The following is a 288,358-nucleotide window of genomic DNA, read 5'->3' on the forward strand; positions in this document are numbered from 1 at the left end:
TGTCATAGATTTGCGTGGAGAGGAGTGAAGTGATGGAGAGTGGAGTGATTTAGAGTGGCGCAGAGTGGAGGGATGTAGAATGGAGGGGCATTGAGTAAAGGGGCACAGCGTTGAGTGTGGGGGCATAGAGTGTCATGGCATAGAGTGGAGTAAAGTGTTGTAGAGCGGAGTGGCGTAGAGTGTCATAAAGTGGAATATTATAGAGTGGTGTGGGGTAGAGGGGAGTGGAGCAGTGTACAGTGTTGTCGAGTGTCGTTGAGTGGTACAAAGTTGCTGTATATACATTATAGTGTGGTAGAGTGGAGTAGAGGGTCATGGAGTGGAGGGTCATAGAGTGTTGTCAAGGGGCGTAGAGTAGAGTGACGTAGAGTGGAGTAGAGAGTCGTGGAGTGGAGTAGCATGTTGTAGCATAGAGTGGTTTAGTGTGGCATAGAGTGGACTAGAGAGGAGTAGCGTGTTGTATCATAGAGTGCACGGGCAAAGAGTGGAGGAGAATAGAGTGAAGTGGAGTGGAGAGGAGTGGAGTGGAGTGGAGTGTTGTAGAGTGGGGTGCCGTAGAGTGGAGTGGAGTGTTGTAGAGTGGGGTGCCGTAGAGTGGAGTGGAGTGGCGTTGAGTGTCATAGAGTGGAGTATAGTGGTGTACAGTGGAGTAGAGTGTCATAGAGTGGAGTAAAGTAGAGTGGAGGCACGTAGAGTGGCATGGAGTGGAGTAGAGTGTAGCAGAGTGGAATAAAGTTTTCATAGAGTGGTATAAAGTGGAGTGCCACAGAGGTGAATGCCCAGAGTGGAGTAAAATGGAGAGTCATACTGTAGATTGTTGTAAACTGTCACAGAGTGGAGTGGTGCAGCATGGAGTGGAGTAAAGTGTCATAGAGTGATGTACACTGGAGTGGCATAGAGTGGAGTGGCATAAAGTGGCGTGCAGTGGAACGGAGAAGGTTATAGTGGAGTAGCATAGAGTAGAGTTGAGTGGCATAGAATAGAGTGGGTGGGTGTAGAGTAGAGTGACATAGAGTGGTGTTCAGTGGAGTGGAGGGGAGTAGGGTGGAGTGGAGTGGAGTGGGGTAGAGTGGAGTAGAGTGGAGTGGTGTAGAGTGCAGTGGGGCATAGTTGAGGGGAGTGGATTGGGGTGGAGTAGAGTGGCATAGAGTGGAGAATAGTGGTTTGGAGTGGTATAGAGTAGGGTGGTATAGAGTAAAGTGGCATAGAGTAGAGTGCCACTGTGTAGAGTGAAGTGGGGTAAAATGGCACAGAGTGGCTCTGTGTGGAGTGGAAGTTAGTCTCTCCAAATATTGCTCTGATATCTACTAAAGCGTATTATCAAATTATTTCTATCCAACTTTCTCAATCTATAACTTTGGTGATAATAAACTTTTATAGTAATGCTAGTAATCAGGACATCTGTTTTACTCCAACTAGATACTGATCTCGAGTCATTGCATTTAAATGACCCAAGAGAATTGGTCATTTTATGGGGCAGTGACTTCAGTCTGTGTCAACTACCATCGAACAAGATTTGTGGTCTGGCTAGTCCTGTTAAAGGCGACATCACCCACTTTTTACATACAGGCTATGGGGACCTACTCAATGAGATACATTTTAAATATGATCTGACTTTTTGTAATGAACTAAATAACCCCTCCGGTCGAAGTGAATGTACATTTAACGGGAGTGGGGAGAACAGCGTAATTGATTACTTGATGTTTTTTCGATCATTATTCTGCAATGGTCTCTAACTTTGCTATACACTACATTGTAATTAGTGGTCATTTCCCCCAGAGTATTTTTCTGAACATCAACCTCATCATCCAACAGGGGGGTAATCATTGTGTATCAACAGTTGAGAACATTGAAATCTCCTGTTTAAATGGGTGCACCCTGAGATGGTTTATTATAAATCCCTACAAATTCCTAGAACAACTGATTATGAATCAGAAGGAGGCCTTTGAGATTTGCTTAAATGAGACTGCTGAGAAAAATAAAGTTATTGATGCATTTAATCAAATCATTAAGGGAATTAAAGAGGGCTTACCTCCAATCGGAAACACTTACGAAAGGCGAACTCTCGCTGGTTTGATTCTGCTTGCTCTAGGACCCATAAGAGTTTAAAAGCAGCCTTATGCAAAGAACCCAGGAATATAAAGGAAGTACAGGAGTGTAGCCATGCCTATAGGCTTGCCATTAAACTCTGTAAAAAAGGCTTGAAGGAGGAGGCTTGGGAAAATTTACTTGAACCATGCCTTAAAAATGATAATACGACCTTCTGGCGCGTTATTAATTCCCTGTTTCTAAGGCAGGCAAACTGCCCTCGAATCGAGATTGTCTTAACAGAGGCCAAATGGCTAGCCCATTTTTCCAATGTTTATTTAAATCAAGAGGAGGGTGCTAGTGCAACCTGTTTGCTAGAGCTTATAATTGACTAATCTATGATGGCATTTCCTCATGTCCAGACTTATGCCAATCTCAGTCTAGATGAGGTTACTCTTGCCTTAAAAGCAAGTAAAGGCGGCAAAGCACTGGGCCCAGATGGCATTCCGATTGATTTGTATAAATCCAACATGGACCTCTGGGCTCCCTCCTGAAACTCCTTTTTAGAGCTTTTGGGAGTGCAGGATTTTTAAATAGCTGGCCAGAATCCCTTATAGAGCCCATATATAAGAATGGCGATCGCAATAGCCCGATGCAATACAAACCTATTTCCTTACCAGGCTCTTTAGTTCAGGTGGCTGGCCATATTCTTTGATGTAGATTACAGGACTGGGCTGATTCTAACAACATCATTTCGGATTTGCAATACTGATTCCACCCAGGAACTGGAACTATTGAGCAGGCCATCAACTTGAACTTATTAATTGGTAAATATGTGCACATCAAACGGGTAATCTGTTTTTCGTATTTGTTGATTAATCTTCTGCTTTTGATTGTGTAATACATGATACATTATGGTTTATTATGCTGACTATGAGTGTAGACACTACAATAGTCAACCTCCTTAGACATCTGTATCTATCAATTAGGGCCAGAGCACACTACAGCCTAAAAGGAGAATGTACACACTCGTTTAGCATAAAGAGAGGGGTCCGGCAAGGGTGTGTACTTGCTCCTTTTTTGTTTAGTTTGTAAATTAACAGCTTGGGTAGCACCCGAGCAAGTACATTTTCTGATCTTCCCCAAGCTGGGAATCGGCCAATACCGGCCCTCCTCTATGCAGAGGATGCGGTGCTTATAGTCCGCACCCCTTTGGGCCTACAGCGAATACTCACCGAATTTGTTCCGTATATGCAGAACCTGGGTTTGAAAATCAATATAAGTGAAACTTTTTCAATGAAATTAGGGAAAAGAGTTATAATATTCTGTGACATACTAATTGAGAGCACACAAATATTGCATACATCATCCTTTTCCTACTTAAGGATTCTATTTGACAAAGACGGGAACTGGAGAAGTGCGTTGAACTCCAGAAGGCTTCAATTTGTTAATACTATTGCAGCTCTGCTTAATTTCTCTAGGAAGTTGAGTATCAAACACCCAAGAGAGATGATGAACATTTATAAGGCCAAATGCAGGACCACTGCTTTTGTATTGGCCTGAGCTGTGGGGCTACGTTAATGTTTAGTCATTACAATTGGTAGTAAATGCCGACCTAAGGAATCTTCTTGCCCTTCCGAAAAGTTGCTCCACCTTTGTTGGCCACTCTGAACCCTACCTATCAGATTTGATAAAGATCCAGCCTGTCCTACTCTGGCATAAGATCTGGTCATCTGAGCCCCTGGAGCTCAACCGAGCAGTTGTGAACGACTGCCTTAATCTGGGTCCACCTTAAAAATACCCTGGCTAAATTACGTCCATCAATTTTTGTCTGATATTGGTCACCCTGAGTACTTTGCCCAACCAGAGACTCTGAATAGTATCTCCAGGTAAGCATTAAAGTTAGAGTGCATATCATTGCTAGAGGAATCGAGGTTGTCTACTGAGTTAATGAAACCTTCCGTAATCAAGAATCAATTGATTATGACTACACATGGCATACAACCTTATTACGCAGCATAGATTTGTATTGACTCGCTTTCGTCTGGACATTTTTCACCGCCTAACCAGCTTTCTCACTATAAACAACTGGTCACATGAATTAGTGAATTGCCCCTATAATAATAATGCACCTAGGCAGAGTACCTTGCACATTGTTTTCTTCTGTAAGTTTTATTCAAATTGGAGGACCTGTCTTATAAAGCGATTGTTAAAGCCTTTAAGATTTGTGCAATGCCAACCAGGCATTCTATACTTGCAATCTCTTCCAAACTTGTACACATGTGCTGTCTTGTCCCAGTTTGTTTGGGCTGTTATTAGTCGCAGGAAGTTGTTATAGCCATATTATTGATAGAAGGAATTTGTATCTGTATGTTTTATCTGAACCGTACTTGTTTTTATCTCTTGTTTTATCTCTTTTTTGTTTTTAACTTGAATATTGTGCATATTTTTGTATTTATGCTTTTATGATTCACCTTGTGATATCGAATGAAGCTTATTTTTCAATTCGATTCGAGTGGAGTGAAGTGGTGTAGAGTGGAGTGGTGTACAGTCAAGAGGCATGCAGTGGCGTGGATTGGCATAGAGTGGAGTCGAGTAGAGATGCCTACAGTGGAGTGACACAGAGTAGAGTGAACTGGCATAGACTGCAGTGGCTTAGAGCATAATGGTGTAGTGTAGAGTGTCATAGATTGCACTGGCGTAGAGTGGAGTGGTGCAGAGAAGAGTGGCGTAGACTGTAGAGGCATAGAGTGCAGTGGCGTAGAACGGAGCACCTTAGAATGTAGTGGCATAGAATACAGAAGTGTACAATACAGAATCACAGAATGCAGTGGCGTAGTGTAGAGTTGTGCAGAGTAGAGATAGGGTGGCCTGGAGTGCAGAGGCGTAGAGTGGAGTGATATAGAGTTGATTAGAGTGGAGTGGCGTGGAGTAGAGTAGAGTGATGCAGAGTAGAGTGCCGTGGGTAGAGTGCAGAGGCATAGGATGGAGTGGTTCAGAGGAGAGTGGTATAGAGTGCAGTGGGGTAGAGTGCAATGTGGTAGACAGCATTGGTATAGTGTGGAGTGGTGCAGAGTAGAGTAGCGTAGAATGAAGTGACGCTGAGTAGAGTGGCATAGAGTGCAGTGGCAAAGAGTGCATTGGCGTACAGTGCAGTAGAGTGTAGTTGCATAGAGTACAGTGGTGTGGAGTGATGCAGAGTGGAGTAGAGTGGTGTAGAGAGCAGTGGCATAGAACACATCTGCATAGAATGCAGCGGTGTGCAATGCAACATCGTAGAATGCAGCTGCATGGAATGCAGTGGCATAAATTAGAATGGTGCAGAGTAAAGTAGAGTGGCATGGAGTGTAGTGGCATAGACTACAGCTGCATAGAGTGCAGTAGTGCAGAGTACAGTAGAGTAGAGTGGCAGAGAGTGCAGTGGTGTAGAATGGTGTAGAACGGTACAGAGTAGACTGCAGTAGAGTGCAGTGTTGCAGAATGCAGTGGAGTAGAATAGAGTAGTGCAGAATAGAGTGGTGTAGAGTGCAGTGGGGTAGAGTAGAGTGGTGGAGAGTGCAGTGGGTGGCCTAGAGTGGGGAGCTGCAGAGTAGAGTGGCATGGAGTGTAATGGCATAAAGTGCAGTAGCGTAGACTGGAGTGGTGCAGAGTAGAGTGCTGTAAAGTGTAGTGGCATAGAGTGCATTGACGTAGAGTCCAGTAGAGAGGGATAGAGTAGGGTGATGCAGAGTAGAGTGCAGTGGCGTAGAGTGCTATGGCATAGTAAAGTGGTGCAGACTAGAATGGTGTAGTGTTCAGTGGCAGAGAGTGCAGTGTTTCAGAGTAGAGTTTTGTAGAGAGTAGTGGTGTAGATTAGAGTGGTGCAGAGTGCAATTGCATAGAGTGGCGTAGGGAGAAGTGGCATAGAGTAGAGTGGCATAGAGTACAGTGCTGCAGAGAAATGCAGTGGCATAGGGTGCTTTTTTTAGCAGAGTGCGGTGGGGCAGAGTGTAGTGGTGTAGAGTACAGTGATTCAGAGTAGAGTGGCATAGAGTGCAGTGGCATAGAGTAGAGTGGTGGAGAATAGTGTAGAGTAGTGTAGAGTGGAGTGGCAGAGCATAGAGTGCAGTGGCATAGAGTGGGTTGGCTGGAGTGGAGGGGAGCAGAGTGGAGTTGAGTGGCGTAGAGTGAAGTGGTACAGAGTTCAGTGGTACAGAGTCGATTATAGTGGGGTAGAGTGGACTAGAATAGAGTGGAGTGGTACAGACAGAATACATTGCTGTAGTGTGCATTGGCATAGAGTGCAGTGCCAAAGAGAGCAATGTTGCAGAGCTGAGTGCTGTATAGTGCAGTGGTGTTGAGTAGAGTGGTGAAGAGTGCAGTGGTACAGAGAAAATGTACGTAGAATACAGTGGCACAGAGAGCATTGTTTTTGAGGAGAGTAGTGTCCAGCGTGTTGTTGCAGAGTTCAGTGGTGTAGAGTACAGTGGTTTAGAGTAGAGTGACATAGAGAGCAGTGGCAAAGAGTGGTGCAGAGTAGTGTAGAATGATGTAGAGTGGAGTGGCAGAGCACAGAGTGCAGTGGCATAGACTGGAATGACATAAAATGGAATGGTGCAGACTGGAGTTGATTAGCGTAAAGTGCAGTGGCAGACAGTGCAGCAGTGGCAAGTAGATTAGAGTGGGATAGAGTGGAGTGGTACAGAGAGTACATTGGTGTAGAGTGCAGTGCCATAAGGCACAATGTTGCAGAGCAGAGTGGTGTGGAAAGGAGTGGCGTAGAGTGGAGTGTTGCAGAGTAGTGTGGAGTGGCCGAGACTGGAGCCATGTAAAGTGCAGTGGCGAAGAGTACAGTAGTACAGAGTAAGGTAGAGTGGCATGGAGTGCAATGGCATAGAGTTAGTGGTGCAGAATAGAGTATAAAGTGAAGTTGCATTGAGTGCAGTGGTGCAGAGTAGAGTAGAGTGGCGTAGAGTGCAGAGATTCATAGTGGAGTGGTGTATAGTAGTATCGCATAGAGTGGAGTGGTGCAGGATAGAGTGCAGGGTGTGGAGTGGTGCAGAGTAGAGTGGAGTGGAGTAAAGTGGAGTCTGCACGGTGTGGTAGCACACTGCCATTACATACAACTCATTCTCAATTTAAATGACCATTATATTTGCACAGACATACAGCTTTTCAGATAAAAGTATACAGCACACAACCAATAATGTGTGAAAATGTCCTCGCCTAGTTCATTGATTTGATCGTATTAAAATATGTGTTTCCACCACCATTCAGCATTACAAAAAATGTGCTTCATTTGTGCTAATATTCTAATATTCTATATTCCATATATTCGGATATATATTTGTGCTGATTACACTGATATTTTCTAAAATATCTGCACATTTACAGGCATTTATATTTTGTTGTATGCTGCAATAAAGGATTTCCTTTCAGAGCAAGAATATCACATAAATCATCTCACTTTGAAGTCAGAGAAAGAAAAGTAAACACAAAGCTCCCTTGGATGACAGAGCCTAACATTTGAACTCTGTCTTTGAAAGCACAGCAAATGTGACAAGATACATGCTAGATTTAAAGGCCTGTTTACAGAAAGCAAGCACTTTAGAAGAATACAGTAAACAGGGTATGCTCCACCGGAAGGACACACTCAAGCTGGACAGCAGAAAAGAAATAAAACCAGCAAATAGAAAACAAACAAATATGAGTTACAAACCACAAAGCCAATGGTAAGCAATGGGTGGAATGTTTTCCCAGGGAAACTTTGCGAATGCCCCCAAAATGTCTTTAGCAAACCAGACAGCTCCACTGTCTGGTAGGCTTAGACCTAAAAATAGATGCACATATTATGAGATCACTGGAAAGGTCTGCTTATAAACTGCAGAGGAGAGGTTTAAATTTGTTTAGGGATAACTTAAGCTTTCACTTTTTTGAGGAGGATAAAAATGAGTAAGGTTGTGATTTATTTTAGACATCTGGAAACAATCCATTTATATTGTGTCCTAAATAGATCAGTGGTATATTTGCATAGAATAGACATGTTATTTTCCTTCCAAAGAAGAGGACGTAGCACAACATATCTTCTAGGAATTTCTGATGTCTTTCATTACTCCTTAAAAATCTTTACATTTATAGTGAGGCCATCACTTGGAATAATTATGTCCAGTTTTTTAAACAAAAAAGCTCGGGTAAGTATGCAGCTTTCATATGTGATCTCTTGGCTAACTTGTGCCTACAGGTTGTTTCCCATGATGCACCTCAGGGATCGGAATGAAGTTATGGAGGTGTATCACAGTATGCACCTGTGAGCTTTTTGACATCGAATACCTGCCACCTGGCAAAACACAAATTTGCCAAAAAGTATTACTGAATGCCAATCAGCTAGTCAACTAGAGAGCTGTCGGGAATCCCTCTCCTTTCTTTCCCTAAATTCAGTTCTGATAACAGTACAGAACTCTTAAATCATCGTCAAAGGTGACAGGAAGGGAGTGGTACAACGTGCCCATACGTTTTTTAGGTCTCGCCTGACCCAGCGCATGCGAAGGTCTGGCGAGACATTTTGTGAGGGCTCCAAAAAGTGCTACCAGGCCAGCCTAGAGCTACAGTGCATGTCCGCGGGCGCGCGCGTCGCGCTTTACTGCGATTACTTTCACTTTCACGGCTGCTTTGATGTTTGATCGCGACAACTTTCGCGGCCGCTTTGATGTTCTCCGTGAGGCTTCAATAGATTGCAGCAGTTAAAACAAGCATTGGCATAGCTAATAGGTCTCGCTTTTGGGACCTTATAAGTGTTTAGTTATGCAACTGTTGCATGGCTAAACACTTATAAGGTCCCAAAAGCGAGACCTATTGGCTATGCCAATGCTTGTTAATTTATGAAAAACAGTTCCCCTACTTTTTGTGGGAAGAACACCGTCCTGAGACAGTTAATTCCGATAGTTCAATGCTGAAGCTGAAGTGTCAGGCAGGGAGTCTCCTGTTCTGTGAAATCGAAGGCGGGTAGACAGCTAAACAATGAACAAGCCTTCTTTCCAGGGTGCCTGATTGCCTGAAAGAATTGTAAATGTGCACAACTGGTTAAACCGCAAATGTGATAACAAAGATTTATTCTTTTTGAGTGGTAGTGCAAGGGAGTTACCAGCCGAGCTGTGAAGTGCCTGCTTTTAGGAGACAAATATAAAACAAATTGCAAAATGTACAGTCTGGATATTACTAGAATCTATCTTTTGAAAGCACAATGTTATCTTAAAATATTTATGTATTTTATGAAAGGCTGTCTGATACTGTGTGCAATGCAACTTTAAAATTATTACGTACATATTCTCAGTGCTTTCTGTCACAGGCAAGGACCGCCCAGCACTAAAAATACACAAGTCACTATGCTTCACTGCACTAACGAAGATTAAATTATGTTGCTCTCTGGTTTCACACACAGACCTCTACAGTGCATTAATTAATCCAGGTTTCATAATGTATTATAGTACATTTCCCACAGATTATTTTTATTTATTTTTCATTTAAGCAGCACATTATTTTATATGTAGTTACCTGAAGGTGAAAGACCAAATAAAACTTAGAATATTGTGTTTTTTAGCCACACCTTTGACCCGGCCTTCACTGACCCCGCCCAATTGCGTGCAGCATCATAGTTCCCATACTTTTTTAGGTTAAGCCTAGAGCCAGCGCACATGCGCTGCTTTGCGAGACTTGTTGTGGTGGGGTAGCGAATAGAAGCCCCGCCCACTCTCCGCCCATATTTGCCATTGGCTTGTGTCATTGTCAGTCGTAAATGCTGGCTTCTGATTCGTAAATAAGCTTGTTAGTCCCTCCTTAGTACCGCCTCCTCTTCATATGTCACCTCCCACGGCGACTGGCCCCTTTACTTCGGTTGTTACACGGTGCGTGTTATTTAGATTGTGAGCAATATTTTCTTTATTCAGTTTCTCTTACTGCAGGCACGAGGTGCTTTGGTGCCTTCTTTACTCCCTCCCCTACCGTTATCATGCCTTGTTTACCCCCATCCTCTCTCCCATTGTTTGTGCCTTCTCTCTCCCCATTCCCCCGCCTGCTCTCCGTGCCGTCTTGCTACTCGTCCCCCCAACACTCGGCCTCCCCCCACCACCCCCCGCCTGTCCTCCCTTTGTCCGAGATGCCTACCATTTGCAATGCAATAGGTCTCGCATTTACGCAAGTTTGAGCTATTGGCATTGCAAATGACAATGCCTTTTATTTATGGTTTGGTTTTTAAAACATAAATAAAACGCATTGTCACAATCCCAATAGCTTAAACTCGCGTAAATGCGAGACCTATTGCATTGCAAATGATTGTTTTTTATGCACTTCGACCGCTGATTGTCAAGTGTTCCGTGAACAGAATAAAACATGCCTAAAAAAGCTGAAAACCGGTCGTAAGTATTCGGAAATCCAAATATGACCTTTCTTTAGAAAATCCAGTCATATGACAACACTAGCCTGAGGCAACGGGAAACTATCGACCCTGAGTGAGGCTGAATAATCTTCTTAGGGTGTCGGGTGAGTTTCTTGGATCAGGGCACATTCACCTGTGATTCTGGGCAGGTGTGGTGTACTTCTTTAAAAGACGAGCTGTTATGGCGCGTGGCCTCCTGCCTTGCTGCCTATATTTCCCTGCTGTAAAGGCTATCTGCGCACTGCAGGCCTTTGCTGGAGGGACATCCTCTGCAGCGTCTCACTGCTTCGCCGATATGTATTCATGATCCGAGCCATACGAGCCACAGTGTGAGCTCTGTACCTCAGGAGAGATGCGCAAATGCGCACACTACGGACGCGGCTCCACAGTCTGGCAGAACGGATCTCACGGCAAACCTTTGTCTGAATAGCAAGTATCACGATGCGGGCAGGGGAGATAGACTCCCGAAAGCAACGGTTTTCAGCGGCTGCCGCAATATGCATGAGGTCGGCGCTCGCGCGTGCACCCACTGAGACGGAAACACGTTGCAAGGCCTGCTTCAGTGAGTTCGCCTTTGAGCACTCCTGAGTGGAGATATAAAGCGCGAAGGGCGCAGCTATTTCCCCTCTCTACCTGTCCTAGATGAATAAGGCAACAGCCCCATGCTGTGATTTCTCTCTAAATGGTCTCGAGAGGCAGACTGGCGGCTAAGTGCGGAGAGAGAGAGCTTGAAGTCAAGAGGCAAAACAGGAAACGGCAGTTCTCAGAATCAGAGCATCGGACACCAGTGGAGAGGAGTGAAATAGGGAGAGCAGAGAAAATAAAGTCTTGGCAGGAGACGGAGTAGGACAGGCACAAGATGCATAAAAGACCTCGATGATGAAAAACAGAATGATAGTAAGTAAACACAACAAGATAGATGAAGGACAGAGTGCTGAAACATTTCAACCACTCACCCCCAGTCAAGAGTTTTGAGATTAATCCATGCTTCTTTTTCTCACTTCGCCACTCCAGTTTGGACCCAGCCATTTGCAAATCAGTCTTGACCCATCTCTTCATTGGAACAGTCCAGACTGAACTGCCAGGCCAGGTCCTCCCTGGACTGGAACAAGCATCCTGGGACCATTTTCAGGGCATCACCTCTCATCTGCCAGGATAGCTTGAGTCCAGTGGCACAGCAAGCAAGGAACCCGTGTCTGGGCATACCCTTGGCCACTTAGGGCGAACATAGCAAACACAACAAGATGATGGAAGGAGTGCTGAAACTTTTCCACAACTCACCCCCAGTCAAGAGATCTGTGCTTAATCTATCGTTCTTTTGCTTACTATGCCACTCCAGTTTGGACCCAGCCATATGCAAATCAGTCTTGACCCTGCTCCTCATGGGAACAGTCCAGCCTGAACTGCCAAGCCAGGTCCTCCCTGAACCGGAAACAAGCATCCTGGGACCTGTTTTGGGGTATCACCCTTCATCAGCCAAGCAAGCTTGAATCCAGTGGTACAGCAATCTCTGTACTCGGGGGAATGTTGGACATTGTTTCAGTATCCCGTCCATCAATTGTTATTTTTGCATTTGCTGTCTACAGTGGAAAGGGGATGCCCAGACGTGGGTCCAATTATCCCCATGGCACTGGAGTCAAGCTTGCCAGGCTAATGAGGCGTGATACCCGGAAAGCGGTTCCAGGATGCTTGTTTACGGTCCAGGGAGGACCTGACCTGGCAGTTCAAGCTGAACTGCTGGGAGCAGGGGCAAGACTGATTTTCATATGGCTGGGTCTAAACTGGAATGGCATTGTGTCAAAAAAAAAAAACTGATTTATTTTAGGCCTAAATCTCTGTACTGGAGGTGAAAGTTTGACATTGTTGCAGCTTTTTGAAAAACAGAATGAGGCAAATTTTTGTTTTTATCTTCTAAGAGCAGTCACCGATAGCATGCATTTTATGGTTAAATATTTTTAAACACAAACATTGCTTTGGCATGCTTTCATAAAAAATGGACTAAATTAGACTTTTTTTTAAACAAACCTGCTGAACCTACTGTTCGGTAACGTGGCTTTAGAGTGAAGAAGTTGCAGATCCGGAGTCATCTCCATGTTTTTTTCTGCACTTAGAGGCTCATTTATGAACTTGTGATGCAGCACAGCAAATCACCTTGCTGCGCTGCACTGTGTAACAGGGAAAAGCAATGGACCGCATTTAAAGCAATATGACGCATTCCTGTCCTTTCCGGTGTGCTAGTGCCCTTTTGGCAGTCTAGCCCCAATAAAGGAACTCTTGCACCATTGTGCAAGGGTGCTTGTGTTACATGCAGAATTGTTGTGCCCTATCCTACACAAAAAATAATTGGAGCAATATTCTTTTGTCTATGTGTGCTGCATAACGAAGCACACATAAAAATAGGAAGAAACAAGGAGAAATAGTGATATTTCTCCTTGTTACCCCACCCCTGGGAAGGTGGAAGGTTTTGGCGCACACCCAGCAATTTGTGCTGCATTGCGTTACTCCAGATTTTTAAAGCCACTCAGAGGCACGCAAAATGGCTTTGCATGGCTTAAAGAAATCAGATTTAGAGGTTTGCGTCACGCATGTACCACGTTGTGTGGTGCAAACGTGATGCAGCCCTCTCATAAATAAGCCGATTAGTATCTAAAAAGACAGAATAGACATGTAGGATATAGAGCCTGATTATAAATTCGGCGGTCTTAAAGCAGGCCGCCACACCACGCCCTGCTCCAGGACCCCCAAACCCATATGCAGACTACCTGCCATATTTCGATTGGAATGCAGGTCGGGCGGTCTTGGAGCGGCTGGCCCACAGCAGTGCCTTTCAAAGCTCGTATGTGAGCCTTAGAAAGGTAGCGACGTGGGACTTCCACAGCACATTCCTGATCGGCAAGGACTGTTAAGTCCATGCTGTGCAGGAACTGGGGGTGCATGTATACAGGGGGGCACACCATGTGCCCCCCGCATGCATCCCCTGGCCCTGAGGCAACAGGGGGCCCTGTAGGGACCCCTTTATTTCCTCACTGCCACACTTTTCATGTCAGATGCACCGCCATGAAAACTGTTGTGGTGAGGAAACTTGTAATATGCTGGTGGTGCCGCAGCAGCCCGCCAATCATGTTGCGGACCTCACACCGCTGCGCCACCGCTGGGGATCTGGGATCCTCAGCGGTTGCAGTGGTCCATTGCCAAACTTGTAATTGGGCCCTCTGACAGTCGGTGCGGCGGTGCCAGTTACAGTTTCCAACCCAGTGAGATAACTCATGGGATTGAGTGTCCATGGTAGATTATCGCCTCCAGAGTATACCCTATCAGTCACAAATTCCAATGCTGGTAAAATGGCTAATTGGGTTAAGGCTCTTATAACCCAAGCGTCTATTGTTCTGTGTGTGTGTGTGTGCGTGTGTGCGTGTGTGTGTGTGTGTGTGTGTTTATGAATACAGATGATATACCATGAATCTAACTCCAAGCATGGCACTTTACAGAGAATTTTTGTATGCCAGCAGGAATATCTCAAACTTGAGTTACTGCTCACCAAACATCATTCTGTGTGTAGGGACCATTTGAAATCAAATCAAACATACATTGTTTGACCTAACAATGCCAGTAGGTCACACTTATAAGTGAAAGTGCCTTGATGCTTACACCCATGCAATCACTTATCCACCCATCCAACACTTAGTCACTTATTATCATTTCAGTCTGTCACTCAGCCTTGCACTCATAAATCTTCGCTTCATTAACTCAATTTTGCATTCACCCACTCTGTGATCCACAATACCACACACTCATAAACTCACCAGTCAATGAAGAAGCACTCTTAGTTTTCTGACAGAACTATTGGATTTTCACTACTTAGGAGGGATGCAAGAGAGATATTGTAACGGTGTTACTACTAGTATATTAAGGGTGCAAAATTGCTTCTGTTAGCGTCTGACTGCTAGTTATCAATCAATGAAGGGGCGGGGAGCGAATGAACCACGACACCTGAATACCAGAGTCCCAAGGATGATTTCTTTTGAGATGCTCAACTACAGTCACAGTCTGGGGTGTATGTAACCTCCGCTTAGTACGGTTTGTTGGATAGCATCATCATTGGCTCTGTCAATTGAGCATCCCATTCTCCAAGTGACTGCATAACCTCCACCAGAAGGGAGACTGTCTGTATATCGACAGTGGTGAGTGAGTAAAAGTTATCTCTTATAGTGTAGGTAAATCTTTATTTGTGGAAAAGAAGAGGAAAGATAGGGATAAGACTAATAACAAGGGTGGTGTTTAGTGGAAAAGTCACTTTTCCATGACTCCTGGTGATCGGGTCAACATGTTTCAGCCTAGAACAGCCCTGATGGGTCTATGGCCTTCGTCAGGACCAACAATATTGGGATCCTAGTCTCTTAGGGTTGCCAAAAGGAAAAAGAGGGAGGGGTGGGTTCACTCACCCGTCTTCGTGTATGAGCACACTTTTTTCAAGACAGTCAGTGGTGATAGGCTCCGTCTTTAAGCCTACACCTTGGGGGGAATAGAGAAAGTTTGCTGGTGATACTTATCTCAATGGCTCCCACAACATCCAATGTGACACATTCCAAAAACCGTAGACAGAAATATAGCTGGTTATAGTATGAAAATTGTGTAAGTGAAACCAAGAAAATGACTATGTGAAACCAAAATATCAAGGACACTGCCTTGCATGGAAAACTATGGGGTGAAGCGTAGCGCTTTTTTTAATTACTAGAAAACTGTACTCTACGGTAGGTAGTGTTAAATAAGGGGAACTTTAGTGTTAAATAAGGGGAATATTAAATTTCAAGTATTATTGAAAGACACTGCCTTGTGAGAAAGACTCTAACTAGACACTTATAATGACAAATAAGATAGATCACTGTCTAGCCTTAGATAGGAAATGTATGCTAGCTGCGTGAGTGATAAAAACTCCATCACATTGACAAATAAGAGGAAAGTTGTGCTTGCTGGGTCAGTGATAAAAAATTCAACACATTGACAAATATAAGCAACACAAATAAAGGGTTATTTTACCTCAAGCAGGCACTTCTAATGCTTCGTGGTTGTGGATGTGTATTTATGGGCAATAGGTAAAGCCTGGAAATGGAAAGTGATGGCAGAGAATGCTAATTAGATCAAATTAGTTAAATAACACTAACTTTCTATAAAGGAAACTTTGCCCTAACCCAGTAGGTCCTAAGCTTTCTAACAGAAACACTTACTTTGCTTGAAACCGTCCACAACAGCCTTCCTGTGTGTCTCTCCCCAACCAAGTGCTAGAAATGGTTTGAAGAGACCTGGTTTTTATAGTTCGCCCAGTGACCTTAATTGGATAATTGGGCCAAAAAAGAGAAGTATGTAGTGTAAGGTGCTGCTCTAGCAGTTCTACAAACAAAAGTGGACATCACATTTAGAAAAAAAGAAACACTTGAAAAAAATTGGAATGTCAGCATTGTTTTGAAATATCCCAAAGAAGTGTATTTAGACCGTGGCTGTAAAAAGCCAAACCGTCAGTGTGGAAACATAGTTGCCATGGTTACTGCGAGTTAAGTTAACAGACTGGTGTTAATGTGAAGCTTGATGCACGTGGCCAAAGTGTATGTGTTAGCTCAACAAAACAAGCATTTGCAATGCAACCGGTCTCGCCTTTGGGCCCTTAAAAGTATTTAGCCATGCAGCACATTATCCTGGGTGTTATATCTACTGTTCTCATTTAGCCTTACACAATGCCCTGTACGTAAAACACCATTTGGAAATCGCAAGCAATGCACTGAAGCAAGCAAGTGCTGAAATGCCTTATGAGTGTAGTATATTAATGCTATATTAAAATACGACATTTGAAGCGGCAGAGGCTATTGATAATGTGTACATTAAGGAAACTGACATAAAAAAGATGAAGATATGGTTTACTGCCCAAGTTGTATACTCTGGAACCACACAACTGGGTTTAAATTTTGCCTTCCCCATCTCAACAGAAATTTACAAATCTCTTGGGTAAATTACTTTGTTTCACTGTCCGTCAGATGCCTTTTATGCTACAACCAGGAGTGCTATTAAACAGTGCGAATTCCAGAACAGTGAACAATAATGCATCTATGTTTCTTTGATCATGAGAAAGTCATTCAACGTCAGCGAAATAAGTATGTTTTGACATGTTTGGTGTCAGCGCGCTTTAAAAAAAACGAACCTGGTACCAATGTAGCTCCTTTTATTATGTGTGTTATTCACACTCTTATATCACTGCATTATGCCATGTTTTGGAACTCCATTGCATAGCAGAAAAGTGACATTGAAGTGCATACTACCAGGTGCTGCAGGACATGTGTTATGTTGATTTGTATAGCGGTGTGATGCCTCGCAGTGTTAAACAGTGTGTAGAAGACGAGAGAATGTCACATTATGCCACATCAATCTTTGGCTTTGTGCTGAGACGGGAAGAACGGGTCGGGCAAATATACATCAGAAACTTGTGACATGTACTGTCCATTAAGAAAGGGCAGGCCAGCTGAACAATGAGAATGCACAAGTCTACTGAACCACTAGACCCAGCTTGCACATGTTCGTGTGTATGTCCACTAAAATAAAGATGGTTTTGTGATAGCACCAGTGTTCATCTTCTCTGATATAGCGCCTGGCAAGTGCAGCGTGCTAAACTTCCAATAGCCCATGCACTCCTGGCTGTTGCTAGCCAAAGTTATTCCCGCCGTCTGCAGCTGGGTTGGTAACTTCTCCCCTTATGCCCGAAACCTAAAACATGTCTTTCCCCACAGGGGGCCCAGCATAGTTACAAAGGAAGTGCTAAAAACAGGATACAGTACTACAGAGCAACAGAGAAACAATAAGAAGCAAAGAAGGGAAAGTGTATTGTTGTGTTGGCACGTTTGGTATCAAGGGTTCAGTCTCAGCGCTGAATTTGCATTAGCTTCTGACGTAGGTATTGTTAGTCAATTACGCTTCGCCTTTAGGGAGAATACACCTAGGGAAGTCACACATTGTGAGTGATTAGCACTTCGGGTGAACATATTCACGATCGAGAGTGCTTTCTTTCAGCACAGGTCAGATCTGTTTTTAGCAACATTTATTTCCGGTAGTCTGTCAGCTGACTATTTTTTCCATCCGTGCTTCCCAAGTTACCAGTAAAGTGCTTTGCAATCATGTTGGGCTTGCGTTAAAAATACGGGCTTTATCAATAAAAAAACAGCCCTGCAGAGCGCTTCTCTTCCTGCTCTGCTGGGCGGCTGCCTGGATCCGGTAAACACCTTCCTCTTCGTGCGCAGGAGCGTGTGTATAGCGGGTGCTGGATGCATGCGTGACATAGCCCTCTGGACAGGTCAGACGAAATAAAGTGCGAGACTCAGCCAGCCAATCCCAGGAGAAAACAAGCACTTATAAATGCAATAGGACTCGTATTACGAGAGACCTATTGCATTATAAACAAACGTGTAGGCGTCCAAGAACATACGAACGGGAATGGGGGGAGGTGGTGGTGGGCAGAGAAGTTATAAACTGCGGGAGGGAAGGGGGGGAGGCAGGGGAACAAAAGAGTTTTTAAAGCGAAGGGGCTGATAGCCATGGAAGGAGAAAAATGACGACATGGCTGTCAGGAGGAGGGGCTAACAAGCTGAAAACCAATGAGAATGCAGGATTTACAATTTAAGCCAATGAAAACGATGCTCAGAAAGTGGGCGGAGCTTCTCCCCACTATACTGTATACTGCATGCCTCGCAAAGCGAGCAGAGCGTTGCACTGCAACGCTATGCGAGACCTAAAAACAGAGGATCTTAAAAAAGCATTGGAAATGCTGTGGGCAATGTCATTATTGAATGTCCCACTCGAAAAAGGAAACAGAATGCTTTTCATTGTTTTGCAATCTTGATTGATAACAAACATCTCCAAGATGTGTAAGTTCGAACGCATATGTTCAACAAAAACAAAGGCTGTTGACAGTAATAGAGCACTGGAAATGCTAGGGTAATGTCATCATTGTAAAATAATGGTTGCCAAATATAATGCTGGCAGGTGTAGCCATATAATTGTATGGCCTCAGGAGACCAAAGAAGGAATGTAGTGATTTTTAGATTGCATCTGGTGTATGGGGTTTCCTATTGCTTGGGAATATGCAACACTGTATAAACTGGTTTAGATTGAGGTATGTAGTGTGCGCAAAAGAGCAACACGGGTGTCAGCGTGAGGTGCCTTCAGTACAGGGACATAACCACTAAACAATGGTGGCGATGGAAAAATGGGGTGAAGTCTGTGGGCATAATCTCAGACAGACATGTCGATATAGGGCCTTAAAAATGTTTTGCCTCCTTATGGATGCATCATTGGTACATTAATTGTGTACGACCATCATTGGAAGGAGTGTGATGTTACTAGTTGTACTCTGCTGCTGTTGGTGCCTTGAGGGTATTATTGCTGGCTGAATGGCAATCATGGGACATTGTCATTAAGTCCAGTTTGAAAGGTTTTGAGACGGTATACACATATCTTTTCTTTCTGAAAGAGGATACATACAACATCACTATCTGCCTCATCGAGTGTTTCTAAAATCACCCATTCAAGTTGATTTGCTGTGTGTTGAGAGGTGAGATAATGTTTGCTCATCCTTGTGGTGGCTTCTTTGCACCTGAGATCGCTGTGGTGTTCTCCAATCCACGTTTTGACTTGGCAGCTGGTCATTCCAATATATCTTAATCTACATGGACATGTAATCATGTATATTGCATGGGTGGTGTTGAAGTTTGTGTGACGTTTAAGAGACAAATCCAAATTCTCACTCAATGTGAGTGTCTTCGTTGCTTCTGTGAAATGGCATATGCCCAAGATCCACAGGGGTAGAGCGGACTACTGCAATGAGCTTTTAATGAATCTGCGTAAACACTGCCTTAATAAGTTGCAGTTGGTGCAAAATGCCGCTGCGCGGCCTTTGTTTAACCTTTCAAAATATCATTCAGTCTCCTCGGCACTCAAAAAACTGCACTGGTTGCCGGTGATCAGAAGAATTGAATTCAAGGCGCTTTGCATTGCGTTCAAGGCCACCCACAACGCAGAGCCAATGTTCTTGAAAAAGAACTTGCAGCCATATGAGCCCACCCGTCAGCTCCGCTCAGCACACTCTTATAACCTGGTAGTACCCAGGTTCAAAAAGACTGCTTTGGGGGAGGAGCTTCCTAGTCGGTACAGCCCGACTTTGGAATTCAATGCCAATACATATCAGGAAAGAAAATCAACTGCCAACTTTTAGGAGGGCTCTGAAGACGTGGCTGTTTAACCTCTGAACTGGTTCCTAGCTGCTCCTCTCTCGACTTATGCTGAGTCCGCGCGATGATACCCAAGGGTGAATGTTTCGCGCTCTTACAAATTTCCTTTTCCTTTCATTTCAACATGAGAAATAAAGCTTAGCTGTGTTATGGGCTTGTGAACATTTCCATGTATTCCGGCATTGGAAATTCTTTTACAATGGTAACTGGTCATCAAGTTTTACTGGCTATCTTTGGAAAACAAAAGGCCAAAATGCCTCCTTACATTGAAAGATGGGGACTATGGTTACAAGAGTGTGATTATATCACTATGCATTGCTCAAGGAAGGATCAGAACCCTGCTGACTACTCTTCCAGAGTGCCTATACAAGGCCATGGTACTCCATCCAAGACTGCTGAGGCCTATCTCAACTTAATTGTAAAATCCAACACACCAGCTGCCGTTTAGTTAGCACTGATTATCACTGCCACAAGCCATGATAGTGACATGGTAAAGCTGAAGGACACAATTTCCCATCAGTCCTGGAACCAACACACCCGACCGCTCACCAGTGATGGTGAATACCAAGAGTACAAACATTTCAAGGATGAACTGTCCATAACTCTGGAAGGAGTTATATTATGAGGGTCATAAATACTGATTCCGGAGGGACTGAGACAGAAAATAATTGAGGTAGCCCATGATGGACATCTTGGAGTTGTTGCCACAAAGTGAGTTCTCCGAGACAGAGCTTGGTTTCTTTACTGTAGGAAAGTAGGATGTGCTTCTTATGGTTGCCCCACTTTTTGCTGGATGTGATGCTGTTTTTGACTAGTCTGACTGGGATCCTGCTAATCAGGACCCCAGTCTATCTGCTTTCTCCCTAAACTGTTATATTATGTACTTAGGGACACTCCAAATTGGATACCCCAGAGGCCTCCCATGGGCCCAAGCATGTAATATGCAATCCATGAGAGGCCATGTAAAATAGAACTACAGGCCTGCCATTGCAGCCTGTGTAAGTTGGTGCATGCACCACTTGCTTAAGATATAGGTGTAAGGATTAAGGGTGGGCGTAGTTCGCGAAGTAGCACTTCGCGAAGCTACGCAAAGTGCAGTTCGCACTACGCGAGCTTCGCATAGCACTTCGCGAACTGCGTAGTAACATGTTCGCACTGTGCAAGATGTTGTTTTCAATGATTGCACAGTGCAGACAAGCAACCGGCACTGTGCAATCATTGAAAATGGCATCTTGCACAGTGCGAGCTGTAGTTTTCTGCTGCTCGAGGAGATTTTTACTCGAGCGGCAGCTTTCTCAACGCAAACTGGTAGTTTCTCATCGCGAGCGGTCGCGAGCATACGCGACCCCTCGCAATGAGAAACCTGACCTCCTCGCGTTGGGAATCTCGCCGGGATGTCATTTTGCTTGCTCGCGGTCGCCAACTTGACGTTGAGGACCGCGAGCAAGCAAAAAATGACCGCAGCACTACGCAAGACTACGCTACGCGTGTTCGCACTGTGCTACGTGCAATTCGCGTAGTGCGAAGTAGCGCGAACTTCGCAAACTTCGCGAGCGTAGCGTAGTGCTTTGCCCAGGCCTAGTAAGGATGAGCAAGGATGGGCGGACACAGGAGATTGATGTAGAGCAGGTTTTATTTTTCTATATGCTCTTTTAGTGTAATACGCCAGTCTGTGACGACAGGATAATGCCTCTTATCCCTCTTGTCCCTTTAGGTGTATGGACTTTCAGCATCAAGGTCCGGATAATCCTCCTTATCACGTCTCCTTGGGGCCAGCGCAGTCAGTCTCTCCTATCGCGTCCTCGTTTGCCCAGGGTTGTCACCTCTCTATGGTTCCGTGGTTCGTTATGGGGAGAGAAGAGATATGGAGACAGTAAGGTTTTTAAATTGTTACGAGTGAAGGGAAACGGAGGGAGGGACCACCGGTGCACAATCACACAGCTAGTGAGTGTAGTGTGAAGGGGATACGAGACCCATGCGGGATGATGAGAGCTGCTTAAGGAACAGACTTCCTTCCCATCCACCCCGTGACACGGTCCCGTACCTTTTGTTGCCACGCTCCCCCGGGAGTGTGGCTGGGCGCAGCACCGTCTTGAAGGCCTCCTCGCTCCCTGGTTGGTACCACCTTTGCGGGGATAAGCAACAGCAGGCTTACATCCTTCGGTTCCTCCGGCTCCTCGTTTCTCCAACTGCTTCTTTCTCTTCCGGCTTCTTTTTCGTTGGTTTCCCGGGCTCCCTCAAAGGCCAGCTGCAGTATACGTCATCGTGACATTACGGGTCTCCCAGCCCTCCGCTCCGGTTAAAGGGGCCACTCTCTGTAACTGTCTCCTGCGGGATGCTGCGGGATGCTGCCGTCTTCAGGCTAGGGAACAGAAAGGGACTTGCTGGGTGAGAGACGCCTCCCTCAACTTTCTGTTGTCTCTGAGGGTCCCGAGGGGAGGTAAAACCGTGACAATAGGTTTACTAATCTAAGGGTCACTACACTTAAAACCTATAAGTCACCCCTCTAGCAGGCCTTTATAGTCCTGAGGGCAGGGTGCTTGGTTCTAAGTGAGAGGGTGCCCCTGCAGGAGAAGGACACCCCTACAGCCCACGGAGTCAATTCTCCCGGTTTGTCAGTGAAGCAGCCATATACTGCTATTAAGGGGCATTACGCTACCGTGTGATGACCAACTCTAAAATGGCTGAAACAAACCCAATCGTGTTTGGTGTCAAACATGTTGGAATCATTCCCCCACACCGGTAACCGATGTGGGAGGCACACCGGTACCTGGTGTAGAAGATATGATTCCACCTCTCAAAAGCGTGCTTCGTGGGGTCCCTGGTGTTCCCGGTACCAGCCTTCTAGCTCTGGACAGCGTAAAATGGTTGCTGCCGACCAGAGACACATTTCTGCCCTCCTGCTGCTGAGATAAGCTCGAGCAGGGGAAGGCAAAACAAAAGGCATCCTGTCACAGGGAGGTGTGACCTCTTCCCAGGCAGGATTTAGTGCATTAGGGCTGGGTGGGGGCGCTTGCCAGCGACTGAAAGTCTGCATGAGGGGCACATTTGGTGTCCCTGTGCATAGTCTAGTTCAAACCAGTCTTGGGAGCCATTGGCACCCGCTCTGGCGCGAGACTGGACAAAGGACATGGGAGTAACCTCCCCCCTGTCCAGACCATCCCCTGGGAGGGTGCCCTGAATCTTTCCAACCCTCTCCCGTGGGTACTCAAGGGCTTACCTGGCTGTAGGACCTAAGATTTATCATGGACAAGATTCAGAACTGAAACCACTTCACTTTGACCGTCTAGGCGCACTGGACTTCGCTGGACTTCGTTTAGGCCTCAATTTGTCTCCCTCTTAGTCTGCTGCATCGTCTGTGCCTGTGCACCATAGGGGATCCATGTAGGACCTGTGGAGCATCCCAGACACCTGAAGATAATCTCCCTTGGAGTGAAGGAGTCACTCCCCTGCATTCTCAGGCACCGCAACACTGCTGACCGGTCTGCTGATCCCAAGCTCCTACGGACTCTGAAAGGCTCAGCAACACAGGCGGTGGGTTTCTATGTCCCTTGAGGTCCGAGCTGCCCTCTTAACAAGTTTGAGGTCAAAATCCCTTGTGGGGACTGCAATACCCAAACCCCTGTGCACCGCATACCTTTTCAAGTGCATGTGTTTGTTGGCAATTCCTTAACAAGTGCATTGGGCTCTTAGTAGCCCCAACCTCTGGCATCTTCTTCCACAAAGATCTTCAACCACCTCACGCCGTGTGCTCCATGGCCTATCGTTTTATGTAGCTGCTCGAGTTCCTCTCGCAACCCCTGTGCCTCTGGCCTGTTGGTCCAATTGAGGGTCAACTTTGCCTCCCTGGGCTCCCCTGGTTGCTCTAGGCCTGCCCTGACTCCACTGTGTGTGGTAAGTCTCCTGGACCTTGCTGGTTCAAACTGTACACTTCCTTGACCTTCTGTGTGGGTTCTGTGTGGGTTGCTGTTGCCAAGGCTTGTTGGTGCTCCCACCGGACACAGACCCCTCAGCACTCGAAATCCTTCATAGGATGGCTCACATCCGGCTCCTGGTCATCCTCAATGTCGCCTGGTCCCCACAGCTGCAGAGTCAATGTCACCGTCAACTATGCTGAAGCACCTGGCATCGATGGGCATTCGTCTACCGAACCCCTGGTCACTCTCAAGTGACCCTGACTCTGTCCCCTCTGCTTTCAGGTACTCTTCGACAAGAACCCACATTTGGATTCCAACTGACATTCTTCCAGCAGCGGCTCTTCTTCGAAGTCCTCCATTGGGTTCGACTGCATTTTCCGAAGCCACTACACACCTATGCACCCGGCTTCCCTGGGTTAGGTATCAACATCCGAGCAGGAGAACGTATCCCTCTTAGGGTAAGAATTTGTTCATAAGGAATCGTTTAGCTTCCAATTTGAAAGCCTTTGTTGAAGAGATTCTGCCTTCCCTCGGTGGAAGAGAGTTCCAAATCTTTGGTGCAGCTCGGTGACAAGTTCATTTTTTGTTCAGAAGAAGTGGTTTCAGAAGGAAGGTAGTGGCACTTCTCGAGGCTCTAGAACCACAGGATAGTTCAAGTTTTTGCGCAAAGTACCTGGGAGTATTGAAGTGAAGGGCTTTGTGAGCCAGAACAGCAATCTTTAACTGAATTCGGGCTTCGTAGGGAAGCCAATTGAGAGATTTTAGTACTGGGGATAAATGATCGTATTTTTTGGTGCCTGTAACCAGTCTAGCCGCTGCGTTCAGTGTTGACCTTAGTGGTGCCAGGGCATATTTGGGAAGGCCACAGAGGGTAGCACTGCCGTAGTCAAGCCGCGGCAAGACGAGCGCTTGGACTACCTGCTTGAAGTCCTTTAGTGGAAGGAAAGGTTTGACCTCAACAAATAGTTTGCTCCCTTACATACATTGCTGATATGATTTTTCATATTCCGGTGCTTGTCCATGGTTACTCCGAGGGATTTGGCTGAGTCTATGATGAGAGGAGTGCAAATGAAAGCAGTGAGGTGACTCAGCCATAGGTTTATCTTGGGGATGTGGTTTGGGGGTTGATGAGCAGGAATTCTGTTTTGGAAGTGCTAAGCAGGAGATGGTTCTCCGTTAACCAGTTTTGAGTAGACGTTAGAGTAGTGTTGAGGGAGATGATGTTATCCAAGGATGAGATTTTCGAATAGAGTTGCATGTCGTCCGCATACATGTGGAAGAGAATGTTCATGGAGTTTAATGAGTTAGCGAAAGGCACCAGGAAAAGGTTGAATAGGAAGGGAGATAGGGCGGACCCTTGAGGGACCCCCATGAGTACAGGAGAGGGCTGTGAGAGGGAGTGGTTTGCCTTGACTCTTTGTGATCTGTGATAAAGGAAAGACGAGAACCATTGTAACACCTGATCAGCAAAACCCATTCTATATTTCAGGATGGATAGAAGGTTGTCATGATTAACAGTATCGAAGGCGGAAGAAAGGTCAAGGAGAATCAGGAGGCAGGATTTGTTTTTGTCAAGCATTTTTAAAATATCATCCATAACATGGGTGAGAGCTGATTCAGTGCAGTGTCCCTTCCTGAAAACAGATTGATGTTGGTCTAGAAGTTGATAATTCTCTATGTGATCACAAAGTTGAGATTGAACACATTTTTCTAGAAGTTTTGCTAGGGTGGGGAGGTTGGAAATGGGGCGGAAATTATTGAGATCAGATTTGTCAGCATTAGGTTTTTTAGGATAGGTGTAACCTGAGCTGCTTTTAGGCAACTGGGGATCGTGCCTTGTGAGAGGGAAGTGTTTACTATCCTTGTCCAGGTGGGGATGAGTGCATTCTTGATTTCTTTGAAGATAGCTGGGGGCAACGGGTCACTGAAGTGGTTGGAGGGGTTGATATTTTGAAGAATCTTGCGGATGTCATTTTCCCTAAAAGGGGTAAAGGTACCCCACAACGCCTTCTTCTTTGTGTTCTTGGTGGTCAGTTTGTCCTTATCAAGGGGTTCAAGGGCGGAGGCAGCCCCAGAGGGAAGCAATAAAGCCTTCTTAGAGGCGAGGTCAGCAGAGATGAGTCTTGATTTCTCCGAGAAGAAAGCGGCAAGATCATCGCAAGAGGGTGGGCAGCCATCAAGTTCAGAGTGGTTTGGACCAACGACTGATTGCTGTTTGACCAATTCGAACAGTTTCTTGGGGCGGTTTGCCGCTTGATCCAGTTGGTATCGGAAGTAGTCAGCCTTGGCACTCCTGATTTGTTTATTTGAGAGGCTCCTGACTTCTCTAAGGAGTTTTAGTTGGTCCGATGAAGGTTTGGATCGTCAGGACCGTTCAACTGCCCTGGGTAACTTGAGTACTTCAGTATCCATGGGTGGGGTAACTCTCCAACCTTCTGTCTTGCACTGGGTTTCTTTGTAGTCCACTGGAACGGTCCTTAATATTTAAAAATCCAACCGCGACTTACCCGTAGACTTGTACAGAGCACATGGTTTTGTACTCACCGTGGGGTCCTGATCTACTCACCTTGAGTGTTTCCTTTGGGTCCCAGCAATTCTACATCCTCTCGACATTGTCCTGACTCGAGTCGTGGTTCCTATACCACTTTTTTAGTATGTGGTTTGGTCCCCCCCTGGGGCCCATTATGTATTAGTGCTATTTACTGTGATTTATTTGCTATACTTTTGTGTGCTTTGTGTCTATCTCCTTGTGGGGGATACTGGAATGTACTAGAGAATATTCTATAATAAATAAATATTTTTATAAATACCTTGTATGGTTCTCTTTCTTTTAATCTATACTATAAGATTGCATTCTGGTAAAACAAGCTGCTTTACACTCCTTCAAGACTAAGCCTGACGGCCGCTCTCCACAGCTACCACTTGGATAGCTTTCTAAGGTTGTCTGAGACCTCCTAAATCACCATAAGGGTTGTCTGGACTAGTGCAGGGTGCCCACTTACATTAGTGGACAGCATATACCAGGCCAGCCTCTCACAATTGATGACAGGGTTGAAAAGGAATTAAAGCCCTGTCAATTATGCAATTGCCTTTCTACAAAAACTTTTCACCACACCTTGAACATGTCAGAACTCCTGGAGCATGCATTGGAGAAAATAGCCATTGACTTTTTTGGTCCACTTGACTATGGACATCTTCTATTGCTGATTATGTACTCATGATTTCCACTAATTGAAGAGCCTTCATTTACAACTCAAGAAAGAGTCACTGTAAACCTAGATGGCCTCTGCGTGACATGGAGTGTTGCAGCCATAGCAGAGTCTGACAATAGCTTGCCTTTCAACAGTTGAGACTTCAGAGATTTCTTGGAGCGTTTCAAAATAAAGCATCAAAAGAGCACAGCTCTGTGACCACAAGCCAAAGGACTTGTTGAGTGATTTATGAGTATAATAAAGAAAGCAGTGCTGCGTGCCACTCTTGAGAAACTCAATTTGAAAACTGTATTGAATTCAACCTTGAGAGCATATCTTTGTACATCCCACTCGCCCACAGGTAAAAGTCCTGCGACTTTGATGCTTGGGAGAGCAATGAAATACAAGTGCCCTCATTAGACCAATCAGAGAAAGAAAGATGAGACCACAACTCATGAGAAGGACTTGGTTAACAAACAAAAGATGAAAGTGTATGCTGACAAAAGACGACATGCAAAGAACATTGTCTTTAAGAGTGGAGATCCAGTGCTCGAACAACAAATGCAAAAAGAAAATCTGATACTCCTTTTGATGCAGAACTTTTTTAAGTGGTATCTGTTAAGGCACACATGGTGACTGCCCAGTGCCCTGTGAAGTCTTTTACCCAGGACTCTTCCTATTTCAGGCACTTGAAAAATCCTTCATTAGATCCAATAGTTGAAAGAGAGACTGGGTCTGAAACATCAGCAACTGCTGTTGCTTCTTCACCGATAACACCTCCCAGTTTCCCAGAAGAAGATAAGGTCGAACAATTAAAGCACCAAGAAGATTCATTGAAAAGATTTGAATGTATATGTCTAGCTATATAAATATTTTGTAAAATTTGTATTTTTTATTTAACAGAGGGGACGATGTAGTGTTTAATGAATTAGAAATGACTGAACCCTTTTGATGCGAGATGGACTCCATTGCTCTGTGACGTAAGTGCTAGAGCAGAATGCTGTTTACAATGTTTAGTTTGCGGTTACATGCAGAAGAATAAAGACGTGTATTACTAAGCTCCGTGTGTGGCAAAGTCCTTTGTGGGTACCCAGACTGGGGAGGACGATACACCGTCTACCGTTCAGGCCCCCATAGCCTTGAAGACTTTTTAAAGTTTCATATCCAGACAGCTCTCTAAGATCTGCCACTGCTTTCGTAACTTTCCCTCCCATATTTTGTACAGCCCCACTAGCAGGATGTACAGCTACAATGGCACCTCCCTCTCCTTCTCAATCCAATGGCTTTTTAACAACTAAGCTTTTTACATGCTGTTTTTTCTTCCCTCCCCAGTCTGTTAATTTGATCTTACATTCTGTTTTGTTTGGAGATATAGCACCTTTAGGCTCCCTTTTTAGCATAAGACCAGATCTATAAATACAGATTCAAATTCAAGATGCCTCTCTAAAACTAGACATCTTTGGAAACAGGTCTGTCGGTGTTAAACAATTTAAAGCCCATTCCTGTAGTGTTCGTCATGAAGTTCACAGTGTGAAACCTCTTCCTTTAGCATTTGTCAGAAAGTTCACATTGTAAATTCCTTCCAACTGTGGGACCATTCAGAAATTGTGGCACTCACAATTAAGTTGATTAATGCTTCCTTAAGGATTTTTAAGGCAGAATAGTCACAGCAATTGATTTGTATTTGTTCTTCAATGTGGCAAGGACAAAAGTATTGTGGGGCCAAAATATTGAGTCCTCAATATGATGAACCAACATATTGTGATGGTAAATGACTTCAGGTAAGTATATATTCACTGTTCCTAGCTCCACATCTACGTTCCTATATATTGTCAAGGTACATAGATGAGGAGATAAGTTTAGTAAATCTATTGTTACATACATACAATTACTGTCACAATATTTGGTTTTTCAGTATTTAGGCCTCAATATTTAGCTAAAGCACTTTTTCAAGGTTGTGTGAAAACCGGATGCGACAAAAGACAATTGTTGTATTATGATTAGTGTCTCCTAGTTATCGCAAAATAGATAACATTTGCAGACAAATGTTCTTCTGTTGAGTTTCATGTCATATTATATTGGCTTCGTACTGGTAACCCAAATCTATTCCTGGATTATTTGTTATTGGGATCCCACCATGCAAAGTTCTGTCTAAATGTTTTTGACACCGTGTGATTTTCAGTAAAAAGTAATATGGGGGCATATTATCAAGCATGGCGTTAACATTATCACCGCTTTAGCAGCAGAAAACTGCCGCTAAAGCGGCGAAAATGGGCTTGATAATATGCCGCAGAGAATTCCAATAGAACCCCATGTTGACACCAGAACATGGGTGTTGGAAATACTCCACTCCCACACCGGAAGAGGTTGGTGGTAACGGGGTCTTTCCAGGACATACAGTGGTAGCTTGGCTCGAGTGGTCAGGAATCAGGCACCGTGCTAAGCATACGACATACCGATACAATAACCATGCGTGCATCCGTTCCAAAAACGACTCTACACCGTAAAAATTATGAAAATATCTTTCTTTATCTTCTTTTTCTCTTAGTTGCTGATTAGATAAATAAATAACAATCACAATATGCAAACTTTTTAAATCTCACTCCACACAACCCCTCTAGATTAGTCCCAGCTCACCCCTGGCACAGTCCAGCTGGTTCCAGCACCTCTCTAACCCCTAGAGTAGTCTCTTAGGATTCCACAGGGCCTTTGGCGCCCTCTATTCCACTTACTGCCCTTTTTCTGATGTTCCGACGCCGCTGGAGTCGTGTCGACGCCGTGAGGCGGATCCGGTTCGATGTCGGCGGCCTCGGCTCGATCTCGATCTCCAATTCGATGGCGTCGGGCAGTCTTGACTCGATGTCGACTTCGGGCGGCTCCGGTCCGATGGCGACCTCAACTTCGATGACGTCGGCCGGCCTTGGCTCGATGTCGACTTCCGGCGACTCCGGAGTGCGATCCTCACTCCCGACCTCCGGTGCTCCTCTCCTCAGGTTTCCGGCGACTCCGGAGTGCGACCTCCACTCCCGACCTCCGGCACACTTCACCTCGGTCTCCGGCGACTCCGGAGGGCGGACTTCACTCCCCCGTTGACACCGCTCACTCGACCTTGGTTAACTTCCTCCTCGACCTCTGGTACACCTCACGTCCTCCGTCGGCGCCCTCTCACGATCTCTGGCGGCTCTGGGCACGACGTCTGCTTTTCCAGTCAGCGCCGCTTCTCCACCTCAGGCTCCAGGTCTCCAGGCTACTCGACGTCCGGCTCCAGGGAAACCAATAAACAGGTCAGGTACTTGCTTCCTTGACTTCTAAGGCCTGTTCCTGCTGTCCAGGTCCTTAGGATGGTTTTTCCTGCTTCTTCCCACACAGGGCTCCAGGCTGGGCTCAGTCAGTAGGGACTAGTATCACGGGTGGGTTTATGGACCCCACTCCAGGCACAAGTTTCCACCCCTGCTGCCTCACTCCTTCCTCCTTCAGGTTTCTGCTGCTCACTCTTCACCAGTCAGGTGCCAACTGCCAGCTCCAACTGCCAACTCTCTGTCTTAGCTTCCCAACATTCTAAACCGCCTCCAACGGTCACAGGGTTCTGGAATGTTCTGGAAGGTGCTGGTAGGTTCCAGTGAATGCTGGTGATGTCACAGGTGGCCACCATTTTGTGCTCCAGGCCCTCAGACAGAAGTTTCAGGGGTAGATAAAATGGCTCCCTGAATCTGCATCAATACTACAAAAACGAAAACAAATGAGGGAAAAAGGGCCAAGTCCTACAATGGGCTTCTATGGGAATTCTCAAAGGCATATTATCAAGCCCATTATCGCCGCTTTAGCTGCAGTTTTCTGCCACTAAAGCGGCGATAATTTTAACGCCGTTTCTTGATAATATGCCCCATAATTACTTCATAGATGTGTTCAAACATCTACCACCAAATCAGATAGCAGTAATGAAGGAGATCAATGGAGCAGTGCATTAGAGTCCCTCTAGCTACATTGCTGTTTAATATTTTTCGTGACTATATGAGCCCTGACAGTCAGGGAAAGCGGTCTCAAGCAGATCGAAAAACAGAATATCATGAGGTGGGGAATAGCAATATGGTTTGACTTACGAAACAATAAACTGTTGGGGCTACATGTAGAAAATAATTTTTGCAGTCACAAATGGCCATTTCCAACTGCAAAAATGCCTTTTCATAAGTACAAAAAAAAATTACGATTCAGTAACATGTTACCAAATTGCAATTGGTGATTCATTTTTCGTATTTGGAAGGGGCGTGTTTAGGGTATCCCTTCCAAATACAGAATTGCACTGCTATGTATAATAGTTTGGTGGCCGAATTATGGTGGTAACCGTTCGCAAATGGGAAGGGGTCCTCAAGGGGCCTATCATGTTTTTCTGGCCTTAACTGCTTGCAGAATTTGAAGCAGAATGAGGTTCTTGATAAAACTCAGATTGAGGATATTACCATAGCACACTTGTTAAATCAATGGAGCACAAATCTCTGGAATGCAAAAAGCATGCCAGTAGAACACAAGTGTAAATCCACATTGTGGTACACTGAGACAGATATCCAAACTCACCACAGAATTAGTACATGTTAAAAACCAAAAAAAGGACGAGGATTTCAAGATGTGCATGGTGTTAAACCAAGCTGGATAGGAAAGATTGAAAATATTTTTAATTTGAGGACAAAAATATGCAAGAATTGATATGTCAGACAACGAAGAGGAATATCTAGATAAGTGCTTCAAAAAACCCATTTGAGATATCCAGTGTAAGATGTTTGGGCAACTACAACACAAAAACAAAAGGCAACACAAAACCCCAAAAAGCTGTCACCCCAAAAGGCCTCGGAACCACTAGTTCCTAGAATCCCACAGTTACTGAAGCGAAAGTTCTGAAGCTCATGCCCTAAAACTAGAGAGCTCCAAAAGTTCTGCAAATCTCAGAGTGTCCATCTCAGTGCAATGACAAATCAGGGTTGCAGCGTGGTGAGCAAGAGCATTACGTTCTGGTCTGACAAATGGTCGCGTCCTAAGCATGCCCAAAGTTTTCTACAAAGTTTTCTTTCTACAAAGACATTGCTTAGAGCCTTGGTTTCTTTTCCTTGAACATGTGCAGAAGTAGATGGCTCAACTCTTTTCAGACTGGATGTATTCAAGGAGCAGGTCCCAAAACCAGAAAAGGAGATAGCAACATTTGTGGAAGGCCTTTTGGATTTTGGGAGCCCAGACTAAAGAGAGGGATGTTCCTACAAGAGCTGTATTAAGTCTAATTTGCATATGGCTAGTCTCTATGTAAGGCACCTGGAATGTTGCTATGAAAACAAGAAAAAGATGATGTAGACATGGGCCGCATGCTCACTGTTCATATGGGGTTGCTTGTATTACTGGCAAATGGGAACATCACCTGTTAATACAGGTTGAACTGTTACCATTGGATTAAGACCAATGCAGACTGCTATTGCTGGTTTCTGTCTAGGGTGGCACAGTGGGCAAAAAATAAAGGGCATCAATGTGACCCTGAGCTGAGAATAATTCAAGCCCTACACCCACCACTTTCTTGTTTGTTGCAGCAGACTCTAGGAATGTGGCACTCAACTGCTCAATGGTGTAGACCTTTAGTATGTATGCAGCGCGTACCATGACAAAAGGGAGTTGTTGAAGAAGTCTGCAATGAGTTTCTAATATGATTGTTAAAAGACTCTACAGCGAGATCCCAGTTGAGGATACCTCAGAAAGACAAGAGAGGGCCATGAGCAGCAGCAGAAATGTTGGCAACCCTCAGCTTCTGAGCAAAAGCTCAAAGGGAACTAACATTTCACTGGTTGACTCAGGGCCTCGTTAGGAGTGTTCCAAGAAAGTGTGGCCCCTGTGCAAATACCTGTATGTGCAGTGATCACACGTGGGGCAATGTTTATTGCACCGGATAATTACAGTGTGAACGGTTGCCATTGGATTAAGACCATTGCAGACTGCTATTGCTGGTTTCTGTCAGGGTCGCTCATTAGCCACGTTAAATGTCTGCAGGTCAAACCTGCAAAAATGTTAAATTAAAAACGTATGGCAATAACCGGTGCATACAAAATTTGGTGTAGTAAGCACTTAAATCCTCATTTTCAGTGCAAAACTCAGAGAAGGCAATAATTATCTCTCGATGAATTTTGACCACCTTAGTCTCATATTTTGGCGACTGCCATAATTATTGAAATTTACACTTGGATGCTCATCATCAGGTCCTAAGAGTATGACAACAGAGTGGGGAGGATTCAGGAAGGTGAACCTTCATGGTTGTAATAGTGTTTCTACCTATGTTCTGCACATCAGTGCTTGAGCTGCAACATTTTCAATGTCCATATACTCTGGCTTTCCATGTGACAGTATGAGTGAGAAATTTGGCTTACCTTGGGGGGATAGGGAGGCCTGCAGAGTTATTCAGGGGCACTCCTGCTTGATAACATACATCAAGATAGGTCTCAGGAAACACTTTTCTAAAACAGATCGGTCAGGAATTATGCCTGGGTGGTGTTTGCAGAATCTGAAAATGGCATGTTTTCATGGATTTATGCACTTTTATCTTGATTGTTGTAATTCCTAAGGGATTCTTTTTAATTGTATGAACTTTGATGGCATAAATGCCGACTAAAGTTTTGTATGACTTGAATATGGCATTGCGCTCTCAGTGGACAGTCAGGGCTCACCGTCAGGTTCAACCCAAGGGGTGTAAGTCGTTGGTGAGGAGTACTCGCCCCTAATGCTAGATCAATACAATATTCAAGGCAACACACAGGTGATATAAGCAGGGGCACAGGTGCCATTGCAGCCATTCCACTTGTATAGATACAGCCCCTGAAACAGCAGTGGCCAGAGTACCCATTGAAGACATTGTGAAGGTGGGCTGCTGGCACTCCATGTGGTTTCAGATCACTTTCTCACTCTGCAAGAGTCACAAGAAGATTCATGGCACTTTCTTACTTTGTATGACTATTCCCTCTGGCACAGTCTTAATGGGGCCCCAGAGGAGGTACAAGGAATGTATTTGAATTATTTTGTTTTATGTCCTTAAAGTCAGCATGACCTTTGGACTCAAAGGAAAAGTATAGTAGATCTGAGTGTTGTGTGGCTAAAATTTAAAAAAAGATGAATTTGCAACTTTTTAATGCCATGAAGTTAAGGCTTTTGCCATCTCATTGTTTGCTGTAAGCCTTTAAGTCCCAATTTTAAGGGTATATGTGTAGATAGACAGTATTTAGTAGTCTGCTGAGACAACATTAAGCATGTAGATCTCAGTACAGTGCTGCTAGGACATGTAAAAATGAAACAGATTAAGGGGTCTATTACGAAAGTCCGCCCACCACCGTAACAGTACACAGGACCGACCCCCGGAGATGCGGCGGTCCCGCTAGGCCCATTAGGATGCAAATGCCACCTTGGCTGTCGCATCCCTCATATTTTACATTGTGGCAGGCGGTGATGTAAGCAGCACCCGCCGCAATGCAAAATATGCATGTTGTGCATTGGCATGCACAACGTGACAGGCACTGCGCGGTGCCTGCCACCTTGTGTATGCCAATGAAGGGGGATACCATAAGTATCCCCCAAGTGCAGCACCCCACCCCCCCACCCACCCGGGGGCCCGTAACGGGCCCCCAAAGCAATTTCCACAGGCCTATTCATGGCGGCATCGCCGCCATGGAAAGGCCTTTAAAATTGCACATCCTAATATGGATGGCAGGCACCGCCACCATATTGAGGGCCTTTTCTGCCCGGCCGGGAATCTGACTGGCGGAAAAGCGGTGGACGGCCTTTCCGTCCGCCGCTGTGCCCCTCACCATATTAATATGGCGGGGGTGAAACGGGAGCATCGGGCCAGCGGTGGCCACCGCCGTCCCGGCGGTGGCGATCCACCCGATATGCTAATAGGCCCCTAAGTGTTTTCACTAACATTAGTTGCAGGGGTTTGCCATCTTAATAAGTAGCTGAGATTGTTCCTGAACCTGTTAAGCTAGTTTTGTGAATGTTCACTTATTGCATTAGCTACATGGAGCAGAGCTTTGTAGAAGGCTTACGCAATGTCCAGGAGTTTTAGGGTATTTCCTGACATTCTGTGGAGTGAGCCACATTTTATTCAAGCTTATCTGCTGACCTGTGACGAGACTATTATGGTTACTTGATAACATCAACAATTGCAGGGGAAGGGACTGCACTCGAAGTGAAATCCTGACCCTCAAGGTCAGCACAAAGATGAGACCATCAGGCTCATTGGACATTTTTGAAAGACTTGAGGTGAAAATGTATGCAGGGTTCTTTGGGCACTTCTTTCATTTTTGACTGGCGCCAGAGGTAGTTGTTTTTAGGTATTAAAAAACTATACTCTGGAGCAAGAGAAAACATTGTATTTTGCATTGGCTAGTGGTATGGCTAGGTAAGCAGTCTTTATTGATCAAGGTGGCATGCTAAATTTTGTTTTAAAATCTCTACCTAACTTTGCCGATTGTACTGACCTTAAACTCCAGCTTTAGGGCCAAATAGGACTGCACCCCATGACTTCAATTTAATGTAAAATAAAATAAAATTCTCTCCAACCAGAATGAGTGCCAAGGAACATGTCTGTTTTACCACAACTTTAGGATCTGAGGGTCTTTCCATATCCATGTTTAATTATTTTAGGCTGAGTGTTGTAATTGAAGGCAAAAGTAAGAAGGCAGACGGGGAGGGAAGTGGAAGCTTGCACCCATCCGGTCATAGCGATAGCGGTTAGACTTGAGTGTTGTGCCTGAATTTTAATTCACATGTTAGAGCTGATATTTTAATATATTTTATCTTTTAACTTACTCTATATTTCTCTGGCTGCTAATTAGTGTATTTGCTGCACTAGTCCTGCTGTATTGCTTCTTTTTGCACTGAGTGCCGGCCCCGTTCCGCCGCGGCTATTAAATGCCGATTGTGTGGAGGACTGACGCCTCTTACTGGGCTCCTCACTGCCGCCCGGCTGGTTCCGCATTCGCTTATCGGTCTAGTCTGCATATAAAAGCAGATGCAGACCGACGCGCGCAGCAATAGAGGTAAGACCTGAGTGTTGTGCCTGAATTTTAAATCACAAGTTAGAGCTGATATTTTAATATATTTTAACTTTTAACTTACTCTATATTTCTCTGGCACCAAAGGCGCGCCTAAGGTAAGCCCATCTGCGCCCGTCAGCATCCCCGAGGCGTCCGGCGCTGGCCATAATGCTAGCTGCACTATCGGTAAGGTCTCGCCTATACGTTATAACAGGGAGTCGTTATTGAATTGTATTCAAACACCTGTAGATCAGTGCAGTGTTGCTGATCTCTGCTTGCTGTCAGATTTCGGCTGCAAGAACTGTAGGTGATCCCTTCCTCTCGCCAAATCACCGGCTCTTAAGATCCTCTACGGTAACAAAGACGGCAGAAACATTAAAAGAAACTCTGAGTATTAGGGCTTCCCTGGTTAACTGTCGTTCCTTGCAAAAACATGCTACACACATATATGATTTACCTTGTTGATTTAAAACTGGATTTGTTGTTTCTTACTGAAACTTGGCTTTCCGATGCCTCTAACCACACTATTGCTATGGCTGTGCGTACGGGCTGTAAGATTCTTGGGAAAGACAGATTGTTGGGGAAAGGGGGGGCGTGGCAATAATTTTCAGGCATGACTTAGATTGTTCCAAAATCTCTACTGAAACTATAGAGTCCAGAGAGTTTTTAGCTTTTCGCTGCATCATTTCTCCTCACCAGAGCATCACTGGATTTCTGATCTATAGGCCCCCGGGTGCCATCAGTAATTGTATCTCTTCACTTAATTCAGCCACTTCTTCGTTGGCCTTAAAATTTAATAAATAGACTTAAGAACATTGGCCTCGGTGGGACCATCCTCAAGTGGATGTCTTTCTATTTGGAAAATAGATCTCAGGACATCTGGCTTCCACCCTTTTCCTCTCCAGTCCCTGCTCTCAATGTTGGCGTCCCTCAAGGCTCTATTCTTAGCCCAACCCTTTTTAATATATACCTCTCTCCCTTAGCATCCTTAGTGGAGGAAGCGGGTGCCAAAATTGTCTCTTACGCTGACAACACACAGCTTATTTTCTCGTGTGACAAAGACTCTGACTTTGACGGGGCAATGATTAATTCCTGCCTCCCGAAGGTTTTTAATTGGCTCAAGGTAAACCAGCTGAAATGCAATCCGGACAAGACGGAGGTGGTTGTCTTTGGTGGTCTTGAAACACCTGACTGGAGCTCTTGGTGGCCTAAGGATTTGCCACCTCGGCCCGTTGAAAAAGAGAAAGTAAAAAATCTAAGAATAATCATTGACAAATCATTGTCGATGCGTCCTCAGATCCAACACCTCTCAGGCGTTTGCTTCGGTTTACTCTGAATGCTGAAAAAGTTCTTGCCGCTCCTACCGCTGGAGAGCAGAAGGATCGTTGTGCAGGCTTTTGTGATATCTAAGCTCGATTATGTCAATTGTCTGTACCTTGGTATCCCTAAATATCTGACCCAGCGTCTGTAAGTGGTCCAAAATGCGTCTGCATGAGCCTTCACGCAATCGAGTCTTAGAACCTGTATGACCCCGGTTCTTAAATCTTTGCACTGGTTCCGCATTAAAGAGCGGATTGACTTTAAGGCCTTGACCATCTTTTTTAAAGCTTTTCACATGGTCGGTGCTGTGTACCTTAATAAACGTGTCAACCGGTATTCAACGTCCAGACCCTTGCAATCCTCCAATACTAATTTGGCCACTCTGCCCAAAATACATCTTACTCGCACAGGCGACAGATCCTTTGGTTTCCTGGGTGCAAAATTATGGAACAACTTGCCGAAATCTTTGATGCTTGATCCTAACTTACTTTCTTTTAGAAAAAGCCTAAAGACATGGCTGTTTCAATGAAATACCGGCCCTTTCACTCCTCTCTTATACCTGTGCAAGCGCCAGGACACTCTTGTTTGAGTAGCTGTGCGCTCTTCTAAATACCCATTTTCATTTCATTTCATTTCATATTGCAGTGTAGGTTGGAGAAAAAGACCTTCAGGTCAAAGTACACATCTCCTGAAGCACAGCAAGCAACTAATTCAAAGTGAATTAGGGCAGACTCGTGTACAGGAATGTAATGGACTTGGTACTATTGGACCAAGCGGTAGATTACACGTCATGATCTAAATGACCATCTTTCCAACAAAATATGATGTTGCGAAATTCAATTAAGATGAATCATAATGTGATCAGTGCATCCAATCAAAAAGGACTTTGTCGATTCCACACATTTGCCATCTTTCCTTTATTTTGGCTGATTATTAGCCAAGGCCCTTTGTTTTCAATAAAACCATATACAGTATGCATAGTTAGTTAACAGGAGCTTTAAGTCAGTCCTCTTCCTCCACTGGTCTACTATAGTGTCATTCACATTTTAATTCCGCCTACCACAGCACATAGTATCATAGGGTCAGCACAGTTCAGCCATTGGCTTACATGACTGCGAGTGACAGCATTCTGCTCTTGGCGAATGTGCACATCCGCACAATAAGTTGTCCCCTTCAGTGCCAGGTTCTACTGGTATAATGTATGCTTGTGCAGGAAAAAATATATATTTTGACATTTAAACGATGCTTGTTTTCATACAGTGCATGTCTTCATACTGAAACCATTCACAAGCAAAATAACCATAGCCAAACCAAAAGATTAGCTGTCAACGCCAGTGTATTGGCTTTACCAATGCTTGCTTAGACATGAGAGCGACATATTCCCCCCCCATTTCCTGTATCATCATCTTCCTTTAGTCCCTCCTCTCAACTTGTACATGCTTTTTAGGTCTCGGCTAGCGAAGGCTATGCTTGCGCGGTCTCGCTCGCGAGATTTAACGTTTTCAGAAGTGGGGCTTTAACCCGCCCCACTTCTTCCCTCTTCTCCATTGGCTGGCCTCTTAAATGCTGGTCAGCCATTGGAGAAGAGCTTTGTCTCTCCAAACAAGCCCCGTCTTTTTCGGATTCGGGGGCGTGTTTTTTACTTTCTTTCTCTCCTCGGAATGTAAACATTCCAGCCAATGGCAAGAGGAGAGAAAGAAAAACACTCCCCCGAATCTGAAAATGCCGCTGCCTTTCTCCGAGGCATTTCTGCTTGACCTCGTAGAAAGGCGGTGGTGTTCAGGGCGATTCCTGCAAGGACTGGCAGCTGGGCTCGCTCGCCGCGGCAGTACGTAAGACTTGTTAGAAGCAGCAACCTTGAAAATTAAAATATAGCTTTTCGTTGTTTATTTTTGAATCGCGCTTAAGTGAAAGCGCGATACAAAATGAAACAGCGGGAATGGCGGGCGCTTGTCTTGTAATGACTCTAAGCATAGCTCCGCCTCCATCGTTTGGCCTGTTAGCTCCGAGGCTAGGGTCTTGCTGCACCCTTATTAAGAATGTATTCGCACATCGAAATACTGCATATAACTGAAGAGAATGCATGTTGACGATTTCACATGATGTTCAAGCGTTTCCGTAAAGAACGTTCCTTTTCCCTTAATCATGTGTTTTGTCATGTGTACCTAATATTAACAATTTACTAATTAAAAAATGTAAATGATTTCAGCCTGAATACCGTTCCCTCTCTACTGTGCCTCCTCGTGGAAGGCACCGCTAAGCCTAACTCGCAGTCTCCGGTAAACACACATCGCGATTCGGTTACAAACCACAGTGTAAATGCTTTCAGCCTGAGCACCGTTCCCTTTCTACTGTGCCTCCTCGTGGAAGGCACTGCTAAGCCTAACTCGCAGTCTCCGGTAAACACACACAGCGATTTGGTTACAACCCACTGTGGTTAACAAGAGCCTATGACGGCGTCGCTCTCCCCTACGTTTTCTCACTCTTTTACTTCCGGTTGCGCTCCCTCCCAGTCCTCTCTTTCTGAGAGCAACTTCCGGTTGGCTCCACGTTCTAATTTCTCCCACAAAGTACTTCCGGAGCCGGACGCTCTTTTACCCTGCTTAGCCCGAGTGACTGCACTGGTACCAGGCTCGGCAGAAGATTGCCGGCTCTTTGCTGCTTGCAAACTAAACATTTTGGACTCCTGGGCTCAGGCGTGGATCAGCAGGAGTTGGCAGCGGTGATGGTGAAGGAGCAGTACTGTCTTGCGAGCTAAAGGGGGTTGTGGCAGAAGCTGTCATGGCAGAAGCTGTCAAGGGAGTAAAGTGTTTGTAGGTTCACGAAGACTAAGTGGGTTGTCGCAGAATGCTAGCTACCTTGTTTCCATTTACGTGATTACATTTAATAAATCAGTGCCAACAGGCAATTATTTAAAGCCCAGAACAGTGCCGACCCAATATTCTGGTGATTTGATGCTACTAATCTAGAGCCATTGGATTTTTGTAGCTTAAGCACTCAATGCGAGTGCATGTGTTTTCCAGTTGTCTTGATAGTGTGCTTCTCTCCCCTCTGTGTTCCGAAATCCCCTCTCGCCCGTGTGCTACCCTGCATGCTCCACATTTCTCTCTCGTCTGTGTGCTTTTCCCCCACCCGCACTTGTCACTCTTACTTGCCTCTGTCCTCTTCTGCTTTGATGTGCACTCTTGCCCTTGCGATATTCTGCCCCCTAACTCTGTTCTTCTCGACCATGTGCATTTCTACCAACCCTCCTATCTGTATTGCTCTCTCTCGTCTGTGTTCCTCTTTTCCCTCACCAGTGCTTGTGTTGCTCCCTCACCCGTGTGCTTCTCAACCACCCACAGATCTTGTGTGCTTTTTGGACCCAGCTCACCGTATTCGTCTCTCGACGATATGCTTCTCTGCCACCTACTCAGTGTGTTTTTTTTCTCTTGCCTGTGTGTTTCTCTTCCCACTCCTGTGCTAGTGTTGCTCTCTTGTCTGTGTGCTTCTCTTGACCATGTGCTTTTCAAACACCACCTGCGCTCGTGATTCTCTGCCACAGCTCTCCGTGTTTCTCTTTCTTGCCCATGTACATTTCTACCCCACTCTCGATATTCCTTTCTTGTCTGTGTGCATCTCTCACCTATGTGCTTCTCCCTTTGCCTTGTGTTCTATTCTGTTGCATCCCCCTTCCTCTAAATGACCGGCTCCTCTTTTGAAAGATTTTGAAGTAAAAAAGGTTTGATCTTACGCTCCTGTTATTTTTTCATCAATCCATCTCATAAAGGTAAATAAAAAAGGCACCTGTATCATTTGGTACGCATGCACAAGCATGGTGATGCATGTACTTGACTGTCACTGCATTGTTTCCCTTTTGCCATGCTGCGCAGCATCGGCTATGCTGCATACTATTGGTAAAAAGACATAGGCGCGGCATAATCCAATCCCATGTGGAATATCTGTGCTGTCTTGGGTGGCAGTTCAGAGTGCTGGTTAAGTGTTGTGTTGAATATTTGTGGTGGGGGTTGCTTAAAGGGGACGTGCTGTTGGTGCTCTATGTAATATTGTGGACCAATAAATACAGTGAAGCAATAAATAGGTTAAATACAATAAATACAGTGCCCCTAATAAATAATTAAAAGCTGACAGTGACACTCATAGAATCAGATCACATTTGAATTCCTAAGGGCTGATTTGGCCCAGGCACAGCTTGTGGGGATGTGGAAGGCTTGAGGGTGTCTACTCCCTGGCTTGGACAAGGCTGAGGCCTAAACTGAGGTAGATCAAGGGGGGAATACCAGAGACCTGGCTCTCTCACTCCACACAACCCCTCTAAATTAGTCTCAGCTCACCCCTGGCACAGTCAGGCTGGTTCCAGCACCTCCCTAGCCCCTTAGAGCAGTCTCTCAGGTCTCCACAGGGCCTTAGGCGCCCTCTACTCCACTTACTGCCCTTTTTCTGATGCTCCGACGCCGCTGGAGTCGTGTCGACGCCGTGAGGCGGTTCCGATTCGATGTCGGCGGCCTCGGCGCAATGTCAGTTCTTGACGACGCCGGTAGGCGGTTCCGGTTTCGATGTCGGCGGCCTCGGTTCGATCTCGACCTCCGATTCGATGACGTCGGGCAGTCTTGGCTCGGTGTCGACGTCGGGCGGCTCCGGTCCGATGGCGACCTCGGATTCGATGACGTCGGCCGGCCTTGGCTCGATGTCGACTTCCGGCGGCTCCGGAGTGCGATCTCCACTCCCGACCTCCGGTGCTCCTCTCCTCAGGTTTCCGGCGACTCCGGAGTGCGATCTCCACTCCCGACCTCCGGCACGCTTCACCTCGGTCTCCGACGACTCCGGAGGGCGGACTTCACTCCTCCGATGACGCCGCTCACAAAGATGCATTAGAACTATTCTGGCTAATGTTTCTTGTTAGATGAAGTAGCTAGAGATGTGTTGATTTTCGCTGGATGTCGAATTGTCCTGTGTGCACGTTTCTAGACTGAAAATGGGGATCAATCCACTAATTTAGTTGGGAGCATGCACAAGGCAGGGATTCTGATAAATATACTTATGTCAGATGACAAAAAACAGGGGCTGTGTGACCCATTAAAGGCGGGGATAGTGTCTACTGCTGAGCTACTCCCACCCCCCACCAATACCAAGATAACAATTCAAAGACCAATCAAAGTTGGCATCCTGAGCAGAGCCATTGCAACCTTCTAAAAGCCCAGATCTCAATACACTCCTAGATTACATGAAGTGGCATACTCCTGCCCTTTTAACTGTTCCTTCCATACTTTCCACCTTCATTTTGTATAGGATGACACATCAGTGTTAAAAAGAAACACAGTCAAAGGGCAAGCAGTGATGTTGCAAACAGATTCTTGCCCTGCTTTCATTGGTTCAGATAGGACATCAGCATTGTAGAGATTTGGTAGTTGCGCGTTTTTCACTCATAATTAAGCTCAACTCGGAAAGATATGTACCTCAAGAAAAATCGTCCTGCAGTCGAACCCAGACGCATGTTCTTTTTTCGCAGTCTCCAATTCCCAGACTTCATTAGGGCTGTTCACAATTTTTGTAAGCCAGGGAGCCCAGTGTAAAATGCTTTGACACACTAGCCTGGTGAAAGTCTCTTGGCAATATATGACACCCTTTTTAGGTCTCGGCTAGCGAAGGCTGCGCTTGCACAGTCTCGCCCGCGAGATTTAATGTTTTCAGAAGTGGGGCTTTAACCCGCCCCACTTCTTCCCTCTTCTCCATTGGCTGGCCTCTTAAATGCTGGTCAGCCATTGGAGAAGAGCTTTGTCTCTCCAAACAAACTCCGTCTTTTTCGGATTCGGGGGCGTTTTTTTTACTTTCTTTCTCTCCTCTGGAATGTAAACATTCCAGCCAATGGCAAGAGGGGAGAAAGAAAAACACGCCCCCGAATTTGAAAATGCTGCTGCCTTTCTCCGAGGCATTTCTGCTTGACCTCAGAGAAAGGCGGTGGTGTTCAGAGCGATTCCCTCAAGGACTGGCAGCTGGGCTCGCTCGCTGCGGCAGCACGTAAGACTTGTTAGAAGCAGTAACCTTGAAAATTAAAATATAGCTTTTCGGCAGATTTTATATAAAGCACTAAAGGCTGCATTCATTCTTAACCGTTATTGATCTGGTATCTTAAAGTAATGCGGCGGAAATGTCATATTGCAGACCACCCAGCTTTAAGTTATCAATACAGCCGAGTACTGCCTATTTCCAAACATTCCCTTATCGCTTACGGATCTGTATCTTAATTTATGCATTTACTATGCATGTATTTCTTGGGCGTTTCTCCGACGAGAAATTCAAATGAGTTCTTTCTGCTTTTCACGCGGGCTGTTTTACGGGTTCCATGAAATGTGAAATTATTCACGCAGTGAATGGAATACACACTTCAATTGTGTGCGCTCGCACATAGTGACTGGGTGATGGAACACCTTGGATCGACGTGCGAGACGACTGTGAACCTGCATCCTTCGTAAAATGGCGCTGCGTCACTCATGACGACGCGAACATCCTAGAAATTCAGCCGCCCAGTGCTGCTCTGCAGATCGAAGAATCCGGGAAGCCATTTCAACCTAAACGGAGAGACACATGCGTCAGTCATGGCGGAGGCACCCAGTGGCGTAAAGGAACGTGAGGGTGCCCCCCTGCGATGTGCATGGAGGGGGGGCCCGCGCTCGACTGAGCCTGGAGCTCTCTCCGTGAAGGTCCAGGCGCCTGTGCACAATGCCAGCGTGGGCCCCCTGGAGGTCGGGGGGGACACGAGGAGGACAATGCTACCTCGTATGAGGCAACATCTACGCCACTCAAGCCGTCGCTTGCCCCGTATGCTTGGGCTTCCCTCCATGTGCGGCAGGTAATGTTTGTCGAAAATGCCCCTACAAACAAATGCTGAGCCTTTTTGCAAATTTGAAGAATGGTACCTGGTCCACATTTCCATGGTGTCATGTTGGACTGATCAGTGTTTTTTTAAAACCTTTTCAAAGACAAATCATCAAATTAGACGTTTGCATTAGGAATGCACAGATTATTATAGGCAATTATGAAAATTGTTTACAGTCGTGACTACAGGACGGGAAAGTTCCCAAACAGGTTTCTATAGCTAAGGAAGTCCAACGTACCAGGTAAACTGATTTTTTTCTCAATCTTAATGTTTTGAATATTTTGTCTTCTGCCATAGGGCAGTCTGAAATAAACATGTTTTGGTTTGCAGGGTGAGCAGGTGAAATGTGGCACATGTAGTCTAAAACATTGATTCTTGACAAGTTGACGTCCATTGGCCCCCAATAAAACCATACTGGAAGCTGGGGACCCCAGTCTAAGCAACTACATCATACCAGGGCCGGACTTGCCATAACGGGCACCGGGCATTTCCCCAGTGGGTCGGAGGGGTGGGGTCTAGTTTTGTGCCCGCGGGGGCTGCTTTTCTTATGGGGGGCCGGTTTTGCAGCAGTGCCGCAATATCGCCCCCCTGAAAGAATAGGGGGAGGGGTGCTTTTTGCTAGCACCCCCAAACACCTCTCCCGCTCAGAGGGTCGGTCGAGGATCAACCGGCCAGGGCTGGTTGCTGTTCCGAGTCCGATCTTGCATCAAACAGATACACAAATTACAGAGTTGTTTTTGCGTGCCCTTTATTACCTAGGAGGATCACTAAGTGTATTTTTCTAAAACTGTATACTCTTGATTGATGTTTAATGTTCTTCCTAGAGAGGGATCAGAGTTTTGTCTAGTGGAAGTTTTGACTCCTGGAAAGGTAGCACATAGGGTTAATGTACCTGCAGCAAAGAACATGTACCATGCAGATCACAAAGTGCACATAATGTAAATAGGTCAGTGGGCTACTGCGTGTGTGTATAAGTGGCTCTATTTGTGTGTGGGTTGCTCTATGTGAGTGGCTCTGTGGGTGGCTCTGTGTGTGTGGGTGCAAATGCAATAGGTCTCGCATTTGAGAGTGATTAAGCCATTGACATTGTAAATAACAATACCGTTTCTTTAACCCCTTCGCTGCGGCGGGAATTCCGCCGCAGCGCTGGGGGGGGGGTTTGGGGGCAGCGCGGTGGCGCTGTGCTCATGACGGAGCCACTCTGTCATGAGCCACGGTTGAGCTGTGCTCATGACGGAGTGGTTCCGTCATGACTCCGCCCACTGCGCTAATCGCCCGCACAGGCGGGGAATCAGCGCAGCGTGGGAGGAGCGGACATGACGGAACCACTCCGTCATGAGCACACGGCACCCGTGGCTCATGACGGAGTGGCTCCGTCATGAGCGCTGAAGGAGTTAAATGTTTTTTTTAAAAAAACATAAACAAAAATGTCATGAGCAATGCCAATAGCTCTAACTTTAACAATGCAGAGACCATTGCATTGTAAATGCTTGTTACCACCTGATGTCATTGATGGTCAGCATCTGGCCTCTGAGTCTGGTGCAGCCAAGTCAAGTTCTGGGTCGAAATAGAAAGCGGACTTGCTGAGTATACTCTGGCATCAGACGTGGGAAAAGTCTGCATGGCCATTGGTCGTCAGACACCACAGGGCGATATAGGGGTTAAAAACGAGGCTTGCTTACTGCTTCTCCACCTAGTCCTCAGTCCAGCTCCCCGATTTCTAGTACAGATGTTGTCAACAAGTAATTGTTTATCTTGCAAAGCTCCTCTAGATTAATGTATTAGTAACAAGAAATGTCGCCTCTGTGCCCTAATTTTGGAACCTGTACAATATGTACCACATTATGCACTCTTACGTTGCTTATATATAACATAATAAATAAATGCATAAATAAAAAAATAAACGCAGAGATTGTTCTCGCTAAACTATCCGCTGAATCCCTCCGCAGACTTATCAGTCAAGCTTTCCCCATATTTCTTTGCTCCGCGCCGATGATTACTAAAAGCTGTACCCTGCTGAGAAAAATCTCTTTTTATTTCCTTGATCCATTGCTTGCCTGGCCTACTCCATCTGTGATGTCACAAAACAATCCGGTGTGGTCAATTGGTTGGAGATGCAGAGAGACAGTTTAGCACTTAAACCCCGAGAGGAAGATGCAGAGTCCAAAGCACTGCGATTAATATTAAACAGTCAGGCCGATGCCTTTTTCGCCAGAGTGAAGGATTTAAATTTGATTCACATTACGGGGACCGTAAACTGGCATGCCGATGGTCCAGGAACCACGCGCCGCCCATCAAGTGACTTTGACATTCCTTCCTGAATAAACATGTTTTCTGAATAAATGCATTATTTTCGGACCTGTAGTTATTAATGAGACCAGGACGGTTCCAGAGAGCTGACCTCGAAAGAACGCTCTGAGGGGTTTGTGACGCTTGAGGAGACCTGTGTTTGATCTGCCGACAACAGGGTTCCATTTTGGAGGGGGCGACTCAGGCTTTCTTCTTTCTAAGGGGCATATTATCAAGCACGGCGTTAAAATTATCGCCGCTTTAGCCGCAGAAAACTGCCGCTAAAATGGCGATAAAGGGCTTGATATTATGCCGCAGAGAATTCCAATAGAAACCCATGTTGACCCCAGAACATGAGCTTCTATGGGAATTCTCTGCGGCATATTATCAAGCCCATTATCGCCGCTTTAGCGGCAGTTTTCTGCCGCTAAAGCGGCGATAATTTTAACGTCGTTTCTTGATAATATGCCACTAAAGTTTGATAAAATAGGTGTCGTCGATTTGATACATAGTAAGAATTGGTATTAAAGTGGCAAGTGTCAATCCAATGTGTAGTGTGCGGTGAGCACCAAATAAATGTTCAATATCGTAAAGGTCCACTTTGGCGGCAGCAGCGGCAGCCGATGCAAGTAAGTGCGGTCGGGCGGGGCGCTGCGGGGTGGGGCGAGGTGTCGACAGACGATGGAATAGGAGTTATGTATTTATTTAATTTGCCCCATTCCGTCGCCTGTCAACATCTCCCGCCCCACGGCCTCACCACGCTTACCTGCAGCAGCCCCTGCTTTTTGGCAGGTCCAGTGTTCAAGTACACATACAGACTCTTGGCAAAACAGCAAGAAAACATGCTGGCTGCATCAAACAGAGGGGCAGAAATGCACCATATCTACTAACATGTGGCGCTTTCTTGTTCTCTCTCTGCGCTGGCGCACTAGTGTCTGTCAAGTGCCAACGCAAGCACCCCTGCACCACGGTACATTGCAGTCAGGATTGTTTATGTTCAGAAAGGGACACCTTCCTACGCAAAAATAATCAGCTGAGGGTTTTTCCTCTTTCCATGTGTGCTGCAGCACACGTAGAAAGAGGGAAAACGAAGAGAAATAAACACATATAGCAATATGATGCATTCCCAGGTTTACTACTGTTAGTAAATCTGGGAATGCGTCAAAAACCATGGGTGGACTATTGGGAACACCCACTCTCCACATATGGAACGTCTTCCCAGCCCTCTTATCACAGTCTTGGTGTAGGTAACTCTGAGTAGTCATATTTGATTTGAAGAGCATATGTTTAAGAAAGGGACCACCTTCCACCCCCACTCTGTTTTAAAAATAAAACAGCAAACACCTTGTAAGCCTTGACACATTGGCTTCTACATTAAGGGTGTGGAGTGCAGCAATGGAAGGAGAAGGTAGACACCCAGGAGGACCCTGGGAGTTACAGATTTTCTAGAGGATGAGAGGCACTGGCAGTGTGCAAGGACTGAGTGAAGGAATACCCTCAGGGGCAAAGAAGCTTTCAATAACATAGCCATGACAGGCGTGGCAGAAGGAAATAGAGTCTCTCTTTGGCAGAATGTGGCAGGTCTATCATGGAAGCAAGTTAGATCAGGGGCCTAAGTTAGCCGGACTAACTCTGTGTGCAAAGTAAGGATTGAGAGGGGGAGCTCAGGTTTTATAACCTAAGAGTATGAGGTATCATTGGAATTTCTACAGCACAATGTATGGGCATCTGATTGCCATGATTGTAGTCCGTTCCCAAAACAGTTGCTGTTTTGAGTTGTAAGGATATGACTATGCCCTGCAAACCAATGAATCTTATAGGCTGTACGTAGTGACCAAAACAGTACAAAGGGTACTGAGGTAATAAGTGCAACAAGGTGGTGGCATATATAGACACAGCTGGCAGGGGAGGAGATGCAGAAGTGTCTTAGGGCCTTATTACGACTTTGGCGGCCTTCCAATGGGACTGCCGCTGCGGCAGTCACAGGAAGACCGCTGAAACCGCGGTGAGCCTGCCTGCCGGATTATGCGTTTAATTCAGGGTGACAGGTAGTGGTCTCATGCCGGCGGCTGTGTTAGGCTCAAAGGAGAGCCTAAAAAGCATACCACTGCTTTGAAAGTGCCTGCAGTATGTTCCTGCATGATGTGGCATGCACCATGCCATGCATGCCACACTGTGCAGGAACAAGGGTGCAATGCCAGGGGGGCACAACATGTGCCCCGACGCACTCCAAGGCCCTGTAAGGGCCACCTTACCAGCATGTTCACAACCTTTTCATGGTGGGGTCCCCGCCTTGAAAAGGGTGGTGGACATGCAGGATGTAATATGCTCGGTGGTGCCGGCATCAGCACCACCAGCATATTTAGGCCAATTGCAGACCGCCACACCAGCGGGATCCTTGATGCCAGCAGAGGCGGTGGTCTCATGGCGGTCCCACAATCACACTCATAATATGGCGGGCGAACCAGCCAGGTTGGTGGACTGCCATACTTGTAATAAGACAGATGCATGTGTTCTATCAGTCTGTGAGGTCTGCACAGGAGAATAACTCAGAACAGGTGGTTGACAGTCTCAGGCTGAATGTGTGCTATTAGCCTATGTGATCTGTGGGCGGAAGTCAGAAGAGATGTGGAACTGGGATGTGTGTGCCATTCATCCATATCTCCATGTAGATGGTGCATTCTCTCCTATGGAAAGGGGGAGAGACTTCCCTCCGAGAGGTGTGTGTTGACCACTGTGTGTTTGGCCTTTTTTAAGGATACTAGAGTCCCTGCAAACTCTCTTCCCTCTTCCCACCTAAGCAGGAAATGCACCTCTCTACAGTCTCATAAATAGTAATTGTGGGTTGTGTGAATTAAAGTGAGGGAATATCACAGATATGAACAGGTTGACTCCTCTGATCCGTTACCCTCCTAATTTATGAGATATTAATGTCCCACAGTCATCCTAGGAGCTCACAATTGTACATGTTTCTCTATCTGGTGAAGGCCTGACTTTCAGATGGTCCATAGTCTTACTTGTTTCCCAATCCCTCAGTTTGAGACTTTTGCCAAAACTGATGAGGCACACTTACCAACTATCTTCAAGCTAAGGCAGCAATTCAATTCAAATATAAATTATCCGTGAAGCACCAGTTTATGCTTTACCACTGCTGGTATCTATTTCTGTCAGAGATAATCTCCACCTAGAGACTGCATCAAAGAAGGGTGATCTGATCAACCGAACTGAATTTAAACTCTTTTCCCAGTCCAACCAGAGCAAGACTTGTGTGCCAATATCAAAGCCAGTGCACGTTTGGAATGGTCAATTTGACAGCCACATTCACAACTCCATTTTTGACCAGGCCTGGGTGAAAAGTCTTTTACACAGGTGTAATCTTGTATATTTTTTGAAAATGTAGAATTGCACTTGCTATGCGAAATTCTCAAAACTACTTTACTATGTCACATTGAGTACTTATGCTCCGTTTGTGCAAAAATAGTTTGAGTGCACATAGTATGCATACAACGTGCGATCCGCCCAGTACTCAACCCTCCCCACAATCTTTTCTCAAGGAGTACCAACACAGTTATTGGAGCAGCCACTGTGTAGTCCTTTATTCACATTAACTTTGATCATTTACTCAAGCACACGCGCACCCCACTATCCAAGTACCGAAGGCCCCAAAAAAGTCCCAGAGATAAAAAATAAAATGGTAATAAAGTTAATTCATTACCATTGTATTTGTCATCCTCCCCGTCCTGAACTGAGAGTCAGGACGGGGCGGGGCTTGTTGGGTGGTAGCAGCGGGAAAGAGGGTGGGTTGGCTTGCTGTGCGCTTTTCAAAGTGCGAATGTCCCTTTGGCCGACTGTCTTGCGATGGCCAGTCAAAAATGCGCACTTTGAATGCTCTAACCCAGCTGTCTAAAAACAGCTAGATTAGAGGAGGTGCAGGGCTCCAGTGTCCTCGGGGTCTGAGAGAGACTCCTCTCCCTCCAATCCTAGCTCTGCTCAGTTGATGCTGTGGGATGCAGGTGGGATGCAGCCAATGAGAGTGTGAAGAGGGGAGACATGGACCAGCAAAGGGCAGGGACAGACACAGAAATGGAGAGCTAGTAGCAACTGTCACAATACCAGGAAGTGAATCTGGGATAAAGAAGGACAGGGAGTGGGAAAACAAAGGATGGAGAAGCCATGCAGAAAAACCAGTCTGATCGGGGCCACATTGAGTGACGTAGACATGCGTACCGTTAAAGGGAGCACGGTGGATAAGGACAGGCAGACATGAGTGGACAGGGAGGGCCACTTTGGGAAGTGGGTGTAGGAAGGACTGTAACGGGGCACGAGATGGAGAGAAGGGTGGGTGGTGCGGAGAGCTAAAGGCTGAAGACAGGGATCGACAATCTGCCTCCGTTCCACGCAGAGGGAGTCCGTGGTGTGCTTTCCAAGCGGCCAGTTTCACCTCGCTCCAACAAAATGCCACCAGCTCTGCATTTAAGGTACCTTGACAGTAATGGTAAACAGACTTTTACTTAACTTAGAATTAGATACCAGTATCATAATGATACCTAAGATAATAACTCTATGTAATCTGCTCCACTCACTTTCTTTCTGCTCCTCACAACCAGCCTATGGCTTCAAGCATTTCTGCTCAATTCTGGTGTTCCCCTGTGTCTCACAATTTCTTGCCTCCCTATCCACACAGAAAAGAAGCGATGGGCGCCTTTATCCTGGCGTACACTCTGCCATTTGATCTCTTCCTCGTTTTGTGGCAGCACTGTGAAATGTCACGAGTTTGGTATAATTAGTTCAAAAGCAGTTGCTTCTTGAAATAGAACTATCTCAAAGTTTCTCAAAATTAAAGGGTTTCACAATTCCGGCGAGTTTTTTTTAAAATCGTAATTATCTTCAATTGCACAGCTACAGTGGATGTTCAACCAACCAGAGGAAAGGGACTGGGGAAGCAGAGGCGGGAATCATGCAGCATTCAGTCTCCGTTCATGCAGAAGCGGAGCGGTGGGTTGCTGTGCAGTGCAATAGGGGGAGTAATGCACCCTGTCCGGCAAATATGTGTCCTTCCTTTTCAGTCACCAAAAATCAGGTCCCCTGACTACTAATGCAAAATCCAGGTATATTTAGAGATTGCAAAGAATGTATGAATTTCAAGAGTAATTTTTCAAAAATAAATTTTGAGGGTGTGCAGTACAGCAGTTCCCTGCCCGCCATTTCGCCAGAATGATTGCCTTCAGCTGGGGTGTGACTGCATCACGCATGAGGCGGGGCCCAGAGACCCCTGCAGCGCTCTTAAGTGCATTGGGCTTCCCACAGCGCAGGTGTGCATTACAGCAGTTCCCTGCCCGCCATTACTCCAGCATTGTTGCCTTCAGCTGAGGTGGTACTTCCTCCCCCAGCCTGTATCAGACCCATGGCAAACCCAGAGACTCCCGGCAGCGCTCTTAAGAGCTCTGGGGTTACCGCAGCGCAGGTGTGCATTACCTCCTCGTTAGTCTTCTTCGCCACATGACTAACAAAGCGAGCTTCAGCTCCACACCAAAACCCTCCAAAGCAAAAAGTCAGCCTCCCATGCCTCCCATCCCTTCCCAACATGGCCGACCCATTACACCCTTGACCTCTATAAGAGGCGGGCCAGCCCAACCCTTCAGCCTGTTTTTTTAGTTCTGCGCACGTCTCTCCAGATGCATCAGGTAAGTGCTGCCTGCGGTAGCAGGTACGTGGGTCTCGGGTTGGAGGTCCTGCTCTAGCAGACCCTAGGATTTTGGGCTTTTGCCCCCCCCTTCCCCCCGGTGTGTCCTGGCCGGTTAGGCTCTGCTCCAGCGGGCCAAGGGTTTACAGGGGGGGGTGGCCGGGGTACGGATTGGGGTGAAGGCCGGCGCTCTGCCGTGCCTCCGCTCGTTGGGCTCCCTGTATGGCCAGTCTTTTTGTGTTGTCCCTTTGCTGTGCCCGGTTTGTCGCCGCCCGCCTGCCTTTCGTGGTACTGTGGTGGGTAGCGGCTGTACTTGAAGATTTTCATGCCCTACGTTTGTGCTCTTTGGTCTCGCCGCCCGCCTGCCCCTCGAGGCGTTGCGGCGGGCGACGGCAGTGCTACGCGGCCTGAGTATCGCTCATTCTGCTCCCACCGGTCACCTGCCCCTCAAGGTGTTGCGGCGGGCGACGGCAGTTCTATGCGGGAACTGCATACTAGGGCTCAAACACACTGTAAAACTATGGCCCATATTCATTGAAAAATTGTGCAAGCACTAATTTAATGCAACATGACAACTTGCAAACGCATGTTCAACTTTATACCAGCGTCCCCGCTGGGGTCGGCGCTTGTTTCCTTTTCAGCTGCCCGGGTGCCCTGATGGTGCTGCGGTGGGTGGCGGCTGTGTTGCTCTGGGTTCCCCGCTTGCTCGCTCATGCTGCCTTGCGCTTATCGGCCCTCGCACATGTCTAGCGCCCGCCACAGCGTTCTGTGCTTTCGGGCGATCCCGGCAGTGTTCCTCGCTGCTCGGTCTCGTCCCGGCTTCCGGGGGCGGGTATGGGCGCATCTTCCCGCGCTTCCTGGTGTGGTTCAGCTGGGCTGTTGGTATGTTTTTCCACTGTTATTTCTTCTCCCTCCCGGGCTGTTTGACATGCCGCCGTGGCAGGGGGCGGACAGTCTTTTCTGGTACCCGCTTTGGTGTTTGTTGGAGCAGGGGGATGCGCCGGTGGGGGCTAGTTCTGGTCCCTGAGGCTCCGGCTGCAGCTCTGTCCGTTCAGTTTGTCCGGGGCAGGTTCCGGGCGGCAGTGGCTGCTGCGTTTGTTCAGCGCGATGGGAGTCAGGTTCTTTCTTCCCCATATTCGTCCTCGCATAGCCCACCCCAGGTGTCTGATGCAGAGGGGGTAGATGAGGGTCTCCGGGGGCGCTATGTGCTGTGTCTCCCGTTCCTCGACGACAACGCTCGCCATCCTGTGATTCTGGCCTTGTCATTTTCTACTTTCCCCCGTTTATTGCAAGAGTCTTTGTTTTTTCCCTGCTAGTCTATTCTGACTCTGTTTGTGGTGCGAGGCAGTAGTTTTTTTTGCTGCTGCATCCGGGGCCTGGTGTGCAATGCTGGACACGGCGTTGGGCCCTTCCGGGTGTTTCTACCTGGGAGCTTGGGCTCGATGGTGGGTTGTGTGCTTGGGGTGCACGGGCTCCCACAGGACGAGGGTTTATGCCCGGCCATGGCTTTCGTGGCCCTTGGATTTGTTGTTGGCTCTTTGGCCCTGACTCCTTCTTCCCTTCCAGGCCTTGGGCCTGCGGTCCTTCCGTCCTGTGTGCTCCTGTTCCCGCCTGCTCTCTGTGGGGGTGCGGGGTCTGGCCTGGTTGGTCTCTCGTTGGGCGTCCACTTGGGGGTTCCGGGGGCTGCGGCGGTCTGCTTTGTCACCTGTCTGTCCTTCTCTGGGCTGCTTCTGTGGTCTCCATGTGGGCCTTTGCTTCTTCGGCTCTTTTGGGCTTGCCCTCTCCTGTCTGGGACCGTGGCACCCCTTTTATTATCCGGACTTTTGGCTTTACGTAGGGCTGCTTTGCCTCTTGTCCGTGTCCTGCTTCTTCTAGGCTCCTGGGCATTGGGGCTCTGTTGGGGACCGTTTGTGGCCTCTCCTTCTGTCCTGGGGGGCCTCTGTGGCGGTTCTGTGAGTTCCGCTTGCTGCTGTGCAGCTCTGTTGTCTGTCTTTGCGGTCTCCCTGGTTCCCCTCTGGATGGGCCTGTTCTGGTGGGGTCTTGTGGCTCCTCCTGTTCCTGGCGGCCTCCTTAGTTTTTCCCCTGGCCCCCTGGTTGTGGGTTGGGGTCAGGGTCCTCCTCGGAGTGTGTCGGGTGTCCGTGTGCCGGGTTGGCGGGCGGTGCTTTGCTTTGTCCTTCTCTTGGGTGCCTGTTTCTTCCAGTGGTCCTCTGCTGTGTTTGGGCTGTCCTGTGTTCTGGTTCGTGCTAGTCTTCACCCGTTCCCATGAGTGTTCCCTCACTGGTCCCGCGCTCGGTTCCATTCTGCCGGTGGTTATGTCTCCACGGTTTTGGTCCTGTCAGGGTTGGTGGTGTCCGTTCTCTTCCCTTTCCTTCTGGTCGCAGATTGGGCATACAGCTGTTTTTCCACCCTGTCTGCTGCTGCGGCCTGCGGTCTTCCTTTTCTCATGCACCCCTTCCGGGTGGTTGCCAACCTTTTTTTCCAGCCTATGGGGCTGGATGGCATACTTGGGCTCCCGGTCGGTGCTAGGTCATCAGTCCCCCTGCTGGCGGGTTTCCCATCTGGTCTGTTGGTGCCTGCCTCATCCTCCGGGGGGTTGCTGGGTTGGCCCCTTTGGTTTTTTGGCGCGGTTGTGCTGTCCTTGACTGGGTCATTTTTGTTCCGTTTTTTTTTGTGTACCCGGTGGTGGCTCTGTCTGCCTTCTCATCCAGGCTCCCGGTTTTGTGCCTTCCTCTGGTCCCTGTGCTTACGAGGGTCTGGGCTTGTCTGGTCGGGATGGGGCATTTGTCCTGTGACCTGAGTGCCTCTCCCTTGTTTTGGGCTGCTGCAGTTGTCTCCTGCCGCTGTATCGTGGTTTCCCACGCTGGTGTATGTTCGTATGGTGCTTTTGCTTGTCCGGGAGTGCTGGGTTTTCCCGGTTCTCCTTCCCTGGTCTGGGCCCAGCAATTCCTGTGTGGCTTTTACATCCTTTTCGCCCTGGAGGTGTTGGCTTTGTTTGGGCTCGTTTCGCCCGGCTCTTCGGTCCTCCTTGCCTTGGGAGTTTTCTGCCTGTGGCTTTACCTCCCTCTCCGCCCCTGTTCCTGCCGGCTCTTGGTTGTTTGGCTGGGTAGGTCCTGGTTGTTGGCTGGCTATGTGGCCGCCTGGGTGCTCGCTTCCGCGGCTTGCTTCCTTCTTGTGGATCGTTCCTGGGTCGGTTTGCTTGGACCCTGAGCGGAGCGGTCGCGCACTTCGGTGGGTGACTATGGCATAGTGGTTTATGTGTTTGGCTCGCACTGTGGGGTATGTGTTCGGTTCCGTTTATCCCCTGGTTACTGCATCCCCCTCCCTAGAGCCGGGCTCTATGTGTCTTCTTCTGCTCTGGTGGCTTGGCCTTGGGCCTGGTCCCTTCCGCTCTTCGGGCTCCGTGGGCGGCCTTGTGGGCTTTCCGCTTTTCGCTGTTAGCTGTTTGGGTTCCCTTGGTGGCCGGGTTTCTTAGGTGTCGTTTCCGGCTCCTTCCTAGGGCTGTTTTGCCTTGTGCCTCCCTGGGTTCTCTCCTTGGTGTTGTGCTCCCTTCCGGGGGGTCTCTTGTGCACCTGGGGTCCGTGTCCCACCTGTTTCTTTCCTTGCGGATGGTGACCTTCGTGGTTTTGGTTGTTTGGTTGGTGTGCAGGGTTCCTTTTGCGCCCCTCTCCATTCTTGCGGCTCCTTCCAGTCTGTTTGATTGCATCTGGTTCCGCTGCCCCGTTCCTCTGGGGTTTTTTGTCTGTCTCATGGCTGGTGGTCCACCGTGCGCTGTTGCTGTGTTTCTGTCGGACTGCATCTCCTTCCTGCTGTGACTTTTTTATTGGGTCACTGTGGTGTGGATGCCCTCTGTTTCTTCGGTTCCTCTGTTTGGGCTTTTGCTCCCCTCTCACTTTTGGCTGTCCATTGGGCGGTTTTGGTGTGTTTGGTCCGGCTTGCTGCTTTCTGTTCTGGGGACTGTTTGCTGTTGCTTTTGGCTCAGTGCGGTATGGTTCAGTCCCTTTTCTGTCCTCCTTCGGCCGTTGGTTGGGCGTTTTTTCTGGTGGCACTTCATGTCTCGGGGGTCTGGGTTCTCGGCCCTCCCGGTGTCTTTCTGTTCCGGGCTGGTTCCTCCTGCTCGTGGTTGCCTCTCTATTGGGTGGTTCTTCCACTCGTCTGGTCTGTTGGGTTTGCCCTCTTTCGTGGGCACCCCATTCTGGTCCGTTGATTTCTTGTGTGTTTCCATGAAGCCGCTTGACTTTGGTATTTGCTCACTTTGTTAGTCATGTGGCGAGGAAGACTAACGAGGAGGTAATGCCCCGGTTAATTACCGGTAATCTTCATTACTCCGAGTATAGTCTTCCTCGCCACATGAATTCTCGTCCCTCCCTCCCTGTCTGGATATTGGCTTCCTGTTTTTGCTTGGTAGTTTCAGGCTGAAGGGTTGTTATAGAGGTCAAGGGTGTAATGGGTCGGCCATATTGGGAAGGGATGGGAGGCATGGGAGGCTGACTTTTTGCTTTGGAGGGTTCTGGTGTGGAGTTGAAGGTCACTTTGTTAGTCATGTGGCGAGGAAGACTATACTCGGAGTAATGAAGATTACCGGTAAGTAACCGGGGCATTACAGCGGTTCCCTGCCCGCCATTACGCCAGCATTGTTGCCTTCAGCTGGGGTGTGACTTCCTCCCCCAGCCTGCATCAGGCCTGATGCGGGCCCAGTGACTCTCGTCAGCGCTCTTAAGTGCATTGGGCTTCCCGCAGTGCAGGTGTGCATTAGAGCATTTCCATGCCCGCCATTTTGCCAGCATTGTGGCCTTGGGCTGGGGTGGGACTTCGTACCCCAGCCTGCATCTCGCACAAGGCAGGACCAGACAGTCCTGGCAGTGCTCTTAAGTGCATTGGGCTTCCCACAGCACAGGTGTGCATTACAGCGGTTCCCTGCCTGCCAGTTTGACAGCATTGTTGCCTTCGGCTGGGGTGGGACTTCATCCCGTAGCCTAAATCAGGCCCAGGCTGGCACAGAGACTCCCAGCAGCGCTCTTAAGTTCATTGGGCTTCCGGCAGAGCGGGTTTTCAGTACATCTGCTCCCTTCCCGCCATTTTCCAGCATGGTTGCCTTCTGCTGGGGTGGTACTTCTTCCCCCAGCCTGTATCAGGCCCATGGCGAGCCCAGAGACTCCCGGCAGCGCTCTTAAGAGCACTGGGGTTCCCGCAGCACAGGTGTGCATTACAGCGGTTCCCTGCCCGCCATTATGCCAGCATTGTTGCCTTCGGCTGGGGTGTGACTTCATCTGCCAACCTGCATCAGGCCTGATGTGGGCCCAGGGTCTCCCGTTAGCGATCTTAAGTGCATTGGGCTTCTTGCAGTGTGGGTGTGTATTACAGCTATTCCCTTCCTGCCATTTTGACGTTGTTGCCTTCGGCTGGGGTTGAATTTTCATCCCCCAGCCTGCAACAGGCTGAGGCGGGCCCAGAGACTTCCAGCAGTGCTCTAAAGCACATTGGGCTTCCCGCAGTGTGGGACGCACCCGGGCATACACCCAGGTTGAGACTGGGCAAAGACTGGGCCCATCTTCGCCTATCATTGTTCGGAAGAGGCTGGGTCGCCTCTTGGCAGTCATCGACCGGTGATTTTGGTGAGTCACTTAGCCACTTGATATACTTTCACGTTGTCTAGGGCTGTACCGGTGAGAGTGGGAACCATGGAAAAGAGCAAACTAGCAGCAGGAGGAAAAGATGGTGCTACCATTTTGGTAACAAACTGGGACCACGCCTGATTCCTTCCTTCGGTGTGATTGCAAAGGAGATAGACCTGGCAGAGAGGCGATTGTCCCTTGATCTGGGAGCTGGAGAGTGTGTCTTACCACCCTGTCCAATGTCGTTATCACTAGATACTTCTAACCTGGTCCCCCTAGCCCTTCCAGCCCTCCCATTGTAGCAAACCCTGGCCCATCATCCTTGTCCACACCAAGTAATGCACGTGACATTGACTTGACATTGTTGCCTCCATGAGCACTCTCTGAACACTTGCATCTGTGAACCCTCTGCAAGAAAGAAGAGGAAAATCAAGCAAGGGCTGCTCCTGGTCAGACTAAAAAATGAGGGGCCACAATTAGTCACCCTAATGGCTCACCTAAATCAAATAACTCAAGCTTGCACCACCTTAATCCATCGATGGGTGCTGCTAATAAAGAGACAGATGAAGATCTAACATACATCTAGGATAGTGTTCTGGCCAAGGTTGAATCCATAGTGTCCACCTTAATCACTACATTGGTAACTAGGTTAAGTGCCCAAGAGGGTGTGATATGATGTTTATCCTCCAAGCTCAATTCCTGGTTAACATATTCGACATCATCGGCAGCAATCCAAACACTTGCCCAGGTATCAACAAATACTTGGGCCAATTCTAATGAGCTAACCCATTCCTTGGATAAGAGGTCAGCACCCCCTCTTGGCATCCCTACCCTTTCCAGCGTTCCGGTGCAATCTGCAGGGGGGTAGTGCATAAGAGAACTCCAAACTGTGTCCAAGCCAGACAGGGTCAGCAAGGGTGTGAGAGATCCGATGGTGACACCTCTCTTCGTCCCCCAGTCTGTCCGCCAGTGGCCATGATTCAGCACAATTGTTGCCTTCCTAGTTTGGATTTACCCCCTGCTTGTTGCCCATATCTGGTGGTATTGGCTGGCATACCCTCTTTGTCTATCAGCCAGGAGGAGTCTCACCTTGAATTAAAAAATAAAGTTTGCCACTGGAATGCAGATATTTCCAACTCTGAATTTAATGACGTTCTTCTAGTCAGGAGAATGGGATAGATCAGCTGCTTGGTATAGTCAATCAAAGGTTTCTGTGTGGTAATCAACTGTAGACATTCGACACTGGCTTTGCACTTGATCAAATCTGATTATAAGGCGTACAGGTCAGGTGCAAGTGCTGGTGTCAACACCCTCTCATTAGGCTGTTTCTATAAACCGGACTCACCGCAACTACCGAGTGGAAGCGGACACCTGTCATTTAGACAGAATGGGGTAGCCTCATTTGTTGTCCATACCCAAAACAGATTCTTCCCTCCTTAGTTACCTGGATCGAAATGACTGACATCAAATGCCGAGGGAAGAAGGCGAGAAAACAGGGGGCTCTAGTGCCCATAATAATACTATGATACCGATTGTGGATGTTCCCCACCCTTTGTTATCTGTAACCACCAGTCCAATTAATTCTGGTGATTCCGGTGATTCTCTGACTCTAGCAATCACTCACACTAAAATCATCTCTTGGAACCTGGCTAGACTTAAGAACAAGCTCTCATACCCAGAGTGGGGCAAGTTTATAGATAATTTTTAAATTTGTTTATTCAGGAGGACTTGGGCCATAGACCCCCATTTTGACTCTGGGTATGCTAGTTTGCACTGACCTGCTCACTCATCAGGGAAAGGTCGGCCCTCGGGCAGACTTACCATTTGGGTTAAAACCACCTTGCATTGTGTGATTAAAGTTAGCGATCTTGCCTCCCCAGATGTCTTGTGTATTGTTCTCCAGTTTCCCTCTGGTGATTCTCATAGCATTTTTAATGTATATTGGAGAAATGTGGGTTTAAAGGCTAGTTTTTCAGTTATTGGCTTAATAAATGCCAATTTGCTGCCACTCTCCGCTGGTCACTTTTGGACCATAGCAGGTGATTACAACTGTCATTTCGAACCTCTAGGCCTTGATATGGGCATTACAGGCGTGGCGAGGTTAATGATAAAGATGGAGCTTGGGCTATTCCAGCACTCACACTTTGCATATCCATAAATGGTCTATTATTGCTCTACAGCTTAATGCCTTGACCTTGAATAACACCCTGCAGGCCTGTAATGAGAGAGCTCACTCTGACAAGGAGGGAAAACATATTTTAGTTGGCAGGGTAATGCCAGCCTGATAGATTATATAATACTGGATGTTAGACTGTGGCCACAGTTGATCGATAAGGAGGTGGTATCCCGAAAGGACTGTGACCACAATGCCCTGGACCTCACACTGTGACCATTGGGCTCTAGTTTACAAAGCCACAGCAATGAACCCTTTGACAGGATGCTAGTACCAACAAATAACAGCCATAGGCTAAACTAGGGCACTATAGCTGACAACCTAGGCATTCAGTGCAGATTTATTAGGTTTTTATTTCTGCTTTAGTAGCTGTGAAGGAAACAGGAGTTTGCCTCATGACCCTGTCTCCTGAGCAGACCTAGCTACTTTTCACAACATCCTAATCTCCACTCTTAAAAAAATCTTTTTAGCCGAGTCTAAGGCTCTACCTAAAAAACCTAAGACATTGTTGTGGTATACTAAAGCCTACAGAATAGCTAGACGGACACTTAAAAGTATCATAAAGGGGGGAATGGGATACAAATTCAGAGAGCAAGGCATTTTAAGGGCCAAGAAACATTGCGAACTGGCCAAATGAGAATCTATGCTAACCGCTGTTAGAAACAAAAACCAATGATCATTTTGGCAAATATTGGCTGGTAGGAAAGTGGAGACAGTCACTGAGATCTATTGTAATATTACTGCTGCTGCCTGGCCACTTTACACAGTTATATGCAGGAACTGTGGTTGAGGACTGTGCTGAGACTGATGTGCCTGGGCGTCTTGTGCCTAGGGGAAAGGATTGCCCACTTAAGAATAACCTTGTTGGCATTGCCATAACTTGTGGACTCCGTGGTGTTGAGGGGGGAGAGGGGGGGTATGCGGGGCTGAAGTCTCACGAGGGACTGGCACTTCCTATTTTGGCCAGTGAGGTCTCAGAAGGGATCAACTGGATCACCCCACGCAAAGGGCCAGGGTTAGACAAGATACCAGGGGACTTATTTAAGGCTGATATGGATATTTGGAGCATCTACCTTACCCTCCTCTTTAATGCATTAATTGGAGGGTTTCTATGCCCCCCACGTGGGCAGAGATCCTCCCAATCTTCAAGAAGAGCTTAAGATTGTTACCATTCAATTATCGACTTATTAGACTGCCAGAAACCTTTTAGCAGCATTATGCTATGTCGATTGTAAGCAAAAGACAAAGAGATGATGGACAGAATGCAGAACAAATCAAACATTCACCCCCAGTCAATAGATCTGGGTTAAATCCATTGTTCTTTTGCTCACCATGTCACCCCAGTTTAGACCCAGCCATATGCAAATCAGTCTTGACCTTGTGCCTCATGGGAACAGTCCAGCCCAAACTGCCAAGCCAGGTCCTCCCTGGACTGGAAATGGCATGGGGAGCAAACAAACTATGGATTCAGGCCCAGATCTCTGTACTTGGGTGAATGTATGACATTGTTCTTCATTCTGTCCATTAATTGTTTTTTTGCATTTGTCTCCCCGAGTGGGATAGGTATACCCAGACGTGGGTCCGGTGCTCTCCATGCCACTGGTGTCAGGCCTGGCTAATGAGGGGTGAAACTCTGAAACCGGTCCCAGGATGTTTGTTTCAAGTCCAGAGAGGACCTGTCTTGGCAGTTTGCACTGGACTGTTCTCATGGGGAACAGGGAGAAGACTGATTTGCATATGGCTGGGTCTGGACTGGAAATGGCATGGGGAGCAAAAAAACTATGGATTTAGGCCCAGATCTCTGTACTGGGGTGAATGTATGACATTGTTCAGCATTCTGTCCATCATTTGTTATTTTTGCATTTGTTTCCCCACGTAGATTGTAAGCCTGGATGGATGACATGGCCCTTGCAGGGTGGGGTTAGGGCGGGGACTAGGTTTGTGGACCTCCGATCAGCCTCTGACCTTGTTGCTAGAGATGCCCTGTGGAGGGCCATGGATGACCTGGGAGTGCCTAAGTATCTTATTGATGTCATTAGTAGGCTTCATTTAAATATTTATGCGCAGGTCAGGTGTGGCTTCTATGGGAATTAACATCATCTATTTCAGTTACACAGGGTGTCAGGCAAGGGTGTGTTCTTGCACCAACTCTGTTATTGTTATATATGAATGACTTGGTGGAATAACTAGGTCTATGTCACCATGATGACCCTAGCCTGGCTAACAGAAAGGTCCCGGTTCCCCTGTATGCTGCATCAGCACATTCCCATCCTGTGCTAGATGGTGTCCCCTTGGAGAGAGTCCACACGTTTGAATACCTGGGGTTTATGCTTATTGAACAATTTGGTTGGATGCTGCAGATTCAAAAGAATAAACTAAAGCTGAAGCAATATACTGGGGGTATAGTGAGGGCCATACGAGGTTCTTCTCTATGTCCTATTTCCCCTGCTCTGCAAATCTACAGCTTGCAAGCCCTTGGAGCATCACTATACGGAGGAGAATTCTGGGGTCATGCAAATGTTGAAGAGTTTGAATTAGTGAAGTACAGATTCCTCCGCTTCCTATTCAGCCTCCCTGTTAGCACCCCGCTTGTTCCATAGCGGTTAGAGATGGGTCAAAGATCCCTTTTCCACAAAGTTGGCCTGTTGTTTTGGAAGCGAATATGGGCATCCCTAGAATTGTTGTCATATCTGATGGCTCTAGAAGAAATCCTGAAACTACCAGGTGCTGCTAGGATCCCATGGTTCCAGTTCATCAAGCATCGGCTCACTGAAATCTGTTGTGAGAATTTATAGATCGCCCCACTGAACGCTTGTGCACTATCAAATCTACGCTTAAGGGATTTTATTGGCAACTCAATGGATGAAGGGATATGCAGGAACCTGAGGGTGGGCTCTCTCACTGCAGCCTTCCTGGAGTTTAAAGATTCTTTTTTAATGGAAGGCTACTTGGATGAGATTGAGCTGTCATTGGCTAAGTTACTTTATGTGAAATTTCGAATTGGGACCTTGCTGCTGTGTATAGTCAAGGCGAAAAGGCAGCAACTTCAGTGCCAGATTTGTTCTGTCCCTTTTGCTCCAAGGCATTAGAATCTACTGAGCATGTCCTTATTTTTTGCCCTACCTATCATGCATCTAGAATAAAGTGGATCTTGCCTTTATGTAGCAACTTAAGGATTAGGGACTATAAGTCTCCGCTTAGGATGTTAGGAACTTATACATCACAACCCTTTGTCTTTGCTGTCTGCCATTTTCTCTTAAACATGTGGCAGATTCGACAAAACAGCTTAACTCCCCGAATTAAGTGTTGCTAGATTTGTCCTTTCAATATGTATGAACTCTTGCCCAAATACCTTTTCATATTGGATCATAAGTGCGCATTTTTTTTTTTTATGATTACAAATGCAGCTTATGATCTTTTCTGCTATTAGGAGGAATACTTTGGTTTTCAACTAACAATTGTTTTTAATTTCTTCCCTGATTTTAAATGGTTTTATTTCACTTGCATATATTTACCTTTCTGTGCTTTTATGGCAAGTTGCCAAAATAAAGATAATGATGGCATATTGAGACGCGATACAGCAGCGCCGTGAGGGGAGCGGCTCAATAGAACCCTGCAGTGCCACCGGATCGCAGCCCCCAGCAGCCCGAGGGGCAGCCCGTGACACCTCAGCTTTCACGCCCGGAGGTGCATCAAAGCTTGCATCAGTCTCCCGCAGCGCGAGACTCGCGTGGGCTTGCCCGTCCGCGGCAGGGAGAGGCTGGGCCGGGCAACATCCCGTGGTTCCTGATAACGGACGCATAACAAACACAAAAGTAAGGAGCGGGGAAAAAAGTCTGGGTAAAAATTGTAGGCTGTAACATCGTCTGATGACACTAGCGAGGTGAAATGGGAAGGAAAAAACCTACCCCCGCGCCGAAATGCTCTGATTCTACATTAGATGGCTTCTTGCAAAAAGCTGTGGGGGCGCTAAACAAAGAAATTGAACTAACGGAGCGTAGATTATCTCAGGCACCACCATCTGTCATCGAGGATGTTAATATGCTCCCTGCCCAGGTTATCACCCCAGCAACTACTGAGGACCCCAAACAAACAGTAAATGTTGACTCCCCTATTGGGAGTAACAAAGCTCCAATTGCTCTCTCACCCACCGTTATCATCCTGAGCCAGGGCCCCCTGGGTGATCAGCCCAAAGCCTTGGATACTGTAATACCTTTAATAAAGGGAGACCACAACTTAGTTGGGGGTAAAAGGAAGCGGATCGACCCAACTGGACCTGAACAGCGAACTTTGGGACAGTTGCCCAGGATTAAGCGGACAAAGCAAAATCCCCCGGGCCCTGTGGGAAAAACCCGAGGGGGAGGGGTAGGACCGGAAAAGACAAAACCCCCGCTTGATGTAGCTATGGTGGTAGCCCAACTTGGGAAAATAGTGGCGGATTCTTTAGAACCTATTTTACTTTGTTTAGGTCGTATTGAGGATCAACTGAACCAATTGTTGCCACCGTCAGGGTGTCTGGACGCAACAGGGTGTTTGGCTAAGCAAGTTGGATGGGAGGTAGGATGCCCAATGGGCAATTGCCCGACAGATAAAGGTGAAAATGTTATTTCGAATGCTACTTCAAATGATAATGCGAGTGAGAGATTAGCTAAAGATAGATTCACAATCCCAAGAGCAGAACCTAACATATCACGTAACTGTCATGATAATGCTAGCCACACAGAGTCCCAAACTGATTGGCAAACTCGGGCAGGTGGACTGGGCAGCACAGGGTGGAGGTCCAGTACTGCTCAAGGAGACCTGAATGCCCCGAGCACTGAAAGGGATTCTAGCGGGGGCAAAGGGTCCAAACAGGTGCCCAGTAGGGGCTCAGATTAAACCTGCCAGGATGGAAATACGGTCCTAGACCTTCCAGAATGTACTCCGTACACGTTGATTCTGACGGGGGTACCAAGCCCTTATTTAGGTCAGCAGGAAACCTGTCAGAGCCTTATAAATAAATCTATCCACTGGTGTACTAGTAACACACAGGCCCATGTAAACTGGGGTAAGCACATCATAATGGCAAGACGTGTGAGCTGGTTAGGGAAAACACAAAAAGACATAGAAGGTGACTGCGTAGTTGTGAATTTTAACGATAAGAGATGGGCGGAACTTGTTTTACGTCATGCTGGAGATTCTCCCTCACAGCACATAAAAGCCCGCCCCTTGGGTTACTTTTATCCCCCCTCAGCGGGGGGCTTCACGTCCTGCCAGCACCCTTTATATAGAATCCCCCCTCCTCAGCCTGCCTCATGGCTTCACCCCAACCGCTTTGAAGTATTGTCAGGTTTAACAGACATTGACTGACTATCACCAGATTTACATAACCCAGATAACCCAAGTGAGTTGATAGGGACACATGTGTTACCTAGGGAAATACAAGGCCCAGTAAGTAGAATAGAAGGAATTAGTAAGGGGTCACACCACTCGGTCGACAACATATGCACTTTTCCGTACACATCTATTAGTGATGAGAGGCGGTCGTCTGTGGATGACTGAACAGGCCCTTCTATCTTATTAGATCTAGACAGGGGAGGGACTGGTTTAGATCCTGTAACACCTAGTAACAGGGAGGAACAAGGAAGAACGTAGTGCATTACTAGACCTTTGAAAATTATTTCCTGGAATATTGCGGGCATCTCCTCAAAACCTGAGGATGAGACTTGGATAAAGTATGTAAAGTCCTTCGATATTATCAGTATCCAGGAAACATGGGCGAGGGAAAATATTGAACTGGATGGTTACCGTTCCGATGCAATCGCGAGCGAAAGGAGGCCTGGTGACTGATCTCTGTAAAGTATGGGTCTATTAATATCAAATCTGTAGTTAGCTCACCGTGGTACCAATTGATTTTGATTTCAAATTTGCTACAGGTAAAAATTATTTTAATTAACTGGTACTATAATGTCTTCAATTCAAATAAATGTGACATCATTGTAAATCTCAAAGAAGAAATTGAGAAAACTGTGGGGATGTGGCAACCCCTGTGCATCTATTGGGTTGGGGATTTTAACTGCACTCTGTGCAGGCACAGTGCAGAAAAAATATGAGGGTTAACAGATATTGAGGGTCACACCCTTAACCCATTTCTTACATACTCCATAGGGAGAGGCCTTAAATGATATTATCGTCGCAAATGATTTTTGTTTTATGGATACACTGGCTAGCAATCCTGAAACGCCCTATCCCACTTTCTTGGGTAGAAAAGGGAAGTGTTATTGATTTTATGTTAATATCTAAAAACTCAGTATTTTTGGTAGACAGTTTTGAGGTGGAGCCAAACAATGCTAGCGACCACAATCCGCTCATTGCCTCTTTATATGTAGTTGCTCAAGAAAAGGAAGGTGATGGTCGCCCCCTTCACTACAGTTCAAATCAAGGTTTGAGAATAAAATGGAATAAGACAAACTCCATTCAATTTGAGGAGAAACGGTTAAGGCAAATTTATATAAGATCTTGAAATGCTTTGATCATGACTCCCCCCCCCCCACCCCCCCGATATGGTTGTGCATGGATTCCAGGAAATTTGAAGAGATGTAGCAAATAATTTGACAAGCTCGCTGGCATCATGGGAACCAAAGGGCACCAAATGGTTTGATGCCAAGTGTACAAGGGCTCAAAACGACCTAAAGAAGGCTCTGCATACCAGCCCACGAGATGGATCTCTTATTAGGAAGGCAAGGCAGTCCTATAAGTTTATAGTCACACAGAGGAAACAGGATCTAAGAAAAAAGGCTTGAGAGGACCTAGAGAGAGCAGGCGCACTAAGGGACTCTAGAAGTTTTTGGGAGGAATCAAGGGCCATGGATATTTTAATACCAGGCGATATGTGGGAATCCCATTACACTAAAATATTTAATCTGAATGGTATTACTAGTCAGGAAACAAGTCAGGAGGTCCCACTTAACAAATCATCGGCTGAACTTCTGAGCACCTCGCTCCTTGTGAGCTAGGTGGAGGAGGCCATCAAAAAAGGCATACCTCTAAATGCTCCAGGTCTGGATGGGGTGCCCCTCGATTTATTTAAGAGTAACCTTCAACTTTGGGCACCACTTCTGACAAATGTCTTCAGATCCGTGATAACTGGCCCAATCCCAGTATCATGGAAAGAGGCCATAGTGGTCCCTGTGTATAAAAGGAAAAAAAAGGAAGATCCTGCTTGTTATAGGCCCATTTCTCTAATTGACGCTACGGTCATGGTATTGGGGAGGATGATCTTAGCGCGCCTTGAGACATGGGCAGACTATGAAGGAATGATATCCCAAACCCAATATGGATTTCGTAGAGGCATGGGGACAAACGAACAATCCCTAAACCTTGCACTGATCATGGGCAAGTACATGAAGGCAAGTAAGGGGTCCTTACACCTTGCTTTCATGGACTTGTCCAGTACTTTTAACACTGTCAATAGGGGTAAATTGTGGGCCATGATGGGGGCCATGGGCTTTGAGGAACCCCTGGTCACTTTACTACGTAGGCTGCATGCATCCACTACGGTGTCCATACGATATGGTCTAGGGGGCGAAAGAACGGGGCCCATTGTCCCCACGGAGGGAGTACGCCAGGGGTGTATATTGGCCCCCTTCCTTTTGTACACTAACAGCCTTGAATCTGCCCTGAAAGACCAGGAGTTAGATCTGCCAAGAAGAGGGTGGAAGCCAATCCCGTTTTTGTCATATGCGGATGACACGGTTTTAATGGCCTTAACTGCTAACATCCTACAGAAGTCATTGAATGTTTCTAATACATTTATGACAGCTCTGGACCTAAAGGTACATTTTAATAAATCTTATTTCATGGTCTGTGGCCCTAGTCAGACCAAATCAAGAAAGTTTATGATAAACTATAAGAAAATTGACAAGGTTTCAAATTTTAACTATTTGGGTAATGTTTTTAATGACAAATTGAATTGGGAACAGCTTAATACATCCGGGGTGCAGAATACTAGCTGTGCAGTGGAGGGTCTTTTCCTCTTTGCGAGCAAATTGGGCCATAAGCCGGTAGTGGAATTGATAACTTTATATAGATCAAAATGTTTGTCTATTGTCGCTTATGGGGCGGGAGTATGGGGATACTACAAAAGCTCAAAACTTCAAATATTAGAGAATAAGTTTCTAAGGAGACTACTGATGATTCCCCAAAGTGCACCTTCAGTATTTTGCCACACTGAGGTAGGGGTTGACTTCATTGCGGATCGGATTAACATTGCCCCACTAATCCTCTGGGCGAAAGTTTGGTTGTCGGAAGATTTAATGTTAACAAAAGATATTGTCAGGGAATGCATGATGTTGGATAATGCCGAGGCCTTTCCATGGCTCAGCTATGTTAAGGGAAAATTCAGAGAAATAAGCCTTGGGCATTACTATGACAATCCAGACAACATAGACACAAACGTGAAACAAATCATTACAAATGCATATCGTAATGAGCATGATAAACCCAGGAAGATAGTAGGGCTGCAACCCTACATCAACCAGCGCTCTTTTTATCCCCAATTTTACCTGTCTTTTACCATTAATGCACATTTTAGATTTTTCTTGACCAGATTTTGGCTTTGCACTTTTTAATGGCCATTCCTAAGCAGGCCGGTTGGTGCAATAACCTCTCTCCCTGCCCGTGTGACAATTCAACAAAACAAAGCACCTTGCACCTTATTCTATTCTGCGCACTTTATAGGGAACCAAGGGCCCGGTTCCTTATTCATTTTTAAAAAAAAGCTCGTCCTTGCAACTGTCAGGAGGGTTTTAATCTTTTACTATCCTTATCGAATGAAGCAATTTGCACTGTAGTTACAAATTTTAGCAGGAATGCTTTTGTAATAAGGAAACGGTATGAATCATAAACAAAACTGATGTCTCCTGCTTATATTTGTAGATTTTTACAGTTCTGTATTTTAATGATTTTATGAGAAATTGTGGTTTATCTGAGTCAAATGATGTTTTATTGTATTAATTCGAGACTAAATATTTGCATATATTGTATATGAATGTCTTACTTTTATGGCTTATTTAAACCGAATAAAGTTATTTGACTGACTGACTGATACTGAGATAAGGTGTCAAAAGTAGGAACTTGCTATGCATTCTCAAATTCATCAATGTACAAGGTAGCTGCATTTGTAAAAGAAAATGTAAACACTTGCAATGCAAGAATGAGCCTTGGGCAAAACAGCACAAGAATGAGAGGCATTCTTGCTTGTGTGGAAATGGTCCCTATAATGAGACAGGTGTGCATCACAACCAATACAATAAACCTGGTGAATGCATTGCAGCATATTCAAACCGCGCTATACATAAACATTCCTAACCATCAACTCTTAATCCTGCCCTTCAAATAAATTCTCTTAAAATGCACAGCGCAATATGTCAAACCTTAAACTTCCTAAATGACACCAACCCAGCTACAGATTATTTCTTTTTATTCCATTTCCCCATCCTTTGCATCTCCTATTTTGTTCCTTCCAAACTGTTAAACCTGTAACCTTAGGGCGGTCTTCCTCCAAACGTTGTCCTAACATGTCTAAGGCCTGCCAAAGCCGAGCATGTGTGTGAGGTTTTCACTGCCATATCGGCTTGGCATTTAAAACCCTTTGTCAAGCTTTAAACTCCCCTTTTATTACATATAAGGTACCCCTAAGGTAGCCCATAAGTAGCCCATAGGGCAGGCTGCTATGTACTTAAAAGGTAGGACATGTACATTTAAGATTTGCATGTCCTGGTAGTAAAAAACACCAACATTCATTTTTCTCTACTGTGAGGCCTACCACTCTCATAGGATAACATTGATGTGGCATCCTCACCAGCCTGGGTTCACGACAATGACCACGCCACACACAGAACTTGGTAATGCATGTCTTCATTCATCTCTGTGTAACCAAGAACTCAACATTCTAAGTCTCGAAACAGGCATGTCCGATGAATGTAAATGCGCAGAAGTCAAGCCACTCCTCAAGAAGCCCTCTGCAGATCCAACGGACTTCAAGAACTACAGACCCATCTCTCACCTCCCCTTCGCAACCAAAGTCACCGAGAAGATCGTCAACACCCAGCTCACGAACTTCATCGAATCCAACTTGATCCTGGACACATCCCAATTCAGATTCCGCAGCAACCACAGCACTGAGACCGCCCTCCTAGCCGCCATGGACGATATCCAAACCTTCCTCAACCAAGGCCACACGGCTGCCCTCATCCTTCTAGACCTCTCAGCAGCCTTCAGCAGCCTTCAACACTGTCTCTCACTGCACTCTAACCGCCAGACTCCACGACACTGGCATACAAGGTAGTGCCCTAGACTGGATTCGCTCCTTACTCATCGGCCAAACTCAAAGAATCAGACTACCGCCCTTCCTCTCCGAACCCACAGAGATCAGCTGTGGAGTACCCCAAGAATCCTCACTCAGCCCAACGCTCTTCACCATCTCCATGGCCCTCCTCGCTACCATCGTTAAAAAACACGGACTCAGCATAGTATCCTACGCTGGCGACACCCAGCTCATCCTGTCCCTCACCAAGGAACCCGGCACCACCAGACACAGTTTCCAGGAAAGAATGAAAGACATCCCATCCTGGACGAGTAGCAGCTGCCTGAAGCTCAACTAGGAGAAATCTGAGGTCCTTGTCCTCGGATCCACCCCCTCCGCATGGGACAACACCTGGTGGCCCACCACCCTCGGCAACCTTCCCACACCCACGGACCATGCCTCAATATCAGCATCCTACTCGACTCCTCCCTCACCATGAACCGACAGGTCAACGCCATATCTTCCACGTACTTCAACACCCTCCGCATCCTCCCCAAGACCTTCAAATGGATCCCCCCGAATACAGAAAGACCGTCACCTTTGCACTCATAACCAGGAGACTGGACTACGGGAAGGCCCTTTACGCCGGAATCAACTGGTCTCCACTCCTCAAACTCCAGACCATCCAGAACGCCGCAGCCAGACTTGTCCTTGGCATCCCACGACAAGACCACATCACCCAGCACCTACAATACCTCCACTGGCTCCCCATTGAAAAGAGAGTGACCTTCAAGCTGCTCACTCAAGCCTACAAATCCCTCCACAACACCGGATCCCAATAACGCAGCAAAAGAATCTCCTTCTATGCACCCAAGAGAAACCTCCCCTCCGCTGATCTTGCCCTGTCCGAAATCCCACGCATCTGTAGAGCCAGAACGGGAGGAAGAGCCTTCTTCTACATCTCGGCCAAGACCTGGAATGAACTCCCCCTCAGCATCAGACAAATCCTCACACTGCAAGCATTCAGGAAGAGCCTAAAGACCTGGCTCTTTGGATGAAATGCAGCTGCTCAAATTCACCCTCCCCCCAGCGCCTTGAGACCCTCATGGATAAGTAGTGCGCTTCACAAAGACCTGATTGATTGATTGACTGACTATGCTGTAACAATTACATCCCAGTTCTGGGGAGTCCATCAAGAGCCAAACGGGTTCCGTCATTGCTAAATATATATAATCATAGTTCTTCAATGAGTCTTTGTTGCTCTCTGATTACACATCCCGATTGTGTCTTTGAAAACTGGGGACAGGCAGTAGAAGTGTTTGTGGTCTTCGTTGGAGATATATGAACAACAGCAGTCAGGGGGTTTTCAGTTGTTCTTTCAGACTCAGTCTCTACATTGACATCAGTGTTGGACGAGCGATGAGCCACATGTCAGAAATGCGAGGGATTTCGCATAATGGACTACCCAGGATGTTGGGCAGTCACCATGTGTCCTTTGCTGGTCACAACAAATGGCTCAGCATCGAAAGAAGCAAAGTCTTTTATACAGGTTTCTTCCTCAGGACTTGATCTTCTGTTGGTCCATTGACGTAACTCGGTCGTGATGGCTCACTCGAACATCAAGGTGGCAGGGCTTTCACCTGTGGTTAAGTGAGGGGTCAAATAGGAATCTTGAAGAGTAGAATTTGTGACAGTTTTACCGTCGAGCTTTTCCAATACAGCACGATAAACAACTTTCTTAAGAATACTCATGAAACATTCGACAAGACCATTTGCCTATGGCCGAAGACGTGTGCTCTTCTGATGCTACACATTAAGACGACTGAGAAAATCTGTGAATTCTTCACTGTTGAAAGGTGGGCCATTGTCAGATTTTAAGATCGCAGGAACACCCCATGTCTTGTAGATGCTGTCTAATCTCTCAATGACTCTTACTTGAGTGATAGATGAGAGCTCATCTATCAATGGAAAACGTGAGTACTCATCAATATTCACGATCCGGTGATGTCCATTGTCAAGAAGACAATGGCAATTCTTTCCCATGCATGCTTTTCCAACTCTGACATGTTTAAGGTATGGTGAGTGGTTTTTGATGAAAAGCAGTTGCCAATATGGCAAGTCTTCAATTCTCTTTCAACTCTCTCAACAAGATGAGGAAATCAGACTCAGTCTCACAGAGTTAATTTTGTGGCACGATGTCCTTCATGGATCACTTCAATTATCTCAAACCTCTCAGGATAATGCCTTCTTGAGTAACAGACAGTTCACCATTGACGTTTTCAGACTTCTGGTATTCACTGTCACTGGTAAGAGGCGGAGTGTTACAGTTCCAAGATTGATGTGTAATAATGTCTTTTATTTTTAACATGTCTCTTGACTCATGGCATTGACAATTTGTTCCAATGAAATTACAGCTGGTGTGCCTCATTTCACAATTAAATGTAGTGGGCTTCAGCCATCTTGGAAGGGGTACCATGGCACTATAGCGGTACTCTTGAGAAGTAGTTGACAGGGTACCCCAAGGCCTTTGCATTGCCAAAGATGGCCAACAGTGCTTGATGATCCATCACAAGCGTAAAAGGCTTTCCATCTAAACTGCCTACTCATAAATGCTCGATCTCTCTCTAAAAACAAACATCATATCTACAACCTCCTCACCGATGCAAAGTCAGACATACTATTCATAACTGAATCATGGTTGGGAGATGATATGACTCAAGTTCTGCATGAAGTCGTTTCTCTAGGCTATCAAATAATCACCCAAAATCTTATAGGCAAAAAAGGAGGTGGTCTAGCTGTTGTGTTCAGGCAAACATTACATATCACTAAAGTTGACGACATCACCATAAAGAATTGTGATGCTCTTCTCACCACATGCAATACTACACCGTCTTCCTCCTGTAACTTACTGCTCCTTTACAGACCTCCACCTAGCAAGGCGATATTCTCAGACGCACTTCTAGACACAGTTTCAAACCTGATAACAATATACTCCAACCTATGCATTCTGGGTGACCTAAACATTTGGTTTGACATACCCAATATGATCCATCTAAAAATATAATCCCTGGCCTAGATGCACTGAACCTGCATCAGATTGTCCACAAACCCACACACATCACTGGACATAGCCTAGATGTCATTTTTGCTAATACTGAACTAGTTTCCTTTCCAACTATAACTCCAGTCACATGGTCAGACCACCACTTACTTGCTTTCCAACATAAAACAACACTAAGCGACTCACCTAAAACTACCTTACATCCATCCACCTATCGGCCGTGGAACAAACTCAATTTGGAACACTTAGAAACACAACTAACATCCAGTACAAATCTGGAAACAATACATTCTGTTCAAAAACTATATGAGTGGCTACAGGAAGCTTTTGATATCCTGATACCACTCAAAACCACATAACAGAACAAAAGAAAAAAATTGTCTTCAAGAAACATAGAGGTCAAAGACTTAAAACAACAAATTAGAAAGCTGCAACGTACCTGGCTCAAAACAAACACCAAACAAGACAAACTTCACCTACAGAAAATTAACAGATTATACAAGTCAGTTATCAAAAAAGCTAAGAAAAGGTACTATTCAGACAGAACTAAAAATGCTAAATGTGCAAATAAAGAATTCTATAAAATACTCAATTAATTTCGCAAACCAAATTTCCTAGAAGGAACTCATCCTGTTACTCAAGATTTCACAGACAAACTGGCAAATCATTACACAGACAAAGCAGACACATTGGAATCATACTTAAAGCAGAAACAGAGCACCAGCACTAACCCTTGTACAAAACACCAATCCAAGAATACTCTAACCCAGCCTCTTCGTGCCTTCCAACACATCTCACACGATGAATTTATGGACCTGGTCAAAGCAAGCAGGCCTGCCGGCAGCCCTTCTCTCCCGTGTCCACCACAAACGTTCAAGACAATTCTTTTAACAACCTCTGCTGCTACTCCAGTAAGAAGAATCATGATTGCAGGGGCGTAACACAGGCCTCCGCAGCCCCCGCGGTGGGGGGGCCCCAGCTGCAGGGGGCCCCCTCAGCACAATACTCGGGCCCAAGAACTCTGGATTAAATCCGGAGAGGGGGCCCCTCCGTGTACATGGCAGGGGGGCCCCCTCAACTTTCGTTACGCCACTTCATCAACGATTCCTTAACTACCGGAATATTTCCAGATGAACTCAAAAAGTCACACATACGTCCTTTACTGAAGAAAAAAAACTTGGACCCACTGAACCCTGACAACTACAGACCCATTACAAATGGACCTTTCCTGGGCAAACTGATAGAAAGAGCAGCATTCGCCCAGATGTCACAATTCATTGAAGAGAATTACATACTTTCAGACTTCCAAACAGGTTTCTGTCTGGGAAGAGGCACTGAATCTGCCCTCCTTGCCATCTGGGATGACCTGAAGAATACAGTAGACCGCAACGGGGCTGCTGCCCTACTCCTCTTGGACCTTTCAGCTGCCTTTGAGATGGTTGACCATGACACTCTGAAATAAAGACTCTATGAACCCGGCATAGAGGGGACTGCTCTAGACTGGATCACGTCCTACCTTCGAAACAGAACTAATGTCATCCATACCCCCACCTTTCCCGTCCAAACCATACTCCACAAAAGCAGGGGTCCCTCAAGGCTCTATCATGTCATCCATGCTTTACAACATCTACATGAAGTAATTACCGGTACTGATCAATCAATTTCACCTCACGTGCTATAACTATGCAGATGACACGCAAATACTCCTTCAACTGGAATGCCCCAAAGACATTGGAAAATCCCCAATTTTCAGTTGTCTCAGAGCCGTGGATCAGTAAATGACTTGGAGCCATCTCAAATTGAATGCTTCCAAAACGGAAATACTCACATGTGGCGATTGGAAACATTATAACCCGCTTGCCGCCTGCCCTGATGAACTGGGATCACCGCCTAAAGTATCGAAGGAAGTAAGAAACCTCAGAATGACCATGGACTCCAAGCTATTGATGAATGCCCAAGTGGACAAACTAGCAAGATCAAGCTGTGTCACTATAAAAACGATGCAGCGAATTTTCCCTCATTTGGGATTTCCACACAAGGTCCAAGCTACCATCTCCCTTGTTCTGTCCAAACTTCATTACGGCAATAGCCTCTTCCACGGATCACCTTTAACGACCATGAAAAGACTATAACAGATTCAGAACTTGGCTGCCATACTACTCTTGCATATCAAACCCCGAGACCACATTTCATCTGCCTTGAAAGCCCTGCATTGGTTACCGGTTGCCAGAAGATCTACATTCAAGCTGCTTTGCATCACCCACAAAGCAATACATGGAATGGGACTGCTCTTCATTAGGATTAAATCACCAGACACACCCCACAAAGGAACCTCCACTCTAAAGGGGCACCTCGCCTCAAAATCCCCCAAAAAGCAGGGGTGGCACATCCTTCTCTGTTCAAGCAGCCATACTATGGAACTCTCTACCCCCAAACATAAGATCCACGGACAGCCACCTTATCTTCAGAAAACTACTCAAGAATTGGCTCTTCCCCACATAAGCACCATACGCAAACAGAAATTTACAGCATATCCCTCTGTATATAAGCATTTATTTTCACTATAGATATGTACCTATCTTTGTGTATTGCTTTGTGTAAACATGTAGAATAATTATATTGTATAAAAAAAAATTATAGTACAATAACACTTGAAAACCGGAGTTTATCTGATGCGTCTTTGGTCTACATGTACTTGCTTCCATTGTGCATCTATGTACCTTCCATGTACTTGGATCTGTGTGTTTGTTACTTTTCTCCTGAAAAAGCATATCCAATGCACTACTCTATTTCTCATCCTGTACCTCTATCAATATCTTTAATCGACATATACTTACCTCCTTTATGCATTTATATACTTTGAATGTACTTATGGTTCTATATATTAATCACTTTCTTCTAATTTAGCATTTCCAATGCACTACCCTATTTCTCAGCCTATACTTCTTTCAATATATCTTCCAGCCCAACTTTCTGACTCATCTCAAACTTCTTTCTACTACTCTTTCCAATGCAGTACCATATTTGTCACCCTATACATCTAGCAATATATCCTCTACATCCACTCTCTCATTTATCCCAAACCCATACCACTACTGTGATCAAACTCTTCCCTATGACTCTTCCCCTCCATAACCCCTTTTTACTCATCCAAAAGCCTCCTCCTAATGCTATGACCTCTAAAAATAATAAAATCTACAAAAATATATATATATATCTAAATCCTTCACTCTTCTATCCCTCCCCTATGCTTTTCAATCAAAATAACAGACTAACATGATCACTTCTCAAATTTCATATTCCATTATACTAATTCACCACTAATCCTTTATGGGGTCCAGAGTAGCGTGCTACTCACCAATAAAGTGCTTCAACACCTCAGCAGGGTTACAAGGGCTATATAAATGCAAACCTTTTTCGCTTTTCTACCCCTCCCCAGCCCTTCTCAATCCAAATACCTGACTAACATATCCACCACTCAAATTGCTTTCATATTTCACTATACTAATTCAAGAACTACTCCTTATGGGTTCCAGAGTACCGTGTTAATCGCCATAAAAGCGCTTCAAAACCACATCATGGGTAGCAAGCGCTGTATAAATACAAACCTCTTTTCCCTCTCCTATCCTTCTGCTATCCTTTCGAATCCAAATAACTGACTAACCTATCCACCACTTAAATGATTTTCATATTTCACTATAATAGTTTAACACTAATCATTTATGGGTCGCGGAGTTGCGTTCTCCTCGCCGAAAAAGCACTTTGACGCCCTCTCAGTGGTAGTAAGAGCTATATAAATGCAATTACAATACAATACAATACAATATAAGCGTATGTGGAAATGTTCACAAGCCGATGCCACTGCTAAACTTTATTTCTCAGGTTGTGAATAAGCATGTTAAGTTTGGGGCAAACCTCTGCGGGCATATGCCACAATATGTCTTTGAGCATTTGTGTGTCCGCTCTGCTGTGCAAGGATTGCGCCTAAGCTGACTGGGCTAGCGTTAACAACAACCTCTCTATGGAGCTTTGGATCAAAGTATGCCATTTCGGTAGAGTTCTCAATAGCTTGTTTGATTTTCTTGATGCTTTTCTCATTTCACGTGACTAATGAAATGAAACATTCTTTTTCGTCAAGTCTCTCAATGGTCTTGTATGTATCTACAACAGTAGCTGGTCATACCAAGGTAAGAACATAATATGGAAATATCTTGCGGAGGACAGGCAGTTCACAATGCTTGCACTTTAGCTGGGTCGGGTGTCATACCTCCATCAGAAAAGATATGACCAAATAAATTAAGTTTTTCTTTTGAAACTCACATTTCTCAGCAAGCAATTTAAACCTGCATGGGTGACAATCTGAAGGCAGTTCTTTTTAATACAAGATATATAAAAAACACGAGTTTCAGCTCTTTGACCTCACTGAGACTAAGCCAGATATTATGTTTGTCACTGAGACATGGCTTAATGAGGGTTCAAATCCTACTATCGCAAATGCGATCCCTCCCGGGTATATGATAATAAGGAAGGACAGACCAGGCGGTAGGGGCGGGGCTATTATATATAAGAACTCCCTCTCTTGCCTTCCATTACCCATTGCAGAGTTAGAGGGGGCTGAGGGCCTCGGTTTCCCGTGGATGGTATCTGCAAACCATTCGATTGCAGGTGCGGTAATTTACCGACCACCAGGGCCAGCTGGGCGGTTTCTGGAGTCCCTTGGCCATGTTATCTCCCCGATTGTGTCCAAATACAGCCAGTGTTTGGTTCTTGGAGATTTTAGCATACATTTAGATCAACTGGCAAACCCAGAGTCCATGAAGTTGTGTGAATCCCTTAGCATTCTTGACCTGAATCCCTATGTATAGTTCCCCACTCATGAAAAGGGCCATATCCTGGACCAAATAGTTTCAACTACTAGGATTGAAATAGATATTCCCCTTCCTATTATATGGTCTGATCATTTCCTGCTCCCCTGTAAGGTAGGCAAGGAACCAGGAAGACCTCAGTCCTATTGCAAGTCACGGGCCAGGAGCGTTAGATCCTTCGAGTAGCTTACGCGGGAGGCTTTAGCTGCTATTCTTAGTCAGAATCCTATTCCCTCTAACGGCATTTTAGAGAATGATGCACTTTTACTTGAAGACTGGCTCCAGGAGTGGTCTATGCAATTTGCCCTGCCCAAAACTCGAGTAGCCAAAGACTGTAGAGCCTCAGCATCATGGTTCACAGAGGCGCTAAGGAAAAGCAAAAGTGCGTGTAAATGCCTGGAGCGACTATGGAGGAAACATTTTGATCCTCTGAATAAAATCACTTATAAACTGGCACTGAAGGCCCACTACGCCAAAGTCCGTAAGGGAAAAAAAATCTTTTTTGGCCTCTAAAATTGAAAAAGCTGGGAACAGCTGCAGGGAACTGTTCAAGATTGTAAAGGACTTTTCTTCCCCAACGCAATAAAGAGCTCCTTCAACCCTACTTATGAATGGACAAATGATAATGCGCAATACTTTTATAATAAAATTAAAGTTATCCAGGATTCATTTGGGCTTCTGCCACTTGTTGGAAATGGCAATACTGACCTGCCCCCCCTGCCTCTTTAATTTTGACTGAGACCCTCCTGGAGTTCCCATCTATCCCACTGGGCACATCACTTAAAATATTTAAGGATTTGAAATCCTGCTCTCCCTCGGATCCCTGTCCTGCCAATATACTGGCATCCATCACCGAGGTATTGAATCCAGCTGTCAACCGGGTTTTGAACCTTTCCTTGTCGGAGGGATTAATGCATGATAGGTGGAAACACGGTAAAATCCTCCCACTCATAAAAAAAACCTCAGCTGTCCCTTCTTTTACCAGCAATTATAGGCCAATATCGTTGCTGCCTTACTTCTTCAAGGCTTTGGAGAAGTATGTGGATGCTGTCATCACTGACTTTGTAGAGGCAACCCATGTATTACATTCGAGCCAATCAGGGTTCAGAGCCAACTTCAGTACGGAGACGGCCTTACTGGAAGTCTCAGATACGATTAAAACTACTCTTGACAGAGGAGGAAAAGCTGTATTAATATTACTGGACCTTTTGGCGGCCTTCGATACCGTGCCCCATGGTTTACATTTGCGCAGATTCCAGGACTGCGGCATCGGTGACATGGTCCTTAGGTGGTTTTCCTCCTTTTTGGAAAGCCGCCAGAAAACAGTATGGTCCCCTCCCTTCTCCGCTCTCATCCCCCCGCTGAAAGTAGCAGTGCCACAGGGCTCTGTTTTATGCCCAACTTAGTTCAATATATATATGGCTCCCCTTGCCCCCCTGGCAGAGGAACATGGGGCAAAAGTAATATCCTACACCGACGACACTCAGTTGTTGTTTACGTGCGAAAAGGATGAGGTACTAAGAGGGAATTAAATTAACACTGGCCTGGCAAAGGTGTTCGCCTGGTTTAGGCAAAATCAACTGCTATGCAATTCAGAAAAGTCTGAAATAATTTTCTTTGGACATACCCCAGGAGATGAATAGCGCCAATTGTGGCCCCAGAATCTGTCCCCCCCAGCAAGCCTAGTCACATTCGTAAAAACCTTGGGGTGAAACTGGACGCTGATATGTCCATGAAGTCCTAGGTCCAATCAGTGGCAGGCACATGTTTTGGGCTATTAAAAAGGATGAGGAACTTCCTCCCCTTGCTTCCAATCTCACATAGGAAAACTGTGGTCCAGGCCCTGATTACGTCAAGGCTGGACTATGTCAATGTGCTATACTTGGGCCTCCCTGACTACTTATTGGGTCGCCTGCAGGTGGTACAAAACACAGCGGCAAGGGTTGTACTCATGGTCGGAACCAGGATACACATGACCCCCAGCTTGAAGTCCCTGCACTGGCTTTCGGTGCGAAAAAGGGTACATTTTAAAGCCCTGGTGCTGGCCTTCAAGGCCTTTCAAAACATAGGGGCCCCTTACATTAGGAATATAATTCTGCCTTACACACCATCCAGTACCTTGCGGTCTTCGACCCAGCTCCTGACGATCGTGCCAAAGTTCGCTCGGTCGCGTATGGGAGGATGCTCCTTCCAGGTGGCAGGCTTGAAGCTATGTGCAAAGTGCACATTTATGTTTTCATTGTCAAGATAGGTATAGGTGTCGCGCAAAGTAAGATTAGCTTTTACGCTGCATCAAGTCCCCCTCTGATGGTGACTTAAGCCATCACAAAAATCCACATTAGATCATCACAAATCATGTGTGTGTTGTCTTAAGCCTTTTTCTTCTAAACTTTTAATTTCTTCATAATATTTACATTGTTCATCTTCTAGTTGAAGATCAGATCTTGTTCTTTTAAGTCCTCTTTAACCTTTTTATGTTTACCGAATTTGATAGCTAATATCATCTGCAATACGCACAAATTGATTGCCACTAATAGACTAAAATCCCTAGTCCATTACCTAAGTTACCCAACCAGTTGCTAACAGTTGACAATCCCTTCCCTATTATTTCCCAGGCGCCATCAGATTTTAATCCTTTCCGGTCTTTGTTTAAGTCAATAATACTTTAGATAGCTCTCTAGGGGGCATATGTATCAAATTCTCTATTTGCGATTCTCAAATAGCGATTTTTTGAGAATCGCTATTTGGGAATCGCAAACAAGATGTAAGTAAAAATTCGCAAATTGTTAGCGATTCCTTGGCATTCCTTAATTGCGATTAGCAAATTGTGAATCGCAATTAAGGAATACCTTCCCATTAATTCCTATGGGCCAGGAGGCCCACAGGAATAAATGGGAAGACATTCTCAATTAGCGATTCGCAATTAGAGAATCGCAAATTGAGAATAATTTCAAGGGTGCAAGGGTGTCATAAGAACACTCTGATGCACATCTGAAATGAGCATGTGTGTGCATGTGGCGCACATACATGCCCTAAGGGCATGTATGTGCGCCACATGGCACTTTGAAAAATGCCAAAAAGTGCATCTTTCAAAGAAATCGCAAATTACCACCAACTTGAAGTTGGTGGTAATTTGCGATTTCTTAAGGAGAAATTGCACAACTTGGGTGCTTGTTACATCGCATTTAAGGAATCGCAATTTGCAATTCCTTAAATGCAATCGCAAATAGAGAATCGCAAATTAGCGATTCTCTAATTGTTGATGCCCTTTTGGTATGATACATCCCAAAAGGCCTTTTCCCGTTCGCAAACGGGACGATTCTGAGAATCGGCCCGTTTGTGAACGGGAAAAGGGCTTGATATATATGCCCCTTCATCTCTGCTCTTATCCAGTATGTAAGTGCAACATTGTTGGACCTTTAACAACCAACAGACTCCGCCCTCCTTCACAAGAAGGATGACAAGGGCAATCTGATTTTGCATTACCATCGATCTTATTGAAATCATTTTAATATCTACAACAGAAAATCTCCCAGCTGTACTGGTGGCTAATTTGTCTACTACAGTAGAAAGTTTTCCAATTTTTAGTGAGTTTAATGCTGCTCCTACAGAAGGCATTAAAGCTTCAAAAAAATCACCCGCTATTTCACTAGTACTCACATTTCTTTTCATTCTCCCATTTATCTCTTTTATTTCTCATTCTAGCTGTTTCACATGATAAATCTTTGGAAAACAAATTCCCAGATTACAGCTTCCATACAATCCTTTCGACAATTCATAATAGGCATTCTTTCCACAAACATAATACACTCCAGGAAAGATAGGATCAGCTCCTTCTAAGTATCTTCCCCAGTTTTCATAAACAGCAAAAGTATTTTCACATTCACTAAAACCTACAAATGTTGTGTTAATATTTCATCTTTTTCTGTATATACAAAGTTTTTCTTCATGTTGCCAGTCTAAGGCCAAAGTAGCCATCCCTTCTACTATTTTAATTGCATCTTCCAGTAAATTCCGAAGAGTTACTTTTAAACGTGCATAATTTTTCTTTGTCACATTATTTTGGCTACTCTCTACTAGATCTATGAATTTCTTTTCAGCTCTCACTATTTTATATGTTAGCTTATTTCTACGTATATAAGCTATATCTAAAGATTGAGTCGGTCTGAATAGATAACCCAAAGTTTCAACAAGTGAAACTTCAGGATGTGGGTTTAAGCTTTTTAGAACAGGAAGTTCAGAAAAGATCAGATCTTGATTTGAATAATAACATTGTAAGCAATCAATACCATAAAACAAATTGGTCAACATACTGCAAGAAATTCCATATGTTAACAGTAAACTATGATAGGTCACATCTTTAGCAACTGAAGCAGGAAATTGCATACATAGGTAGCAATCATTAGCATCCATTGTATCTATGTATTAATGCAGTAATATTGGGGCAGATGCACGAAAGAATAACTCTGCAATTCCCTAATTACGAATGTTTGCAACTCGCAATTAATAAATCGCAAAATGAGACATACCTTGGCCGTGCAGACAGAAATAGCGTTCCGGTAACAAGTAGCTTCGCAAAATAGTTTTGACAGAAAATTTGCAATTCTGTATTTGATCACAAATTGTGACTCACATGAAAAAAACTGCATTTTCTTCTTCCTGGGTCATCGCAAGGACACCAACCACAGGAATTGCAGCAAGGAGAATCCAGGAGAGCAAGCATAGTGTGGAGGTAAGGGAAGGCATGGCTTGGCAGTTCGGGCTGGACTGTTCCCATGAGGCACAGGGTCAGACTGATTTGCATATGACCATGTCTGAACTGGGGTGGCAGAGTGGGCTAAAGAACGGTGATGGATCAAACCCAAATCTGTTGACTGGGTGTGAGTGTTTGATTGGTTCTGATGCTCCGTCCATCACCACCCCCTTTTGTACCGCTTTGTTCGCCATAAGTTGGCAGGGTATGCTCAGACGTGAGTCCCTTGCTCACTTTGCCACTGGATTCAAGCAAGCCTGGCTGAAGACGGCTGAAATGCCAGAAACCGGTCCTAGGAAGCTTGTTTCCGGTCCAGGGAAGGCATGGCTTGGCAGTTCGTGCTGGACTGTTCCCATGAGGCACAGGGTCAGACTGATTTGCATATGACCATGTCTGAACTGGGGTGGCAGAGTGGGCTAAAGAACGGTGATGGATCAAACCCAGATCTGTTGACTGGGTGTGAGTGTTTGATTGGTTCTGATGCTCCGTCCATCACCACCCCCTTTTGTACCGCTTTGTTCGCCATAAGTTGGCAGGGTATGCTCAGACGTGAGTCCCTTGCTTACTTTGCCACTGGATTCAAGCAAGCCTGGCTGAAGACGGCTGAACTGCCAGAAACCGGTCCTAGGAAGCTTGTTTCCGGTCCAGGAAAGGCATGGCTTGGCAGTTCGGGCTGGACTGTTCCCATGAGGCACAGGGTCAGACTGATTTGCATATGACCATGTCTGAACTGGGGTGGCAGAGTGGGCTAAAGAACGGTGATGGATCAAACCCAGATCTGTTGACTGGGTGTGAGTGTTTGATTGGTTCTGATGCTCCGTCCATCACCACCCCCTTTTGTACCGCTTTGTTCGCCATAAGTTGGCAGGGTATGCTCAGACGTGAGTCCCTTGCTCACTTTGCCACTGGATTCAAGCAAGCCTGGCTGAAGACGGCTGAAATGCCAGAAACCGGTCCTAGGAAGCTTGTTTCCGGTCCAGGGAAGGCATGGCTTGGCAGTTCGGGCTGGACTGTTCCCATGAGGCACAGGGTCAGACTGATTTGCATATGACCATGTCTGAACTGGGGTGGCAGAGTGGGCTAAAAAACGGTGATGGATCAAACCCAGATCTGTTGACTGGGTGTGAGTGTTTGATTGGTTCTGATGCTCCGTCCATCACCACCCCCTTTTGTACCACTTTGTTCTCCATAAGTTGGCAGGGTATGCTCAGACGTGAGTCCCTTGCTCACTTTGCCACTGGATTCAAGCAAGCCTGGCTGAAGACGGCTGAAATGCCAGAAACCGGTCCTAGGAAGCTTGTTTCCGGTCCAGGGAAGGCATGGCTTGGCAGTTCGGGCTGGACTGTTCCCATGAGGCACAGGGTCAGACTGATTTGCATATGACCATGTCTGAACTGGGGTGGCAGAGTGGGCTAAAGAACGGTGAAGGATCAAACCCAGATCTGTTGACTGGGTGTGAGTGTTTGATTGGTTCTGATGCTCCGTCCATCACCACCCCCTTTTGTACCGCTTTGTTCGCCATAAGTTGGGAGGGTATGCTCAGACGTGAGTCCCTTGCTCACTTTGCCACTGGATTCAAGAAAGCCTGGCTGAAGACGGCTGAAATGCCAGAAACCGGTCCTAGGAAGCTTGTTTCCGGTCCAGGGAAGGCATGGCTTGGCAGTTCGGGCAGGACTGTTCCCATGAGGCACAGGGTCAGACTGATTTGCATATGACCATGTCTGAACTGGGGTGGCAGAGTGGGCTAAAGAACGGTGATGGATCAAACCCAGATCTGTTGACTGGGTGTGAGTGTTTGATTGGTTCTGATGCTCCGTCCATCACCACCCCCTTTTGTACCGCTTTGTTCGCCATAAGTTGGCAGGGTATGCTCAGACGTGAGTCCCTTGCTCCCTTTGCCACTGGATTCAAGCAAGCCTGGCTGAAGACGGCTGAAATGCCAGAAACCGGTCCTAGGAAGCTTGTTTCCGGTCCAGGGAAGGCATGGCTTGGCAGTTCGGGCTGGACTGTTCCCATGAGGCACAGGGTCAGACTGATTTGCATATGACCATGTCTGAACTGGGGTGGCAGAGTGGGCTAAAAAACGATGATGGATCAAACCCAGATCTGTTGACTGGGTGTGAGTGTTTGATTGGTTCTGATGCTCCGTCCATCACCACCCCCTTTTGTACCACTTTGTTCGCCATAAGTTGGCAGGGTATGCTCAGACGTGAGTCCCTTGCTCACTTTGCCACTGGATTCAAGCAAGCCTGGCTGAAGACGGCTGAAATGCCAGAAACCGGTCCTAGGAAGCTTGTTTCCGGTCCAGGGAAGGCATGGCTTGGCAGTTCGGGCTGGACTGTTCCCATGAGGCACAGGGTCAGACTGATTTGCATATGACCATGTCTGAACTGGGGTGGCAGAGTGGGCTAAAGAACGGTGATGGATCAAACCCAGATCTGTTGACTGGGTGTGAGTGTTTGATTGGTTCTGATGCTCCGTCCATCACCACCCCCTTTTGTACCGCTTTGTTCGCCATAAGTTGGGAGGGTATGCTCAGACGTGAGTCCCTTGCTCACTTTGCCACTGGATTCAAGCAAGCCTGGCTGAAGACGGCTGAAATGCCAGAAACCGGTCCTAGGAAGCTTGTTTCCGGTCCAGGGAAGGCATGGCTTGGCAGTTCGGGCTGGACTGTTCCCATGAGTCACAGGGTCAGACTGATTTGCATATGACCATGTCTGAACTGGGGTGGCAGAGTGGGCTAAAGAACGGTGATGGATCAAACCCAGATCTGTTGACTGGGTGTGAGTGTTTGATTGGTTCTGATGCTCCGTCCATCACCACCCCCTTTTGTACTGCTTTGTTCGCCATAAGTTGGCAGGGTATGCTCAGACGTGAGTCCCTTGCTCCCTTTGCCACTGGATTCAAGCAAGCCTGGCTGAAGACGGCTGAAATGCCAGAAACCGGTCCTAGGAAGCTTGTTTCCGGTCCAGGGAAGGCATGGCTTGGCAGTTCTGGCTGGACTGTTCCCATGAGGCACAGGGTCAGACTGATTTGCATATGACCATGTCTGAACTGGGGTGGCAGAGTGGGCTAAAGAACGGTGATGGATCAAACCCAGATCTGTTGACTGGGTGTGAGTGTTTGATTGGTTCTGATGCTCCGTCCATCACCACCCCCTTTTGTACCGCTTTGTTCGCCATAAGTTGGCAGGGTATGCTCAGACGTGAGTCCCTTGCTCACTTTGCCACTGGATTCAAGCAAGCCTGGCTGAAGACGGATGAAATGCCAGAAACCGGTCCTAGGAAGCTTGTTTCCGGTCCAGGGAAGGCATGGCTTGGCAGTTCGGGCTGGACTGTTCCCATGAGGCACAGGGTCAGACTGAGTTGCATATGACTATGTCTGAACTGGGGTGGCAGAGTGGGCTAAAGAATGGTGATGGATCAAACCCAGATCTGTTGACTGGGTGTGAGTGTTTGATTGGTTCTGATGCTCTGTCCATCACCACCCCCCTTTTGTACTAATCAGTGTGATGAGCACAACACCTGCATATGGACTGGGTGGCATTGCTTCACAGAGTATTGCTTTGTAAATGCGACCTTAACAGCTCAATGATATTCAGGATAATTGTTCTACTTAGCCTGTACTGGTCGTATATTTCCTCTCCTGTCTAATTGAAAAGAGTCACCCTGGCACAAACAAATCCTTTATTTTCCCCGCCTACTTCTCGGCTGCACGGCCAGAATGTGCCTCCTCCTTGCTAACAAGTACGGGGCAGTCATTATGGATAGCCCGATGGATTCTGGGCCTGTTTTTATAGTTTACCACTTTATTTGAATTGGTGGTAAATTGCATGTGCAAACAGGTGAAATAGTGACTAATCACTATTTGTGACTGCCTTATACATCCAGTTAGCGACTCGGTATTACTGATTTCCTAATACCAAATCGCTAAATTGAGCCGCAAGTTTTTTGCGAGTTGCAATTCAGTCGCATCACAATTTTGGGTTAGCAAATTGGTTTCATACATACCGTACGGCACATTTTGCATTCGTCAACCCTTTTGCAAAGATTTGCGACTCGCAAATCGTTCGTACATCTGGTCCCTAATATAGACATTTAGTGAATGATCAGTTTTGGAGTAATTAAGATGTAAAGTGTTGTCATTCAAAGCAGTAGAACCACTGCTAATAGCTTTAGCAGTTTTGAAAGAAGTGGTAAGTGTTACAGTTAGCACTCAAGCCTCCGGCTAGAGCGCGAGGGGAGAACGCGTAGTTTGCGCTCACGTCGACGGACGTGAGCACGCAAGTATAAAATAAAGGGGCGGGCGAACGAGAGGGAGTTCGCGCCCGATTATTACACTGGGTCCATGTAGTTATTGCGCGCTGCTCGCGCTAGGCCCCACACGCACGTGGCGCGCCCCCAACATGCCCCAGCACCTGCTGCACAGCAGAGGTCTAGAACACAACACTGGCGACGAGGTGGGCCCCCACCCCACTCCCTTCCTGCACTGATCTCCGAGGCTACGAGCAGCCCAGCAGCTCCTCCAAAGAACAGCTGCTGTCACCGGAGACACACACACGACCTGCCTGGAGGTCGCGAGGCCACACCACCAGCCGACGGAGCAACAGAAGGCCTGCAGGCCAGAAGGGTGCATCGCCCAGCAAGGCGGCGTGGCGCGCCAGCATAAAAGTGGACAAGTTTGTTGAGGAGGTCAGTAGCCATTGTACTGGTGCGCCGAGCACGTGGTACCTGCGCCGCGATGAGTGACACGGAACAACAGGACCAAGCCAGAGCGCTGCCCCATCACCCCCTGACAGGGGTCCTGCCCCCATTCAGCGAAGCCGCTGACCCCACGACAGCTGCCCCGCAATGGCAGACCTGGCTGGGCAGACTGGAGAACTATTTCATTGGTTCGAGGGAGACAGACGGGACGGTGAAGAGGTCCCTCCTACTCCACTACGCGGGGGAAGAAGTATACCTCCTTTTCAAATACCTGCCTAACACGGGGAACCAGGATGACTACGCGGCGGCAGTGGCAGCTCTAAATGCGCATTGCGACCCTCAGGTCAATCCGGACTATGAACATTTTAAACTCCGCCAAGCGAGGCAGCGCAAAGGGGAATCAGTGGATGCCTTCCATGCACGGCTAAGAGCCCTCGCGGACATGCAACTCGTAGGTGACAGGGCCAAAGAGGAAATTAGAGCGCAATTAATACTAGGGATCCGGAGCAAGACGCTTCGTGGACTGATACTTCGCAGACCCAACATCCTGATGAACGATATCCTAGTCCTGGCCAGGACGCATGATCTGTCGGCGGCGCGAGCAGAGGAAATGGACCAGGCCCTAGTAAAAGGGATAGACAAACAGGTGGAAGTGAAAACAGAAAAGGCGGATGCGGTGCGGTGCGGGAAAGACCACAGAGGCCCGAGACCGGCGACCCCCAGCCCAAGCCCGGCTGTGTGGATACTGCGGGTACAAAGACCACCCGCTCAAGACATGCCCAGCCAGAGGGAAAGTGTGCACAAACTGTGGAATCGAAAACCACTTTGCGTCAGTCTGCCGGAGGAAGACACAGAAAGGCGGGAACAAGTGGGACAAGCCGCAGAGGAAGCTGGTAAGACAGCTCTCGCACACGTCGCTGTCATCCCAACCGCCGCCAAGGTATGAGAAAGCCAGAGGCCACAAGGACTCGAGCACTGAGTCTGAGGATGGGGAAGAAACGTATTTCATATCATTCACAAAAGCCCTGAAAAGTACCAGGCGACCGCAGCCGCGATGCGACCTACTAATAGCAGGAACAGAAGTCAACGCGGTGATAGACACGGGTGCGTCCGTGACAGTAATGGGCGTACAGCAGTACAACCGTCTCAGGCCGAGACCGGAGCTCCGACAGTCCAAGGCCAAGATCTACGCCTATGGGAGCGACACGTCATTACCGCTAAAAGGGAAGATGACGGTAGCTGTGAGTGCAGAAAACTCAGAAATAGTCATTGACATTCACGTCATTGACCAGGAGGTGGACACCTTACTCAGCGGACACGCAGCCGAAGACCTCGGGCTGATCGCATTCCTCAGGAAGATCCAGGACAAGCAAGCCGAAGACCTGCTGGATACGTTCAAGGGCCTCTTCTCAGGGCTAGGGAAGATTAAGAGGCCACCGATACACCTTCACATCGACCCCGCGGTGGCACCGACAGCCCTCAGGCACAGGCGGATACCGTTCCACCTACGGCCGCTGGTGGAGGAAGAACTCCAGAGGTTGGAAGAGCAAGGAGTGATCGAGAAGGTGACCAGACCCACACCGTGGGTATCACCCATGGTGATCGCGGAGAAACCACGTCAGCCGGGGAAAATCCGTTTGTGCATAGACATGCGGCTTCCGAACAAAGCTATCAAGCGCGAGAGACACATCACACCGACTATGGATCACATTGTGTCTGATCTAAACGGAGCTCGGTGGTTCTCCAAACTAGACTTGAACGCGGGATACCACCAGCTCACCTTGGCAAAGGAAAGCCGATACATTACTATGTTCAGCACGCACCTAGGACTAAGGCCATACAAACGTCTGAATTTCGGGATCTCCTCGGCAGCAGAGATCTTCCAAAATACCATCAAGGATATCCTGCTCGGGCTACCTGGTGTCTTAAATGTGAGTGACGACATCCTCATCTACTCCAAGACGGTGGAAGAACACTACAGGCCCGTCCGAGCCACACTATCACGGCTGCAAGAACATGGTGTCACCCTGCACCGGGAGAAGTGCCAACTATTTCGACAAACCATCGAATTCTTCGGCTACGTCTTCACCAAAGAAGGCATCCAAGTGGAGCCCCGGAAGTCCCATTCCATCAAAGCGGCCGCAGTTCCGGCGTCAGTGGCTGAGGTCCGCAGCTTCCTGGGGATGGCCACTTACTGTGGGCGATTCATCTCGAATTTGGCCACTCTAGCCGAACCTCTCAGACACCTCACCAAAACCGATGAAATGTGGCGATGGACAGATGCAGAGGAGGAAGCGTTTGAGGCAATCAAGAAAGCTCTCTTGGATCAGACCACACTGGTCTACTTTGACCCGAGCAAGAAGACTGAAGTCCTAGTAGACGCAAGTCCGGTAGGGCTAGGGGCAGTCCTAATGCAAGAGCAGGAACCGGGGCAGTGGGCAGCCCTGGCATACGCCAGCAAGGCCCTCACAGACACGGAGAGGCGCTATTCCCAAATCGAGCGCGAGGCCCTAGTGATCCGTTGGAGCTGCCGTCACTTTCATCTGTACGTGTGCGGACACCCATTCACGGTGGGCACAGACCACCAGCCGCTAGTGCCACTATTCCGAGGAACGGCGCCACATCCACCCCCACGAATAGAACGATGGGCCATCAACCTTCAACAGTACCACCTCACTGTGGTATACAGGCCAGGGGCCAAAATCCCAGCAGACTTTCTATCCCGACACCCCGAGACCCATAGCAAACTGATACCGATGGATGGAGAGGAGGAGGCTGAAGGTCATCTAGACATGGTAGCTGCCCTGGCGTGCCCCCGGGCCTTAACGCTAGAAGAAATCGTGGAGGCGGCTGAACAAGACCCGGTGCTAATCAAGGTCAAGGACACCATACTCGCGGGAACCTGGCAACATTTTCTCCAGGCAGCGAACTCATGGTCTCATGAAGGGAGAGACGACCTCCAACACATGTGGAGAGTGCGTCACGAGCTAAGCGTGACTAGAGGAGGGCTCGTCATACGAGGATCCAGAATCGTCATCCCGGCTGCCCTCAGGACCGGGGCCACGCAACTGGCGCACAAAGGACACCAGGGAACAGAGAGAATGAAGGCTCGGATGAGGGAGAAAGTATGGTTCCCGAGCATGGACACCTATGTAGACGACGCAGTTCGCAGCTGCCAGTCATGCCAGTTGACCAGCAGAGCCCAACCGCCGGCTCCTATCATCACTGAGGAGCATGGGAGAGGCCCGTGGGAGACTTCGGGAGCCTACCTGACGGACGAGTTACGCTAGTGATCATTGACAGGTACTCGAAGTACCCACTAGCTGAGGCGTTGCCGTCCACAGCCTTCGGGCACGTGGGCCCCACCCTGGAAAAAGTATTTGGGATGTTCGGGTGCCCCGAGGAACTGCAGAGTGACAACGGGCCCCCATTTCAAGGACACGAGTTCGGAGAGCTCCTAAAGTCACATGGCATCCGCCATCGGCGCATCACCCCGCAGTGGCCACAGGCCAATGGAGAGGTAGAGAGGCTCATGCGCACCATCAACAAAATACTGCGCATCGCCGTATCTGAACAGTCAGACCCAGAACAAGAACTGCAGCGGTTTCTGGGGGAGTACCGCAGCACCCCCCACTGCTCCACTCGTCAAGCACCTTGGGCCCTGATGTTCAAAGGGGCTCGCCGAGACGGGCTACCAGTTGCCCCAGGCTGGACAGCCCCGCAGTTCGACGCGGAGAGTGCGTTCCGGAGGCGCCAGGAGCGCAACGACAAAGTCAGCAAAGCGCGAAGGGCGGTGCCCAGGGAGATCCACACCGGGGATATGGTGGTTCTAAGAGAGCGGCGACCCGGAGGAAAGTTCAAAACTATGTATGAACAGGGCTACTGGAGAGTAGTCGACCAGCAAGGGACCATGGTGACAGCACGCCGGGGAGGCGAGCTGGTCACCCGAAACATATCATGGTTCAAGGTGGTGAGGAGGCCAGCGGTCGACCATGAAGCTACGGTTGTTGGTGAAGAGCCTGACCCAGGGGTCCTCCCAGCGAGTGTGCCTAGCCCCATCTCGCAGGGCAACCCAGGGGCCGGTCCAGGCAATGCCGAAAGCCCTGACAGCGGACCAGAACAAGGGGCCGCACCAACGACCCAAGCTCCGACTCCTCAAGCTCAAAAGGTGATAGACCAAGTTAAAAACCTTCTGGCACACCTTTAAATTAAACCGTTTTTGTATGGGTAAAATCCCAAGCAAATTTCCAATGCTTTAGCTGTATTTGGCATACAAGCCTTTACCCATATTATACTTTGGACTCCTTTCGCCACCTTAGCCATCCACTCCTTACCTGTCCAAAACATTGATCACCTAGATGTTTTGCCACATACTTCACATATTCATGTTTGATCTTTCAACATTCCATATTACAAAATCCCTCAATATATTATCTAAATGCACCATTTGTGGGCCTCTGACTGATTCCACCCCCCCCCCCCATTCCAGAATAGATGGGACACACAAGAAAGGGTCAGTACATCACTGACAGGCTACTGGATTTATAGGTTGTGGAGCCCAAATATGTCAGTACCATCCATTGCAACCAAAGATCAATGTCTAACTCTACCCATTCCCCTCTGAATCCTGAGACAAATGTGTCTTAAAGTCCTAATTTCCCCTCCTCTTAATCTATTTCTTTTTTTTGCTTTAATTGTGTTTTCTGATCCACGTCCAATTGTTTCAACAAGCTTATGATCCTCTCTGGACATTTCTCACAAATAAATCAGAAATACCCTTGTCAAGTTTTCAATGGTCATCTGTACAGTAGGCCATATCACCTGTTCTTATTTTATTATGTTGTGCTTTTCTTGGCACCTGCCTCCAAAAGTAATATCTTAAAAACCCCGAAGTATTCCTCTTTCCATATCTTCTCCTTAGTACTCATTATCAAATGCACTCGCAGTGGCATGTTCCTCCGTATGCAGAGCAATCAGGCTAGCTGATGATACAAACTAAAGTACTGTTATAAAGTGAGGAAACTCCAATGCAGAATAATCATTTGACTAAATGAGACTGTTGATCGATCAAGCAAGAGAATTTGTTTACAAACTAATGATTGTGATTAGTGAAATTAAAAAGCAAATAGAGGATCCTGTTGTTTGGTTCTAAACTGTAATGTGAGATAAGTACGAATGTCACACTTGTATAACCCAATAAGTATGTGATTATGAGCAACTTGTAAAATGCTAATAAACAACATTTTTTTTAAATTAATAGAGGAGTTGAGAATGGAAGAAATCGAAAAAGAACAGCTGTGAGATTCTTACAGGAATATTAGACACATTCCAAGAGGAACAGGAAAAGATCCAAGCTTCTGAGGGATGAAAGGGACAACAAAATGCCCAACAAATACACATTCACTAGGAATTATGACAATATGGATATACCACTGAAAGAAAATGAACAGAATTAGTACAGCTAGTAATGCTATCATATTCGAGTACAGTGAGTAGCGGAAGCAGTAAAGACACGGAGGAGGCAAGTACATCCGAGACACCTGCAATTCGAATATCTTTTTTAGACAAAGTTCAGAAAATTAAACTGGCACAGAGGAATCAGAGTACAAGCAAGAAGAAAACATGTAAGAAAATTACACCAAAAGGAATGAAAGAGAGTAGGGTGATCTAAATGAAAAATAGGGAAAGTGGAAAAAGAGGGATGGTGGCGAGCTCCCAGGAAAGGGACGAGAGGAAACCTCGTTCTACATTGTATTAAACCTGTCTGCTAGATGTTTAAGAGAGTCTGAATTGAAAGTTTTGAACAAAGGTATATAATTCGGCCCAGAATCACACATGGACATTTTTGACTTTAAGACAAATCGGTTCAGGTTTGTATGGATATTGAAGTTGCCGAAGTATTTTGAAATAATCCCTAAAACCTAGGGTTGGGTAGCAGAATACTAGGTAAGACCGATAATACTGTTAGGGAACTTGTGGACACACAAACGTAATGAACCTGATTAAAGAAGTGATAGGAATAGAATAGGTGCTACTTGCCTGTCAGCATCATCTGTCTGAATCAGCCCTACGCCTTGTTTCATATTTTGGTAGACATTGTATATATAGTGCACCCATTACCAATCGGTGATAGTGACAAGGGGACGAATGCAACGAAGAGATGTCCCCCATGACTCAGAATACAATACATTACATTAATGCGTGGCTATCACTCTTGGCATCTCAAAGCACTGCATTATTTCTGGCAGGTGAAAATAACTGCAAAGGGAAAGTTGGACCAGGTAGACAGCCTTCACTGGACATTTGACATTAGTCAGCAATAGTGACGAGCAGACAACGTCATGCGGGTACCTGCAAGTCACCACACCACCCACCTTCTCTGTTAATGTTTTAGCACGTCACTACTATGCATGGCAGCGGCAGCTCAGTTTCTTGGCGATTGCAATACCTGTACACTACTGAAGTGAATGCAGGACTTGGATCTTAGAGTTGCTGCTGTATGCAATGTGTCATGCAGCTGAATCAAGCCTTATGCATGTTTATGAGGTGTATGATCATGTTTGGCACATGAAGCACAACCCCCATGACCTACTCCCAAAAACTCTTTTGGGAGCAGAACAAAAGACTTTGCCTCCTACATTGTTGTAACAGGGTAACAGCCTGCAGGAAGGCCTGTGATACATCTGGCCGAAACAGTGCTTAATTTGTCAAATAAATAAGTGCCAGGGCCCTCGTCGGTAGGTCACCGCTGCTTATGCCACCCATTGCCACTACCAGCGCAGCCAGTGAGAGTACTAACACAACTACTAGCCATCACATACTCACAAGTGTGACAATTCAGACTACTCAAGGTCCCCAAATCAATAAGAATAGCCTGGGCGGCAGGTATGAGTCATTTTGAAAGTATGTTGAATTGATAAACAACTGTATTTATGATGCTCTCTAAATTACACGAACAGCGCCTCCATGTGGCAGACTGTCATTATTGACGGTGTTGCCAATCAAGTGCCAGGGCCAAGCACTGGAAACCACCCGCTCAAATTAAGCACTGGCCGAAATGACCAGACTTGGCAAGGTGAACACTGGGTTCAGATACAGAGATGAGGCGGAGACTCAGAAGACCAAAGTGACTGAGCAGAAGGGTAATGGTTCAGTAAGAGGGATTGGAGACATGGGAGGTTAAAATGAATCTGACTTGAAAAGTAAATAAAGCGGATGAGGGTCAGAAGGAGCACTCTAGAAGCCGTGCAAACAAACATGACAATGTAAGTCAGAGTCCATCTCGCACCTCACATAACTATTGACTTCCAAGATTTGTCATGGAAACCACTACCCTCATGGATATCATTTAGGGGTAGAAAGGAATCACATCTGCTAATTCTGTCTTGTTCTTTGGTACCCCAGGTTTGCTTTTGCTACCTCTAGAAGCAGAGGTCAGGAAGGCAGCACCAGGAGCTTCAAGTGAATATGGGCCAAAGGATCCTATTTATTTCTGTGGTTTCCATTCCATGCCTTCCCCTAAGCCCTCTGCAGTAAATAACATGCTGGTTTAGGGCTGAGAGTGGGACAAGGGATATGACTTAGGATACCACTGAAATAGAAGGGTTTGTGATATTACTTCCACTACCTACAACTGGTATCTTGTGAATCAATGTCTATTATTTATTTCCAAAATGTTGAGCATGGAACTATTTAGACTTCCAAAAAATGGGACAGCTTTCATATGTGGCTTTATGTCATGTGTGATGCCTGGAACGAATTCTGCCCTTTTAGTCAAAAGCACGTTGCATTTTGGAATTTGTAGTTTCGCTGTCCCTTCCAGCGTGAAGTTAAACGTAGCATTATACTATACATTGTTGGTGAAAATTATAGGATTGGCTGAAGGTGTTATAAATGATTTATGGTCACTTTGCAGCTGTTTTTGTCCAAAGATTTCGGGCACCCAGGGCATATGAAATTCTCTATTTCCCAAAACATCGATCTATTAATAGCACTTACACCTTGCCATTTATAATGAACTTGTTACCAAAGTTTTGCCATTTTGTAGCATTGTGAATAATAAATGTCACAAATCTTCAACTATTTGGCATTCATCACCAGACATGAGGGTACAATTGAGTGCAACTGTTTTCAAATCTGTTACATGCAGGTAACAGAGTATCTCTTGATCGAGCACAAACTCGCTAATAAAATTTATTGAATGCTTTCAACACTTTTTGTGTAAAGAAATCACGTTCACCGAATTAATAAAAACATTGGGGGAAAAAACAAAATTGAAATGTCTGCAATTAAAAGTAAGTGTGGGTGGAGTAAGAAATGCTGCTGAACTGCCTTGTCAATTTCCTCTCAAAACGTGTAGTAAGATTATCCTGCTGGGAAGAGGGCACCATTCTTCTTTTTGAGTGTGGAGGCAACCACCATCGGTCGAACAGGACATTATGCAGCGGTTGCCCTTAATTGTGATAAACCAATTGCATGGAAAGTGGATTCAAGATCCCAACAACCTGCTTTCTGACATCCTATTGAACTGTCCTGTGCAGTCACCTCTGTTCATTGGCTCTCTTGCTGACCTCTGATGGACGGGAAGTGAGGGGATGGTACTGCGCTGAGGTGATGGAGGATGATTGGCCGGCAAGGATGGAGAATAGAAATGATCTATGTGTCATTTAAAGGATGATAGATTGCGTCTTCACCAGCTCCCATTTCCTCCATCAATCATCTGCCTGCCCCTTGTGTAAAGGCTCATTGACAACGCCATAAGGTCATGTTTTGTGTCTTTTAGTGCAGTTCTTTGTGGATTGAGTATGAAGATGTGTTTATATCAACTTTTTAAGAGCATGTGTGGGAGCAGGGTTTGTGTGCTTGAATATGAAACTGGTTTGGTTTCGAGTGATACCTGAACTAGGGAGCTTAGCTTTTTGCTATAATGAGAATAGCCAAAGGATAATTCAGAATTAGTTTTCAGTTAATAGAACACAAAGCAGGATATTTACAATAAAATGTTGGAACGCGGGGTTACTCCAAAATCGGTAACACCGCGCTCTGACTGTTTTTTAACGTAGGGATGCGCCGTATTTACAAAAATACAGCTCACCCCTGCATTTAGGTACCCTTGCGCATGTTGCAAGGGTGCCTGCTCTTCAGGGGAGATTGTTTATGTGCAGGAAGGGACCCCTTCCTGCACATAAACAATCTATTTTGCAGCACACATAGACAGAGTAAAATACGAGGCGAAATTAATATTTTCTCCTCATATTTGCTATCCTAAGTCCAGGTTTTACCTGGCCTTAGTTTTTGGCGCTGCCCCAGCTTTGTGAATATGGGGCAGCATAAAAAAGCAATGGTGTTGTGGCAGAACGTCCACTGCAACACCCGTTGCACGCCCCTTTCACGCTAAGTGAAGCATGGAAAGGGGCTTTATTTACAAGGGGCGTTAAGCCACATCAAGGGGTATATTTACAAGCTGGCGATAAAAAATTATCGCCGCTTTTGCGGCCGTTTTCGGCCGCAAAGTGGCGATAATTTTATCGCCTAATTAGCAAGGCCACGCTAACCCGTGAAACCTTGCTTTAGCGTCGGGATTCCTAATGCCCAGCTTTGCATCTCTAATGAGATGCAAAGTGGGCGTTCCTGACCTAACATGACAGGACAAATGTCGCTAAGCGACATTTCTCCTATCATCAAGCCCCACGCTATGAAGCATAGCATCAGGAAAAGTAGCGATAACCCGGATATCATGGCTAAGTTTGTGAGTCCCTATCAGCAAGCTAACGCCACATTGCGTGAGATTATCGCTGGGTTTGCAGCGATAATCTCACGTTAGGCAGTTAGCGTGAGGATTTTTATCACTGAGGAGATAAGCGTTGCTAATAGCACGCTATCTTAATGATAAAAATCCACGCCAGCCGGCGATAATTATCCTTGCGCTATAGGCGCTGAGCGATAATTATCGCCGGTTGTTGCTGATATGCTCCTAAGTGAGTAAAAGTGGATAGCGCCACCAGAACCTTACTAAAAATGGCGTTCTGGTGGAAATATCCTGTTATAAATATGCCCCGAAATGCCTTGGAACTTGCCAGTAAATGTTATCACATTCTGTCCATGCTTTATAGAAACAGTTGACTGATAGCAGGGCATTGGCATCTGCATTTGCAGGCGTGTGGAAGAGTTGCCCCAGGAATTACTATTCTAAAATGTTAGAGTATGGTGCTAGTCGCTCATGGAACAGCAACTAAAGTGATTTTAAAGATTGTGGGAGATGGAGGGATGTAGTGACCATGGGCAATACCCGCTGCTGCTGTTTGGGAAAGAAGCACATATAGAGGCGTCCTTATGTTTTAGAAGGGTGGAAGGATCTAACACTTTTGTTGTTAGAGTGGGTGTAGCGGGTGAGTACCCCATTTTCTTTTTTACACTGGGGTGTCTGACACAGTGGGGATTGCCTGTCATGAATCTTGGAGACTAATCCAATCATGTGGGCTAGCCATTTCCAACCAGCATTTGCTTCAGCACCAAATTGACAGTTTTGATCTGTTTCTTTATTACTAGCAGAGGTAAAAGCTATGTGTATTCATCTTAACCAGACAGATCAGACATACAACTTCATTCACAGGCAGTGGTGTTACCGACAGCTTACTCTATGTGAAGGAGAGTGAGGCCCTCCAGACTCAGCAGAAGAAAATGAGGAATGGTGCAAGCGAAGTCAGCCCTTTCCCACATACTCCGAGGTCACTGGAAACAGTGACAGGCTACACTACGGGGAGTACAATTTCTATCCCCCTACAAATAGGGGTGATGATTGGTTGTTTTGTTGTGTGCACGTTTTCCAAACATCCCATGACATCCATCTGCCCACCGCTGCTATTCAATGTATAAATGAGTCCTAGAGCATTCATGAAGAAACAGTAGCAGATGCTATTCCAGACATACAAGGGCAACATCCAGATTCTTGTTAAGTGGAAAGCACACTTGGCATCCATGGCAAATCAGAAATGGATTGAATTACAATCACCCCTGCAGTATTGCTTCCAAAATAGAGCTTTTGACACTGGTCAGTTTGTGTCATGGTTCACTTTATCTGAATCTCTAAAAACAGCTCTAAAAGTAAGGAACATGGTAATACTAGGACATACTCAGGGCACAAGTCGGGGATACACGAGGGTTCACAGCGTCCACCCACTATTTTCAAGCAGGTGAGCCCCAGAGAAATATGCTGAACTTGTCCCAGTGTATCAGACATCAGACACGTTCAGTATTGTCTGCTTTCCATTCCCAGCAGAAACATTCAGGCAGCAAGGGGGGGGGGGGGGGGAGGTTTTTTTTTTTTCTTTACACCTCCAGCTAGGCCAAAGATAAAGGCCAAAGTTAAGGGGCCATCAGGCCTCCTTTATTGCTGTATCTCATAATGCTCTTAAACATACCCTGATAAACATACGTGTGAGGTCTTAATATCTGATGTCACTCTTGTGACATCACTTCCAGTGTGGTCACTTCCTGTGATGTCACATGCGATGTCACGCATCGTGACATCATGCGCTGTGATGGCACGCACCATGATGTTACTTGCATACTGACTAACTTGGTTAGTCCCCCCACTTCCTTTTACAGGACTTGTGCCCTGGGCATACTAGTACAAAAACTATCCCTTCTCTCAAAATAAACACCATGGACAATGATATCAACTTTCATTTGCCCATGCTCTGCTTTATCCGTTTATTTCTACATGCCATACAAGGAGCTGCTGTCTCTGGCACTAATCAAGTATTCATAGGCACTGTGTACAACGTTATTTTGCATTTGCAAATCTCGCAATCAGCAAAATCACAGGTTTAAGACCGAAAAGTGGCCTTTTGCTTTCTCCTAAACCCACTGTGAGAATGGTTAAAGCTTTCCGAATTGCAATAGAAGCTAACCAAATTGTTCAATCACCAAGGAGGGACTAAGGGTTTTTTAGACAGGTCCAGCACACCTGCCCTAACAATAATGAAGATAATATTGAGACAAGGCAAAACTGGTTTTATGTGGTCATGAAGTGGAAGTGGCATTTGGAATAAAAGATCTCCACCAAAGAGCCCCTCCTAGGGAGCCCGTCGGGTATTGCAGCGGCGACCTGACAAGGAGCAGCCCATGTGATGAAGCATAACACCTTGCCGGTGGGTGAGGGCCCTATATTCCAAGAGGAGGATTCCTCATCCTCCTACACTTCATGACCACATAAAACCAGTTTTCCCTTGTCTCGATATTAGGAACAGCATACCTTTTGTATCTTCTAACCAAATTGTTCTCTCAACTAGAAATGGACATAAAAGAGGAGTTCCCTACTAGCTGAGATTCACAATGAAATTCAGAAATTGTATTGCGCCAACTGAGGGGTAGCAGGCCGTGGTCCGGGGGACAACTTCCTGCGCACCCCAATGTATTACCAAACAGCAAACATAACAGCACATGTTCCTTTAAGGAACATGCGCTGCTTAAAAAAATATTTCCCTCTTGGGGATGCATCACAGGGATATTGGCCTGCTGTTCCTTTCAGGCCTCCATCGCTGTGTTTGTAGCTAATAAAATGGGTCATAAATAGCAAGTTACCTAATTAATATTCATCAGAAAGGTTCTTCTGGAAACCCTGCAACTGGCGATTTTGCAACATGAGTTATTAGTAAATAAGTCATGTCACAAAGTCTGAGACAGATTGGAAAGGGTCATGTTTTCTTTCTTTATGTGACTATAAACTTTATTTGAAATCTGTGTATTGCCTGTGCCTAAGAATGGCATGCCTCTCTTCCATCATAGCAAACACAAGGATATGGTGGACGGAACGCTGAAACTTTTCAGACACTTACCCCTGGTCACAGATCTGGGTTGAATCCATCATCGTTCTTTAGCTCACTTCACCACCCCAGTTTAAATACAGATATATGCAAATCAGTCTTGAACCTATGCAAGTCCAGCCCGAACTGCCAAGCCATGTCTTCCCTGGACCGGAAACAAGCATCCTGGGACCGGTTTCAGGCTAACAGCCCTCATCAGCCAGGCAAGCACACACAAGGAGATGACGGACGGAGCGCTGAAACTTTTAGGACACTCACCCTTAGTCACAGTCATCATTGTTCTTTTGATCACTTCACCATCATAACGCATGTTTCTTATACTTTTTCTGCTGCAAATTAGAACAGTGCCACTGATTGTCTGTTTGTCAAAGATCTTAATATACATTTATAGTGCCAAATGTTGTGCTACAAGTAGTGTAAACGACACTGTAAGGCTGCCCGGGGGGGGGGCTGCGTAGCGGCCCGCCCCCTTAGAGGGCGGCCGCCTTAGTGCCACAGGAAGGCACAGGGGTGGGAGGTCGAGTCCCTGGGCTACTCCAGGGGAGACCCCAGCAGATGGCTGCTTCCGGGTTGTGGGTCTGAGCAACAGGGGGCTGCCATGTATGCTCCGCCCACCCATCACGGGGGGGCGTGTAAAGCAAGTGGACTGGTGGTCCACGGATGGGAGGGGTGGCCCCTCCCAATATTTGGTAACCACCATTTGGTGTTGCCATGGTGACTCTAGGCTTATCAGACGGGCAGGCGGCATAGGGGCTGGCCTGCCCTGGGATCGCCCGTAAGATAACCCACCATGTTTGCATATTGGTTATGCTAATAAACCTGCAGCAATATTTCTCCACTTACAATACAGTGTCGTGTGTTTTATTTATGTACTTATGTGTTTTGGGACAACTGTTGCCGATATTGGCACTATGTATATGATGGACCCCTGATGTATACTCTGGACCTCAGAGAGCCGTAGATATCTAACCCATTATTGGGTGACGGAGAGCCTCATGCTACATTTTAAACCCCAAGTAGATGTTAAGATGCCTTGAAGACATGCACGTGGAATAGCTCTTGAGCTTTTGGGCCCATAGCATATACACGATTAAAAACAGTTGCCAGACGGGTATGTAACTGATGAATACTATGTACATTTTGCCCCGTTTTGTAGATTGTGCCTTTGGTGTACCACGCACTCCAAGGAGTCATGCGTGCCTGGGTGATAGGCCCTTCAGTTGTACCACGGTAACATGCAGGAACGTTGCAAACATATTTATATCATCATCATAATATCTTAATTTCGGCTAAAAAGCCATAAAAGCACATCTCACACATAACAATCAATACTTCTATCAAATATTCACCTCAAGTTCATCCATGAAACATAAAAAATAAGTCTGGTATAAAATTACAAATATAAACGTATAAAATTACAAATATAAACATACAAAGAGTTGAAGCAGATAAGAGAGTAAAACATAACAATGTCACTTCCTACCCACAGTAGTGTATGCCCTTCTCCCCCCGTTAGCATAACGTCTCGCGAGATCTCTAAGAAGAATGGAAATGCTCCCTTCTCTTTCCAGATCCTTGTAGGCAAGGGGCAGTGGATAAGTTCAAGCGGCACAATAGAGCTACATACCCATAGCGTCAGAGTATAAGCCATCAGAGAGAGTACAAAGCCGTTGTCAAATGTTTCCTACCCACCACACCACAGTACAGTCTGTACGTTTGCCTAGTCTGACTATACAGATGCACAGCTAAATGAAATGTCTCGATTAAACAGTGGTGTTTTGGGGGAATGAGCTTTTTCACCTACAGATTACTGACTGAGGCTTAATTAGTAATGGATAACCAAGTGTCTGCAATCACTACTGTCCACAGTGCTTTAAATGGGCCGGTACTCACCGGTACTGAGTACCGGCACTTCTTAAATTTACCGAGCCGAGTACCGGCACTTCTCCACTGTCAAGCAGAGTACCGGTACTCAGGGTCGGAATAATAAGGTGGGCAGTGGACTGGTGCCCGAGGGCCAGCTGTGTGCTGTTTGTTTAGCAGCATGTTGGACGTTGCCGTATGTATTATTCGGCTGTGGCAAGCAGCCCGATGGGGCTTGAACGGCCTATTGGAGGCCTGCGCAGGGGCAACAGGGTCTTTGCTCCCTAGCCTCTCCTTGTCCTCATCACCCCCCTGCCGGGCATCATGCTGGGTCAGAGGAGGCACACAGGCGCAAAGGTCCATTTTCACCCCTTGGCCTCCCACTGGAGTCTGACTGCCATTCGCAAGCCAGCTGGGACATTAAGTCCATGATGGGCAGGGATGAGGTGCTGAAGATGGCTTAAGGAGCCTCCTGGGGCCCAGGTGAGGTTGGGGAGGTCCCATTGGATGCCTGTATTGTTCTTCCACTGCCCTCTACCCTGCTGGACTCTGCATGTGCTCGGGACCCTGCAGTGCTCACTGTCTGCCACTGCAGGGTCTGCAGCCGTGGGACCATCTGCCGAGGGGAGAGGATGGAAAATGGGGGTGAATGAAGGTGCAGAGTGAGGAGGGAGGAGCAGAGAGTTTAATGTAGGCAAAGGTAGAGAGGCACAGAGAGAGATATGGAAGACATCCAGACGGTTATGGAAAGAGGTAGAGAGGCGCGAAGAGGGCAGATTAGACATAGAAAGAGTGATGAGACAGAGAGTGACAGGATACAATTGGGGCAATGAGAATGGGGCAGAATTAGCTACAAACCGGAGAGAGGTGAGTGCGGGCGGGATCTCGAGCTTAGAGATGTGAAAACAGAAAGTGTGTTTTTGAGAGGAACAGAATCAGGAGGTGTTTGAAAAGAAATGCGTGGAATGCTTGTTTGTGTGTGTGCACTCTTGTATATATAAGCATTGCACCAGATGCAAGCAAGTAGGAACATTAGAAATATTATGATATTAAGAAGCAGCAAATATTACAAAACAAGAAAACATGAACATTTGGTAGTTCACCTTCATTGTGTATAACGAGTCAACACAATTTGTTTGGATTGATACATTTCTCACATGATTTGTCCTGCAACAGGTATAAATGCCAGTCTCTCTCGTCCTAGAGCACATTGGATTATTAGCCTGAAAGTGATAGTATGGTTGATGTCTTGGCTCAATCAGGGTTTTAGTTGTTAATCTGCACAATGGAAAGTTTGAGACCATTATCCAGGACAATGCAAGGACAACATAAATACTCAATAGAAGTGTTTTTGTATCATGTATAACTCCGCCTCTAACCCCGCCCACTAGCCACGCCCCTAGCTCAATTTAATGAGTACCTGCACTTATTTTTTCCCATTTAAAGCACTGGTTATTTATACCTTCTAAAAAGTGGAAGCAGGCTTCAGAATCAAGTTAGGTCTGCGCCCCACTGCACAACCTATTCCCTTCTCAATGTTAATTCTTTGCCTTTAGTGTTTAGTCGGAGCAGGCAGTTTCTTTTGTCTCCTGCCTATCCATATTATTTTTCTAAAGCTATTTGCCCTGTTAGCTATGCACTTTTTCCTTTGTTTTTGTTACTCTGTTCTGAATAATTTTTTCACTGCATCTTCTTGCTTGAGCGTTTATGAATATATGCTTTCTTGTTTACTGTTTTGCTGTCCTGCATTTTTCTACATCCGGGCTTTCAATCATTTTGATTTAGCACCTTAACATTCAGAATTTTGTTCACACATTTTTTCTCTGATCCCAATATTTTCCTTTTTACTTCTTGCCCACATTTATTTCAGTTTTGGCTTTGTCTACATGGAGCCAATTTACCATTTTACCATTCTGACATTTGTTTTATATTTTATCCTTTTGAACACTACACACTTGAGGAATGTATGCATTCAAGGCTCACAATTCTTTATTCATTTCCTCAGCTAATTCTTCTGATTCTCTTAACCAATTCTTCATTTTATCCCTCTTTACCAAAGTCCTCTCTACTCTTTTCTATCCGGGTCACACGTTTCTTTTCTTTTCCCCACCTAGTCCTCATTCTCTCTTTCTTCCTGCACACAATTATTTAGTTTTACAATTATTAATTCTTCAATCCCAGATTCTTTTCCATCACAGTCCTTGCCAGTTTGTTTTTCTTTCTCTCTTCCACAGCCTTATTCTTTAGACTTATTCCAAATGCCAAATGTCAAAGGTCAACTACGACTCTTTACCCAGGCTTTCAGGACTCTTCCTCTAAAAGGTCTCGATCATCTAGCTGGGCTCCTGTTGGAAGGAAGGCCATCTGCAGCACTCTCTAGCATAGATGAAAAGTAACTGGTCCCCTATCACTAGTTCGAGCAAAGGTACTGCAAGGCTACTTGCCACTCTCTCTTACATCTACTCACACCCCCAAAGCGATCTAAAGCTTCGCCAGAGTGCTTAGTTCTAGTGAAAATAAGTAAAATGAAGGTATTTATATTTTGTCTTTTTCCTCTATTTTCTCCGAACCTCCCAATTTCTTTTTTCTTTTTCTACTGAGTTTCCAAGCCTTATTTTTTCTTCCTTCTAGCAATACTTGTATCTCCTTCTAACGTCTTCTCTGTCCTCACTTGTTTCTCTCCTGTAGAAGGCACCTGACCCAAATACAGTGTCTACATGCAACAGTTCACAAGGTAATCCTATGAATCACAATCTCCTTTTTTCTGTGCTTGGTTAATAAGCACAACCCCGATTTGCAAAGAGTTGAAGCAATGCAGGGCTGCAAGCAAAGTTGTGGTGCAGTGTTGCAACGACTGGAAAAACTAGAACTCTGCCATATCTACAAAGAACCAAAGCAGTTCTGTTCTCTCCTTGCGCTGGAGCACTTTCAACAGCCATGCGCCAATGCAGGCATCCTTGAGCCATAATGCAAGGGTGACTGCATTGTGGGCAGCATAGTTTTTGTGCAGGAACAGGTAGGTCCTATACTGCACAAAACAATGCTTTAAGGCAATATCCTCTGTGTATGCGTGCAACAGACTGCAGCACACATGCAAAGAGGAAAAAACAAGGAGATATAAATATATATTTCTCCTCATTATGCCAGCCTCAGAGAGGTGCAGGATTTTGGCACAAGTCCATGTCCACAATTCTGTGTAGATCTAGATTTGCATCAAAATTCATGGGTGGATGCATAGGAATGCCCATCTAGCAGCCCTGGAAACCCCCTCTTGATGCAAAGTAATGCAAGGCAGCACACTGTACAGCGTTGCCTTACATTTGGTTACAAAGCAACACAAGTTGCCATTTGTGCTGGTTCGTAAATGCCAACTTGGATTTTGCGTAGGGTCTGCTATACAAAGGTAGTGCAAACCAGATGTAAAATCTCTGTAAATCTGGGCCCAAGCACCTTTACAAAAGATGGCTGCTTCCGGAAAATTTGTCTGTTCAAGTCAATAACTTTACAACAAACCACATAAATACTGTTCGGACCAGCACTACCACCTGGGAGAGCATCTGAAATACCTTTTCTGTAAATCCAATGAAAGCACTTAATTTTCCTCAATTCATCCAATCAAGTTAAGCCTGTCCACGCTAAGCACCCCTTTTCATATGCCCAAAATAAGATGCGATTATGGCAGGTCCCTAAAGGACACTGGGAGAACCGGCGACCTCTTATCTGCCTAAAAACGTCTTGATAAAGCAATAACCCATCCACAGCAAATTAGAAGGCAAAAGCACACAGCAGCTAAGCAATAATCAGGGGAATAATTGACTACGGGGAGGGATTTAGGTCTTACGTGTAAGAAATCAATTGAGCTCTTGTTTTTTCTCATTTCCTTTCTCTTTACTTTGCCACATGAGGGCTGCTGAGACTGGGACACTGAGAGAGAAATTAATAGTTTGTGGAAGCAATCTGGTTTTGCAGTGTGTTCCCGTGTGCCCCCTCCACACGCTGCCCATTTAACATATATATTGTCTTAGAAACTTCTGCAAGGAAAAGGTTATTTGACATAGACCAAAAAAATACATATTTGAATTCTTTTCATTGGCCAGCAAAATTTGCTTGCCTTCATGAGTATTGCCGCCAATCATCACAGCACCAGCCTCTATGCTCCAAAGAAATGGTAACAGAATTAGACACTGGGGGGGATATTCACAAGAAACTATCGCCTAGTCAGCGGCACTTTATCGCAGCCAAATTTGCAATAAATACATCGCCCGATTAACAAGCTGGTGTTAACAGCCCTCAGCACCAGTTATCCGCGATAGCAGCCGCGAAAAACATTGCCACAGAGGACCCGCGCAACTATCGCTAATGAGATGCAGAGTGGGTGTTCCCGTGCCAAAATCCACGACAACATCACACCACAACATTCTCAACGACCAGCCATATCGGCGATAAAAACCCAAAAAGGCATGTTAACACCAGGAAATCTACACTTGCTCTGACCTGGTGTAAAGTCGGACAGCAGCCAGCACCACAAAAGGGAGTCCAGCCCAGGGCCACACCCGAAGGGCAACAGAAGCCATGGAGCCACCCATCATGCGACCCGGACACCCAAGAGGGCCACAACATCCACCAACACCACCCCCAGGACCACCCCTCCCTGGCACCCCGACCAAAGACATGCCACATCAGCTACACCTAAACATGCACAAAATAATCTGCCTGACGTTGCACAATCACAACTGGTGACATGCATGTGTTGACACAGAAAAGAGCAGCACACATTCACTTTCGAAGCAACAAATTAAACTTTATTAAAATGAACACTGAAATGAAAAGAAGACACATGGCGGCTCCCCTCGTGACAATCGTAGGTCCCAGCCTGCAAGACAAAAATCATAATGAGAAGGTGTGTCCTCCACACATCAAAGGACAGAGAGAGAGTGAAGGGGAGAGAGAGGAAGAGGGGGGAGAGAGAGAGAGAGAGAGAGAGAGAGAGAAGAAGAGAGGGGGAGAGAGAGAAGGAGAGAGGGGGAGAGAGAGAAGAAGAGAGGGAGAGTGAGAGTAGAAGAGAGGGGGATTGTGAGGGAGAGAAGAAGAGAGGGGGAGAGAGAGACAGTGCCGACCCTACACACCCAGGCCACACTGCTCACCTGCTGCCACCAGTGTGTCTCCAACCACGTGCAGGTATGTATCGCAGTTCACCAGGTCACACATCTGAGTCAGAGCCGCCAGCTGAAACAGAGTCCAGATACATGACTGGCACAGTACACACACCTGCACAAGACAACATCGCCTGCCCTCCCATGCACACCCAGGCAGAGGCACCCAAACCCCTCCCGCCGCCCATCGGAGCATGCCCGCCCATGCACACCCAGGCCTCACAGCTCACCTTCCGCCACCGGCGCATAGATGGGAGGGCTCACCACATGCAGCTGCAAGCCACAAGCATAGGGCCCTCCAACGTGGCAACCTCCACACCATGCAGCCACGCTCCGCAGGCCAACAGGTCTCACGTTTGGTGCTGGGTCTTGATTACTCCATGGCAGAGGACATACCAGTGCACCCGCACAATCGCAGGATGCACACCCGCTTAGCCCAATGGGTGCCACTAACTCTGGGATCCCGGAAGCAACGCCAGGTGGCGGTAGGCCCGCGCTGCCCGCTGGCTCTGGCCTACACTGAGGTACAGCAGGGCACACAAAACCTGAGCTGTCCGGACCGCCGGGACGGGGCATCATCGCAGGCTGCACACCCGCTCAGCAGCTTAAGGTGCCACTGACTCCGTGCACCCAAAGTCACCGTCTCGTGGCGTGGTACCTGTGCCGGCCGCAATGCTCCGAGTGCCATTAACCCTGTGCAACCCCAGTCAGTGCCACGTGGTGGCAGGCCCATGCCGGCCACAAGTCCTCGGGTGCCACTAACCCTGTGCAAGCCCTGTCAGCGCCAAGTGGCGGTAGGCCAGTGTCGTGCGCCAGGCCTCAGATGCCACCAACCCTATGCGCAACAACCCATGGGCCCTTTATGAATGAGAAGCGTGGAGCGGCCGTCATCCAGTCACCACCGGAAGAGGGGAATGTGACGTCGTCGGCCCCTTATGTTGGCGGAGTCACATGGCCAGTGACGCCTGTGCCGAATGGGTGTGGTGTGTGTGCAAACCTGCCCTCAGGGAGTGGCTGTGACATGCTGGTGACTAGACCAGTGGCCTGCACACCAACAGCGAGTACGTCTGCGACGGTTAGCAATGAAGGCCCCCCCTCGGCGCGTCATCTAAGTGGTCTGGCCTGCCATACACCGGACCAGCGCAGGGCTTGCTACAATGACTCGTGTGCTTGGGGCGTGGTCCAGTCCATGTCCGGACAAGGAAGTGACTGATACGTGTGTCCCTGTTGTATTGTTCACGGGACCAGGTACACAAAATGCAATGTCGCACCCTCTGACTCGCATCCCACAGGATGAACATCATTGGCACAAGGGAAGGCACTGTCCCCACATTCATCCACACATCCATACCTGAATGATGTAAGACATGACACAGCAGTGCGTCACTGGATGTTTATTTGCACATCCAGTGCAGTTCTGCAGCTGGAGCAGTACAGGCCAATACCGAGCACACTACACAATATGGGCCCGTGGAGAGGCAGCCGGAGTCCATCCGGGGATGACATGTACTGCGGAAGAGGAAGAGTATAGTCCACAGTCTGTCCGCCGTGACATTTGTCGTCGAACAGGATGTGGCAGTCCATGTCGCTGTCCAAGGTGAGTGCATCAGAGTGTATCAGGGGTCAGTGGAAGATCATGAGATCATGTGTGGCACCAAGCAGAAACAGGCCAGGTGGCAGAAATGAATGCTAGTGCCTCCTGATCACAAACCCATCCACGTCCTCGTCCCCGGATGTGTGCCCTGCCCCCCGTGGGTGTTGCAGTCCCGGTTGTGGGACTGTGTGCCACTGACACACCAGGGGGCGGGGATGTGGATGGTGTGGGGGCAGCATCATTCATCAGCGCCACGCCTTGTGGCGGCAATGCCATGATGGAGGTCTGCAGGACATGATAGATCCCAGCCACATTCCGATGATGTGCAGCGGTGGCAGACATCCTTTCCGCCTCCATACGCACCATGTCCTCCATGAGCCTCCGCATGTGTGCCAGCTCATGGCTGGTAACGCTGGAGCCACTCTGAGCGGACAGCTGTTCTACTCTCCACATCATAACTCCAGCGATGTCAGTCAGGGCTCGTTGGAGACCATGGGGCGGACATAGACACCCAAGGAGGGTGTCCAGTTTGGCAGTAATGAGTTCGAACCCCACCCGCACCTGCTCAGCCATCTCCCTCTGGCCCTCCAGCACACGGCGTTGGAAGGCCATTTGATGTTCCTGTGACACCTGGGAGGGTGCCGGGGCTGTGGGTGCCTCCTGCTGGGTGGTTTGGGTGGTGGGTGAGGTCTCCTCGATTTAGCTGGGCTGCCCTGATCCTGGAGGTGAGTCACGGATGAGGTCAATAAAGTTTAGGAGGGCTTGTGCATCAATGCTGGAGTTGTCCTCCACGGCATCAGTGAAGAGTGGCTGGGACTGCTCTGCAGGAGATGTTGACGATGCCCCTGCGATGTAAAGGGGAGATGGTGTATTACAATGTGTCCACATATATGTAGCCGCATGGTACAGGTTGACATTCTGACAGCATGGCATTGCACATTGTGATAGTCTGTGGGTCTGGGCGAGGTGCCAGGGTCATTGTGGGTGTGTACTGTGCCCTGCTTGATTGTGCATGTGTGCCATCTTAGCCATCTCCACCCGTCCCCCCAGTACCTGGTGTTCACTCACCCTGTTGCGGTTGTGTCCTGTCGAGCAGTGTCCGGTCCCCCGACTCCGGTCACAGTATCCACACTGATGACTGTCGACACCAGCTCCTCCATGTCATCCAGCACGAGCTGTGGCGCTGGGCCCCCACCTCCGGTCTGCCTTGCTGCCTTCTGGTTGGCGGAGAGTTTCTCCTTAGTCTTCCGCTTGATGTCATTCCATCGCCTCTTGACCTCCTCCATTGTCCGCCTGTGCTCTCCGACGGCATTCACCTTGTCGACGATGTCCCGCCATATTGCAGTTTTGCTGCCCAATGACACATTGGAGTTGACGAAGAGTTGTTGCTGGAGTTCCATCACCTCCGTGACTATGATCCTGTTTGCCTGCGGACTGAACTTTGTCTTCCTCATCTTTCCTGTCCCCGATGTCCCGGGCTTGTCGTCCGGGGTGCTTGTAGGGTTGCGCTCCTCCTCTGCGCCTGCTCCAGCTGCCTCCATGGTGCTTGGGTGTAGGTCAGATTGGGTGGGTCAGTTCTACTTTTATGGCGATTTTTTCGGCCTGCCAGGTGTGTGTTGCAGGCCTGGCACTGCTTATTGCTGATTTCCTCATCGCGCTTTGGCCCATCGCGTGTTTTTTGGTGTTGTGGTTTGTGTTTTGATCTCCGTCGTGGTGGTTGTATCACGGACATTGTCCGCGGTGTAAGAGGACTATCGAATGGTACCGCCTTGTTGTGAATTCCACGTTGACACTGGGTTATTTTCCCGCGATGGGCTGCAATATTGGAAGTTGCGCTACGCTACTCTTGCGGTAGTTATCACACATTCTTGTGAATCTCCCCCTGGGTGTAGAACTGTTTTTTTTAATTCACCCCAAGGCTGAAAGGCCCTATGTATTAATATAATCCTATTGGGTTAGTATTTTTTATTTCACGTACATTGGATAGTAGTTGCTTTTATATAGTTCTTCATTATGCAGAGGAAGTACTGACGCGCATTGACAGACATGCAGAATGGTACTGCGAAGGGGGTTTTGGTGTGAAGCAAAAGGTCTGAAAGCCAGGATACTTCAGATTATAAATTTCTGTTAAATAGATGGAAAATGATGGAGAACAGTCATTGAGGGAATGTTTCCCTATGTGTGAATTTTTTTTTCTATTGTGGTTGTATGCCAGACTGATCCTGATTCAGGCTGGTATCTTCCTGGGTTTACTGTATTGTCTATCACCTCTTTAGTAATGGGTTGAGTCATTCTAGTTGTTGTGGGATCATCTTGAAAATACCTTCTTGAGTTCAGTTGGTCTTCAATGCTTCATTCTTTCCTAGAAGAGGCTTCCAGAATTTGGCTGCGTGTATAGAGAAGTATGATGCAGCTATGCACTTCTTTTTGTAGGGAGGGATAGTCAGCTGAGTGGACATGAATATAGGTCACAAAAGTGAACTTTTAGTATAAACTTGCCAAAATATTGTATCCATGTTCTTGACTACAAAAATATTGTCACAGTAAGTATTTATAGAGAAGTCTAGATTTAGTATTCTTAACTTTGCAGCTACCAACCTAGACAATATACTGCTAGCTGACGTCATGCATTGTAAATTTTGGCAGGTAAATCTCAAAAGAAGCATATTGTGGTATAACATCATGGTTGTTTATGAATACTAGTTGTTTATGTGTGGTTTTTCTTGTTTGAATAGGAAACTTGTGGTGTGAGTTGCCCTGTTCCCAGGCAGTTAAGGCCAGTCATGGTCAGTGTACTGGACCACACTGTGGGTCAGGTTGGGGCAAAAGTGCCTTTCCGTCTGACAATGTTTAGATATCATGTATATGTGTCCTTCTCTGTTTCATAGCAGAGATTGTGTGTGTGGGGCAATGTTTGAGGTTTCCACTAATCACAAAACTGTTGTAGAAGTGTTCACAAAAAAAGTTTAGAGTATCTTCTAGAATACATAGAATGATAATAAGCTTACAGGAATTATGATGTAAAATATATCGCAAGAGTGATTAACTATTTTGTAGATTGTCTTTCAAGGGCTAGTAGGGAAGGAGTAAAGTTTGAGGGGTGCTAACTCCCTCTTGGAAGGAGAAAAACTGGAATGCAAATATATAGGTGGAAGAGTGTTTGTAGGCACTCAAAAGTGTTGTTTTTACATTGTGCCTACTATACCCGAGATAAGCTCTGGAGAATGGGACTTGTTGCTTCCTTCATTTGTCTGCGGTGTGGCAATGTAGACGGTACCTTTTTACAAACAGTGTGGGCCTATAGAGCTGTTACTTGATTATGGTGGGGGATTGTGGCGTGCCTGGCTGAGGTTTTGACCTGGAACCTTCCCATGTCCCCAAAAATACTTCTACTGCATAGCAGTGATGGGATTGGGGTAACATATAAATGCAACCTGCTATTTCTTGATCTTACTCTCGCTAAGCGTAACGTAGCCAGACTATGTCAGGCCGAGACTCAGCCCTTGCTGGGTGTCTGTAAGAAGGGAGTGGACTTCTGTATGGGCCTAGAGATAGATACCTGTATTTTAAGAGAGGAAACCCCACAGAAGCATTCCAAAATCTGGCAGCGGTGGGCAGACTACAGAGGCTTGATTCTAGAACCTGTTGCCTCTGTAGACAGGCATTTAGACACTAAAATTCGAGAATATAGTCTGGAAACACATAATACTTCTAAACTCAAGAATTCGGCAGACTGTGGGCTGGGTGGACATGGTGTCTTGTAATTTTCTTTCTTTATAAGCAAGAATACTTGGTTTAAGCACTAGAAACAATGCCATGTCAATGATTGAGAGCCTAATTGTATCTGTATTTGGTTCTTTTGGGCCATATTCTGGCAGGAAATTTTATAAAATGTGTTTTGAAAAAAAAGTGTTGTTTTGGAAGATGAATGGAAACAAGATATAGAGAAAGATGATGTTCTAAAGTGGGTAATTCAACTTGTTTCCATGGACGAAGGTCATAACTCATATGCAGGAGCTGGGTACCTACTGGTGGTTGCTAAGAAGTGAGTTAGCTGCTGATAAAGACTAGTATTTCCTGAGGGTATTTGACCTAATCGTTTGAGTCTTGCTCAGGAAGGTGATGTGAATGTGATGAAAATGATGTAAAGACAGCAGTGCGACTTTTGATAACGAGTGTTAGACAGAAATGTTGAGCATATGGTTATAGATTATATTGAATGCACCCTGAACAACAAGGTATTAAAATAAGACAAATGGCGTTAGTGTATCAAAGATCAGATGAGTATCCCTGGGAAGAGATGGCAGGTGGGAGCATCCATGGAACAAATGCTGCCTCTTATTTAACATTGTTAATGGATTTGTACTCTTGATGGGTTGTGGTTTCTCAAGAGTCTGCTCACAGATAATGAGTGATTAAGCCCGATTCTTATCTGTCTTACCATCACCAAAAATCCTTTGAGGTCGCCAGGATCTTTTTATCTGCTGAATAGTGTGGAGGGGAGGAAATCAAATTTCAACACATAATCAAGCGAATCGAAACTGATCTCTTAAGGACCATTGACTCCAAATCTCCATTCTTAGGGATTTATTTCAAAGCCAAAAATAATTGCACATACAAGCACCTCAGCATGAGGTTAAGAAAATAAATGGGCACTAATACAAAAAAGAGTCTACACAGGAGTCTCATCCGACTCTGAATAAGAAGAATAGTCAGTTCTAAAAGCATCAGGCAGGCAATAACAACTCCAATCTCTATGTTAGAAGTCATTAACCTAAAAAGAAAATCCGTTAGTATAACCCTACTCTATCTCTAAGGTGACATCCCTACTTAGCATTTTCCTCAGGCAAGAGGGTAAAAAGGTGTCAGAAGTGAAGACTTCCTCAGAAGTACACACACTTTGTCAGAGCTCGTTCTAAGATGCTCCTTCTAGCTTCCCATCTAAACCTCAACTGCTCAACCCATGGGGCACTGTCCCCAATTCAAAATCCCAAAAACGTTGAACACGCCCTCTGACACACCTCGCCAAGCAGGTCTTCCTCCAGTATTTTTCCACTGAAACTTGTCTCCCATCCAACGATGGTTTACTCGTCCTTCGGTCCCAGACACCTTCTCCGCCGAAAGTATCATTCCTGCATTCCAGTATACTCCCATATTGGCTTCTCATGCCATCCTAACTCCTGAAACAAAGGGTTATTTTCACTAACGAGCTAGGTGTCCTTGCACCTGCAACAGAAACATGGGAACGTAAACTTTCCACTTCTCTGAGATTTTCTAACATCCCTGAAACCCAGAGCCTTACCAAGGAAAATCATTTTCGGCTTATAATATTTAGCTAACATAAGAAACGAACAGGCCTTTCTCTTAAACGTATATTCGATCAGGCCTTTACACAATTTAAACACACATTTCTAGAATCACCCTGTAACATTGATTTCATTATACTTCATATATGAATAAGCAAACTACGCGTGCAGACTTTAACATGGTGCACGTTTAACCCTAATGCATCACATTATACGGAAACCAATTCATTATGCATTGTTCTAATACATTTTCGATTACACACTACACTTTAGCTTCATAATGACATGATTACATTTCTAATTTGTTCTAATACATACTGCTTTTAGTACTACAATCCCAAGTCACACGTTAGTACAATTCCACTAAATATATGGGTGCGGACTAACAGTGATTATGATGCACCCCTACAAATTTCAGAATAACATGGCACTCTATCACGAGCCTCGATTTTGCTTCAGCCAGATAAAAAACTTTTAAAAGAGGGTGGTACTGAGCATAAGAAATCTTCTTTGAATTACCCTCATGCCAATGGTACTATCGAGAGATTGAACAAGACTTTGAAGGATGGGATACAATTATCTTGAGTTAATGGTTTGGACTGGTAGAAAGAATTTAAAAGTTGTATTACAGCTTATAGCATTTCTCCTCATTCAACAACAGGAAATTCTTCTTTTCAATGTTGCCTAACTTTGCTTCCCATGCCCATGTCTGGGGGGAAGAGATAGCACGCATCTGTCATTTTGTAGCCCATGCTGTCACAAAGTGTACTGGTGGAAGAAGGGGATCAGTTGATTGCTCCCGATTGCAGGAGAAGCATCGAACAGGCAACGAGCCAGCTGGAAGTGCCCTTCCAGAAACCAGCATTAAAGAGAGTGAATATCCCATGTGGGTATTTGAGAAATTGTGCCAGTGGGTGCACTTTAAATAAAAGAAAAGCAAAGCAAAGGAACAGTTTTTCAGCCCATGATGGCAGTTAAAAAGGGATTCTTGCAGCCGGTGAAAAATTGCCTCATAAGCCCAAGCAGCATGCTTACGAAATTTGCTTACATTTCTTAGTGACGCCTCAGAGGTACAAGGATACTGCTAAATGTGTGGGCATAAGTTGTGGGGCTATCATGAGATTTGCAGGACCCCCAAGGGCCGTACCTTCAATGTTTCAATTATCATCCTAAGTTTTCAGGGGCACTGATAAAGTGACCCCTGGAGAGTTCATCCATGTTGCTGAGTATTTTTCTAGCTGAGCTTTTACTTTTGAGCTTGTGGGATGTGTGGGTGTATATATTTTGTACCTGTGGTTATCTTGTAATCTGGTTAAAAAAAGAAAGATGCATTAATTTGTATTTTGATAACATTTTGAAATACACATTTGTAACAGTAAGTCACAGTTTATAATGTTTTACTCCATGACAGGTGGCACTATCATAAAACGTTTGGGATATAGTTTGTTTTGTTCTTGACTCAATATTTTGCTTCTACATATTGTGGTGACACCCTGGCAAAGACACCAGGCCTCAATTTTTATGAATTCACCCCTCATGCTATGTTGAGCTCATGTGGGCATTTTGTTTTTATGGTTTAGGGCTTGCTAGAATGCAGGTCATAAAAGGTGCATCTGGCATGGGGGGGGGAGGGTCCTAGGTATAGTTAGGGTGTTACCTGACCTGTGGGACCTCCCTTTAGCATGCACACCCTGTTGGATGTGAGGCTCTGTCCAGGGTGTCACCATAGGCATTTGCATATGTCATTACTGTGTATATTTGGTTAATTTGTGCATAGTATTTAACAGTGTATGAAATAAAGTTAATTAAGTACTTTTTACTAGAAAAAGCTCTGACTAAGCAGTGAATTATTAAGTATTGTTTGTGGGTGATGATTTCTGAGCCTCTCCAACTCAACGCAACCTCAATGAGTGACACTATTATTGCTCTGCTTCGCTACCCCGTGAATCAGTTACTAAAAAGAGGTACTTGGTTTCCAGGTTTTGGGTCTGTAATATGGGGATCCCAAGACACCAGTGGTGAAAGACCCCACTTGTCACAGTTGCGGTCCAGTCCCCTCTGTGTCGTCAGAGACCCTCAGACCCAGATTTTTACAATAACCGTAAGTGCTTTGAAAGCTATGGTATTGTTTGCCTCTGGGTGAATCAATATGACTAAATTGCCAGATGATTGTGCTTTGTAAAAGGACCCCCTCAAGAAAGGAAATCAATTTCCCAGGTGTTATGTGCCAGTTTGTAACTCTAAACCTGAGACTTCTATTTCAAGGTCTGGTTTAGTGCCATCTTGAAAGAGTGGGTCTTAACTGATATTTACCACTGATAAACTATTCAGTGTTAATGAAACGTGGTTTAACTTTAAAATAAGAGATACTATTACACACCACTCACTTGTCTCCTTTATTTCAGTTCTTAAAACACTTAGCAAGAACATCCAAAGGGGATATTCTAATTAGTAAGGGTTACAGAAGAACTCCTTCTGAAAGGCCTAGAAGATACAAATTACTCCAAGCAAAAGGGAGCGGGTATTGAAAACATACACCTACTGAAGTTTCAGGGTACAGTGGAAAAAAGTAGACAGACAGTTATAGTTTCTGCAGAGTCCAAGCTGTATAGCTTGAAACAATAAGCAAATGTAATAGGCTCTATCTACAAACAAGGGGTTGGTGTTAAGAGAGTCGGGACAAGTGGGTTCAAAGTGCAGGCATTGGGACACAGCAACAGCATTTGCACTGAGGCCAACTCCTCACACTCATGTCAGCCTGGCTCGACATGCAAAAACAGGTGGTTTGTGGGAAAGAGTGGAAGCATAACTCAGTACCAAATAGAAAACTTGACCGTTTGGCTTTTCCACATGATAACAAGCTAAAGATTAATTATCAGTTAAATCTACAGAAGAGTAAAATCGGGAGCATTAGGCCTGGGCAAAATTTCCGTTCCGTTCGCGGAATTTGCGATAATTTGGCATTTCCGCGTTCCGCGGAGAGCGCGGAAATGTCAAAATTTCCGCATTCCGCAGCTTTGCGATAATTTGGTTCTTGCTCGCGCTGTAAAATAATACATTCTCGCGCGCGCGCGATCGCCTTACCTGAATCCCCGCGTTCGCCGACAAGTTTTCCCGATCCGGTCGCGTTCTCCATGAGATGTTGTATTGTTTTAGCCATTTGTGCTGTCTCGCGACAGTTCGCGTCCGCAGTGACGTCATGCGTCGCGCGATCACGTCTTTTTTCTCGCGACCATGCACCGCGAGACAACTGAAAACAAGATGGCCGCGCCCGCAAGCAACCACATGGGTAAGTTGGCGACCCGCAACCATGCAGAAAATCTCGCGAACATGCCGGAAAAAAACTTCCGCATCTTCGCGATATTTCTGCTTGTTTGCGGAGATTTTTAACATTTTCGCGATAATTTGCGAAAGTCGCTTCCGCAAATTCCGCCCACCCCTAGGGAGCATATGAAAAAAGGAGAAGTTGTGTGGGAGTAAAGGTATACGTCTGATAAACCATCTTTTTGCAAAGTCATCTGTCATACAAAACGGTTTATATTGCCAACAATTTGTAGCCCAATCATTGATATTCTTTTTGTGATGGCTAACAGATAGGCAAGCATATCTGAAATAGAAGTCACTGAAACATCAGAGCTACCAAAACCCATAGAGCTCCTATTTTATCAGTGTACCATAACAGTAAAGACAAATTAATGATCAAATGTAGTTGCATACACTCAAAATTGCCTTCTAAGTGAAGACTTCCAAAACGAGATGTGAAGTGAAAGCATTTACAGTGGACCAGGACAACTGTCAAATTGAAACTAACAGATTAAACATGTATTGGAGAATATATCCAGTCTCCCCATGAACTTTGATAATTGAGAATTCAAACCAAAACTATTCAAGATATTGTGATGTGACAGGGCCAGCGAGAGGCATGGGGCACACTGACAAAATGGTGCATATGGCACAGGTGCCTCCTTTCAATGTGTAGGTGCCACAGGCTACTTTTTGGTTTGGGTAGCTGGTCATCAGGTCAAGGAGCCCAGTACTTAAATAATCCTCCTACTCACACAATAGCCCCCCTGCCCCCACCGGTGGGCCAACTCTGCACCAGGGGTTGCCTTTTGATGGGAGGGATAAGCTGGAGCCGTACTGGTCTCCCCCTACCTGCCCAACCACCCCCCCCCCCTCTGAAATGTTAAGATTTTACCTGAAATCGTATTTATACTCACATTTATAGAAAATGCACAACTCCTGTATAGAGTTAGAATTATGGAATCATTTAATATTACCCTAGATATTAATTCAACAGGAGAAATGACACCAATTACTGATCATAACATTGTCTGGACAAATGCGGACACTGGCCAGCCATGCCAGTATTATTATTATAATTAAAAAGGGTGAGGATATAGCCTGGGGCGGCTTCTCCATTAGGGCCAAGAGGGCGGTGACCACCCCACAATCACGTCGCATCTGCATCTTATTTCTCAAAATATTACAGATTTTATGTGCAATAAAACAATCTCACAGATCATTTCCTTACAGGCAAAAGCTTCAATATCACCCTGCACCAGAAGAGGGCTCCCAGGGCTGTATTGCGCTTGTGTCAGGTGTGGGCTGTTACAGCTTGTCCTTTCACAGATGCAATACATATCTGACAGCTGCACTAGCGTCAGACAGTACAGCATGTCAGATAATTGTGAATTGAGGCCTGTCCATCATGCGCCCTTATGACCCATCAGAAGGGAAAAAGGACAGCCTTCCGTCCTATCTGAGCTTCTGATTGGGCATAAGGGTAAGAGCCTCCCTCTGGCACCATGTTTGTTCAGTCTGTATGTTGAGGAATCAACATGCAGAGGAAACTTCACTGAGGACTACCCCAGTTAAGTTTCCACGCGGTGTATATGAGTGAGAATATGCTTATGTTATGTATGTGCCTGTCTGCAAGCGTGAACCAGTGTGTGTTTATGTGAGCGTGTGTGTGAGTATTTGTTTGTATGTGTGCTGACTACCGTTTTATGACCTATCATTTGATAGTTCCACTACTTTATAAATTGACCAGCCGCCACTGGATAAAGCCACCCTACCTATGACTAAGAGAAGGTGCAAGACTTAATAACAGATATTTTAAATGATGCTATACCCTACTCCTGATAGATGCATTGTTTTTACACACATGGTGTCAACCGCTACTCTTCCTTCCCACCTGGTTGGAATATCCCTAGGAGGGCTACGCTTTCAGTGCAGCTCTCAGCTCTCTTTTAGCTCCACTAAGAGCAATATTAAATGCAGCTAGGCAGCCTCACCATCAAAGGCACGTTATGCTGAAATAAATTTGAGAAGGTATACACATAGGCTATTTTGATTCCCTTCCAGAACCCTTCTGCATTTTATTTATTTATTTACTTGTAAAGTGCCTGAATCAGGGGTATCTCTACATCCTCATAGTCAACACTAAAGTGCTCCCTCCAAGAGTGTGTTTATGCCTGCCCAGTAATGGTAGACATACAAGGCGAGGAATAGATGACGACGCATGCCAGACACTTGTGTGGGTGGGAGTCCTTTTAGAAAATGATGGAGCATTTCAGATCTTGGTAGGAAATATGTTTCACTTGATCATCTACATTGGATGCTCCTTTCTGGTCCTTAGGGCATTTTCTTGGAAAGATGAGATGTCCTTGCTAAACTCTGCTCCCTCCCTTCTTTGTGTTGGGTTGTAGTTTTGTATGACAGAAATAGAAAGATGGCAAAACCTGAAAGCAACTTATGAAAGTCCTACCGATTTCTTTGGAAAATACAAGAACATCAATAGGTTTTACAGGAGAACGTATGTAAACGGCGATTGAAACTCATTGAATCATAATCATAGTTCTAATTCTATTGGGAAATTATTAGCTCAACATTGAGGGCCATATTTATTATTGTTTCATTCAACGCTATGCAGCAAGACACAAGGCTAACTGAAAGGGAGAGGGCAGGTATGTGCCCTATCCATCCAGATATTGGGCTATTCCTGTTCTCTCCTTGCACTGGTGCAATTTTGGCTGTCTAGCGCCAATGCAAGCACCCTTGCACCATGGTGTAAGGGTGCCTGCATTGCAGGCAGGATTATTTTGTGTAGGAAGGGTCACCTTCCTGCATAAAAAACAATCCTTTGAGGCCTTTCCTCTTTCTACATGTACTGCAGAATAATAATAATAATAATAATACAGCTATTTATAGAGCGCAAACAGCTACCTCCCATAGGAGGTGTCCCGGCGCTATAACGACAAGTGACAGCGAAATAAAAAAGGTCAGACACCAGCCCTCCAATTGCTTTAATCCAAGGTAAAAAGACAAGTCTTAACTGCCTTCCTGAATTGGCATTCTGATTCAATTTTCTGGAAAGCCTGCGGCAAAGAATTCCACAGCTTAGCCACTCTTGCCACAAAGGATCTGCCACCCCAGCGCTCCTTCCTAACTCGTGGGGTGACATCAGAATACAGCACACATAGAAAAAGGAAAACAAACAGGGAAAAATAAAGATATTTCTCCTTGGCACACATCCCCTGGGAAGGCGTAGCATTTTGACACATTCCCAGGTCTACCACTCATGGTAAATCTGTGAATGCACCATAATCCATGGGTGGATGCCTGGGAACACCCAAGCTCCACCAATGGAATGGAATGCCTGGGGCAGAGTAACACAAGGCAGCAACTTGCGCTGCCTTGTGTTACTCCATATTTACAAAACACCACAGGGCCATGCTAGGGGGCATTGTGTGGCTTGATAATTCTCATCCAGGTTTTGCATCACCCTTGTGTTACCTTGTGTGGCACAAGGGCGACGCAAAACTCTGACAAATATGCCTCCAGGTTGCATAAGAGAACATATGAAAATGTTGTCTGACATTCCTTTTATGAATTGACTAAAAATATTATTGAAAAAATGTCATGCTCAACAATTGGTTGGACAAGTGAACGTGTACAAATTGACAAATGATTTCATTTCATGATATATCCTTGTAATTCTTTTAGGAAACTCAAAGCAGCCCTTTGGTACCACCCCCTCCTAAATGCAGCAGGTGGGAGCATGAAACTACCCCGTCATGACTGGGATGGGTATTTGCTAGACACAGAGCTGAAGGATTTATGGCAAGTATCCATGAACTTGCTTTATTAAGTGGTGAAGTTTGCTGCAATAAAGAGGAACCAATTTTTCACTTTCCGTAAAGCCTTCTGGTGGCTCTTGAAGCTGGGCAAATTCAGAGAGTGATTATGCCAGCTGCAAGAGATGTGAAGCCAGGGAGGAAACGACGCACATCTGTTCCCCAACTGCACGTTTTTAAAGGTTTTGGGCTAAAAGTAGGTACAGTAATATTAGACCTTTCAGGAGAGATGGTGGAGGTAAGCCCTACTTTAATCTTATTTGATTTACTGAGGAAGGATGGAGAAGCGTTAAAACGACATCAAACCAAATAAAGCTAATCTTTTTTCTGTTTTTCGTGGCAAAGAGAAAAATATATAAGAAGTGGTGTCAACCAGAGCATCCCATCTGATGTGAGTGGTAGAGCTCTGTTAGATTCATTTATAACATGGAAAAGAGAAGTGAGGGGGGAAACTGGAAATTCACGATCCTGTTTCTGGGGGTCAGCTGAGCACTTGTTGAGGGCAGAGGTTGTGTCCAATGATTATACATTCTAAGTCAGTAACGGCTGTGGAGGTACCACGCGGAGCCGTACTGAAATTACAAACTCCTTGTTCTGAAACTATTGAAATCATTGAATGGCTGCCAATCCATGTGCCCAGCAAGGACATGGGAAGATCAACTTCTGACCCTACGAGAGGAAGAAGCCGAAACATTGTATTACAGATTCATCAATCCACATATGAAATGCTTGTGGGAATAAAGCTTGTGGGTATTAAAATTAAGGGGCGGGAAATTAGAGAATGGAACTAAAGAAAGTTTTTGCACTTAGTATGGTGTGATGTCCTCACCTCACTGCCTGGCCCAATCAAATTTAGGGGTGTAGATAGAATTGAAACATTTGGGGATGGATCATACATTTGAATTGGTATAACAGAGGTAAGTTCTAGTTAGTTAGACACACTTGACCCACTTGATGCCGATGCTATGCTGAGATGCTGCCCGATTCTGCTGATAGACAGTCACTTAAAGAGACAACTTCAGCAATATGCACTGCAGAAGATCTACATGCTGAGGCTGTCTTGAAGGGGGCTGGTGATTCGGAACAGCTGGGGTTTGAGGTAATTAATCTTAGATTGAGGTTGAAAAAAACACTCAAAGAGAAGAGTATGGTTAAATATAATAAATATCGTCAGTCATAATACGAATATGGGGAACAAATCTGGAAAATCCTTGCTTATAAAGTAGCTGATGACAGAGCCAAGTCCCATATCAAAGCTATTAGGGGGGTCCACTGGCAGACTCTCTGAGGATCCACAACAGATTTTAGAGCAATTGGCCAGATATTATAAAGCACTATATACTTCTACGATACAACCACGACAGGCAGATATTCTTGATTATATACAGAGGTGCTCCTTGCCAAGAATGGGTAATGAGACAGCTGAGTCCTTAGATGCAGATATTTCGAGTGATGAGATAGAGATGGCAATTAGGGCTTTATCATCAGGCAAGGCAGCGGGTGAGGATTCCATACCCCTGGAATTTTACAAAATTTTCAAGGATGTTATGATGCTGCCTCTCTGTCAGATGATAGGGTTTGTTGGGGCAAGCGGGAAAGTTCCTGAATCATGGAACATGGCACAAATCGTTTTCTTTTTAAAAAAGGATAAACCAGCAGATGAGTGCGGGTCGTACAGACCAATTTCACTTATAAATACTAACGCAAAGATTTTTGAAAAAGTATTAGCAAATCGCCTTGCCCAGCTTAGTCTCTCCTCAACAATACGGGTTCATCCAAAATAGAGATACCACTGCCCACGTCAACATGACAGTGACAGCTTTCGATGTGGCTAATATAGAACCTACCCCACTCGGTATGATTTTATTAGATGCTGAGAAAGCGTTCGACCGAGTGGGGTGGGATTTCCTTTGGGCCACACTTATAGCTTTTGGGTTTGGGAGCCAATTTAAGAAGTGGGTACAAGCTCTATATGATAAGCCATGTGCTAAATTGATATACTCAGGCATGGTGTCATCTCCATTCTCGCTATCTTGTGGCACCCATCAGGGGTGCCCTCTTTCACCTCTGTTATTTGCCCTATATATAGAGCCATTCATACTTGCTTTACAAAATAATCCCCAAAATAATGCTTTTACTAATGGAGCAAACTCTTTAAAGGTCATCGCATATGCGGACGATCTAGCGATATTTTCTACAGAACCAGGGAGAGCATTAAGGGAAATAACAGAGGCGGCTACAGGGTTTGGTTTGATTTCAGGGTATAAATTAAATGTCAATAAGACTCAAATCTTGCTCAATCATAAACCACTGGATTGTTCGCAGGGAGTTTATTCAGCTGTTACTTATCTGGGGGTACGGTTAGCAGCACAAATAGAGAAAATCGTCATTCTGAATTATTAAGAGTTGCTGAAAACGACAGTTAAATCTTTTAAAAATTGGCACAAGCTACCTCTAGGTATTATAGGTCGTATTAACATAGTTAAAATGAAAATTTTGCCAAAGTTGTTATATCTCTTTCGCTCTATTCCACTTTGAGTCCCTAGTTCTTTTTTTAAATGACTAGAAGGTACAATAAGCAGTTTTATATGGGGATATAAGAAGGCGAGACGAGTGATAGAACGGCTAAAGCTCCCGTTTGGCCAAGGAGGTCTGGAGTTACCGGATTTTAAGATGTATTTTTGGTCAGCCTCTTTTGGTCGCTTTCCCAGCCTGATTAATCCTGCTAATACCTTTTTTTCATACATTTATGCTGGGGGAAGAGAGTAAAATGTTCTTGTATAGAATAATGGATCCAAACTATTTTATGAGGGTTAAATTGAAGACTGCACGGGACAGTATATTCATCTGGCGGGGGGTCCTGCACAGGGGCAATATATCTTTATATCATGACAAATTTCCTCTTTATTCTAACCCGGCTTTACCCGGCGCTATTCCATGATGTAGTGGGAAAAAACTGGGCCAGATTTGGAGTAGTATGCTTAGGGGATCTCTTTGACCATAGTGGTTTCATCGCTTTTGAGAGATTACAGATTATCTATAAATTGCCAAGTCATATGCTGATTAAATATTATCAGATCCGAGATTATCTCTTAAAACATCTGAAGTTGATTAATATAACTGGTTCTGATGTTTGGGATTTTATATACGGTGAAGCAGTAAAATCTCTGATCAGTAAGGTGTATAAATGGTTAGGTAGTTATAGAGTGAATGACTGTGAAAAATTGGCTAATCAATGGAGCAAGAAATTGGAGATCCCAGTAACGACTAGTACCATCAGTCAAGCAGTGTGTACTATCAAAGAAGCGGTGCATTCTACTAATTTGAGATTGCAGCAATATCGAACGATATGTCTTCTCTATTATACCCCAGAGTGAATAGCTAAGTGTGAGCCTAATAACACAACCACTTATAGGACAAAGTGTCCAAGATGTGATTTACAACTGGCCGATATTAGACATATGTTTGTGACATGAACAGAATTGAGGATATTTTGGCGGGATGTCCAGAATGTCCTTTCTCAGAAGTTGGGGGTGGAAACGCCTTTGACGATAGGGGAAATTATGATGGGTTGTAGGAGTGTTAATTCCAAAAGGAACAGTTTATTAATTATTCTGTTAGTCTCGGCAAGGCTGACTATTGCCCGGGTGTGGATTTCTCCAAAGCCCCCATCTGTTATGGATTGGTGGCTTCTTGTGAGACAGACGTATGATATGGAACAGGCATTGGCCAAGACAAGAGGCATTCGTTCAGTTGTTAAATACAATGCAATGTGGGGATCTCTGTTCTAGGCAATATAATTTGATGTATTAGGATATCAATCTCAGTGTAAATATGCTTTTGGGCTTGAATAATTATAGGTTAGATATTATTTTATGTTTTACTCTCTCCCTTATGTTATTTATTTCTTTTATCTTTTTTCCATGTGGGATACTGCTTTTGATATATGTTCCCACTTAATATGGTTATTGTCTTACCTTATCTACTTGTATTTTTTGTATGCAATCGTTGACAAATAAAAACATTTTTTTAAAACATTTTAAAAAGGGAAAGATCGCGGAACAACCGAGGAGGCACATCTAGGAAGGGGTCCGGACGAGCTCGAGCCGGAGAGAGTAGCACCAGAGAGGGGTGTAAAGCTGGCGTTAGACTAGAAGAGATCACCTTCCCGGTCTTGAACCTGTCCTGAATCCTTGACACTCTGATGTCTAGGTCCTCACACCAATCTAGGTAAATATAGCTCTGTGGGGTTATGTTACGTATTTGCTCTCTATTCTTTCTCTCCTCAGGTACTGACATCACAAGAATGTAATTAATGTGAATTGAATTATACGCTAACTGTACTACTTTTACCTGATGGAGAATTGTGGTGTATCTACTTGTATTTTGATTTGACTCACAAATTATCAATTCAGATAAATCTTTGAAACGCCTTTTGAGTCTGTGGTTCTTTGAATAAAAGTTAAATGTACTGTTATTACTTATATAATTTCCTCTCTATTCTAATCTACTACTAGATCTTTCGACAACATGCATTTACTTAGGAGACAGCAATGGTAAGAATACTGATGTAAAGGTTCCTTAAGGTAAATCAAAATTGATGCCCAGCGGATATTTTCTAGCTCATTGAGTGTATGAATGTATATGGGCCCAAATGAGTGTTATGTGTATGTATGTGTAGAGCTGATAAACTCCGCTGCATCAGAAAGCAAGACAAAACGTAGGCATTCGGAGCTGACACCTTATGCCTAGTTTGTGTAGGGTTTCAAGTGTACTATTGATGATAGCCTAAGAGTGGGCAATCTTCAAATGAGATAAAAACGTTTAGTTATGAGAAGTACTTGTAAGGGTAGATGCTGCAGGAGCTCCGATTCAACAGATAGCCATGCTGGAGACATCTGTACATGAGAAGAGAACGACCAGGCACCTTGTCTGGCCAGAAAGCCAGATTGATATCTTGTATAGTCAGGTAGTCTGACACCACCTTTGGTTTTATCCAGCCTAGGATTTTTAGGGAGATTCTCATTTTTTAGTAGACCAAAGGGATTCAGATATTAGTTTGTCAATAATTTTATAGAAGGATTCAGAGACATGCTGTACTGGCATACTAGGTGGGAAGTTAACTATGGGAGTAAGCATCCTCCTGCCCCACCATGTGATATGCTTTAGGTGCCACTGTGATATAAGTGCTTTGATCTTAGAAACAGTTTTATTTTTATTAGTGACCAGGGTGTCTTTAAGATGTTTCCTGAAACAAATACAGATTTTTTTTATTGTAGAATTTTACCATTTCAATCCCACATCAGGTAGGACTTCAGCGAAACAGCAAATATTCAGGGAGGAAACGTCATTCTTTTCTTTGTTAAGGGAGTAGTATGAGACCTCTGAGAAATCTTTGAGCACATCCATGATGTGCGGGATTCCTTATTCTGCCTTTCCCATGGATAGCAGGACATAAGGTTCATAGGCATATGCTTTTCTTGGGCCAGCTGAGAAGTGGATACCTTTTATATTATCATTGGATCTTATCGGGGCTAAAAGGGGCTCAATGGTTAAAAGAAAGAGAAGAAGAGACAAGGGGCAGCCCTGCCTTTTGCTCTGTTTTAATTTAAAAGGTTTAGAAAGGCCACCATTTAATCTAAATGAAGCTTCTGGATGAGAGTAGATGGCCAAGGTCACTTTGATAAAACATTCACCCATATCAAATTTATTCAGAACTCCATTCAGGAAGGACCATAAAACTTTATCAAAAGCTTTTTTTGCATCCAAGGCTATGGCTGTGGCAGAGGAGTATAACGTTGTCTCTTACTAAGACATGTCAAACGTCTGCGGCCAATCTGCCTTTAGGGGACTCCGATTAAACCGGATGAATTCATTGAGGTAGGATTTTTTCAAATCTGGTTGTCAGTACTTTAGCTTTTAGTTTGCAATCAAGTTTGATGAGTGAAATTGGATGGTAATCTTTAGTATGTAGGTGGTCTTTTCCCTCCTTAGCAATTACAACAATAGTTGATTTAGCAGCTGAGCCTTGAGTAGTGTTTGTTCTTGCAAACTGAAGAAAAAGATTATGTACAAGGGATCAGGAGCGAATGTCCAAAAGCTCTATATAATTTGCTAGAAAGTTTGTATAGGGACTAGGAGGTTCCCCAATTTTTAGCTTAAGTAAAACATTGAAGATTGGGTTTATTCAGTTCTTCCTTGTTGATCTTTTCCAATGTGGGAAGGGGAAGTTTATTTAGTTATGCCTCATAGTTATTAATAATAATTTCTTTGGAAGGGTTGTATACTTTTTTGTGGAAGTCCCGGAAAACCTTCAGAATATCTCTCGAGAAGGTTGTGATAAATCTTGACTTGATTCTTTTGTAGGAGATATTGGTTTTGTCATTATTGCGTTTTAGATAGTTTAGCAAGAAACCTCCCCAATTTATTTGTCTCTGTGTTTTCTGCTTTCTTGGTGGAGACCCATTTATGAGCTCTTTTGCTAAGTATTTTATTATATTTGTTTTGGGGATTTTTAACTTCAGAGAGCACAGCATATTGTTTAATATGGTTTATTTGAATTTATGAATTTGTACTTTTAGATTCTAAAATGTCAAGCTGAGTTTGATAACATTTATTTTTTGCTGCCATCAAATTGATCATGGAGCCTCTTATGGAAGAATTTAGAGCGTCCCAGAATATTTCTGGTGGGGTTTCATCAATTTTATCTTCTTCAATATAAAGATTTCTCTGCCTTTGGATTGATTTAGTAAAGTTTGTGTTGTTCACAAGGATGTTATTCATTCTCCATTGACTTGGAGTCTGTTTAAGTTCCAAATCAAGAGAGATGTATGTGTGGTCAGACAGCACAATTGGTTCTATTATAGAGCTGGAAATGTATTGTAAAAAATTAACCTTGGGCATAAAACTCCGCTCCACTTCCATTTACGGAGTTTTGGCAACTCTGCATTCTGCATAGAACGCGGAGTTGCTGAAAAACTCAGCAACCCACAAAGGAGCGGAGTTTTTTGTGTTCGTGCACCTGAAATGCATTTTCACGTGAGCGGGTGCGACTTACCGGCTGCCTGCGATTGCCGACGAGATTTCCCGAGCCATTCGGGAGCATCACTAGATTTGCTAGGTGGCCGCATGGTCCTGTGAGAGTTTGCGATGGTGAGCACGTCATTCGAGCGCGCCATCGGACTTCCGGCAGAAGAACTCGATCCTGAACGCGCAGAATCTACCGCAGCGTCAATCTGGAGAAGGTTCTCTCCCAGAGCAGCTTCAAAACCGCCTCAAAATGACGATCTGGAATAAAAAAACTCCTCAAATTGACATTTGGCTGTACTTTTTTGTGCAAGGAGTACTTTTTCTTTTTTCGCTTTTTTTCAAGAGGACGGAAGTGTCCCAGAGCCTCCAACTTCCTGTTCCTGTCCAGCAGGCTTGTCCCAGAGTTTTGTCTATCTCCTGGACACTTTTAATTTGGATTTGGAGCTGGAAGGAACACTCTTTGTGTCTGCTGCATCATGTATCATTGGATTTGAGGACTTTGAATTTGAGATTTCACAAGTAAGTAGGAAAATTGGTGTTGTTTGATTGGGGCCATGCACCTAGATTTATTTGTACTTTTCATTGTTTTTAAAAAAAATGTATTGTGGCGGGTGGCATGTAGTCTCAGTAGGGGCCTAGTTGTTTCTTTGTAAGTAATTTTTCTTCTTTTATAAAGGAAACACGTTGCACAGTTCACTACATTTTTCTCCATCTTTTGAAAAAAAATGAATATTTAGTCAATTCACTACGTAGCCCAGTAGTCTGCCAAAAATCGGCCTTTCTCAGCCAGTAGGCCCAGAGCTACTCATGGGTGCATCAAACAACTATTTCTGTGGTGTCTGTTTAATTTAAACTTTACTAACATCATTTTGGCCATGGATGGCGTTGTATTAAAAATACAAAATGTTTTTTTTGTGGTATTTCACCATTTGTTTTCATGTTTGTTAAATTTAATGCCTTCATTGGATGTGTGTGGTTATAACTTGCAAATCATTTTAGCCCCGTGGATTTTCTTTTTTGCCATTGTTGCATTAAAGGTGTGTTGTCTAGCATGCCTTCATTGTCTGGCCAGTGTGTAAGAGTGTTTGTAATAGTGGGCCATCATTTGCCTTGGCTGAGCCTCCCCATGTGGACAGGGGCCATTTTGTAAAGGCTGTGTCCATATAGGCCTGCTTGAGTTCATTGTTTTCCAGTTCTCCTTGTTATTGTTGTTGTGACCATGTGGCTGACAGCCATTTTGTGGAGGCAGTTAGTGTGTTTTTGTCATAGGCCTGCATGTCTTTCCTTTGTTCCTCTTGGCTTATTGCTTCTTTTTGTGGTAGCCAGGCCATGTGGCTGGTGGCCATTTTGTGAAGGCAGCCAGTGTGCTTTTGCCATAGGCCTGCATTGTCTTTCCTTTGTAGGCTTGTTATTGCTTGTTGTTGTGGCCTGGCCATGTGGCTGGCGGCCATTTTGTGAAGGCATCGAGTGTTCTTCTGCCATAGGCCTGCATGCCTTCTTTGTGGTGGCCATGTCTTCTTGCTGGTTGTTGTTTTGCATGCATTTTTTTCTTCTTTTATTTAGCAAAAACTGGAGTACAGTTCACTACATTTTCTCCATGTTTTTACTAAATTTGGAATACTGATTTGAATTGATTCACTATGTGGCCTAGTCTGCCACAGGGTTTTCCAACCAATAGGCCCAGAGTTTCTCATGGGTGCATGAAACAACTGTTTCTGTGGTATCTGTTGAATTTAAACATCATTTTGTCCATGGATGGTATTTGAGTAAAAAAAGAAATGTTTTTGTTGTGGTATTTCACCAAGTTTGTATGCAAGCTAGCCGGGCTGATGAAGTGTGTTACCCCGAAACTGGTCCCAGGATGCTTGCTTCCAATCCAGTTTAGACATGGCTTGACAGTTCGGGTTGGACTGTTCCCATGAGGCAGAGGGTCAAGAATGATTTGCATATGGCTGGGTCTGAACAGGGGTGGCGAAGTGAGCTGAAGAACGATGATGGACTCAACCCAGATCTGTGACTGGGGGTGAGTGTCTGAAAAGTTTCAGCACTCCGTCCATCATCTCCTTCTGTTTGCTTTGTTTGCCCTAAGTTGGCAGGGATGCCCAGACGTGGGTCCCTTGCTCACTTTGCCACTAGACTCAAGCTAGCCTGGCTGATGAGGGGTGTTACCAGGATGCTTGTTTCTGGTCCAGGCAAGACATGACTTGGCAGTTCGGGCTGGACTGTTCCCATGAGGCACAGGGTCAAGACTGATTTGCAAATAACTATGTCTGAACTGGGGTGGCGAAGTGAGCTAAAGAACGATATGGTTTCAACCCAGATTTGTGACTGGGGTAAGTGTTTGAAAAGTTTCAGCACTCCCATCCATCATCTCTTTGTGTTTGCTTTGTTAAATTAAATGCCTTTGTTGGATGTGTGTGCTTAGAACTTGCAAACCTTTTTAGCCCTGTGGATTTTCGTTTTAGGCATTGTTGCATTAAAGATGTGTTGTTTAGCATGCCTCCTTTGTTTGGCCAGTGTGTGTGTGTTTGTAATAGTGGGCCTTCATTTGCCTTGGCTGAGCCTCCCCATGTGGCCAGGGGCCACAGCGGCCATTCTGTAATGTCTATGTCCATACTCCACATAGGCCTGATGAGTTCATTGTTTTTCAGGCCTCCTGCTTCTTGTTATTGTGTGACCATGTGGCTGGTGGCCATTTTGTGGAGGCAGTCAGTGTGCTTTTACCATATAGGCCTGCATGTCTGTCTTCACTTTGTTCCACTTGGCTTATTGCTTCCATTGTCATTTGTCAGCTGCAGCTCCCTGAGTGCTGCATCCCACGTGATGCACAATGCCAAACCGTTACATTTGTATTTCTGTTGTTCTTCTTCTTCGTTCCTATCTTTCCTGAGTGTAATGTTGTTGTCAAAGTCTCACAAATGGTTACACTGTATTGTTAATTGTTTTAATAACTGAGGTAATAACACTAGCAAGTGCGACCACACTCACTAAATTATATTATATTTGTTTGTATTAGTAATTGAACCACAACAATGCCACTTTTCACTGATGTTCTTCTTGCTTCTTTGCTGTTAGGTGCACAAAAGAGGAGGAGACAACACCACCCATTGTACTGCCAGACAGAAAGCCTGCCCACAGACACACTTCTCTTCACCTTGTGCCACTGTGTGCTAACTGACATCTTCAAGATGGCCCCAAAGAAAGGTACCAAGTCCAGTACCAAGAAAGTTGCCAGTGAGAAGAAGAAGGCACTGCCACTTACCACCACGGTATGTTGCCCAAGACCTTTTTTGGTAAATCAAGAATTGCGCCTGCAGCAGCAGTGTCCGGGGGCAAGCTAGGGGCAGCACCCCTGCATCAGTGGACCCACCCACCCAACCTAGGCCCAAGCCCATGTCTGTCACAGAGGCAGCCGATCTAATCACGAGAATGAGCACTGATGTTGAAATTGACTTATCGTTATTGCAAAGTAGTACTCAATAAATGTAGGAAACTCAAATAAGTGGGCAACAACAGCCACAACCACCCCCAATAGTAGTTGTTCCTCCCAAAGTAGGGGTAGTTCAGGAGATCGCGCTTCCTGCTGAGGAAGAAGAAGAGCAAATCACTCTTTCAGAATATCCATTGTCTACCAGATCCCCAGCAATGAAAAGGAGAATTAATCCATCAACTTCTTCTGGAAGCCCACCTTCTGATGATCTAGACACCACTTGGTTCCCACCTCAGTTTGAGAGTGAGACACGCCATGAGACAAGGCTAGGGAAAAGGAAGGTTCCAGAAAGCTTTAGAGTTATGGAGGTAGATGTAGAAGAGGAGGATGATGATGAGCCAGTCATCATGGACATTAGCCCCGCCCCATTGGAGACTGAACATTACCCCATCCCAAATTGCTGCAAGGGATTTGGCATGGGTACCGCCAACACAGATATCACCAACACCACCTCCAGCTGCCATATTTACAAAGTTCTGGCAGCAACCTACATCCACCACAACCACCTCAGTAGAAGTAGGTACTGCAGAGAGTCAAACATCATGCCAACCTACCAGTTCATCTGAGTTTGCAAGTGGCACCAGCAGCATCAGAAAGTTGACCTCCCCAGTTTGGGACTTCTTTTTGGTTAGCAGAAAAAGGTGAACATTGCTATCTGCTCCATTTGTGGAGTAGGTGTAAGTCGGGGTTAGCTTGGCACAAACTATGGTACCAGAGGCCAAACAACCCATCTGAGAAAACACCACTTGATCCAGTGGGAGTGTGCACCTTAGCAGCCAAAAAACTGCAAGAGGTGTTGGTGAAGGGGATGAAGAAGATCCGATCACGTTGGAAGGTAAACAAGAGGGGGACATTTTCTCCGGTACACAAAGCAGTCCTCTCTGGACGTTAAGTCCTTCTGTTTCTGGGTTGCCAAGTATTCTGCTGGGGCTTAACGTATCCTCAGAGCTCCCTCGTCAGCTTGCAACATTGTTTCTCTTGGGTATTGCAGCACGGCTTAACTCTTTGTTTCCCAGTATTTGCCACTGTAAAAAAAGGAAAAGAAGGTATTTTAAAAATCGTCGTTTCGGGTGCCTGTAGGATATGCTTTTTTTTAGTATCCTGTAGCACTCTCATACTTATCTGATTGCTGTGCTCCTTTGTTTGTTGAGGAGTGTGTTCTCAGCTTGGTGCTTGCTTCACTTTCACGATTGCTTCACATTGATTCCTGCTAAAATATAAAGAGACTGTTTTAGAACCACGTCTTGCTCACATTAGTTTCATAATTTGACCCTGTATCTTTTTTTGGCATATTTTTTATTACTGTTTTCTCCTGACTCGGGAAATGAGTTTTTTGTTTTTTTCCTAGTTTAGGCGAAATAGATGATTTTTCTTGGGTCTATTGAACTCCGAAGGTGGTTCCTATTAATTTTGGTATGTTTCATATTCATGCTTGGTTGTGGTTAAATTCCTGCAGTCCTTATGAATAATAAGTGTGTGTTTATTTTTTAGATACCTTGTGTGGGTCCTATGTTCTAGTTGTGTATATCCTCTACATATGACTAGCGGATCTTTCAACAGGTAGAATATCAGAGTAGTCAAAATATCTATCCAAGAGACTACTACTATAATAGAAACATACTTACCTTTGTGTCTTTTCCATTAGGAGCCTTGGTGATACCCCATCGGACAATCCAGTGGATTCAACGCCTTCTCCCGTACCTTCTTTTGTCTCCCCTTCTTCCCCACCTTCCCTCTTTTGATTTGACCTTGTTGGGTAAAGGAGGTCGGTGAGGGAAGTTGGGACCTAGCATCTGTTCCATCCAATTCACCCCTGCAGAAAACCCAGGTGAGACACACAGAAGTTACCTGCATCAGTGGCACCAGAGAAGAAAAAATTCCAGGCTACCATTCTTAGCATGATTAGGTCAGAGGGGCAGAATGAACGCAACCACCCAATGGCACATTTGTACAACGCGAAGCTGGCTAAAATGTTAGCGCTGGACCTCCTCCCTTTTACTTTTGTGGAAGGGGTGGGTTTTCTTGAATTTGTGGTAGCCATCTGCCCGAAATGGAAGGTTCCCAGATGGTCCTTTTTCACCACAGTTGCTGTTCCAGCACTACATCACAACGTGCTGGAATTACTTTCACAAGCTTTGCAGCAGAATGCTGTTCACACTATCCACCTGACAATAAACATGTGAGACATGTGGACCAGTTGCCAAGCCACTGATTATCTGTGCATAACCGCACACTGGATCTCTTTTCTGGGGGTTAGAGAAAAGATATCTGCAGGTGTTGACACTGCTGAGATTTTTAATGTCGTTCGGAAACATGCAACAGTAGCCATGTTCGCCATGGAGAAATCTCATACTGCTGTAAACATTATGGAAGACTTTGACAACAAGGTCATTGAATGGCAGCGACCAAGAGGGCTTAACATTGGTTTTGTTTCCACGGACAATGGCAGTAATATAGTTTAGGCGATGGCCGATGGTGGCTATATCTGGGTCCTGTGTTTGGCGCACTGCATTAACATCAGTGTTCAAGGCAGCCTTAAAGTTCAACTTCAGAGACTGAGGACAGTGCAGGTGGCTCAAAGCAGCCAAAACCACCGATAAAAACAAGAACAACATCAACAACAACAACAACAGGAGCATCAGCCCCAAAATCGGCACAGGAATGGTTTCTACAGGCAGGGCTTAAGTCCAGTGCTGAGGCAAAGGCAAAAGAGGTCAAGCAGAGCACCCATGACCATTGAGCGGATGGTCCAGGCCTACTTGGATGACCGAACAGAGGTCTACTTTCATCAAAACCCATTGCTGTATTGGTATGGGAAATGGCGCCAATTGCCAGTGCTCAGCAGGCTGGCGAAAAGCTATCTGGATTTCCCCGTAGCAAGGGTCCCTGCTGAGCGTGTTTTCAGTGCTGCTGGTGCCGTTCAGACAGTGAGAAGGACCAGTCTCTCACCTCAAAACGTGGAGAGGTTAACCATGATTAAAATGAATCAGCACTTTCCACCGGATTACACCATACCTGAAATACCACAGCAGGAAGATGATGACGGTGACTCAGGTCATGGAAGTAGTGTGTTAAGTGACCTACTTCTGGGTGAACCAGCACAGTTTGAGGACGAGCACTACTTCCCTGACAACTAGGCTTTTGAGTTACTTTCTTTCTTCCTTTGACGGGCAAAAAAAGCCTCCAAAAGAGATACAGCTAAGAAACATTATTTACTTTATTGTTTGTGTGTGTCACTGTCTTTTTGGTTCACAACAAATTCATGCCCACTGTCTTACTCTTTTATTTCTGGATTGGAGTTGCAACTGTGTGCAGTCAGTGAAGAAGCAATTCCACTCCTCCTGACTTGCCCTAAAGCCATTTCCCTCAAGCCAGACATTGAATTGATAATACAACAAATGTGAAATGTGTGCCTGCCTCCAAACCTGGGCCCTGACTATATATCTATCCTTTCCTAGCCTAGAGGGACTGCACCGGAAGAACAGGCAAATGATTGCATGCATTGCACGCTGAGTGATTGTTGTTTGTTGTGAATTATGTCTACTATTCTTCTACACACAAAAAAAAGACTCAAGTCAATCTTTCCCTTCTCGTTGCTCAATAACAAAATTGTACTACTGCATGCCGATTAATTGCATTTTTGAGTTGGGATGAGTCTGGGACTCACTCGGTAATCGGGAAAATATTGGTACAGAGTTGGACACCATACCATACTCACAGTCAGTAGGAGGATCAGAGATGATTTAAGGAATAACTCAGGGCATGAAGTGGCCTAAAGGTAAACAACACCAGACCTACATGTTTGTGTAGTGGTGGTGGTGAGTGTGAGTGGCACATTGATTTATTACTTAATTTGGAAAATGCTATGGTGCTGTGTGTGTGTGTGCTCACTGTGCTGTCTGGCTCAAATTTAAAGCTAAGTGGAGGTTGGGTGGGGAGGCTTGTTCCTGTTTTTGGAGGTAACTGCCGGAAACAGACATGATTTAGCCATGCCGCATCTGAAAGTCTTCTTGTTGCATTCCTTCCTAATTATGCAGTTTACCTTTTCTCCTTGATTTTTCCATAACCGTTTGGTTTTCCATCTTCTGGCCCTTTACTCTGAACCACATTGGAACAAACAACCCACACTTACCTTACCAAATCGCATCTACCAGGCACCCAAGATTGATGGAAGGACAGTCCAAGGAAGGCTAAGAGGAATGCGAAGATGCAACTCCCAATATGGCAATAATACAGTATAACTTATTTATTTTCTCTTCAATCATTAAGATAACTGTGTGTGTTGTTTATGTTTGCTTATATTTGACTCCTACAGATATTTTAATTTTATTTGCTATCTTTAAGTGAAACCCGGTACAACAGAACATAATGTATGTAACTAGGGTCTCTCTGGGAGCAGAAAGACCATTGCGTAATACATTCTGCTCTGTACTAGTCTAGTACTACTCATCATCATCATCATGCATAGATTTCCTGTTTTCTACCTTAACAGATTTATGATGGTCGGCTGCCAAGATGAATCTGTTATCCATGTGTAATGCTTGTCTTTGTCAAACCTTTCCCTCAAATCCCCCTTCCCAACCATTCAGCAAACCCTAACCCTCTTACCCCGGGCTGTGTGATCTGATTTATTGAGGTGTGACTAAATTAAATTTACATCAATAATTGATCGCACACTTGCTGGGACGGATGTGGTGAAAGCAACACTAACTTAAGGCAGGATGAGGATCTTTTTCTGCTCTAAGTATAGATATAGCTCACAATGGCAATATATAGATTAGATTTCCCACCCATGCACAGTATTCGATATTCAATTTTTTTCCAGAGGAACATAATTCATCATAATTAATTGCCAGTATCATCATCCTTCCAGCACTAAAGGTTACGCTTGTCCCCTTCATAGATCAAGTCGACTTCAGTTTGTAACTTGTACTAGACTAGCTCACCATTCTGTTTTATTTTACTTTAGCATTCCTCATCATTATGATTTCTTGTTTGGCAGTCTTCTTCTTGTGTACTGTACTTCCCTAGTCTCGCTCATGCAAATGCTACTGTCTACTACTACCACCACCACCATGGCACCTTGGGAAACCAAACCATCACCATGCAGCCATCGCTTCGCCTAATCATCAGTCAGAGGTAAGAGAAGTAGTGTGGGGATGCAATAATGTATATACTCTGGAAATTAATGAAATTACACAGCCACACCCTTCCGAGTCCATAGGGGTTTTAGTTGTAGACTGCATAGACTGAGAGGAGAGGCTGACAGTAGTAGGACAAGGGAGGGATCGCATCTATCTGTTGATATGTTACACTATCTGCAGATTTCAAAAACCGGCTGCGGCCCTACAACAAAGGAAACAGTGTGAAGTAAAAGAGTAGCCCCCAAAAAAGATTTACATCCTATGTAAAAGTATAAATAAACGATTCCCCTAACAAATATAAAGAAGGAAAGAACCCAGAATACCTGACCTACCCATCTACCTAACCCCAACCAATGTGCAGTAAAGCAACTCAAGCCCAAAATAATTGTCCATAAAAGCAAATATCCATAAAAATAGAACACCCAAGTTTTCCCCAACTCCCACATTACCACCCTCTCCCCACCAATTCCCAACCACCAAAAAAGAATAAAAAAGGGACAAGAATAAAGAGACTGAGATCTAGTGGCTGGCTAGTCGGATCTTGTGCTCAAGAAGGGGAAGTGCTCCTCATCCTGCCCTCTAGGCACGGCATGCAGAGGAGCATGCGGCGCTGAAAGTTTTATCAGGAACAACATGGATGGGCAGCAGTGGTTGATTTGCAGCGGGCGGCTGCCAGACCATGCCGCAGTATCAATGGAGGCACTAGGGGGGCTTTGCTGGGGCCCAGGGCATTGGAGGCTGAGCCTGCTTCCTCCTCCTCCTCCACCATAGCCACCAGTCGTCGATATTCATCCCTGATGGCCTCCAGCATCCGTTGCCGGGTCTTGGCTGCTAACTCCTACCGGTTGGGAAGGAGTAGCTATATCAAGAATGAAAACAGACAGTTGTAACCAATACTCTTAACAAAACAGTAATACAAAATTCTACACATTAAATTATAGTGGCACAGTAGCACTAGCAGTACATAACATTTGTAGTATCCTCACTTCCTCGGCCCCTAAGATTTAGATGTGATTAGAGTTTCAGGCATTAAGCACTATGGATGGGGTAGACAAGTATTCTTCTCTCTCTTGTTTATCTAAATTAATCTTGTAGGCATGCCAGTTCAGTCAGCTTGCGCCCTAGACAGACATACTTGTATCGCAGACTCGCGTTACTTTACTACACAATTATCTATTTTTCTATTATGGCCGTACTCTATTAAATCAATGACAAATGCGCAATTTCACTTTCACCCTGACTACTGCAACAAGGCGGATGATATGATTACTAATATGAATGATTGATGATATACGTCATGATGTCACGTGAGGTACTACTATTGTTTGCTTGTAACCATGCAGCCGACGGCAATAGGCTACCCATGGCTGACACGGTTGAAATGCCATGAGTAGGGAGTGGGCATCAGAGTCGGAGGGAGGTGATTGGGGATGGGTGGGTACATACACAATGTATATGTTCTGCTTGCAAACTACAGTGAGTCAAGGGAGTATTCTGAAATACAACCTCAAACCTTTGAATCAAAAACCTTGAAATAAATAGTCCTTGTTTATTCTTCTTCCCAGGGATTTTTCCATTTATCATTGCATTGCTCATCTAGCATTATTTTTATTCTTCACCCTTGGCTTTGCTACTCTGGCACGGTTTAATTTTCTTTTGCATTCTCTTCATCCAGTCCTCACCTATGATACGATCCAGGCATCCATTCATTCAAACAAGGCTATCATTCTCAACAAACTGCTTTCACCAACAACATACATTTGTCATTTAACCACCCATGCGTCCTTGCTTGCTTGCCTTTGAGTTTGACCCATCAAAACACCTGGAGCATTCCTTTCACCCACACAGTTTTACCCACCCAGGCAGGCATCCTTTCTTTCACCTTTCACCCATCCTTCAACCACCCATTCATCCTATCAGCAACCTTTATGTATCCCAGGCCCCCTTCATTCACCCACACATTTTTCTCTGCCAGTCATATAATTACATGTCACCCGTATTTTCTCCTTCCATCCTTCTTTCCCTTTTCCATCAACCCATCAAGGTTTTCTGACTCTTAGTCTTCTTCATAAAACTTTATTTGCTGAGTTGAAGATAGAAGAGGCCATTAGTTACTCAACTCCCGCTAATGCTAAGTAAAGGGTGTCTTCTTCAACTGTTTACAACAACTTAGTCTCAACAGTATAGTGTATACCCTTGCAGCGAGTGTTTTGTCAAGTAAGGAATAAGACTTACCACCACCTGCCACTGCTGCTGGCTCTCCCTCTGCAGCTGCCACATCAGTTCCCTCCTGGCTGACGTCGCCTTCGCCACTGGCCCCAGCACTGGTGGTCGGTCCGCCTAGAAAAATGATTTCACATTTTTAGATGCCATATACGTCTCCCCCTATTTATTTTTTTCACTAGCAAGATTGAAAATACAATACATACACCACACACATCACTACAATTTGGATACTAGAGTAGAGTAGACAGTATGTCCTATCAAAAATAATAAAATATCTGGTTGGGCCTTTTTCATTGGTGGCAAATTTTGAAAAGCTTCTCAAGAAGAAGACAACCCAAAGTGCCTAGAGCTATTGGTGAATCTGAGTTTTTGAAAATAAAAAGAGTGGCCAACTAGCTGGAAAATTGGACATGAGGTTACTTGGTTGGAAAATATAATGGTGCCATCCTCCTCCTCCTCCTCATACTTCCTTCCAGCCATGGTGCACGGTAATCAGTTGTTCACCATCAACTGCTGCTAAGAAAACTAGTACTAGGCCTAGACGAGTAAAAGTAAAATACACAATTTTGGGGTGTCCAAAGTGAGCGGGACCATCATTTATTGATTGAGCATGAGAAAGTAAAAAAAAAGAAAGCCTTCTCATCTCAACAAACATGCGTAGAATACCTTACTTGGGCATGGAATCTGCACAGCAGAGTAGTGATACTAATACTAGTATTAGGAAGGACCAATGGGTTCTCTGAGTCTTACAGTACCAGGTAGTCCACAAAATATATAAGGGGAGAGGGAAAGCTAACTGAAACACCAGAAGAAAGCAAGCTACGGACAGACTATAAGAGTCAGAGTAGAGGCAGTTTGATTTGATGTAAAAAAATAAACAGACATTAGAAATATATAAATAACTAATTTGGTAGGTAATGCTGGGGTAACATGAATATTGACACAGATAGATCGAAAAAAATTAGGAATCGGAAATAATAGTTTAAAAAAATAAGGAGTGCTAAATGTAAGGGAAATATATATTAATATTAATAACAGGAGGACTTACTGGGGCCAGCAGAGCTATCTGCTGAGGAGCGGTGTTCCTGCTGGGAGGCACTTCCAGCCCCCGCACGCGCCTCGGAAGCCCCAGTCTTCTTCTTGCCCCTGGATCCTGATCATGTAAGACATAATTAAAGAGACAAAAAATGATTGGTGTTAAATAAATATTAAATAATCGCTCATAAAAAGTTTTTTTGACAGGAAATGCAATTGCAATAAATTGACCTTTCCTAAATTAGATTGACTAGTAGTAGACTAGTATCGTGGTCGCGGACCATCCTATCTTTAACATTCCACAGTTCCGTTCCGATCCCTGAATCCTAAACCTAAGACTTTGGAAGGAATTGCAAAAAAATTATATTTGCTTCTAAGTTCCAAATTCCGATCTCATTCGCAATCATCATTTTCAACCCCCTTTGAGCAGCCATTTCACTAAGTCTGTATTTAGTCTTCTTAAATGCATAGATGGACGCATGCATTATTGCATACGCCAAATTAGCTGATTTCTATTCACTCACTATATGAACTACAAAAGGTTGTACTTAAATGACTAAGGAGTCAAGGACTGAAGTTATGTGAGAGGACGTGTCAAGAGGGCCGCTAAATTACCAACTAATACTAAGTAACTAGCTAACTAACTACCACTATCTTAGTGACAGGACAAAGCAAATGAGTCTCTCTAGTCTGCATTACCTAACTTAGGTTCTCTTACATAATCAGCCCATGCGAGCGCAAAGTTGCAAAGAAGTACGATTAGGTAGCGTCAAGCACCTGTCTAGAATAACGATTACATAATATAATATTTTTAAACGTAACTTATCTGCATGTGAGCAGCAACATTCTTACTATTTGGGAAAAAAATAATATCCGCCATAACATAGAACACACAATAATAATTATAATTAGCTAGCATTCACCAAGCCCTGCGACCTCAACACCTAGCAGGTCCAGCAGGTCGGTCCGGGATTTCGGACCACCGGTGCGTCAGGTGGTTATGGGTGCGCCGGACCCCAGAGCAATGATACACTGCCCGGCGAACCCACGCCCACCGCTGCTGGCGCTCCTGGAGCCTGTACCCGGACCCAGGCCTGTCACCTCCTGCCAGAGTGGAGGGGAGGTGGCGCTGCACAAACAAACAAGTGCAGCCAACTCCACCTCTGAAAACAAGGCCTGGGGCTGCACCCATTCCGGGCAACGCCATCCGCAAGGAAGGTGTCTTGTCTCTCCCAAGGTCCACTCTGACTCTGAGTCTTAGCCATGATTCTGGGGGGGAGGCGGAAAAGAAAATGTAGAAAGTATACAATTAAGTGAGATGGATAAGAAAGGAAGTAAATAAAAATCAAGTAAAAGAAAAACAGTAGAAAAACAAACTAAGAGCACACAAAAAGTAGAAAAAACGCAAAATATAGAAGAGAGAGGGATAGATAATAAATAAAAAAAGATAAGAGAAAAAGTTTTAGGAACAAAGGATTGCAAAGATTTAGAGAGGATTAAAAAAATAGGCCCAGAACCATAACAGACAAGAAAAACAAGATGGTCACGCCCACGTGCGACCGCGTGGTGAAGTTTACGCGATATTCCCCCCAAACACACAATCTGCATTGCCGAACTTCAGAAACATCTCACGAACTTGCGGAACAAGCAACTCCGCTCACTCACGGAACTCGGCGTAGAGCTGCCAGTTTTTTACTGCGTCGCGGAGTTCCACGTGGCACCTCTACGTGAACTCCGCCCAGGCTTATAAAAGATGGCTATCAACTAAGTAAGTAATCATTTCTAATGAATGAATTGTGGCGGTGAGAAAAGAATGTGTAGTTACTAGCTGTTAGGTAGTGAATTCCCCAGAAATCTTTAAGTTTGTAAGTTCTGCAGAGACTGATTAGTTGTGAATGTGATCTGTTCAGATGGAACTTTACATTGGATATTCCATCAAGAGCACCAGCTAATGGGAGGATAAAATCACTGCATAGTATTATGCCTATGTCTTTTGGTAGGTCAGCAATGACTTTGTTTAGGGACGTCCCTAATTCGGGGGCATCATTGTTAGGGGCATATACCAATGTAAAATTCAGTATTGTATTTCTTTCGCTAGGGTGATTAGCCATCTCCTCGCTTTATCATGTTGGTGAGAGATCGTGCAGATATTGGATTTCTTTGATATAGGTGTATTGACCCCATTTTTCTTTTGTTGAGCGGGAGAGCTTGCGCTAACAGCAATCCAATTGTTGTTGTGTTTTAGAGCTTCCCTAGGGCCATCCTAGTTTCTTGGAGGAGGACGATGTCACTTTTAAACAATGGTGCTTGAGTGAGATCTGAACCCAGCCCGTAGGAATCATCGGACATGTGATTCCTCAAACCAGTCCTGGGAGTGGCCAAGAGTTGTCTACCAAGCATTGTTTGCAGATTGTCTATCAAGCTAATTGGTCTATAATTCCTGGGGACATATATGTTCCCTTTCTAATGAATTGGGATGATCTCTGTCCCTTTCCAAGATTCAGATATTGTGGCACCTACTGACATTGTGTTAGCAGATTCACATATGGACCCCACACATCAGCTTGTTAGCAGTAAAGATCCCCAGGTATCTTATCCAAACCAGGGACATTCCCAATCCTTAAGGATTCAATAGCTTCTAGGGTGTCCTCAAGGGAAAAACAAATTGGGGAAGTTAGTTCAAACCCAGATAAAGTATTTCTGTCCACACAACCCATGGCAAAATTTATATCATCACCATGGCTTGCAAAGAGGTCAGAAAAAAATATTTAAACCAGGTGAGTGTTTGTAAATAAAATATTCTTTTTTTCTGGTTGTTTTTTTTCCCTATGTGCAAGGGTATGCCCAAATAGCCTACTGTCTTTATTTATTGATGCATTAGCTATCGGTTTCTAGAGGGACTCCCCATTCACATTTACTTGCTTCTTGGGTAGCCATGTATACTTCCCCCCTCTGTAATGGCTGCCTTGTTACTACTTTTTACTGTCTTTATCAGTTTAGCTTAAGCTTGTCTGCAGCTACTATTATACCAGGCTGTTTCCTTCTGTTGAGGCGGGGGGGGGGGGGTCCTTTGCTCTCTTATAAAAATACCCTCTCAAGGAATCAAACAGGGAACCTTGGGTGTCCATTACTGGTATGTTCTGCTCTGCAAGATAAAATATGGTCTAGCGCATATGCAAAGATGGTACGAAGAAGGCAATTTAACAGACCTCCAGTTATTTGTATAGGAAATTGGAGCACTTGGCGTGGACTGGTCAAGTAAATAATTATTCTTCAGAGACAGGGATACCCCCTTGTGGTTGTTGTCACTTTTATTCCCAATCTTCATATCCTGCTAAGTCAACCATAAGTGTATTTCCAATAATATGTAATCAAACTTACTGGTGCTGCTTTCTTTCCTAAATATTGACCTGGCATCCCTATCTGGCTTTATTCGACCAGTACTGGCACAGAGGGGAAACAGCCATCAGATCGCATGTGTTACAATGCATGCGATTACAATGAATGCGATTACAACGTTTGAACGACCGCGTTGTTCCATCGCAGTACCATTACAACGCAAGTCTTTACAACGACTTGCTCTAGGGGGCGCTCTAAACTAAGGAATAGTATAACTTACTATTCCAACACCTTCCCTATTGTTGCACACACTGGAGTTTAAATAGTAAACTATACTATTCCTAGATCCAGCGCGCCCCCTAGAGCAAGTCGTTGTAACGACTTGCGTTGTAAAGGTACTACGATGTAACAACGCGGTCATTGTAAACGCATGCGATGTAAACGACTATATTCGCACAGAGTCCGTGTTACACAGTGAAGGATGCTATCTGTAAACCTGCAACCATCCAGCTTGTTCTTAAGGGAGCGGTAAGGGAAGGCATACCCTATTCCTCATCCTCCTTTCTAGTTAATGTTTGCAGGATACTAACATTTTCAAAAGTTTTTTAAAATTGCCCACCAGGATGAGGGGGTAATTCCTAGCCCTTTTTGTCAGGTAGCTGTACAGGATGTCTATTACATTTGATTCCTGGCTCCGAGAGGATCTTTGGGTATAGACATTAAATAATATAAAAGTAGGAGCAATAGAAGAAGAAAAAAGAAGCCCTAAAAAATCTTGGGCCCTTACGTCCAATAACTCGGGTTTGCAGTCTAATGTAGTTTGTATTCAAATAGCAAGTTAATCTGAAGGGTGGCATGCTCTATAAAGCCTTGCTGCAATACAAAATTGTAGAATCTAGATCTATGAATTGGTGCTTTGCCCACGTCTCTTGGAAAATTCACATATGGTACCTATATATAAAATCTCCCCACATTGGGTTGCTGAGCTTATCTATTATCCGTGCCATATTCCAAGATAGGATTTGTATACATGGGCTCTCCTACTTGCAAAGTAAGTGATTTATATCAGTGTCAAGCGGTTTTCCAATATTTAGGTGACCATTTTCCCAATCTCCTTGGGCGATACTGGTTCCCCCCTCGCCCCTACATTGGAGGTATTAAAATAGGAAGCTAACATCCCAGTTTTATCCCTAATGGTAGGCACCACCCCAAATCAGGCCCAGGGTTGAATAGCTCCAGCCTGCCCTCTTATTTTCATCATGACTGTTAGTCTGAGTAGATGCGATCTTATTGCATGTGCTTAGATATACTGCCCAATCACTTAAAGGTAGGTGCCAAGCTCTAAGTCAATCTATATCACTCAACTTTGAGCTTGATAGTGAATACGCTATGCCTAGGGTGTTTGCCCCTTCATTCCTCTTGTGTGCGCCAACATACCATGTACATTTGACGATAGACAGGTTTATGTGTGGTAGCTTAAGTTTAAATTGAATTTCAGAGATATTCATGGGTGCAGTATGCAAGTCAAGACCTACCAGCCCCTCAGATAATTTTCCCTCACCAACTCTAGTACTATGTAATCATATAGTTCTGCTGGAGTTGAAGGCCTCCTCTAAATAAGCTCAGAACGTATCAGAGAATGACACTGTCAGATACGCTTCATCCAATGTATTACTTTATTCTTTAGTGACTCAATGGTATCCCCTGTTTCTGGTTGTAATTTTGTTGCCTTAGAAATGTACAACTCCTTTTTTCTGTACTTTGAAGCACTTGATGAGTGGGGAGGTATTTACAATGCTTCTCATCGTATCCATACTACTCATCGTGTCACCTCTGCATGAATGATTATGTCTAGGAACGCACCCATTCAGAGGAACTGAAGGTAATTATAAGGGACATAGGCCTCCCTTATGATGTTACCACCCGTTACACGCCATACTGGCCTATTCTACCCCTACTGAGCATTGAATGCCCCTCCTACTGTTTGTAAAGTTTCCACCCTGTGGACCCTGTAGAGCGTGTTTCTCTTTCCCTAATGCCTTAATACCCCTATACCCACAGAGCACCAAAGTCGGCAGCTCTGACTGTAAGGCCACATCTTCTCCCCTGATGGTTGATGTAATCGGTATGGTTTGCAGCCATATCGAGGTTAAAACTACACTAAGTCACCTTATCTAGATGCACAGTGGTCTCTTTATTAGATGTCCTGTGATCTTCGAGCTCGATCACCATTAATAGTGAACCTATTTTGGCAAGCTATTTTCGATTCTTGATAGGTATACTGCTCTATGAAGGAGATTAACGTGCCAGACTTTGCAGTGGCATGTGTGTTCTGCTTAGGCTGAGTATGAGACTTCTTGCTGGGCGAATAAGTCCCATGACTTAATCTCTGGCCTGGCTCTAGAGCTTGAAAGATTGTCTCTTGGTTGTCCCCATGGGCTACGCTGGTGGTAACTATCCCATTCTTTCTAAAAAATGTAGGTACCTTTAAGACTGGTTCCAAATTTGTGGGCGTCATCATATGTTTTAAAAGGGAACGTACCTCCTTAATGAGATCATCGTTCTCTTCCAGCATACGGTTAACAGCTGCATGTCTCAAAGAATTCATAGAATTCCTTACTCCTTGCCGGCTCTCTGCTGCATTCCTTTTCCCCATTGCTCCCCACAGTCTATCCGCTCCCTACTCCTTCATGTTAGACAAATAAAGCTACAGGTTATCTTAGACAAATAAAGCTACAGGTTATCTTATGCCACCACTTAACTTCTCTCTGTGATCTTCATTTGATGCCAAGATAATAACCAGCCTACAGTGAAGAAGAACAGTTAATGATTTAGTACCCTTTTCCTATATAACAACCACAGACGTATACATAACAATATGATAACTACAGAATTATCCTTCTCAAGACTGTAGTGACAGCATACAAGATTAGGTTTAAGAACAGAGTACATCGCTGACCACCATGCGTAATATTAGTAATGACAGCGGTTCATTAATTGCTCATGTCCAGTTCCACCTAAATTTCAATGCATAGCTGCATGTGTGCCCAGATCAACAACAGTTTCCTCAATCACAAATACCTTAATTTAAATCCATCAATTAACGAGACCAGTGATTTCCTGTTCTCCAGCTACTGTTCCTTGGCTCTTTGACAAACAAAATGCTCTAATTCTTGTGCCCGGATCCAGAGGGTTGACCCTGCCTAATCCTGTTGCTGGTGGGCACAGATGAGCCAGCAGCCTGTGTGTGTCACCTGCACTAGGAAAGATTCAAGTGCTTTATAGCACCAAGTCAGCTGTAGAAGGGCTGCCTCCTCTGGTCTCATCACTAAAGGCCCAATCTCCTAGGACCTATAGTCCATTCTGGCTACTGCTTGACATCCCGTGCAGCGAGAAAAATGCAATCGCTTTGTAGCACTAAGTCAGCGGTCGGCCCACCCTTGTCCAGGGCTTCACCCAGGCACAGCCAATGTACGTCGCGCTCAGTGGGAACGATGCAAGCGATTTATTGTCAGCTGTGGAAGATCTGCTTCCTGTTGTCCCACCTCTCACGATACGGTCTCCTGGGACCTGTAGTCCTTCCTGGCTGCTGCTGGGCTGATTTGCAGTCTTAACAGCTTCCATTCTCATATACACATTGCCCTACTCACCTGCCCAGCAAAAGCCTGCTATGACATGCAGTCCAGTAACTTGGTGCATGTGAATGTATGTGAATGAGAGTCAAAGCTCCAACCATGTTGATGAGGCCCCGATCAAGTCCTTTTCACCGTGAACATCCCTGTGAAGTCCAAAGTTCAGCCTGCCCAAAATCATGCATTACAATGCAAGTGGACTACTGAACTAAGACTCTGGACCTGCCAACTGAGTTGCTTCTTTATCTCGCTCTGTATGCCAAAGTGGTGCGGAACCTGCTACACAAACTACTGTTGCCTCAATAACACGCTGTGTATTTTCATTGTTCAGTAATGTTTTTGTCGTTGTTACCATGCCGTATAGATCTCATCATAATGCCGCTCCTCCTGTTGCCCATGACTAGACCCTAGGACCCTTGTAGTGGGAATCTTCCAATTCCTGATTTCTTAATGATTCCTGGTGCGATCTCTTTGCTGCTGGCCTCATTATTTGGCTCATTGTTTTGCTCTGCTTAGAAAGGGTGGATGGCTGGTATGAAAAAGCAACAACACAGAGTCTGCTGCCTAGTTCTAAAACTGAAGTTCACTTTATCTTGACAATACTTTCTTAAGCTTTCTAGTCCCATATAATCAGAACCGTAACATTTCTTCATGTTGGATTTGTACCCGTTTGTCCACTGACTTCAAAGGACAGGGCCAGTGGTTTCTACCTTTTTTGATGCACATGAACAATGCGACGTATATCAGCATAATTCAGTGGTGGCTCCTCCATTGACTTAGATGAGCGCCGCCTCACTGCTCTCTGAGCAGTGAATAAAGGAAAAATATAATGATAATAAAACATATTATCATTTTATTTTTCCTTGCTATTCCCAGTATGCAACTTCAAGGGTGGGGCGGGCAGGGCCATCCTGATTGACACTGGGAGGAAGAGTGGTACGCACTGCAACAAGTGCGCATGTCTGTTTGGCTGGCTGTCTTAGGCCGGCCAAACAGACATGCGCACTGAGGTTTCTCCAACCCAGCTATATTCCAGAGCGGGGTGGAGAAACAACACAGACTCCCTGTGCCTGAGCAAGCGTCAAACCAGCCCATGCAGTTCAATCCCCACTGTAATAAGCCACCTAACTGGATCCCAGGTGATACCAATGGGGTGGCAGCGCTAGTTCCCAATCCTCTTGAGACTTGCTCTCGGTTTACAGACGGAGACACAGCTTTGGTGGCAAATCGCAGGGAAAAGGGGGTCAGGATGGAGAGAACGTGTGGAATCAAAGGATGCTGTGGCTCATTTACTCAACTGCAGCAGGCATTCACAGCAGTCTGATGGCTGGTACCAGCAGACATGTTATCTATAAACAAACAAATAATAAGGCTGTATTCTAGTATTAGCTATATCTTTTAAGGTATCACCTCACAAAAGCTTTTTATATCTCAACAAACCCTTACTTTTGTTGTCATATAGTCCATAGAGGGTCCTTCATCAAAGTTTCAGAACTGTAGTGAGTATAATTCCAGCATCAAACCCACAAGCTAATTTGGACAGGGTTAGCGTCACCCAAGTCCTTTCTGGCAAAGCCCTGCCAACAGAATGTACAAGTTGAACAAAAACACTGGTTACCGTGACTGCTAGCCTTATGTTGTGAATGAGCCTGAAGTCTGTTAATATGACTCTCCTTTTTCTTCTTGTTTTTCCAATCAGGTGTGAGACTGATGCGGGAATTCATTTGAGGTGAGGTTGAAGTGGAAGGAACAAGGGAGCTGGCAAGACAGAGTAAGTAGCAGGTGAAGAGTCTAAGCAAAGGAGAGGAGTGTGGACGGTCTTTAAATAAGACTGATCTAGACCTTTCATAAAGATCACATTCTAATTGTTTGTAACAAGTAACAGGTGCAGATAATTAACTTGATGAGGCTGCCTTCTAGAAGGTGTCTTAGAATGTTCACAAAGGTTGCATTCTCTAATTGCTTGTAGCAAGAAACAGGTGCAGATGATTAATTTGATGAGGCTGACTTCTAGAAGGTGTTTTAGAATGTTCACCAAGATCACGTTCTAATTGCTTATAGCAAGAAACAGGTGCAGGAAAATAATTTGATGAGGGCTGTCTTCCGGAAGGTTCACGTTGAGGTCATTTATGCTGGATGCTTGATGCTTATTCTGGTGGACTTTCTGGATGTTTACATGCCGCCTGAAACCTGACCTTGTATATGCATGGTAAAACATTTATAAAAGCTATTAAACCTTTTCAAACAAACCAGGGAACACCAGCTGCAGCTAGCTATTACCAACAGCATGTAATAAGGTCATACTTCAGGGTACAAGACATTTGTTCATTCATAAGTGTTGGGAGGAATGATATGAGTTATGCCGGTATATGGTGATAGTCAAGAGAGGTGAGCTGTGGCAGGAATCCTGACACCCATGCTGCTCTCATGCTACATATAGCATGAGAGCAGCATCTGGTGTGGACATGGAGTCTGTGATGTGTACCAGGGACTGCTGGGAGCATAAGAGCAGAGGACTGTTGAGGCGCGAGGTGGCCAGCAGTAGCAGGTAAGTCTTTTTTTTAATTTATTTTTTAAACCTCCCTGTACTACCCCTCCCATGCTCCTCCCGTGCTCCCCCGCAATCCCCCTGCATACCCTCCACTCACCCCACCATGTTTTATTTGTATCGGCTGCTATTGGCATGATGTCTCTTTAGGCATACATGAACAGGCTGTTCAAGTATGCAAAAGTGTTAAGAAACTACGTATGAATGATGAGTTGATTGGCTTCAACGGGTGGGGTATTTGGCCCTGGCTAAATTATGCTTTTAGAGCTTGGGGAATAAAAGATTTTGAAATAACATTTGTCATATTTGTCATCCTTAACTTATTTACACTGAGTTTGAGATGTTTCCATCCACCACATTACTCTTGTCAAGGGAAATTCTTCATTTTAACCATTGAAAATAGGCGATGATAATGATGAAATCTGATTATGGTTCCTTAGAATGTTTTGAACCTGCACTGAAATTGAAAGTGAATCATTTAATAAATACTTGATTTGTCCTCAATTGCATTAATAAAAAGTGCAAGAGGCTGGAGTTGACAAGATAAACCATTGAAAGTGAATCATTTAATGAATACTTGATTTGTCCTCAATTGCATTAATAAAAAGTGCAAGAGGCTGGAGTTGACAAGATAAACCATTGCCTTACATAACTTTAATTGCTGTGGTCATGTTGCCTTGCTCATGCTAAACATGCCTAAAGGGAATGCCTGTATCTGACATTCAGAGCCCTCCTTTTATTTCTGGCCTCTTAAAAAGAGAAAGTGTTGATTAGCCAGTTCAGTGTAAAAAGTTTACATTCTTGCAAAAACTAAAGGATGTCTCCTTCCTTTCTCATAATCTCAGTTTCCAGTACTTGTAACCCCTTTGTTTCTGATGTTTCACTATCTGCTGTCTCTATTGATGCGTTTGTTATTTACACCCACCACTGTATACTCCACACCGGCGGTTCTTAACCTTTTGACGTCTGTGGGCCCCCACTGTACCATTTCTAGAATCCTGGGACCCCAAGTGACTCATTATTGGAAGCCTGGTATCCTGACCTAAGCAATTTCCATGATTTGGACATCAAAACCATGCACAAAAGTACAAAAGCAAGTTTGCACTTAACAAATGCTCAAATATTGAAATATCATGTGTAATTCACTATCAAATATAGAAAATATTTTCAGAGTTTCCCAGTTGCTTTCTTATTTGTATATATACGTTAATAATTTTGATTGATTAAAATCATATTGTCACGCACACCCTAAGTAGACCTTGCGGAACCCCAGGGGTCCTCAGACCACAGGTTAAGAACCACTGCTCTACGTCATTCTACACTATGCTACTCCACTCTACATGACTGCATTCTAAACCACTCACTCTACTCCACTCTACTGTACACCACTCCACTTTACTCTTCAACACTCTACGCCACTCCACACTACACCACTCTATGTTCCTCAATTCTACTTTACCCCATTTTACTAAACTCCAGTCCTTGCCACTCTACTCTACACCATCCCACTTTATGTTACTCCACTCCACTCCAATCCACTCCACTCCATGCCACTCTACTCCACTCCATGCCACTCTACTCCACTTCACCCACTTTACTCTATGCTACTCCACTCTACTCTACACCATTTTAAGCCCTCTCTACTCTCACACTCTACTCTATGACACTCCACTCAACGTTACTCTACCCTAAGCCACTCGAAACTCAAAAAAGCTTGCTGCTTGCCTTGGAAAACAACACACCAATTATTTCGAGGTCCATCGACTTCGACTCGCTAAGGTGGATTACTGGTTGCGCACCACAGAGGAGAATTTGGCACCTGCCACAGCATGTATGCCTAGCAAAAACAGCGTCTCGAGCCCCTTGTTTTGTGACGAGCTCAGGCAGGAGAAAAAACTACATAAGAGGACGGAAAGGGAATGGCGAAAGAATTACAGTGCGCAGGCTAAAGCACTATACAGAAGGGTTCCCAAAAGCTAAGTGACACTGATGTACCATTTGAAGAGAGAATACTATGAAGGTAGGATCAAAATGGCAAGTAACACAATCAAGAGCAATTTTTCAGATTGCAAAAGATTTCTCGGACCCAGCTGCATTCCATAGAAGTAAAGCCCCCTCGGCCGAAGGGTGTGCAGATTTGACAATTTTTTTCACATCAAAATACAGGCAATCAAGAATAGTTTAATAACAGCTGTGCCATTGGATGCTGAGGCTCCTAGATCTATGCAATCCCTTAAGGCAGTTTATAGTCTAATGAGGGGGTCTTTGGCAGTCAACAGCGCCTGGCATCTGCCTCACAACACCTACCTGGGTTCCTGAACAGGCATCCTTGGATCCACTACGCTGTGTCTCCCCCGCCGCCAAACGTCATCAGAGGCCGCTGTAGGGGGAGACTACAGCTACCGGCATCCCTCACAGTACCGCCCATTTCCGGCGGAAAGCGCGCCCGGAGGCGCTACTTCATCTGCGGCTCCCTCGGTGGAGCGGGGGGTCTTTGGCAGTCAACAGCGCCTGGCATCTGCCTCACAACACCTACCTGGGTTCCTGAACAGGCATCCTTGGATCCACTACGCTGTGTCTCCCCCGCCGCCAAACGTCATCAGAGGCCGTTGTAGGGGGAGACTACAGCTACCGGCATCCCTCACAGTACCGCCCATTTCCGGCGGAAAGCGTGCCCGGAGGCGCTACTTCATCTGCGGCTCCCTCCGCGTTGCGGGACGCGCGCGGGCGGCGCCGGGCTGAGCCCGGGCAGAGGGCGGGCCGTCTGTGGCCGTCCGGGGCAGGAGGAGGCAGGGCTGGGCCACCCCTCTTGCGCGCTACCTAGACCATCAAGGTACTGTGCCGTTTGTCTTATCCATCTTCCAACAAACAGTGTGACTGCCGCTTTCCATGCAGTGATAATCACTACCAAGGATTGAAAGTATTACCTTGTCACTATACTGTTGTATTGGTTTATTCTATAAGTATTGTCGGTATTGTTAACAACGTAAAATTCCATTTACTATCTGTGTATGGCCAAAAGGAAATCCATGGAGGGAGGTGGGGGCAGCTGTAACAAAAAGGGAAAAAAGGCCAAAAAAGCCACCCATGCGGCAGGCAATTGTGTGCTGGACAGGATCGAAGTTATTGTCGATGATTGTCAAGTCCTATTGGAGGAAACTAGGCATCCATCCACTGTTGCGGGGGAACCAGCAGTAGATTCTTCTCTTAGCATCTGCAAGCGTAAGATTCCAAGCATGTTTAACAAAATTAGACAAGTCCCATCTACAATACTTCCTCCCCCTATACCCAATGACCTCGAGCTCTGTCAAAAAGACAAGCAGGATATTTTGGATTCTATACTTAGTACTGAATCCCAATCCCTTATCACCCCACTTGAGCTCTCATGCTCTAATAGGTTTGCTATTTTGGAAGGCTTAGATGAGGAAATCCCTGCATGCCAAGATCCTGGTCCATTAGTCTCTAAAGCAGTTCAGACTCTTAGTCCCCAGGGAATATCCCTGGAACAGAAAATTGACCAACTACTAAAAGAGATAGAACTGTTGAAAAATATAGTCATGGAACTGAGCAAGAGGGTCCCTTCAATTCCTATGCAGATGACCATCCCAAGTAGCCCTGGGATTCCAATACCACTTGTACCCTCAATATCTGCTCAGCTTGGCCCTCTGCCTTATCCCACACAGGGGGACCCACTTAGCTTGCAATACGACTGACCTTATTAGAAAGCCACCTTTGTCCTCTGCTAGTAGCAGTAAACCTTCGTATACGGACATTGTGAAATGTAAAAGAATTCCTAATGAATTCCCTTCTATTTTGACTACATCTGAATCTGCTGGGCCCTTAAGACCCAGCCACCAGGAGGCCCAGGTTCGTTTTAGAGGCAATACTGTATCGAATTCTATCTCAGATGGCCCCTTGGCCAATCCAAACATAGCTTATATGGTTAAGGTACCTAGACTTACTACCACCCAATCTTACGAAAATGAGGACTCCGTAAAGAATAAAGCCATACATTGGGTTAGGTATGTTAGGGGGTGCAGGTCAATCATCTGTGATGATATCACTAAGGCTAGAAGAATCTCACTCCACAATAGCCAATTTGATTGTATTGAGCTTACATTTTCTAGTACCATTCTGGCCGAAAACTTGGTCCTTTTGGAATACCATACTTCAGCTCCAGACTATTCTCGTATTCAGATAAGGCGTCCTCCACTCTGGGTTCTAAGAGGCCACGAGTCAGAGGGTAGAAATAGGGTTCTAAGCAACGATTCTAATTTGAATAGGGTAGACTGACTGGCCCAAGACTTATCCCTTGGTCATTCTGAGGAGTTGGATTTTATCGCTGCCGATCATACCAACGCACCACCCCAGAGCCCACCACCTCTTTCACTGTCCCTCTTGCCTTGTGAGATGCCCCCCTGCATCCCGGCAATTATAACTCCTGAAAATTCCATGCCATCTCTTAATTTTGTCTCATGGAACATTGCTGGGCTCCCCAAAAAACTCCTGATCCCGGATTGGCACGACTTCATCAGTACGTTTGACGTTTGTGTATTCCAGGAAACATGGAGTACAATCCCTCTACACAAATCAGGGTATACTACATATTACCTACCGGCTTTAAGCTCAGGGAAAGGCCGCCCATCGGGGGGACTACTTGTGTGGGCAAATATTAAGAACAACTGGTTGGTAGAGACCCACAATAGTGTTTCCCCCGATCTTTTACATTTGACTATAAAAGGTTCACACGGCGGTCCCACCCTAGAACTATTTAACATCTGGGCTAGAGGTACTGTGGGAGGACAGCCCTCCCAGACAGTCTCCGTCCTGGATCACGAACTAACTCTCATCGATCCCCACTCTAGTATCATCATTTGTGGAGACTTCAATTGCACATTTGAACCCCTAGCCCTGGAAGATCTATTGGGGACCAGCGAGTCTGATCTCAATTGGGGCATTCCGCCCCTAGAGCTTACTCCAATTAAGAAATGGTCACAAAGGGCAATTCAATTGAATGCCCTCACCCAAGAGTTTAATTTACGAGTAGTGAACGGTAGATCTAAATCTGACAAGGGCGGTGCCTTTACATTCAATAGGCTAACCACCCCATCTCGCATCGACTATATCCTTGTTGATATCTATTTCTGGGGGAACATTGTTTACATGGTCGTTAAAAATACTATAGATAGCGACCATAACCCACTGTGCTTACAAATTAAAGATGTTTGGGTGACCCCGCACCATGAGAATAATCGACTTCCTTTGATGGCAACCAAAGAAGTATTATTGGCAGGATGCAATAGATGCCTCAAATGGCATGGGATCTCACAACACGAGGGAAAGCTCGCATCAATTAAAGAATTATTAGCCAGTAAACACACCGAGCTCTGTGAAGCCAGCAATAAAACGGATGATCCCCAACTCATACCCTCTCTCTATCATGATACTATCAATAAGATAGGGGGATTTTTTATTCTGGGTGAGAATTCTCGCTGTAAGGTGGACCCTGTGCAAGGCTCTAACCCATGGTATTCCAAAGATTGTAGAAGGGACAGAGTGACCTTGTCAAAAGCCCTAAGGAAACAAGATAGCAATCTAATCAAAAGGGCGAGACACGACTATTCCAGATCTTTGATAGTCGCCAAACGAAATTGGGAGGAAATGCACTGGCAGGAACTAAAAGAGGCGGCATTAAATCGAAATTCAACGGTCTTTTGGGACCTCCTTAATAGAGGCAAACGGGCCAAAATGGCAAGTATCCCAAACCATATAACGGAGCTGCAATGGTTTAACCATTTCTCTGCTATATATGCGGGAGATACTGTCCCTGTAGTCCCTGTGGTGGATGATTCGCCCCCTGCCGCAAATTTCCCAGCTGAGACCAACTTTGGGACTCAAGAAGTCATCCTGGCTATCAAAAGTATTGCGCCTGGTAAGGCGGCAGGCCCAGATGGCCTACCAGGTGATCTTCTTCTACACGATCCAGTCCCCTGGGCTTCTTTTATTTCTGTTGTCATGAATGCTATAGCTAAGGGTTCTATAGTACCTGAGTCATGGAAAGCTGCAATGGTGATTCCTATTTATAAAAAGGGCAATAGGGAGGACCCTGCCAACTATAGACCTATTAGTCTAATTGACGTGATAGAGAAAGTGGTTGGCAGGGTTCTCCTTATGAGATTGAGGTGTTGGATTGAGAATAGGAATGTTTTATCGCATTTTCAAGCAGGTTTTAGACAAAAGGTAGGAACTATGGATCACGTTTTTAGATTTTTTATGATATACTGGAAAGCGGTAGTTTTAGGCAAAGGTACTTTATATTTAGCTTTTATAGACCTAAAGTCTGCTTTCGATTTAATTCCCCGTCAAAGACTGTGGCAGGTCTTATTCCAATTAGGTGTCCCTCAAGAGACCCTTGCCTTTTTAAAGCTTCTCCACGAGAACAATCATGCTAACGTTAGATGGGGTGCCCAGGGCCAGCTCACAGGGAGTGTCGCGGTGAACAGGGGGGTTCGCCAGGGCTGTGTTTTAGCCCCCACCCTGTTCTCTTTATATATCAACGGGGTGGTGGATCTCCTCAGAGAGGTCTCAGCTGATGCTCCAGTCCTGGCTGGCGAAAAAGTTCCCACTCTCCTGTTCGCCGACGACACTCTCCTGATTTCCAAATCCCCGGCTGGCCTACAAAATTTTTTAAATAGGTTTGATTCCTTTTGCAAGTCCCATGGTCTCATCATAAATACAGAGAAAACCAAATTAATGGTTATTAATTCTCCGAGACGTTTTAGATATGCCTTTAGTCTGGATGGCACACCGCTAGACATCGTGGATTCCTTCGACTATCTAGGCATACGCATTGTAAAAGGGATGAAGTGGAGCTCGCACCTGACCAAGATGCTCCTATGCCACAAGAGGGTATCTGGTGCCATTATTACAGAACAACATCTCTCTACTAGCCGACCAGTGCCACCGGCCCTTGTGGTATATGAAGCACATGCACTATCTAGCTCTATGTATGGGGCAGAAATTTGGGGCTATGAAAATATCCATGACCTGGTCATGTCCGAGAATAAATTTATGGGGAATCTTATTTCTGTTCCCACTTCATCACCACTAAAACCCTTGTTTTATGATTTAGGCAGACACTCCATTCAGGACATTGCACGCCTTCGACCTGTACTATTCTGGGCAAGACTTCGACGGACACCTGAACTTGCCAAATACGCTGCAGGCTTAAGTGAACTTATATTAGCGGACACTGGGAGGAGGTTAAAATGGATCTCCCATGTTAAACAAACGCTGAGAACCATCGGTTATGATGACTGCTGGGAATCCCAGATACCCCCTTCGAAACAGGATCTTAAGAAGACTTATTGGAGCTGGGTCAATGCAAGAGAGCTGAACAATGTAAAAATGGGGAAGTTGAGCGAAGCATTTTTTGAGCATATGCCCCTTTGTAAATTGGAACCCTATCTTGATTTTATCCAAACTCCACTTGATAGATCTCTGTACGTGCGCTTCAGATTGGGGTCCTTTCCTCTTAATTGTGTTACTGCTGGCTGGAAGGGATTCTCCACTACATCTGCTGGTTGCCCGAGTTGTACAGCACCCAGAGAGTCTATTCCTCACTTTTTATTTGCCTGTTTCCACTACAGAAGAGCAAGAGCCAAGTGGCTGAGGCCGATCTGCAGAATGCTCGGTAGTCGTGACTACCGCATTGTGCTACGCATTCTACAAACAGATACCTCGTCCCTCACTATTGTCTGTGGCATTGCCAAGTATCTGGGTTGTGCTTGGCTATTGCGGAAGAAAAAACTCGCCCTTCATATGCACTAAATTACCTATGTGGTCTGTTTTTATTACTTGATATTTATCCACTATATGAATTTTGGGTCTTAAGCTTCTTGTACTTTGCACATATTGTTTTTATCTACTTTTATAGTCCTCTTATACTTACCCATGATTGATCAATTCCTTTATTGTCTACCTGATCTCTTTTATATTACTGTATGTTGTGCTTTTATGATATTTTTTATCAAATAAAGCTTTACCTACCTACCTAATGACTGAGTTTAATGAGATTTCTCTTGAAGACTCCAGAAGGGCTATTCTAAATCTTAAATCTGGCTCACCAAGGTATCCTTTCCCCCCTTTCCACTTGGTTTTGGTAGTGGACGTTATTAATCCTACTATGAACACCCTTTTAAATAATTCCCTGATCACAGCTACAGTTCTGTCTATCTGGAAGCAGGCGAAACATCTTACCACTTTTTATAAAGCCAAGTGAAGATCCTGACATTCCAGCCAACTACAGGCCCTATTTTCCTTTTGCCAGCATCATCCTAGTGGCTGGAAAAGTTTGTGATTGACTAACTCTCTAAGCATCTTGATGTCAATAAATTATTACACCCTAGTCAGTCTGGCTTCAGACCAAGATTCAGCCCTGAGACAGCCCTCTTGGAGGTCTCTGAACGGATCAAAGACAACATCGATGCTAGCGGCCGGTCGGTCTTGGTACTGCTAGACCTGTGTGCAGCATTCAATACAGTCCGGCATTCCAGGCTGCTCGACCGACTTCGCGAGATTGACATTAGAGGCAAGGCTTGGAAGTTGCTGAAATCCTTCCAATAGGAAACAAGAGGTATGGCTACCTCCCATCTCCTTGGGCAGTCAAAATGTGTATGAACCCTCGACTTGACTGCCACCAGTTCATAGCAACAACTAAAGGTCAGCCTCAACCTGACAAACAAATAAAGCAAGCCAAACACAACATCACCATACAATACCTAACTAGTCATAAGAGAAGGAGAATGGGGACAATACAAATCTACCCTATGCTCTGAGCAGGACTACAGTGCACTGAAGACAATCCCATTAGCCTGGGAAACCTTACTGTCACTAAGCTCAACCCCCCCACCTATGGCTAAACAAATCCCTGCCCTCTCCCGGCCAGGGCTGCACCACCCGCCCAAAAATCGCCAGGGGCGGGCACCCTTCTGGAAGCCACCCCCGGGACCCCATCAGGTGAGATGGCACAGAATAACCAGGCCAAGATAAAAGCAAAAGGCTGCTTTATTAGGACAGGTTGCAGCTGAACTTTATAAAAATATTGTAACATCATACAAACCCACCTCACTAATACAATGATTCAACCTAGCCCCTCCCACCCTTAAACCTCCCCTCCAATGTGTACAAACTCCCAACCAAAGATCCCAGCATTCAACCCGATCCCCCTTTCATTCCATTCACAGTCCTTTCACACCTGATCCCAATGTCACTGTCCTGGCCTCCTTCTGCCAAGGACCCCTGGCAAGGCACCAACCCTTCCAGTCTAGTGTATGAGGCCTCCGCTTGACTGCCACTCAGGAAAAACCCTGCACAGGTGTTTTTACTACCCAGGAAATCCATGTTCTTTTGGTATTGCATTTCGCTGAAATAGCCCTTCCTTCTTTTTCCCACTAATCAAGGCTGTCGCTCAACAGCTTAATATTAGTTTCTTCTGTGGCTGTCGCCTAACAGCCAACTTTCTCACCATCTGACCACTAACTTCTTTCCCAATTGTTTGCTTATCTCCAGTCAATAGAATTGATTCCTTAAAAAGGATAAATGTACTCCATCGTGGCGAAACATGGTAAAATAATTATTTTGTGATATCTGTGTTCCTCCATTTTATCAAAAACAACGCATCTCTCTATTAACCTTGCGCCTGGTCTTCTCAATTTATTTATACTTGACCACCCCTCTCCACACTCTTCTCACCACCAGCGCTACCCAAAACACAAAGGTGCCAGTCCAAGAACGCTCAATCACCTCCAAGTGTGCTTTCATCAACTTGCTCAAACCTAAGCCTGACAGTAGTACTTGTTCATTCTCTCCAAGCTGCAGTATCAACACATCTGGACACGGTCTAACATGCACCAACTCAGACAACCATGAAAGCAATTGCCCCATTTCATGTCCCGTTTTCCCCACTGTTGTATTTTAAAATCAGTAAAGCAAAAACCCAAATTCTTTCCAGAATGGCGGCTGTCTGCCTACTTTGAGGCCATTTCACAAATGAATGCCCCACGATCCATGTGTAGAAGAATGCCGGAAATGGTCCAAACAGAAAACGGGGCGAAGGGTAACATGTCAATTAGCATTTTGCCGCATGCTCTCATTGTGCCCAAAGTATTGCAAGCAACAGTCTGAAGACTATCTTCCCAATCGCATAATCTCCTTCAGAGAACAACCCAATCTGTCAGCTTCTGACACCGCCCCCATTCTAAAGGAGTGTGTACCAAAATGTTGCGCCTTTACACCCTCTTTCACCAATATTCTCCTCATTACAGACAACACATGAGATGCCTTCAGAACTGAACCATCCCTATGATAAAACATTCTCCCTCCCCCCTCCATTGGCCCACCTGTCGATCTAAAAAAACCCGAGGCACAACTCACTCCCAATTGCATGCAACAAAATATGGGTACCTCTCCCCACCTGATCCATCTTAAACGTGCGCAAGGTTAAACTCAATGAGTTCCCCTGCCATTCCACCTCACCTGTTTCCATCCCATATACCACCCACCTCTAAAACCTAAGAAATTCTTAAAAGCCCCAAACAAAACAACAATAATAAGCATAATTTAATCAGCAAACAATTAAGAATACTAAAACATATTGTCATTAAACCCTGAACCAATAACAATAACCTGGGCATGGTAATGGTTTACCTTTGCTTATACTTTCTCCTCTGCTCCTTAGATCAGCCCTACTAAATTTTCCTACCCATTTCTCCTGCCTTGGGCTTATTGCGCCAAAACAATTTTCTTTAACATGCAATATCTCACAACTGCCAGCTATTGTGGCTGCCAACTTTCCCTTCTCAATGTTAGACTTGATGAAACAGACAACATCCTCTCTTCTCTCCTCAACATTTTTGTTGTCTAAACCTCTTCTCACAGCACCACAGAATAAAAACTCCTCCCAAGCTTGTCTGTAAGCTGACCTGGCATTCTGTGCAAGTGAATTTACTACTAGACCCACAATCCTCAATCTTCAAGCTCCAAAATGTTTGCTGGTACCTTGGTCGTGAGTACATCCACTCTAGGTGCCAAATCACAGAATCTCTGCCACTGTGAATGAAACAATGCATCTGCAATGTTATTATTCACACCTGGCATGTGCTTAGCTCTAAACATTATGGGGTATACTTACAATGAAATGATGCAGCGCGTCGCTGCAAGCAAATCTGCTGCACCGAGCTGCATCATTTAAAAAAATGCAGGGATGTGCCGTATTTACCAGAATACAGTGCACCCCTGTGATTTCCGTTGCGCTGGTGATAAAAAAAGCTGCCTAGTGCCAACACTGATACCCTTGAGCCATAGTGCCAATTGAACTAGCAAACCACTTGCTTTGGGAGTAGCCAGTGGTGGACTTGTTGTATACATCCATTGCAACCACAATTCATTATCCACCTCTACCCATGGCTTATCTGGCTGTATCCCCAACTATGCTCTAAACTCCTCATCATAATAAAACCAGGCCATACCACCAAACTCTGTTTGAGCTTTCCTAATAGTAGCCACATGTTTGAAAATAGATACAGTGTTCTGGGAACTTTTGAAAATAGATACCCGCATAGATAAGAAAGGCGGACGTCCATGTGTCAATGTTGGTAGGTACCCTGGGACGCCAGCTACTTCCCAGGTTTCGTTTTTTAGACCCCTCTTTTGATTGCACCTCTCTGTGCAAACTTGTAAACATCGAACAATTCCCCTATCCAAATCTTCTCTTTTGTTTTAGTAGCTAAATGTGCCCATAGGGGCATAGATACTCCCATGTAAGTTCGCTTTTTCAAACCTTCCGATTCCTGACTATCTTCCTCGTCCTTCTTTTGCCTATCACTATCGTCAGTAACCTGTTCTTTGTCTGCCTTGCCCTTGTCATGGCTACCCCTATTTGCCAACCTTCTCTTTTTTATTTCCATCCCCACCTACCTTACCTTCCAGGTCATCAAATGTACCAACTCCTTTGTCTATGGAAACAGGGCCAACCCCTTTCTTCAAACAATTGTGTCTGTGATTTCCCTTCCACGGTGCTCCAACATAGCCACCACCTCTGCTCACCTGTTTGTAACTGGTGACATTCTGTTCTCCTCCTTCGTGTATGCCTCTCTCATCCTGTAACCTATTTCCTGAAGGTCCTCCTTTAGCTCTCTTGCCTGTGAGGATTCACTATCTGTAATACAGGGCACCCCCTTTCCCAAATCAACATTTTGTGCGGCCTTTGGGTTGTCTTGGCATGCCAGGGTATCCCTTTTTTTACGGTTCTTCCTCCTCAAAGGTGTAATCCAAATCAATCCCATCTTCATTGTCACATGAATTTCTTCCACCAAACACCCATGGACATTCCCCACCTCTAACACCACCATCAAACATTCTCCATTCTATTGAAGCCTTACGTTCTTGACGTGCATCCTCTTCATACTCCCTCGTTGTCTGGGTGGTTGTGTTAAACCTCTCCCTCTCCATGGCCTGGTGCCTACAGGTCACTCCCAAGCTGCAGGGCCGGACTGGGAACTCAAAGCAGCCCTGGCAACTTTGTCAGAACAGCCCCCGGGGAGGGGGGGAGCGAGTGTGCACTGCTGTTTTTGTTACTGGGGGCCGATATTGCAGCACTGCAGCAAAACCAGCCCCCACCTGCTGAAAATTGGCCCCCACCCTTCCAGCCTCCCAGGGAAACGCCGATGCCTGCTACAGCCAGTGCACCCCTGCCAACCTAGCTGGATGCCGCTCACTTTGCCTGGTCTCTGACACAAGGGTTTTCCCAATGTTGTTCCTCAGTTCGCCACAACCTAAGAGAGCTGTGAACCTGTTCCCCGACATTACCTTCTATTTGCTAGAAAGACTCCCCATTCACTTACCTGGAATCCATTTCCATTGTCTCCCCAGTGCCTCAGGCTGACTAGGACATTGGTGTGTCCCGCTGGTAGAACACGGCAAATCCTCACTTTTTCCCCGACAATTATATGTCTTTAGCAAAGACTATACTGTCCAAGGTTAGAGCTTTCGCCATTCCTTTAAAAATGTTAGTACTGTCTGATAAGCAATCTGTACCCAGAACAATAGGTAAATGTTTTCTCTTTCCCTCTGGTACCCCCAGGTCTTTACTTGGAATCACTACATTTGTCCTCATCCCAAATTTGGATTATTTTGAACCCACCTCATCACCTTTAGTGGTATTTGAGATGGGCAGCACCACCAGGTGCTGCACATGGACTGTTGGGGTGTCTCGCCCACACACAAAACAATAGGCTGCTTGCCTACAGCGCAGCCTCACTGAATTTACACTTGGTGGGGGTGCTTATTCCCGCCATTGGCCGCACCTCCTAAGCTCACCAGCCTACTCCCTGGGGCAGACAACAATCGCGCTTTACTACACGTGGCTGCCGTGCTCTTCACCTCCTCTTGAAAATACGTTGGTAAGCACTCACTCACTTCAACTGCCAGCAACACCGTCCCTGCCTCACTTGCTGCAGCCTGTCCTGATTTGAGTTTTCTGCACTTCACTTTTGAATGTGGTGGTAAGCAGGTCCACACAGTGCCGCCACACCACTCGCCACCTCCCGCCTCAGCCTGTCGAGGCCAAGGCAAGCCTGTCTTAACACCCCGGGCCTACTGAGCTCATCCCTCCTAGCTGCGCACAGGGTGCAGAGTGCCTCCCTAGCAGTTGCATTTTCTTCCAATATTTGTCCTTCCCTTTTTCAACAATAATGTTAATAAGGCTTTATATACATCCTTATAATAAAACATTCCAAGAAGAAACCCTACCCTGACAAGAGAAACCTACCCTACATTCCGAGTAGGTCGACAGCATTGCTTAAGATTACTCCCTCAGCCTGAGGAGACCTAACTGCTGCTAAGCCCAACTCCCTACCTATGCCTAGACCAATCCCTGACCTCCCCGTGCCTGGGCTGCACCACCCACCCGAAAATCGCCAGGGATGGGCTACCTTCGGGAAGCTACCCCCAGGACCCCTTTGTGCTATGCAAGGACCTGCTTAAAACCTTAGTAAATTATTATCCCCCCTCACCCAACGGAAACCTATAGTAAAGAGTCTCAAGCCCTCAGGCGATGAAAGTACACCCAAGGGGGAAATGACCCTGTGGAGTGAAAGGCTAGAAGGGGGCACGTAGAATAGCACCAGAGCCAGTGGAGGACTATGAAGAGACCAGTGAGTGTTCCATTGGTGGTTTCTCCCCCCACGGACAATTGCTCCCAAGAGGCCATCAGGCATGTACCGGTCAGTAGACCGAGAACAGCTGCACTAAGTACGTGATCTGAGAGGATACCCGGCCAAGTGGGCCACAGCCGGGAAACAGGCTCGTGGACAAAGTGGTGTGAGGGCCAAGAAATACTTGCCAGGAGAAGCGGTGTACCCACTCCATGAGTTGGCTAGAGATAAGGAGCCTAAACTGACGAGACAAGGGAAAATGGACCACTACACCACGACCATCGCCCCGACGACAGGGGCCGAGGGGGAAACACCACCCTCACCTGACAATGCTACTATACTGCAGGCCACACGGTCATCAAGGGAGGCTTTGGAGGAAAGGATAGTGGAGGTCCACTCTGAAGTAACCCTCCTAAGACAAGATTTGCACAACTTGTCAGAAAGAGTCACACAGACAGAGCACCGCATATCAGAAGTGGAAGATGTCACTCTCACTCTGTGCAAAGAAGTCACCAGTCTCACAGCATCTCTGAAGGAGGTAGCCTCGAAAGTGGATGACGTGGAAAACCGGGCACGAAGGAACAACCTACGCTTTATAGGATTCCCGGAGGGATCAGAGGGAACAAATGTAGGGCTCTTCCTAACTGAATGGATCAAAGACTTCCTCCCTCTTGACTGCCCAGTTCTCCCCATGCTTTGTAATCGAGCGGGCACACAGAATGCCTAGTGTGAGACCACTGGCAGGAGCACCCTCATGCCCACTGATAGCACGCTTCCTGAACTTTCAGGACCGAGACCTGATTCTAAGAGAAATGAGACAACTTGGGTAGGTACAGTATGCCAATACCAAGATAATGGTCTTTCCTGATTATTCCAGTGAAGTCCAGAAACAACGGCGAACCTTTGACTCTGTTAAGGCAAAACTGAGAACACTCCACGTTCAGTATATGCTACTCTTCCCAGCAAAGCTTAAAGTCCTGTTTCAAGGAAAATCCCTATTTTACCAGACACCGGAGGAGGCCTGGGCCTGGGTAGAAGAACACCCCCACCGGAAGGCAACCTCGCACCTTCAATGCCCCCCGGTGCGGCCGCATCACAGGGCCAGAGATGCAGACAACAGAGAGAGAGGAGGAGCCCTAGACCAGGCTGGAAAAACAGGACACAGGAAGGGACCCCCTTTCGAAGGAGGCGCAGTTCCGGGGAGACAATCCATTCAATAGAGACGGAGGAAGATAGGCGGCAGACAGTGGGCAGAATGAAACATCCAAGGGTCTGAATGCGCAACGCCTCAGACCAATCTGAAAAGGAACTCTCGGCAGACACAGACAGTGACCATCCACTTCTGCAGAAGATTGTGTGCCTAGAGGAACCAAACAGAGACAACGAAGTCTATGAACCCGTACAATAACAGGTATCGGAAGGAGGTGAAGAAGGTTGAGGAACTCGGGCCAGTCGGAGGCCGGAGGACAGTAAGACGGAACTAAGTGCCCCAGACATTCACACGTACCACCTAGTAGATGTCCAACTCTCAGTGGGGAACTCTCATTCTATATTTTTGTTGGAGTGGAGGGTTATCCCCAATGGGTGAAGTTATAAGGGGGAGAGACACAGACCTCTCAGGCTTAACCTATGCCATTGTTGTCATGTTGACAGTTGGGGATGCAGGCATGGGTAGTGGGAGAGAGTGGGGAGGGAGGGGCAGAGTTGGGGGACCTGAGCTATAGAAATAGAAGTTGGGAGGGTGGTTTTTCATTAAGGGAAAGACTAAGAGGTTGTGGATGTAAAGGCAATGTGGATAACATACAATAACAGACATACTTGACATGGTGTCAACAAAGGGAGAAGTCTCACAGAGGCAGGGTGAGGGGGGCTACTCGATACTGACATGGAATGTCAACGGACTCAGAAATAAAATCAAGAGAGGGTTGCTGGCTAACTATTTCAGGAGACTGAAATCCTCCTGCAGGAGGCACACCTTCAGGGTACACACTGTGCATTCCTTGGGTGAGGGATGTACACCACCCTTGCATACGCAGGATTTTCCAAGGGTTCTTAGGGAGTGGCTATATTGAATAAAAGAAACCCCCCTTCCATACTAATAAGACATGGATAGACCCAAACAGCACATACTTCACAGTTCAAGGGACATGGGGACAAAGAGCTCTTACCCTAATCAGTGTTTATGCACCCCCTAGGCTACAAAAACACACACTAGACAATGTGGCTTAGATATTATTAGAATCTGAGCTGTTCATACACATAGCGGGAGGGGATTTCAACGATGTGGTAGACCCATGCATAGACCACACACACATGTCGTTGGGACAATGAGGGACAACACTTCTGGCTGGGTTCCTGGACTCACTGAGGTTGGTCGATCAGTGGCGCAAACACCACCCGACAGAAGAGTATAATTCTTCTTCTCGGGTGCACACAAGGCGTTTTCTAGGCTGGACTATCTCCTTGCCCCAGCGGGAGAAATAGAGGAGGTGAAGAAAACCAAATATCTGGCGATGGATCTGTCTGACAATCAAACAAGCAAACCCAATGCTTGAAACTTATTTTATAGCTAAAGCGAACAACATCTTGGTATAGAAAAATGGGGGGAAAATAAGTTACCAGCTCACCCTCAAGCAAAACACATTGTGCAAAGAGAAGGGCAGAACTGACCAGGTAATATATAATTTTTCATTTTATTAAAATACTCATCATTAATTTATAGTACAAATAAATAAAATATAGTTATAACAAATTACATAAATTAATTACAGATAATCAGTAAAAAGTAAACACACAAGTATATAATAAGTAATTGACCAGAAAAACTCCCGGTTTAGATGAGTGAATGAACAATTATTATACATGAAAGACCCACAAGATGGGAAACATTTTTTACAACACACGTGTTACAACGCATGTCATTACAACACATTTTTTACAGCGCGAAATGCATTACAACGCATGTTTATTACATCGCATAATCCATTACAACGCATTCCCCAAAGGGATGCACCAGTCGAGTTAGAATAATAATTGCGTTGTAATGGATTATGCATTGTAGTGACATGCGTTGTAACGACATGCGTTGTAATGGACTTCACATTGTAAAAAAATCGCTGTAATGACACGCGTTGTAACACGTGCATTGTAACGTGTCCTATTCTACAAGATCGCAGATTCTAATCGCAACCACACTGATTCAATTACTCATTCAAACACATGGACAGGACAAAGACAACAACTGGTAAGCTCCACGGGGACCTTAACCGTAAACCAGTGAAAAATTGGACAAATAACAAAAGAGATACTTATTAAACAACTGTATCCTGGTACAGTACTGTAAAAATATTGAGAATTTCTGTTAATACATCTTTTGGATTGTTGTGTATATTCTTATACAAAAAATTTTTTTCAAAAACCTTTAGTGGCATCCAAACTTGTTGAGAAGTTGCACCAGTTAAAAGGAGAAATGCGCAGAAGCAAGTTTCAGTGCTTGACCCAGATAGCAGGGTCACACCTTCTTCAGGGTCCTATGCATATGAGTAGAGGGAGTAACACACGTCTGGGGAATCTGACAGGGCTCAACAAGTCGCTCACAGTCGCTGGAAGCGAAGCCTAAGTAGGTAGGAAAATCCAGCTGAGGAAATCGCAACCTCAGAAGAGATAATACATAAGATGAAGGGCCACTCGCAATGATGAAGGAAGTGCGGCCCTGAGTAGTCGAGGGGAAGTGGATAAACGAGGGATAAACATATAGTAGACAGATTTCCAAGTACAGCGTGAGGAATCAGGAAGCCATGATGAGGAGAGATAAATCCGATAAAGTGAAAACCATAACTCACACGGAGGGTCCTAATCACCTGGACATACGGAGCTCAGAAAGATACGCAAACCGGATGCCTCAGGTGTTTGTCTGACCACTTGCCCTTATAGTTGACAGTAGGGGGTGATCCCATGGACAGCGATCCGGGTGGAGGCTAAATGCCTGGAGCCAGCAAGATCGGGAAGCAGCCCATGAAATTAAAGTGGAATCGGAACTCTATTTTCGGGAGAATGAAGGCTCAGTGTCTTCTGCCGTCACCCTTTGGGAGGCATTCAAAACAGTGTTCCGTGTCAGGGCACAAAATGTAGTAGCACATAAGAAAAGGAAAGAGACCCGTGAAATTGAGGCACTATAGTGCAAACTCCTAGAATTAGAGGGGCAGCTACACTCGGAGGCCGACCCACTTATAATCCGTCAGATAGCAATCACTTGAAGGGAAAATCCAGTCCTACCCCGCCAGGAAGCGAATACTCAACATCTAGCAATGCAACACCGCCTGTATGAGACCAGAGACAGAGCCGGGAGATTACTGGCCTGGCTCGGCAGGAAAGAGAGGGAATCCAGGTGGTTAACTGACATTCAAAAAGATGGCACAACATACACAGCAGCCCAGAACATAGCAGAGGTATTTGCAGGCTACTACGCAGATTTCTACAAGGCTAGGACCCTAGAAGAGAGTCTCCATATTTGTGAGTATCTGAGCGCAATCGATACCCCCACCCTCTCAGTAGATGATGAGCACTCTTTGAAAAAGAACTGACGCTAGAAGAGTTCTTCACAGCCATCAGTAAACAGAAATCGGGGAAGACTCCGGGTCCCAATGGATTACCGGCAGAAATTTGTAAGCCAAACACCAGTTTACTCTGCCCACATCTCCTAAAGATGTACCTGGTGGCACTGGCAGAAGGGACCCTTTCGCCAGACCTTTGTAGCACAATGGTAGTGGTGATCCACAAACCGGGGAAGCCCGCCTCAGATTGTGGAGCCTACCGACCCATCTCATTGCTTAATGTGGAAACCAAAATATTGACTACAATATTGGCTACGCGACTGTTGTCAGTGGTAACTTCCCTCATTCACTGAGACCAGTCCGGATTTATGCCAAAGAGGGCAACAAGATTCAATCTTTGCCAGCTGGACAACCGACTAGATACAGTGCAAAACAAGCCCGCATACATTCTTATCCCTGGATGCAGAGAAGGTATTAAACGCCATACACTGGCCTTTCATGAGACAGGCACTGTTGAAATTTGGGTTTGGCCCAGCCTTCTTAGCCTGGATAGACCTATTATACACTAACCCGGTGGTGCAGGTGCGGGTAAATGGAGTAATGTCGGCGGAGTTTCCAGTGTGAAGGGGCACCAGGAAAGGGATGTCCTCTGTCGCCACTACTATTCGCCCTAGTTTTGGAACCACTGGCCTGCCTGGTCTGTGATCACCCGGACATACAAGATTTTAGGAACCATCAGGGATTTCTTAGAGATGAACGGATATCACTCTACACCAATTGCATCCTTCTCTACGTCACCAAACCTGAAGTGACACTTCACATTATACTGCAGGTCTTTGAGAAATACGGAAGGCATACAGAATATCAGATAGAGTGGGATAAAACTAGACTGTATCAGGTAGGAGGCTGCATAGATACATGAGGCCTTCCAGGACAATTATATGTGAATAGAGAGGGGTTTCGCTACCTAGGTCTCTACATAACTTCTAACATTATGGCGAACCTTAGAAACAATATAAAGAGAGTGCTGACGGAATTCCATAAAGACGTAGAAAGGTGGAAAAGACTCCCCCTGATGCTGTTGGGCAGAGCAGCCATGTTCAAAATGGTCACTCTTCCTAAATTACTCTACAACCTCCAAAATACATATCACAAACTCCATGAGGACATCTTTAAAACAATAGAGGGAGAGATGCGCACACTCCTGTGGAATGGGGAACACCCACGGGTAGCACTCCAGACCCTTCAACGTAGTCAAGACAACGGAGGTATAGCACTCCCAGACTTACGTTCATACCATCGGGCAGCACACCTAGTGGTCATCAATGAATGGGGACACATAGCAGGTGACCACCCAACATACGCCCTCAATAGACTCGTTTCAAATCCGATCACATCTTCACTACATATAAGGGGGGAGGGGAGCAAGGCAATTACTGCAGGCAACTCAGAGAACCATAGAAGCCTAGAAGGGGGCAGAATGACAAATTAAGTGGAGTAAGAGATGCAAAAGAGAGACAGCCCTGTGGGAGGAGACAGGATCGTCAGAATTGAGCATGCTGCAGGGTATTGGAACCTGGGACATGGCGGGAATATCCAGACTCGGGGAAAGGGAGGTGCCCTAATTTCCTTCAACTCACTTCAGCGTGAATACAAAATGTATTAGCACCCAATGATATCAATATTTGCAACTACAACTTGCCTGGCGGGCAGAACAACTAGACACATCAAACATCCCAGATTTTGCACCCCGTAAGGGAAGGCTACTTCAAGAAGAGCTACCAAACAAAGCCATCTCATGGACATACAAAACCCTGATAAATAACATGGCAAACAATCTGGGAGCCCTTAGAGTGCAAACAGAGGTCACCACGGGCGAATTAGAAGATGCAGACTGGGAAGCGCATTGATGTATCCAAGAGAAGTGGCTATCAAATTAAGGTTACGATTGATACAATTCAGGATCCTGCACAGGGTCTATTTTGACAGGGCACGCCTATATGAAATCAGGGGGACCGACTCACCAGGGTGTCTCCGCTGCAGGACGGAACATGGGACCTACAAACACACGCTATGGGATTGCCACCACATAAAATCATGTTGAACCCAACTAACAGGAATTAGGCAAGGCAGCAGAAACAATTATACCAATGGATGCCAAATACGTTCTGTTGGGTATCCCTTCCGAAGTAGACCTCCCCTGGTACAAACTCCTGTTATGCAATTTAGGGCTGATGGTGGCCAAGAGAGACATTGCCCTACACTGGGGTGCCCCAGCTCTCCCCACAATGACGGAATGGAGAAAGGGTATGGACCTGTATAAGGTCGCTGACATACAAAGCAAGAGGATGCCCGAAGAAGTTCTCTAAGGTCTGGTGCCCCTGGCTGAGATAATATGGGTTGGAGATAGAGTGCGAGAAAGATGAACCCCAACCAGGGTCGAGATAACCGAGAGAAAGGTGAGAGGAAATACCCACCCCCCTCACCATGAACTAAAAGATTGTACTTACCACTGGGCAAGGCTCTGTGATGGCTACTTCAGAAATCATCTGTATGTATACCATTGCTGAATGATTGATTTCAAAACTGTTATGTTTTATGAAGCTCTTCGTCTTAAACACAAAAGATGTACCTATGCTGTGTTTTCTTTCCTTGCAATTTATACCAACAAAAACATTCCCACAAAAAAAACCGTGCAATTCAGAGACAACTAAATAGTTGGAATTTCCCTCTTCCTGGTCTGGATATGTTTTCATCATATATCTTAGACCCCCTGAATGTGGAGGCAGTCCAGCAGTAACATGATAAAACATAAAATCCAATTGATCATTTTTGCAAGCTAAGATATATTTCGCCTCAGCACCGCAATGGGCAGTGCTGTTCGGGATTTGCCGGGTTATAACTTATTGTTTAGCAGAGCTTTCGCTGCTTGCGGTGAGTTATTTGCCAGCCCTAGAGAGGAGAAAAAGGGGCATTTATTTTCTGCTAGACTCGTCGCTCTAATGGAACGGCACCAAAATTCGATGGCCATGGTGAATGAACCGCTGAGATAATCGAAAATTAACCTGCACTGGTAGCCTCTACTAACTCGAGGGCCGTTTTCGACTGGGGTTCCATTGTTCACACGCTGACGTGTAAATACGCTCTCCTCTGGCACTGAGGCATGAAAACTCAAACTTATGTTGCGTTAAATCGATGCTGCGCATCGTCGAAGGAAAGGCGAGGGGGCTCTGCTGCTGGAAAGCCCGTGACTGTAACATTCGTATAACCATGACATGTTTTATTTTACTTCACGGCTCACGCTCGTTTGTATAGGAAGTTTATCGCGAGAACACAGAGGTGGGAATAAACTGCATTGCGCATCGTGCGTATCTCATGACGCAGGGTCAATTTCACAGCACGGCACTGCCTCTCCACTAACAGAGAGTCGGGACATTTGCAAATGTAATTTGCATTAAAAAACATGCCTGACAATATTGCATGAGCAAGCCATTCACAGTCACACCTTGCACTTAATGAGGCAAGTGGTGTCTTTTTAAGCACAATCACTCAGTAACATTTTGGGGTTAAAAAAATATTGGAGTAGCTACCACTTAAAATCCGATGGGATGGCTCTTAACAGAGTAGAGACACTCTAGTACTGATGCAACCGGTATTACCCGTGTTTGCAAAACATTAATATTCAAATCTCTTTAAACATGTTTATACAAAAAAGTGCATAGTTTATATAATAAAAACGCACGAATAAGGTGCGTAAAATAAAAATAGTTCTCCACTCTGCCTATGGCTTAAAAGATTCAGCACCCCCCCCGACATTTTTTCTTAGCCCCCATCCCCCGAAATTTGGCTCTAGTTGCGCCTCTGATGTGAGCACTAACTAGGCAGTACAGGGGGAAACGGTACCACGTGGTATCTTAGAGCACAGATAGATTACCGCTGGAGAAAGCTCACAAGTCGACAAGGTTCTATTTTACTGAGGAGGCAGGACCGTCACAGGGAGAGGGAGCAGCTGGGCCTGTGTGCTACCATGTACTAAAGTCCTTCACTTTTCAGGGTCCTTTGCTGCCCTTGCAAAATCATTTTTATCACAAAAGCACCCCTTGCCTGTATTGAGATGCATTGACAACAACAGACACCACCACTAGGTGGCAAAATATGGTGGCGTCGCCACCAAGGGGCATCTCAGCAAGTGCCGGAGATAAAATTATCGCCGCTTTAGCATCCGTTTTCGGGCGAAAAGCGTCGATACTTTTATCGCACTATCAGCAAGGTCACGCTATCGCGTGAATTCATGCCTTAGCGCCCGTTCCCTTAACGCCCAGCTTTGCATCTCTAATGAGATGCAAGGTGGGCGTTCCTCCCCAAAATTATGTGAGAAATGTCGCTAACAGACATTTCTCCTATCAGCAAGCTGATCGCTAACCTGCGTAGTGATAACAAAAGTCGCGCTAACCGTGGTTTTCGCTACTTTCCTTACGCCTGCTTTCAGTCTGACTTAGCCATTATATCCAATGGAAGGTGGATATAATGGCTAAGTCTGCCCTGCCTTATCACCAAGCTATCGCCAAACGTTGTGTGATTATCGCTGGATTTCCAGCGATAATCACACATTTGGCAGCTTGCGCTTGAAATTTTATCGCTTTGGAGATAAGCGTTGCTGATAGCACGCTATCTCAGCGATAAAATCCAGCGACAGCCGGCGATAATTATCCTCGCGCTTGCTGATATGCCCCACGTCTTTCCTTGACATTGTTTCCGTTTTGAATGCGGTGGATGTGCTGGTGGAAAATCAAAGGGGTTCCACATGAAGTTTGTACACAGCTACATGAGAAAGAAGCCATTCTGATGGGCCTGGGGTCCAATAGAACTGATTAGCGGCCACATGTATTACGATTTGGAATAGCGATTATCCTAATTGCGATTTTCAGTGAATCACAATTAGGTCATCATTATTCCAAATGTATAAAACTCCAGGAGTGAATCAAACAAGGACCCCCTGAAACTACTAGGAGTTCCTAGGACAGGGAAACAATTCTTATAATAGTAACATTTCTAAGCAACTAAAGACCTGGCGAAAATCAGGTCCAATACTGATAAACACAGACTCAGTGTACTGCCATAAAGCAATTAAAAACAATTCATTTTATTCATACAAATTTTAAAATTTTAACTTGAACATCCATAGTGACAAAACAAAAACAACACAAAAAATATATCAATACATGTAATAAAAATAAATTCACATACATTTCTGGAGCCAATAGCTCAACAACATATAAAACAAACATTAATTATAGGGTGGTATAGACTACAGGTGGCTAGACTTTGTAGATGTAGATAGTATTCTCTACATGCGATTCGGCGTGACACACGCCTTCTTCAGGAGAAGCCACTTAAATATCTGTATAAAAAGAAAATCATATGACTGTGAGAGGGAGGGTCGAAAGGAAAAGCGAGGAGGCCGAATTAGTTGAGCAATTGTGATTGGATTTTAATCAAATAAAAATAATCGTTCCACAAAACAGGTTTAGGATGGTAGGATGGTCTTCTCTAGTTGTGGTCCTTCCGCGTTGTCTTCCGGCTGGTGATGGGTTCCTGTCGTGGTCGGACTCCTCCCCAGGTTGCCTCGGAAAGTGAAAGGAGAGAAGGCGATCAGTTTTGTGGTTCAGGCTTTTCTGATACGAACCCTTCACCAGTGATTAAAGAAGCACCCGTTGTGAGGCACGACAAAAGAAATACGGGTGTGCTGTTAGGCATAGGTCGGGGAGAAGGGAGTCGGGTGTCTATCAAAATAAAAGAACCGGGATGCTGAAAGAAGGGAGGTATGTGAGAATCCAAGGGTATATATGCCATAAAAGAGACAAAAAAATAAGGTTGGAATATACGCTCTACCGAGGATAAGGGCAAAGGGGTCAAAACAAGCGGGTCAGTACTCCTCCTAACGCGGCTGGGTTGTGAAGGTATACAAAGGGAGGTGCGTGCTCGGACAACCGTTCTCACCACAGGATTCCATACATTTGTATACCCCGGTGATCTCTTAGCTAAACCCCGCTTATCCCTCCCCCTTCCCGTGTCACGTACCGCGTTGGCCGCAACTCTCCGGAGTTGCGGCGGCTTGTCAGCGTCCTCCTGGGGGTGTCCACCACTCCTCGGACCAGGTCTCGCTCTCTCCGGAGTCGGGTGCTTCTTCCGAGTCGACGGTCGGCCTCGGTTCCTCGTCTCCTAGGCTGTTGGTCGAGTGTTCTTCTTCGTTCTTCTCTTCCTCTCGGTGTGGCTGTATTCCTTGCTCCGCCGTTTCCACACACCGTTGACGTTCTTCCGGGTTCCCTTCATACTCGGCGGGTCCCGCCTCTCTCGCATTCCATTGGTTCCTGCTCAACCCGGGTGATGTAGCTCCTCCCTGCACACAAGAGTCAGTGGAAAGGATTAACTCATTCCCTCCCAGCCGTCTCGTACCATTGTCATTCTGTTGTACAAGTGATGTTGGGAAGGGTATACCGGCTATGGAGGCCACCTCCTCACATCCCCCTTCCCTAACTTTCTTGCTGGCAAGGAAAGAATCAAGGGGATAGCGAGATAGAAAATCGGCATTGGAATGTTCTTTCCCTTTTCGGTGCAGAGTAGTAAACCTAAAAGGCTGTAGGGCTAAAAACCATCTCATGATTCTGTCATTATGCCCTTTGTTGCGAGAGAGCCATTGTAAGGGAGCATGGTCTGTATACAGAGTGAATTCTCTTCCTTCCAGATAGTAACGGAAGGTCTCTATGGCCCATTCTATGGCCAATGCTTCCTTCTCAATGACAGCATATTTGGTTTCCCTAGGAAACAATTTCCTGCTGAGGTGTAATACAGGTCTTTCCTGGTTCTGAGCGTCGGTTTGGGATAGGACAGCACCCAGTCCTTGATCCGACGCGTCCGTTTGCAAGATAAACGGTTTAGTATAATCGGGACTCATCAGCACTGGCTTCGATGTTATGGCTGTTTTTAAGGTCTGAAAGGCCGCTAGCTGTTTGGTTGAGGGGGATCGTAGCACTTTCTCGGTGTTGATGTTCTTTTGCAGGAGGTCGGTCAATGGGGCGGCTGTTTGTGAAAAATCTGGAATGAACCTTCTATAATATCCTAGGATACCAAGAAATGCTCGTAACTCCTTTTTCGTTTGGGGAAAAGGTATATTGTCGATTGCGGTCACTTTTTCGTTTTGGGGTTTTATGAGTCCCTCCCCCAAGAGATACCCTAGATACTTAACCGACCTAGCTGCTAACTTACTTTTAGCAGGATTGATGGTTAAACCGCTGGTTTTCAGGGCCTGCACTACCGCTACCAGATGATCCAGATGTTGTTCCCAGGTGTCACTAAATATGACGATATCGTCAATGTAGGCGGCGGCGTAGGCAGCACAGGGTTTCAGTACTGTGTTCATTAACCTTTGAAAAGTAGCTGGGGCCCCGTGTAACCCAAAGGGTAAAACAGTAAAGTGATACAGACCTCCCGGGGTTGAAAAGGCGGTTTTTTCCCTGTCCTGTTTTCGTAGGGGAACCTGTCAGTATCCTTTACTTAAGTCTAGGGTACTAATATACTGGGCGTTACCAAGCTTCTCAATCATTTCATCAACCCGGGGTAATGGGTATGAATCGAACTGAGATATTTTGTTAACCTCGCGGAAATCGATACAGAATCGAATGGATCCGTCGGGTTTCGGCACTAAAACTATTGGAGAATTCCACTCACTAGTTGAAGGTTCGATCACTCCCATATGGAGCATCTGTTGTACCTCGCTCTCTACCGCCACTCTGCGGGCTTCCGGTATACGATAAGGACGTAATTTCACTCTCCTCCCGGGCAGAGTGTTAATGGCGTGCTCGGTTAATATGGTGTGTCCTGGGAGGGTAGTGAAGATGTCCTGAAAAGGCTGTAGCCTGTCATGCAGGCTCTCTTTCTGTCTCTCTGTCAAGTCAGGGTCTAGGCTCACGGAAAAAGGGGGGGGTCCTTCGTTACGGCTACCAACTGGGGTACCTGTCCTTCCCATTTCTTATGTAAATTTATGTGGAAGATTTGGGTGTTAGTTGGTTTTGTGGGGTCCATTTCCAGGCGATAAGTCACGGGAGTGACGGCCTCTATGACTCGGAATGGACCTTGCCATTGCCCCAGGAGTTTGTGGTCGGAAGAGGGCATCATAAGTAAAGCAAAATCACCCACAGTCAGGGATCTATTTTTGGTGCCCTTATCGTAGTACTGTTTTTGGGCTTCTTGGGCCTGTTCCAAGTGGGTCTTACAGATACTACGTATTTCGTGGAGGTGAGTCTTTAGCTTCAACACATATTCATGTAGGGGTTTAGTTCCCTCGGGTATTTCTTCCCATTCCTCCCTTGCCATGTCTAGTAGGGTGCGTGGGGGTCTGCCGTACAATAGTTCAAACGGTGAGTATCCGGTACTTCTTTGGGGTTTACATCGGATAGCAAAAAGAGCAAGAGGCAACATGTCCTCCCAACGACGGGTTTCCAATTCAAGCAGTTTTTTTAGTGTGGTTTTAAGGGTAGCGTTATATCTTTCCACCAACCCGTCGGTTTGGGGATGGTATGCTGATGTTCGGATCTGCTTGATGTGTAACTGTGCACAGACCTGTTTTAGGAGTTTGGAGACAAACGGTGTCCCCTGGTCCGTTATTATCTCTCGTGGAAAGCCTACTCGGGAGAAAATGTTAACCATGGCTTTAGCTATATGCTGGGCGTTTGGATGTCGCAACGCCACTGCCTCAGGATATCGAGTGGCATAGTCAACGAGGACCAACACAAATCTACAGCCACTTCGAGAGGGAAGCAAGGGGCCTATTATGTCCATCCCTACACGAGCAAAGGGTTCGCTAATGACGGGTAGGGGTCGCAAGGGGACTCTAGAGAAAACCCGCCTGTTGGTTTTTTGGCAAATGGCGCACTCCTTACAGTATCTGCGGATTTGATGGTATATACCTGGCCAAAAGAACTGTTTTAGAATCTCCTTTTCTGTTTTTTCTTCCCCAAAGTGTCCCCCTAGGAGATGGCTGTGAGCAAGGAACATCACCTTCTCTCTATAGGTGACTGGGACTAATAGTTGTAGGGGTTGGTTACGGCCCCCCTTTCTATATAGCAACCCCTTCCGTACTAGGAACTGGGGACCTACTTGATTAGGGTCTTCCTCCTCTGTGGCCTTGTTCCAGGCTTCCCTCAACGTATCGTCCTCTCGTTGTGCGGCAAAGAAACCTTGGTCGTACTGCCACATGGCTTCCTCCTTGGTCTGGGTTAGGGCTACGCGGTTCCAGTCCCTTTTCTCTCTTTTCTTTTGGTTTCTACTTTTCTGGGGTTTCTCCTGGAGCGGAGTGAGATGAGGCTCCGTGGAAAAAGGGGCAGTTGAATACCACTCATCCCGGTCGGTGGGGTTTTCTGTAACAACCTTGGAGAGATAGGGGTAGCCAGAACCCAGAACTAGAGGTTCGGGTAGCCGAGGTATCAACCCTACTCTCACTGGCACTGGAGCATAAGCGGGACTGTGTTGAATTTGGACAGTGGTGGCAGGATACCTCCTGTTGTCTCCATGTACACACTGTATGTTTACTGTCCCCGTGGTTTGGGTAACCCCTCCCGGGATTGCAGAAGGCTGTATGACACTCTGTAAACATCCGGTGTCCATCAAGGCTTGTCGTTCTTCTCCATTGACCCTTACGGTGTGGTGATAGGGAGGTTTCTGTCCCCCGGGATTACAATAATAGGACCGCGTGAGCCCGATTTCCATGGGCTCTTCTTTTTGGGGGCATACTCGGGCTATATGACCGAAACCTCCACACGAAAAACACTGGGGTCCTGGGGAGGGAGAGGACCGAAGGGGAATAGGCAGGGGACCGGGTGGTAGGGCGACTGTGTCCGATCTCCTTGGAACCGTTGGTCTCACTGTCTTGGCGGTTCCTCCACTAGGCCGCTTCCAGGTATGTTCGTCCTTCCCTCTTTGAAAGTACTGGGCGCGGTTATATGCCCCAGCGATTTCTACAGCCCTGTCAAAAGTCAGTCCTGTGTGTTGCCGCACCCATTTCTGTACGGGGGGATGTAAGGAGGATAAAAACTGTTCGAGATATATATTTTCCATGATGTCTTCCTTAGTGGCAGTTAAGGGTTTCAACCACCGGTCGGCTAGATCCCGGATCCGAAAGGAGAGGGCTCTAGGGGTTTCCTGGAGACCCTCTTTTACTTGTCTAAGACGTAGTCTATAGGTCTCATCGTCGATCCCCAACCTTTCCAGCATTGCTTTCTTTACGTCGTCATACGGTGTAAGGCCTAAGGGGTTAGCAGCCTGATAGGCGGCCTGCAGATCCCCGGTCAATAGCGGTCCTAAATACTGACCCCATTTGTCTGCAGTCCACCCTGCTGTTCAAGCCATTCTTTCGAAATTAGAAAAAAAGAAATCCGGGTCCTCCCCATGTACATACTTCTGGAGGACCACTGATGGTAGGGTGGTTTGGTTTCTTTGCTGACCCATTGTGTCTGCTAGTCGGTTGAAAATGGCTTCCTGGGATTGGCTCTGCTCCAACATGGTTTTATGGTGTTTCTCTCTGTCCTCTTCGGTTAAGGCTAGGAAGCGTTCCATGATACAACCTAGCTTTTCCTGACCTTCCGCCATTTTCTGTATTGCGGCCTCCATCCTTTCTGATCCCACTTCTGACACCACGTGTGAGAGGGAGGGTCGAAAGAAAAAGCGAGGAGGCCGAATTAGTTGAGCAATTGTGATTGGATTTTAATCAAATAAAATAATCGTTCCACAAAACAGGTTTAGGATGGTAGGATGGTCTTCTCTAGTTGTGGTCCTTCTGCGTTGTCTTCCGGCTGGTGATGGGTTCCTGTCGTGGTCGGACTCCTCCCCAGGTTGCCTCGGAAAGTGAAAGGAGAGAAGGCGATCAGTTTTGTGGTTCAGGCTTTTCTGATACGAACCCTTCACCAGTGATTAAAGAAGCACCCGTTGTGAGGCACGACAAAAGAAATACGGGTGTGCTGTTAGGCATAGGACGGGGAGAAGGGAGTCGGGTGTCTATCAAAATAAAAGAACCGGGATGCTGAAAGAAGGGAGGTATGTGAGAATCCAAGGGTATATATGCCATAAAAGAGACAAAAAAATAAGGTTGGAATATACGCTCTACCGAGGATAAGGGCAAAGGGGTCAAAACAAGCGGGTCAGTACTCCTCCTAACGCGGCTGGGTTGTGAAGGTATACAAAGGGAGGTGCGTGCTCGGACAACCGTTCTCACCACAGGATTCCATACATTTGTATACCCCGGTGATCTCTTAGCTAAACCCCGCTTATCCCTCCCCCTTACCGTGTCACGTACCGCGTTGACCGCAACTCTCCGGAGTTGCGGCGGCTTGTCAGCGTCCTCCTGGGGGTGTCCACCACTCCTCGGACCAGGTCTCGCTCTCTCCGGAGTCGGGTGCTTCTTCCGAGTCGACGGTCAGCCTCGGTTCCTCGTCTCCTAGGCTGTTGGTCGAGTGTTCTTCTTCGTTCTTCTCTTCCTCTCGGTGTGGCTGTATTCCTTGCTCCGCTGTTTCCACACACCGTTGACGTTCTTCCGGGTTCCCTTCATACTCGGCGGGTCCCGCCTCTCTCGCATTCCATTGGTTCCTGCTCAACCCGGGTGATGTAGCTCCTCCCTGCACACAAGAGTCAGTGGAAAGGATTAACTCATTCCCTCCCAGCCGTCTCGTACCATTGTCATTCTGTTGTACAAGTGATGTTGGGAAGGGTATACCGGCTATGGAGGCCACCTCCTCACAATGACATATTTACAAAAGAAAATATATCCTTTATCCTCTTAACCCCTTCGCTGCTAGGCCTTTTCCCCTCCTGTGCTAAGCCCTTTTTGGGCTATTTGAGGTAGTGCGCGCTTAGGCCCCTGTAACTTTTTGACCACATTAGGTATCCACGCCAAATTTGCGTCCTTTTCTTCCAACATCTTGGGGATTCTAAAGGTACCCAGGGTTTGTGGATTCTCCTAGAGGGTTCCCAGAAATTAGTCAAAATACAGCAATTTTGTTTTTTTTTGTGAAAAATGTGAAAAACGGGCTGCAAATGAAAGCTTCTGGGTTTTTCTCTGCAAATGGTATCAAAAAAGGGTTTGTGGGGCTGAAATCACAATTTCTCCAGCTTTTAGGGAATGACAGACTTTTGTTAGAAAACCAACATTTTTTACACAGTTTTGGCATTTTTCTGGGACATACCCTATTTTTGCTATTTTTTGTGCTTTCAACCTCCTTCCAGTTAACGGTAGAAAAGGGTAACAAAACAATAATGGATCCTGGAAAGCTATACATTTTTGAAAAGTAGACAAAATTCTGAATTCAGCAAGGGGTCATTTGCGTAGATCCATCAAGGTTTCTTTATAGAAATTTACAGGCAAATATAGGAAAAATTAAAAATTTGTTGAAAAAAGCAGCCTCTTGAGTCAACGTTTTTACCTGTAACTTCTTCGAATTATGACATCTCTTTGAAAGCAATGTACCGTTACATCCGGTAGACCTTCCTGGTTGTGGGGACATATAGGACTTGTAGGTTCACCAAGAGCCCAACGAACCCAGAGTAGAAAAATGATCAGCATTTTGTAATGTTTTTTTTTTTTGGTCCGGGTATATAGCAATTATTGTGGGAAAATGTATACTTGGAAAAATCGGTATGAAAGTCACCTATGTATTTCTGAAATGGGAACAAATTACAGAGTTCAGAAACAGTGCATATTTGCACATTTTCGAAATTGGGAATACTCATATTTGCATGACAATTATTGGTCATTTTTCAAAATGACTTTTTTTTTACACAATGTCTTTCATTTGGAAGGGAGAAATGCATCAAAAATCAATAGGTAATAACAGTTGCTTTACAAATTTGAACTACCCTAAGTCTCCCGAGAAAAATGGTACCTCACTTGTGTGGGTAGGCATAGTGCCCACGACAGGAAGTGGCTCAAAACCTAAGGTGAACACACCACATTTTCACACTGAAAATTTACACTTTTTTTGCAAAGAGTCTAGCTGTAGTTTTTGAACCCTAGCCCTGCCGGCACCTAGGGAAACCTAGAAAACCTATACATTTTTGAAAACTAGACACCCAGGGGAATCCAGGATGGGGTGACTTGACTGCCTCCCACCATGGTCTGTTACCCAGAATCCCTTGCAAACGTAAAAAATTGACAAAAAAAACACATTTTCCCCACATTTCTGTGATGGAAAGTTCTGGAATCTGCGTGGATCCACAAATTTCCACCCACCCCGCGTTCCCCAAAGTCCTACGAGAAAAATGGTACCTCACTTGTGCGGGTCGGCCTAGTGCCCGCGGCAGGAAACGGCGCAAAACGCAACGTGGTTTTGCAGTGAAAAATGACCCTTTTTTTGGCAAAGTGACTAGCTGTAGATTTTGTACCCTAGCCCTGCCGGCACCTAGGGAAACCTAGCAAACCTATACATTTCTGAAAACTAGACACCCAGGGGAATCCAGGATGGGGTGACTTGACTGCCTCCCACCATGGTCTGTTACCCAGAATCCCTTGCAAACGTAAAAAATTGACAAAAAAAACACATTTTCCCCACATTTCTGTGATAGAAAGTTCTGGAATCTGCGTGGATCCACAAATTTCCACCCACCCCGCGTTCCCCAAAGTCCTACGAGAAAAATGGTACCTCACTTGTGCGGGTCGGCCTAGTGCCCGCGACAGGAAACAGCGCAAAACGCAACGTGGTTTTGGAGTGAAAAATGACCCTTTTTTTGGCAAAGTGACTAGCTGTAGATTTTGTACCCTAGCCCTGCCGGCACCTAGGGAAACCTAGCAAACCTATACATTTTTGAAAACTAGACACCCAGGGGAATCCAGGATGGGGTGACTTGACTGCCTCCCACCATGGTCTGTTACCCAGAATCCCTTGCAAACGTAAAAAATTGACAAAAAAAACACATTTTCCCCACATTTCTGTGATGGAAAGTTCTGGAACCTGCGTGGATCCACAAATTTCCACCCACCCCGCGATCCCCAAAGTCCTACGAGAAAAATGGTACCTCACTTGTGCGGGTCGGCCTAGTGCCCGCGACAGGAAACAGCGCAAAACGCAACGTGGTTTTGGAGTGAAAAATTACCCTTTTTTGGCAAAGTGACTAGCTGTAGATTTTGTACCCTAGCCCTGCCGGCACCTAGGGAAACCTAGCAAACCTATACATTTTTGAAAACTAGACACCCAGGGGAATCCAGGATGGGGTGACTTGACTGCCTCCCACCATGGTCTGTTACCCAGAATCCCTTGCAAACGTAAAAAATTGACAAAAAAAACACATTTTCCCCACATTTCTGTGATGGAAAGTTCTGGAACCTGCGTGGATCCACAAATTTCCACCCACCCCGCGTTCCCCAAAGTCCTACGAGAAAAATGGTACCTCACTTGTGCGGGTCGGCCTAGTGCCCGCGACAGGAAACGGCGCAAAACGCAACGTGGTTTTGAAGTGAAAAATGACCCTTTTTTTGGCAAAGTGACTAGCTGTAGATTTTGTACCCTAGCCCTGGCGGCACCTAGGGAAACCTAGCAAACCTATACATTTTTGAAAACTAGACACCCAGGGGAATCCAGGATGGGGTGACTTGACTGCCTCCCACCATGGTCTGTTACCCAGAATCCCTTGCAAACGTAAAAAATTGACAAAAAAAACACATTTTCCCCACATTTCTGTGATGGAAAGTTCTGGAACCTGCGTGGATCCACAAATTTCCACCCACCCCGCGATCCCCAAAGTCCTACGAGAAAAAGGGTACCTCACTTGTGCGGGTCGGCCTAGTGCCCGCGACAGGAAACAGCGCAAAACGCAACGTGGTTTTGGAGTGAAAAATGACCCTTTTTTTGGCAAAGTGACTAGCTGTAGATTTTGTACCCTAGCCCTGCCGGCACCTAGGGAAACCTAGCAAACCTATACATTTTTGAAAACTAGACACCCAGGGGAATCCAGGATGGGGTGACTTGACTGCCTCCCACCATGGTCTGTTACCCAGAATCCCTTGCAAACGTAAAAAATTGACAAAAAAAACACATTTTCCCCACATTTCTGTGATGGAAAGTTCTGGAACCTGCGTGGATCCACAAATTTCCACCCACCCCGCGTTCCCCAAAGTCCTACGAGAAAAATGGTACCTCACTTGTGCGGGTCGGCCTAGTGCCCGCGACAGGAAACGGCGCAAAACGCAACGTGGTTTTGAAGTGAAAAATGACCCTTTTTTTGGCAAAGTGACTAGCTGTAGATTTTGTACCCTAGCCCTGGCGGCACCTAGGGAAACCTAGCAAACCTATACATTTTTGAAAACTAGACACCCAGGGGAATCCAGGATGGGGTGACTTGACTGCCTCCCACCATGGTCTGTTACCCAGAATCCCTTGCAAACGTAAAAAATTGACAAAAAAACCACATTTTCCCCACATTTCTGTGATGGAAAGTTCTGGAATCTGCGTGGATCCACAAATTTCCACCCACCCCGCGTTCCCCAAAGTCCTATGAGAAAAATGGTACCTCACTTGTGCGGGTCGGCCTAGTGCCCGCGACAGGAAACGGCGCAAAACGCAACGTGGTTTTGGAGTGAAAAATGACCCTTTTTTTGGAAAAGTGACTAGCTGTAGATTTTGTACCCTAGCCCTGGCGGCACCTAGGGAAACCTAGCAAACCTATACATTTTTGAAAACTAGACACCCAGGGGAATCCAGGATGGGGTGACTTGACTGCCTCCCACCATGGTCTGTTACCCAGAATCCCTTGCAAACGTAAAAAATTGACAAAACAAAACACATTTTCCCCACATTTCTGTGATGGAAAGTTCTGGAATCTGCGTGGATCCACAAATTTCCACCCACCCCGCGTTCCCCAAAGTCCTACGAGAAAAATGGTACCTCACTTGTGCGGGTCGGCCTAGTGCCCGCGACAGGAAACGGCGCAAAACGCAACGTGGTTTTGGAGTGAAAAATGACCCTTTTTTTGGCAAAGTGACTAGCTGTAGATTTTGTACCCTAGCCCTGCCGGCACCTAGGGAAACCTAGCAAACCTATACATTTTTGAAAACTAGACACCCAGGGGAATCCAGGATGGGGTGACTTGACTGCCTCCCACCATGGTCTGTTACCCAGAATCCCTTGCAAACGTAAAAAATTGACAAAAAAAACACATTTTCCCCACATTTCTGTGATGGAAAGTTCTGGAATCTGCGTGGATCCACAAATTTCCACCCACCCCGCGTTCCCCAAAGTCCTACGAGAAAAATGGTACCTCACTTGTGCGGGTCGGCCTAGTGCCCGCGACAGGAAACGGCGCAAAACGCAACGTGATTTGGAGTGAAAAATGACCCTTTTTTTGCCAAAGTGACTAGCTGTAGATTTTGTACCCTAGCCCTGCCGGCACCTAGGGAAACCTAGCAAACCTATACATTTTTGAAAACTAGACACCCAGGGGAATCCAGGATGGGGTGACTTGACTGCCTCCCACCATGGTCTGTTACCCAGAATCCCTTGCAAACGTAAAAAATTGACAAAAAAAACACATTTTCCCCACATTTCTGTGATGGAAAGTTCTGGAATCTGCGTGGATCCACAAATTTCCACCCACCCCGCGTTCCCCAAAGTCCTACGAGAAAAATGGTACCTCACTTGTGCGGGTCGGCCTAGTGCCCGCGACAGGAAACGGCGCAAAACGCAACGTGGTTTTGGAGTGAAAAATGACCCTTTTTTTGGCAAAGTGACTAGCTGTAGATTTTGTACCCTAGCCCTGCCGGCACCTAGGGAAACCTAGCAAACCTATACATTTTTGAAAACTAGACACCCAGGGGAATCCAGGATGGGGTGACTTGACTGCCTCCCACCATGGTCTGTTACCCAGAATCCCTTGCAAACGTAAAAAATTGACAAAAAAAACACATTTTCCCCACATTTCTGTGATGGAAAGTTCTGGAATCTGCGTGGATCCACAAATTTCCACCCACCCCGCGTTCTCCAAAGTCCTACGAGAAAAATGGTACCTCACTTGTGCGGGTCGGCCTGGTGCCCGCGACAGGAAACGGCGCAAAACGCAACGTGGTTTTGGAGTGAAAAATGACCCTTTTTTTGGCAAAGTGACTAGCTGTAGATTTTGTACCCTAGCCCTGCCGGCACCTAGGGAAACCTAGCAAACCTATACATTTTTGAAAACTAGACACCCAGGGGAATCCAGGATGGGGTGACTTGACTGCCTCCCACCATGGTCTGTTACCCAGAATCCCTTGCAAACGTAAAAAATTGACAAAAAAAAACACATTTTCCCCACATTTCTGTGATGGAAAGTTCTGGAACCTGCGTGGATCCACAAATTTCCACCCACTCCGCGTTCCCCAAAGTCCTACGAGAAAAATGGTACCTCACTTGTGCGGGTCGGCCTGGTGCCCGCAACAGGAAACGGCGCAAAACGCAACGTGGTTTTGGAGTGAAAAATGACCCTTTTTTTGGCAAAGTGACTAGCTGTAGATTTTGTACCCTAGCCCTGCCGGCACCTAGGGAAACCTAGCAAACCTATACATTTCTGAAAACTAGACACCCAGGGGAATCCAGGATGGGGTGACTTGACTGCCTCCCACCAGGGTCTGTTACCCAGAATCCCTTGCAAACGTAAAAAATTGACAAAAAAAACACATTTTCCCCACATTTCTGTGATGGAAAGTTCTGGAATCTGCGTGGATCCACAAATTTCCACCCACCCCGCGTTCCCCAAAGTCCTACGAGAAAAATGGTACCTCACTTGTGCGGGTCGGCCTAGTGCCTGCGACAGGAAACGGCGCAAAACGCAACGTGGTTTTGGAGTGAAAAATGACCCTTTTTTTGGCAAAGTGACTAGCTGTAGATTTTGTACCCTAGCCCTGCCGGCAACTAGGGAAACCTAGCAAACCTATACATTTTTGAAAACTAGACACCCAGGGGAATCCAGGATGGGGTGACTTGACTGCCTCCCACTATGGTCTGTTACCCAGAATCCCTTGCAAACGTAAAAAATTGACAAAAAAAACACATTTTCCCCACATTTCTGTGATGGAAAGTTCTGGAACCTGCGTGGATCCACAAATTTCCACCCACCCCGCGTTCCCCAAAGTCCTACGAGAAAAATGGTACCTCACTTGTGCGGGTCGGCCTAGTGCCCGCAACAGGAAATGGCGCAAAACGCAAAGTGGTTTTGGAGTGAAAAATGACCCTTTTTTTGGCAAAGTGACTAGCTGTAGATTTTGTACCCTAGCCCTGCCGGCACCTAGGGAAACCTAGCAAACCCAGGCATTTTTGAAAACTAGACACCCGGCGGCTTCCAGGGAGGTATGGCTTGCGTGGATCCCCCAACGTTTCCTTACCCAGAATCCCCTGCAAACCTCAATTTTTGCCCAAAAAATCACTTTTTTCACACATTTTGGGGTGGGAAAGTAGTGGCATCACCGGGCTCACACAAATTTACCACCACCCAGCGTTCCCCCAGGTCTCCCGGTAAAAATGGTGCCTCACTTGTGTGGGAGGCCCAAGTACCCGCGGCAGGCAAGGGCCCCAAACGTAGTGAGGCGACATCAAGATGGCCTATCGCCAAACCACCTGGTTTTGCAAGGGGGGTCACTTTGGTTTTTGGCCCGGTGCGCGGCGGCCATCTAGGGAAACCTACCAAACCCAGGCATTTTTGAAAACTAGACACCCGGCGGCTTCCAGGGAGGTATGGCTTGCGTGGATCCCCCAACGTTTCCTTACCCAGAATCCCCTGCAAACCTCATTTTTTGCTCAAAAAATCACTTTTTTCACACATTTTGGGGTGGGAAAGTAGTGGCATCACCGGGCTCACACAAATTTACCACCACCCAGCGTTCCCCCAGGTCTCCCGGTAAAAATGGTGCCTCACTTGTGTGGGAGGCCCAAGTACCCGCGGCAGGCAAGGGCCCCAAACGTAGTGAGGCGACATCAAGATGGCCTATCGCCAAACCACCAGGTTTTGCAAGGGGGGTCACTTTGGTTTTTGGCCCGGTGCGCGGCGGCCATCTAGGGAAACCTAGCAAACCCAGGCATTTTTGAAAACTAGACACCCGGCGGCTTCCAGGGAGGTATGGCTTGCGTGGATCCCCCAACGTTTCCTTACCCAGAATCCCCTGCAAACCTCAATTTTTGCTCAAAAAATCACTTTTTTCACACATTTTGGGGTGGGAAAGTAGTGGCATCACCGGGCTCACACAAATTTACCACCACCCAGCGTTCCCCCAGGTCTCCCGGTAAAAATGGTGCCTCACTTGTGTGGGAGGCCCAAGTACCCGCGGCAGGCAAGGGCCCCAAACGTAGTGAGGCGACATCAAGATGGCCTATCGCCAAACCACCTGGTTTTGCAAGGGGGGTCACTTTGGTTTTTGGCCCGGTGCGCGGCGGCCATCTAGGGAAACCTACCAAACCCAGGCATTTTTGAAAACTAGACACCCGGCGGCTTCCAGGGAGGTATGGCTTGCGTGGATCCCCCAACGTTTCCTTACCCAGAATCCCCTGCAAACCTCATTTTTTGCTCAAAAAATCACTTTTTTCACACATTTTGGGGTGGGAAAGTAGTGGCATCACCGGGCTCACACAAATTTACCACCACCCAGCGTTCCCCCAGGTCTCCCGGTAAAAATGGTGCCTCACTTGTGTGGGAGGCCCAAGTACCCGCGGCAGGCAAGGGCCCCAAACGTAGTGAGGCGACATCAAGATGGCCTATCGCCAAACCACCAGGTTTTGCAAGGGGGGTCACTTTGGTTTTTGGCCCGGTGCGCGGCGGCCATCTAGGGAAACCTAGCAAACCCAGGCATTTTTGAAAACTAGACACCCGGCGGCTTCCAGGGAGGTATGGCTTGCGTGGATCCCCCAACGTTTCCTTACCCAGAATCCCCTGCAAACCTCAATTTTTGCTCAAAAAATCACTTTTTTCACACATTTTGGGGTGGGAAAGTAGTGGCATCACCGGGCTCACACAAATTTACCACCACCCAGCGTTCCCCCAGGTCTACCGGTAAAAATGGTGCCTCACTTGTGTGGGAGGCCCAAGTACCCGCGGCAGGCAAGGGCCCCAAACGTAGTGAGGCGACATCAAGATGGCCTATCGCCAACCCACCAGGTTTTGCAAGGGGGGTCACTTTGGTTTTTGGCCCGGTGCGCGGCGGCCATCTAGGGAAACCTAGCAAACCCAGGCATTTTTGAAAACTAGACACCCGGCGGCTTCCAGGGAGGTATGGCTTGCGTGGATCCCCCAACGTTTCCTTACCCAGAATCCCCTGCAAACCTCAATTTTTGCTCAACAAATCACTTTTTTCACACATTTTGGGGTGGGAAAGTAGTGGCATCACCGGGCTCACACAAATTTACCACCACCCAGCGTTCCCCCAGGTCTCCCGGTAAAAATGGTGCCTCACTTGTGTGGGAGGCCCAAGTACCCGCGGCAGGCAAGGGCCCCAAACGTAGTGAGGCGACATCAAGATGGCCTATCGCCAAACCACCTGGTTTTGCAAGGGGGGTCACTTTGGTTTTTGGCCCGGTGCGCGGCGGCCATCTAGGGAAACCTACCAATCCCAGGCATTTTTGAAAACTAGACACCCGGCGGCTTCCAGGGAGGTATGGCTTGCGTGGATCCCCCAACGTTTCCTTACCCAGAATCCCCTGCAAACCTCATTTTTTGCTCAAAAAATCACTTTTTTCACACATTTTGGGGTGGGAAAGTAGTGGCATCACCGGGCTCACACAAATTTACCACCACCCAGCGTTCCCCCAGGTCTCCCGGTAAAAATGGTGCCTCACTTGTGTGGGAGGCCCAAGTACCCGCGGCAGGCAAGGGCCCCAAACGTAGTGAGGCGACATCAAGATGGCCTATCGCCAAACCACCTGGTTTTGCAAGGGGGGTCACTTTGGTTTTTGGCCCGGTGCGCGGCGGCCATCTAGGGAAACCTACCAAACCCAGGCATTTTTGAAAACTAGACACCCGGCGGCTTCCAGGGAGGTATGGCTTGCGTGGATCCCCCAACGTTTCCTTACCCAGAATCCCCTGCAAACCTCATTTTTTGCTCAAAAAATCACTTTTTTCACACATTTTGGGGTGGGAAAGTAGTGGCATCACCGGGCTCACACAAATTTACCACCACCCAGCGTTCCCCCAGGTCTCCCGGTAAAAATGGTGCCTCACTTGTGTGGGAGGCCCAAGTACCCGCGGCAGGCAAGGGCCCCAAACGTAGTGAGGCGACATCAAGATGGCCTATCGCCAAACCACCAGGTTTTGCAAGGGGGGTCACTTTGGTTTTTGGCCCGGTGCGCGGCGGCCATCTAGGGAAACCTAGCAAACCCAGGCATTTTTGAAAACTAGACACCCGGCGGCTTCCAGGGAGGTATGGCTTGCGTGGATCCCCCAACGTTTCCTTACCCAGAATCCCCTGCAAACCTCAATTTTTGCTCAAAAAATCACTTTTTTCACACATTTTGGGGTGGGAAAGTAGTGGCATCACCGGGCTCACACAAATTTACCACCACCCAGCGTTCCCCCAGGTCTCCCGGTAAAAATGGTGCCTCACTTGTGTGGGAGGCCCAAGTACCCGCGGCAGGCAAGGGCCCCAAACGTAGTGAGGCGACATCAAGATGGCCTATCGCCAACCCACCAGGTTTTGCAAGGGGGGTCACTTTGGTTTTTGGCCCGGTGCGCGGCGGCCATCTAGGGAAACCTAGCAAACCCAGGCATTTTTGAAAACTAGACACCCGGCGGCTTCCAGGGAGGTATGGCTTGCGTGGATCCCCCAACGTTTCCTTACCCAGAATCCCCTGCAAACCTCAATTTTTGCTCAACAAATCACTTTTTTCACACATTTTGGGGTGGGAAAGTAGTGGCATCACCGGGCTCACACAAATTTACCACCACCCAGCGTTCCCCCAGGTCTCCCGGTAAAAATGGTGCCTCACTTGTGTGGGAGGCCCAAGTACCCGCGGCAGGCAAGGGCCCCAAACGTAGTGAGGCGACATCAAGATGGCCTATCGCCAAACCACCTGGTTTTGCAAGGGGGGTCACTTTGGTTTTTGGCCCGGTGCGCGGCGGCCATCTAGGGAAACCTACCAAACCCAGGCATTTTTGAAAACTAGACACCCGGCGGCTTCCAGGGAGGTATGGCTTGCGTGGATCCCCCAACGTTTCCTTACCCAGAATCCCCTGCAAACCTCATTTTTTGCTCAAAAAATCACTTTTTTCACACATTTTGGGGTGGGAAAGTAGTGGCATCACCGGGCTCACACAAATTTACCACCACCCAGCGTTCCCCCAGGTCTCCCGGTAAAAATGGTGCCTCACTTGTGTGGGAGGCCCAAGTACCCGCGGCAGGCAAGGACAACAAACGTAGTGAGGCAACATCAACATTGCCTATCCCAAATGTCGCCTCACTACGTTTGTTGTCCTTGCCTGCCGCGGGTACTTGGGCCTCCCACACAAGTGAGGCACCATTTTTACCGGGAGACCTGGGGGAACGCTGGGTGGTGGTAAATTTGTGTGAGCCCGGTGATGCCACTACTTTCCCACCCCAAAATGTGTGAAAAAAGTGATTTTTTGAGCAAAAAATGAGGTTTGCAGGGGATTCTGGGTAAGGAAACGTTGGGGGATCCACGCAAGCCATACCTCCCTGGAAGCCGCCGGGTGTCTAGTTTTCAAAAATGCCTGGGTTTGGTAGGTTTCCCTAGATGGCCGCCGCGCACCGGGCCAAAAACCAAAGTGACCCCCCTTGCAAAACCAGGTGGTTTGGCGATAGGCCATCTTGATGTCGCCTCACTACGTTTGGGGCCCTTGCCTGCCGCGGGTACTTGGGCCTCCCACACAAGTGAGGCACCATTTTTACCGGGAGACCTGGGGGAACGCTGGGTGGTGGTAAATTTGTGTGAGCCCGGTGATGCCACTACTTTCCCACCCCAAAATGTGTGAAAAAAGTGATTTGTTGAGCAAAAATTGAGGTTTGCAGGGGATTCTGGGTAAGGAAACGTTGGGGGATCCACGCAAGCCATACCTCCCTGGAAGCCGCCGGGTGTCTAGTTTTCAAAAATGCCTGGGTTTGCTAGGTTTCCCTAGATGGCCGCCGCGCACCGGGCCAAAAACCAAAGTGACCCCCCTTGCAAAACCTGGTGGGTTGGCGATAGGCCATCTTGATGTCGCCTCACTACGTTTGGGGCCCTTGCCTGCCGCGGGTACTTGGGCCTCCCACACAAGTGAGGCACCATTTTTACCGGGAGACCTGGGGGAACGCTGGGTGGTGGTAAATTTGTGTGAGCCCGGTGATGCCACTACTTTCCCACCCCAAAATGTGTGAAAAAAGTGATTTTTTGAGCAAAATTTGAGGTTTGCAGGGGATTCGGGGTAAGGAAACGTTGGGGGATCCACGCAAGCCATACCTCCCTGGAAGCCGCCGGGTGTCTAGTTTTCAAAAATGCCTGGGTTTGGTAGGTTTCCCTAGATGGCCGCCGCGCACCGGGCCAAAAACCAAAGTGACCCCCCTTGCAAAACCAGGTGGTTTGGCGATAGGCCATCTTGATGTCGCCTCACTACGTTTGGGGCCCTTGCCTGCCGCGGGTACTTGGGCCTCCCACACAAGTGAGGCACCATTTTTACCGGGAGACCTGGGGGAACGCTGGGTGGTGGTAAATTTGTGTGAGCCCGGTGATGCCACTACTTTCCCACCCCAAAATGTGTGAAAAAAGTGATTTTTTGAGCAAAATTTGAGGTTTGCAGGGGATTCTGGGTAAGGAAACGTTGGGGGATCCACGCAAGCCATACCTCCCTGGAAGCCGCCGGGTGTCTAGTTTTCAAAAATGCCTGGGTTTGCTAGGTTTCCCTAGATGGCCGCCGCGCACCGGGCCAAAAACCAAAGTGACCCCCCTTGCAAAACCAGGTGGTTTGGCGATAGGCCATCTTGATGTCGCCTCACTACGTTTGGGGCCCTTGCCTGCCGCGGGTACTTGGGCCTCCCACACAAGTGAGGCACCATTTTTACCGGGATACCTGGGGGAACGCTGGGTGGTGGTAAATTTGTGTGAGCCCGGTGATGCCACTACTTTCCCACCCCAAAATGTGTGAAAAAAGTGATTTTTTGAGCAAAATTTAAGGTTTGCAGGGGATTCTGGGTAAGGAAACGTTGGGGGATCCACGCAAGCCATACCTCCCTGGAAGCCGCCGGGTGTCTAGTTTTCAAAAATGCCTGGGTTTGGTAGGTTTCCCTAGATGGCCGCCGCGCACCGGGCCAAAAACCAAAGTGACCCCCCTTGCAAAACCAGGTGGTTTGGCGATAGGCCATCTTGATGTCGCCTCACTACGTTTGGGGCCCTTGCCTGCCGCGGGTACTTGGGCCTCCCACACAAGTGAGGCACCATTTTTACCGGGAGACCTGGGGGAACGCTGGGTGGTGGTAAATTTGTGTGAGCCCGGTGATGCCACTACTTTCCCACCCCAAAATGTGTGAAAAAAGTGATTTTTTGAGCAAAATTTGAGGTTTGCAGGGGATTCTGGGTAAGGAAACGTTGGGGGATCCACGCAAGCCATACCTCCCTGGAAGCCGCCGGGTGTCTAGTTTTCAAAAATGCCTGGGTTTGGTAGGTTTCCCTAGATGGCCGCCGCGCACCGGGCCAAAAACCAAAGTGACCCCCTTTGCAAAACCAGGTGGTTTGGCGATAGGCCATCTTGATGTCGCCTCACTACGTTTGGGGCCCTTGCCTGCCGCGGGTACTTGGGCCTCCCACACAAGTGAAGCACCATTTTTACCGGGAGACCTGGGGGAACGCTGGGTGGTGGTAAATTTGTGTGAGCCCGGTGATGCCACTACTTTCCCACCCCAAAATGTGTGAAAAAAGTGATTTTTTGGGCAAAAAATGAGGATTGCAGGGGATTCTGGGTAAGGAAACGTTGGGGGATCCACGCAAGCCATACCTCCCTGGAAGCCGCCGGGTGTCTAGTTTTCAGAAATGCGTGGGTTGGAAAGGTTTCCCTAGATGGCCGCCGAGCCCTGGGCAAAAAACCAAAGTAACCCCCCTTGCAAAACCAGATTACCTATTGTTACTACAGCGTGAGAATTTAGGAATAATACTGCAAAGAAAATGTGGCAGACAATTTGAGGTTTACAGGACAATGGGGATAAAAAATATTTTTCAAATCACTAGAGAGACATCACCATGAACTCCCAAGGGTTTTCGACAATATCTACAGTTGGTGGGTTATTCTTACATGGAAAGTGTACCTTGGCAGAGAAACAAAAGACAAAGATTCCTGCACAACCATCTATTCCTCAAACACACACACATACTGGTTGGATTTGGCACGAGGGCAAGTCATGGTTCAGTGTATTAAATTTTATTAACAAGAGATTTCACAAAAATGAAATGCACTGTCAATAATTAAATTCACAAAAAACCAAACCAATGACTTGCAGCTCGTGAGCTGTAAAGCCACGTCAAGGCACCAACTGCTTTACAGGCCATTCACACACCTTTCATACGTGATACAAACAAGACCATTCGCACCACCAGGTACAAAAGCAACACAGTACAAAAATCACCAAAAAGGGACAAGGTACACCCTGCTTCAGAAAGACAAATATTACTGCACAGTCATCTAACCCGCAAGCACACACACATACTGGTTGGATTTGGCACGAGGGTGAGTGATGGTTCAGTAGATAAAATTGTATTACCAAGTGATTTCACAAAACATGAAATGCACTGGTAATAATTGAAAGGGCAAGAAACTGAACCATTGACTCACAGCTCGTGAGCTGTAAAGCCACGACAAGGCACCAACCTCTTTACAGGCCATTCATACACCTTTCATACGTGTGAGACATACAAAACCATTCACACCGCCAGCCGCGGGCCCATCACATAACAAAACTCACACCAGCACACAGCGCCATTCAAGGGCCCATCACTTTCACACGCCCACAATCCAGACACAGCAACTACACAGGCTGAAGGATTGCGTGGAGTGGCACTCAGCTAGCAGTGTGTGTAGTGACCAGCAGAAAGTCACTACTCACACACAGCCAGCCAAGCACCAGTCGACACACACCGCTAGCCAAACGCCAGTCCACGCACACCGCTAGCCAAGCGCCAGTCCAGGCACACCGCCATCCAATCGCCAGTCCAGGCACACCGGCAGCCAATCGCCAATCCACCTACACCGCCAGCCAAGCTCCAGTCCACGGACACCACCAGCCAAGCACCAGTCCGCACACACCACCAGTCCACGCACACCGCCAGCCAAGTACCAGTCCACGCACACCGCCAGCCAAGCACCATTCCACGCACACCGCCAGCCAAGCTCCAGTCCACGCACACCACCAGCCAAGCTCCAGTCCACGGACACCACCAGCCAAGCTCCAGTCCACGGACACCACCAGCCAAACACCAGTCCGCACACACCACCAGTCCACACACACCACCAGCCAAGTAACAGTCCACGCACACCGCCAGCTAAGCACCATTCCACGCACACCGCCAGCCAAGCACCATTCCACGCACACCGCCAGCCAAGCACCATTCCACGCACACCACCAGCCACGCACCAGTCCACGCACACCGCCAGTCCATGCACACCGCCAGTCCACGCACACCGTCAGCCAAGCACCATTCCACGCACACCACCAACCAAGTGCCAGTCCACACACACCAACAGCCAAGCGCAAGCCTACACACACCGCCATCACATTTTGGATTTTTTTAGAAAAAAATAAAAACACAAACAAATTGCAAATAGATACAAATCTTCTAACAGAAAATCAGCAACTAAATACATTGCACTAACACCAACCTTGAAACAGAATCATATTTTCCAAAGAATACAGACCAGGCAGTTCACTTTACCACTCATGAATGTTCCCAGAAATTTTTACGCGTGTGGTACGCTCTGAAACAAGCAGAGAGACACAGTGCAGGATGAGAGGGACAATCGGGGCAGTACATACGACTCTCCTTCCGCAAACCTCTTCGCCAACAGACTCTACATCTCCTACTGGGAAAATCTTTTGCGGGTGTGGGAGGAATGTGATCTGGAAAGTGGCGTTCTTTCAATCTAGCAACATCCTCCACCAGTCCAACTCTAGGAACACTTGCCTGTTCCACTACAACAAGGCTGCCTATTACAGACTCCTGAAACTTAGCAAAAGTCATCTTTGACTCAGGGCAAGAATCCTGGAACACAACAAAAGCATTAAACATTGCCATGTGGAAAAGATGGATAGCCAACTTCTTGTACCAAATGTAAGCCTTACGAAGAGCAGTGTAAGGTTCCAACCTCTGATCTACTCTGTCAACACCACCCATGTGCCTATTATAGTCTAAAATGCACACAGGTTTGCGCGCTTCAGCGACCTGACCCCAAACAGTCACAGGTGCAGTGCTTTCATCATGGATGGAAGTCAGCATGTATACATCTCTCCTGTCTGTAAACTTCACAGCAAGAAGCTCCTGGCAACGCAACGCACTGCACTGTCCCCGCACAAGCTTTTGACACACAAGTTCTTTCGGGAAACCTTTACGGTTAGAGCGGATTGTGCCACAAGCAAGAGTGTCCACTTTGGCCAATTCCCTGAACAACCGCACACCAGTGTAGAAGTTATCTACATATAAATGGTGGCCTTTGTTAAAAAATCCTCTACCAAGTTCCCAAACAATTTTCTCAGTCACTCCAAAAGTGGACGGACAACCAGGGAGGTTAAACCTAGATTCCTTACCGGTGTACACCCTGAAATTAGAGACATATCCAGTCCTACTGTCACACAGCATATACAGCTTTATTCCATAGCGTGCCCTCTTACTAGGAATGTATTGCCTAAAAACCAAGCGGCCCTTGAACAACACCAAAGACTCATCCACTGCAATTTCTCTACCAGGGGCATAAATCTCAGAAAATCGATCAACAAAGTGATCAAGGACAGGCCTAATCTTAAAAAGACGGTCACAATCAGGGTGATCTCGTGGCAACGCTAAACCATTATCAACAAAGTGCATCATCCGAAGCAGAAGCAAATACCTGTCACGAGTCATGACTGCCGGAAAAATAGACGTTGCCATCAAGGGACTGCTAGACCAATATGAAGCCAATGATGGCTTCCTTAGCAAGCCCATCAAAAAAGTTAAACCCAAGAACTTCTTCATCTCTTCAACATTTGTGGGAGTCCACCGGGTAGCTCTAGAGTGTGGCTTAAGACTGGCACTGTTGTCCCTCAAAAACTGTTCGGCATACAAATTAGTCTGCTCAACAATCTCTGCCAAAAACACATCGTCCATAAACAACTGAAAAAAATTTACAGGCAAAAAGTTCTCAGTATTCACTCTAGACCCTGGAACACCAGTAAACTCTGGAAATTCCGGCTGCACCATGCCAGGGGCAACCCAGAGGTCATCACTTTCAACGGGAAGACTTGCAGCCCCAGCCTGCAGCCCAGATGCCTCTTGCCGCACTACACCAACGGGAAGTCTTGCAGCCCCAGGCTGCAGCCCAGATGCCTCTTGCCGCACTATCGGCACATCAATCTCCTCCTCTAACACAGGCACTTCATCCGCACTAAGAGTATCTTCATCATCCGATGACTCCATACGGAGAGACAACTCACTGCCAGAATCGTCCCCTGCCTCCTCTCCCTCAGATGCAGAGTCAGTCTCTGAACCAATATCAGAGGAAGACTCAAACAGCAAACCAACAACCTGCTGAGCAGTCATCCTGCGGCTAGCCATTATACTTACTAAGATAGAAGACTGCACAAACAAGTCAACAACAACCAACAATGTGCAAACAAAGTAAGTAAAGAAATGTGTACCTTTATCACAAAGATCAATGTACTCAAAAACTATACAATCCAATTACAAGAGACAGCTGCACTCACCAGAAACCAACTCTGCAGTGACACAGCAAAAACCAACGATATCAAACTAGAAAGAAGAAAAAAAAACAAATTACTCACAAGACAACAAAATACACATCGAGCACCAATGCAAAAAGTTTTTGACACTCAAAAACCAAACATACTGCTATTATTACACCATTTGCAAAACAGGCAGAGAAATCAAACACATTTACATTGTACAAAAATAAGTCTCTTACCAAACTACACAAACAGCAGAACCACCAGTCACAACACTGCAACGTGAAATGAAGAAAAGCCTTCACCTAGAACAAAAAAGTAAACAAAAAAAAAACATTACAATTGGAATTCACAAAAAATATAACAATAAACATTATAACATGCTATGTCACTACCCAAATGGTCAATCGGGTTGTGTGCCAGAAAACAAATTACACCCTGGAAGCGAGGGGTCACTTCTATTTTTATTTGAACTAATTCCCTGGTGTCTAGTGGCCTTTTCTGCCCCCCCCTGGGAGCAGACACGGCGAAAAAATAAAACCTATCTGCCCCCAGAGGGGGCAGAAAAATCTACAAAATAATTAGGGGCCCAAGGAAGCGACCCTTGCCCAAGGGGTCGCTTCCTACAACAAAAATTAGATCCCTGGTGTCTAGTGGGCTTTTCTGCCCCCCCCCCCCCCCCCTGGGAGCAGAAACGGCAAAAAAATAACACCGATCTGCCCCCAGAGGGGGCAGAAAAGTCTTTCAAAAATTTAGGGGGCCAAGGAAGCGACCCTTGCCCAAGGGGTCGCTTCCTACAATAATAATAAGATCCCTGGTGTCTAGTGGGCTTTTCTGCTCCCCCCTAGGAGCAGAAACGGCAAAATAATGACACCGATCTGCCCCCAGAGGGGGCAGAAAAGTCTTTCAAAAATTTGTGGGCCCAAGGAAGCGACCCTTGCCCAAGGGGTCGCTTCCTACAATAATAATAAGATCCCTGGTGTCTAGTGGGCTTTTCTGCCCCCCCTGGGAGCAGAAACGGCAAAACAAACGACACCGATCTGTACCCAGAGGGGGCAGAAAAGTCTTCAAACAATTTAGGGCCCCAAGGAAGCGACCCTTGCTCAAGGGGTCGCTTCCTACATAAATAATGATATCCCTGGTGTCTAGTGGGCTTTTCTGCCCCCCCCCTGGGAGCAGAAATGGCAAAAAAATAACACCGATCTGCCCCCAGAGGGGGCAGAAAAGTCTTCAAAAAATTTAGGGGGCCAAGGAAGCGACCCTTGCCCAAGGGGTCGCTTCCTACAATAATAATAAGATCCCTGGTGTCTAGTGGGCTTTTTTGCCCCCCCCTAGGAGCAGAAACGGCAAAATAATGACACCGATCTGCCCCCAGAGGGGGCAGAAAAGTCTTTCAAAAATTTGTGGGCCCAAGGAAGCGACCCTTGCCCAAGGGGTCGCTTCCTACAATAATAATAAGATCCCTGGTGTCTAGTGGGCTTTTCTGCCCCACCTGGGAGCAGAAACGGCAAAACAAACGACACCGATCTGTACCCAGAGGGGGCAGAAAAGTCTTCAAACAATTTAGGGCCCCAAGGAAGCGACCCTTGCTCAAGGGGTCGCTTCCTACATAAATAATGATATCCCTGGTGTCTAGTGGGCTTTTCTGCCCCCCCTGGGAGCAGAAACGGCGAAAAAAAACCACCGATCTGCCCCCAGAGGGGGCAGAAAAGTCTTATAATAATATATGGCCCCCAGGAAGCGACCCTTACCCAAGGGGTCGCTTCCAAAATAAAATAAAACACATCCCTGGTGTCTAGTGGGGCATCCCTGCTCCACGATCGCGACGCTGTGCGCGATCGTGGAGCAGGAATGCCCTGTATTGAGACATCGGGGGAGAGGAAATACTCTTTCCTCTCCCCCGATGCCTCAATACTACAAATTTCACCGCCGCGGCCCCCACCGGACTACAAAACCTACCTCTGCTCCCTTGGACGCGCTGGAAGAAATGGATTCCAGCGCGTCCAACGCTTCCTGGTGACGCCGGCGCGCGCTGTGCGCGCTGACGTCATCAGAAAGCGTGGGGGGGCTCGGGGGGGCTCGGGGGTGGCAGCGGAAGCTCTTCCGCTGCCACCCCCGTAAAGGGGGCGAAGATCGCTGCACAAGGGGGGGAGCGCCAGCGCTTCCCCCGGGGGCTGTCCTCATGACGGAACGGTTCCGTCATGAGCACAGCCCAACCGATGCTCATGACGGAACCGTTCCGTCATGAGCATCGAAGGGGTTAAAAAGATTACAATAAAAAGTATGTGTTTGCACTGTACTGTGTAAAAGGCAAAAATACTATCAACAAGTTATAATAGGTGTAGGTGGTCTGTGTCCTGTTAATCCATCATGACAATAGAGCTTCATTTGGAGCTTGGTGGATGGTTACAGTACAAATGTACTGGATATCCTGTCTGTCAGATTACAAGAATAATAGGATATTTTGTGACATTGTGACAGACTACCTATCCACTGAACTGTAACTCAGGCACATAATGTTCTTTAAAAGGTTAGTTTTTAGTTCCTAAATTGAAGCTGGGCTTGGCAGTCCTGTTGGATTCGGGGACATCGTCCCAGATCCCAGGTGCATAGATGGAGAAGGCTTTATGCTTTTTTTTCTTTTGCACTTTTTAATATCTAGTCATAAGGGTCCTGGCTGTGGGTTTGCCGGGGGCCACCAGAGATGATGAGCTTGTCATCCAAGTATGCATGGCCCCTATGTGCACTGGCTTTGTAGATGATGTAGCTAGTATTAAAGGAGTGCAGGCTGGGAACGGCAGCCATTAGAGTTCTATGGGGGTGGGCATGTTATAAACATATTTCTTCAAGGCCTTAATGAGATGTGCTACAGCACAGAGGATGTTGTTAGGGAGGACATTGTGGATTAAAATTCCAAGATGGTTTACCAAATACCCAGTGTCAGCAGCACAGAAGATTTTTAAGCCAGGAATATATGAAAGCAAATAAAACAGTTGAGAATAGCTTCAAATCTATCACAGGCATCACTCAAGTTCCTGTGAAATTAAATAATGAGATGTAGTGAGATAAATAAGAGTTCTGAAATATTTACCTTTTCATTTGAAAGGGTTTTTAATGCACAGGTATTAAAATGACAGCACAGTGAGGTACAAACTATACATGATTATTTAGGGGGTTTTCTGCTAGTGCTTAGCATTCTGAGAAGTTTCAGCCCCAATGCACCTAATTCAATCTTAAAACTTCCACAATAAAATGTTGTGTAGGCTAAAAGCCTTTAGAAGTTATAATATACATTTTTAGTATAGAGTTAGGCAGTTTCAGAGTGGACTACCTTTTGTGAGATTTGAGACATACTTCCTCTTACCTGCGTATATACAATGATTTTTCTCCATTTTAAAGCACACCTGGAAAGAACAAGTCCAGGTACAATTAAATGATGCTGCAATCCTGGCTCACTAACTAGCACCCTTACCTGGGCCTTACAGCACTGGACCAAGGCTGCAAGGCTCAGGGGAGAGAGGTTGACCGACTATGGCTGCCACTGGGTGATTATTATGCTGCCATTGCCAGTATTTTCGTTTCTAAACAGGGACAAAAATTGGATGATGGAGCAAAAGCTGGTATTTTTCTATGTATTTTTTTACAAGAGGTCTGAGGTTAATTTGCATATGGCTGGTTCTCGTCTATTACATACTAAGCAAAATAACAATAGATTGGTATTCTTATTACAATTATTACCAACGTCTGTAATTAAGTCAAGCATTGCAGCTGTAACCCTTTTTTCTTCTAATTAGAATGAACACGCTTAGAAAGATGGCTCTGCAGGTCACTATAACACCCAGGACGCAATCAGCAACTCCATGAGGCGGCCTAACACGGTTGAGATCAGTCTGAGGTTGCCTGTGCTTCTGTTGAGAGGGGACATGACATAGGTGGATTCTTCCTACTTACAAGACTGATTTCCATAAGGGTGGCCTCCAACAATAGACACACAAGGAATAAAATAAAAAAACAAGTACTGGAATTCCAACCAAGTAATGACCAGTGTCTGAGATTTATTCAAAACTTGTTCTCATCACTTCTTGTTTTTCTCTGTAGGGCAAAAATCTGAACAGAACGTCTTAGTATTTACCTGCATAGAACAAAACAAAATCATGGTTCTTCAATTACTTAAAATATCTTAAATTGGAATTGCGCACAGTGGAACTACAGTAACATAGAGTCTAAGATCCCAAACTAGAGCTTGGCGAATGGGTACTTTGATACAAATGTGACAGATAGCCTGTCCACCTTATTACAGGTGCATATTTAGCATCTTCTCCACTTGAACAAGGCAAACAGGATATCTGTTACGTTTGTGACAGAGTACCCGTCCACCAGTCTTTAAATGAGACCATGAGAAAGAAATAAAATAACAGAATACATATGTCACTTATAAATTTTAAATCAGGGAAGCAAAGAAAAGCTACTCCCTGGATCATATATCCCAATTCTCAAACTAAACAAGTTCTGAAAGAACTATACTATATTATGTTATAACTGCAATCTTTCTCAGCTAGCTTACAAAACTTCCAAAAACTACTTGATAATTTTGCTCAATTCTTCTTGAACAAGATTAAATTCATATGTAAAAATATCCAGGTAGAAAAAATCCCACACCTGATTACCTTCCTATAACAATTTATAAACAATACCAGGTTAAAACTTCTACTACTCCAGTGTAATCTCACGTAATATCAATAATTTCACGTTACACTTGCAACATGATGTTCTTTTCGATGTATTGGATTGCGCCACATCATGTATTTATGAGTCATTCATTTGAAAAATGTAGCGTAAGTGCAAAGAAACAACATGAATGACCTGAACACGTGGCTTTCGTTTGAGGTGCTTGTGTTTTTTCCCTATTCTTTTAAATGCAAAATGCGTGCTCCTGTCCAAAATGGACATGAGGGTGTATACTCACACAAAAATATAATGAAAAATGTGGTTTTTAGTCTAAATAATCACCCGTAATTTAGTATAATTTTTCCAAAATTTTGCACAAATTATTTAAAGTAAATTATCTCAATTTTACCACACCACTGCTCGCGACATATATACTATGACTAGTTTAAACTACTTTAATCTACTGTATTCTTGGCATTCTAAAGTGCATGGCTTTCCGAATATGTGACGTTGCAACGCACGCGTTAACAACGCATGCCTTTACAATGCGGTCAGTACAACGACCACGTTGTTACCACACATACCACCGTTACAACGCAACTCATTACAATGACTTGCTGTAGGGGGCGCTGGAGTTTGGAATAGTTTAATTTACTATTCCAACTCCAGTCTGCGCAACAGTAGGGAAGGGCTTGGATTGCAAATCCAACAACTAAATCCCCCTACAGCAAGTCGTTGTAATGACTTGCGTTGTAATAGTATGCGTGGTAGCAACGCAGTCGTTGTACTGACCGCGTTGTAATGGTACTGCGTTGTACTGACAGTGTCGGAAACACTGTTTCCCAGCTACCCTGAGAGCCTCCCAGCACTAACAAATCATACCAGTACCCATTTCATAAGAGAGTTAAATAAACAGGAAAGTCCTCAACTGCTTCCTAAAGCTTAATTCATCTTTAGTCTTCCCAACTCAATAGGCAATTAATTCCGTAATTTAGGAACCAGGTAGGCAAAAGATCTTCTACCACGTCTTGATTTACTGACCTTAGGAATTGTCAGAAGATATAGAGCAGAAGAACGTAATGTTGTCTTGGGAAAGTAGGGACGAACCAGATGTTTTAATAGGTGTGGGCCCTTACTATGTAGGATCTGATGAACTATGCATAGGACCTTGAAAGGCATCCTCTTGGTAACAGGGAGCTAGTGTAAAGATGCCAGTGCAGAAACAGAGTTATGCCTAGGTAGGACAAGATCTGTACCTCGGCACTCTCAAAGTCCATATATAATTCATAGGCAATATGCCAGTCAGAAGTTATATTGAGATCTATTGACCACTCACAGGAACTATCAGTCTAGAAAGTAATTCAAAAGTATTTTAATTTAGTGTTTCATAACAATGTCTCACTCAGTGCATAGTAAACATTCAATTTCTTGAAATAAAACATGTATCTGTTTTATCACATTTGAGCTGCTTTATCCCAAAATAGTACATGAAGGTCCAGTTGTTGTAACCTCCTTGATAGCAAAAGAAGATGGCAGCCGACACGTGTTTCGTTACAAACGTAACTTCTTCAAGGCTTAAACAATTGGATATGTGGGGATCCACAAAATCATGTGGTCGGTCCGAAATTTTGAAACTATCTAGATTTCTAAAATGAATTTCTGTGGATCCTTGTAATCTGTGATATCAGCACTGCAAGAACTGTAAAAGGAACCTACTTTGAGGCGGACCATGTCCTGGAAAGAAATGTGTTCAGCACAGATTGCCAGAGTTAAAAAAAAATCAAAAATAAGTATGCACAACAGTACCTTGAGACAAAATGAGAGTAACTTCCCTGAAATCACGTTGGGACATCTTCTTTTTTCATCAATCTCTGTTGGCTTGAACACGAGGTAGGCCAGGGACTCGGTTATGCAGAGTCCGTTAAGCGCTCCTCTCTTGAAAACACATGGAAAAGCAGGAAATCTGTACCACAGCGTGGGATTCACACCACATTTGTCACCATTGTAGAGAAGCACATCCCGAGGGCGTAGATGTAGTACCAGACTGTTATATTAAGCACAGAGGTACATAGAAGACGTCCCACCCATGAAGGCTGCCATCAAATAAATAACAGACTAACATTCTATACCCTAGCAACCTTCTAAGAGCAAGGTTCCTATAACAAATAAAGCTCTTCGCAGTGAATTTTCATGTAGATTTATTCAGCAGCACAGCAACATGCCTGGACAGCAGGACGGTCTAGTGCAACTGACCACCTGGGCTGTCCAACCATCTAAGTTCCAGAATGGAATAAGAACACACATTAAAACATGCACAGCTGAGTGACATAACAAGGAGCGCTGAATGGCTGTTGCATGCCAGGAGCATTGCGAGGATATTACATACCTCCCTTATATAATAAAAAGAAAAAAAACATGCAAAAGAAGAACATGGGGAAAAGGGGAAAAAGAAGGAGCAAGCAAAGAGAAACAATCTTAACTTACAAAATCTGACAACCTTCTGGGAGGTTGTCTAATACAACATTAACCTTTGACTCTAGAAGCGACAGTGCCCTAGCTGCGATAGTTAGCTTCTGTGCGAGCACTGGTGGCCATTTCATGGTCATACCTGTGAACTGAATCTGCCATCCTTATCAAGGAGTTTTCTGTAACTTCATCATCAACTTTAAAGGTACAGGTATCATTAGGACATCTTGCAACACCTTTAAAATTCCACAATCTACCATCTTGGGTGATGACACTTGGCGAACACTCTAGTGATTTTCATTGCTTTGCTAAATTTTCCCGAGAACTTTTTAACCAAACCTGGCCTAGTAATTTTCACCCAGTCCCTCACCTTAAAATCATGTGTTTTAGTTTTCCACGTATTATCGTACCACACCTTGGTCTTATGCTGTTTAGTTCTCACCTTCTCTGCCGCACCATCCACCATCCTCTCATTCTCTCGTTCCCTTCTACTCTTCTCCTTGAACCATCATGGACACAATTTGGATGCCGGATCTCTCCCTTTGAGAAGTCTGAAAGGACTGACCTCAGTAACTGTGTGTGGTGTGATGCGATACAACCACAACCTTTCTCTTAGTCGATTTTTCCAATCTCCTGGCAAATTGATAACATCAGAAACATATCCCTTTAACACACGGTTGAAACGCTCGACTTGACCAGTCTGATGTGGTTCATACAACGATGTAGTAACATGTTTAATGTCATAACACTTAAGAAATTCTTCCATCTCCGTTGAAGTGAGCTACACTCCATTATCTGTAACCATAATGGACGAACAACCCTCTCTAGTGAACACCTCCTTGAAAAATTCCATGACAATATTGATTGTAGTGTGTGAATCAAATTTCACTTACGGCCACTTTGAGTGGTAATTCACAAGAACCGATGCATAACTTGAGTCATAAGGCAAACACATGAACGGATCTGAAATGTCAAATGCTAATTTTTTCCATGGTTCATCGGGCCATTTAGAACTTTTCAAAGGGGGCATATTGACTCTCAACTCTCCTTCTGTGTCACTTAAATTTAACACATTCTCTACAAAGGACACAACAAAACCTTTGTTATTCTTGCCCACAGCACCACACTCACACTTATGGACTTATGGGGGATGTTGAGAGTCAATACGCCTCTTTTCAAAGGGGGCGTATTGACTCTCAACATCTTCTCACTTGACATGCACACTTCACATTCTCTGACCGTGTGACCAACCAGGCGGTCCATTACCGGCCACCAGAAAAAGTTTACCACTAACCGTTTCATGGAAGACATGCCTGGATTAGCTTCATGAGCCAGCTTCAAAATCCACTCTTGGACCCCACTGGGTGGCACACACTTTCCACTTTTATACATAAGTTCTCCATCTAACTCTAACTCATCTGCAGCCTTGAACATGGGCATGAATTCAGCACTTAAATCCCTTTTCCTGGACCATCCACTCATGATGTACTGTTTGATAGTTTGCCATAACAGGTCTTCCTTCTCACACAATCTCCACTTTTCCTCTGAGATATCTTCAAAATCACCAGAAATACTAGTAATCACATCAGACTCATCTAAAACTTCACACTCATTTTGTTGACATGGATGGCGTGACATGATGTCACGGGAACTCTTAGGGTGTTTTTTATATTTCTCAACTGTTTTTCACAACTCCCTTCACGTGGAGGCTGACTCTGGATCTTTCGGTACAGCACTAGATAATCTAGGCTCCTGTATGCTGTTTTTAATACTGATTTTCTGTTTTAAGAAGGGTTGCTGTCTTCTTGTTTCGCACTGGTTAGTCTCTTTCTACTCAAGCACATTTGGTGGTGGACTCCTTTATATTTGATAAGCTTGTTAGACCTGACGATAGGACATGTACACTGTTGGGACCCGGGTTGCTATCCTGTACACCCTTGGATTGTTTATGATATGTGATGCCTCATAAAAGTTTATATAGATGATGAAAAAATTGTATTATGTTTATTTGCAGTTTTCCTCTGATGAAGGGATCTCCCGAAATGCATTGGGTTTTGTAATCAATACATGAGACCATGAAGCACAAGAAAATCAAATAAATGTGCAAAAAAATTTTTGATGGCATTTTAGCATATGTTTTTGTGTACAACTATCTCATACATTTCACTGTGAAGACTGAGTTTTTGATTCATTTTGGATTACCGTTGAATTCATCTTCCAGTATTGGACTGTGTGAAATGTATATCTGATTTGTGTTATTGAAGCATATCCAAAAAATGTTTTTAAGCACCATGTGCGCATGGGAATAGTTCACCTTGTTTATATGCAACAGGTTCTGTTTGCATTCATCTTAATTTATATTACCTAACAGGGGCTGGTCAGGATTACAAGGTTGCACCACTGATTATTTTGATTATATTGATTCTTAGAGTAAGCAGGCAAAAACTAGGTGTGCAGGTTATACACATATTTTGTGACATGAAGTCAGTCATCACATTATTTTTGCCAGACACAAACTCAGTTTTGAAACAGTATTCTTGCAATTTGGATGTAAGTCTTGCAATGCGTGCAGTGGAGTTCCATCCTTCACCTGGGGTTAATATATTTACCAGGGGCTTGTGGTCTGTTCTAAGAATAAATTTGCTCCCCCACACATAATTCTGGTAGTGTTCAATCGCCCAAACACAAGCTAGTAACTCTTTTTCAATTACTGCACACCTGCGTTCAGACTCATTTAAAGTGTGATAGGCAAAGGCTACATTCCATTCCTATTTGCACATCTCTGCGACAACACTCCGCCAATGCCATACAGACTTGCATCTACTGTAATCACACACTCTTTTTTCACGCAGAATGGTTTTAAAGTAGGAGCTTTGTTCCTCCTGCCACTCAAATGATGCCTTATGTCTCAACAACTTCCTCAAAGGTTCCATTTTGGTTGCAAAATTGCTAACAAACTTACTGTAATATTCACACATACCAGCTAATGCCAACAGTTGTTTCTTGTTGGTGGGAGCAGGGTCGTTGACAATACCCTCCACAATGGATTTTTTCATAACAACTCGATTACCCGACAGAGTGTGCCCTAAATATTCAACTGTATCTTTGAACATTTTGCATTTGTGACCCTTAAGGGTCACCCATTCTTTTCCAACCTGTCGCACACTTCCAGCAAATGCTTCATATGTTATTCCTCATTGGGTGAAAAAAATCAAAATGTCGTCCTGGAAACATTTTACAAACATGTCAACATCCCTGAAAATATGAAACATTACCCTTTGGAACACCGAGGCAGCCGACGCTAACCCAAACGGCATCCTGGTTTACTGGTACAAACCCTACAGTGTAATGAACGCTGTTAACATTTTAGAGTCTTCCGACAACTCAATCTGGTGATAGGCTGATCTTAAATCAAGTAGAAAAAATAATTTAGCTCCTTCCAACATCAACACTACTTCATTTTTGTTTGGTAGAGAATGACAATCAACCACAATACCTGAATTCAACGCTCTATGGTCCACACACAACTTTTGATCCGTTTTGCGAACCAAAACAATGGGTGAAACCCACTCACCCGAATCAATAGGTTCTATGGTGCTCTCACTAACTAATTCATCAGGCATATCTCTAAGTTCCTCTTGGACATTGATGGGTACACCCGTTAGTTTCTGCTTGACTGGGATGGTGTTACTTTTAAGCTTGATCTTATGCGAATAATTTTTCAATCTACCTAGTTTCTCAGTAAAAACTTCCTTAAACTTTTTCTTGATGAAGAACTTCTCACCATACCCTGTGACTGCCACCTTCTTGAACCAGTCAACTTCATCTAATAGTACCGGTTCTTTAGAATAGGGATTTAGAATGATTCCCAATTTCCATTGGTCTCTCCAACCCAACACATTCACTCCTTTAATAGCAATGTATAGTTTGACTTGTGCAGCTCTGCCCTTAAAATGTAGTGATACAAAAGGGGGTGGTGATGGACGGAGCATCAGAACCAATCAAACACTCACACCCAGTCAACAGATCTGGGTTTGATCCATCACCGTTCTTTAGCCCACTCTGCCACCCAGTTCAGACATGGCCATCTGCAAATCAGTCTGACCCTGTGCCTCATGGGAACAGTCCAGCCCGAACTGCCAAGCCATGTCTTCCCTGGACCGTAAACAAGCATCCTGTGACCGGTTTCTGGCTAATCAGCCGTCATCAGCCAGGCTAGCTTGAATCCAGTGGCAAAGTGAGCAAGGGACCCACATCTGGGCATACCCTGTCAACTTAGGGCGAACAAAGCAAAACCAAAGGGGATGATGGACGGAGTGTTGAACATTGCAAGTACTCACCCCCAGTCAACTGATCTGGGTTTAATCCATCATCATTCTTTAGCTCACTCCGCCACCCCAGTTCAGACATGACCATATGCAAATCAGTCTGACCCTGTGCCTCATGGGAACAGTCCACCCGAACTGCCAAGCCATGCCTTCCCTGGACCAGAAACAAGCACTCTGGGACCGGTTTCTGGCTAATCAGCCATCATCAACCAGGCTAGCTTGAATCCAGTGGCAAAGTGAGCAAGGGACCCACGTCTCGGCATACCCTGCCAACTTAGGGCGAACAAAGCAAAACCAAAGGGGATGATGGACGGAGTGTTGAACATTGCAAGCACTCACCCCCTGTCAACTGATCTGGGTTAATGCAGCATAATTCTTTAGCTCACTCCGCCACCCCAGTTCTGACATGGCCATATGCAAATCAGTCTGACCCTGTGCCTCATGGGAGCAGTACCTCTCCTTTGATCTTTGCACACACTGGCAAAATATTCTATTTTACCGCACTTTCTACATTCCCTATTAAATGCTGGACATCCCCCATAAGACGCCATATGTGTACTACTACCACATCTATAACATGCTCCACCCTTTATCAGCTCTGTGAAATTTTCTCAAACCCACATTGTTACTCATGTGAGAGATGTTAGATCCTGCACACACTTCTTCCACTTTCTCTGTCTTATTGTTCACGTTCCTCACAGTGTGCATCCACTTCTCAGACTGTTCCAACACCTTTGCAGTAGAAATAGCTTCTGAAAGTTTTGGATCCCCATCACCTAAACTTGTTCTTGGTTTTTTTTGTTTCTAACCTGATCAATAATCTGATCTCTGATGATCTCATCACATGTATCACCAAAATTGCACTGCATGCTTAGAGACCTTAATGCGGTTAAAAAGTCATCAAAGGATTCATTTTTATTCTGTGCTCTGGTGTAAAATTTGAAACTATTGAGTGCAATATTTGTGGTTGGTTTGAGTCTTTGTTAATACATTGGCATCCACATCACCCTCTATAGTTGTGATTTGTGGTAAAGCTCTTAAAATAACTTGACCTTCTGATCCCAATCGATGCTTTCCTTTCTGTCCTCATGTGCTCTCCATCAATAGCCCTCACGTAGGTTAGAAATTCTTCCTTTCCACCTCATCCATGGAACTGAGAGTTCACCTTTATTTTGTAAAATGTTTGCAGGTGGGTCAAACTGCATCTTGTTAACTGACCCTGTGCAAGGCACTGGTGAACTATGTTGATAAATTGCTATAAGTCTAATATTGTGCACTAAACACACTCAAGTGTCTCGAAATTTGCCAAACAACGTGTACTATGCTGATAAAAGCTTACTTGTGAAGCCAAGTAGGTATTGTTACGCTCCTCACTGCAGTCCTCAAGCGATAACTCTTAATTCTGTTACCGATCGTAAGAAATCAACGTTGCCATGGAGACAGGAATTGTTATGCACAAATCAAAGATGGCCGCCACATTGCATCTGACGTCACCACTTTGCGTGACAGACGTGTCAATGCCTAGCATGGCTTCGTCTGGGTAGGGGGAACTCCGATGAAGATGGCATTCTCGGCTTCTAAGAAGGCATGGAGATAAAGAACTCACCTACTCAGGTATTTACCATTGAAATAAAATCCACTCACTCTTCCGCTTACCGTTAGGCTTGAAGCGCAATGTCCTCCAATGTGCATAAATCTGCCCACAGTAACTGAAGCTGGCAAAGGCGAACACTTCACCGCAACTGCTTCCTTAAACAGCACCGCATATCTCTCTCCATTTCTTTTCTTCTCTTTACGCCTTGTAGCTGCTCCGACGCAATCAAATCTCTCTTTCTGGGTTCAGGAACACACCGCTCCTGTGCTGTTCGAAGTGGTTGACAGGCGTGTTCCGCTGCTCATCGCCAATTAATACAAATAAAGTTCTTCGCAGTGAATTTTCATGTAGATTTATTCAGCAGCACAGCAGCACAGCAACATGACTGGACAGCAGGATGGTCCAGTGCAACTGACCACCTGGGCTGTCCAACCATCTAAGTTCCAGAATGGAATAAGAACATACATTAAAACATACACCGCTGAGTGACATAACAAGGAGTGCTGAATGTCTGTCGCATGCCAGGAGCATGCGAGGATGTTACAGTTCCATATTCTACATCTCTACATTCTAAGGCTAACACTGAGTTCAGCCTAAACTACCAGAATACAACAATACCAGAATAACTCCCCCATAATACACTATAAAAACACAGTGACTTTATCTGAATTAATAGAAATAAGAGCCTGGTACACCAACTGATGGGGCCAAGCTTGATGCCACCGTTAAAAGCTGATCTCTGATCATCTCCACTTTAGATTCATGACCATCTAAATTCATAAAACGTTTTTTCCTTTTCTCAATGTCAACTGCTGGACTAGTTTATCTGTTCTTTAGGATAACGTATTTCTCCCATTGCGTGGAAAACTGCCATTATGAATCCTCGATTAAAAAAACACATTCTTGACCCACGAGATATCAACACTTTTCGGCCAATCTCCCTTCTGTCATTCCTTGTCAAACATTTGGGAAAAAACAGTCTTAAAACAGCTTCAGCAAATTGTCAAAGACCATCATCATTTGGAAGGTTTCCAAGTCGCATTTTGGCCAAGAAACAGTACAGAACTGGTAATGCTATTTGGAGTGAGGCCCACTGGAGAGGGGTCAATGAGAATTCCAATGTAGAGATGCCAGAGCTGTAGCAATAGTGCCATGGGACCTAATGCAAGTAAGGTAAATGCCCCCTTTTGATTGGCTGGACAGGAAAAGAAAACAGACATAATGAGTGTGCATTGGGTCACGAATACTACTGGGTCCTAGTCCCACTTCACCTGCTGCATGGTCCAGTGCAGAATGGCCCAGGGAAAGAGGGGTCCCCCTTCTATGCTCCTTAAGGCAGTGGACAAAGGCTTCAGGCCTAAGGGAAGAGGTGCTCTCTCAGTGCTGTATCGTTGCTGGAAGGGCCATGAGAGAGGGGCCAATGACACCATCTGGTGCCATGGTGCAATCAAGGTAAGCAAGGTCCTCTTACTGGAAGGCATAATAAAGTAATAATTTGGATGAATTCAGCACTTCTCATCCATGGGCTCTGCACCTGCTGCACTATTGAGAGCTACACCCTTGAAGGGCCCTATCTCTGTGGCCTTGCAGTGATGGACATTGGCTGTAAGGCTCGGGGGGCTCTGCGGGATCTCCAAGCGCTTGGCCATGGCTACGAGACCCATAGGAGAAGGGCCAGTGGCACAGCAATGGTGCTATGGGCCCTGGTGTACCCAAATAAATTAACCAGCCCTTCCACTGACTGGATAGTAAAATATCGCCATAATTTGGGTGGATTGGGCCCCTAAAGCCCCATGGCCGCAGTGCAACCGCACTTGCAACACTGTTGATAGCTGTTTCTCAGAAAGACTCCCCTTCCCCTTGGCCTCAGAGTCCTGGTCCCCTCCTGCAAGGCCCATGTCAAGAGGCTGTATTTAATTTACTATTTATAATGGTTACTAGCAGCGTTGGCTGGCACAGGTAAGCACCGTGGGGCATGGCAGGAAGCGGCAGAATTGGTATTATTTATTTATTTATTTATTCCTATTCCATCGTCTGTCGACTTCCCCCCAAACCCCCCACCCTACCACTTTCACCTGGGCGGGCCGCAGCTGGTTATTATATTATTCTCACAACTGATGAGTTATACATACTGCTGGCTCTATTCCAATAATTTATATGACCGGTCACACAAGTTAATATGCAGCTCTATTGTGACATCTGGCAATCAAGACCAATATTTGAGTCTAGGTTTAGTGGTAATAATGTCCTGTGAAATTATCCAGATTTTGGTGCAAGGTAGCATGTAATAATTAGCTCATTTAGTATTTGTACCTGCCCTTTCAACTGATTTGCATTTTACGTTTTTAAATGTTAACTTCGTGCTGCCACAGCTGAAGGGCATGTGTGTTTAAAAAAATAGATTTTAGAGAGCAAACAATAGTCCCTGTGAGTCACTGATGAGATTTCGGTTGAATCTGCACCGTGGGCCGACAGTTGAAAAGGTTCCGTGCCTCGGTTTGATCTCTTTCAGCCACCGTCTCCCTGGCAGGTGACATTTGGCGGTCCCGAGAAGTTAACTTTAGACGCAGCAGGCAGCATTTTCAAGATTCCTATTTGTATCAATTGAAGGATAAGATTTTCAGAGAAAAGAATAACCTCGTTACATTATAAATACACTGTCGGAGAGCGATTATCATTTGACCTTTGCCGATGGACAATTAAAGCGCAAGGGGAATTCTGCAAGAGCCAGAGTCGAAAGCTCCAATAATGAAAATCAAATTAGCTGGGGATTTAGACCGGAGGATACAGGTACGCGTGTGTGCAGACAATGGATCCAGCTCTGTCTCGTTCTGCTCCCTGGATCAATAGAGGCTGTTTAGTCTAGGTGCTTCAGCTGCTAAAAGCTACTTCTGCCTTGTCAGAGGAAAGGCATGGCACTAGGGCTTAAAGCGGGTCTGGTCCTGCCGGTGCTAGGCACCAGCAGGATTTGAAAAAGGGGCACTGAAATGAGTCCCTATCGGGCTCTACATTCATGACCTTTCAGATTTATTTTACTTTGCAAACAATGCAGATGGCAGCAGGCTGGACAAACAAAACATTCCCGGAGTAAGTGACAGGTGCGGAGGCAGCTACATGGCTCTAGGCCTAGGCAGTGAACTCCACTACGTTTGCAGAGTTTTTAGTGCTTCGCGGAGCTCGCATGTTCTGAGAAGGAAATCTTTTTCCAAGCTTGCCAACAGTAAGTTGGCGAGCACGAGAGAGGAAAGTCCACTGCTAGACTTCTCAGCGAGGGCATTTGCAGAAGGTCACGACTGCTCTCGTTGAGAAACCTTCTGTTCACGATGAGGAAGCTGCTGCTCGAGTATAACTTCTACTCGAGCGTCCGAAAGAAGCAGCGCCCTCTTGAGCTGCCTGTGAATCTGTATGCGCATATTTTACAGCGTGGGACAAACACCCAGCTCTAAAAATCAGTGTGAGCATCTTAAGGTCACGCACTCTGCCTCACACGGAACTCCGCATAGCTTGGCAGAGTTTTTTTGTCACTTCGCAGAGTTTCACATAGCGGAACTCCGCAAACTTCACCCACTGATCCGCTTGTTTGTCTTCTTTTAGTTGCATCCCAGACGCAGCATGATGTCATCTCTTCGTCTTTACAATAGGAGATCTTCTTCTGCCAGACGCAGATTAACCTAGTGATGGACTTTCCTAAGGAATGCAGTGCACCATGAACTGGCAGACCCTGCCTTTTTTTGTTGCTGAGCCACTGACTGAGTTCATCACATTTTAGGTGGACACTAGACTGGCATAACATGAGTCTAGGGTGTCAGTCGGCAGAAGCGTTGATGTTTCAATTCTTTGTATTTTTGGAGCCACAGGAGGAGTACAAGCTGCACCCTTCTGGACCATATGAGGATCTTAACCTGCTCCCTTCATTTTCTGGGCCCTGGATGTACCACAACTTACACATTGCCTGTGGGGAACAGAGTCAGCACCACTGCACCCTGCCTTTTCTGGGCTCCATAACAATCAATCAAACATACTAGCTGCCGTAGATTTTGATTCAACACAAAACCATACCAAGCACTAATCCCTAATGGCATCACAGAGTTCGCCCGTTCTGCCCATGTTAGCCCCTCATTAGCCATCATTTAATGCTGACTTGCCAGAGGGAATAACATAAAGTGGATGATACTGAAAATAAAGTGGGTCCTTAAAACCCTGTTCACTTCATGCTGTAGCCTTTATAAGCACAAAGACAAGAGGTGGCAAAGGCAATGCCAAGCATGCCACATGAAAATCCAGAAGTAGCAGCTGCTATGCCTGGCTGCCCCAACAGAGTTCCATAGTAAGTGAAAGTATCAAACACACCTAGAATAAAGCTGTTCTCTGTGCTTAATACGTGTAGGGGTCCAGTGTTTATCTTAAGAGCCCATCGCAGGTACTGCAGAATACCAGGGAATTGGAATAGCCATGATGCCCACTCTTGATCATCCTCCTGCTGCTTTCTACCATTGGTCTCCTTTACTTTTTCTTTATCTCACTCTTGCAGGGTCTTCTTCTTCCAGGCTCTCTTCTTTAGCCATGCCTTTCCTAACTTTCTCTCCCACCGGCTTAATCCAGTTATTGTATTTCTCTCTCCTGCTCCGTGTCTAACTCTGATGATAAAAAAAGCCCAGCTCTCCAAAAATAAATGTTGGCGCACATCAAATGCAACTACCAACACACATTGAGCACATATTGACCGTAATTGCCTGGTCAGGGCCTAGTTGTCAGTATGCATGACACAAGTGCCTCATTGCCCAGGTGGTAAAGGGACGAGCATGGCAGAGGACAAATGGTGAAAGGAAGTTCTGATGTTTGTGGCTGCTCGTCAGAGAAGTATTAGTTAGAGGCACTAGGAAGGCTTGCTGGTACTTCTTCTACAATCCTCAGGGGTTTCTTCCTAGGAAGGTATGAGTCCTTTCTTCTTTATCTTGAAGCAGCCAGTGGTTACTAGGTATTATGTATAATGGATGCTGCCATTTACCGTTGGTGACTAAGAGCATCAGGTACTCTCGTTCTCTAATTGGAGAGCCATGTTACTCCCTTGGTACACTGGAGGCTCCGAGGGTAGCAAGAGTGTGACGTAAAGTTTGTCTCCAGAAGACAATAGTTTATACATTGAGGGCCTGATTAAGATCTTGGTGGATCATGTTCCGCCGTTGCTTTTTCAACAGTCTTCCTGCCTGCCAACTTGGCAGTCCACCCACTTGCCGTATTTATATGTTAGATGGCCCATAGACAGAATACTGCCAGAGTCCTGCCGACTCCGCCAGGAATACTCAACTGCATTGGCGACGGTATAGGCAGAAGCGTCTGTCAGCGGGACTGCAGTCCAAATTCCTACTGTCCCGAATAGTATATGCCTTATCACTGTGGCAACTGTGGCAACTTTGGCGGTACTCCCTCCTACTTCAAGTTGCCGTAATCGAAGGAAATGTGGTTAAAACTTGCCTTTTTCTTGCTTCCCGCTTCCATTTCCATCTGGTACCCATCGTCCAGGTCCCTCCTTTGCTGCACCAACTCCACCACCACGCCAAATGACCCCTTTGTTGCCAAGATCTATGGTAAGCTACTTGTACAATTGTCCTATGCATCTTGTATTGACAAATGCTGTAGCCTCGTGTACTTCTGCATTGCTCTTACATGCCACATTTTTCTTAGGTGTATTGCAGTAGTGTTAATTTTCCTACTCATCAAGGTAAAATGAACATACCTGTATTGACACTTGAAAAAATATTGTTGTTGTGGTGCTTGTGGGTGTTGTGCTTGTGGTGCCTGTGGGTGTGCATTCAATAGTTTGTGCATGCTGTTTGTGTGGCATGCTGTTTGTACAAAAAAGGGGCATAACATATTACCTACGTATAGATTATTAAACCTTCACAATATATGTGTAGTAAGATAATGATGAGTGGTGAAGAACCAGGGCCTTATGGGCCTGGCGGCGCAGGGCACGCCTTTATCTCTTGAGTTCACCTGCTTTGTTGAACAGAGACACAGGACATTCTGTTGAGCGTAGAAGATCAGGTTTATTAGCTGCAGCTAAGTACAGTTGTCCCAGAAGTACACTCAGTATGTTCTTAGGAGACTGCCACTTTACTCCGTGGCGCACAATTTTTTATAGCACATAGATTCACCAAGAACACTCCCAATGCATACATGGTTATCCAATGAGAAGAGTTTGAAAACAAGATATAACAAATGAGAAAAGTTTGAAAACAAGATATCAAGTAACCCAAATAAACCTCTCTTCCAACTGTTTTGTCACCCCTCCCCACAAGTTAATCAGTGGTAGTGTCTACAACTCAACTTGCAGGTGGCAGGACATATTTGTATGCTTTGGAGGACAGTTGTGAAATGAGAGAATACAAGTAGAGAATAGCGAAGGCCAGAAGATAAGATAAAGTCAGGAAAGAATGGTGTGAACCGACAGACAGTTGAGACAGGGTTTAGTCAAACCAGACGAGGATTAGTGGACTCAGCCAGTCCCTGACATCAGTCTCGTAAACAGAGGCAGAAGGTTATTTGACACGTTGCAGTAAGATCAGCAGAAAAACTTCGTTCATTGTGCTGCCTGAGTGAGGGCAACACAAAATGGCGGTGGAACACAAAATGGTGGCTGAATACAAGCGAGATCAAAAATCGAATTTCCTCAGACCCTCCTTTTGCCATAACTCAGGCAAAACACACAGATTCACATTAATCTGAATCAATGTCAATAGCCATGAGGTCGTCAAACTGTTGCTGCAACATCATTTTAATGTTCTCTGTTTTCTGTGACTCAGGTCTTGGGACACACAGAGTGGCACAAAGACTGCAGATGGCGGGGCCACACTGCATCCAGAGACAACAGGAAAAAATGATGGCCAAAACCACTCCAAGGAAGGTTAGTACCTTCCATCCCCATTTAGATAGTAATCCCCAAAACCATCCTAATAAAGACCAATCTCCTTCGTCTTGATGAATCGATTCGGAGATCATGTGTAATTTGGAGATGGCTTGGTATACCGTAGGGGCGTCGTCAGGTATATAAATACAACAGCCAGATCCGATCAATTTACAGACTCCACCACGATCTGCAAGAATAACATCTAGTGCAATCCGGTTCTGCAAAGTCATGAGACGATCCGCCTGAAGTTCAGCTGTGAGATTACTCAAGGCTCCCACAGTGACATCTATGGTAGTCTCAACAACACGAACCAGCTGTCTCATGTTTCTGCTGTTGGCCATTGGGCCCCAAAAAGGAAGAAATCCTTTGAGGAAATCACTTCCCTCTTGTCCTGCTGTGTCTTTAGAATCAAAAATCCCTCTGCCATATCTGTTTCTATGATGGCCTGAAGGAGCAGTGTATGTAGGAGGGAGAAGAAAAGCTATATAGCATGTTCCTGAAAAATCAGTTGGTAGCCACGTCTAAGCTCTATCGTGGCAGACAAAATATGTGCCCTGGGATGGCACTAACTGCGGTGAATTCTGAGACTTGTAGATGTATGTGTAGGAACAAAAGCTTTTTCTTTGTCCAGTGTCAGTAGTCTGGCCATTCATTTGTAAACAGAAATTACCTTGATGAGGGACAGTCCAAATTGGTGGAGATTTTCCCTGTTTAGTTTTATCTGTAAGGCTAGTAATGTAACGAATCACGTTCCAATTAGTATATGTTTGTCTCTCGTCAGCAGGAACCTTATTATTCTCCACAATTTTAGTCATAGCCACCATTCCCTTTATCAGAGAATTATGACTAAAATCTGGCTTACTACCATAGGAACCAACTGGACGTCTAAATCGGTTTGGATATGCATTTGAAAATATTACAAAATAGGCCCAAGCGGAACCTTCATAAGAAAATTGAAGGACTAAATATGGCATCCCTTTATCTGTGGTATGAGGCATAAGTCCACACACCCAACAGTTGGTTGTGTTGACTACCAATTGGTGTTGGTGAAACAATTGGATAAATGAATTATTAAAATATTCTGTTCTCCTGATTAGTTCATGTTGGGGAAGTGTATATAATTGATGTGGGGAGATAGTAGAATGAAGAGGCAAGGAGATAGAATTAGGGACAACTTTTTACTGTATAGCATGAATAACCCAACCTACACAAGCCAATAAGATACACAAAAATATAGAAACACACAATGTTACGCCACATCGACTGTACAATATTTTACAATATTTCTTTCTCATCTCTTCCTTATTATCCTTCTTTCCTAATTTAACATCCATCCTCTAAAATTGTTGCTCACGGCAATCTTCCTTACTCACTTGGCTGTGATTATTAGCCGTCCTATGACACTGCAAGTCCTGGGGGCCTAGCCACTATACAGGTCACAAACCAAGACTCCTACCGTGACCCTGCAACCTGGACAGATGATAAATGTAGCAGAAGAGATGGAAATCTCAGGTGTCCCTGACCAATCTAGGTCTTAAATTGTATCTAGTCCTTGTTGGTACAGTTTGGTCTTGAAATAGGGTCTGTGGCTCTGTAGTGTTTAATCGAAGATGGGAAGGTACGGCTTCTTGTAGAATGTCGTCATCGTCTTTCTCCGATCCAGTTCCATCCAGGTGTGCACTACTGAAAGGTATGAATCGGGGGACTTTTTCTCCTTCAGAATCACCTATACCCTTACGAACCCACTGATCAAAAGGCAAGGGCACTTTCTTGCAGTGCACGCCGTGGATCCAGTTCTTTTTCCCTTCGTCATTTACTGTTGTGCGAATTGTCAGAGGAACTTGTCGAAGCGCTTTCCAGCGAGGTTCCAAATTCTTTGTCCTCTGAAAATTTTTCACACAGACCCAGTCTCCAGGTTGGATAGAATGACCTGGGTCTGTGGAGGCTTCTGGTAAAGCGTTTTGAACCTGTTGGTGAAGAACACGTACTTTAGTGGTGAGGTCATGTAAATAGTCAATCAGCATTGGATACTGTATATCAGAATACATTCTAGGGCGAGGGACTCCCCATACATTAGCTGGGCACCCGAAAACAATCTCGTATGGGCTGAGTCCCAAACGAGAATGTACAGCTGTTCTAGTGGACAGGCGAGCCAAAGGTAAAGCATCGGGCCAATTAAGACCTGTGCTGGCTTGTACTTTTGCAAGCTTAAGTTTGAGAGTGCCGTTATAGCACTCTACCAAACCCGCGGACTGAGGATGATTTGCCGCATGAAAATTCTGCCTTATACCAAGACCGGTACACACCCTTTGCATAATTTGGCCTACAAATTCACTTCCATTGTCACTCCAGACAATGCGCGGCAAACCAAACCTAGGGAAGAACTCTTTTAGAAGAACCTTGGCAGTGGACAAAGCAGTGTTGTCTTTCAGGGGGGAAGCCTCTATCCATCTGGAAAAGGCACATACCACTACCAGAACATATTTAAGATTGTTACATCGATCCATGTGAATGTAGTTGATTTGCAACACCTCAAAAGGATATGTTGGGGGAGCAAAATGACCTGCCGGAGTTGGGGTTCCCTTTCCCGGATTGTACATCAAGCAAATGATACAATGCTTCACCACATTATCTGCACATTTTGGAATCCCTTCGTTCAGCCACACTGGAGCCAGAAGTTTACATATTCCTTTTGAGAAAACAATCATGTTGTTTCCGAATATCTTTCTCTTCTGAAAGAGGTAACAGTGTGGCTGGATTTAAAATATTACATCGTTTGATGTGCACATGACTAGCCAAGAGCGTCAGCTCATATCCAGACAATCGAGCATTTGTAAGATGTTGTGTTTTTGTCCTATTTAGCAAGGTATCCACTGCATGTGGTACCATAACAATGAGAGTATTATCTAGCACCACTCCAGCAGACTGACGAATAGAAATCGCTGCTGCTGCTGTAGCTTTAAGACAACTAGGCAATGCCTTGGCTACTGGGTCTAACGTAGCTGAAAAATAGGCACATGGCCGCTGTTTGTCTCCAAATCGTTGTGTTAAGACTGACAACGCACAACCCTCTCTTTCATGGACATAGAGCGTGAAGGGCTTACTGTAATCTGGAGTACCCAACACAGGAGCAGAACACAGAGCAGTACGTAAATCAGAAAAACTCTTCTGACATTCGTCAGTCCAAGGAAGGGGTTGGGGTGTGTCTTTCAAAGTGAGTGCTAACAAAGGTTTGGCCAACAAAGAAAAATTCGGAATCCATTGTCTACAATAAGAAGTGATGCCCAGAAAGGCGCGCACCTCTCTCTGTGTAGATGGCACAGACATTTGCGCAATTGCTTGAATTCGTTCTGGGGTTAATCGCCTTCCCTCCTTTGATAAGAGATGACCCAAATAGGTAACCTCTCGATGGACATATTGTAGTTTAGAAGGCGAAACCTTATGATTAAGATCAGACAAGTGACGTAACAGTGCAACAGTCACATTCTTGCATTCATCTTCTGAATCAGCAGCAATCAACAAATCATCCATATATTGAATAAGAGTAGCACCTGGGGGCAAAGGAAAAACATCGAGCTGACATTTCAGAGCTTGACTATAAATGGAGGGGCTTTCACAATAGCCTTGGGGTGCGCGCTTGAACCGGAAACTTCGGCCTCCTAGAGAGAAACCAAAAATATCCCTACTCTCTTTGTAAATGGGAATGCTGAAGAAAGCACTTTTCAGATCAATAACAGAAAACCAAGCCGCTGAGGCAGGTATCATAGTTAACAGGACAGTGATATCTGGAACAACAGGAAACTGTGGTACAACAATTTTATTGACCTCCCGAAGATCAATCACAAAACGATAAACAGGAGGCTTAGAAGGATCAGTGCGTTTAAGAACAGGAAGAATAGGACTATTACATACATTTCCTCTTGTTTCCTCAATCACACCCTTCTGAACCAAATCATAAATGATATCCAAAAGCGCTCTTTCACCTTCATTGGAAATTCTGTATTGAGGAATGCGTGGCAATTTAGCATTGGGCTTGAGAGTAACAACATAAGGCGGGATCTCAAGACAACCAACATCATTTGGACCCGTAGCCCAGAGCGTTGCAGGAAGAGAGAGCAATTCAGGTGGGAATTGATCTTTAGACAAATACATTGAAGAAGTCAATTTCTGCCCTAAAGTAAGATGCACACCAGAAGGAGAACAATATATCGTTGCATGCATTCTTTTCAATAGATCCAAACCCAACAGATTCTCGCCGCAACCAGTCGTTAAAACAAGAGGAGCTTCCATATCATAAGGGCCAATTGAAATAGGCAAAGGACAGGAGACCGGGTTACGAACTGGGGCGCCAGAAAATCCTACCGATACATTTGTTAAGCCAGACAAAGGTGCCCCAGGGAGTTTAGAGTGAATGATAGAACTTCTCATCGCACCAGTATCTAAAAGAAATGGCTCTGAAACACCCATTGTAGTGACATTGACATAAGGCCCATCCTGATTTACTGGAATCAATACAACTCCCTCACTTTGTCTATGGCTGTCCTAGTTAGCCTGAAGGCTTTCATTTTCACCTTCAACATGATAATCATCATTGTAATACTGTGTAGACTGAGTATTCTGCTGATCGAAGTAGTTCGTAGAATTTGGAGGGGGTAAGGAACGCTGTTCTTGAGGCATCACACCTCGACCCCTACCCCTGTATATTATCTGGAAACCACCACGGCCTCGTGGAGCAGATAGTTCTCCCTTACGTTGTAATACAACCGGGCAGCTATTCTTAAAATGACCTTCCTCTCTACAATAGGCACATTGGTTAGGACCTAATAAAGGTCGCGGAATAAAGGGCTCAGGCTTTTGATACACCCTCTGAAACTGTGGAGGCTGTTGAAACTGGCGCTGAGCATAACGAGGAGGATAAGCTTGTTGCAGAAGAACCTTCGTTTTTAATTCTTTCGGCTTCTTCTCTTGCTTATCTTTCTCCTCTTTATCCCTGTCCTCATAATATTGAGCAGTAGCCAATATCTGGGCAGAAGAAGAAACAGCCCATGAACTCTCGGAGTCTTTCAACTTATGTGACAGTTCGAGAAGCAAATTAAATACGAATTTATCTACAAATAATCGCTGTCCACCCTCCGTAGTCATATCCTGACCACTGTGATCAATAAACGTCTCCTCAAAACGAGTGAAGAAATCAGAGACACTCTCATCTTTCTTCTGCTTACATGCAGCTAATTTATCCCAATTAACTCGCAAGGCGGGCATCATCGTTTTCATTAAAGTAATAATCCTACCAGGGAGTTCTGAAATCAAAACATCAGGCTTAGCACCACCCACTTGGGCTGCATCCGTGGCAGTTATAGCAGCCCAATCGCCACCCAATGCTTGGGCGTGATCCTCTCTACAAATCCGAGCCCATAATGCTTGTGGGACTAGATTTCCCATCAACATATCAATATCGGCTAAATTCATAATACAGGCATCAACAGTCTGGGACAACTCCTTATAATAGCCAGCAGGGTTTTTACGGGGATCCGGTAGAGACTGTTTAAGAGCCAAAACTTCAGATCTCTTCCAGGGGACATGTACCCATATATGCTGGAAGTGCGCGGGAACAGCTGGATTAGCACCTGCTTGTGCAACCGCTTCTCTCCACACTGGAGGAACCTCTCTCATGGGATAATGTTTGGATGTCAGCCTAACAGCAGGATCGGAATCAAAAAAAGTCTGTGAGGAAAATAAGGACCTAAAAGTGACAAGTGTCCTTACGGCATCCTCAACCTTAGAACTCACAATGAGTCCCTTATCGAAATTAGCCTGAACATCTAACAAACCCTGAGGAAGTAAACCCAAATCCATATCCTCCCATTCTTTAGCGAGAGTGTCACACATAACATTAAATACATATCTCTGCGTGGGCACCTCCCACTGATGAAAGGTGGTCATGATATCTTTCACACTATACTGGGGACCCTTCTCGATCCATTTGCGAGCGAGAGAGTCCAATAACACCCGTTCGTCGGAACCTGGGAATTGACTACGAGACTGTCTTCGAGAAAAAGCCGGAGACATATACAAAGTCTCAAAGAAAGGAGACAGAAACCCAGAGACAGTATCTGTGATTCGTTTGCGCACAGTAGGAGAATTAGACATAGGAACAGGGGACAAGGTATTAGGTGAACTAACAGAAGAATTAACAGTTATAAGGGGAGCCGAAGGCAAAGGAGATTGATGTTCAGGAAACGGAGGCAAAGAAGTCGGTGGCGGAAGAGGTGGGGGTGGCACTACCGGAAGGGGCAAATGCGGAAGAGCCAGTGCAGGCGGAGGCGCAACTAATGGCTGAACTGGTTGTAACAATGGGGGTGCATTAGCACCTTGTACATAGGGAGGAGGCAATCTCAATAAGTGAGACATCAAAGGGTCTTCCTCCGGATCCTTACTTTTATCAGAAGGGGAAATAGGCAACACCGGATAGCATTTATCTATCGCCATACGATGCTGTCTCTCTGAAATTTCCATTTCATGATTAATCTCATTATCTTTAAACTGCTGGGCAGCCTGTATAATTGTCATACTTTGTGTTTTCTTATCTCGTTTTGCCTGTTTAATTTCTCTCTGTTTGGCTTCCTTACGCCAGAGGCGGAAAGAGTCAAACATTGCCGGCCGGGCTTTTCTTTTAAACAAAATTGCTTCCAAATTATCTAATATGTCAGGCTCAAAGCTACCATTCTGTGGCCACTGTAGAACACCATCGTTCTTTGTGTATCGGATCCATACCTCATTAAAGGCAATGGGGCCAACACCATGTTTAGAATAAAGCTCATAAGTGGGAGTTCCAACCAGAGGAATTGGACAAGAGTCCTCCAGCCGGGAATCCCTAGCACAACCAAAACAACAAAACTTTCTAAACTTACTCAGACCAGGCATCGTTATTTCACTGGACTGTTCACAAACATCAAGGGGTTAAATCAAATAATATAGCACAAACGTACTCACCCCTCGGCTTCGGCTTTTGCAATTTCAAAGACCCAAATCAAAACAATAATAGTGGGAGCTACCCACCAATACTTAACTAAGTGTCTTCTTACGCCAACAGAGGCCCGTCTAACGTCTCGCGATACCATAGATCACCAAAAGGGGCCAAAGCAAGGCGGCAGTCAGGGCAGCAGTCGTCAGCAGCCGTCAGGAAGGAGAAACCGCGCTGAAAAAGACCTTCGGACCACTTCGACATACAGGGGTCGCTTGACGTGGTTTGCGATTCCTCCAGAATTTTCTTGCGGGGTTCCTCACGACCCTCAGGCAAAATCACTACCTCTGAAGCCTCCTCAGAGAGGGCACCAATTGAAGAACCAGGGCCTTATGGGCCTGGCGTTGCAGGCCACGCCTTAATCTCCTGAGTTCACCTGCTTTGTTGAACAGAGGCACAGGACATTCTGTTGAGCGTAGAAGATCAGGTTTATTAGCTGCAGCTAAGTACAGTTGTCCCAGAAGTACACTCAGTATGTTCTTAGGAGACTGCCACTTTACTCTGTGGCGCACAATCTTTTATAGCACATAGATTCACCAAGAACACTCCCAATGCATACATGGTTATCCAATGAGAAGAGTTTGAAAACAAGATATAACCAATGAGAAAAGTTTGAAAACAAGATATCAAGTAACCCAAATAAACCTCTCTTCCAACTGTTTTGTCACCCCTCCCCACAAGTTAATCAGTGGTAGTGTCTACAACTCAACTTGCAGGTGGCAGGACATATTTGTATGCTTTGGAGGACAGTTGTGAAATGAGAGAATACAAGTAGAGAATAGTGAAGGCCAGAAGATAAGATAAAGTCAGGAAAGAATGGTGTGAACCGACAGACAGTTGAGACAGGGTTTAGTCAAACCAGACGAGGATTAGTGGACTCAGCCAGTTCCTGACATCAGTCTCGTAAACAGAGGCAGAAGGTTATTTGACACGTTGCAGTAAGATCAGCAGAAAAACTTCGTTCATTGTGCTGCCTGAGTGAGGGCAACACAAAATGGCGGTGGAACACAAAATGGTGGCTGAATACAAGCGAGATCGAAAATCGAATTTCCTCAGTGGCACTTACCTGTCCCCACACCACCACGCCTCACTCCATCAGGACACCACCGCCAGGACACTGGCAGCACAACGAGAACATCTGAATATGCTGGGGGCAAACCCGCTGACATGACAGTGACAAAGTACTGTTAGACAGCAGAGAAGACTGCCGCTGCTGTGGTCTCCTGTCTATTGCTGCAACAATTTAATACGGCAGGTGGAACGCCATGAACTTGACGGAGTACTTGGGACTGCCGCCGTGGTGGGATGGTGGTTGTCCCACAAAGATCTAAATCAGGCCCTGAGAGTGACATGACGACTATACAGCCCTCACACTACCCACCGCTGATACTTGGTGCTAATATTACAAAGAGCTTTGCAGCTTTCAAATCACTGTATAACATGAACTCTTGAAAAAGACCAACCTCCCTGTCTGAACTCAACAAAGCCCATGCAATAATGTGCCACACCACCTTTTTGCCCTCTTGCTGTCGCTATGCACTGACGGCATTCATGCTGCTCGACACAGAAAAACCTAAATTCTGGGTTCACCAGTGCTCCTGGAAGCAGTGAGACTGCCGCACAGAAGCTGCTTCAGCTGTTGCAAATAGGTTTCAAAAGGGCACCCAATACTATCTCTCTCTACCGTGGCTGTGGGGCTGGGGGGAAGGTGGCAGGAAGTATTCGCTTGCTATTTCATTTCCACTTACACAGTCTGACATGGCTGAGAAGGTAGCAACTGCATACCTGAACATGCTGTACAGGGCGCAAGGTATGAAAAGCCTTCTTGTGACTGGACCTCATAAGGCCTGATTTCGAATATGGCAATCTTCCGACCACCAGACTCATGGTGGGACAGTAGTGGTGGTTCACTGTCCGCCGTGTTATAACTCTTAAACTCATTGTGGGGGTGGACTATTGGCAGCACCAGGGAACAGTTGTTCCCTGGCGGTGGCGCAGGAGCACCACAGTGCAATATGCTAAGTGGGGGCTGGCACAGTCCTGCTCAGAATATTATGAGTTCCTGGACCACCAGGCTATTTATGGAAGCCACCATGAAAAGTCTGGCTGTATAGGAACAGAGGGGGCCCTACAGGGCCCCCATGGCCCCCCCGCCTTTGGGATACTTTCAGGGGGGCACAACATGTGCCCCCCTGTCTGTACCCCCACAAAGTTCCAGCACAGCATGGACGTCCACTTCCATGCCATGCTGGAACTTTTTTGCTGTTCCCATTGCGAAGTCTGTTTTACAGGTACAGCCAAGGGAATAGCAAAGGACCGTCCGCCATAGTAAAAGTTACACATTTTTGACTCGTAACATGGTCGGCAGTGATTGTGTGGCTTTGACGCAGCGGAGGCAGAATTGTGCCGTCTCCGCTGCGTAAAAGTCTTAATTAGGCCCTTGGTCTTGTAGACTTGGAGTGCCATTACTTTCCTAACGTAATGGCACGTAATTTCCAGTGCCTCTGTCTTGAGTCCAGATTTACAGACAACTTACAATGACCACTGTTTTATATCTATGGTAACCTGGAAATGCTATTGATATAAAAGTAACACTTCACCTTGACAGTTATCGCCAGCACAAAGAAGAACTATGGGACGGAGCACTAGAAATAGAATGACTTCAGTCACACTTGAAGACCCAGGGACGCCTACTTTTTGCAGAAAATGCACAGGGAAATTACAGTCACAAATTGCATCATTGTACATTTCACTTTTCTGGTTTTATTTTAATGTGGGCATGTTCTACAACTTTAAAGGGTTGGAATGATCGATGACGACTGAATCTGTGCTATGCGGTTGCCTAGTCCAGTGACCTGTTGTGCATTACACAAAAACATCTCTCAATTGGGCGAAGCAGCATAGTAGCTTTACAATTAAAAGGCACCCTTTCCAGGCCGACCAGAGATTTCACAAGCAATAGAGAGATTTTTAATAAGAGTAGGCATTCTCATCAGGCATCTTCTCTCAATCTCTGTCTCCGTTTTAATATGCTTAAAAAAATGTGTGGGTAGATTCGCATAAGCAGAAAACAATAGGCCACTTACTAGTAATAATTGATTTTATTTAATAATACTCAGTTTTCAAGTATGCGGTTTACAGACATACGGATCACTATATGCATAGAGTGGGACTTGGATACACCCTTTTCATTATTTGGCTTTTTTCAAACACCATCTTTCAGCCATTGGCTTGATAGTCATTCACAGTTCGGCTCTGCTTAGTTAAGTATTAATCTCTCACTTAATTCTCTTGGCTAATTTGGTTTATCCTTTGGTCTCCAGTTGCGTGCTTGAGCTGCAAGAGTGACTACTTTACTTGCCAACCCATTCTCATGTGTCTGTTTCTGATGAGCTAACCCGACTTGCAATGGGACAACACGCCTAGACCTATTGGATTTGCCATTGCTCGTACTAGAATTGTTCTGAAACGGTCCTTGATCCTCCAAAACTCAATTGAAAACTATTGTATGTTTACTTTCCTGCACAAGATCAATCGACATGGTGTCCCACCACACCCTCCTAAATAGGCTTCACCAGATGAGAATCCAGGGAGATGCCCTCAGATGGGTTGCATCTTTTCTCACCAGAAAAACACAGATCATCTGCCTCCCGCCCTACACCTCGGACCACAAACACATCATCTGCAGTGTCCCCTATGGCTTATTGCTGAGCCCCACCCTGTTCAATGCATAAATGCACCCCCCCCGGCCACCTTGTTCAGAGCCCATGGTATGAACATCATCTCATACACAGATGATACTCAAATCATACTCTTCCTATCTGCTGCCCCACCAACACCAAAGCAAGCTTCAACAAGTGTATGGCCGGAGTTTCCAGCTGGATGCAAAACAACTGCCTTAGACTTACCACCAACATACGGAGTTACTAATCTTCAGGAACAATATTTCCCCCTGGAGCAACTCCAGGTGGCCAGCAGAACTAGGCCCCTCCCCAACACCCTAAGAACATGCCATCATACTTGACAGCAGGCTCACCATGAAAAGTCTGATAAAGTCAGTATCCACAGCTTGCTTATTCACCCAACGCGTGCTTGGGAAAGTCTTCAAGTGGATACCATTCAGCCTCAGACGCACCATCACCCAGGCCCTCATAATCAGACGCCTAGACTACAGCAACACCCTCTATGTAAGAAGGATTACCACCCAGCTTCTAAACACACTACAAACCACCCAGAACGCGGCAGCCAGGCTCATTGTCGAGGTGAGCCAATATCATTCCTCACCTCAGATCTCTCCACTGGCTCCCCATACACAAGAGATGTCAGTTCAAAATGCTGACCCATGCCTACAAAGCCCTCACAATGTGGGACCAGCCTACCTCAACCCCAGGTTAAACTTCCACCAACCACCAACCCACCATAAAGCTTTGATTTGCCACCCTTTCCCATATGCCTCGGTACCGCCACAGACTACCTCAACCTCAGGTTAAACTTCCACCAACCCACCATAAAACTGTGATTTGCCACCCTTTCCCATATGCCTCGGTACCGCCACAGCAAGATAGGAGGCCACTCCTTCTCCTACCTGGCCGTCAAAACCTAGAACAGCCTTCCCTTCCATCTCAGGACCTCCCCCACACTGCAAGAATTCAGAAACAGCCTTAAGATCTGGCTGCTCAACTGATGACACCCAGCAGCAGAATACTCCTCCCAGCACCTAGATGCCCTCACAGGTGATATGCAGTGCATTAAATATCCTGTTTCATTGATTGATTTGTGTGTAGTTTAACAGTGGTGGCAGGCTAAGCGAGGAAATTGAGAGTGGGTTTTAGTAACAATTGTTTTATTACCTTTTTTTATCATTTACATTGGTTATCACATTCTTAATGGCTATTTCTTTTTTGATTAGTTTTGATAAGCCTCACACTTCACCTTAAAGGTCCTTCAGAGCACTAAGCCCAATCTAAGTTGATTGCGGTGATAAATGATGCACTCTAAATTATTTGTATGCTTTTTGCAAGAAAATTGTATCTGAACAAGTATAGTTGCACAATTTTAAGCAACAGGAGGATACAAGAACCAGGTACCTAGTGTGGCGAGAGACAAGCATGAAGGAATGTGGTGTTGGAGCAATCAGTGTAGCAAATTTTACGCATTTTGGTCTAAGTCAGCAATTGGAGAGGTAAGTGAAGAAAAAAAAAGCCAAGCCAGACTAATTGTCTTTAGCAATCTTTGTTTAAAAAAAGAGAAAACAATTGGCTTTGCTAATGTTTGTTTTATGTTTTGCTACAGACAGCTTTAACTGTTGCCTTAGCTGCCTGGGAGACCAATACTTGTACATTAATGAAGTATTAGAGAGTGTGGACTTAGGTTCTTCCCACTACAGCCACTGTCTTTCATATGTTTTTCATGGTTTGCAATTGCTTTGATGGGCTGTTCATTAAAGTCATGGCCTGTCATGGAGTGTTGCCTTGTCCTATTCGTGTTCTCTTTGGTGATGGCCCTCAAGTAGTCCTCTTGTAAGACTATAGAAGCAACATAACATGTAGCTTGTCATTCAGTCAGTGTGTGTTCTTTGCTGTATTTATTTTACTGATATGATGACATTTTTATTGCTGGTTAATGGCTTATGTGTTTAGACAGGCAGCAACTCCCATCCTGGAACTCAGCACCAACATTCCAATACCCTAAGATTCTACCCTAATCACACAACAATTGTAAAACATAACATTTGGGAAATAATAATAAATAACAGGACTTACTGGGGTTAGCAGAGTCCTCGGCAGTGTTGCTGGTGGTCAGGCTCCCTGCTGACCAGCTATTCCCGGACACTCTAAAACGCCCCTCTTCCTCCCCTTGGGTGCTGAAGTAAGAAATGAAGATAAAATAAAAACAGATTAGTGATCCAGTTAATCTTCACAAAATGATTATGACAGGCAAACGCAGGCCCATAATTATTCTTCTCTGAAACAGATAATCTATAGTACTGTTTTCAAGTCTATCGACTATCGTTGAGTTGCCCATACTAATCCGAAAATCACTCTTGCAAATTTCCTTGACAAAAACTGCATCTGAAATTAATGCATTGCAGTGAATGATCTTTGATTTCTTTTCTCATTTCTCAACTCCCTTGATGAACCAACGCAGTCTCCTTTTTTTGCAAAGCATAGATGCATACTACAAATCTCTGTGAAATTGTTAGAACTGTACAAGCTACATAAACAAAGTCACAGAGAGAACACGCTACTCACTGATATCACTGATTCACTATAGTGACAGGAGGGCAGTCTGCAATGGCTTCTTAATTAATCAGCAAAAGCGCACGTTAAAGATGAGTACGATTAGGTAGTGCTGAGCACCTGTCTCGAAGAAACTAGAAACTGGACCACGTAATAGTAATATTCCAATTTTAACTAAACGTAACTCACCTCTGAGTGTCAGCAGCATGCTATCTGGATTTCATTTAGCATTGTAGAACACAAACACAATAAATAATTAATAATTACAGAGCCCTGGAATCTCGACACCAAGTAGGCCAAGCAGGTCCTGTTCCTGGTCTAAGAAATCCATCCAGCAGTGCATCAACTGCTGGATGGAGCGCCAAAACTAGCCTGTGCGCCTCATGAACCGGTGCACCCTTTCCCACCGCAGCCGACGTTCCTGCAGGGGGTATCCATTGCTGGGTCTGCTATCTCTTTCCAGCATGGAAGGGAGGTGGTGCTGCACAAAAAAAACTAGTGCTGCCACCTCCTCCTCGCTAAAGATCTCTTGGGGATGCACATATGGGCGGCGGCGCAAGGAAGACAACCCTCTGCCATGGTGCTGGGTAGAATAAAGAAAGATCAGAAAAGAATGAAAAGGAAGGAATGGAAAGAAGAAATGAGGAAGTAAGGGGAAAAATAAACAAAATACAAAAAGTAACAAAAAACACTAAATACATTTAAAAAAACATAAATTACACAGACACAAAGACACACACTAATATAATAAATAAATGTGAGGGGTAGATAAGTTTGATGGGGGGGGATTAAAGATATTAAAGAAGGATTCAGAATTAAACCCATCACCATAACAGAGAGTAGAAAAACAAGCTGGCCATGCCCATGTAAACTGCATGGTGCTGTTTGCACGTGATTTTCAAAGCAAGGACACACGTGAGAACCGCGTAGTGCTATTTGCTTCAGATTTGCGATGCGAGGATGCATTCCGTGTCACACATGGCAAACTTCACCCGCACGCAAAACTCTGTGTATCCCGGCAGAGTTTTTTAGCCACTTTGCGGAGTTCCGTTTAGCAGATTTCCGCTAACTCTGCCCAGGCCTACAGATGACAGCGCACATTTTCCATTTTGGCTCCTGTGTCTCTCAGAGTCTCCCCCTGACTCCCATTGATGGTCACCCACTGCCTGTTGTCCTTAGTATTATCAGGCAGGAAGTTTCTCTAGACCACCTCACCCTCACCCAAGTGCTCCACTCGCCATCCCCTGTGACTGCCCACCGGTGGGGGGCTGTGCTTGTTTGGGACAATTGGCACTCCCTCTAAAGTGTCCTTCCTAGCTACAGTCAAAAGACTTCAGGGATTCCTTCCCTCCAAGCTTTCCTGACGGGAACCAACTCTTCTTCCTTACCCTGGGAACTTGTTTGGGGCCCTTTTGAGAACTCCTTGCTCTTGTTATTTTTGTCCCCATCCTTCTTCTGTTGGGGCCCCTGCCTACCCTTGGCTGCGTTTCCTACATACAACCTCTTGTGGGTCCTGGTACCCCGCGATCGGCCTCCTGAGCAAGCTTCCTGTGGTAAGTAAACTTAGTGTCAATCAAGTGCTGGTGCAGCTCGAGAAAACAAAGACCTTGCAAGTGCTCCCATACAATACATTGTCCAGCTCCTGGTACTCTGTTACCTCACCGCCCTTCACCCAACCATGTAGTGCTCCACAAAAAGAATAAACACACTCAAGTCAGATCTGAGATTCAAGCTTGGTGCTCTTCCTAAACTTGTCCCTGTATATCTCTGGGGTAAGACTATACCTAGTGATTAGGGTATTCTTCATGGTAGGGTAGTTAAGCTCACTTGCTGCCCCTAGGTCCAACAATGTGTCCCTCCCCTCCACTGTGAAGTAGTTCCACAAACCAGCCCCCCAGTCTCTCTCAGGGACCCTGTTTATGTGGAGATCAGAAGCAAAGCCCTGAAACCACCTGTGTATGTCATTCTCCATGGTATACTCTATCCCTAGGTTCTTGGTTATGTGCACTTTTCCTTGAGACTACACTGAGGACACGCTGCAACCATATGTGCTGGACTCAGCCCTCTTGCTTTGATATCCAGCTCCTTTAAGTTCAGCTCCTGAGCTAAAAGCATCTACTAACTGGATATTTTCAAATAACGCATACATCCTGGGTCGAAACGTCGACGCTTACTCACACCACGTCCTAAGTCACTACACCTCAAAAGTCATTGTTAAGAGTAAATAGGGTGTTAGTTGAACGCTATATAGGATAATAGGACGGATGCTTTAAAAAAAAAACATATGTTGTCTTGATTCTTGTATTGGTTAATTGTAAATATGTAAGTAACACTGTCACACTGTATGTTATATTAGTCCTTTTCAAGTAATGTGGTTGTCCTTTGATTTAAATGTGATTTAATTGTGTAACAGCATTATATACCATGAAAAAATCAATGGTTATATAAAATATAACATATTAATTATGTCCTTTTGTTTGTTTGGTGTGCTTTGCCTTATCCTTTCATCTTTAATGATTAATTGATTTATTTGTATCCATTCTCTTGAAAATAAAGCAATTGTTTGATCCGACAGAACACACTGTAGCAACTATTGTATATACCCAGGTTCTGAGGAATACTAGGTTACCCCATTACAGTTAATGGCCCAATCTAAAGTTATAACTTATTAAATGTAATAAAGTAATCCAGTGTTAGTAGTGTTAGTCAATGCGAGAGATGGGCCTTACAACAGTGGAAAACGGCTTTCGGAGATTTTCTCTGCTAGAACAAGTAAAACCTAAACCCACTGGTCCTACTTTTTAAATACAATGCACCCCGTCCTATTAGCCTTTACGGCCAACTTTAGGGTTGACTTGTATGTATTAAAAAGGAAAGTGTTGGCCTGGCAAAAGGTTTATTTTACCGGGTCAAAATGGCAGTTTAAAACTGGTCTACAGACTGCAGTGGCAGGCCAGAGGCAAGTTTTTAGAAGCTACATCAGTGGGTGGCATAATGAATGCTGCAGACCCACTAGTAGTATTTAGCCTGTACTACCATTTACTAGGAACTTACAAGTAAATTAAATATACATATCAGGTAGATGTCAATAGTACCATGTTTAGGGAGAGATCACAAGCACTTTACCACTCGTTAGCAAGGGAAATGTGCACAGAATCCTAATACCAACAAAAATAGGTTCAGCAACAGAAGACACAAAATCTGGGGGAGACCAAGCAAAAAGGGCAAGGTCCAATACAATGTAAGAAATGTATTCATCAATAAATTATTATGCTCCCATATTTCTTTTTGTTTATCATGCTAATGACTGTTGGGATGAGATTATATATGACACAAAGAAAAACTTAGTGGTTTGCCGGAAGTTAAGGCTGTCACGGATTACACTGATGGTAGTTCTAGCACCTCAGCCGTGAAAACATCAAGTGGGAGTGGCTCATATATTCTACCAATAGGAACATTCATGATTTCTTATTGTGGAGAAATAATGCTGCAAGAACTGTGCCAGATCCCACAGTATGTGTTTATCTTGAGAACAGCTTATAAAATGTTTGGCACTTTAGCTATTAGAAAATGAGTTGTAAAAGTAATTGTTTGTCTCTATTAAAAAGAAAAAAATATATATATAAAGAAACAGTCTAATTGTTACTGGAGCGGGTCAGAACTACACATAGTACTCACTCCTTGAAATATGGGTCTGGTAATTAAAATATTTTACAGGCCTGTTTTAGCTCCCAGCCCAGACACTACCCTAGTTTCATGTTTTACAGCCGCTCTACTGAAAATATTTTGAAGTCCGGCCCCCCTCCAAAACCTGTAGGAAAAGACTTGGGGAGTGGGAGGGGCCAGGCTAAGTGCAGGGGTGTGAGCTTTTTAGATAGTTTCAGGGGTACTTTTCCATTAGCTCATGAGCCACACAAGGGCCTTATTTATGAGGTTTTGGTTAACCCGAGCTGGCGTAGTGCCACTACGCAAAGGTCCACGGAGTTGGTAAAAAACCCGTGGAACTCCGCCATCTGCCTCCACCCCCCCCTAATAAAAAATATTTAAAAATGAATTTAAAATAAATAAACACATTGACCTGTACTGCGGCGTACCCGGGCTGCCCTCTTCTTCCTCGCTGTCTCTCTCCTGCAAGCCCCCTACGTCAGATGTACATATTGCAAGAACTGCAGGAGGGGGGCTGGCTAACTCTGCTCCGCTGCAGAGTCAGAGTTTTGCCCTATACGCCGCGTTATCAGAGGGGCGCGAAGTAGGAAAATCTACTCACATTCTGCTGACGGAGCAGAGTTCTTTGCCCGCCCTTAGTGTTGGCACAGGGCAGTGCTGCAAGGAATCTTGCTGTGCTGCCCTACATCAATCAAAACCAATAAGGGCTTGGCATCAAGAGGAATCACATTTGAACTTTAGGACCTCCACTACTATTGGGAATACCTATCTCCCCCCAATCTCTGGCATCGCGTCCAAATTAGTGAAGTCCTGGACCTCTTAAATTTCAGTTAAAAAGACCTGCAACACTACCCTCCGTTGCCTAACAATATTTGTCACACAAAGTAGATCACCAGAACTCAGAAAAGTAATCAGAGAAATAGATGTGAAAAGTGAGAGGGCACCTCACGTACGCAACACCAGGGAGGCTACCAGCTGGTTCTCGCCAGTATACCCACGTTTTGTCATCATTGGTTGCCAACTCACAAGAATCAGAAAACTAGTGTCCAGTGGAGAAAAAGTAGACAGACAAAGAAAAGAAATTTCAAAAAGAGACTTTGCTGTCCCCATAAACAGAAAGAGAGAAAGAAGAACCCAGTGTATTGCAAAGAACGAGTGTTCCAAGCAATATTAAAATTGAGTTGAAGACTCACTATAGGTCACCCTCTTTATTCAAACCGGTGAGTTCACTCAAAATAAAAGCACTATATGTTGCTAACCTTTGTAAGGAAGGCCAACATGTTTCATTGCCATTTATCCTTATTGTGGCAAATTCATCAGGGCATAGGGTTTCAATCACTCGACTCACTGGACATATACTTTTGTGTTGCGGAAGGGCTATAAAAAGCAGAAAAAAGGAGAGAAGAAGAATAGCAATTTTCTATTCAATCCTCAATAAAAGGATGGACCAACCATTTATACTTATAATCAAGTCTACACCAAATATCCATTTCAATGAGTGTATTTACCATGTAAAGGCCGAGGGCATTCATACCAGCCTTCACCATACCAAACGGGGTTGTATTAAATACTCTTTTCCCCGATTTTCGGAAGTGCACTGTCGCTGGCGCGTGTTCCACCTGTGGAAAAAAGGTTTGAAACTTCTCATCAAGTGCCAAAGCATATTCTATTTGGTATTTTCCACAAACATGCATTCGCTACATATCCTCAAATCTCATTCTGCAAATTTCAATAAACACCCGCTATACTCAAGCAGCGGCAGTGTTTTGTTCACGTATCCATTTCAATTACCAGCCATCACAAGGTTACTCAACCAACACCCGACTGAAACTATTCCAGTCACGTTTACTTCAGTCGTCCTGCCACAACCATATCTAGTTACGGCAGCGCGTATGTTCGACGTAATCACACATGACGATGCCCGGCGCACCATAATGCCCCCACAACGTTTCGCAGCCTTTGTACCACGGCTAAGAAATCTCACCACAACCAGTATCGGAGCGATCCGTATCTCGTCACCGCCACAATTCAAATCCACTTCACAGCCTCTAATGCTATCTCGCTGGGCCACGCCCCCCTGCTTCCGCCTCACGTGTTAAGGGGCCAGTGTTAGGACTACTCGGATCCCCACCGCCAACGGCGGCCATCTTGGAACATCCACTATCGCGCATAAAAAGCTCTTAGTCAGATGTTCAATTGTTTGATAATCCAACGCAGCATAACAACGTGAAGGCAATACACAAGATTCACATAAGTGTTCCTCAAATCTGTATAAGCAGATAATTTAGAACCAAAATAAGTTTACATCATTATTACAAAGGGCTCTCCCTTCCCAGTAGACCGAGGGTTCCTGCAAATGCTCAGCGTACATCAATCATTTACTTCCCAAAAATCCTGCACTCATTCAAAGTGGGAATTCAGCAATTTTCATCTTACACTGCTGCGCTACTCACAATCATTTCTTTAATCAACTCCCATCAGGTCATAACTATACCCTATGGGATCATTGATATGATGTTACTATCTATTACCTTTATTCCACTCAATATGGTCATTTAGGCCTGTTAGATCCGCCTTCTCAGTAAAAATCCAACGAGCTTCTCTGGTTGCCAGCACTTTCTCTATGCTATCATTGCTAGCCACCACCCTCTCCAAGACAACCCATTTCAGGGCCTGCAGATCATGTTTGGATTCGCAAAAGTGTTGCACCAAGCGTGTGGTGAGTTTACCGGCTTTGATGGTATTTAAATGCTCTTGAATCCGTACCTTTATTTTTCTGGTAGTGAGACCTATGTACTGTAGCCCACACTGACAGGTAAGTCTGTAAATAACATTTGTTGTATTACAATTTGAAAATCTATTCAAATGCCATTTTCTACCACTGTTAAGGTTAACACAGTTTGTCTTCTCCGTCAGCTTACAGACTGAACAGCCACCACAAGGATAATGTCCAGCCGGCATTGATGAAGTTCTTTGTTTAACTTGTGGTCGCGTGTGCACTAGCTTGTCCTTTAAATTCGTTGCACGCCTAAATGCAAATCTGGGTTGTGGCATTTTGAAATCTGCAGTGGACAACAATGACCAGTGTCTCCTCATCAGTTGCCTAATCTTAGAGGCCAAGGGGTCATAAGTCATAACCACCGTCAGGCAATCACTTGTCTCTCTTTTATTCCTTTCTAAGAGCGCCTCCCGTGGTGTATTACGTGCTCTTTTACATGCTCTGTTAATGATTTTTTTGGGGTATGCTCTTTGTATCATTTTGCTTGAAAGCTCATCTGCTTGCTGAGCAAAAGTCTCCACAGTAGAGCAATTACGTTGGTACCTAAAAAATTGGCCTGCCGGCAAGTTGTTCCGTAAAGCTCTCGGATGATATGAATGGTAGTGTAGGAGTGAGTTCCTATCTGACCCCTTTTGATGAACCATTGTGTTCAAGGTATTACCCTGTACCCTAATATCAAGATCTAAATATACCGCACACTCATTACTGAATGTCCAAGTAAATTTTAGACTCGGGTCGAGACTGTTTAGCCAATTCAAAAATTCCAAAAGGGTGTTCTTATTCCCTTTCCAAATGCACAAAACATTGTCAATGTACCTTTTCCAGAGGCAAATATGTCTCTGGAAGGGGTTCGATGTATGATACAGAAAATGTTCCTCAAACTGGCCTTCATAAATGCATGCCAGGCTAGGCGCAAAAGTTGCCCTACATCAAAACAAAAGGGCAGGAATGCGCCGTATCTATGAGAAACGGTGCATTCCTGTCATTTTCCCCTGTGCTGGTGCACAATGGACTGCTATGAGCCAATGAGGGAACTCTTACGCCATGGTGCAAGGGTGCCGTAGTTGAGGGTCTGATTGATTTTGTGCAGGAAGGGACACCTTCGTGCACAAAATCAATCAATTCAGATGATTCCCTCTTTCTATGTGTGCTCCATTCTGCAGCACACATAGAAAAAATTAAAAACGAGGAGAAATGAAACATTTCCCCTCATTGCGCCTCCCTAAAGCCACCACTGGGGTGGCCTTGGATTCTGATGCATTCACATGTTATGATCGCTACCAAATCTGGGAATGCTTCAGATTCCATGGGTGTTGTGTGGGAACACCCACAGCAACACTGATGAAACGCCCCTTACACCCAGTGTTCTGTGCGAAAGGGGTATATATTTACAAGGCCATGAAAAGCCATGTAAAGTGGCTTTACGTGACCTTGTAAATATGCTGCAGCACCGGAACTTCAAAAAAGTTATGTTCCCGAGGCAAAAAAGAGTCGCAAAGGCCCTAAATGTGAGACTTATAAAAGGGCAAATACATGATAAAGCTGAAATAGAGAAAAAAACATTGCTCTCATTAATCAGGGTGTTGTGACCCCGTCACTTTCCTGGACCCCAATGCAACTGCACCTTCTGCATTATTGATAGCTCAAGCCCTTACTAACAGCCCTCACTCTCTTTTTCCCCTTCCCCACAAATCCTGTCCATCACTCTATTCTTGAAACAGACTCTCTGCCCTTTTCTGAAAAAATTAGCTCCCACGTGTTGCCCGCCTATTTGCAGCAAGGTAAACAAAAGTTTTTGCCATGCCTAAAACTTCCTTTATAATACATATAAGTCATCCCTAAGGTACGTCCTTAACAGCCCATAGGGCAGGGGGCATTATATTTAAACAGTTGGACATATACTTTTAAGTTTTACATATCCTGGTAATGAATAACTCACAAATTATTTTTCCACTACTATGAATAAATGAATGAATGATGGGATTTGTAAAGCGCCGGAATCACCCCCTGAGGGGTATCTCTGCGCTACAGAAGCAGGGACACCGGACCAGTGGATCAGTTTCAAAATAGTTCTGTTTTGGGAAGTTAACTAAAAAGTAGGCGGTCTGAACACTTCTGAAGGTGCAAAGGCAGAGAATTCAAATATAGTGGTGGAAGGTAGAAGAAGGCTTTGCCCCTGTACGAGACTTCCTAAAACGGGTGCCTACCTCTTCTGTAGGATAACATTGGGTTTCCTTATTACATATAATAAGTGATAATGTTTGCTTTGGAACAGGTAGAATGCCATGTTTAGTGTTTAAGGAATTAAACACCCCTTGATTGGTAAAATGGAGTTTTATGTCACACTATTGAAAATACCACTTTTAGAAAGTCAACATTTTCTTCTCCTAACCATTTGGCGCCTTCAGCCTGTTTCCTGGGTCACATGACTAGGTGCAGTTGGCCTTTGTGTGCTCCTCCCAGACAGTCACACAAAAGAGCGACTGTGTGTTGGCAGGATGGCCTATCCTGTAAGGACGGAAGGGCGGAGCTGTGCACAGCTCCACTTGCACATCAAAGACACTTCCACAGCCCACATTCAAAGAACTTCACACTAGCCTTTTGTGCCCCCAGACATCCTGGGAACAGAGCAAGAAGGAAGGAAATTTCAACACCATCTGCGGGGAGGAAATTAAACATTTCTCCCACTTCAAAGCCGGCACCAGATATAGCTTTAGGACCCTCAAACTCACTCATCAGTTCGCGTCTGGACTTGTGGAGGACTCTCAGAAGACTGCTCTACTGCCTGTAGCCTGCTGTCTGCTTCAGGACTGCCCTGCTGCTCCAAACGGACTGTATGCTGCCTGAAACCAGCCCTGTGCCCTCGAAAGACTGCTTGCCCTGCTGCTTGAGACCTTCTTTTCTGCTTTAATCCAGGACTGCCTGAGTGATTTCAAGGGTTAGTTAGCTAGCCTCCTGTTCAGAACCTCAGGGACAGAAAAGGCTCCAACCTTCTTGAACTCGCACTTGGATCCAACCTGAGTCAGTCCTGACCCTCCAAGTGGAGCCCCGCCAGTCTTACACCATTGGAAGTGGTGCTAAAGGTTCCCAGCTAGCCCAAATGCAAAATTTGGGACTCCGAAACTTTGCAACCAAAAAGTGCTCTGAGAACCGAGAGGAGACCGTGACCTACATACTTGCTGACCTGCATCACTAGTCGGCCTGACTTCATGATAGCTCCTGCTACGTTCTTCTCCATAGCAGCAAATCCTGTTCAGTGGCTCCTCGTGGAACGAGTATCCGGCCTCATGGATACCTCGTCAGCTACAGCATACAGCTTCATCAGATTTTTTACTTCTAAAAAGAGACTAAGGGCCCAGAAGTGGCTGGTGTGGGGGTGGAGTGGCAGGGAGGGAGGGGGCGGGGGGACAGGGAGGTGGGGAGAACAGACAATACGCATTAAAAAAAAAATACAAAGAACTTATCTGCCACCCGGCGCTCGTTTCCGTGTCCTGGTAGGCTCTGGATGTGTTCTCCCACTCCTTCCTCCTGCCGCTCTCCTCAGCTGACCCGGCAAACAGTGAATGACTTACGCCCTAGGACAATGCGAAACCAGCCAATCCTTGAGCTGCGCTGCAGCTCCAGGATTAGGTGGAGTAGGCTAACCCAACGCTCATTGTTAGGCTGGGGGCCTATGGCTGCAATCCCTCGGCTGTTTCTCAGCCTTGGGATTGCAGGCCCTGAAGTACGCATGTCTGATTGGTCGGGTGTAGGCAGCCAGCCAATCTGACCTGTGCACTGGCAGGGGGCTGCATTACTAGTGCAATCACACTGATTAACTCCGTCCCCTGCCATCGCGTTGTAACAGCGCGAGCCTTGGACACATTAATAAAATGGCATTTATTACCATTTTATTAATGTGTGTGCCTGCTGCACTCACAGCAGGCAGCGCGACGCTCCTCCGCCATAATGGAGGAGCAGCTGCTGTAGGGACCTAATTACGACTTTAGCGGTGTAGGAGTGGGCTGCCATGCGACTGCCCCGCTCCCAAAGCCATACTGACACCGTCCACCAGATTAGGAGTTTTTTCCCGGTCTGCCGGTCGCTGCTTTGCTGGTCCCATGTGGTGAACCATAGAAAGGTACCGCAAAGGGAACACCAAAGCAAGTTCCTGCATGACATGGACTGTTAAGTCTGTGCAGTGCAGGGATTGGGCATGCATGCAGACAGGTGAGCACACCATGTGCCCCCCTGCATGCATCCCCATTGTCCTGAGGCACCAGGGGCCCTGTAGGGCCCCCTTAGTTTCATCACTGCCACAGTATTCATGGCTAGCTCACCGCCATGGAAACTGTGGTGGTGAGGAAACTCATAATATGCTTGGCTGCCCAGCAGTTGCACTGCCAGCATATTATGGCCTCTGACTGCTGCGTCACCGCCTCAGGGTCAAGGATCCCTGCAGTAGCAGCTGTCCTGTGGCGGTCTCACTGCCGTATTCATAATATGGTGGGTGGACTGTCAGTCTGGCGGTCCGGGGATTGCCACCACAGACTTCCAAACTTGTAATCAGGCCCTGAGTGCGAAAGTAGAAATCTTCAATGCAACTTCGCTCAGTGGGTCCCCAACGACAGTGCTTTCTCCTCAACCTCCACTGGCTTCCTTTTGCCACTGATGTTTACTATCTCAGACATTTTTCTACAGACATTCTTCTAAGTCTGAAGGTAAACAAAGACTGGGCCCAATCCCTTTCATGTATCTGAACTGTGTGCTATTGTAGTCGCCATATCTTTCGATTTTGCCCCCGGCTTACGCAACTAGATGCCCGCAGTTTCCACTTTGCTCTTTTAGGTGATATTTTTCACTTTAAACTTTAGAAAAACATAACTCTGATTCTACTGATTAGATTTCTGTTGTTTTGGTGTCAATTTATTACATTTTATTCTATTTTTCTATATTACTGAGTAAGTTGTGTCTTCACTTTATTGCTGTATAAGTGATGCATAAATACTTTACAGATTGCCTCTAAGTTAAGCCTGCCTGTTTTTGTGCCAATCTACCAGAGGGCTAAGCACAGGATAATTCACTGACTTTTTGTGATTCACCCTGACAAGGATTGTGGCCGCTGCTTGAGAATGGCTCACATCCCCTCAACCATCAACCCAATATCTCACAAATTCCACACACTGCCCCCTTCTCTGGGCCATCTTTTTGAGTTATCCAAGTATTTTGTTCCTTTCTGCTTTTTCCCGGGGCATTACTATGAGGCTTAAGGGGTCCGGACAATCAGGACTCTTAATGTGGCCCATTTGGCCTTCTCCCTGCCACTCCTTCACTCTTCTGATAGGAAGCTGCATCCAAACAGAGGTCAAACTTGTCTGGCTGTATGGAGACCAAGGTACTCATGTGTTTTTAATTTTACAAAAACAAAGCTCATACTATAGCCTTATAGCCTGCCATAGTAGGCTATACCAGCTATTAAAGACCTGCTCCAGCGTTGAAGGCCCGAGCCGAAGGCGAGGGACTTTAACAAGGGAGCGGGACTTTAATAGCCCGGATAGCCCAGCTACGAGTCTTTTCAACTAGGAGCTATAGAGGGAAAATGCCAAGCCGCCCTCCACTCAACATCTGTCAACACAATTAATGGCTTGGCATCAAGAGGAATCACGTTTCAGTTCACGGACCGCAACTATTGTTGGGAATAACTATTTCCCATACACCGGCAATACGTCCACATTTAAGCCAGGTCCTGACACTCTTGAATCTCAATTAAAACAACCTGCAATACAGCCCTTCATAGCCTCACAAAAAGTAGCTCACAACAAGAAGTCAGAAAAGTTGAGACGTGAAAAGTGAAAGATGAGGAGGCACCTCACGTACGCAACACCAAGAAGGCTGCCAGCTGGTTCTCGCTGGTATGCCCACGTTTTGTCATCACTGGTTGCCAACTCATAGAAAGTAGTGTCCAGTAAAAGAAAGGTGGAAAGACAAAGAAAAAGAAATGGTTTTAAGTGGAAACTTTGCTGTCCCCATAGGCAAAGGAAGAGAATGAAAAACCCAGTGTATTGCCAAGAAGAAGTGTTCCAAGCAATATTAAAATTGAGTTGAAAACTCACTATAAATCAACCTCTTTATTCACAACCAGTGAGTTCACTCAAAAATAAAAGCACTATATGTCGCTAACCTTTATAAGGAAGGCCAACATGTTTCATTGCCATTAATCTCTGTTGTGGCAATTTCGTCAGGGCATAGGGTTTTTTTAAACACTCGCCTCACTGGACATCCACTTTTGTGTTACAGAAGGGCTGTATAAAAAGCAGGAAAGAAGAAAAAATAGAATTGCAGTTTTCCATTTATTCTTCAATAAAATATGGACCAACCATTCATCAATTACACCGAGTCTTCATTCCCATAGGTGTATTTACCATGTAAAGGCCGAGGACATTCAAACCAGCCTTCACAATGTCAATCGGGGTTCTACTAAGTATTCCTTTTCCCAATTCTTGGAAATGCGCTGAAACTAGCGCGTGTTCCACCTGTGGAAGAGAGATTTGCGACTTATCATCAAGTACCAGTATAGATTAAAAATGTTGATTTCCGCAAGTATTTGCCCACTGCATCACCTGCACTCTCATTTTGTATGTCTCTAAAAACCGGTTCAAATCAGCCACCGTTAGTGTTTAGACCACAAGTCCGTTTGCCTCAGCACATCACTGCTAAACAGGGTCAAGCCTTGGACTCGTTATAGCAACACAGACATACACTGTCATCACATTCACCAAACCCCCGGTACACCGTGCCGCATCCGCAGCGTTTCACCACCTTCGTCCCGGGGTCCTACGAACACATCCCTGCTAAGCATGGTCAAGCCTGGGACTCGTTATAGCAACACCGAAATACACTATCATCACATTCACCAAACCCCCGGTACACCGTGCCGCATCCGCAGCGTTTCACCACCTATGTCCCGGGGTCCTACAAACTCTCACCGTAACCTTTACGGGAGCGATCCTTATCTCATCACCGCCTCGAGTCAGGATCATTTCCCAGCCTCTGATGTAGTCTTTCTATGCCGCGCCCCTCCGTCCGCCTCACGTGTAATAGTGGCGACGGTTCACAACTGCAACGACCATGGCGGCCATCTTAGAGTAGTCACTCACGCTCACAAGCAGGTCTACCACAACATTTCAATTGATTGATTCTCCCACCTGGTGGCACAATTTAAACAAAATCTACAGGTTTCTTATATACATTCTTTAAACCATGCAAATAGCCATTTTTAGACCTCAATAAATTTGTTTCACAATTAAAGGTGCATAGACTCTTTCACCTCCTGACCTCAACATGAAGCTCCTGTTGCTCATACTATGTTTCGATGTGTACAGTTGTTTAATACTCAACCACAAAGCCGCAATTACCCACATCCAAGGAAATCCCTCAAATTAGCTCATATATTCCTCAGACCATGTGGATTGCTATGTGGGGCTAAATCAGACTGTGTGGAGTGGTGTTATTGACTGCTCACTTTATTCCACTCGATATGATCGTTCAGGCCTATGAGATCCGCCTTCTCAGTATAAATCCAACGGGCTTCTCTGGTTGCCAGCACTTTATCTATGGTATCATTCCTGGCCAACACCCTCTCCAGGACAACCCATCTCAAGGCTCGTAAGTCATGTTTGAACTCACCAAAGTGTTGTACCAGGCGCGTGGTGAGCTTGCCGGCTTTGATGGTACTCAAATGCTCCTGAATCCGTATCTTTATTTTTCTAGTAGTGAGGCCTATGTATTGTAGCCCACACTAACAAGTAAGTCTGTAGATCACATTTGGTGTATTGCAATTTGAAAATGTATTCAGATGCCATTTTTTGCCACCGTTGAGATTGACATAATTTGTCTTTTCTGTCAACTTACAGACTCAACATCCACCACACGGGTAGTGTCCAGCCGGCAATGAGGAAGCTCTTTGATTAGTTTGTGGTCGCGTGCGCACTAGCTTATCCTTTAGATTCGTAGCACGCCTAAATGCAAATCTGGGTTGTGGCATTCTAAAATCTGCAGTGGACAGCGATGGCCAATGTTTTCTCATTGATTGCCTGATCTTAGAGGCCAACGGGTCAAAAGTCATAACCACCGTGAGGCAGTCACTAGTCTCCCTTTTATTCCTTTCTAGGAGCGCCTCCCGTGGTGTGTTGCGCGCTCTTTTACACGCTCTTCTGATAACTTTTTTGGGGTATGCTCTTTGTATCAGTTTATTCGAAAGCTCATTAGCTTGTTGAGCAAAGGTCTCAACAGTGGAGCAATTACGTCGATATCTGAAAAACTGGCCTACCGGCAGGTTATCACGTAGGGCTCTCGGATGGTATGAATTGTAGTGGAGGAGTGAATTCCTATCTGACCCCTTTTGATGAACGGATGTAGTCAAGGCCCTCCCCTGTACCTTAATGTCAAGGTCTAAATATACCGCACATTCATTGCTGAATGTCCAAGTAAATTTTAGACAGGGATCAAGACTATTGAGCCAATTCAAGAATTCCAGAAGTGTGTTCTGATTCCCTTCCCAAATGCAAAGCACATCATCAATATACCTCTTCCAGAGGCAAATGCGTCTCTGGAAGGGGTTCGATGTGTGATACAAGAAATGCTCCTCAAACTGGCCTACATAAATGCAGGCCAGACTGGGCGCAAAAGTTGCGCCCATCGATGTTCCGGATACCTGTAGATACAGGTCATCCTTGTAACAAAAATAGTTACGTGTCAAGGCGAGCTCAATGCATTGGAGCACGAATGATTGGGGCGTGTCATAAAACCAATCTTGATCCCCCAGGGCCTTCGCTGCTGCCACCAGCGTGGCCTCCTGGGGGATACTGGTATAAAGTGACTCAATGTCGATAGTGAGCAGGAACTGCTGCAATGAGTCGAATTCAAGCTCACTAAGAATATTCAGAATGTCTGTTGTATCCTGGACATATGATTGTTGTCTCAAGACGGATTCCCTTAAGAAGAAGTCCGCAAATTGGGAAAGTGGCTCGAGAATGGAGAAAATTCCCGAGACTATCGGGCGCCCAGGGGGGTGCCGTTGAGCCTTGTGTACCTTCGGGAGTATATAAAAGGCTGGGGTTCTCGGCTTGGTGTTAACCAAGAACTCCGCCTCCTTACTCGTAATCCAGTTCTTGCTCCTAGCTTCCGCCACCATTTTTGTAATCACCTCTTGTAATTCATGGGCAGGATCTCTAGGGAGGGGATGATAATTCTTCCGTTCACTTAGCAGTCTTAATACCTCATGATTGTAGTCTGAGGTATTCATCACCACTATGGCTCCACCCTTATCTGCGCTCTTTATAGTGATGGCGGCATTGTTCTGAAGGGTCTTAAGAGCCTCCCAATCTCCACGGCTCATGTTGTTAAAGGGGCGCCCCCGCTGATCCGATTGTTCCAATTTGGAGATCTCCTCCAACATCTTTTGTTCAAACACCGTAACTTCTGGACCCATAGTGCAGCCCAGAGGGCAGAACTGGGAAGGACGGCGTAAATTAGTAAAGAAAAGGGACTGAGGTTCTGGTTCTTTATTCGCAAAAAAATTTTTGAGTTTGATTTTTCTCATAGTCTCGAAAAATTCAGTCCTACATTTAAAAGCATCATGTCTTGGGGTAGGAACATATCCTAACCCTTTATTCAGGAGACACAATTCGCCAGTAGTTAATACATAGTCAGATAAATTCATCACTATGTTACTCATGTTGGGGTCCTGCCCCGACTGCGAGTTATCCGGGGGGAGAACATGGGCCATTGTTGTCCTTGATTGTGAATTTGTCTTGCCCTGCCTCTGCCCCTTTGTCCGCCCCCTCTGTTGCCCCTGTTGGTGTGTCCTAAAAAAGAGCGGAACAAAGCCCTCAAGTCCTCGTTGGATTTATACTGTGAATCAAATCTACCTCCACCCTGATTAGATGTTTGGGCACTCTCTTCCTCTTCACTAGAGGTGTTATCAAAAGTCCAATTTAGGGGGGGTCTGCGCTGTTGTTGTCGACCTCCCCTGCCTCGATGACTCGGCTGAGGTGCCACTTCGTTTCCCTGTTGGTAATATTTATCGTCTACATAGGGAAACACCCATTCATGGGTAAATCTCTCGAGGTTCCTCTTTAGACCTTTGATTTTTTGGTTCACCATATAATGCTTGTAATCTGCCAAATCCTCCTGAATCCGCTGGAATTGCTCTTTTGTATCAGTAATGGTTGTGTCTTTCTTCAGGGTTTCTTCTAGCTCCAGAATCTCCACCAACAACTCATCACTCAATCTTTTTGCAGTATTTATAATTAAAATCAGCCAGTCTCTTGTACATTTATTGGCGATGTAACTCCAATCAAGTCTGAACTTCTTATCCTCTAAGAAAATGCGCGGTTCTATTCTTACTAATAAGCTTGCAGGGGCAGCTCCAGCACGGAGATATTCTGTCATCAACGCACCATGAAGGGCTACTCTCACCTGGCGCTTCTTGGTGTTACTTAGTTTATCCCACTCTTCCCTGGCTGTATTTACATTCGTCAGAGAGGAGTCTGGGAATAGAGACGGACCTGCTAAAATAGCAGCAATCCGATCATCGGAGAACGCAAGGCAATTCCTATCCATTACTATCAAGAAAAAGCAGCAAAAAACAACAATTCCACAGGTGTACACTCAGATTACCAATCTCTTATAGTAATTCACCACCCTATCCGAACGGTTGGTCCACCCACTTTTCTGGAACCAGAAAAGAAAAATACTACTTTGAAGCTCTCACGGCTGATCCGCCGTTCAATAACTCTTTTCAACTAGGAGCTATAGAGGGAAAATGCCAAGCCGCCCTCCACTCAACATCTGTCAACACAATTAATGGCTTGGCATCAAGAGGAATCACGTTTCAGTTCACGGACTGCCACTATTGTTGGGAATAACTATTTCCCATATGACCCGCTCCAGCGTTGAAGGCCCGAGCCGAAGGCGAGGGACTTTAACAAGGGGGCGGGACTTTAATAGCCCGGATAGCTGGTACGAGCCAAGCTACGAAGGGCTATAAGGCTATTAGAACATTCTGCCACTAGAGGGCAGAATGTTCCAACAAATAAAACAAAGGCCTCTCGGAGTTTGAGGGGTTTAAATTCCCTCATGCTCCGAGAGGCCTTTGGAAACAACATTGGAATGTTGCTTTACGGGCCTTTACCAGCCTGTTAAAGCATGGAGCACTCCATTGTCCTCAATGGAGCTCCCAACATTCCAACATTCCAATGTTCTAATTTTTGTTAAAAAACAACCATCCCAGAATTGTTAAAAGGTTCTGGAGGTACCTATGTGTGAGAGTAAAAGGGGTCTACAGTATATGGCATCACTTGAAGCATCGTGATGCCAAAGATGTATTATTTTTGAGAGGTACTGCAAGGATGCTGAGTTTCAGAAGGTGTATTTTAATGGACTTATAAGAATGTCTGCACTAGGTGCAGTCTGATTAACTATTAATAATCTGTATTCTTTGAAAGCATTTGTATTATTATATGCACTAAATCATTGTGTGGTAGCCTATCGTATACCTTGTGTAATACAATTTTAAAATAATGACTTACATAGTCACAGTGCTTTCTGTGACAGGGTAGGCCTTCATAGAACTATAAATACACAAGTCACTTTTCTGCACCCCAACAAACTGGATTCAATTGTGTGACTCTCTATTCTCACAAACAGTCATCTGCAGTGATTACATTAACCAATTGACGTTTCATAATGTAAAAGAGTGCATTTCCCACCAATCAGTTTAATTTGTATTTCTTTTTTATTTAAGGTGTGTGAATGATCTTATGTGCAGTTGCTGTGAAGATGAAAAAACAGCAAAATTCTTTTAGAATATTTTGTTGTTTGTATCCATGTCTTAGGCCCTGCCACCAAAAGTCTCAGGGCCAAAGGTGCCATTCTTTTGTATGCACTTCACCTGGTTCAAGTAAATGAAGATCACCTGGAAACGTGACAAAAGAAACAAAGTTGTGCTTCTAGGCTATCCGCATATACTAGTAATTACTGAGGCATTTACGTCCCCCAGGGAATGCCTCTACAGACCCCAAGGGGGCGCATCCCACAGTTTGAAGACCTCTGCTCTAAATTGCTGCGCCCATTCCTCCCAATACATTAATTATATTTTGATGTCCCGCCTTTGGAGTCTATTAAACAAAGTCAGTGGTGCTTTGGGAAACCCTTACACCCCTTTTGCCCCTTTAAATTGCCTTTTAACTTTTACCTGCATCTCCCTCAGTGGGGATTCCAGTCCCAAAGCAGCAGCTCACTTAGAAGAACAAAAAATATGGGCTGGACTGTATACTCTGCACAAATATTTGTACATTTTATTTAATTACATTTGTGATTCCTTTTGCAATGCATCACAGCAGTGCACAATATTTGCCTCTGCTGAGAAGCACAGGCATATTATCTGCCCCGAACTGCCTAAGGAGTTGCTATTTAAAATTTTACTCAAACTGTGTAGTGCCTAATTTATAAAAGAGTTGCACTTCGGCTAGTGGTTAATTTGTAAAATAATAAGTGCCAGGGCCCTGACCAAGAGGCCACTGCAGCTAGCACCACCCATTGGCCCCATCATCACTTCCAATGACGGTACCAAAACAGCTACTAACCATTTTGCTCGCCTGCAAATGTGACAGTTCAGATGTTTCCAGGTTCCCAAAGCAAAAGGAATAGCTGGGGAGGCAAGTAGCAGTAATTTTTTTATGTATATTGTGTTTAGAAACAACTGTTGCTCTGCTCATCTCTAAAATGGTGCCACCATGTGGCAGACTGTCATAAGTGCAGTTGACAATTAAGTGCTGGTGCCGAGCATCGGAAACCAATTAAGTGACGATGCCGAGCACCTGGAAACCACTGGTTCAAATTAAGCACTGACTTTGTCACTAAACGCTAGGACAGGGATAAGCAAATCTTGAAAAGGAGTTGTAGAAGTCCTGGTACGCACTCTCTTTGCTACTGAAAATTGCAGGTAGTCTCCCATTTTATGTGTTGAAGTCCTGCTGAGAAGTGCTTGTACTCTCCCTATCAAATAACAGAAGCGCCTATATTCTGTACCTAATGGTACAATTTAAAGTGCTGGTGAAAAAATTAGAAAGAGCAGTGTTTCGGAACGATTTATATGACAACAAGCATTGGCAATATCAATAAGTCTGGCTTTAACCCCTTCGTCGCGGCAGGAATTCCGCCGCGGCGCTGGGGGGGTTTGGGGGCAGGTGCGGTGGCGCTGTGCTCGTGACGGAACCACTCCGTCACGAGCCACGGTTGAGCTGTGCTCATGACGGAGTGGTTCCGTCACGTCTCCGCCCACTGCGCTAATCGCCCGCACAGGCGGGGAATTAGCGCCGCGTGGGCGGAGCGGCCGCCAACGGCCGCAGCATGACGGAACCACTCCGTCATGAGCACAGCGCAACCGTGGCTCATGACGGAGTGGTTCCGTCATGAGCGGGGAAGGGGTTAAAAGAATGTGGTATGCTAACGTGAAGCATTACAGGAAAATAGCATGGGAATGGATATGTATTTGTGTGGAAGCAAAGGACTCTAGAATAATATTGGTTTAGGTGAAAAGGTCAGGTGACAGTTGCACTTTCAAGCCAAACCTAAACATCATATAGGTTAAAAAATACTCTCCTGCCATTTGTGCTGCTGCCAGACAAAAACACCATAAATTATATTGTTATCTAAGACCCTTCAATGACATTAGACTGTCATGTGCGTGCCCTAAAAATTCAAGCTCAGGCAGCTGGATAAATGAACAAAATGTTCAGAGCTGTGTGGAGGGCAAGCACTTTTTTTGTGGAAGCACACAGCTTCTGCCCAATCAAAATGTATACTCCTGGCTCCCAATATATGGAGAGCTAAAGCTCCTCTCTAGCGATGCTCACAAAATTGATAAATGACAGCTGCGCTGTTTTAGCCAAACCATAAGAAAGCTGGGTAATTGTTATCATTCACTTGCTTGGAAAAGATGAGCTATTTATAGAGGACATTTTTATATTGCAGCTGCCTCATCTCAAAGACGTGCTACCCAACCTACAATGTTATCCTCGGGTCTGATTGAGCCCATAATATGAATAACCAGTATGTCATCATCATCAAATCTTTATTTCGGTCACTAAGGACCATAAAAGATACAGAAAAAAATGCAATATCAATTTAACAGTAAGACAAAGACAATAGTAAAATCATGAACCGATCTTAAAACATTTTAAAAGTGTGTTGTTATCTAGACATAAAACAATTACGAATAAACCATGCTGCAGTTAGAAATTTGGCTACTGCACATACAGTGGGGGCAGACAGATCAGATTTTAAAACTCTAAATGCAGGACGGTGTTCCCTAAAGCCTAGGTTCCTAAGAAGTAGGACAAGCCAATATTTACGTGGAGTGTTGTATGCAGGGCAGAAAAAAATCAATTTCCGTGTTAGTGGTGGGCTAACATCATCAAGGACCAGTTCCAGATGGTAGAGATCCTTGATAGCAAGGAAGTGTCTAGACAGCGAATCTTGGCAGGGGGATTCGATTGCTGCCTGTAGCTTATGCTCGCGGTATGCCTCCGCCAGCGATCTACGAGAGATCCTGGGACAAGCACTCCGCGGGTCGTGCCACAGCTCCGGTTTCCCCATCCTTTCAAAAGTGTTCTTAATGTACTTAAACCAGGGTATTTGCAGCACCTTTGGGAGGCGCAAGATTTCTTCTAATTCTGCTCTATAGCTAGATAGCTCTACAGAACTCCATATTCTACGCCAGTAAGTCAGGTGCTTAAGTCCCAGCTCTTCAGTGATTGGTCTTAGGCCGAGATCCAGTCTCAACGGGAGCAGCGGGGTGCTTGATGGTAAAGCGGTAACCAGTATGTGATAGTGTAGGGGTTAAGAATATATAACTTGAAAAACACAGACTACAAGTGTTTTTACATTATAAATATTTTCCGTTTAAACCCTGTAAAATTAAGAGAAATGCTCACAATCACAGTGGTTAGAAGTCGAAGCTGGGATTGCAGCCTAAGGCCTTCGGGCAGCAATGTAGCCCCTATCCACTCACTCCCTCATAGCATGTGCAGTAGTGTGTATAATCTGTCTCCTCCAGCTCCATCTAGCATGGGGACAGTCTGTCCTAATAATCTCCTCAACCCATTGTGCTATGTGTGAATGTATGGCATTTGACACTTCTCTCCCTTTCATGCTGTGCGAGAAGCCTTGTCTCTGTCTCTTTCCTTCCAACACACAAAGTAGTATAGTCTCTCCTATCTATTTCCACTCATCTACCATTGGGTATGTGTTAGTTCAGGCCTTGAGGCCCTCACGGGTGATTTGCCGTGCTTTACAAATAAAGATTGAACGATAGCTCGCCCCATGTCTCCTTTTCTTTCCATGCTCTTCTATCATTAGGTATCTGAAAAAGTTCCCACTTTCCCTCAATCATAGGGTTTTGATAGCCTGTTGCATTATTCTCCATTGTGTATTAATTGGTTTGTAACTCTCTATTCCACACCTTTTCTCTCCGACAACATTGGGTACATTTAAGGTTTTTTTCTCATGTCTCTCTTCTCCATCATTGGGTGTTGAGGAGTCTGTCTCAATAGTGTTCTGTCGCACGTAGTGTGTGCAAGACAGACTGCTTGTGTCCTTTTTTCCCATCACAGGGGGTGTTTGACACGTTCTCGTGACTTTAATGTTCTCCTTCATCAGGTGTGTTAAGCCTTTCCCATGTGCGTGCTCAGCTTCATTCGGTATGTCATAGGCCAGTCTGTGTATCTTTCTCCGTGTGGTGGTCTGCCTGCTCCACGTGTATCTTTTCCTACTCCAGCGTGAGTGTGGCCAGGGGCGTAGCTTCGGGGGTTGTTTGGGGTGTAACATGCCCCTCTGTAAACGTATGTTCAGATGGATAGTTGGGTACAGGTGCTATCAGTCGTGTATGGTGAGGTGTCTATGGGATTTCACCTGGGATTTTTGCTCTCGCTAAGGGGGGCTTGGGGGGGGTAGACGACCACAGGGAGTTCCCCCCCCCCGGGCGGTTTGGGAGGGGGTGTGTGGGGGGGCGTGGCTGGCCTTGCGCCGGCCATTTTGCGTTTGGGCTACTTTTTGGTAGCCTAAATATAGCCCAAATATAGCCCAATTTATAAAGGAGTTTGGCGCCTTTCCCCAGCCACCATTTTAGTTAGTGGTGACCTGGTGGCTGGGATTTAGCTGGGTGTTTTTTGTCCCGGTGAGTGAGGGGGGCCGCCAGCGTTTTAAAAAGGCGGCTCCAGCTTTTGTAATGCAGCCACGGTTGCGGGCGACGGTGGTTGAGGTGGGAGGAGTGAGAGGGGAGGGTCGGGAGGTCTGGCGCGGGAGGGCGTGTGTCAAAGAGGCGTTTCGTTTCTTTGCCGGAGTGTAGTAAGTGTGTATTTAATGTAATTCCTTTATATTGTATGTGGTTGCCTTACTTCTGGAAGACGCTTACTACACGGAGGCTCCTCTGCGTGTTAAAAAGGAGGCGGGAGGTGTCACGATGCAGGGTGCAGGTGGAGCGTGTCATGACGGCAGTTTTGTGGAGCGGGGGGAAGTTTCCCCTTCGCGTTTGTTTTTAGTGAGGCAGGTGGCAGGACCGGCCGCGTGGGGGGTGTAAGACGCCAGCTGTCCAGTATTGGTTTGGTGCAGGGGATTTTCTCAGGGCACTTGGAAGAGGAGCAGGATTTTGGGGTTTTAGGCATGGCTGACAGAGCTGGTGAGGAGGGGGTGGTGGGCTGTGAGAGTCCTTTATTGTTTTCTTCCCCTCTATCTATGAGGGGAGGGTTGGGGCCTGTGGGAGCGAGCTCTTTGGGCGGGGGGGGAGTGGGCTCAGGTAGGGGGGTTGGGTTCTCAGCAGGTTTTACTTTCTTCCAGGGAACTCGGGGGTTCTAAGGTTTCGGTGTCTTTGGGTGGGGGGGTTTGCATTCTACGGTATTTGGGGAGGGTCGGGCAGGGGCAGGTGGGGGCAGTAGTGGGGATGAGGGTTTGGTTTTGGCGAGTTGGAGCCGGCTGGGGGGGACAGGGCTTGGGAAGGTTGGACATATTTTCCTTTTTGGTCTGTAGGTGTTCGGAGCCTTGGCGGGGAGGTGGCATTGGGCTTTTCTCACGTTCAGGGGCGCGGAGAGGGTTTGGATATAGGGGTGCGGGCAGGGGTTGGTGTTAGAGGTCAGGATCGCGTTGGGGTAGGAGGCTCGCGGGTTCGTGGGGTTCCGAAGGACATGGGCTCTGCGTCGGCGGTGGTTCGGGCGATGTTCAGTTTGGAGTGGGGATGAGGAAGGTGGGGCTTCGCCGTGTTCGGGCGGTGTGTTTTACGCAGGGGGTTCTGGAAGTTGGCAGAATAGGGAGATTTTTCCGAGTGGTCGTAGGGCAAGTGGTTTGGTTAGCTCGCAGGGCCCCAGCACACCAGTCCACTATTTTCTTTACAGGACAAAAAGCGTAGCAGCGCAGCAGACTCGGTAGGGCGAGGTGCGGCCCATTTGCGCCGAGGAGAAGGGAGGGTGAGGCCTGGCGCGGCACATCCGTACCAGCGGTGGATCCCGTCGCGGCTAGCGCACGAAGGTCCGGCGCGACCTCGCTGGCCCCAACGTCACTACAGTCAAGGTGGACAGCTTTTTGAGATATAATGGTTTGTGATGCCAGTCATCGGAGGGGGGAGGACCGGCGTGTACAGTCGGCTCCCCCGTAAAGTGGTCATACAGGTCATGTGGGGTCTGGTAAGGCCCGCACGGTGGATCCCGTCGCGGCTAGCGCACGAAGGTCCGGCGCGACCTCGCTGGCCCCAACGTCACTACAGTCAAAGTGGACAGCTTTTTGAGATATAATGGTTTGTGATGCCAGTCATCGGAGGGGGGAGGACCGGCGTGTACAGTCGGCTCCCCCGCAAAGTGGTCATACGGGTCATGTGGGGTCTGGTAAGGCCCGCACGGTGGATTTTGATGAGGTGTTGCAGGTGGAAGAGCCACTCTTGCTTGATGATGATGAGGATACCCCTGTGGAAGGGGAAGTGCGGGATTATGAGGAGGGGGGGGCCCTCTCATGTTTCTTGTAGTTTGTTTGCAGGATTCCAAGGGAGTGGTACCCCTAAAGCAGCCGGTGGTGGTGACAGGCATAAGGAAAGCGCGGCCCATCGGCGAGGGCTCTTCCTGGAAGGGAATCTTATGAGAGACCGGCGCGGAGATCGGAGTCGGTCCGAGCATCCTCTTTAGAGCCAGGTGAGAGCGTATTAACACGGGCCAAACCTATTATGGTGTCTGTGGGGTCGGGGGGGGGGGAGTGGGGGAGGGACGGAAGGGGGATTATATAAGGGTAGGTACGTAAGGGACACGGGAGTAGGCACAGAGGATGGGGGAGTGTTTTTGGGACGCTAAAGTGGAGAGTGGGTCTAACACAGTGGCTGTGGGTGGCAAGGAGCCGTTGGTAAGTAAAGAATTGACAATTAAAAAAAAAAAAAAAAAAAAAAAAAAGCTCCTTTATATGGGGGTGACTAAGCCCTTAGGCGCACACCTAAGGCTCGCAACAAAGGAGCGCATATGGAAAGGGGAATATGTTGAGATTTTGAAGCGTCTGCACAGGGAGGTGAGATTTTAGAGGGCCCTAAAGAGGAGGAATATGAATTGGCCGAGCGCCCTAAAGTACCGTTGGCAATTGAGAATTGGACAGCGGCAATTTTATTTTCTACCAGTGTTTACTGCGAGAAGTTCCCTGGGCGCTGCGTGGCTATATTTAAGTATATGGATGTTTTATGGAAGGCCCAATTTACAGGTAGTGTCTTGCATGGGCACAGTATGCCGGAGAGTTCAGGGCTCAGATGGCTTGGGACTCAGAGGCAAAATGGGGTGAGTGGGATAAGGATTTGTGGCAACATACCATGGGGGCGGCGCCGGGGGGTAAGACCTTCTTTACAGCTAGTGGGCTGCCTCTAGTTTATCGGCCCTTTCAGGGAAAGCCCACCCAGGGTGGGGGGGAGGCTCAGCCGCGTCACAAACTGGATTTGGGGCATGTTGGGATTTTTATAAGGGTTTATGCACACGGGAGTTTTGCAAATACCGACACGAGTGCTCTAGGGCAGGAAAGATATCCTCTCGTTAACTGTTGGGGCATCAGACCGTCTGGCGGACAGCAAGGGCAGCAGTTACGGGAATGTGGAGGCAAGACAGACGCTTTGGATGTTCTCGGTGGGGGTTTTCATTTGGGGTACCACGGGCCTCCGCTCTGGAAGTTGGCGGATAATTTGAAATCTGCATCAGAGCATGAATTGGTTGTGCGTGAGAAATCGAATGAGGAAGTGCGGGAGGGGAGGATGGCAGGCCCCCTTTTGATGTGTGGCCAGTTCGCAATTTAATCATTTCACATATTGGTGTGGTGCCTAAAAAGGAGGAAGGGCATTTTCGGCTGATACATTTGTCATGGCCTGAAGGGTCATCAGTCAACGATTTTATTGATGACGGTGCTGCATCGGTGTCATATTCCTCAGTTGATGTATCCATGTCACTTGTAGTGACCGCGGGCGCAGCTGCAGGCATGGCAAAAGTGTGATATCAAGTCGGCTTTTAAGCTGCTCCCGGTTCATCCGGATGATGGGCATTTGCTGGGGATGCATTTTGAAGGCAAATGGTATGTGGACAAGGCTTTACCAATGGGCACTACTTGGATGATTTCTTTTTGTGGGTTTCCCGGGCTCCTCGGAGTGCCAGCATGTGCTGGACACTTTTCATGAGCTTATGGAAGAGCCTGGGGTGCCGCTAGCACCGGAAAAGACAAGAGGGCCGATACTGTTATATCCTTTTTGGGAATTGAGCTTGACTCAATGGCAATGCAGGCCAGTCTGCCTGAGGATGGAAAATGCAGAATGTTGGCTTTATTGGTCGGGATGTTATCTAAGCGGAAAGTGACAGTGCAAGACATTCAAGTGTGGTTAGGTCATCTGAATTTTGCCTGTAGGGTGGTCGGGGCAGATAGGATGTTCTGCAGGCTCCTGGGCCGGGCTTTGGCGGGTCAGCATTTGCCTCACCATCACGTGCGCTTGTCAGCAGGGGTGAAGTAGGACCTGCGCAGGTGGTCTGTTTTCTTGCACTCCCTTAACGGAGTATCACTGGCTAGGGACGAGGGTGTACGGTGGGATGTGCAAAAGTTTTCGGATGCGGCAGGCAGGGTTGGTTTTGGTATTTATTGGCTAGGGCGGTGGTGTGCAGAGAAGTGGCCGCAGAATTGGAAGAATGGAGGGCGGAGCATTACTTTTTTGGAGCTTTTTCCGCTCTTGGTGGCATTGACCATTTGGGGGCGCAGAGCTGGAGCACGAGAAGGTGCTTTTCCGTGTAGACAATATGGCAGTGGGGCATATAGTCAACAGGCAGTCAGCAAGGGATGAGCAGATTTTGAAATTGCTGAGAGTGTTTGTGCTGGGCCGTTTGTGCTACGACATTTCATACGGGGCTTTGCACGTACCAGGTATGGACAATGACAGTGTGGATACTTTGTCGCGTTCACAGTGGGGGAAATTCCATGGGCTGGCTGAGGGGGCGGACAAGTCACCGACCCCGACGCAGGAGCACCTTTGGCATGTCAGCAACGCAGGGTATTTCAACTGGTGGTAGGTTCTCTGTCTGTGTCCACTCGTGTTGCTTATTCTTTGGCGTGGAGGGAATTTTTGGCGTCGGGAGCTTATAAGAGGGGGGATTTTTGGTGCAGTTCAGAAGATGTTGTGCAGTTTATCTTGGACCTCATTTAGAAAGGTTGGTCTAGATTTACTATTGCTGGGAAGTTGGCGGGTATTTCCTTTATGGGTAAGTTGTTTTGGGGATATTCCTTTTCTGCTGGGGAATTAGGAAGGAAGATGCTTGAGGGCTGGGCTAGGGAGCGGGGAGGGGCTCGTATGTCTCGTTCACCTAGTTCTTGGCAGACGTTAATATGTTTGTTGGAAGTTTTGCCTGTAGTCTGCAGGGATGATTTTGAGGCATCGGGTTTGCTACCTTTATGGTTTTCATGTTTTTGGGCCTTTCCGGGTTTTAGAGCTCCTTGGGACCCAAGTAAAGCGGGGCTTTGTTGGCAGGAGGTGTTCTTTATGGACACAGGTTTGAACATTTGGTTGTCCGGTGCAAAAACGGATCAGTGGGGTGTTGGTAAGGGGGTGTGGTTAGAGGCAGGAACCCCCAGTTGTACTTGTCCGCTGCGTTTGGCAAAGCAATGGAAGTTCCTAGCGGTGGGGGGGGGATGGGAGGGATCTGGTTTTCAAGCATATGAATGGCTCGTGTCACGGATTATCAGCTGCGTATGGTTTTTCGCAAAGGATTGCTGAGGATTGGTTTGGATGGGGCTCGGTTTGGGATTCATTCTTTTAGGATCAGGGCGGCATCTGCAGCGCATATCCGGGGTGGGTCCCAGGGTGACGCCATGCGGCTAGGGCGTTGGTCATCAGACTGTTTCCATAAATATGTGAGAGCTAAGGCAGCGGAAGAGCATGCGTCAACCCCCTTTTTTGTGAGTCTCATTCTTGTTTCTCTTTTCAGGTTCTGTGGCTGGGCCCCACGCGAGGGAATTGACGGTGTGGACAGTGGGGCATTCCTTCATCAAATGGGCACATGTACAAGCGTGCAAAAGTTATTTTGGGGGAATGTTGGGATTTAATGAGCGCTTTTTCAGGATGATAGGGAAAGGTAAAGGGGGAATGCTTTGGAGGGAGTTTTTCCCGTGTTTGAACAATGCCATGGTGAGAGGTCAATGTTCGGATATTCTGTGGATACACTGGGACGAGAATGATATTTGTGGCGTTAAGGGGTGGTCTTGTTGCGGGCAATGCAGAGGGATTTGGTTCTGCTGTAGGAGCATTGGTCGGGTTGTCTTGTACTTTGGACGGAATTGGTCCCGCGGAGGGTTTGGAGTGGGGCGTTGAACCCCGGAGCCATTGACAGGTCTCGGAAGAAGTTGTAGGCAGAGATTTCCAGATTTTGCGGCAATCTGGGTGGTGGGAGAGTGACTCACATGGATATTCGTTTTCAGGCGGTGGAGTTGTTTTGGGGGTGATGGTGTACATTTGTCTAGGTTGGGCATGGACCTTTATTTGCTTGCAATTAGGGAGGTTCTGTCTTGGTGCGTGCACGTGCAGAGTCATGGTTTTAGGGGTCTAAAAGTTTTCTTTGTTGGGGGGCAGAAAGATGGGGTGGTTAGGGGATATACCACCCCGTCTTTCTGGGTGGCGGGGGTTATGCGAATTTTGACATTTTTGCCGGAGGTTGGTTGATTTATTTGTTGAGTTGGGTTATCGGCAGGGAAAGGATAGGTTGGGTAAGTTTAGCTCGGTTCCACAGTTTGGTTGATCGATAGCTGTAAAGGGGCAGGCAGGGGAGTTTGGTTATCGGAAGGTTTGGATTTAGAGATTGTTGATGGGTTATACAGGAATGTAATGTTGATATTGATGTAATGTACGGGCGGGGGCGGGTTTGAAGAAAATTTAGGGGAGGGGGGTGGGGTTAGGTATATGTTGTATTTAGTGAGGTTTAGTTTTGGAAGGCTGTTTGCCAAGGTTTTAAAATTGTAATGTGCACCTGTTCCAATAAAGCGGCCTTTTTCACACAAAGCCGGTTGTCAGTGGCCTGCTTCCCCCCTCACCCCTCCCTCCCAAGGGGGGCTTGGGGGGGGTAGACGACCACAGGGAGTTCCCCCCCCCGGGCGGTTTGGGAGGGGGTGTGTGGGGGGGCGTGGCTGGCCTTGCGCCGGCCATTTTGCGTTTGGGCTACTTTTTGGTAGCCTAAATATAGCCCAAATATAGCCCAATTTATAAAGGAGTTTGGCGCCTTTCCCCAGCCACCATTTTAGTTAGTGGTGACCTGGTGGCTGGGATTTAGCTGGGTGTTTTTTGTCCCCCTCCCGCCCTCCCACAAAAAACACAATTTTTCTATTCGGTGTCTACTTTTTGTAGTTTCTATTTTCTTTTTGTTTTCTTTCAGAGTTTTCAGGTGGTTTTGTTTGGGACAGGTGCGCAAGGGTTTGTTTTATACTATGTATTTGTCGCTTGGAGCAGGTGCAGTGCGGGGGTTATGCGAATTTTGACATTTTTGCCGGAGGTTGGTTGATTTATTTGTTGAGTTGGGTTATCGGCAGGGAAAGGATAGGTTGGGTAAGTTTAGCTCGGTTCCACAGTTTGGTTGATCGATAGCTGTAAAGGGGCAGGCAGGGGAGTTTGGTTATCGGAAGGTTTGGATTTAGAGATTGTTGATGGGTTATACAGGAATGTAATGTTGATATTGATGTAATGTACGGGCGGGGGCGGGTTTGAAGAAAATTTAGGGGAGGGGGGTGGGGTTAGGTATATGTTGTATTTAGTGAGGTTTAGTTTTGGAAGGCTGTTTGCCAAGGTTTTAAAATTGTAATGTGCACCTGTTCCAATAAAGCGGCCTTTTTCACACAAAGCCGGTTGTCAGTGGCCTGCTTCCCCCCCACCCCTCCCTCCCAATCTGTTTTGAAAGCCCTACACATTTTTATTTTACAAAATATGGTGTTTCTCTTATTTATTAATCCGAATTCTTTTCTCCTCCCACTGCCTCTCAAGCCTCACTCATGCGATGCGCCCTGCTCGTCATATAATGTCTTTTAACATTATATGCCAGGGTGATGGTCGGTAAATCTGATGCTCCCTCCCCTCAGTCTTACTGACCAAGCTACGCTCCTGAGTGTGATTGGCTGTTCCCTGCCTTTTCTTCACTGTGAATATGAACAATTGTAATGTCCGTCTTCTCTTTCGGTAACGCGCGTTGTCATCTGTCCGATACCCTCTGTTACTGAACCAGTGAACTTACAATGCCCTTTATCCACAGATGGGGAATGTTATCACCACGTTTGATCCTTTGATCTCCTAGTTAGGGGCAGATTTACATGGGTATCTGGAATGTCCATATGCTTTGAAACCATTTCCGGGGTGAAAGGCCAGACCTCTAACAATAAAACTTAAAGAGCAGGGTCAAGTCTCCCAGGTACTTGGTATTGCTCACCCGGCTGCCAGTGGACATGAATTAAACATTCAGTCATCACATTTTAAAATCCATTCCTCTGCAACAAATCTCCTTCAGACCCTCGAGGTTTTGCACTAAGATAGGATCAGGAGCGTTTCAAGCCACATACCTCTGCCCATTACAAGCACCGCATTCCTGGCGGAGAAGAGGGCACATGTACAAACCTGCTTTCCTCTTGTGGGCTGGAAGGCTTAGCGGAAGCCCCGGGCCTCCTTTCCCATTTAGATAAGGATTACGTGGAGTATCCTCCAGCCAAAACAAGGGCGCGCGTCCCCGCGCTCGCGTTCCTGGTGCGGCACTGAATACCGAGCCATCGCCAGCCGCGTGCAGTACAGCTACACCGGAAACAGACACTGCTTCAAGCTCCCCTTCATGTTTCTACATAGTGCCTCTCAATGTATTAAACAGATTTATTCATGTATTTATTTATGCTTTTTTATAATAGCGCTAACTTTACCGGAAGGTGTCAGAGCGCGTAACAATAGAGCCAGTTACATCGCATAAGGACTTCAGAGCACATGAATTATATCAAAGATACGAAACAGATCAACCCTAAACTCACATAAGAATGGTAGTTAGTACACATGTCTACTCTAGATTCACCAAGAGGTTATCAGTATCCTGGACAGTCTCACTTGCAATCTGTTGACCCCCTCCGGATCTCTGTCCTTGTTATTATTGTGTTATGTGAATATTATTATGCAAATATTTTGTATAAAACTAACATGCAGTTTTAGGACATTAGAGTGCTTAATTTGTAAAATAATAAGTGCCAGGGCCCTGACCAGGAGGCCACTGCACCACCCATTGCCCCGTCATTGATGCCAATGACGGTAACAAAACAACTACTAACCATCTCTCTCGCCTGCAAGTGCGACATTTCAGATTATTCCAGGTCCCCAAAGCTAAAGGAGTGGCTGGGGAGGCAGGTATTAGTATGTTTTAATGCAGTGATACTCAAAGTTCACCCGGGCCGCATGCAGCCCTCCTGACCTTTGGATGCGGTCCCCTGGTTAACAGCAGCACTGTGCACTGTTCACTCACATCAGCCCTAACATTAAAAAGATGTTATATAAACGGGTTTTCAGGTTAGTAGAAGTTATAGAGAGGCAGTAACTAAGGTTTCCTGCACCAATTCACTTTTAGTAACACTTTAATTTTTAAAGACATCTTGCAACAAACCTATGAAAATATGATAAAGCGTCTTCAAAATTCAAAAAGTTTATTTCATTAACATGCAGCTCACCTTAGCATATCAGATTATATCAGTGTATTGAGAAGTGTTTTTTTAAAGTGATAGTTTTCCAACATGAATTTAAGAAACGTTCATGCATCTTTCAGCCCACACCAGTGACAACAATCACAATAGTGAACTAAGAGGCAAGTTACTTGTTATGTGCACTCTTTGGGTGTCCTGGGTTGTTATTATACATGGACAACATTAGAGTTTATTAAATCATACACAGAAGAAGGTTTCATGCAGCGCACATCTTGAAGTCACCAAGTCTCGCATTTGGAGGTCCTCTTATCTGTGATAATGAAGAAAAAGGAGGGAAAGTGAAATAAAACAATAGCCTAGAATAACACAAACTCGGGAGGTGTTAAATTGAAATTTCCCTCCTTTTCATTTATCTACCACATTGAGTAAGGTTAGCAGTGTGGCTAAGTTAATAATCAATTGATGCTTCGTTTTGCGGCCTGTTAAATTATGCCTGCAATATAAAGGCCTTGTTGACTAATGTACCTCCATATTGGATTTCTTAACGCTTGCTGGATTGTCTATTTTGCGTTCATGTTAAGCCCAGGACTGAAATCACCTGTCTCAGCAGAACATTGTATTTTGTTATATTTTCTGTTCAAGCCCAAGGTTGCAGCCCAACTTGCTAATGAGAGTGAGACAGTTTCGCATTCCATTGTATGTACTTAATTCTGCTCCCACATGGGAAGATGCTGGGTTTCGGCACAGCGGCCTTGGTCGCTGATAACGCGTCCCACTTGCAGGTGCTGAGATCTTCTCTCTGTGCCTCCTTTGTTCGAGTCCGGCTTCAGCTGGTAACTTTCCACAAGTGGGCGTGGCCTAAGCTACTTGAGGGCTTTATCATGTAGTAGCAAATGCTGGGGCTTCAGTCTCCCTCAGCGTCCATCTTCGGGTGTAGGTCTGACTGGGCTCTCTCTGCAGAGATTTACTAATAAAGCCTGTTTGTATTCTCTACTGTCTGACCGACTCTTCACTTGGGAAGGCATAGCAGGTGGTTGTGTACAACCCGCGGGCCCTTAGAAGGGAGCAGTCCTTCAGTTGGCGCCCAAACAGGGACTCCGCAAAAGGCCCTCCTCGCTCGTAGCTGAGTCAGAGGGGCTGGGGTGGTGCCTGGTCGGTCGGGTGGATCGGAGGGTCCTCACGTACGAGACGGAGCTTGGTTCTTACAGCTGCTCCACCGCCCGATCGGGCGGATGTCCAGCTAGTGGCACGTGGCCGGAGTCCTGAAGGCGAAACCCTGGAACTGACTGTTTGGTCTAAAGAGTCGGCAGTAGAGAATAACTTGCTTGACCTGTGTGCACCAGGTGAGTGACTTGGTTCTTGGTAAATGGAGCCATTCCTGGTTTGACACGAGCTGATGAGCTGTGTCCTGGTTTGACATGAGCTGGCGAGCTGTGTCCTGGTTTGACACAATCTGACAAGCTGTGTCATGAACGGCAGTCTGTGGAAGGCCCGAGCGTGTGGACAGGTTGTAAAGGGTCCTGATCTGGTAAGGTAGGTTCTGTTGACCGCCTTGTACTTGCGGGAATAGTTACAAAAGGTCGCACATGTGTACGGAAGTCTGCAGAATGTCCTGTGGTGGGTCTGCGGACCCTTGAGGGACACAGAACATTTGTGAGCAGCCTGCCTGGCAACCGGAAATTGGCTTTCTATAAAAGGTCCGGGCCGCTCACAGATCCTCTGCCAGGCCAACCGGAAATTGGACTCACTAAAAGGTCTGGGGCTGCGGCCTGTCCTTCTGTATTGATACAGTCTTTGGACTGTCCTGGGTGCAGTTCCTGAACTGCCCTGCCTGAACGGCACCAGCTGATGGGCTGTGTCCTGGTATGGCATAGATACCGTTTTTGTTAGGTACCTGGTGGGTCTGCGGACCCTTGGAATAGGCATGCCTTCTGGAATAAGTATGATATTTCGGAATTGCTATTCGAGTGTGCTGTGATTTTTTGTATTAGAGTGATGTGGTTCGGAGATTGGTGTAGATGAAGATGCGGATGCAGTGAGTATATGTGTGAGAGACGACAGAGGTTTCCGGACAGTTGATTTTAACCGGGGAACGATTGTGGTTATTCTGTTTATTGTTATAACTGAATGTATTATCTGTTTGTTGAAGATTGTGTGTGCGTTCTATATAAAAATGCCTTGTTTTAGTAAGTTTGGATGTTTTGGATGTCGTTGCTGTTCTACTGATGCGCGGTTGGAGGAGAGCCAGCCTGCACCTCCGGAGGGTACCCCGAATTTTGACATTTATGTCAAACATGATATTGGCCCTATTATGTTTAACACGTTGTGGAATAAATATACAAAGGGTAATATTGAGCTGCAATGGCCACTTACTGGTTCGTTCAATGAACAGAAAATCAATTTTCTGCAGGATAAGTTGTTTGCTAGAAGGAGTCGATAGTCCATGTTTGATTCTCTGAGAGTGTGGCAGAAAGAAGCGAAGCAGAGGCGTTTGAGGGCAGGGAAGGCAGTTAGGAGGAAAGAGACATAGACGATTACTCAGAAGGTGGTAGCATACGATAATGAAAAGATGGAGACGAATATAGAGCGCGAAAACAGAAGGTTTTGATTACAAGCCAATAAAAATTATGTAGTTAGGAATGAGGGGGAGAAATTAGGCGAGGAGCTTTTGGATTGCTGCCCACCACCGCCATATGTCCCACAGCGGATATATCCCACGGTAACCAATTCTTCAGCCCCGACCACGGGGATACCCCCCAGCATTGCTGCATCAGCCCCGGCCCAGCTTGTTTCCTTTTCTGCACAGCTAGCTGGTGCCGCTCCTTCTCTGGCATCATCCCTTCTGTCCCCTGATCCTTCCCTTGGGTTTACCTCGATCACTACCCCTCCCCTTACTCCCTCTATTCTGACCCCTTCTGTGATGGTACCTGTCTCTGCATCTACTCTATTTACAGTTAGCCCTATGCCCCAGTTATTGATACACACTGAGACACCTGCACATGAGTTCCCCGGCACTAGTTGGCCAGAGGTGCAGGATCATCTGCTGCAAGCGTTGTTGCGCTCGGCTGTGGGGTTAGAGGAGAAGCAGGTGGTGGCGAATCAGGCACCTCATTGGGTTCGGCACCCGATTTATAGTATGGAGGATATATGGAGTGTGATGAAAGATTATGAGCCTTTTATACAGCAACTTGCTCTTAAACACGTCGACTACTTTGATCAACTTATGGGAACAGTGTTTTCAGGGTGTGGCGCCACAGGCTATCTATGACATACGAAATCGAGTTTACACTACAGATATGGCCCCGAATGAAGTTTTCGGTAATGTCACTACCTTGGTGGGCTATAGAGGCCGGTTACTCCAGAAGGCCCCACAATCAGGGGCCCAGTATCCCATGAGAGAGGTTTATCCTCTCTATCACCCTGAAATTCCAGAATTGCGTGACTCTACAAATGCTGTAATTAGGCCACGTGTTGATGCTAGGTTCCAAGAACAATGGATCTACACTCTTTGGAAGAGGAGTGAGGTTCTTTCCCTAAAAAGTCACTTACCAGACCCCAGGAAAAATCCTACTGCATAATATAAGGAATTGACAGAAGCGGCCAATTCCACTGTGATGACATTAGCTGACAGAGCTACTCTTTGGTTTATTGGTACTGGTAGATACATGGAGACAGGTTAATGCGCATGACCATGTGCAGGAGTTAGGTGGCACATGGGAGGAGATTAGAGCATGGGACAAGGAGCCAAAGCCTAGTGAAAAGCCGAAGTTAGAATTGTTGGCTTTGCTGGGGCGTATCATCACTTATATGCACTCCCTTATCCCCCCAAAGAATGTGGATTGGGATAAGTTGACTGCATGCCGACAGAAAAAGGATGAGAGTGTGTCGGATCTCTTTACCTGGTTAGAAGAAGTGTTTCTAGATTTCAGTGGCCAGGATTTGGCACAGGAGGGTGGGGTTCGACTATTTGTGAACAGGTTTGTCACTAATTTACTTCCCGAGATTGCTGCTCGATTGCAAGCTGCAGAGAGTACTTGGACAACGTCCTCCCCATCAGTGATACTGAGTATGGCTCAATATTATGAGCATAGAGAAAACAAGGAAATGGACAAGGTAGAAAAGAAGTCGAAGGATCTAAAGACTAGGGTGTTATTGCAACAGGTTACAAACGGTGGTGGTAGAGAACGTGGTTCGGGTCCACGAGGCTTCAGGTCCAATAGGGGCGGTGCTTCAGGCGCACCTGTGGGACTGAACCAGTGTGTATAATGTAAAAAGGAGGGGCACTGGCAGAATGAATGGCCGGAACGGTTGCAGAAATGTAGAGGTTTTTGGGGCAGGGGCAGAGGAGGCGGAGGACGAGGAGATATGCACTGGGATTCCCCAATTAAAATATCTCAGGCAGGAGAAAAGGTCTTACTGCAGATAATACAGGATTTGGTAAAGTCAGGGGTAGTTGAGGAGACCATATCAAATGTATTTAATAGCCATATTCTTCCCATTCTAAAAAGGTGCACTCTGACAGTTCTGACACCAGTCCAGATGTTCACCTTTTTGTGATCGATTTGAGAGAGATTAATAAAGTGGTGGTTCCCCAATATCCTGTAGTTTCCAACATCACTGCGATTTTAACTATGATTCCCCCCATAGCAAAGTTTTTCTCAGTGATTGACTTAAAGAATGCCTTCTTTAGCATACCAATTCATGCTGACAGCCGTTATCTTTTTGGATTTCCAATAGCAGGCCGAAGTTTTAGATTCTGTCGTGCTCCACAGGGCTATACTGAGAGCCCCAGTATTTACAGTCAGGCTTTAAAAACACAATTGGATTCACTGGAGCTTCCTTCTGGTAATGTGTTGCTACAATACGTGGACGACTTGTTGATAGCCTCGGACACTGAGAAAGGTTGCAAAGACACCATGGTTAAATTATTGCTGCACTTGGCACAAAATGGACACAAGGTGTCTCTCTCCAAATTCCAGTATTGTCAACAGGAGGTCACCTATTTAGATCACCTCCTGTCGAAGGAGGGTCGCAGACTAACACCAGAACGTATAGCGGTCATTACTAACATGTCTGGTCCTAAAACCCAACAGGAGGTATGCGCGTTTCTGGGCATAACTTCATATTGTCGGCAGTGGAGCCCTAATTTTTCTCTACTAACGAAACCTCTTCTTTATCTGACCACTAAAGATGTGTATGAGCCTTTACCCTGGACACCTGCATGCCAGCAAGCTTTTGACCAGTTGAAGACTGCGCTTTGCTCTGCTCCTGTGTTTGGCACTCCTGATTACCAGAAGTCTTTTGTGCACTACGTACATGAGGCGGAAGGTTGCGCACTCTCTGTATTAACACAGGGTTTCGGAGGTAAGCAGAGACCCTGTGCTTATTTTTCTGCCATTCTTGACAATGTCACCAAAGCGCTCCCAAGCTGTATGAGATCTGCAGCGGCGGCTGTAGTGTCTATTAGACAGTTGGCAGGGCTTGTTCTTGATACTGACCTCACAGTGATGGTACCGCACGTTGTGGACACACTATTGAACAAGACAAAGACACAGCACCTCACCAGTGCACATCCGACTCGATATGAATTGACTCTATTTGCCCCGCATATCACCAAAAAACGATGCGCTACATTGAACCCAGCCACGTTACTGCACCTCCCTTCGGAAGAAAGGAACAATGATGTCCACGATTGTTTGTTTCGGACTGAGGAAGAAATGAAGGGATGGGTAGACCTGACTGATGTTCCCCTATCTGACCCCCAAGGGGACCTATATGTTGATGGCTCTTGTTTCAAACTGCCAGACGGGACCACTACTGCAGCCTATGTGATCACCACACTACACACTGTAGTTGAGACATCCTGTGTCCCCTAACAGTCAGCACAGGCAGCAGAGCTGGTGCCCTCTTGAGGGCTTGTGAATTGAGTAAGGGATTAACTATTAACATTTAAACTGACAGCCAGTACGCCGTTAGCGTAGCACATAATTTTGGACGCCTCTGGGCAGAGAGAGGTTTCCTGACTTCCCATGGACAAAGGATACAGCATGGCCCATTGATACTCAGACTGTTATCTGCATTGGCACTTCCACACAGACTGGCTATAATCGAATGCAGTGCACATAAAGCCGTTGTGGATGATGTTGGGAGGGGAAATGCGTTTGCAGACCAGACAGCCAAAGAAACAGCTAGATTGAAGATGAATAAAATGTTTGTAGCAGGTCCTGCTAGGTGGGTTCCAGACAATGAAATGTTTGAGAATAGGTTAGAAAGCGTAAGAGAAATACAGGGAGAGGCGATTGTAGATGAACTGGCGATGTAGGAGGAGAAGACAGGATGCCTAGATGACGATGCTTGTTTGACTGACTTGTCGGACAAACGCAGGTGGCTATTGCTGAATGCGTATGTCCTCCCCGTAGTTACCATGGCCCATGGTCCAGCACACATTAGCGCAAAGGGCATCTGTAAATTATTGGACCCGGTATGGCAGAATGAGAATATTTCTAAGGTTGCAACACACCTAGTGAAGCGCTGTATAGTTTGTCTGAAACACAATCCTGGAAAGGGCACCCCTACACCTGCTGGTAATTTTGCTCCACCTTCTTTCCCTTTCGAGGTTATCCAGATGGATTACATTGAAATGGAACGTGTGAATAACTTGAAGTACGTGTTGGTGGGGGTTTGCGCTATCAGTAAATGGGTCGAGGCCTACCCGACTAAAGAGAATACGGCCATAGCAACAGCAAAGGCACTTTTAAAGGAGTACTTCCTACGCTACGGATTATCATGCGTGATCTGGAGTGACAATTGGAGCTATTTTAATGCCAAAGTCATTTAATTGGTATGTAAAGGTTTACAGATAACACAGAAATTCCATGCAGCACACCACCCCCGGACTGCAGGCCTTGTTGAAAAATACAATGGCACGCTTAAGTTGAAGCTAGCAAAGATACATGAAAGCACAGGATTAAAATGGCCAGATGCATTGCCATTAGCTCTATTGTCTACAAGGGTGACGGTACATTCTAGAATTAGATTATCACCTTATGAAGTGGTTTTTGGATGTCCTGCTAATGGGTGGGGCGTCACGAGACCAAGGAGTTTTTCTGAGATTGAATATCCTCTTTTGATTGATTATTTATATGCCTTGTCTAAAGACCTCTGTTCTGTTCACCAACAGATATCTGCTGCCCTACAACCACTGCCAGAGGGGCCTGGACACCAGATCCAGCCTGGGGACTTTGTGCCCGTATGAAATTTCCAGCACAAATCCAGTTTGGAGCCGAGGTGGAGAGACCCTGCCCAGGTGCTACTGGCTACTAGGACGGCTGTGAAAGTGGATGGCTGGAAACACTGGGTGCAGGCTTCCCATGTGTGAAGGGTACCTCTGCTGTACGATTCTTGGGTGAAGAACAGGATCGCGGATCAGGAAGGAGAGCTGGTTCCTCGTTTTGTTCCTTTTTTTGACGCTCAGCTGAGAGGGGCGCAGACCGATAAGGAAAGTGAAGAGGCTTTGCCCGAGGTGATCCCTTCTGAAACAAGGGTTGCTTCGGATACTCCAGCTCCTGTGCAGCAGGCACCTGAGTCCCGGTCCCCAAATGAATGTGAGCCCGCACCTCTGTTTGCTGACCAGGAGGTATCTGGGCATGCTTGGTACAATCTACAGCCCGACAAAAAGACAGTGCGCCAGCAGGGCTACACAGGAGATATGGAAGGACCTGAGCTTAGGGTACAGGTACTGTGCCTCTGGTGCCTGTTAGATTAGAGTAAAGAATACTGGTGCACTTCCTGAGACACTGGACAGGATCATTGGGGGTATTTGCCCAGGAAGGAGGTTGCGCTATCCTGAAAGAAGAATTGTGTGTTTTTAGCTTAGGCCGTGATTGTTTTGCTGGGTTGCGAGCTGTGCAACCACACAGTGGGAGAATCAACACTTGATGAACGACAGGAGCCTGCCTGTGAGACTCTAGACGGACACAGGGAGAAGAACCCCCCTGTGGCTGGTTGTACAACGGCTCCAATTTCCCGAGTACTTTTCAGCAATGTACCCCTTTGGTCGTCCCGTTCCTGATGAGGAGCAGCCTTTTGTGGGTCCTCGCCCTAACCCACATGGCCCTGCTTGGTCCTCCTGGTCCCCCAAGACTAAAACAGTATTTGTGATGATAATATTGTTTTTTCTGCTATGTGTACTAGGAGTATTGTTTTTCCTGGTGGTACAGCATCCTGTGCATACCCTAATAGGTACTACTCCAGCCCCAGTAGAGCATTTGTTTCTTACTTTGGCCCCGCATAAAGAAAGACACAGACAAACATATACTCAGAATGCATTCATTCAGATGCTTCATCAAGTCCACAGCACTACTAATGCCACGCAGTGTTGGGTGTGTGGCCTACTTCCCTCGGTCATGCACAAGAATGATTTGCTGATATCGATGCCCTTGTCATATTTAGGTAGCTGTGAGGCTTGGTTTCAATAACTTTCTATGGTTTATATGCATTATTATGCAGATGCAATGAAAATGACTCAAGCGGATTCTGAAGCAGTCTTAGATTATATAGTAGTACATCAGGGATAAACGCCTGGAGCAGATGGAAAGGAGGGTACCCTACATCTTGATGCATGTATGAATGTATTCACAGTTCATGAAAATGTTTCCTGGTTACAAAACCAAGTACTGGATTTCCAAGGATTCAATGTTGCTGAATATTTTATATGTTTCCAAGAACTTAATATCACTGAAGATAAAGCCATGCCAGTCCATGTCATAAATGCAACTTCCAGTTTTTGTGTTCAAGGGTCAGGGAATGTCTTCGTGGGACAGAGTTATTGTAATTATACTTATCAGCTGAACACTACTAGTAGTCCACCTTTATTGACACCTCCGAATGTGTATTTCATCTGCAGGGAACAAGCCTACACTTGGCTTCCTAGAGGGTGGTCTAGTCGGTGTTACCTCTCTTTTCTCCTGCCTCCTGTTTACCTTGCACCATCCAATTATCATAAAGTTCATAAGTTGTATCGAAGGGACCCCCATCCATTCAGGGTTAAGAGAGTTGTCAATACGGATGATATTGACCAAACTTATACCTCCTTGCAGCAATTTACTGATATAATGAAGGGTGTCCTTCCATTCTGGGGCCCCATATTTAATAGCCGCGACGTACGTCGCCTTGCCAGGGTAGTAGAGGGAGTCATTAATACGACTGCAGGTATATTAACAAACATTACATTTGAGCTTCAGGCTACGAGACTTGTCTCGCTTCAAAATCGGATTGTTTTAGATGTTGTATTAGCTGATATGGGTGGAGGATGCCGCTTCATCGGAAGCAGCTGCTGCGTTTACATACCAGACGCTGCTCCGACTGTCCACTTAGCAATTCAGAGGTTACATAAACTTGCGTCAGAAATACATGTAGATAGTGGGTCCAGGTCATTGTCAGGGTGGTTCTGGGGCTTGTTGAAGTCATGGGGCTGGAAGATTCTGCTCGTTTTGATAGGCATTGCAGGTGTCATCTTCTCCTGTTGTCTATGCATCCATTGCCTTCTCGTGTGTTGTACCTATTGCATGAGCAAACTCCCCCCTAATTTTCCGTTGCCCAAGAGTGACAGTAAGGGTTCTGCCATGATGATGCAAGAAATTCAGTCAATGATGTTGATAGATGAAGGAATATTCGAATGTTAACTGCCATTTCCTTGATGTTTTGCTTTGCTGGGTTTTCTTTTTGATTAATGATTAGTTAATACCCCCCATTTCCTTTAGCATTGTAAAGACCCTGCCGGGTGGCAAATAAAGGCTTCTCTTTCCTTTAGCCACAGCTGCTAAATGGAGGGTCTGTTAGATTTGAAATTCCCTTCCCTTTCATTTATCTGCCACATTGAGTAAGGTTAGCAGTGTGGTTAAGTTAATAATCAATTGATGCTTCGTTTTGCGGCCTGCTCAATTACACCTGCAATATAAAGGCCTTGTTGACTAATGTACCTCCATATTGGATTTCGTAATGCTTGCTGGATTGTCTGTTTTGCGTTCAGGTTAGGCCCAGGACTGAAATCGCCTGTCTCAGCAGAACACTGTATTTTGTTATATTTTCTGTTCAAGCCGAAGGTTGCAGCCCGACTTGCTAATGAGAGTGAGACAGTTTCGCATTCCTTTGTATGTACTTAATTCTGCTCCCACAGGGGAAGATGCTGGGTTTCAGCACAGCAGCCTTGGTCGCTGATAACGCGTCCCACTGGCAGGTGCTGAAATCATCTCTCTGTGCTCCTTTGTTCGAGTCCGGCTCCGGCTGGCTCCGGCGTGGCCTAAGCTACTTGAGGGCTTTATCATGTATTAGCAAATGCTGGGGCGTCAGTCCCCCTCAGTGTCCATCTTCGGGTGTAGGTCTGACTGGGCTCTCTCTGCAGAGATTTACTAATAAAGCCTGTTTGTATTCCCTACTGTCTGACCGACTCTTTACTTGGGAAGGCATAGCAGGTGGTTCTGTACAACCCGCGGGTTCCTTAGAAGGGACCCGTCCTTCAGAAGCTGGGATTGAACCTAGGTTTTCTGGTTTCACATTATGAAATTCAATCACCAGATGTGCATGTTTCACTTCCCCTATACCCACCTTGGTGTCCCCAACACCACCATTGCCCACTCCCCTCCCCCAGAGCGCCACCCTGCTGGCATCTGTGCGGCCCTCAGTCACACCACAGACTAAACGTTTGGCCCTTGGTAACGTTTTTGTGAATACCCATGTTTTAATGTATATTGTATTCATAAACAATGGTTGTTCTGCTCATCTCTAAAGTAGATGAGCAGTGCCACCATGTGGCAGAGTGTCATAAGTGTGGTGATGACAATTAAGTGCCCGGGCAGAGCACCGGAAACCAATTAGGTGCGGATGCCGAGCACCAGAAGCCACCGGCACAAATTAGGCACTGCACCCGAATAGCTGCCAGAAGATACTTTGTGCAAGTAATTGCAGTTGCTGAGAAACAGCACTCATTTTTGAGGTCTCGGATTTATTTTTATCAGACTTTCATCAAATGAATAGAGAGAGAAAGGCAGAAAAGAGAGAAAGAAGACAGGTGAGAGAGATAGGGAAACAGTGGCAACGGAGAAAACAGGGATGAAAAACAATCTGCAAGATTGACAAGAAGTGGAAGATGGTGGAATAAAGTGCTACGAGGTGAAATCAAATCTAGGCGTGTTGGTAATTGGGAACTCCACTTTTCAACAGTACTGGTGGCAGGACCCTGACAGAAAAGGTTTGGACCCTGTACTTGTGTTTTCTATTAATTAGGTGCTGGTAGCTGGCAATAACTCTCATGTCATGGGGGTGACTTCCAGCCAACCAGGGTTTTAGACAAAGATTCTAGGTATGGTGAAGCTATAGGCCTATACCTCTAATGGGAAAATCAAACTACACATGCCTGCATTCTCCTATCACCTCTGGACGAAAACCCATGGCTGGGTGAAAGTCACCCTTGTGACATTGGATTATGTGTCAGTTAGCTACCTGAGAGAAGGGCCTATCATGAGACCCTAGTTAGGTGTAGTGAGCCCTCGTCGTCTTGAGGCCACTCCTGTTAGGTCATCAGCCAGTGGTCGAAGTGGGTGGGATTGGCAGGGCACGGCGGGCCCCTATTTCTTTAATTCCACAGAGTCCGTTCCTCCACTTTCCTATTTTAAACATTCCTTCTGGATGGCAGAAATCGCCAAGGCCGATAATTAAGGCTCGGCTTTTGGGGACGGGCAGAACGGGCAGAGAAGGAAAGACAAGGACAGTGTCCAGTTATCCTGCCACTGGCAGCTGCCCCCCCTCTCTTTGTTCCCCCTCTTCCCTCTCTTTCTATCTCACTCCTCATTTAGTGAAAACCGAGACTTCAAGAAACAGGTATTACCTTCTCTTTCCTCCTTTTGTGTCTTTGCTCCCCTGTGAAATGGATCCAAAAAAGAAAAACACTTTTGCTGGAAACGGTGTCTTTTTCTGACTTTTTTCAGTTTCTAAGTACAGCCTGGGGTGACAAGAATTAAAACATTCAAATTATGAAAAATAACTAACTAAAGCAAGACAGAGTGGTTGCAAGGTGGCCAGATTGTAGTGGTGGCTCGCCGAGGGTATGCTGCGGGGTGGGGGAGGGTCAGGGCGGGGGATAGTAAACTCTGGCATACGGCTGAAGGGAGTTAAGTAAATAAATAAACAAATAAAACAATATACATTGCGCGCTGCAACACCAACTCGGCAATGCTGCGCGCAATGTAAATTGTTTTTATTTATTTATTTACTTAACTTCCTTCGGCCGTATGCTGGAGTTTACTGTCCCCCACTCTGCCCCTCCCCCCGCCCCACCGCCCCGCAACACACCCTCGGCGAGCCGCTACTGCCAGATTGATGTATTCACACCTAAACACATTAGTGCCACTTTACAGTGTTTGCCAGTGAAGCGCTACTTTTGTTTCCTCCTCTCTTTGAACAGCATTGTTTACCCAGGTGGGGAAGTGCACTATTCCTGGAGGTACTGAAATACCTGCTTGATGGGTAAATTGAAAAACAAAATGTGTACTGTGGCTGTGTGTTCACAGATGTGGTCTTTTTTACCATACTGCTTACGTTTTGTAAGGATATAAGCAATGGGCGTTGAAACGGGTCCCTTCTGGGCCCTGTAGTCATTACCTTAACTTTTCAGGCAAAAGCACTAACTAATTTCTGAAAAAATAGTGTAAAAAGAAAAATGTAACCATGTTGTTCCTGCTTACATTTCAAATGCTTTACTTGATCTTGCATTCCCTATGAGTGTTTGCTTTTTCTAGGATGTTGTTTTTTGGGCAGCATTTTGCTCTTCTATAGTGCATAATTTGAATTGAGTCACATCCAGGTGTTTATAGTGGGTCAGTGCAGTGCAAGTTTCTCTCAGTGGGGCAGTATGGTGTTCAATGGGGGGGAGGGATGTGGCACTATGGTCAGCGCTGCTTAATGTAGAACTGGGGAACCAGGTTCAGCACTCATGACCAGTCCACCAGACCACTCCCCCTGAGGGAGCACATTCCCATGCTAGACCTTAGAAGGCCCAGCAGATCTTAAAAGCCCTGGTGTCTTAGCACCAGCAGGTGGACCCTAGCAGTGGCAAGTGTGGGTTACCCTTGAAGGCCTGTCCGTCACAATTCATTCTGAAGTTCACCTCCAGTCTTGCAGGCAGGCCCATGAAGCAGCACACCATAGAGTGACAGTGACTCTGTCACTGAGGTCACAGGACCCTTGAGCAGGGTGGCTCTAGGGAAGTGCGACTGCACCAGGCGCTGACCAGCTGCAGTCCATGCAGGTAACAGCTGTGGGGCAGAGGGGCCAGTTAAGGGGGGATTTCGAAAGACGACGCTGAGGGAAAATTAAATAAATAATTAATTTCCCTTTGGCGTTAGGGGCGTGGCCAGCGAGCACCCAAGATGGCCGCACTTGGATAGAGCTCTGTAACAGCGTTCACTAATTCCCCTTAAATCCGCCTCAAATATCTGTAAAGATCCGTAAAAGCCCAAAATCCTGCTTGTCGGCTGTGTGCGGAACACTCCTGGGAACCCACCGGACAAAACAACAAAGTTCCGCAGCTCCGTGGTGACAAGATTGATACACGTGAGCCCCGGGGGCGGAGCAGACATAGGAGCCCCACGGGTGCAGGCGATCGAGACCCGGGAGAGAACTGTGATGGCTGTTCCTACTGCTGAAGGAGAGGTCTCCGTCTCTTCTCCCCTTTGCAGGTACGAGCGACCACCGATTATGTGACAGGGGGTCCGTGGGAAGGGGCCAAGGAGGTTAAAAAAGAATTAGACGGGGTCACAGCAAAGATGGCCGCCCCTGCAGACCTCCGGTGAACCCGGTTCCGAGAGCGCCGAAACTGGAGACCAGATTTGGAGTGCTACAGACCCCTACAACCTAGGGAGACACAAGTGGGGCAGTAACAGATGATCTGACTCCCCGCCACTGTGCTATGCGGCGGAAGCCGAGATGGGACACAGATAGTCCTGTGATGGCGAGGCCTTCCCGGGGCTGTGACACTACGGAGGCCCGGTGAGTGTACCGCGAGTCCTTTAAATCCAAGGTGGCATGAGTGGCCCATGAGCGGAGGATCAATCCCATCGCGGTAGATAACATAGCTACAGGGGGGCAAAGACACAAATAGGCCTGCAACGGCGGGGCCGCCTAAAGACAACAAGACCGTAGAAACCAGGCATCGGCCCGATACTGAGGTCCCGGCACTAGGAAGAGCAGAAGATCTCGGGCACCTCAATGCAGGCATGTGTGGGTGTGTGTTGTATCCCTCGGGTCACTAGCTGCCATATCCAGGACTGTACGAGGGTAAACTGAGGGGCACTGATCACCTTGAACCAAAGAGAGGGCAAAAGTGGGGGAAAAAATACACTGTACCCCCGACAAGATGTTGAACCCCAAGGTGCCAAGGCCAATGCACCAAACCAAAATTGAAAAATATGCTCACTCCAAAGCAGAGGTAACGGGGGGAAATTGGAGACAAACGCCCCATTGAAACTAATGGAGGAAGACGCTCGACCCTCCATGACGTAATTGAGGCAAAATAAGATGTACGATCGGCGCTTGAGTCCAAGATTAACACAGTCACCACTGAGGTGACATTATTGCGCGTGGACTTACGTAACTTAGAGGACAAAGTTAAAGCCACTGAAGATTCTGTCTCCAGCCTGGGAAAAAACACCAATACACTTAAACTGGTAGTGAAAAAAGCTCTTCACAACCACAATGGAATTGGAGGCAAAGATGGAGGATTTTGAGGGGCTCTCCCAGAGGAACAATGTCCATATTTTGGGAGTTCCCGAGAAGGCGGAGGGCCTGGCTACTGACCTATTTGTGGAAGACCTGGTTCAAAATCACTTGCAGCCCCATGCTCTCTCCCAATACTTCTCGGTCGAACGTGCCCACAGAGTGCCGGGAGGCCCACAGAAACCGGGTGCACCCCCACGCCCTATCCTAGCAGGAATTTTCAACTTCAGAGCTAGGGACATAATTCTGCAAACAGCCTGCTCTGCTCCTCCACCAAAGTGTCAGAACTCACAATATCCTTCTTCCCAGACTTCACGATGAAGGTTCAAAAGATGCGCTGCTCCTTTCTCGAGGTAAAAAAGGCGCTCAGAGACAAGGATATAAAATACGCTATGCTCTTCCGGGCCAAACTCAGAGTGGTGGCGGAAGGTTTCTTACATCTCCTGAGGAGGCCTGGGAGTGGCTTGAGGGCTGGACAACTGTTGGAGCCCACAGAGCTGACCCTCAGAAACCTGTACAGGACAGGATCAACGCCAGGAGAATCACAGACAGCACACAGGTATGGAGTTGGTGGATAGGGGTGGCGGCAATGCTAAGTGGCGGAGTGACTCACAAGACTTTAGTAGTCGTAATAACACTCTTACTGGGCTGATTCTCCTTGGACTTGCGGCCAACACCTTTGTTAAGGTCTGAGTATCCGGTGGCACGATGAGGATCCTCGCATTGAGAATGGGAAAATGTGTAACTTAATTTTACAAACTCATTATGTGTTTTGAGTACCCGACACAACTACATGTCTACAAGGCTGTATTGACCAATTGGCTTACATAATGCAAGTACAATAGGGGAAGGAACGCGAAATGTCAGGGACCAGCTAGGTCGCATTCCCCAACGTTGTGAAGAAGGGTATGGGTACACAGGCACTTTACAAGGTTGGGGGTTGGGCAGTTTCAAGTCAACAATGCAGGGAGGCGGGAAGGGGCGGGGAAGTTCCACACTGTCGACAGACAGACGTTTTGAGTTTTTCAAGTTGTTCAAGGAAGAAAATCAAACAGTACATGTGCTAAAAGAGATTATGTGCAGGAAGAAAATATATCAAGTTGAAATGTGGTTAGCCTTGGATGTATCAGGCTATTCATCGCCTCTGGCTGTCCAAGATGTGTATGATATCCCCCTAATCACCGGTGGGGTCCACATGATCACTAAGAAATGCATGAAAAGTCGCCATTAACACCCCCCCTTGTCATTTAAAGATCCTTTCATGGAATGTAAATGGGTTGGGGGACAGAATCAAAAGAGGGATAGTGTTGCAATATTTAAATCGGCAAAGGCCGGACATTGTGTTATTGCAGGAGACACACATACAAGGGACTTCCTATTGTGCACTGAATAATTGGGGCTACAATTTAGTGGCCCATGCGGGATACACCAGGGGATTGAGAGGAGTTGGTATACTTCTGCGCAAATCCCTCCCATTTCCCAATACAGAGGATTAAACATGATAGACTGGGAAGGTTTGTCACACTGTCCGGTTATTGGGAGGGCCGACTACTAAATATCACGTCCATTTATGTCCTGCCGAGACTGCCTTCCTCCGCTCTAATCAATTTAGGGACACACATAATGAACCTACCGTAAGGAGAAATTCTAATAGGAGGAGACCGCAACGCGGCCATTAGTTGGGATTGGGATAGACAACCGACCAAACCTAGGGAGGCACCTGGGAAAGCACTTGAGGATTTCATGAGGGCTTTGGACCTAGTGGACGTGTAGAGAACTTACAATCCCACGACTTGCCAGTTTACTTTTCATTCCGGGGCCCATGGTAGTCTGTCCTGCATAGACTGTATGTTTGGGAGTGCAAATCAACTTGCGATGTTTAGAGAGGTGGCTCATCTCCGGGGAGGCATCTCGGACCACTCCCTGCTGGTGGCTTGTTATGGAGGTAAACCTCCAGTGAGAAAACACATACCGGCAATTCACCCCTGGTACTTTAAGATACTAAGCATAAAATAAGACCTAGTTGAAGCAACTACCAACTATTTTAAAGAAAACGAAGGGTCGGTGGAATCAGACTAAGTGATGTGGGAGGCTTATACAACTGTAATTAGGGGGTGCGGTATTCCTGCCATGGCTGGACATAAAAAAGAAAAGCAGAAACAATTACTAGCTATAGAAGAGGAGGTCAGCAGAATAGAAGCTGAGCTCATCTTACTGGATACCCCGGACACCAGAAATAGGTTATTGGTCAAACAAAAAGAGTATAAAGATATCGCTGAAGAAGCGGCGAAAATGCAATATCGAGCAACCCAACACCGACTATATGAAATAGGAGATAAGGCAAGTAAACTGTTAGCATGGTTGGATAAACAGGAAAAGGCCAACAGATGGGTATTTGAGATTACATCATACGACAGAACACTGTGTAGAGATAGGCAAGATATAGCAGAGACCTTTGCAACATACTTAAGCCGACTATACACACCAGCAGGGACCTCCACACAAACAGAGGCCCAAGAACTGCTGGCCACCCTCAAGCTCCCCTCCTTAGATGAAGCAGAAAGGGAAAGTTTGGAGGTTGATTTAACTGAGAGAGAGGTGGTACAGGCAATCGGGGTGTTACTGTCAGAGAATGCAATGGGACCAAGCGGTCTACCTATAGAATTGGACAAACTAACAGCTTCCACAATAGCTCTGTACTTAGTGAAGTTGTACGCGGGAAGCGTGGAGCGTGATACCCTGCCTGAGAGTCAGCGGCTCGCCAATACTGTCATAATACACAATAGTGGGAAACCCCCTGACAATTGTGGCTCATACTGGCCCATCTCTTTACTGAATGCTGAAGTGAAGATTCTTGCCAAAATCCTTGCGATGCGTTTGACTCCCCTGCTGTACAAGTTGATCCACCTGGACCAATCTGGCTTCATGCCAGGTAGGAACACCACTCTCAACCTGTGGCGCCTCCATGGAGTGTTGGGCAGAGCTCGAAATGTCGACGAGGAAGCAGTGATAGTATTGCTAGATGCCTAAAAAACGTTTGACATGATTGAATGGCCTTTCCTATTCTCAGTCTTGGAGAGATTTGGGTTTGGAGAGAAATATGTATCATGGGTAAAACTTCTTTATGCAGGGCCACTTGCACAGGTTACAGTCAATGGAGGTAGATCCAAGACCTTTGAGCTACAAAGGGGAACACGGCAGGGATGGCCGCTCTCACCATTAATATTCGCATCGGTGCTAGAACCATTAGTGACATGAATCCGGGGAGATCTGCTCCTTAGAGGACTCAAATGGATGGAGGAGTTGGAAGACCGAATCTCCTTATATGCAGACGACATATTATTGTACCAACACATATTCCTCCTTACACAGAGCTCTGCATATATTTACCCTCTTCCAAAAATACTCAGGTTATACTATTAACTGGGACAAGTTGCTCATATACGTACTAAGTGGCCCGGCTGTCAAGCTTCCCAGGCTCTGTGCTGCACAAAGAGTAACTGACGGGTTTCGATATTTAGGGATCTATGTCACAACAAATTCAGTAGTCTTTTACAAGCATAATTGAGCCCCCCTATGCGACGGCTCCAAGACGATGTGAGGCACTGGAGGACACTGCCTCTCACGTTGCTTGGAAAGGCCAAACTGTCTACAAATGATGGCATTCCCCCAATTTATTTACATGTTACAAAATGCTCCCTATCCGGTTCCACCAAAGTATTTTCAGGCAAATGATGCTGAAATCCATCCACTCCTCTGGGATAGGCGCATCCCTCACATAGCACTGAATAAACTCACAAAAAGTTGGTGTGATGGGGGGATAGCCCTCCCGGCAACCCAGTATTATTATTGGGTGGCTTAACTTGCAGTCATGAACCACTGGGTGCACTGGCCACGAACAGACCCAAGCTTATAGAATGGACAGATATAATATGCCATCTGAAAACTACCTAAGAACGATATACGGTGGGCGTGGCAATGCACCGCAATATACACCAACATCATCAACAATCACATTATGACACACTGCAACAACTGCTCTGGGGTGGAAAAATAAGATAACATAAGCTACTCGGAGTCAGCACAACTGGGATTGCTGGCTAAACACCCTGGACTTGATAAATGGGACCTTATTGGGCTTTCCAAAGTTGGGGACCTATGGGCGAAGGGAAAGATAGTTCCTTTTGGCAAGCTTCAAGAGGACTATGAATTGGGAGTAGGGGAAACTTTTCAATACCTACAGGTGCGTAGCGCACTTTCAAAGGCAGTACCTAGAGGTACTGAACTCCCGGCCTCCTCCCCCCTGGAGGATAGACTTTTAGATGATTATTCAACGAAAAAAGCAATATCTCTAACATATAAGAAGATATCAAATAATATGCCGGATCCCCTGGGAAAACTACGAGCTCGGTGGGTGGAAGATAGTGGGGATATGAGTGACAAAGAGTGGCAGGAAGCACTGGCGTCGCTCCGGGAGGTAGCAATACGTTCTCGATTCCGTCTTATACAATTAAAGGTCTTGCACAGAACATACTACACGAATACGATACTGGTCAAAATGGGTGGCTCAGAATCCTCGCTCTGCCCTAGAAATTGCGGTCGAATGGGAACTTTTCTGCACCAATGGTGGGATTGCCCGATTATTCAGAAATAATGGGATAAAATAACTGAAAAAATGCTGACTTAGTGTGGTAAATAAGTAACGTTTTCTCCCCGATGGTGCTTCCTTAACATTTGGGACGATAATGATTTCACATCCAGAGAAAAAACCTGGATTGCCTTGGGGTATATGGTGGTGAAACATAACATAGCAAAAAAGTGGAGGGGGGCGGCCGGACCTAAGCTTCGAGAGTGAGAAGAAGACGTGGATTTGTTCATGCAGGCTGAAAGAGTGATTTATGAAGGGAGAGGTTGTTCTCAGAAATGGACCAAGATCTGGGGGTCGTGAAATAAAAGCAGGGGAATTATATGTTTGCCGTTTGAGGATTCGCCCTTATATGGGGAACAATGGGAGGTGGGGCCTACAATACCAGCTACTGATAAGTTTCTATCTATTGTATTTGAAGTGTACCCTGCAATGTGAAGGAACTGTATTCATGGACATGCACTGTAACAATGTATTATTGACAATAATTGCTTGCTTCCAATTTTCAATAAAAAAGAGTAAAAAAAACAAAAATTCCTTCGGCATCGTCCGCCCAAAATCCCCCCTTACCCGCCCTCACCCCTGTTACCTGCACGGACCGCGGCTGGCGCTGACTTCAGGTGGGGGGCATCGTGTTTGGAAGTATAATATGATTTTAAAAGCACTTGCTGCCTCCTTCATGGCATCCAACAATTTTCAGCAACAATAAAAATATCATGATAACTCCAGTGATTAATGTTCTTAGTAGAGCGAGAGAGATGGTGTTTTTATCTAGTGAATGTTTTGACTCATGGAAAGGAAGAGCAGAGGGTTAATGTGCCTGCTGCTAAGAACATGTACCATTCAGATCATAAAGTGCACATAATGTAAATAGGTCAGTGTGTTACTGCTTTTGTCAGAGAGACCCTATTGTTACTCGCAGTTAATACGTTTAAATCCTAACATAGAACAATAAGCTATCAACTGTCATGTAAGAGCTGCATGCAAACTGCAAGGTATAAATTAGAGCGTTATGGTTTTTTCCCGAGTCTTTGATTATCCTAATGTTGCAAAAAAGGGTTCATTTGGGTAGAAATCAATTCTGATTAATAAAGATAACCCCAACCATGGTATTACGTTTTAAATTCTGAATTTGTGTTTCTCCAGACCAATCACTATTAAACTATGCTGTCTACTAGTATGGTTGTCATTTGACTCCTAGACCTTATAGTCCTTTGTCTTATGTAACATTTCCTATACAGTGATTTACACACGTACGATTGATTGTCTCTGTGTAATATGTGTGATGTAAAGTGCTCTGACACCCTACACTGGTATTAGTGGTTCTGTAAATTTTCTGATTGTTTATTATTTTGACATTTTTACACATGCTAACAGTCTCTGCAAAGATTTTTCCCTATTAGTACCAGTGGAACATGCAACTGCAGCAGTGAGAAAGGTGACCAGTCAACTTTTGCAAAGGGCCCTCCACTTCACAGCAGCACAAGTCACATTATTTTTAAACTTTTGATTCATTTGAGCTATAAATAATTTATTAGTTACAATCTTCAGATTATGCAGCAGATGATGTATTATGTGGAAAATATGGCAGAGCCATTATTATGTGGAAAACGTTTGCAAACTAGCATATTTTGCCATTCATGTTTGAACTGCTCTTGTGGAAAAAGGGAGGAGAAGTGCTGATGACAGAAACTCCATGGCTGGGAGACAAATGGCTTGTGATCCCACTTTTAAGGACATTTGGGACATTCTGTGATTGGAAACGTATCCCACTTTGTGAATGTATTTTAATGTCAATAACTCATATTAAACCTTAAATAAACATGTGTATCCATTGGTTAAATTAAATAACGTAATACTTTGTAACCGGTTAGTGAAATGGGAAACAAGTACTAAAAATTGGGATATTTTGCTCTTTCTGCCACACCTCTGACTCCACCCACTGACCCAATCCACGGGTTATTCCCGCCTCTGATTTCCCTCCACAGTTCCCCTACTTTCCCCCCCCCACTTCGACCCCTGTCTCCAGCAGATAGCTCTCTGTCTGTGGCGTGTGTAAATAATGGGCCTGGCCCCAGTCTCTGGGTTTCACTTCAGTGTTGTAGTTCTAGAGAAAGAATGGCATCATAACCTAAACCTACAATAGATATATATGGTCCATTTTTTTGTGCACTTTTATATATTGTGAACTCGACCCAAACATATTGGAGCCTTTACATGAGCACCAGTTACATTACACAAGGGCACATTCATTTTTTGGTAGGCACAGGGAGATTAAGTGATTTGCCAAGAATCACAGAACGTTGAGCCGCCTCTGAGACTCGAATTTAGGGTCCGATTAGGATGGCGGACGGACTGGAGTCCATCCGCCATGGTGGTGGCGACCGGGACCTTCTGCAATACCTGCGGCGGTTTTAACATTGTGGCGGGCGCTGTTGACAGCAGCCCCGCTGCCATGTGAAAAATGCATGTTGTGCATTTCACTGCACTACGTGGAAGGCACCACACGGTGCCTGCCACTTTGTGCAGTGAAATGTAGGGGGTACCATGGGTACCCCCAGTGCGCAAACATCCCCCCAAACACATTGGGGGCCTGCAACTGGCCCCCGACACCATTCTCCAACAGCCTTTCAATGGCAGTTTACCCGCGGAAAGGCTGGCGGAAGACCGCATCGTAATTTGGAGGACGGTGCCTGCTAGGCACTGCCACCATTTTACAGATTCAGACTGCTCCGCCAGATTGCCTGTGGCGGTTCCGTGGCGAACGGTCTTTGCATTTGCCACGGTCACGGTCTGGATCCCACCACCATCGTAATCTGGTGGTGGGAAAATTGCGGTTCGATTTGGGAAGGACCGCCGGGCTGGCTGTGACGGTCCTTCCGCCCTCGTAATCGGCTCCTTAGGGGCATATCATTAAGGACCGGCGATAATTATCGCTAAGCGCACTTAGCGCTAGGATAATTATCACCGGCTAACGTGGATTTTTGTCCCTGAGATAGTGTGCTATTAGCAACGCTTATCTCAAAAGTGATAAAAATCCTAGCGCTAACTGCCAAACGTGAGATTATCGCTGGAAACCCAGCGATAATCTCACGAAGTTTGCCGTTAGCTTGATGAAAGGGCAAGGCAAACTTAGCCATAATATCCACCTTCCATTGGATATCATGGCTAATTCAGTCCTGAAGCAGGCGTAAGGAAAGTAGCGATAACAGGGGTTATCGCTACTTTTCTTGCCGCTATGCTTCATAGCCTGGGGCTTGATGATAGGAGAAATGTCGCTTAGCGACATTTCTCCAGTCATATCAGGGCAGAAACGCCCACTTTGCATCTCATTAAAGCTGGGCGTTCAGAATTCAGGCGCTAATGCAAGGTTTCACACGATAGCGTGACCTTGCTGATTGGGCGATAAAATTATCGCCGCTTTTCGCCTGAAAACGGATGCAAAAGCGGCGATAATTTTTTATCGCCTCGTTGCTGATATGCCCCTTAGTTCCTCAGCGCCAAAGTTGGCAGCTCTGGCATTTATGCCACATCTCGTATGGTCCCTTGACTAAATTAAGGTCCTAAGAACCCAGTGTCCTCCATTCCTAGCATTCTACCACAAAAAATGTATCATCCACATATCATCCTTCAATTCCCTGTGCGTTGGAGCTTGGAGTGGAGTTTTAAAACTACGTGACAAAAATTGGTAATGTTTTATTTAAAAGAATAGCAAAATTGGTGGGCAGAAAGAAGTTCTGCTTAAACCTTATAATAATGTATATTACCTTACCCTCGGCACAGGCTTAACATGATTTCAATACATTTTTAGCCTAGTAATCATTCCCTTTAATATGTCAGAGAGAACAAGATTTGTGGAAAACATGGCCCACAGCATGTGTATGGGCAACAGATCACATTTGGTCACTTGACTTTAACCGACCAGATGGCTGGTTTACGAGGCTCTTTCAAAATGTTAGAGGTTATAATTTTAAAAATAGCAAAAAAAGTTACAAGGTGTCCCTTGGCGAGAAGCAGAGAACACTCACAATATGTTCGATGTCAACTGTGACAGGGTCTGTTTTCACACTTTTCGTCAGTGCTTAGAGTTCAAAGGGCTGCAGATTTTCTTCTAATGGTTATAGGTAGTGCTACATTTTACTGCACAAGAGTCTAAGGGGCAGATTTACAAGCCCCTTGCGCCACTGTTGCGTCACTTTTAACATGGGAAAAGTGACGCAAAAGTGGCGCAAGGGGCTTGTAAATCTGCCCCTAAGAATGTTTCCGGAGGGAGAGTGAGCCACCGAGCTGCCTTGTGCCTCAGATCAATCAGTTCCTCACTCAGGAAGCCAGTTGTCCCGGGCCGGGACTGCTGCCCTTTTTTTCTGGGACACTCTACATGATGGAGGGACACAATGGAGCGTCATCATCCTGTTCACGCTGTTCATTGGCTGCTGGTTGAGGAGAGGACCATTGTATTGCATTGTTGTGTAATTGTGTTTATATATTTGAGGGAAAAGCTTTCTTTCGTGGGCAGGCGCCCTTTTATGGAATGGATACAGGGGAGCCTACCCGCGGCTGCCGTTGCAGAAGCACTCTATGTACCTGTCGTGAGGAACAACGCCAGGCAAGAGACAACAAGTAGAAAAGGCGTAAGTTCCTTTAATGTAAGGGGCAGCACACGGCCGCTCCTGCAGTCCTCCCAGCTCTCGCCAACTGGCAGAGCTCCAACGCACCACTGGCATGGTGAAGCGTAGGTTATTCAATGAGGGTTCTAGATCAGAACCCAACCAAAACATAACACCATCTTCCCTTAACAAACCTAGGGGAAAGTGGAACAATGAATTAAAAGACAAATTAAACTAAAACAAAAAGAGAAAAAAAATGAAAAATGAGAAAATATTATTAAATATGAATGCTTGTAAAAATATGCGAAACAAAGTATCAGTGTAAGCTGCAGAAACTGTACACCATTGAAGAAAAAACATCGCTGAAACATAACATAAGTAAATAGCATAAACATAAGTTCTTAAACATACAATAATCTATCAAATACTCCATGCTTATATAAAAGTAACCAAGGTAACCCTGTTCCACATCCTCCTGAAACTATTAGTCTAAAATATAGTCTTGCAAGTATTTGTGACAATTGGCATTCCTTCTGCCTTCCCTCCTGGGAAAGTCTGTGGAATTGGTGGCACCCGTGATTCCTCTTTGCATGATGTTAGAGGACACCCCTGAGGGACCTGCATATATATTGGAATCTGTCACTTCACTATGGATGACGTTTGAGTCCCTGCCACCCCAGTTACTTGAACCTGAACTGACCACTTGCAGGTTTGCCTCATCAGTGCTTCCATACTCATTGCCAAGCCACAATCCACTCCCCACACTTGTGCTTACAGAAGCTGCCACTTCCACAATGTCATTATCCACCTTCTTGATCACCGCAGTGTTCCTCTTGTTCCTCCACTTCCCATTCTCCTTCAATATGGCATGGCTAAAAACGTTCACCACCTGCATGGTTGGGAAGAATTTGGAACCATTCCTTTTTTGCCCATGTGGCCTTTCAATTTTCTCGACACACCCCACTTGAAACAGTATGTCTTTTACTACGTTAAAAACTATGGGGCAGATTTACAATAACTGGCGCATCCCTGCATATCAGCAGGGATGCGCCAATTATTGTGCGTCACGGCTCCGCCACCATGGAAGCGCCGCATTGACAATGCGGCGCACCATGGGGTAAAAATGGACAGATGCGTGACGCATCTGCTGCCGTAAAGGCGGGGCGATGCTGGAGTTGCATCGCAAGCGCGACGCAGCTCCAGCAAGGCTCGGGGGTGCCCTATCTTTAAAATGCTGCATCAATCCTTACGCCTGCTTCAAGCAGGCGCAGGGTTTTGACGCAACATGGCCTTAAAAGTGGCTGAGTGAAATCTTGTAGATTTCACTTAGCCACTTTTAGGAGGCGTTCCTGTGCCGGAACGCCTACATGTGGCGCAGGGCTTTACAACGTGACGCATCTCCCAGATGCGTCTCGTTGTAAGTACCCCGCACCATGGCGCTGGCTTTGCGCCGCCGCTGCTTCACAAAAGTGACGCAAAGGCGGCGTAAAAGAGGCGCAAGGGGCTTGTAAATCTGCCCCATTGTGTTTCCCTCTCACTTTGCTTTTACCTAGGCCTTCTTTTACCTTGTGACACACTTCTTCCTTAACAAGCACTTTCTTGATAGCATCTGTCTTATCCAAAACCCAGGCTGGTGACAAATCACAAGAAGAGTGCCTGCCTCTTAATAATACAAACAGGGACACTCCTGTGGAAGAGTGTGGTGTGTTTATGTAGCGTATAGCCTGTAAGGTACTGACCTCAACACCTCCTCCCCAGAAGCCAAAGCCACTTTGATTCTTTCCTTCAACAGTCTGTTGACTCTTTCCACCATGCCATTCCCTTGTGGACTGTATAGCGCAACAGAAAGATTTTGGTTACCATGGCAACTGACAAACGTTTGCATGGCACTTGATTTAAATTGCACTCCTCTGTCAGTAACCAATACTTGAGGAAAACCTTCTCTTCTGAAAAAGGTA

This window comes from Triturus cristatus, chromosome 11, assembly GCF_964204655.1.
Source record: "Triturus cristatus chromosome 11, aTriCri1.1, whole genome shotgun sequence".
Classification (NCBI taxonomy): Eukaryota; Metazoa; Chordata; class Amphibia; order Caudata; family Salamandridae; genus Triturus; species Triturus cristatus.